Genomic DNA, 245,260 nt, shown 5'->3' with positions numbered 1-245,260 from the left:
AAATTACTGGCTGAGCTTCCTATGGTTCTCAGAGTGCTTTTGTTTTGCTTAAATTCTTTCTTTTTTAAAAAGATTTTATTTATTTATTCATGAGAGACACCGGCAGAGGGAGAAGCAGGTTCCATGCAGGCAGCCTGATGTGAGACTTGATCTGGGGACCCTGGTATCACACCCTGAGCTGAAGGCAGACACTCGACCGCTGAGCCACCCAGGCGCCCCTTTTTTTTTCACCTTCATTGCCCTATCTTACTTATCTACTCAGTCTTCAAGATAGATGAGCAACTCCTCATCTATCTTGACATGTGTCTTTCATTTATCTTGACATACTTTTCATGACACACTTGTCCCCCTTGACAGAAATGATCCTCCATCCGTACACAGTATACATATCTTATCATGTTTATTATCTTCTATAATTAGCTGTGTGTCTGTTTTACTCAGTTCAATGTTAATAACTTGAGGTACTTACATTACTTCTTGGATATCAAGCATGCTTCATGGTCCCTCATAGGCACTTAAAAATTTTTGTTAAATGAGTAAATGAATGAACATACATGATGACTTCTGTGCCAGAAAAATGTGAATAAAAGGCATTCAGGTAAATGGCAGTTGTTGAAACCTGAGCCAAGGTATCTGTTAGTGAGAACTAGGCTTGGGTGAAGATGGAATGCTATAGCAAGGATGCTAAGTGATTCCTGTTTCTTTTCTTATAAAAAAAAAAAAGAAAAGAAAAGAAAAGAAAAGAAAACTTTACTTATTCGTGACAGAGGGGGGCGGGGGCGCAGAGGGAGAAGCAGGCTCTGTGCAGGGAGCCTGACGCAGGTGGGACTCGATCCTGGATTTCCAGGATCACACCCCGCCGCTGCCAGTGATTCCTGTTTCTTACAATGATGAACACATAAAAGATATAAGGGGGAAAGCACATGAGGTGACAATGTTTATAATCCCTTACCTAGTGCTTTAGAATTTGAGTTCTTTCACAGACACTAGCTCATGTCCTTACAACAAACTTATGAGGGGCTAGGACGGGTATTCATATCCCATTTTACCACAGAAGAAACTGAGAAAAAAAATTAAGTGACTTGTCCAAGGCTACACAGCTAATGCAAGACAGAAAGGATCTGAGCACATTTCCTTTATCTCCAAATCCAGAGCTATTTATATTTAATATTATATGTGAGAGTTAAACATGTATGTCACAAAAGATGAAAAGTAAAGAATAAATCAGAGCCTCAGAGCCCCCTTGCCTCTAAAAATGGATTTGGGTGAAGTTATGGGTATAATCAATGAAATTTTCTTGACTGCCTATCCTGTTTAATTCCTGGCCTAGGTGCTTGAATATAAAATGTGAGGCAGGACCCCACCCTTGAGATACTCATACTCTTTGACAGTGCAAAATACATAAGACGACAAATACACACACGCACATACACAAACCCACAAAATAATAGTTTACTACATGCAATGTAAGAATGGGGGTGATTCTGAGGGAAAGTGATCATCTAGGAAAAGATCTATCAGACAAAGTTCTTGGAGGAAGAGGAAAAGAGAGTCAACATGAAGGTTGTTAGCATGAGTGATTGCAATGTGAAACCAGACCAGCAAAAATAAAAGGTCCTTATATTTATGGGGCACCTGGGTGGCTCAGGTCATGATCACAGGGTCCTGAGATTCAAGCCCCACCTTCGGGCTCCCTCCTCAGTGAAGAGTCTATTTGTCTCCCTCTTCCTCCCCCTTCCCTCTCCTCCTCTCCCTGTGCTCTCTCCCTCTCTCTGTCTCCCTCTCTCAAATAAATAATGTTTTTTTTAAAAAAGTGTTCTTATATTTAGACCTAAGAGTGGAGAAGCGGACCAGAAGGAGGCAGCCAGTGGGAGAGCTTGATGCCTAAAGAAATGGGAGAGACATGCTACAAAAGTAAGGTATGGTATACACAAGGAATGAACATGTCCAGAGAAATGCAAGTAGACAAAGTCAATCAGGAGTAATAAAAATAAATGTGGGGTAAGAGAGAAAAGCTGCCAAAGGTCTTACATGCTGGATTAGAGATTATTTCTGGAATGTTGGGTCATTTGCATTTCCTAAACAGACACACCTGTGAGCTGGGAAGGAGCTACCTCTACCAGACTTGTTTACATTTCAAGGCGAAGTGTCTTTTTTTTTTTTTTAAGATTTTATTTATTTATTCATGAGAGGCACAGAGAGAGAGGCAGAGACACAGGCAGTGGGAGAAGCAGGCTCCTCATAGGGAGCCTGATACTTACTTGATCCCTGGACTGGAATCACATCCTGAGCCAAAGGCAGACACTCAACCGCTGAGCCACCCAGGAGTCCCTGAAGTGCCATGTTGTTGATAAGATATGGTCCTTCCCAGGCGGCCGGGGTGGCTCAGCGGTTTAGCGCTGCCTTCAACCCAGGGCGTGATCTGGGAGACCCGTGATTGGATGATTCCTTCGTCAGGCTCCCTGCATGGAGCCTGTCTCTCTCTCTCTCTCTCTCTCTCTCTCTCTCTCTCTCTCTCTCTCTCTCATAAATAAATAAATAAAATCTTAAAAAAAAAAAAGGGAGATGTGGTCCTTCCCATTCAGAAGATATCTAAAGGTAGAGCTAAACCATCATCCCTCCCTTTTCCTACCTTCTTCTTGGGGTCAAAGATATTAGGTCAAAGCAAAGCCATCATGAAATAAAGAGCATTAGCCTTAAAAGAGCCCTGAACTTAAAGATTTGAGTTCAAGTTCCTACCCACTAGCTTTTATTCAACAGTTTATTTAACCCCTCTGAGCCTCAATGTTCTTATTTAAAAAGAGAAATGATAATATCTACTTTGCAGGATTGCAAAAAGGATGAAATAAGATTGTGTGAAAGAACTTCTAAAATGTAGAAATGCTATTTAACTGTTACTTAACTGAGGAAGATCAGACCATTATTTGCAGTTTGTTGATTTAATAATATTTTTTGAGGAGCCACTTTGCACCAAGCACTATTCCAGGGGCTCATTTAATATTGACACATGAGTCAAAATGCCTGCCCCAATTAAGCGTCTAATCATGGAATCTACTTCTGCCTGCAGCCACTATAATTTCACCACCATCACTTCCCCACTGCCCTAATATCTGGTCATACCTGACTGTGTCAAAGGTGAGCACCAGACCCAAGTTGGGTCACTCATATTCTCTTCCCAAGTAACTGAAATAAGACTTCATGAAAGTGAATCAGCTGGCAAACATACAGAGGAGAAACAGGCTTTTATTACAGTTGCCTGTATTTTATGGGAAATATACTGCTTCCATACATGGAAGTATATGTATATAGTGGAGCCTAGACTGAAGATCACGACCTTCTGGCACTCAAAGCCATGGATGTGCCTGAGGCTTGCAGTTTGTGAAGCCTCATAGTTCAGCTTTTCCTTGAATCCTACAATAACCTGAAACTCAAAACAATCTTTTGACTTGAGCTGACTCAGGTCATTTAGGATTTGAATAGTGTGTCCTCTCCACAAATTTCATATCCACCCAGAACTCAGAATGTGACCTTATTTGGAATAGAGTCTTTACAAATGTAATTAGTTAATATACATGAGGACAGATCCTAAATCTAAAACTGGTGTCCTTTATTTATTTATTTATTTATTTATTATTTATTTATTTATTTATTTAAAGATTTTATTTATTTACTCATGAGAGAGAGACAGAGACACAGGCAGAGGGAGAAGCAGGCTCCATGCAGGCTCCATCTCGGGACTCCAGGATCACGCCCTGGGCCGAAGGCAGGCGCTAAACCGCTGAACAACCCAAGGATCCCCCAGACCTGTGTCCTTTAAAGAAGAAAAGAACTCGCAACCAATGTAACATCCTGTGTCAATTAAACACACGTGCACACAAATATATACATTATCATAGTACAGAGTTCACTTTTAAAATAAAAATTTTAATTTCCTAAAAAAAAAAAAAAGAGGAGAACATAGACACACAAGAAGAAGACAGTCATGTGAAGATGAAAGGAAGAAATAGGAGTTATGTCACCACAAGCCAAGGAACACCAAGGGTCACCAGAAACTGGCAAGGAATTCTTCCCCAGAACCTTCAGAAGGAGCATGGCCCTGTCAACACCTTGATTTCAGACTTCTAATCTCCAATACTGTAGAGAATAAATTTCTATTGTTTTAAGCCACCTAGTTTATAGTACTTTGCTGCAGTAGCCCTAGGAAATTAATACAGGTGTGTTTTCATTCCTTGAAACCAAATAATTATGATTAAGATGCATTTGTGACAATAGATTGATTAGATTGATTATATGTGAATAGTCTAAACCAGTGATTCTCCAAGTATGATCCATGACCCTCTGGTGGACCTCACGGATATTCCTGATGGTTCATTAAATGATACAGATCACATAAGTCGTTTCTTCAGTTCTCATGGGAAAATAACTTGCAATTTTATAGGTTTTTATTTTTACATACAACTCAGGTTTGCCTAATAAGAATCTATCAAGTAAGATATGAGGCATTACTAATGTTTTGAATTTGTAAACTAAAATTATCACATTATTTAAACTTACCAAAAATGGTGTTTCATCATTTCTATGTGCAAAATTATAAAACTCCTGCTCAGGCACACTTGAAGGTAACTGAAATACCCACTTTTGGGAGAAAAGTGTAAGTTTCTTTCCCAGGAAATTTTGGGTTTTAAGAGGTGCTTTTCCTATGTCTTAGTTATGAACTATCTTTGCTTGGCTTCATCAATATCAGTTTAGTTTGTTGTACAGTGTTGGGTTACCTCAGGTGTGTGTGTAATGTTAACTCCTTTAATACATAAATTCACACTTCTCCTATAACTTGACTTTAACATAATATACAGGTTCAGGTTCAATTTTTATCATTGGTCATTACTAAAGTCATCAATTTATAATTCCTCTGAAGTCTGCTTATTACTTTATTGAAATGTATTAGTTAAAATTTGTTCTATTTAAACAACTGATGACATATTATCAAGGCAAGTGAGAAAATTACTCCTTTTTCAAAAAATCTGTAAGGCAGTATTTTGGAAAATAAAATCATCTAAATGATATTTCTCCCTTAAAAGTAAATAAATAAGCAATTCCTGATGTTCCTCTTCAGTTCTCTGTTGTCACAGAGTTATTTTTTCACTACCCTCCAAAAAATTAATAAGTAATAAAGGAGGATTAGGGGATGGAAGGTATGTGGGACAATAGGTCTTCTGCCTCTTATGGAAGAGGTCTTTGGCCAAAAATGTGAGAGCCAATGGGCTGGATTTAATGTTCAGGATTTTCAACAATAACAAAGTTTTTAATCAGAAAACCTGTAAAAGCTATCAGAAGAAGTGACAATGACCATGTGATAAATATCCAAAGCTGCAAAAATCATAACTGAGTGTGAAATGCAGACCTTCCCAGATGCCATAGTACTTCTGTTTCTTGAAACAAGATCATTAAATTGGTGTATATTTCAAATGCTTACATAACATGTTCAATGCATATTAATGTAATGCAACATAATACCATTCACATGACAATTACAGGATTTATTAAAAATATTCAGGGATTTGAACACTTAAATAGTATAGTCCAGTAATGGGATACATGTTTAAAGTTATTTGACATTTGTCTGGCTTAGGTCATGTTCCCAGAAGTGAACCCTGGGATAAAATTTGAGTACATAGGATTTCCTAAAGAAAGGCTTCCCAGGGAAAGCTGTTAGGGAGTGAGGAACCAGGACAGGAAACGGGAAAGGCCAAGCAGGTGTGTGGTTTCAGGAGATACACTGACCAGTTGACCCCACTGGGGATCTCTGGAGTTTAAACAGGATGGGATACACTCTTGCACCAGTGATGGTGGCAGGGAAGGGGAGAAGGAAACTCACAGGCACATCTGGCTCTTGGTGACTCAAAACAACTCCCCTTACCTGAGGCTGTCCTCAGAAAAAAGAGCCACTCTGCAGGCAGTTGGGGGCAAAACACTCAGAAGCCAGCAGAGGGACATGCCTAAATGAATCAAGGGATCGGAGAGAGTCTGGGCAAAGCTGGCAATGTCTCCGTACATCTGTGTTTGCCATCCTTTGATCTTGTCAGCATTATCTCTGGAGACAACATCAAACATTACATTTGAAGCCCTTCATGAAGGTGGCTTCATGCAGCTCATTTAGATGACCCCTTCTAGTCCTAGTAGACTTAGGGGACCTAAGGTGACCAAGATGATCCTACCAGTGAAAGTGTTATCTACCTTTTACCCCCAAACATTTGTTAAATTAAACTTTGTATTTTGGTAAAAATTGTAGGTTTCCATGTAGTTAGTTGTAAGAAATAATACAGGGAGATCTCCTGTAAACTTTACCCAATTGTCACCAATAATAACATCTTTTTCAAAACTATACTACAATATCACAACTATGATATCCACATTGATAGTCATAATTCAAAACAACTGCATCACACAAGGATTCCTCATGTTGCCTTTTTAAAAAATATTTTATTTATTTATTCATGAGAGACATAGAGAAAGGTAGAGACACAGGCAGAGGGAGAAGCAGGCTCCTTGCAGGGAACCTAATGTGGGACTCGATCCCAGGACCCCAGGATCATGACCTGAGTGGAAGACAGACGCTCAACCACTGAGAGCCACCCAGGTGCCCCAACTCATGTTGACCTTTTATATCTGTACCCACTTTCCTCCCTCCTGCTGGCTCCTTCCTTAACACCTATTCTCCATTTCTGTAATTTTATCATTTCACGAATGTTAGATAATGTAGTCCTATACTAAGTAACCTCTTGGGATCAGCTTTTTGCTCTGCATAATTATCTGCAGATTCAGCCACGTTGTATGTATCAGCCTGTTATTCCTTTTTATTGCTGAGTAGTGTTCCACAGACTGTACCACAGTCTGTTTAACCATTCACCCACTGAAGGAACATCTGGGATATTGCCAGCTTTCGGTCATTACAAACAGAGCTACTATAAACATTCCTATCCGAGTGTTTGTGTAAACATAAGTTTTCATTTCTCTGTGATCCAAGCCCAATGGTGTAATTACTGGATTGAATGTTAGCTGCATGCTTAGTTTCTTAGATAAGCTATCAAACTGCTTTCTAGAATGACTGCACTATTTCACATTCTCATCAGAGTGCATGTGTGATCCACTTTCTTCTCATCAAGTCAGCATTTAATATTGTCAATATTGTTCATTTTACCCATTCAGATATGTGTGTGGTAATACCTAATTGTGATTTTAATTTGCATTTCCTAACTGGTTAGTGATTTTGGACATATTTTCACGTGCTTGTTTGACATCTATATATCTTCAGTGAATTGTCTGTTCATGTTTTTTGCCCTCTTTCTACTTTCTTTTTACTGTTGAGTTTTGAGTCTTTTATATATTCTAGATATTAGCCCTCTGTCAGATAGGTGATTTCAAATTTTTCCCCAGTCTACAGCCTGCCCTTCATCCTTTTTAGAGTCTTTCACAGAGCAAAAATTTATTATTTTGATGAAATGCAATGTATTGGGGATCCCTGGGTGGCGCAGCGGTTTGGCGCCTGCCTTTGGCCCAGGGCGCGATCCTGGAGACCCGGGATCGAGTCCCACGTCGGGCTCCCGGTGCATGGGGCCTGCTTCTCCCTCTGCCTGTGTCTCTGCCTCTCTCTCTATGTGTGTGACTATCATGAATAAATAAAAAAATTAAAAAAAAAAAAAGAAATGCAATGTATTAGTTTTTCCTTTACCAGATCATATCAAGTCTAAAATCTCTGTTTTGCCCTATATCCTAAAAGTTTTCTCCTGTGTCTTTCTTTCCTAAAAGTTTCATAGTTTTATATTTTATGTTTAAATCCATAATCCATTTGAGTTAATGTTTACATAAAGTGTGAGGTTTGTTCTCTTGCCTACAGACGTCCAGTTGCTCCAATGCCATTTGTTGAAAAGGCTGTCCTTCTTCCATTGAGTATACTATCCCTAGCCTCCTCCTTGTGGAGTCACCAGAGCTGGTAGAGTCCCTCCACTGGTGTCCACAGGTGCTAGGAGGCAGTCCTCCCACAGAGTTCGCTCCAGAATATGTTACCACGCTCTTCCCTTGTCCATTCACTGGCCCCAGGGCACTGCACGCTCCCTTGTGGTTTCCCAATGTTCTGCCCACACCTTTGTAAAAAATCCCTTTATTAAACCCTCCTCGCATTACCCAATTTAAGTGAACCATCTGTTGTCTGTCAGGACCCTGATACATCCTGCAAATGATAAAGTTTCCAAATCCTAACCATCAGACATATACTCTCAATTGTCACAAAGCAATGATCATTTATTTTTTTTGAAAAGTTGTTTACAGATATTTATAGGTAAATGGATTTCCACTTTAAAACAGATGAAGGTAAGTGTGTGTGATTAAGATAGCATGCAATAAAATATTTCTTCTGTTGTTTCATTTTGTTTGAACTGTGTCTGCGGTACTTGTAAGTGCGGTATTTGCTTATCTAACTACTATAACATTACAGTCAAATACTGATTATCCATGTACTGGTGCATCAGGTACCAGTATCCATGTTCTGCTCATATTGTTTATACTCTCTGCACCTATTTCTACCAGAAACTTCTTCCTGCAACCCAGTTAACACTCTGCTCAACCAGACTGAGATCACAACCCTACTCTGACTCTGATAGGTGACTAGATCACCTACAAATTTCTATGATCTATACTCACGCTGACCCCCTTCACGAAGACAGATCATCAAAAACCAAGATATATGTAAAAGTGATGAAACAGCCATTATTTCCTAGTTGTATAAAAGGAAACAAACCTACCTAAGCAATCAGTGCCAGTAGAGTAGAATAAAATCATAAACCCTTGCAGAAAAATATTACAGTTCAGTGTGCTTGATTTCTGATGATTTCTACCCCAAAAAAGTTTCTTGTGTTTTATTTAAAACTTAGCAAATATATCATAATTACAAAGATTAAGTTGTATCTACATAGCCAAAATGAAGTGGGGTTAAGGCAACTGTCCAGATTACTCAGGATAAAAAAGCATCCTAAAGTAATGGCCAAACTACTATATGCAAAGGCAAGTAAAAGACTGAAGCAGTTTTCTGCTACTCCAAACAACCCAATCCACTTCTACCATCACTACTGAGAGTACTCCAAAGTTTCAATGTTTTTGACAGAAAGGCTCAGGGTCTCTGCTACCTGAATGTTGATTTCAGTTGTGCCTTTTATTCTGTGAGTAGAGATACAGACTAAAGGAATAAACTCAAGTTTTCATCTTAATTATACAAACTATCAGCGCTGACCCCTAATAAATGGAAAACGTGCTTTTTATAGACTCATGTTAGGGCAGAGATACATCTCTGAATTCACCTAATCCCACTCCCTTATTTCGTAGACAAGGAAACTGGAGTCCAGTCAGGTTCAGCAGCTAGCTCAAGGTCACTTCGAGAGACCTGGCCAGCACTCTTCTCTACACAACACTTATTTACACCATCAGTTGATCAGTGTACCTACATGTGGCAGATCTCTCCAAATGTTTCAATGTGTTTTCTCCCTTCTGCATTTTGTCTGATCATATCTAGAAAAGACGCTGAGGATACATGTAGGTGAGAGACTATGATTCAGTCACAGCCAATCAGGAGGATATTTCCTGATACTTTCAAATAAATTCGTTCTTTAAATAAGAATGAAACCAATTTGGATGCTGAATATGAACACTGGTCTGCCTTCCATGTTTTCAATCTATGCACTCAGGAGCTTTCTCATGAGTGGGGGTGGGGGAGGAAAGAGGGAGAAATATGATGAACTAGAAATGACTGATAGATTTGGCCGCTCTTCAGCTTGTTCTATGCTGCATATATGCAGTATTTGAATAGCAAAGATTGAGAAATATGAGGCCAAAGAATCTAGGCTCCAACCCTTTAACTAGTGAATGGGACAGGCCAATGAAACAGACCAATGCTTTCAGTGGCTTTTGATTTGATTCTACTGGCATAGAGAGAATCCAAATTCAACGTCAGATTTATTTTAACGTTGCAGTGAAAGTGCTACTAAACAGAAAACGTAGTAAAGTCAGTAACTATCAAGCAGATTGCTTCTTATTTTTGTAACAAGGAAAAACTCTTTTTGGCAAATAGTTCTATAGTTATAGAATATGAAGACAGTTAGAACTAATCTCCCCAATATGAAAATGTCCCCAAATTATCAAGTTGAAAGGCACATACCACTGCCCCAGCAGTTCATCCAAATAGTCTCTAGCATGGGAAATTTTAATTGTGCTTTTAGCTTGCTATCAATGCAATATGGCCTTAAAAAGTGACACCCGTGCATATGTATAATTTCTTTTCAAATGGACTAATCCTCTTCCCCTTTTCTAAGTTTCACTTTCTGAAGATCGATCTTTGTTATTTCTTTGTCTGATAAAGGACATAGTCCCATGACGGTCTTGGAAAAAATGTACTTCACAGTTTGTGCTCTATTTTGTCTATTAACCAAGTTTGGATTATCTTTGTGTCCTAACACAAAATGAATTTTTTTTGAAATATTAATGTGATGGCACTTCCATACTGTCATTTGTTAGAATGCAAAAGTCCTGGATTATTATCTTTTCTCACTGGTTGTTTAAGGCTTACTTCGCTTCCAGAAGAGATGATTGGCAAACTGTTATCCATGTGGTATCTGATAAGGTGGCCGACGTTATCGAATACGTGATCCTTGGTCCTTACCTTGAAAAGGATGTACAAAGTACTTAGGTTAAATGATAATAGTTCTCTCAAAAGATGTAAAAAATCAGGAAGAAAAACAGACACATCCTCAAAGGAGATATTTGGCTGAACAACAAAAAAAAAATGAACATACTTTTCAACTCTATATCCCTTAGTAGACAATTGTCTCATTCCCCATTACCTCTTTCTAAAACAAATAAAAATATATTTTATTTATTTATAAGAGACAAAGAGAGAGAAAGAGACATGGGCAGAAGGAGAGGGAGAGGCAGGCTCCCTGTGGGGAGCCCAATGCAGGACTCGATCCCAGGACCTTGGGATCATGACCTGAGCCAAAGGCAGACGCTCAACCACTGAGCCCCTCAAGTGCTCCCCCATTATGTTTTTAAAACAATTTTCCCTCTGAGTTAGAAAAATCCAAATTTGCAACCAACCTTTTGCCATGTTACTTTTTGATATATTCATGTCACCAGTCCTATAAATATTTAACTGTACATACAAGCATGAAGTCTATAATTGGTTATAATTATAACCCAGCAAGCAGACTGTTTCAAAATATCTTGTGTCTGTAGGAAGCAGGCCCTTCTGGAGAAGTCCTGCCTCTCCTTGAAGGCTTAACACAAATCCTGTCTCCTTTGAGAAGCCTCCTCAGACCTTCCTAATAGGCATTCACGTCTTCTTCCTGAAGACTTCATGGTAGCTGATTCCTAAATATTTGTTATATGGAACTTCTTGTGCCTGCCATAGAAACTTGGTTTCCCTTCGCCTGCTTTCTCCTGAGGACTTTCCTCCCTAATGTTACTGCATCCTTACTCTGCACTGGCAGAAGAAATTACTCCCCATCATGACTCCACTGGCCATAAATATTCCTGTTGGGAGGGTGGCTGAGAATTGTCCAGGAGTGGGAAGTCACAGCCAGAGAATACCTTGCTACATGATTCTGCTACCTCTCTCTACAAGGGATTTTTTAGTTCTGTTTAGATATTGGTTTTCAGCATATTAAAAAAACACACACTTATTGGAAGTGACCTAATCTGAATACAACTATGAATTAGATCATGGTAGTGTATCAACGTATAAATTTGATTTTGATCACTGTACTATGTCTGTGTAAGAGAATACCTCTATTCTTGGGAAATACACACTCAAGGAGTAAGAGGCAAAGAGCACAATGTTTCCAACTTAGCCTCAAATGGCTCCAAGCCTTGAAAACATTTTTATCTCCTTCATTTCAACACCAACCTATGTCAGATCAGCTGATCAGTCCTGCCAGTCTGTGTTTTTAATTCCAGCTCACTCTGCCCTCCTCTCTGTATTTCTCCTGCTTCCATTCTGGTTCAGGCTTTCACTAGTTTTTACCTGGAAGCCCCTCATTATTTTCTTCTCCAAGCAATCCTACATACAGATGTCCAGTGAATCTTCCAGTGCAGGGATTATAAACTATCCACTCTGTAGCCAAACATCCCAGGGATGTTTAAGTTTGCTGGGGTGTGTTAAGTGGGAGATGCCCAATAGAGATTTTTTTAGTATTTTGAATTAAAAATGGGGAGATTTCCTACAAAAATTTAGTTTTGTGGCTTCTTTGGTAAAATCGAATCTGGCTACTCTGGGCCCTTACTCCAAGTGGCAGCAATTGACTGAAGCTGCATGTGACTGTCCCTCTGACACAGGACACGTGCTTCCCAGGTCATCATAACCTACTGCACTCCATGCTCATTCACCTTAATTCACCATTTGCCCAGCTTTACACACTGCAACCATTTGCTGCTATGGCCCCAATCACAAGGTGCCTGGGTGCACATTTGTACACATGTGTGTGAGATAACAAACCCTTATTATGAGATCTACCTCCTGAACAAGTTTTTAAGCGTACGATAGTATAGTTAACTCTAAGAACAATGCTGTACACCAGATCACTAGAACTTTTTCATCTTACATGACTGAACTATACATTATACATTAAACAACAACCCATCTCCTCCTCCTCACCGGGCCCTGGCAACTACTATTCTTTCTGTTTCCATTAGTCTGACTACTTTTGATATCTCATATCATTGGAATCATGCAGTAGTTGTCATTCTGTGACTGGCTTATTTTAATTAGCAGGAGGTTCTCCAGGTTCATTCATGTTGTAGCATGTGACAGATTCTTGACTTTGGCTGAATAGTACTCCATTGTATATGTGTGTATGTATACATACACCACATTTTCTTAATCCATTAATCCATCAAGGGACATTTAGCATGTTCCTACCACTTGGCTATTGCGAATAATCCTGCAATGAAGATGGGAGTGCAAATGTCTCTTTAAGTTCCTGATTTCAACTCATTTGGGATAAAAACCCAACCAATAAATATGGACCATATGTGGGTACTATTTTGAATTTTTTGAGGAAAATCCATACTATTTTCCCCAGCAGCTACACCATTTTACATTCTCACTAACAAGACACAAAGTTTCCAATTTCTGCACACCCTCACCAAAACGTGTTCTTTTCTGTATGTTTGTTTTTGATCATGATCATCCTAACAGGTGTGAGGTGATATATTACCGTGAATTTTGTTGCATTTCCCTGAGGATTATAGCCGTTGAGCATCTTTTTAAGTAGCTGCTGGCCATATGTATATCTTTTTTAGAGACATGACTATTCAAGTCATCTGTCCATTTTAATTTTTATTTATTTATGATAGTCACAGAGAGAGAGAGAGAGGCAGAGACATAGGCAGAGGGAGAAGCAGGCTCCATGCACCGGGAGCCTGACGTGGGATTCGATCCCGGGTCTCCAGGATCGCGCCCTGGGCCAAAGGCAGGCGCTAAACTGCTGCGCCACCCAGGGATCCCCCATCTGTCCATTTTTTAATCAGATTGTCTTTTTGCTATTGAGTTGTAGAAATTTCTTATATACTTTGAAAATCAACCCCTTATCAGACATATGGTTTGCAAATATTATCTCCCATTCCTATTGCCTTTCACTCTGTTGATTGCTTTCTTTGCTGTGTAGAAATTTTTTAGTTTTATATAGTCTCATTTGTCTGTTTTTGCATTTGTTTGTATTCTTGGTGTTACATCCAAGAAATCATTGTCAAGAGCAATATTATGAAATTTCCCGCTTATGTTTTCTCCTAGGAGTTTTACAGTGCCAGATTTTACATATAAGTCTTTAATCTATTTTGAGTTAATTTTTGTGTGTAGTGTAAGATAAGGGTCCAATTTATTCTTTTATATATGGATATCATTTTCCCAAAACCATTTGTTGATAAGAGTATTCTTTCCCCATTGTGTATTCTTGGCAACCTTTGCAAAGATCATTTGACCATTTATGCAGAGGTTTCTCTCTGGGTCTCTATTCCATTCCATTGGTCTATATGTCTGTCTTTATGCCAGTACCATACTGGTTTGATTACTCTAGCTTTGAATCAGTAAGTGTGATGTCTCCAGCTTTGTTTATCTTTCTCAAGATTGTTTTGGCTATTCAGGGTTCTCTGTAGTTCCAAATGAATACTAAGATTGTACTTCTATTTTTATAAAAAATGCTCTGAGAATTTTTATGGAGATTGCATTGAATTTGTAGATTACTTTGGGTAATATGGAGATTTTAACAATATTAAATTTTCTAATCAATGAACATGGGATGTCTTTCCATTTGTGTCTTCTTTAATTGCTCTCAGCAGTGTTTTACAGTTTTAGTGTATAAGTCTTTTGCCTTCTTGGTTACATTTATTCTTAAGTATTTTATTCTTTTTGATGGTATTGTAAATGAGATTGTTTTCCTTACTTCATTTTCAGATTGTTCATTATTATTATTATATACAAATGCAACTGATCTTTATATATTCACTTTCTGAATTGTTCATTGTCATAACAAGTTTTTTTGTGGAATCTTTAGGATTTTCTAACATATAAGATTATATCATCTGAGGACATTATTTTACTTCTTCCTTTCCAATTTGGATGCCTTTTATTGCTTTATCTTGCCTAATTTCCCTGGCTACTACTTCCAGTACTACATTGAACAAAAGTGGTGAGGGGAAAAACTTTGTTTTTCACTGTGGGTATGGTATTAGCTCTAGGTGTTATACATATGCTAAGGTAATTTCCTTCTACTCCTAGCTTGTTGATTGGGGTTTTTTTTTTATCATGAAGGTGTGTTGAGTTTTGCCAAATGCTTTTTGTTCATCTATTGAGATGACCATATGATTTTTATCAATCATTTTGTTCATGTAGCGTGCCACATAGATTGATTTTCTTTGTTGAACCTTCCTGGCAATCCAGGGATAAATTCTACTTGGTCACAGTGTATGATCCTTTAATGAACTGTTGAATGCGGTTTGCTAATTTTTTGTTAAGGATTTTTGTAATATATGTCCATCAGACATACTGCCCTCTTTTTTTTTTTTCTTATAGTGTCTTTTTCTAGTTTTGTTATATGGGTAATGCAGGCCTCATAAAGTGAGTTTGTAAGTATTTTTCCCTCTTCATTTTTTTAATAAAGATTTTATCTATTTATTTGAGAGCGAGAGAGAATGCACAAGAGCACAGGTGGGTGGAGGAGCAGAGGAAGAGGGAGAAGCAGACTCCTCTCTGAGCAAGGTACCCGACTCTGGCCACTGGATCCCAGGTCCTAGAGATCATGACCTGAGTAGAAGGCAGATGCTTAACCAACTGAGCCACTCAGCACCCCTCCTCTTCATTTTTTTTTTAATATTTAAGAAGTATTGACATTAATTCTTTAAATGTTTGAAAGAATTTACCAGTGAAACCATCTGGTCATGGACTTTTTTATTGGACAGTTTTTGATTAGTGATCCAATCTCCTTATTAGTAATTTGTTCAGATTTTCTATTTCTTCATGATTCAGTCTTGGTAGGTTGTAAATTTTTAGGAATTTATCCATTTCTTCTGGGTTATCCAACTTGTTGGCATACAATTGTTCTTAATAATCTCTGATAATCATTTAATTTAATATAATCATTTATTTGGCATCAGTTGTAATGTCTCTTATTTCCTTTTTGATTTTATTTGAGTCTTCCCTCTTGCTTTCTTAGCAAACTAGCTAAGGTTTGTCAGTTTTGTGTATCTTTTCAAAATATCAATTTGTAGTTTGTGGATTTTTCCTATAATATTTCTACTCTTTCATTTATTTCTGCTGTCATATGAAATATTTCCTTCCTTTTGCTAACTTTGGATTTAGTTTGTTCTTTTTATAGTTCCTTGAGGTGTAAAGTTAGATTGTTTATTTGAGATCTTTATTTTTTTTTTCAGAGTAGGTATTTATCACCATCAACTTCCTTCATATTGCTTCTGCTGCATCCCATAGTTTTGGTATGTTGTGTTGTTTTCATTTCCATTTTATTTCAGATTTTTTCTAATTTCCCTTTGATTTCTTCTTTGAAACTGGTTGTTCAAGAGTGTGTTGTTTTATTCCACCTATTTATGAATTTTCTTTCTGCTATTAATTTCTAGTTTCATTCCATTGTGATAAGAAAAGATATTTGGTATGATTTCACTCTTCTCAAATCTCCTAAGACTTGTTTTGTGACCTAACATGTGATCCATCCAAGTATTTGTGATCTAACATGTGAATGCTCTGAGTATGCTTGAGAGGAATGTGTATTCTGCTGCAGTTGGGTGGAATGTTCTGTATATGTTTGTTAGGTCCATTTGGTCTACACTGTTGTTCAAATCCTTCTGACTGGACATTCATTCAATCCATTATTGAAAGTGGGGCATTGAGATCTCCCACTATTATGGGGTTATTATTTCTTCCTTCAGTTCTGTCAATGTTTGTCATATATTTGGGTACTCTGATGTTGGGTGCATATACATTAATAATTATTATATCTCCCTGGTAAATTGATCCTTTTATCATTATATAATGTCCTTCTATGTCTCTTTTGACAGTTTTTGACTTGAAGTCTATTTTGTCTGATACAAGTATGGCCATCTCTGCTCTCTTTTGGTTACCATTTGAATGGAATATCTTTATCCATCCTTTTACTTTCAGCCTATATGTGTCCTTCAATCTAAAGTGAGTCTCTTCTAGACAGCATATAGTCAGATCTTGCTTTTTGTTTATTCAGTTGTTCTATATTCTTTGGCTGGGGAGCCTAATCCATTTACATTTAAACTAATTATTAATAGGGAAGAACTATTACCATTTTGTTAACTGGTTTTTGTCCAGGGTCATCTCATCTATAGGCATTTTCTGCCTAGCCATACATTTTTTTTTATTGGCTTAATACTATTCTTCTGCTCTGTCTGTCCTTGTACTTCCTTCCCTATGCTCTAAATGTACCCCTTTTAAAATGTTGCTGTCTCTCAAGGTTCATCTTACATGTCAGACCCTGCAAGAAGCCTTTAGTTTGCCTCAACCAGAGCACTCCTTTATCCTGAGAAACACCATAATACTTTGGTTGAACCATTCCCATGTCATTCTTGGATTTTTCTTAATTATTCTTAATTATTCAAGTTTCTGTTTTATGAAATTATAAGCTATAAGCACTCTGATAGCAATGAAAATGTATGTAATATTGGACAACGGTCAACTGTGAATCCTTGTACTTCCGTGTAGTAGGTATTCATTTAGTTCACTGAATTGAATTGAGAAGGGGCAGAAAGTGCTGTCCTCTACTTAATACTCCAGGGTGACTCCCTCCCAAATGCCTCCACTAGCAATTAGTGAGCACTTCTTAATCTAGGTGGAGGGTTCAAGAGAAAGGAAACCCTTAGCTTTATCGTGCTTCAATATCAGGGTTTGGACCAATCATTCAGAATAATCTTAATTAGAACATTCTTTGAAAAACATAGTAAGAGGTCATTGATACCTTCCCTTCAGGATCCACCAGAAGAAGATGCTTTGCCTGGCCTCCCTGTAGTCCACTTAGCACATACTGGCCAGGAGATGTTGCACTCTCTCGAACCAGAAAGTCCCCATCTTTCACCAAGAGGCTCTCTGCTGCCTTTCGGCTCAGCTTGCCATGGTAGCAGTCTTCACTCCGCAGCTGCTGCTTAACATGTGGCAAAGAATGTGAGCTGGCAGGCTGGGCCGTGGCACCAGGCTGAACAGTTTCTGGTGCTTCTAGAATCCAAACATAAATAGAGACATCACCAAGTTACCTCCTCATTCATTCATTCATTCATTCATTCATTCAGCACATACAATTTGAGGCCCTACTGTGTGCCGTGCACTGTTTAAATGATGCTGCTTCTGGAACAAATGGGGTTTTTGTTTCTAGAACTTCCAACAGGCTTTAATTTTAATGGTCCAAACATTGCCTTTGGCTTCTGTTACCAGGAAAGGCTTCCCCAGGTGCAGTTTTCTTTTCAGATGAGAAATGGAACTGACCCATGAAAACTGCTTTCATAACTGCAGAAAGAAGCACTTTATGTCCTAGGGGCTGTATGTTAAAGAGAAAGAGGCTTATGCAGTACCTGGATCGCAGATAACTTCTAAAAACATTCCCAAACTCTTTGAAAAATGCCTTCAGTAACTTTACACTATGCCTGTTTTTAGTAATTAGCTTTTTTCTTTCGAACCAAATTACTAATGTGCTTCAGAGGTGCTTCTTACCAAAAACTCCAAAGCTATGCTGAACCTCACAGCATAGCTATTAAATGGCCTCCTATTTAAATGGCCAATCTGGTGTTTGTGTCATTCACCTGCATGGACAAAGCAGAGTTCATCTGGTAAAAGAAGGCAAAACATCAGGGAGGCCCTGGTCTGAGGCAGCTCCCCACAGTTCTGCAAAATAAATATCATCTAGAGTCAAGTGGGGATGAAGAGGTATATCCAGGTGGCACTTAATTATATTATTGATATTCAGAGTGATAATAATTATTCTATAGTTCCCACTTATTAAGTATGATAGGCACTGCTCAATGCTCTCTATATATTATCTTGTTTGGTTCTCAAAACAGGGCAGGCAAGGAAATGGATTTTAAAAAGACTAAATGACTTACCCAAAGTCACACTGCTAATATGTTGTAAATCTAGGATATGAAATAAGATCTATTTGACTCCAAAGCCCAAGTTCTTAATCACCATGCTCAAAGACCATTGCCTTGAATGTGAAAATCTTTCAGTTTTCAAAATTGGCCTAGCCATTCTACTTCCATAGTACCTACAACGGTCCCTACTAGAGAGCAAGGTTATCTGGATCATATACAGCAGAAGTAATAACATAAAATTCTTAGGTCTGAAGATATGTTCTTTTTTTTTAATTTATTTATGACAGTCACACACACACACAGAGAGAGAGAGAGAGAGAGGCAGAGAGAGAAGCAGGCTCCAGGCACCGGGAGCCCGACGTGGGATTCGATCCCGGGTCTCCAGGATCACGCCCTGGGCCAAAGGCAGGCGCCAAACCGCTGCGCCACCCAGGGATCCCTGAAGATATGTTCTATATGGCAAATTTACTAGGAAAATCACCACAGAAATCAGGCTTTGTCTTTTTAAATGCAAAGGATCTTTTACATAGAAACTAGCTTTCATCTTTATAAATGCAAAGGTGTGTTTCCATGTCCTTATGCAAGGGCATAAGAAATCCTCTTAACTCTAAGTTTTATGACTTATATGTGATAATCTCATGAAGTCATGTATATCATATATATTATACATAAAATAGGCAACCAGGGCATTGTAGACATAGCCCAATTCCCCTGTTAATATGTAATAGTTTTGTCTCTACTTAGGCACTTCCCTCTGCATGACACAATTATGATGCAGCACTCACAAATATATATTTTTGAAAATATCTTTAGTCTATATTTAATGGCTGAAAATATTCTCTCCACAAACAACCAGATCTATCTACTGTTGCCAGAAAAAGGCTGAAGAAACGTGTCCAGATTTGATGAATAATAAATGAAGTTGGCCTTAGTGCTGCTTGCTTGCAGGCATGAAAAAAGAACTCAGAGAAGCAGCCATGTACATGTTTGTGTAAGTAAAAGGGAAAGTGAGTGGAAGAGAGATGCATGCATGCGTGTATGCACACACATCATAATGCATGATGGCTTCCAGTTTATTCTGAGATAAGGGTGGAGAGCTTTTGGACAAGGACAAAACAAAAGAAAAACAGACATTATATCATCTTGAAAAGAGGCAACAGATCACAGGCCAGCCTGAGGTTATGGACAATATTTTCCTAACACAGTTTCCCAAATTAGCACAAGAACAATATACACTGTACTGGGACATTTTAATCATCTAAATATTTGCCGAAAATCTAATTTTCCTAAAAGCAGAATATCTGACAGATTTTTTAAAAATTTTGTTTTAATTTTTAAAGTTATGCATGCTGCTTTTTAATATCTGGGAAACACAGAAAAACAAAGAAAATGAACCACCAGTGGTCCCATCACCAAATACAACTACTCTTTAACATTGTGGTGCATTACCTATTATCGACTGCTTCCTTACATAATGTTAACTTTGAGAAAGATAATCATAATTTAAATCTAGTTATTTACATAAAATTGCCCTACAAAATTTAATAAGCTATTGATGTTATAAAATTAATAACATATTTTTTCAGAAGTAGCAAAGGTTAAGGAATCAACAAGAAAGGCCACTTTATATTTAATTGAGACTTAAAAAGAAAGTGATAGGAATCATGGAAGAAAGTAATTATGTTATCTTGGAGTTCCCGTAGCAACTGAAGACATTGCTCATGATCAGAAATTCAGGTAAGCACAATATAGATATGAATATCCACACCCAAAAACATCTGATCAAATAAAGAGGGCATATGGCTTAAGGGAGAAAAAAAATCTAACATGCAAAATTAAACAATTGTAAGTAACCCCAATGACAAAGAATGAGACACTTAAAGAAACCAATGTGAACTGGGAAGACAGCATAATAATGCATTCAATTTTTTTTAAGGATTTCATTTATTTATTTATGAGAGACACACACAGAGAGAGAGAGAGTCAGAGACATAGGCTGAGGGAGAAGCAGACTCCCTGCAGGGAGCCCGATGCAGGACTCGTTTTGGGACCCCAGGATCAGGCCCGGAGCCGAAGGCAGACACTCAACCGCTGAGCCACCCAGGCATCCCGATGCATTCGATTTTTAAAAAGCACATGCAATTGGGTATTTTGGAGTAGTAATGACTATTATATTAGCAAAGATTGAAAAAAATTAGATGTTCATCAATAAGGGAATGGATATATAAACTATGATGTACTTATACAATATAATACTATAAAACAATAGAAAATAACAAAGGTTTGTTCATCCAACATAGGAGGACCTAAATATGTAAAGCAAATATTAAGAGATTTGAAGGGAGAAACAGCAGCACAGTAGTAGTAAGGAACTTCAATATCCCATTTTCAATAGATAGATCATCCAGACAGAAAATCAGTAAGGAAACATTGGATGTAAACTATACATTAGACTAGATTGACTCAACAGACATCCACAAAACATTTTACCCAAAAGCAATAGACGCACATTCTTCTCAAGTGCACATGGGACATTTTCCAGGATAGATCATATGTTAGGCCAAAACAAGTCAATAAATTTTAAAAGAATGAAATCATATCAAGCATCTTTTCTGACAACAAGGATATGAAACTAGAAATGAATTACAAGAAGAAAACTAAGAAATTCACAAATATGTGAAAATTAAACAGCATGATACAGAACAACAAATGGGTCCAAGAATAAATCAAAAGATAAGTCAGAAAATATCTTGAACAACAAATGGGTCCAAGAATAAATCAAAAGATAAGTCAGAAAATATCTTGAATACCACAAATACTACATATCAAAACTTGTGGGATGCTATCAAAGGCAGTTCTAAGAGGGAAGCTCAAAGCAACTAACACCTATAAGAAAAAAGAGACATCTCAAATAAACAACCTAACTTTACACCTCAAGGCTACCCTGAAATAAATAAACTAAGCCCAAACATAATAGAAGAAAAAAATATCAAAGATCAGAGCAGGGATAAATGAAATAGAGAGTAAAAAGACAACACAAAATAGTCGATAAAACTAAATAAACAGAATAAGCAAACTTTTAGCTAGACTTACCAAGAAAGGAGCGACTCAAATAACATTATAAATGAAAGGGGAGACATTACAAGTGACACCGCACAAAGGATCATAAGAGACTACTCTGAACAATTACATGCCAATAAATTGGATAACCTAGAAAAATGGATAAATTCCTAAAAACATAAAAACTATCAACACTGAATAATGAAGAAATAGAAAATCTGAACAAGTGAATTAGTAGTAAGGAGACTGAATCACCAATCAAAAACCTCGCAGCAAAGAAAAGTCCAGAACCTGATGGCTTCACAGGTGAATTCTACCAAACAGTTAAAGAGAAAGTAATTCCAATCTTTCTAACAGTCTTCATAAAAAAAAAAAAAAAAAGGAGGTAACACTTCCAAACTCAATTTACAAGGCCAGCATTACCCTGATACCAACACCAGACAAGGATACCACACAAAAAAAATAATAATAAAAGAAATTTACCAGGACAATATTCCTGATGAATGTAGATGCAAAGTCCTCAACAAAATAGTGGCAAACGAAGTTCAACAATACATCAAAAGAAAAGGATCCTATACCATGATGAAGTGAGATTTATTAGGGATATAGGACAGTCCAACATCCATATGTCAATTGATGTGACACACCACATTAATGAAAGATAAAAATAGATGATCATCTCAAAAGATGCAGAAAAGCCATTTGACAAAATTCAACATCCCCTCATAATAAAAGCTCGCAACAAAGCCAGTATGTTGGAAACGTACCTTGATATAATAGAGACCATATGTAATAAGCCCACAGTTAATATCATGCTCATCAGTGAAAAGTTGAAAGCTTTTCTTCTAAGATCAGAAACAAAAGGATGCACACTCTCCCCACTTTAATTCAACATAGTGATGGAAGTCCTTGCCAAAGCAATTAGGCAAAAAAAAAAAAAAAAAAAAAAAAGAGAGAGAGAGAGAGAGAGAGTGAGAGATAGATGAAAAAGAAATAAAAGGCTTCCAAATTGGATGGGAAGAAGTAAATCTGTTTCTCTTTATAGGGAATATAATATTATATATAGAAAACCCTAAAGACTCCACCAAAAAAAACCCAAACCTGTTAGAACTAATAAATGAAAAATAAAGTTGCAGGATACAAAGTCAATCAATGAAAATTAGTTGTATTTCTATACACTAATAAACCATCAGAAAGAGAGATTAAGAAAACAATCCCAGTTATAATAGCATCAAAAAGAATAAAATACTGGGGCTGCTGGCTGACTCAGACCAAAGAGTATATGACTCTTGATCTCAAAAGTTCAAGCCTCACACTGGGTAATTTAGGTAATTTAGATTACCTAAATAAATGAAACTTTAAATAATAATAATAATAAATAAATACTTAATAAATTTAACCAAGAGAGTTAAAGATCTGAAAACTCTTAACACATTGATGAAAGAAATTGAAGACACAAATAAATGGAAAAATAGTCTGTGCTCACAATTAACATTGTTAAAATGCCCATAATACCCAAAACATGTACAAATTCAATGCAGTCCCTATCAAAAATTTCAATGGCATTTTTCACAGAACTAGAACAAACAATCCTAAAATTTGTGTGGAACCACAAAAAGCTTCAAATAATCAGAGCAATCTTGAGAAAAAAAGAACAAAGCTAGAGCTATCATGTTTCCTAATTTCAAACTATATTACAAAGTTATAGAAATCAAAACAGTGTGATACTGACATAAAAACAGACGCATAGATCAATGGACTAGAATAGAAAGCCCAAAAATGAACTCACACTTACATGGTCAATTAACTTATGACAAAGGAACCAAGAAAAATACAATGGGAAAAGGATAGCGTCTTTAATAAATAAATGGTTTTGAGAAAACTAGACAGTCAAGTGTAAATAAATGATACTGGACTCCTGTCCTACACAATACACAAAAACCATCTCAAAATGGATTAAAGACTTGAATGTAAGACCTGAACCCATATAACTTTAAAAGAAAACATAAGGGGTAAGCCCCTAGACATCAGTCTTGACAGTGTTTCTTTGGATTTGACACCAAAAGCAAAAATAAACAAGTAAGGCCACATCAAAACAAAAATCTGCATAGTGAAGGAGACCATAAACAAAACAAAAAGACAATTTTTGTAGTAGGAGATAATATCTGCAAATCATTAATCTGATAAGGGGTTAATATCCAAAGAATACATACTATTCAGTGGCAAAACAAAACAAAACAAAAAACCCCAAACCATCCAATTGAGAAATGGGCAGAGGAACTGAATAGGTATTTTTCTAAAGAAGACACACAAATGCCCAATAGGTACATTAAAAAGGTTCTCAATATCACTAATCATCAGGGAAATGCAAATCAAAATCACAATGAAATAGTACCGCACACCCGTTAGAATGGCTATCATGGAAAAAATGAAACATAAATGTTGGCAAGGATGTGGAGAAAAAAAAAACCCTTACACACTGTTGGTGGGAATGTAAATTGCTGCAGCCACTCTGGAAAAAAAATTAAGGGTAGAACTACTGTACTATATGATCCAGAAATCCCACTTCTGGGATTTACACACTGTTGGTGGGAATGTAAATTGCTGCAGCCACTCTGGAAAAAAAATTAAGGGTAGAACTACTGTACTATATGATCCAGAAATCCCACTTCTGGGTATATATCCAAAGGAAAAAAATCACTATCTCAAAGAGATACCTGCACCCCCACATTCATGGCAGCATAATTTATAAGACATGGCAACAACCTAAGTATCCATGATGGATGAATGCATAAAGTAAATGTGATTGGTTGATTACACACACAAACACACAGGAATATTATTCAGCCATAAAAAGGTAGGAAATCTTGCCATTTGTAACATGGATGGACCTTGAAGGCATAATGCTAAGTCAAATAGGTCAGCTAGAGAAAGACAAATACTGCATGATCTCACTTATATGTGAAATTAAAACACAACTCACAGAAACAGAAAACTGATGATTGCCAAAGGCAGGGAGTGAGGGGTGGGAGACATGGTGAAAGTGGTAAAAAGTTACAATCTTTCAGTTATAAGATAAACAGGTCCTAGGGATGTAATGTATAGCCAGGCAACTATAGTTTTTTTGTTTGTTTGTTTTTAATTCTCTTTAGAATTTCTTTTTTTTAAATTTGTATTTATTTATGATAGCCACAGAGAGAGAGAGAGAGAGAGAGAGAGAGAGAGAGAGAGACAGAGACACAGGCAGAGGGAGAAGCAGGCTCCATGCAGGGAGCCCGACATGGGATTCGATCCTGGGTCTCCAGGATCGTGCCCTGGGTCAAAGGCAGGCGCCAAACCGCTGCGCCACCCAGGGATCCTGCAACTATAGTTAACAATAGTGTGTTGCATATTTAAAAGTTCCTAAGAGATTAAATCTTAAAAGTTCTCAACACAAGAAATTTTGTAATAACTATGTGAGGTGATGGATGGATACCACGCTAAAGTTAGTGTGTTAATCATTTTGCAATATATACATATATCAAATCACTAGTACAATGTTATATGTCAATTATATTTCAATAAAACTGGAAAAAAGAAAATAACAAAGGATATTACATGCTAATTTGTAAATCTCTAAAATGGAAGAGTGAAATAAGCAAGTATAGAAGGAGGTTATCATAACTTCTAAGGGGGTATAACTTTTACTTCTTTTTAAAGGAGATAGATAGGGGCACCTGGGTGGTTCAGTGGTTGAGCATCTGCCTTTAGTTCAGGGCATGATCCTAGAGTCCTGAGATAGAGTCCCACATGGGGCTCCCTGCATGGAGCCTGCTTCTCCCTCTGCCTATGTCTCTGCCTCTGTGTGTGTGCGTGTCTCTCTCGTGAATAAATAAAATCTTTAAAAAAAAAATAAAGGAGATAGATGATAGGTTGATAGGTAGGTAGATAGATGGGTGGATGGATATGCATAAGTATGTAGATAGATACTTAACTATTCATTAACACTCTGGTAGTAATCAGAAGAAACTGCTAATATGTAGGGAGTTGAATACAGTATTAAAGCTTGAGAAGGGACATTTTATTTTATTTTTAAATACCATATTTATTATTTGGATTTTTTTCCATGAGTACTTGTGTTACTTTTGAATTAGAAAAAAAAACCCTGTTTATAGAATAAAAAACGTATACAAATATCAGGATAGCCACATAACTAAAGACAAAATCGGAAGGGGGATTAAATTTGTGAGAAAAGTGTTGGGGCTGGCGGGCAACTCTCAGTTTTCTGTTGTGGGAAGAAAACGCTTTTTTTCCCCCACGACATGTTAAAACGACTCTATTTCTGATTTGAAAGGACTGAAAGTAGTCAGTTCTCTTCATTGACAGTTTTATTTTATAAAGTTGCTATGAATGCTGATTTAGTGAAAACTGAAACACCATCCACAGGAGAAATGCAGGGTTAGTTTCCTCTGAGCCTCAGGACACAGCATGTTCATCAGTCGATCAATATATAACCTTGTTTTATGTGTATTTCTATTTAAAGTTACCTTATTTCATATACATTGTTGATTCAAGAACACTGAACTTAAAAGCCAACACATGCCTGAATGAAGCTTATCTAATATGTGGATGTGGATTTTCTCTGTAAGGTACATTACAATCTTCTGCACTTATGAGCGATATATGGCACTTCAGCACAACACTTGGAGATGATATTAATGAGCAAAATCAGCAGCAAATAGCACAAAAACTCAAAGTACCTGGCAATAAATGGACTGCAGAAGGTACTTGTTTATAACAGAAGAGACGGAACAAGAAGGCAGAGCATGACCCTACTTTCACCTTAGCTGGAAATGGGTGCATTGGCAACTCGAATTTTTTGTTGCTCTGTGCACATCTACGTATGACCACAGAAGTTCCACATGAGTGTTTTGGTGTTACAAACTAATATTAGCCAGTAAACAAATTCTCAAATATGGAATCCATGAAGTATGAGAACTGACTACATACTGTTTATCAATATGGAATCTTGGGCATGTAAAAATTATAGAACAGGAATTTATTTGCATTATTGAGGGGAAAAACACATTCACCTCTGTAGAGTGTCTAAAACGTTGTTAGAAAAAGATATTAACAAAAAAAATGTCAATAATAGGGCAGCCTGGGTGTCTCAGTGGTTTAGTGCCGCCTTCAGTCCAGGGTGTGATCCTGGAGACCCTGGGATTGAGTCCCACATTGGGATCCCTACAAGGAGCCTGCTTCTGCCTCTGCCTCTGCCTATGTCTCTGCCTCTCTCTCTCTCTCCCATGAATAAATAAAATAAAATCTTTTTTAAAATGTCAATAATAAGTGAAAGTTCGAGATAGTACCCAGAGAAAAATTATTTGTAATATAAAGGAAGAATTATATGCCTATTAAGATATATTATAAAGCCATACTAGTTAATATACTGGTAATAGAACAGGGAAGTAGGGCAATAGAAAAAGTATAATAAAGGCCTAGAAACAGATTCACATACAAAGAAAGAATCTAGTCTAGTGGAGAGTGATATTAGAGAAAGAGGAGATTATTTAGTCAATGGTGTTTGCAAAACTGGATCACTTACATAGGCAAAATTAAGTTAGACCCTCTACTTCATAGAAAATATAAAGTTCATGAGAAATAAATATGTAACTGTGGAAATAAAACTACAAAGACAGTGGAAGAAAATAAGTACAAGCTAGATAAAGAAGAGAAAATTTAATCGATAGTGGAAGGAAAGCACAGAAAAGGTAAAAATGGAAATCAATGAAACAGAAAATAGAAAATAACAGACAAAATGAAACCAAAACCTGGGTCCTTTAGAAAGATCAATTAAATTAATAAATCTCAAAGAACACAGATCAATAAGAGAGAACACAGAAATTATATCAATAACAGGAAAGAAAGAAGGCATCCTTCGGGCGATGAGGATAATAAAAGAACACTGTGGGGAATTTCATGAGGAATTGACTCTAAGCAAATAAAGGAGAATCCTACTAAGTTTTTAAGGAAATTACATTGCCAATGAATCATAATTCCTCCTTGTCTATGGCTTTTGGGCTTCCAAAGCAACTCCAATTTATCAAGTCCCCACCCACAGAAAATAGGCTATAAATGTGGTGAAGCCCCTAAAAAAGGCACTTTCTCCAACATTAACTTTGGATGCGTACACAAAGGATAATGGCAGGAACAACCCAGAGGACAGTCGAGGCCCACAGATAACAATGGACAAAGAGATTCCTCTCATAAAGCTGGACCAGAGTCCAAGCAAATCATTTTCTCCACTTCCAGCTCAAGGAGTCTTCACAACTACCGCACTACGGGATTTGGTAATTGCTATGTACCAGTGACCCCTGTGTGTCTTGCATGCTTCTCTTTTGTGAACATAGGCTTTTTATTATGGTAATCTTATCCCTCTTTTCATTACTAAATTTGGTTGTGGAAGGCGACAGACAACTTAGCAAATAATAAAAAAACAATAAGAATAATAAGAATAATAAGAATTCCCATCCAATCCTGACTGAAAGGACTTTACATTATCCAGATGTCATGAACTTTAAGCTACATGCCCTAGCCATTTTTTTAATTTAATTTATTTTTAAATGTAAATTTAATTAACATATAATGTATTACTGGTTCAGAGGTAGAGGTCAGTGATTCATCATCAGTCTTATATAATGCCCAGTGCTCATTACATCACATGTCTTCCTTAATGCCCATCACCCAGTTACTCCTTCCCTCACCCCCTCCCCTCCATCAACCCTCCTCAGTTTCCCATGATTAAGAATCTCTTACAGTTTGTCTCCCTCTCTGATTTCATCCTGTTTTATATTTTCCTCTCTTCCTCTATAGATCATCTGTTTTGTTTCTTAAATTCCACATATGAGTGAGGTCATAGGATAATTGTCTTTCTCTGATTCACTTATTTCATTTAGCATAATATCTTCTAGTTCATCCACATCATTTCAAATGTCAAGATTTCACTTTTTTTGATGGCTGATCCCTTCCTGATAGGGATCCCAATAAAGACCCTGCACGCCAAAGCCCCATCTCAGTGTTTGCTTCCAGAGAATCCAATCAGGTTGTTTGGGTGCCAAGGCTGATTTTGGAAAGCTTGCAAGACAATGGCTCACTTGTCCCATGGCTGGCAACGAGGACCTTTGTTTCTCAGTTTAGGAGTTAAGGTGGTCTGGTGAAGCCCAGGCTCACCAAAATCTGCTAAATTTCATCTTGTCATTGCTCATACTAACTGGAAAGTTGCCCTTGGCAGTCTGGAGAGGCATTCTCATCTAGTAAAAGGACTTTCTGAATGATTGGATCTTCATCTTTGGAGTGAACCAGGTTTGGCTCACCCAAATTTGAACCCAATACACTTTAATATTTTATAAAAAGCATTTTTGGGTTTACTTGTTTTTTAATTGGCTGTAGGCTTTTGATTTGCTTTGATTTTACTTATTTATGTTCCTGTTTATGCATTTACCTCTGGAAGCAATTTAGTAGGAAAATGATGTTTGTCTTACTGTATTTTACTCACAGTATACATGGCTAAAGAAAGGAGCCACTTTATTTTAGTACCGTATAGATGACTTACCAAGGAATTTTGAAATGAATAAAATTAAAACCATCACTAAACAGAGCCAAATAATGGTCATTGTTCCTCATGCAAACCAACAAATTCAAAATTATCTCCTGGTTTAGATAGTCCTTCCTTCAGCAAAAGCACACAGCAGAAACTAAAAGTTGGGAGCCAATTTAAAGTGTCTGAAAAGATTATTCAAAATCAAAGTCCCAAAACCTCGAAATTCATAACACTTCACAATTAACTGTGGTATAATATTGAGGTAAGAAACAATCCTTTTCATTCCCTAAAAATGAGGCCAGTGAAACAGCCTTCCTGAAACTGAAAGACAGTATAGTGAGTTGAACAGTAGCACCCAAAAGGATATGTTCAAGTCCCGATCCATAGTCCCCATGAATGTGTCTTCATTTGGTAAAAGGGCTTTTGCAGGTATAATTAAGTTAAGGATCTCGAGATGAGATCTTCCTGGATTTAGGGCCCACCTAGAAGAGAAAGGTATTGTCCTAGAAAAAGGAGGGAGAAGTTTGGAGACATGGAGGTGAAGGCCATGTGAAGACTGAGGCAGAGATTGATATGTTGACAAGCCAAAGAACACCAAGAATCGCTAATAGTGATCAGAAGCTGGGAAAGAGGCACGGAACAGATCCTCCTCCAGAGTCTCTAGAGGGAACCACTCCAGAACTGTGAGAGAATAAATTTCTGTTGCTTGAAGACACTCAGTTTGTGGTAACTTGTTACAGTAGCCACAGGAAATTCATACAGATAGTGAGCAGTGACTTACTTTCACGGTGCCATGGGCTCCCCAACACGTGAGCTGAGCTTTGATTTGGGGCAGAGCCAAGTGTACTTTGAAAAGCCTGTGTGTTTATGTAGCAGGGATCATTGAAGAAATCCACTCGACATGTGTGCTTCATTAATGAGGCATCTCGATGGGACTGCACTCCTCTCTCCTGTGCATTACCTGTAATGATTAATGATCAACATATGTCTTACTTTGTAAACAATAAGTAAAATCATGTTGAGTCTAGAACTGATAGGAAAGGAAGAGCCACTCCCCTCCTATACATATTTGAGTACTGACTTCTAGACCTGTAAAAACAAGATACACACCAGGCTTTCAGGGAAAGCACCCTCTCCTTGGCCTCCCAGACCCTCCCCGCCCATCCCTCAGCTGACCTACTGCTTCAACACCAGGTAGGAAACAAACTAGGAAGACCCAAGAGAGGAGCAGCCAGAGAAAAAAAGATAGCCGACTGTCCAGCAAACATCACAAACCCACACATAACACTGCTCAGAGCTGTGGTCCAGGAATCAAGAAAACACATATGTCATACAGAACATGAATATCTATTATTTAAACTGCTTTTTTTTAAAAAAAAAAAAAAAAAGATTTTGTTTGAGAGAGAGATGCAAACAGTGGGGAGGAACAGAGAGGGAGACACACAGCCCAACTTGGGGCTCAATCCTTGACCTGAGTTGAAACCAAGAGTTCAATGCTTAACCCACTGAGCCACTCAGGCACCCTACCTTTTTTTAGCGAGAGCATGTGCATATGGGGCATGAGTGGGCAGGGGAGGTGCAGAGGAAGAGGGAGAGAGAACATCTTAAACAGGCTCCACATCCAGCCCAATGTGGGGCTCAATCTCACCACCCTGAGATTATGACCTGAGCCAAAATCAAGAGTTGGATGCTGAACCAGCTGAGACACTCAGGTGTCCCTAAACTGTTTTTCAAAACCTTATTACTTAAATTATTAAGAATGGAGAGTCTGTCTTCTCTCTATGCCCAAAGTTTTGTTTTGCCAAGCTCAGCCTCTAACCAACTGTTGATGTTTATTCTGGAATTTAATGGAAAGACCTCACCCCTTAGGTTATCACCTTTTTCCCTCTTACCCTGTTCCCTCCTCTTCCATTCTGTTCTATACACTGTGGCCAAAATGATCTTTTTTTTGAAAACCTAGTCATATTTTTCGGCGGCTTAAAAAACTCTTTACTGCCTCCCATTCCTCTTTGGATAAAGCTCAAACTTTTTTTTGTCTTTTTTTAAAGATGTTATTTATTTATTCATGAGAGACACAGAAAGAGAGGCAGAGACATAGGCAGAAGGAGAAGCAGGCTCCCCGTGGGAAGCCCAATGTGGAACTCGATCCCAGGACCTCGGGATCACGCCCTGAGCCAAAGGCTGATGCTCAACCACTAGGCCACACAGGAGGTGTCCCAAAGCTCAAACTTTTCAACAAGCCCCAAGTTCTGGTCCCATCTACCCAGCTTCCCTCGCACCTCCATGTTCCTCAGTCACTTTGCCCTTCTGGAAGAATAATCTCCACTGTAAAGCCATTTTCTCTGATTGCCTACCTCTTCCCACACTCTTCAGGTGTCAGTATAAGCATCTCTTTTCTCAGTAGAGCCTTCTCTGACCTTCTTAGACTACACTAAGTCTCTCTGCTTTGCTAGAAGTTTCTTCTTCGCCTTTGAAGTCCATATCACAAGAAAAATTAATTCTATTATGTCATTTTGTTTTAATGCCATCTAGACTGCATGTTCCATGAATGTAGAGATCTTTTCTCCTAGGACATGCCTGGCACATACTTATGACAACAAAGGGTTACTGAATGGATGGGTAATAGCACCATATTTCAGTACCTGATGTCAGGAAATATTTTGTACCATCCAGATGGTTCTGCCTCAGAATGTCAGGATAGATGGAACATTTATATTTTTGGCTATATGTGCTATCATGAAGCTGCCCTGAAGTAATGACATTCACATTCCATTGTCTTATCATAAAGCATCAGTCAACATCAGTCCTTTTATTGTTTCAGTCATTAAACCCCTTTAATGTGGTCCAAAAAGAACCAACTTTATATCAGATTTCACATCATGATGAATAGTGCTATAATTCTTATAAAATATGGAGACCCAAGGGTACATCAAATAGAAGAAGCCCAGTCAGAAGACTACAGCCTTACTACCTACTCCTTTTCTCTTGGTCTGTCAGCTGTTACACATCACCTGGTCCTCCCTCGTACTCTATATGTGGAATACCCTGAGGGAGGAGTGAGATTTCTAAAGAAGGAGGGGTGGGTCAGGGCATTTCGTTTCTTTGTTGCATTTTACAATATATGACAGTCTCCATTTGTTTGGTTACATGGATCTATGAATATTATCTAGTTTAAACTAAACTTACTTTCATAATGGCTAAGTGGTTAAAGATCACTACAAATAAATCAAAGATTGAAGATCACTTTTTTTGTTACAAAATCTTCCTCAGCTGCATTATGAGCTTATAAACAAGAATGACCTAATTAAATCAGAACATTGGCCTCCCAAAAGTTAAAATGATCAAGATTTGAAATGTGGATTTATGTCTATTTTCTTTATCAAATGCTCTATTGTATTTTGGGATATACATTTAGATATTATCTTGAGATACTGAAACATTATCTAATGATAGTACTCACAGCCACTATAATTAGCAGGACTCCTAACTCTGGGGAACAACAAAGGGTTGCAGAAGGGGAAGTGGGTAGGTGGGTAGGTGACAGGCTTTAAGGAGGGCACATGATGCAATGAGCAATGGGTGTTATACTATATGTTGGCAAATTGCATTTAAATAAAAAAATATGGTTGTGAGGATTAAATGAAAGAATGTGGATGAGACACTAACAGAATAGTGCCTGCTTAATAAATAATTAATATCTGCTCAGTTACCTATTTATTCATTGATGCTGGTGCTCTGCAAATGGTTCTTATCTCCTGCTATCCCTTTCTGTCTGTACCTAACTCCTATTTGTCCTTTAAGATTCTGTTCTGAATCCACCTCCTTCAAGAAGCTTCCCCCTTAGTGCTTCCCTCCCCAAGGCTGGGTCAGGCGCCACTCCATAACATAATATAGGTATGTGTTTACTTGTTCGTCTGTCTTCCCCTTGAGACTGCAAATTCCTCGAGTCCTTAAGAAGAGATTAGAACCCATTTATCTGCATATCTTCTTCATCTTCAATGCCTAGTATGAAGCAGGTGCTCAAAAGAAAAATGTTTGTCAGCTGAATGAACAGATGCTGAATCTGCCTCAGTCTTCCTTTCTCAGCATATTTGACCCTGGTATGTTCGGAGTCAAACTTTAGCACAGGGCACTGACTCATTTGCCCCTTACAGAGAATGGCATGAGGTGACAACATCAGGTTTACCATCCCATAGAATTACACAAAAGCATTAATGCCTGTATCCAGTCTCTCTTGAAAATGACCATTTCTTTTTTCCAAATGCACTATTATATTTAACTCAGTAATGTTGCCTTAAATATGTATTTCGCTCTATACCCAAATTTAAAATCTTTTTTGGGTAAAGTTTGTGGCTGATGAGAGTTTAACCACATATGCCAGCCATTGTGCATTCCAAAATTTATTTTTGCCAAGTATTACTCCGAGAACCGATCCAACCTGTTGAAGAGAGGATTGGTGGCAAAAAACAAATACATAGTGTACATACTGTATATACTGTAAGAACCAAAGTTTTTAAGTGCAAGCCCTTAGGGCTTGTGAGAATTTAATGTCTTTTTGATTAAAAATATCTTATTTCCATTTAACTTGAGGTCAGGAAAACATTATTCTATTTTGCTAATTAATTTTTTCCATAAATGAATTTAAAAGTAGGGATAGAGGGACACTGGGGTGGCTCAGTGGTTGAGCGTCTGCCTTCAGCTCAGGGCATGATGGGATCAAGTCCCACATCGGGCTTCCTACATGGAGCCTGCTTCTCCCTCTGCCTATGTCTCTGTCTCTTTCTCTCTGTGTCTCATGAGTAAATAAAATCTTTAAAAAAAAGAAAGCTTTAAAAAAAAAAGTAGGGATAGGTATCTTTTATACGTCTGGTGATAAATACAATTAACTTCTCCAAAAACCAGAAGACTATTGCAGTATTTATAATATACTGGAATTCAAGTTGTAAGTCAGTATTTGAATAAATAAATGTCTTGGGAGGAAAAAGCCATATCTTATTGAAAATATTTGTATAGGTGTCTCTCAAATGCTCATGTATAAATCTCAAGGAAAAGTCATAAAAATTATGTATTTGCTATTCTGGCAACTGCTATTAATTTGCTCACTGGTCAAGAATTTCAGATCAGTTTTTAAACATATGCCCTAGTAGTCACAGGCAGGCCCCAAGATAGGAATACTTGATTTCTGGGTGTCTGTGAATGAATGGACACCATAGTAGTAAAGTCCTCCCTACAACAATAGGAGTGGCCTTAATTGTTGTTGCTCCTGGAGCAGGGGTTGAGTTCTTCTAACTTATGGTCTTAGTGGCTGAGGTCTAGGGAGATGGCTTCCTAGCATTCTGGATCCTCACTGGAACTTAGAACTGCTTTTCTAAGGAAACAATGTTGTAGCTCTGATTTTCAAGGGAAGAAAGTATCCAGCTGAAGGACTTTTTCCAAACTGCGAATACCATCTCTCACCTCACCAAGATTCTGAAAAGTTCCCAGTTATGAACTGTTACCTTAAGGCCACCACAAGGAAGGTAGCTCTGTACTGGTTTCCAACCCTCTCAAAGTTGGGAGTGCAACTGAAGAACAGGCACTTGCAATAGAAACTTCTATTGTATTTGTCATTCCAAAATATGTATTTAAGCTCTAGTACAGGCAAACCAGAATAGTAGAACATGGTGGACTTGTCTAGGAGATACTCATCATGGCTAAAATTAATTCTGGAATGAACTAAATCTGGAAATATATTCCAGGCTCTCAGTAAAGTCTGTTCATAAGTTTGGATCTGCTTATATTGGCTTAGGACATATATAAACCACAAAAGAATAAAGGGTTACATTGTTTGTTGGATTTGAAGGAGAAATAAAACCAAGATAAACAGAAACAATAAGTTGGATTCTATGACAAGATTACATTTACAAAAAGAAATATCTTGAATAAGACTGAGACAATACCTCTATAACCTCTAGAACCATTAGTTCCTTCACAAATGTATGTTTTGGGGGCTCTTGACAAAAAACTAGGAGACCATGCCCCTTTTCTTCAATGGTAGTGTTGTGATTTAGCATATGGTACATCATTCTAGTAATGTTGATTTTCCTTCAGTGAGTTCCCCTCAGAAGCCATGTGACTGTGCCACATGTCACATGGCTGCCACACAGGCTGTGCCATCAAGACTGTTTAACGGAGGAGGAAGATGAGCTGGGAAGGGAGGTATTTGTTAGGACCAAAAATTCGGGAGTTCTTTGTCTAGGTCCAAGACTCTCTCTGCTGTCCTCTCTATGTGCAGTGATCTAGGATGTGGTCCTGGCACACCAGGAATTCTAGTTTCCATTTATACTTTTCTTCTAGGAGCCTTTGCACTTACCTTTAATTTAATTTGTTTTGGTCATATTACTTAAAGTTAGGTTAAAATTATAAATAACTTTAAATAATGGCATGGAATTTTAATAGCTACCAAAAAGAACCATATTTTTAAAGAATTAACAATACCGTCTGAACCCACTACTTCTGTTATTTTTACATGGTGGAGGAAGGTAGGAATCATAGCTGTACCTAAAATGATAAATTTTTATGTATCTCCCACATATAAGAAATAATAAAATTTGAGGCACCTGGGTGGCTCAGTCAGTTAAGTGTCTGACTCTTGATTTTAGCTCAGGTCATAATATCAGAGTTGTGAGATCGAGTCTTATGTCAAGCTCCATGCTGGGTGGAGCCTGCTTGGGATTCTCTCTCACCCTCTGCCTCTGCCCCCTACCCCCTGCGTGCTCTCTTTCTCTCTTTCTCTGTCTCTCTGTCTCAAAAGAAGTAAATTAAATTAATAGGTTACAATGGCATAATTCCATAAGAAGAATGAAAATATTCTAGGGGTGCCAGAGTGGTTCAGTCAGTTAAGCATCTTCCTTTAGTCCCAGGATCAAATCGTACATCGGGCCTCCTGCTCAGCAGGGAGTCTGCTTCTCCCTCTGCCCCTCGCCCTGCTTGTGCTCTCTCTCATGTTCTTGGGCATGCTCTCTCTCTCTCAGATGGATAGATAAAATCTCTTAATAAATAAATAAGTAAAATATATATATACCCTTAGAAGTGACTTCCTTCTAGGTGCCAAATTCCTGCTAATTTAATTTGAGTCCCTAAGCATGGCTATCCAACTCTATTTCTCCACCATCTTATCAATACCATCCAATTATCTCCCTCTCTAATGCTATAAAACTTTGCTTCCCAAAGAAACATGTACCTTCAACAATTTTAAAAAAATCAAATTACTAACTAGGGCATAACTTTATGACAACGTATGTCCAACCTGGATGGTTGATATTCTACATTTGTGTTGTGGAAAAGTTGTGCCCAACATAAATATCACATGCAGTAATAAGACATTTAATGCCCTAGGAAGTAGGGTAAGTGGAGTAGATGGGCCCCCCTAATTGAGTCTCTTGCATTTCAGATTTCTTTTTGTTTTCTGCTTAAAGATTTTACCTTAATTCTAATGGATCTGACAAGCATTGATTTTCACATTAGCTTAATGTCTGATCTTCTTTGAAGTGGAACTCCCTTGAGTTTTAAGCAGAGAAGCATCTTTCCAGGAAGACCTCTCATGATGTTACAGCAGTGAAAGACCTCATAAGGTAGAATGATAGTGTGGTAGAGCCCACAAGAGTGAGTCAAAGTCATGAGCCTGTCAAGTGACACATGTGTGGCATTCTGGGACTCTCAGAGTGTGGAAAGCCGGCCGCTGAAGCATTATATGTTTGGTTATATAAACCTGACTTCCCCAGGAAGTCTTTAAGAGCCAGGGCCACACACAACCACATGACCTACAAGGAAAAAGGAGAGCGGCAGATGGCGGAGGACAATTGTACCTACCTATTGCCCTGCTTTGTTCTAAACAGTTCTCATACACACTGCTGCACTTGGAGTTTCCAGGCTGCACAAACAACAAATTGTGAAACATTTACAAACATAGTATATATTCATACTTTCAAAAAACAACATTACTGATGCTCCCAGCAGAATACAGCTGACAAATTCACTTTCTGACAGGAACTGAGATTCTGGGTGGGGAGCATAGACTCCTATGGGAGTGCATTATTTGGGGGCTGCAAAGATGGGTCTGGAGCGGGGAGTCATAAAGGCTGCCAACATAAGGCCTATATCCTGAGGGTTGCTGCCTGTGCTTGGGAGGTTCCCCGCCAGGACTCAATCCAAGTCTCAGGCCAGAAAGTGTGATTTCCAGGACACTTTGTATAAATAGTATTTAGCAAACCTCTGTCTAATAGTGACAGATTGGAGCCCTATTCTACTGAGGTTTATGCCAGGCTCATTTTTCAACCTTGACAATCTCATCCATCAGGGGTTGCACTGATACCCTATGGATCTAGATCTAGATCTAGATTGTCTTCAACAGTGGGATGATATCACTGATGCCTTCGAGAAGGGCAATATCTATCCTTCAGAAAGACTGATCTGGAAGTACCATGCAGAATGGTTTGGGGGAATGAAACTGGAGACAAGGAAGGAGTTTTCAGAATCATCTGGGCAAGTAAAGACCAGAGCTCAGAAAGGTGCAACAGGAATATGAGAGGTGGGATAGATTCAAAGGATTTCATGGCAGAATTCTAGGTCTTGAAGACTGAGTTGATGTGGAGCCCAAAGTGAGAAAAGCAAAAGACTGCAGATTAATGAAAGAAGAGCAGTACTATTAATGAACATGAGTAAATCTGTAGAGGAATCTGATTTGGAATCAAGGAGAAAATGCTGATTTTAATCTTAACATAAGCAATGTAATGTCTATCGCATTATAGCTGGAGAGATAGGTAGTAATTGAAAACAAAGAAGCTGGAACAATGTGTATACAGGTGGCATGCCAGAGGAGAAACCAAGGTCGAGGCCAAACACAGAGAAAGGGTGGTAAGGGCAAGGGCTTGGATTTGTAGGTGAGTGGAAGAAAATAAGGTCTAACAAGAAAAGATGTGATAGTATTATCAACAATAGCCAAGCTATGGAGAAAACCCAAAAGTCCATTGACTGATGAACGGATAAAGAAGATATGGTATGTGTGTATACACACACACACACACACACACACACACACACACACATACACAATGGAATATTACTCAGCCATCGAAAAGAAATCTTGCCATTTGCAATAATGTGGACAGAGCTAAAGTGTATTATGTCAAGTGAAATAAGTCAGTGAGAGAAAGACAAATACCATATGATCTCACATGTGGAATTTGAGAAAGAAATCAGATGAATATATGGGGGGGGGAAAGAGGGAAATAAGCAATAAGCCATAAGTGACTCTTAATGACAGAGAACACACTGAAGGTGGATGGAGGGGAGTGGGTGGGGGATGGGCTAGACAGATGATGGGTATTAAGGAAGGCACTTGTTGTGAGGAGCACTGGGTGTTGTTGTACGTAAGTGCTGGATCACTGAATTCTAGTCCAGAAACCAATTTTACACTCTATGTTAACTAACAAAATTTAAATTAAAAAAAGATGTAACTTACTTTGAAACATACCAAAATTAAGACGTGCTGATGGATGATAGCTATATAGGATGACAGGGCAAACCTGGTGAAATGTTAAATGTAGTTAATCGTAGACTCTAGGCAGTGAGTGTATGAGTGTTCAATGTATAACTCTTACATAACTTTTCTGCATGTTTGAAAAAATTGATAATAAAATGTTGGACAAAGGTTTCAAAAGCTGCAAAAGAGATGGGGGATAAGAATGACACAGTAGAAGTGCTTTAGAAGATAATAGAAGAGGTCTACAAAAAGGAAGGGGCAGCCTACAGGTATCAAATTCTATAGACAGATTCAGAATATTGATGAAGAAAATTGATTTAAACCATCAGTGACCAAAAAAACCATTGGTGACCACTGTAAAAGTGATTCCCATCAAGTTGTCAAGCAGAATTCAGATCTTCGAAATATAGTGCTGATGTGAAACCTGGGATAGAGACAATGTTTTCTAGTTTATGGGTAAAAAAGGAAGATGAGAAGGAGACAAGACATTATGAGCTGGTTGGAGGAATCCAAATTTATTAGCAGATGGAAGAGAGATAACCAGTAGACAAAGAGAAAATAAAGACTGAGACAGGGGTTGATGCAACAGAACAAAGGCAGAGGGTTGAAAGGAGGAGAGGGTATCAGGAGGTCAGGGGAAGGATCAGCTGTGGAGGCCGTAGCTAAGGATGAGCAGCAAGGAGAACATAGGAAGACTGGAGATGGAGAAGGGTGATGTTAAAAATAACATGCTGGACTTCCTAGTGAAGGGAGATGTGAAGTCATCCACATCGGCCAAAGTTGGGGGATTCAGAGCAAAAATGATCTAGTGCAGGCTCCAACAATGATTCATTCTCTGGCTCTGTATTGAGGAAGATGATACTTTCTCTAAACTAGTGCTTGAAAACTCTCAAATTAAACTCTCTAGTGACAAGGACAGAATCACATTGCTAAGTTCCGGTAACAATAAAACATGACTTACCAAATAGCACAACTTTTCACACCGTATGGGGCAGTAAGCCATTTGTTCTGTGGCTTGGACTTTGATCCGCACATCTGAAACACCACCTGCAGGTGGCTGCTTCCCTGGGATTTCATTGTAATACTCATGATCTTCTCGCTCCTCAGCATGATCATCAATAGGCACCCCCTCACTGTAAGGGAAAAAAGAATCCCCAAGAGGCTGGGCGGGAATTCAAATGCTGTAGGGGAGGCAGAGGGATCAGAACCATGCAAATCATCTGAAAAACTTTGCATTCATGTTTTAAGTTTATAGCTGTTCTTAAGTGATGTCAAACATCTGGATGGAAGCAACCAGATGGTTGAGTTGTTTAGCTTTCCATAGACAATTAAAGTAGGGTAAGCCAACAAAAAGTGCCAAGGGTGATGCTTTTGTGTCTCCTCCCAGTGATTAAGAAACACACATACACACACAAACACACATATGAACTCTGAATGTAAGTCATTTTTGCCAGTGGAGCATAAAAATAAAGTTTTCCTGAGTATCTTCAGCACACTTTGTACCATTTTGGAAATATTCTCCTAAAAAAAATTCTAGATATTGGGCAGAGGGCCTAGTCCAGTTTATTAAACCAAGATGAGAAAAATAAGAGAGCTATGGCCAGTTATCTTGTCTGCACAAATCTGGAGGAGTATATGGGATTCATAAAGAAATATTAGAACCATATGTGGCAATTGGGTAGATTTATGTAAACATGCATTGTTTTAAAAATTGAAACAGGACAAAAAAAAAAACAAACAACTTTTCTTCCAAATTGGAATTAGTAAAAGTTTCTTATGAAAAAAAAAAAAATCAAGTCCTTTTGGACTGAACTGATTCCACTAACAACCCACACAGTCTTGTTGGGTTCATTACATGTCAACAAAATGACAGCACTAAGATATTGAGTGTTACCCTGGGAAAAATTCAACATCAAGGCCTCCTAAGAACCCCCTCCTTTGTTACCCCAGACCACCTTATAAAGGGTGTTGGCTGATACACAACATAACTAATTGGGGGAGGAGTATATTTAAAATTAAACAAGATTGAGTTTTGTCCCTTGGGTGTGAGAGACCTCACTGCACTCCACACATGCTGAAGTCTGTCAGGCCTAAAGGGCTTGGCTTTCCTTGCAGAGTTTCTGTGCCTCAGATAGAACAACCAGATCCTTGGGTCACATCACCTTTCAACCCTCCCACCGTTTAGCTGGAGCTCATCTATTTACACTGCAAACCAGCAAACTAATGGTGATTCTTGTTACAGACATTTGATTCTTACTATTTTGTTCTTCATTCTTGATTTTTTCTTTTCTTTTTTTAGTTGCAAGAGATCTGGGATTGGAATGATTCTGAGAAATGTATTGATGTCTGTTATTTTATGATAATAGTTCATTAAGTCGTAGCTCTCTATATCAGAGAAACAGGGCATATTCCTGTTTCTCTGATACAAAGCAAGAGGAAATATCTGGATAAATATAAATGGAAGAAGAATAGAAAATGACATTATTAGTTTGTACTGAAACTGCCTATTTGTAAGAAAAAAATATTAATTTCATTAGTTTGAAAATTCACTTTAAAATAAAACAAAACAAATATAGTAAGTCAAATAATTATAGAACTCTTGGCTGACCTTTCACAAGAAGTATTCAAAGAAGGATTTTTCAAATACTGTTTAAACCGGAGTTCAAAAGCCTGCCCTATGGTGCTTATGACATCTTGGGCCATTCCACTGCGGCACTCCAATATATGGCAGGCTGCAAGAGAACATACCAAAACAAAAACAAAAACAACAAAACACCTGTAATAAGTTGTCAACAAGGAAAGGTTTTATATAAAGTCAAAATCATTCCACAACACAAACTTTTAATTGAGTGAATCGGAGCAGGTTTACAAGTTCTTTTCAGTTCTGAAGTAGTGGAAAAGAATACCTCATTTTTCATATGGATCAAAGAGAAGAAACAGTCATATTTTACATTTAAATATCGCAAAAAAATTGACAAATTCTGGTCTCCAGACAGGTATTTTTGGGCCTCCATTTTTTATAAAACTAGAGTGATCTTAATCATGTGACTTGTATTCAATGTTAGCTCTAGAATTCGGTATAAAAGATGCTTAGGGCAGCAATCTGACAGGAAGATAAGGGCCATGCTGTCGTCTTTGCATGGTATTTTGTCTTTGCAAAAATATAACTTTCCAAATCTCCCCCATACCCTGCTCCCCTCAAAGTGAGGGATGAGCTGCTGGTGAAGATAGGAGCTTATAATACCCCTTTGCCCTGTCATTGCCACTAGAAAGTAGTGATGGTGTGGTAATCCCTGTCTTCAAAATTCTACTAAAGTACTATCTCCATCAAGCATCAAAAACAAGATTTAAAAAAACAACAACAACAAGATTTTGTGACGATGACATGACCAGAAGATATTAAAATTTTTATTAGATAATTTCTCTGAGAAGCAGCTACTGAGAAGGGGGGAGTGTGCACATGTAATTTAAATAAATAAATTATGAAGGGTGCAGCTGATGGAATACCACAAATGAGCAAATCTGCTGCTGCTGCATAAAAACAGGAGCTTCTGTTCAGGGACTATAAATTCACCTCCCACCAGATGGAATACCATTCTTGCTTTGGTGGGATATGGGGTCTTGCTTAGAGCCTTGCAACATGGCAATTTATTTAAATGGAAGTTTCATAAGGATGGCTTAGAAAGAGCCCTGAGCATAATTTTTATTTGGAGGCAATAAGTCCCATGAGAAATAACATTTTTCAAAAATATATTGGTTTGTGTAGCCTGAAGAATGGAGGGATGAGAAAAAGCTGATAACAGTTAAATATATGCAATAATGTTGCAAAAATTGTTAGCTATTCTCTAAGAACAGAAAGGCTTAAGCAAGTGCATGAGGAATTAGAGTAGATGCCGAGAATGCTTCATGTATCTTGGGAACTGTGTGCGAAACCAACAGAAGGACACATTACTAAAAGGGACACCTAAAGAGAGAAGAGCTGTCTTTATAGCATGATTCAACTGTGCTGACTTGGAAGCATGATTTCACACTTGCATTCTCTTGGAAAGGATTCTATATCTATTTAAAGCAGAAGGCAATTCGTTTACATCTGATAGAATTTGCAAAGCCTATACCAGTACATAATAGTAGAACCTACAAGTGTTTCTTCTCTTAGCCTTCTATTAATAATTATCTCTAGGAATCTCAGACAATTCTTATTCCAGAACTAACTTGACTTTCATTTAAAGGATTTAGATGAAGGAGCACCTTGGTGGTGCAGTACGTCAGGTCGTGATCTTGGGGTCATGAGATCAAGCCCCGTGTCAAGCCCCCAGGTCGGTCTCCAAGGTGAGCTCAAGTCTGCTTGGGATTCTCTCTCCCTCTCCCCTTTCTACTTGTGCTCCCTCTCTAAAATAAATAAATAAATCTGTAAAAAAAATAAAATAAAATAAAAGATTTAAATTAAATTTTTAGAAGGCATGTGTTTATATGTGCCTGTGTGTGGGGGAGGAATTATTAAATCAAACAATGCCAAGGTGTCAAACCTCTAGAATTATCATTACCATCTCTTATAAGATTGTCCCTTTAAAGAAGTGACTTGGATCCTAATATAGACTTAGGAGCTAATTCTAGCTTCAAAACTTAATTAAGAATGCCTATAAATATATATCCTTTCTACCAAAGAAAAATGATCGATCTATCTTTAGGCTGTCATTTTAAATTGCTCTTTCTTTTTCTCTGCAGTAGCTTCGCACATGACCAACACATAGAAGGTGTTTTAAAAATTGTGTTGAATAAATCCATATTGATTTTCCTGAATTGCATCAATAATTCTAGTGTGAGAAGTTGTCTTCAATCGCATTGAAATGGCACCTGCAGTGGACCCCTAGTGAGGCAGGTTCTTCCAGCCATTGAGTGGTACGAATCACTGCTTGGTTTGCTCTTGGAGATATCCTTAAACCTACAAAGTGCCCTTGGAAAGTGCCCTCCAGTTGAGCCAAGAGAAGTCGTATTACCTTATGATAAGAAAAGGCAATTCACTTGAATTCTTTTGTTTTTCATCTCATAAATTTCTGGGTCAATTAAAAATAAAGTCAAGATCAGAAATCATAAAAGGATACAGGAAATTATTTTTTAAATTTAAATTTTTCTTACGTTCAAGAAGAGGTCTAGAGCTAAAGATAGGGAAGATAATGAGAGAGGCAGGAAATTCAAATATTTGCACATACATATACACACCCGAAGGAAAATGAAAATGTATCTCCCTTTGAAGGGATGAGAAAACAAGAACACTTAAAAGAACTCCATGGAAAGATCCAGATTCAAGTTCAAATTCCAATTATGCCACAATCTGCATGATCCCAAACAAATCACTTTTCAGAAATACCCTCATCTGCCAAGACAGAGCACAGGTGATGTTTGAAGTCCCTTATTGCTTTATAGAAATCCTGACCTCCCTCTTTCACAGCAGCTTACACCTTCTGAGGAACAGTCATGTGGGCTCTTGTGGCATGTGGGTACTCAGGAAGGAAAGGAAACACCAAATCCACCAAACATCCTCTACCACTTCTCACATACTTTTAAAATGGTTTTACTTGTCTCAATTCTTCTGATTCTGATACTTTGAGGATTTGGTCCTGTTCTTGGGCTGATGCCACCAACATGTTCTGCTTTGCTTTGGATAACCTCATCAATGCCATATTACTTTTTTGAGAAGATTAATAGAAAACAAACAGTGGTGCCATCACCATGAAAGGATGACACTGGACGAAATGGTTGACCCTGTGCAATATTCTGCGCAGCCTCACTACTTTCAGCGAACACACATAGTGCTGTTGTTGCTACTCATAGTATGCTACTCTGTAAAAAACTGTCTTTTTGAGGTTGGTCATGGGCCAGACGGGCTCTGAATCACATACAAATGTGCCCACTTCCCAGTATTAGGCTCATCTCCAAAGGTCTGGATAAGCAGCTAGGTTGGCCAAGAACTGATCAATCTTTAGCTAACAGGAAGAATGAAAGACAAGTATATGGAAAGTCCCAATTGCCAAAAAATAATGTAACTTTCCAATGATATGATAACTTGGCATGGAGGCCTGAGATGGAATCAGATGCAAAACAGGTTCTTTTCATTTCACCTGTAGCCAGATAGACCCACAACTCTACCTTTGGGTATCAAGTATCATATTAAGGAGGATTTTTTAAAGTCTTAGATTCATATTCTTCAGCCTTTTTCATTTGGTTTCCTAATTGGATATTCATGAACAAATGGCTGAGAACTATTCTTAGAGGATAATGGGCCCTTCCCTACTAGTTTTATATTTATTTTTAATAGACCAGGGGTATTTTTTAGATCAGGTTTGGTTTTTGGTTTTTTTAATAAACTAGAAATTCAAAAGTGCAGCTTCTCAGGTCAACCACCAGATGGTGATGGGGTACTGAGCAAGGAGTCCTCCATGCCCAGGAAGAAACCAGACCAAAGAAGCAAGCTTCCAGTCAGACCAGAGTTAACCCAGGGCAATCGTGCATATAGTTTATAACCATAACCATAAATACAACTAAATAGGTTAATTGACATTGTTTTTACAGTCTTTAAAAAAATTTTTTTTTAGCTTTCTTCAGAGACTGAGAACCATGGCCATCCTCTACCCAGGTAAACTGGGGCCTTCTTTCACGAAATCTTAGACTCAGAGAAAATCTGTAAACCTTCCTGGATGATGACATATTTGGAATAAGAGGTGAAGAGAATATGGATTTCCTATTTACAGCAATTACAGGGGCAAGCCGTATTAGTCACTAAGTAAACTGAAAATGTTCTTAGAGAAACTTAGTTTTTCTACAGAAAAGGCCTTTTATAAAATGAGGAGTTCACTCAAGGGTCCTAGCCAAGATGGGAAAAAGTGACAACTGCCCTGCCTTGAATAGACTAATGCTGGAAAAAAAAAAAAAAGTGAATCATGCAAATGGGAGACAGTGGGAACATTCAGGATTCTCAGCATGGAGCCCGGGTTTCCTCAGTCAGCTAGGCTCTTCCTCATCCCTGAGGTCTGACTCTGTTAACTGCCCACTCAAAGGCTTTTTCCACCTTCACTCCCCCTAACTCCTTTTCAATGTGTGACATTCTGTGCTGTCTTATTCTGGGATGACTTCTCTCCCCTAGAAGTTTGCTCTTCCTCCTTCTTAGATGATACTCATCTCCTGGTTTTCTCTCCTCCTCGTTCCCACTCATCTGGCTCTTTGCTGTCCCCTCTGACTTCTTCTACTCCCTGAGGCCCTCAGCCCTCTTCTTTGCAAGCTCCTCCTTGGGTGATCTTGCTTACTCTTAGGGTTATGAAGTTGCAGTTTTTCCAAACCTGCACCTGAAGGCCTGGTCCCTGTTTCTTTGTCTGTCTCTCCCACCCCCACACTCCCATCCCCCATAACAGTAACACCCTCCCTATATCCTCCTGCCTGCTAAACATTTTCCCCAGATGAACAAAACTCACTAGGTAATTCTGTAACATCTTTCTGGTTTCACTATTTTCTTTACTTATTCAAGGATTTAGAACATATTTTCTTTTTACAAACATAACAAATATTCACTACAGGAGTTTTAGAAAACTAAAAAGGCACCAAAAAAATTATGCAAGTCTCCCTACCTAAAGATAACTGCTATTAATATTTTTGGCATCTTTTTCTTTCCAATATTTTTTTTATACCTCCAAAAAATTACCTGGGGTCATATTATACACATTGTTTCACAATCTACTTTTTTGCACTTCATAACATTGTCAACATTTCCCCCATGTCATTATTTATTCTTCTATAGCACTAGCTTTATTTTTTTAAAGATTTTATTTATTTATTCATGAGAGACACACAGAGAGAGAGGCAGAGGGAAAAGCAGAGGGAGAAGCAGGCTCTCCATGCAGGGAGCCGAACATGGGGACTCGATTCCGGGACTCCAGGATCACACCCTGGGCCGAAGGCAGCGCTAAACCGCTGAGCCACTTGGGCTGCCCTCTAACACTAGCTTTATATCAAAGCATAGTAGTACATTCTATAGATTCATTTACACAATTTGCTATTCATGAATATTGAATCAATTGTATTTTTTCTATTATATAAATATTATATGACAATGATCTTTATTGCTTAATCTTTGTGCATGTCCTAATTATTTCATTAGAAGTTAAACTGCTGGTTCAATTTACCTTTTTAAGGCTTTGGCTGCAAATTGTCAATTTGCTTTCCAAAACATTTGGATCCACACTCCTACCAACATCGTTAAGAATAAACTACTTTAAACCCCATTTTACCTGTCTTCAATATTTGGAATTTGAAGATGAAATGTGCTACCTATTTATAATTTAATTGCTAACAAGGTAGCTAGTAAACTCGCAAAATTTTTAAATGTTTCTTCATGCCTTGTGATGTTCTTTTGTAAAGGTATGCTGAGGACCTGGGGGCTGATTCACTTGTTTATTAGCTGGCTGAGCTTAGGAAAACAATCTCACTTTTTTCAATGCCAGTGTTTGCTTTTATAATAAAAGAATAAATTAATACCAACCTCAGTTGCTGTAAGGATGAAATGACAAAATGCCTGCCATATGGTGAGCACGCAATAAATGGTAGATTCCCCCTTTCCCCTGTTTCTCTAGTGGATTGTCTTTTTCCAATGTATAATAATCCCTGTTTCTTTAATTGCAATACTATTCCAAATCACACAGGGTACTAATAATGATAATAACAATAATAAGCTTTCATTTATTATATACTTACTATGAGACACATATTGAGATATTTGCATCGTATATAATTTCACATTAAGTCCTCAGGAACATCTGGTTTCTATTTCTTCAACAACCTTCATATCTAAATTGTTGCCAAGTTCCATTAGTTCACAGATTTGTCCAAACTTTTCCTTCCTCCCCACAATATAATCTAAACCGTACCACTCCTGCCTAGGACTAATGAGATGTCCTCCAAATTGGACTCTACAATTCCAGACTATTTTCTGTGCTCCAGTATCACTTTCACAGATACAAATCCCAGAAAAATAATCATTCTGCAATTTCAGTAAAATGGCAGAAGTCAGAATAGTTGTTATAAAGCTCAAAATCTTCCATGGCTCCCAATGACCTTTTGGTCACCATTCAAAGCCCTCTACAATTTGTTTCTAGCTGATCTTTTTTGCTATGGCTCCCCTACTTCTATTCCTTCTGTTCTCTGGCAACCCCACCCTCACACACACTCACACACCTCCCAAACATATGACCCTAAGCTCTCATCACAGGGTTCTTTCCCCTGGGCCTGTGTTCAATTCTCCCATAGATCCTGATGGAGCACCTGCGATGTCCCACATGCTGCTGTTCAAACACCCTTTTCCATGACATCCTACATGCTGTGTGTTTCTCTCTCCCACTAAATGAGGAGTCCAGATTGGCCAGGAATTATTTTGCTTCCACAATAATTAGCTCAGCCCCTTCTGTATTAGTATGGAATTAATAATTATTTGCAGGCTCAAAAGCTGTATCAGCACCTCTGTGTACAAACCAAAGTCCAGGGGCTCAGGCGAGGAGAAAGGATTTGACACTAGATGGTTGTGCAAGCCAGGGCTATGATGACAATAAAATGGCTTCTCACAGAAGTTTCTATAACCAAGTAAATAAGAAAGGGGAGGAGAGGGACGCCTGGGTGGCTTAGTGGTTGAGCACCTGCCTTTGGCCCAGGGCATGATCCTGGAGTACTGGGATCAAGTCCCACATTGGGCTCCCAGCATGGAGCCTGCTTCTCTCTCTGCCTATGTCTCTGCCTCTCTCTGTGTGTGTCTCTCATGAATAAATAAATAAACTCTTTTGAAAAAAGAAAGGGAAGGAAGAGGGGCGCCTGGGTGGTGACTCAGTGGTTGAGCATCTGCCTTTGGCTCAGGTTGTGATCCTGGGGTTCTGGGATTGAGTCCTGCATCGGTCTCCTCACAGGGAGCCTGCTTCTCCCTCTGCCTATGTCTCTGCCTCTCTCTGTGTGTCTCTCATGAATAAATAAAATCTTTTTTAAAAAAAGAAGAAGAAAGGGAAAGAGGAAACTGGAAACGGAGCAATAAGGATGAGGAGATGCTAACTTTTTAATCCAAAAAATTACCCTATTTTTTAAAGATTTATTTATTTATTCTAGAAAGAGTGCACAGGGGGAGGAGCAGAGAGAGAGAGAGAGAGAGAGAAACCTCTAGCAGACTCCCTGCCGAGCATGCCCCGCCCCCCAGGTAGAGCTTGATCTCAAGACCCTGAGATCATGACCCTTAGATCATGTCCTGGGCTAAAATCAAGAGTCAGATGCTTTAACAGACTGAGCCACCCAGATGCCAGCAAAGTTACCTTATGTTTCTAAGTCATCTATTTTTGAGGCAGACCCATTATCCCAGAGAAGCAAGCAAGCAATGGACATCAATCTTTGAACTCCTCACCACTGTGTTGACTGAAGAGCAATGACCTGCCTGAGCTATTCAGTGACTGATGACAAAGTTACCAAACATCTAGACTTCCCGATCTATTTGTACTTCCTTTCACCTTTTCCTTTCAGGTTAAAAGGCTTTGTTGTTCAGAGGCCTTACCCAAAATAGCATGCAGTTATTCTTTCAGGAAACACAGGCTTAATTAAAAGAGGTTGTTCTTTTCTAGTATCTTTTCTTGTCTTCCATTCCTAAACCCTTATTCCCCTTCACTAGTTCCTGTCTCTCCTACTCATCTTTGATGGTTATCCATTCTTCATTATACAGTTTACAGTGAGTCCCTTTCAATGGAGTATTACTTAGTTCTTGTCACCTGTTTCTTCTTTTCCATCTCACAGAACCATGTTCTTTTGGCATTCGCTGAACATCTACTACATCCCAAGTCCTTTGTTAGCAGCTGGTCCTCATCATTTCCTTTTTGACCATCATAATGGCTTTCAAACAGATCTCTCTGCCTTAAGGTTCTCTCTGAATCCATCCTATTCCTAAATCAATCTTCCTGAAGCTCTGCTTTGTAAACAGCATTCTCCATCCATTTGCTCAAAGATTAAGTCCTTATTTATCAGTTCTATCCTATCTGTCCTCTGCATGTCTTTATAGCTCTTTGAATTTCCAAATTCTACTTCACATGTACCTAATAAATGTGTTGGGGCAAACTCTATCCCTGGGGTGGAGAAGATGTTGCCCTAATAAGTTTCTAGTTAAGGAGAAGAAGCAACCTGAGACTCATCCCTAAGAGGAGTCTAAATGTCCCAGAATCAGGGATGAGAAGCAACACAAACCATGTCTGTCTAAGGAGGTCCAATGACCTAAGAAACTTCAGGCCTTTATCCCAAAGTTTCACTGGGAGATGAGTTTACTTAGGCAACCTTGCTAAATCTTGAGATAGGAAATCCAACCAACTGACCCTTCCATTTATTGAGACACTCAACAAAAATACTTATTTTTGTTGCAACACCTATGTGCCTGGCTTTTTGATGGGTGTTTTGGAAACAACAGTGAATAAGGTAAACAGGTTCCTGCCCTCAGGGAGCTTTCAATAGGAAGGACAGACATTAAACATATCAACAAATGAGAGAATAAAATAATAAAAATGTGGGCTAAGTGCTAATAAGAAGAGATATAAAGTATGATGCAGCAGGTTGGGATATGCTCCTGGAGATAGGAGGTGGTATCATTCAAAGAAGTCTCTCTGAAGAAGTGACATTTAAACTAAGATCCAAAAATGAGAAGAAGACAAACACTCAAAGTAACATGCCAGACTCTTTGAACAACCGCACAGGTTCAACACACAAATGTGTTGAACACAAACACACACATACACACCAAGGCTGAGACCAATGCAGGCCAATAATCTCACTGGCTTGGGTCTTCTGTGTAATTCAATCATCCACTGGAGATGAGGCAGCCAGCTGCAGTATAACCAAAACAACTTCTCTTTTTATTATACAAATAGATAATAAGCTTTTCGTATAAGGATCCCTCAAATGACTGGGATTTAAATCCCAACTGTATATTTATTTCTACTTCATTCTGCTAGCAGGGCTATTTATTTCCAACTCAAATTCACATAATATTTCTAGAACCCAGTATAGCACTCTAGTGATCCTCATCACTCTGTATATTGAAAAGAACTATTTGTTACTTTTTAAAGGTGGTATAAATCAGCTCTTAAGAAAATCTAGAAGTTGCTTTCCATACCTCGTTGATTAACTGGATCTTTAGCTACGTAGGCAACATAGTCTGTAGTATCCTACAAAAGAGGGAAAATGATTGCATTTAAAATGAATGGATTGTACTGTTGAAAGATAAGAGTACATTTAGGACATGTAATGAGATGAGGACTTAAATACAAATGTTTCTGCCTAAAGAGAATAGAAAAGCATGCTAGGAGAGAACATAAATACACACTGCATAGCTTGGCCAATACGGAGTCCACATCCTCTGCCCCTTGGAGAGAGAAGTTGAAAATTTAAAATTTAGAGGCAGATTTAGTGATACTTATTCACTAAGAATAAAAAAGAATCCAGATAGGGAATATGTTAAGATATACGTTCTTTTTTTAAAATTTTACTTAACTCTAATTAATTAACATATAATGTAATTGTTTCAGAGGCAGATGTCAGTGACTCATCAGTTTTATATAACACCCAGTGCTCATTACATCACGTGCCCTCCTTAATGTCCATCACCCATATACATATCCAGCTGTACAGTGGAAAGGAAACAAACAAATAGTAGAGACAAATATATATAATATAATTCCTTGGCTTTATGAATGGAATGGTAAAGTTGAGTTAGCAGCAGGGCCAGATTCATGGGCATGTGACCTGTGTAGTCACACAGGGTCCTGTACTTAGAAAGACCCATGCTTGGTTTAATACTATGCTATTACTGTCTTTTAAAAAAAATTTATTTAAATCCAATTAATTAACATATAATGTATTATTGGTTTCAGAGGTAGAGAGGTCAGTGATTCATCAGTCTTATAACACCCAGTGCTCATTACATCACCTGCCCTCCTTAATGTCAATCATCCAGTTAACCCATCCCCCCACTCCCCACCCCTCCAGCAACCCTCAGTTTGTTTCCTATGATTGAGTCTCTTATGGTTTGTCTCCCTCTCTGATTTCATCCTGTTTTATATTTTCCTCTATGATCCTCTGTTTTTTCCCTTAAATTCCACATATAATTTGAGGTCATAGGATAATTGTCTTTCTCTGATTGACTTATTTCACTTAGCATAATATCCTCTAGTTCTATCCATGTCATTGCAAATGACAATATTTCATTTTTTTGTGGCTGAGTAATATTCCAGTGTGTGTGGGTGTGGGTGTGTGTGTATGTGTATGTCTGTGTGTGTGTATATATATATATATATAACATCTTCTTTATCTATTCATCTGTTGATAGACATCTGGGTTCTTCCCATAGTTTGGCTATTGTGGACATTGCTGCTATGAACATTGGGATGCAGTTGCCCCTTCGGATCACTACATGTATATCTTTAGTGTAAATATCCAGTAGTGCAATTTCTGAGTTGTAGGACATACATTCTTAAAAAATGGTTAGGGAGCATGACTGTCTCCCGTGTTGAAAGGTGAAATACCAGAGGTTATGCCATTATAAAAAAAGGCATAAACTAGGAGGGGTGCCATGATTTCCCAGTTGTCCAAAGAGACACCATGTATGTCAGAAAATAAGTCAATTACACAGACATATTGGGTTCTGTGGTTGTTAGTTTGCTTTTGTGTAGTGCGAGTTAACTTAAATAACAAAGCAAAAATATAAAACATTTATATGATCAATATCTAGAGAGGAAAAATCATTTTTGAAAAAGAGAGCCCACAAAAAATCTAAGGAGTTCAAAAAGATGTGTTGCAGACTTTGTAAAAACAAACAGAAAGCTACTTGGTAATTCTGACTCTTACTGAAAACAGTAAACTGATGAGTGATAAGATTTTAATAATTAAAGATGCTTTTTGTTATCTCAGTTCTCAGGGAAAAAAAAAATACACACAATGCCATTTGCAGATTAGAAGTACGACTCTCCAGAGGGAAGATGCAATCAACTGGCAGGAAATAAAAGCCTGCGTGTAATACCCTCAAGGACAATCACTTAATAACCCACAGTGAAACACGCAGGAAGCAGATCTCAGGGTCAGCATAACTTGTCTTCAGTTATTTTAAAAAATAACAAACACCTAAACAAATTTATCTTATGATAAAAGATAAAAGGGTTGAAACATCTTGTAAATAAATAAGGTCATATCTATGAGCTTTGTTTTATATGAATGTAGAAGTAAAGCCACAAGTGCTGGGGGCGTGGCTGCTATTTATAAAGTTGAAGAGATGGTAGGATGCCAGCAACACTCTCGGATGCATTAGATGATGGGAAAGAGGTTGTGGGACCTCATCCTCAAAACATTATCTAACAGTCTTATAGTTATAAAATTCTATTAACTGTAAATATCTAGAAGAATCTAAAGAATGTTAAATGGCACAAATAGTGGAAAAAATACAAGAAAATATATTTGTGACATACTTCTAGGGCACTTTTAAAAAGGAGAAAGTATATATAGATACAGAAGCATTACCAAGAACTATCTTCAGGGCTGACTGGAGGAAGACAAGTAAATTATCTTTGACAAAAGAGTAAAGGTAAGAATGAGCAAAGATCAAGAGGTAAGGAAGAGTAGCCAGTATTTCTTAAACTTGGGGGAGAAATCCAGTTGAAAGAAAGGTATTACTTTGGGCCATGGAGACTTTTAGCATCTTGCAGCCAGTTAGTTGTGAAGTTGTAAATTATCTCAGTGAGTATCCTAAAAAAAAAAAAAAAAAAAGCTATGTGCTAGCAATAATGCGATAGCTATCTCCCATCACACTGCTAGGCATGGTGCTAGCAGGTTAGGTGCATCAATTCACATAATTCTCACAATGCTTTAAGGCAAGGATGATCATAGATGAGGACCCTAAAGCCGGGAGAGGTTAAATAAGTCAAGTCTCCCTGACTCCAAAGCCTGGCACTTCACTTGGGGGACCCTGAATGCCAAACCTTGTGGTCACTCCAGTTTTCTGTTTTAAATTTGAAGAGCGGACTTTTGCCCCAGCTACAGATAACACAGGGGTCCCACTCAAATCTATGTACAAACTTCCCCACAGCATTACAAATTCTTTACCATTTGTTTTTGGTAAAGGCAGTTCTTTGGTGGGTTGAAAGTACTAAAGAACTAAAGGTATGTCATGATGATCTAAAAAGAATTAGGATTCTGGAGAACTATGATAGACATCATGTAGGGCTTGCCTAGGGTAAACGATGATTTGCGTATCAATGCTGAAATGACAGCAACCCTTGAAACCTGAAGCAGAAATTTAGGGCAAACATCTATAATTATTTTTAACACTTCGCTTAGAGAACTCATTACTTTAAATAGCTTAAGGAAAGTATTTGAGTTCCTTTAGTGGATGACTGAGCTATAATGGGTTAGGAAGAGAAGAGACAATGCTGGCCTTTTCAGGCTGGATTCAGCAAACCCTCTTTGCTACCAAACATATCCCTTTTTGTCATTGTCAAGGCCAGATTTCAAGGCTGGATGGATGGGAGTTCAGGTTCAGTACTGGACCCCCATTGCCACTGCTACTTGCTAGGCACCTTGCATGTCCCCTATTTGTACTGAATCCACAATTAGGCATCTGTGGAATCTCTTGAGGAAGAAGTAGAGCTCTTAAAATTTGGTTTACATGTTAATTAAATGGTACCACCATGGAACTAATATATTCATTTGAAAATAATTATGCCCCAGATTGAAATATAAGGAAATAGAGAAGCCCAAAGGGAAAATTAAGTATCCACTAATAAAAAAAAACAAACAATGATTTGAAGTCCTATAAATACTGCTTTTCTTCCATATGCTTCAAATAAGTTCTAAAGACAGGGTGTTTAGGTTTGACATGCTTGAATATTTTGAGTCACTGGTAGCCAATGTGAAGACAAGTTATTATCCAAATGTTTTAAAGAATAGGGTAATTAAATGGTATTTAAGTATATATTTCAGACATAAAAAAGTTACATCAACAATCAAGTGAAGAAAGTTGCTCACTTTAGATGCCAGTAAGGCAAGCAATGATTATAGCAGAGTAACTTCAGAACATTATTTCCTTTTAGGATAGACAATAATTTTTCCTTTTAAATATTTAGCATAGATGTCAAAACTTTGCAGGCACATCAGCCACCAGATTTAGTTTTTACTACCGTTCCATACTTCTCTCTTAGGTTTCTGAGTTATATGTCCTATCACTTATGACCCTCCATTTTATTCCTGAGTTGGAAGTGAGAAACTAAAGGTAGTGGATAGGGAAGAAAAAAAAAACTGTTATAGTGGATTTTATTGCCTCGTTTCTGAAGGATACAGTCTTGAATAATAATTGCTCAGCAGAAAAGAAGATAATACATTGTCGATTATAATAAGGCCTACATTTGCTCCCCCTCCCCCCATATGTTTTCTTGACTTTACTGATGTTCAACCCTTATGAAAATCAAAGTCGGTCCTCTTTTAGCCTCTATATGTTTGCAGGGAGAAGAAAAACATCCCAATGTCATGCAGCAGCAAATTCCTCCTTCTACTCCCTCAGTTCAAACAGATCTGTTTCTTGGTCAGTCACAGGCTTCCTAAGCCTTCACTGCATCTCTCCTTTCAATCTGGTTCAGAAGTGATAGAGTAGGGAGTCAGGAAATGACCCTCCACTCTGTAAAGTAGGCTGGGAGAGTGAGCACTTGCTCAGTCTCCCACAGTTCATGGGAAATGAGCATCCCGTGGCCTCTATGCAGGAAGGAACTGAAATTCTCTCCTGCCAGCTAAGTGTTCCTTCCATGAGCCTCTGCAAACCTGGATGCCCATTTTAGATTAGACTTAATTGCCTTGGTTGACAGCCAGAATGGCAACCAGGCTTCCCCTCACATGACAAATCCAATTGCTTAATAGGATCTACCTGGAACTCTGTGTTAAGAAAAATGCTGAGAGGGGACTGGCAACACATGTATGACATATTTGTTTTTCATGACTTAGATGTTATCTACAAGAAGAGTCTCAGATGAGAACTCCATGACTCACAACACGATGGAATACTGATAGCTCATCTATGAATCCAAATATTTTAAAAATCAGTAACAGAAAATATTTTATCAAGACCAAATTTTGTATTGTACATGGCTATTCACAAATAATAATAAAACATTGGAAAAGATACATCATGGCTAACATGCTTTACATGGAAGCTCTTTTAACTATTATAAAAAGAACTTTTATGAATCCATACTTACAGGATCTCCTCCAGAGGCAAAAGAAATAGATTGCATATGATGATTTGCAATAATCTGTAAAATACAAACAAACATGTATGATGCTGCAGATTAATTATGCCTAGTTACATACAATCTAATAGTAATGGACATACATTTGCATGTTTTGTTTTTGCCTGCTCAGCATCCCTTTGGAAACTACTGTATCCATAATCTGTAAGAATCTCTTGAGGCTCAAGTAGGTTTGACATGCCCATCTCACTGACACTCTCCTTATGGCTGGACATGTGATCCAGGCTTCACCCATCAGAAAATACCATCCCCTCTGGATACAGCAAAGCCAATCAGTATCACGGGGAGGAACTGAAATGGGCAACAGGAAGGACTGCACTTCTCTCTGCCATTAGGGCCTTAGTTTAAGTCCAAATCTTCTGGGAGCCATCTTTTGCTGCCATGTGGGAAAAGCCTAATGGAAAAATAAAGCTTTCCCTCTGGGGAATATCAGGGTCGAGAGTTAAAAATATTTAAAAATCTGATGGTAACATCTGTTCCATCACTTCAACTAACCATCCCTCTTTCTTTATCTTTTTATGCATTTTTATATTTACTTATTTTTATATAAGTTAGCCTTAATTGGATTTCAGTCATTCACCACCAAACACAAACTAAGGCACTAACATTAAGATCTTCAATATGAAGTTATCCACGTGAACTGCATTAATGTCAGAAGACCATCTCCTTCATTTGAGATTTTAGACTTGCTTATTTGGAAACCACAGCATAATGACATATTTATTTATTTGTTCATTTATTTATTTAGATTTTATTTATTTATTCATGAGAGACACAGAGAGAGAGAGAGAGAGAGGCAGAGACACAGGCAGAGGGAGAAGCAGGCTCCATGCAGGGAGCCCGACACAGGAGTCAATCCTGGGTCTCCAGGATCACACCCTGGGCGGAAGGCGGCGCTAAACTGCTGGGCCACCGGGGCTGCCCTACGACCAACTTATAGAGACATATCTGTCATGCTGTTTTGAAGGTTCACTGAAAATATCAACTGCATCAGTTGGCTAATCTCATGTTCAGAATTGTTTAACCTAATCTACATAGGATTCTGCTTATTGATTTCATAAGATGGACAATTTTATTCTTAGATGCATTCTAATGGAATTGTATAAATACGTGCATCAAAGAACTTCTCAAGAAAGATAATTTTTTCTTTCTTTGTAATATCCCCAAAGTGGAAACAATCCCAATGATGAGTACTGTGATATTCAAAAATGGACTGCTATGTAGCGAAAAAACATATTTATTGGGCAAAAGAAGCTAGACACAAAAAATACACACTGCATGGTTTAATTCATATAAAGTTCAAAACCAGGCAAAAATGTTTATTCTGTTTGAAATGAGGATGGTGGTAATAATGGGGCAAAAAAAAAAAAAAAAAAGAGAGAGAGAGAGCAAATGGTTTTCTGGGATTCTGCAAATGGTATTTCTCGATCTGGGTAGTGGTTACAAAAATATGTCCGTTTTGTGATAACCAAGGTGCACATTTACAACTTGCGTACTTTCCTATGTTTATATTTCAGTTATGAGTGATTACTAAAAATAAATCAATATACAAAGATCAATGTCATTCCAACACAGCAGCACTAACCAATTATACACTGTATTGGGTAAGGGGTACATTTTACAAGAGTACCACTATAAAACTAGTACAAATCATGTAAGGCTTTTTAGAAAATTTCATTGGAGGATATAAATAAGACACAAACAAGCAGTAAAATACACATCACTTCTATGGATGAGAAGACAATATTGTAAAGATGTCAATTCTCCCCCAAATTAATCTGCAAATTCCATGCAACTCCAATGAAACTTCCAACTGTCATTTCAAGCTACTTCTAAAATTCACATGGAAGAACAAATGTGCAAAATGAGCTAAGATAATTTTTTAAAGAACAAAGAGAGGAGACTTTCCTTATCAGCAAGACACATTGTAAAATTGTAGAAATTTATTTAAATACAAAGTCTAAAAACAAACGCACACATTCATTTTCTTTTAGTCTATGATAAACGTGACACCAAACAGCCAACAAAAGGACAGTGATTAAATTAGTCGAGTTGAATGAATTAGCTGTATATATGTAAAAAACTAAATAAATCCTGTCCTCGTAGTATTTATATAAGTGAATGTTTTATCCATAAAAGATCTATTCAAACATTAGAAGACAAATACAAGATTACGCTGTGATCTGTGAGGTAGGAAAACCCATCTTGATAGAAAGGAAAAGACATACAGAAGAAATTAAAAACCTTCTATTTGATTACAGGAAAACTCATTTTAAAACTTTTGTCACCAGAAAAGACCCCTGAAACAGGACAAATAACAGGCAGGGAGAATATATCTGCAACATGTAAAACAAAGTATTCATTTAGTTGTAAGAAATTCCTACAAGTCAATAAGAAAAAGAAATAAACCAAAAATAAGAGCAGTTAATTTTCATAAGTAACACAAATGTTCAATAAGCACACTGAAAAATACCCAATTTCCAAGAAATCAAGGCTATGGGAAATAAAACAAGATATCATTAAATTGATAAAATCGCTCAACAAAACTATGTGCGGCAAGGATACAGATATTCTCAAACACTGCCGAGGACGGGTTACATTTGTACAGCAATCTTGGGAAGCAGTTTGACAGCATGAATTAAAAACTAAAGTATGCATACCCTACAATTATGCCTTCCCACTTCTAGGTTATTTATTCTAGAGAAACACTGGCGTATATGGATGTCATTTACCCATAGTTTATAATATTGAAAAATCGGAAATTTTGCGTGCAGTTAGGTCAACAACAGTATAGAAATGCTATAAACACACACACACCACCACCACCACCACCACCACCACCACCACCACCACCACCACCAGCACCACCACTCATCTGTGTACACCAACAAAGCTAAACCTTCAAGACATTGCAGAGGGGCTTTTTGTTTTGTAATCTGAAGACAGTTACGTAAGACCTGCAAAAACAAAAAACCCACACACAGAACAAGATTTTTGCACGAGGTTGTAAAGGAAAAGGACAAATGCAAAGGAAAAGGATTCAAAGAATACACACTGAAACTGACAACAGTCAACCTCCTGTGGAAATAGAGTCAAGTACTTCTTCAGCATGTAGCTAAGATAGATAATATGTTTGTGAATTTAAATTTTTTTTTTTTAATGGGGGAAACAGAAGTAGAGCTGAATGGATCAGTTCATAGTATGTTGTTCTGTGGTTGAGAACACTGTGATTTGGCGGTGTGGATGCGGGAGCCCTGCGCGTAGACGACAGGTGCTGAGACAGGTGCTGATGCGAGGGTCTAGGGGAGGGAAGGGGAAGAGGGACGGGGAGGAGGGAGGAGGGATGGGGAGAGGGAGAGGGAAGGAGAGAGGGAGAGGGGGACGGAGCGAGAGGGAGGGAGGGGGCAAGGGGAAGGGAAAGGGGGAAGGAGGGAGGGAGGAGGAGAGAGTGGGAGAGGGAAGGGGAGAGGGGGAGGGAGAGGGAGCGAGGGGGAGAGGGAAGGAGGGAGGGAGAGAGGGAGGGGGAGCAGGGGGAGGGGGAGAGAGGGGGGAGGGAGCAGGGGGGAGGCTGAAACGTCGTAACAGAGGCCACGTAAAGTATCTCCAAGTTTACAGCACCGTAAGGAGCGGGACGGTTAAGCAAAGCGGAGATAAGGCGACTCTCTTAAACGCAGGGCCTAGCCAAGCAGGAGGAACGGACGGCGAACGGGAGCCCCTCCCGCCGCAGGAGTCAGCACCCCCCCGCCCGACGGGCCCCCGGGAGGCGGCGTCTGGGGGTCGCGCAGACGCACGGGGTCACGCAGGCGCGCGGCGTTGGCGCACGCGCAGGACCGCCCGGCCGCGTAGCTCCGTCTGCAGGGACGCCTGGCTGGAGGTTGCGCCGCGAGTACGATGTCGGAGATGAACGAGCTGTCCGAGCTGTATGAAGAGAGCAATGACCTGCAGATGGATGTGATGCCCGGCGAGGGTGACCTTCCGCAGATGGAGGTAGGCGGCGGGAGCCGGGAGCCCTCCCCGAACCCCTCCCGCCACGGGGCCCAGCCGCAGCTGGAGGAGGAAGGCCCAATGGAGGAGGAGGCGGCCCAGCCAATGGCGGAGCCGCAGGGGGAACGAGGCCTTGCTCCCCGGCCCAGCCCGGGGGAGCAGCCGGGCCAGCTCGCCGGCCCTGACTTCGAGAGCGAGGACGAGGGTGAGGAGTTTGATGACTGGGAGGACGACTACGATTATCCGGAAGAGGAGCAACTGAGCGGTGCCGGCTACAGAGTATCCGCGGCCCTGGAGGAAGCCAACAAGATGTTTCTGAGAACGTCCAGAGCCAGAGAAGCAGCCCTGGATGGCGGGTTTCAAATGCATTACGAGAAGACCCCGTTTGATCAGTTGGCGTTTATCGAAGAGCTTTTTTCACTTATGGTTGTCAATCGCCTGACCGAAGAACTCGGCTGTGATGAGATTATTGACAGAGAGTGATTACATGCTGTTAAAAGAGGAGGAAGCTACTTGAGGAGAGACCCGACATTCCACGGTCTTTTGGGCTCATTCCAGATAGATAGTAACGGTGCCAAGGAAAAAAGTCGATCTTCAAAGAAAATTTTTGTTGTTGTTGTTGTGCAGAGTAGAATAGGGGCAGTGACTGCGCTCTTATGAAAGCATTGTTGGAGAAGAAGAAGAAACATATCAGGACTGTGGAAATCTGTTTTCAAGAATGTTCCTGAAACACCTGCCGCTTAGACTTTGTTACTGATCCCGATTATTTTCCTTGCATTGGGGAAAATGCCTTTCATATTTCACTATAAGGAATGGTTTTGCAAGAATAAGTTATGACCAAGACAAACTGCCAGTACAAGACCCCCACTGATACCAATTACGTGAGAAAAAGTAGTAACATCCAATTTAGGACACAAGATGTCTGAATCGTTTGGACTGAAAGCCCACTGAGGGAACTCTGGAGGTTCCACTTTGTGGTCTGTCCAAGCCAGTGTTCAAAGGCTAAATTTTTAGTGTAAAAAAAAAAAATTGGGTATTCTTCACTATCCCAAAAAGATAAACCCAAGAAGAAATATGTGTCATGTGTGATCTATCTCAAAATGTGTTTTCAAGAGCATCTGAAATTTTGTTTGTACATGTATCTTGATCATTTATAAAGCTACTATGATCTATAATTCAAGAAAATTTGTCTTGCCATTTTTAAAACTCAAAAATTAAGACGTCCATAATTTCAAAGTTAGACATTAAAATGTATGTGAAAGAACAGACTATTTCTGATACTCTTACATACTAGAGAAGTTGTTTTACTTGCTCTCTGTTTTTCATTTAACTTACAGGTGAAGGACTTTGGTTGAACTTCATAATATAAGAACTGTTAAAGTGAAAATGTCAAGTAAAAGGAAAGCCCTACATCCAAAAAGAAAGACTGAACAATTATGCCCTCAACCCTTAAAGGTTTTAAAACCTGCCCAGAAATCCACCTCAGTATCTGAAGTTTCCCTCTGTCTCCTCCTCTAATTACGCTTGTCATTGGTTATGCACCAGCATTCGAGATAATAAAACTTCTTGTTCTGTGTATTTTGTTTGTTTGGCCAAGAATATTGTTCACATACTTTATCTAAACACTATATTTTATTGTATTGTGCTATTTTATCTTATCATTGAAACCACTTTATGATTCAAATTTAACCACTATATGGGAAAGTGCTCCAGCTTCAAATAACTGATTTATAAATTAACTTGTGGATATTAAACTTGGCAAATTCCTATGAAAGAATTTGCCAGCCTGAGAAAACCTGTCCTATTTGAGCATGTTGCTGTGGTTATTAAGGTTCTGAAGTTGTATAAGAATAGTAGTAATTCTGTCAGAAAGCTGTGCCCAGTAAAACAGTATATTAGTAGGTCTGATGATCAATAAAAAGGTACTGGATGTTCCTGCTCCTTATGGCACTAAAGGACACATCCAGTACAATACCACAGCTCAGCCTCAGTTACAGTCATCTTGCCTCTTATGGGGGCGGGGGTCCTTTTCCATAAAGTAAAGGACTGGCGAGGGTGACCATAGTTACTGAAACACTAGCTTGGTGAGGAGGAGGATAGATAGATGGGACAATAATAAGCGAGATGTTAGCACTTACCATCCTAATCCTGCCTCTCCAATGCCTTACTTTCACTGCATTTTCAAACAGCTTGTAGCTGCAGCTAGAGGAATCTGATTATTGCTTGTATGATGTGAATTAACTGAATTTGGGAGTGGGGCAAAGGATGCCAACACACACGTAACTAACCAGTAGCGTGTACTTCCAGATAGAGGTGTCAGGAAAAAAACTGGATCTTCCAACCAGGAATTGTGATTATGTTCGTCTTTGGGACTGAGTAGGGAGCAAGAGGAGAGGAAAAGAAAACTCCCTGTTGGGTTTGAAGGCTCATTTTGAGAAGGACCTAGACTCCACAGTGGACCCCTCTGATGGTAGGTCTTAGAAAAATAGGCAGTGATCTGAGAGACCACTGAAATTAATACTTGTTTGTATTTACTAAAGATAGAAAGTAATAACATTTTAACACCCCTTTTAGAAGCATAAAATTGCTTGTATTTCTTTTAAAGTTTAAAGCTAACACTGGAATGAGGTGACCTAGTTCAAATCTGGGTTAATGGGAACTAAAGAACAGAGTTCTAGAGAGATTCTGGTCCTTACTTTGTGAACAGGGGAAAGAAAACCTTAAAAAGCTTATGAGTATGTGGGGTGATGGGGCATAGTTTTCTGGATCTTTTCATATACATTTTTATTAGATCAGACTGACCTCACTGGCTGCCCTAAAGACACATCTATTTTGTTTGACTCATGCTTAAAATTTTCATTTTTAATTAAAGAGCAACATCTCATAATCCAGAGACAGCAGCAAAACTCCCAGATTAACATCTTTTTCTTCCCCCAAAAGTTGAAGATCTGGCAGCCCTTGACCTATAGTTATGTGGGAAAAAGCATCCAATTCCTCTTCATATAGAGAAGGTATTGTACTGCCATGTTTCCCAGTGTTGTCTCCCCAACGTGGAAGCCAAGTGGCACTCACCGTATATCATTATGCTTGCACCATTGTTTTTCTTGCACCTGGACAGTTAGCATTACCTGTCTGGCCTCTATATGTTTGAAGTTGCCTCTCTTCATAGAGACTAAAAAATGTCTCCATTTGCTGCCTATTTTACTTTCTTTATCTCTTTATTACCCTTCTCAGTAAAATTTTACCAGCTGTTAGACTTGGTAGTAGGATTGTAGATATGAGTAAAGAATAGTGGGAGGAGGAGCTACTGAGACTGACATTATTGCTTAAGTCCCTAACATATTAAAGTATATCAAGGAAGTCTGCTTGGATTTTTAAAATGAGTATACAAAAATCCTTAAAACTTGCTTTTCCAAAATGTATCTTCCATCCCAAAATATGGTAAATTTTAAAAATTGCAATCATTATGTGTTTAATATAATTTAATTCTCTGCCTCTGAAGTTCTTTTGAAAGGACATTTTCTGGGAATGATCTGAAAGACCATTTCTGTGAATGGTTATATTCTTGAAGTTGTTCTCAGTGGCTGAAGATGAATGCGAACTGACCCATAAATACTCTGTCATCTATGAATGTATCTATTAACTTGAAACTGTTTATGTTTTCAGTCCAAAGTATATCTTAGAAGCATGAGGGGAGGCATTAGTATTTCTTGGTATTTATCTTAGAACTTCAAAGGGTAGCTGTCTTTAAGGAGAATTTAATTACTAGATCATTTTCTCATGTACATCTATCTATACGGTTGATTCTCTGCTGCCTTCATACCTTGAACATGTTACTTGCCCTTTTGATGGGATTTATAAAGCTTCTTGAGTTGAAGCATCCACAGTGACACATCTTTTTTTATACCCCACAATCACCAAGCCATTCCTACTAGGCCTGCAGAATGATTCAAAATTATTCTTAAAAATCAACACCTGGGTCTGAGATCAATGAGTTCCTAACTTCAGTCTTCACTCCAGCAGTGGGCTGAACATAACCCCATTCCACGCCACCAATACAGAAAAGATGTCTCACTTCCAGAGGCATTCACTGCTACAACTACTGGTAGTGGAAGCCACTCATGCCCACTGTCCCTACTTCTATTCTGCCAAAACGATGATGGGCATGTCACAATACCCCCCTCTAATAGCAGTAGCCTGGAAAAATTGTAGAAGGAGAGAAACAAATGAGAATAAACTAAGCCCCCTACCCTTACACACCACAACCCTATTCTTCCTAAATTCCACATTTCTTCAGTCACTCCATAGAAAGGACCATTTTTTAAAGTGCTTGTTATATTCTGCACATAAGGCTGTCACCATGATGGCTGTAGATTTGCCTACTTTTCCTCTCCTTCAAAATTATGAGATAATTCAAGTGCTTCTATACTCAATGAATCTCACTCATACTAAGGCAATAAGCACTCCTGGTACCATGCACGTGGATGAAAACTAAAAATAAATTTTCCATTTGCAAATGTCTTAAGAGCAAAGCATCTGAAAGACTGAATGATTGTTTCACCTTCCACCTAGACTTGCATCTTCAAAGCACAGCCTCAAATGTTCTGCTGTCATTATACCAATGGTACCACCTCTCTTCTATAACCAATCAGGGCCCAACTAGACACGAATTTGTTTTGAACTATTTCAGATTAACCGTTTTCCTCTATGGTGTTTTATACTACTGTGTAAGCAATATATTTCATTCTGCTTTTTTTTTTTTAAAGATTTCATTTACTTATTCATGACAGAGAGAGAGAGAGAGAGAGAGAGACAGGCAGAGAGACACAGGCAGAGGGAGAAGCAGGCTCCATGCAGGGAGCCTGACGTGGGACTCGATCCCGGTCTCTAGGATCAGGCCCTGGGCTGAAGGTGGCGCTAAACCACTGAGCCACGTGGGCTGCCCCTTATTCTGCTTTTGAACTTAGAAAATAAAGCAGCCCTCAGAACTGCAAGTGATTTTTTTTGGCAAAAAATATCAGAGTCAAAATGTATATAGCTGTACTTATATGTTACTGAAAATTTCATAATTTTATGTTTTAAAATATGCTTTCCCTGTTAAAGACTAGTTTATGAAAATGTCTCAAGGAAATAGGAAAAATGGTTGAGTAAATAACAGTTGGTACTGGGAGACTGGCACTGTGCTAAGTGATTTACATTGATGATCTTACTGAATCCCCTAAATAACCCAATGAGACATATACTACCGGTAAATCCACTCTCTCAAAAAAATGAGTGGGAAATATCAGAAAGGGAGACAGAACATGAGAGACTCCTAACTCTGGGAAACGAACTAGGGGTCGTGGAAGGGGAGGAGGGCGGGGAGTGGGGGTGACTGGGTGACAGGCACTGAGGGGGGCACTTGATGGGATGACCACTGGGTGTTGTTCTATATGTTGGCAAATTGAACACCAATAAAAAATAAATTTATAAAAAATACATAAATAAAAATTAAAGAAAAAAACAAAATAGGAATAATAATTTAAAAAATCCACTCTCTCAGAAACTCTGTGAATAGGTAGTATTATCTCATTTCACTGACAAGGAAAATTGAGTGGTAGAGTAAATTGCTGGTTAGTGGCAGAGCCAGGATTCCAACCTATGCTGTGACCTCAAAGCCCCATAGTGGTTTTGTTTGTTTGTATTCATGAGAGACACAGAGAGAGAGGCAGAGACATAGGCTGAGGGAGAAGCAGGCTCCCCGTGGAGAGCCTGATGTGGGACTTGATCGAAGGACCCTGGGATCACGACCTAAGCTGAAGGCAGACGCCCAACCACTGAGCCACCCAGGCAGCCCCCATAGTGTTTTATCTCAGCCAGCTACACGTTAAATCTTCCAGGTGTCCTTGATCAACAACAATCCATAGAGGAAAACCTTAAATATTAAGAACCTTGAATCACAACATATTAGATCAAGAAAAAAAATAGACTCTAACACACATAAATAACCTGATACAGGGAATTTAGCTTAAAACATAAAAAGCAAGTCAAACAGTGCCCTAGTTTATAACGTACACATTTAGTCCAGGGCCTGTATATCTTTTATATTTGCTTCCACCATGCTGTTCTTTGAGAAATAAGGTTCACAACGAGAACTCAGGCATATATACCATGGTATCATAAATCATCAAAGAAACTGTGTTTATGTTATAACATTTTACAAAGCATTTCAACCTTAAGAGTTGGAAGAAAATCTTTTATGCTTAAATTTCAATTAGCTAGAATATTAACCCTAATATTCACCCTGCCCCTCTGTCCTTCATTTACACCGTCATCCAACACAGTATGTTAGTTCTGAAAATGGAATTGCTTTCCCTTTGGGGAGCACTGATGGACAGTAATAAACAACTTGCCAAATGGTATTTACAATGTTATTTGCACCTTAGTTCCTATTACAAAGCCAATTAGGTAGAGGCAAGTATGCAAGCAGTTAAATGCCATGACGGGTTAATAATACTATCGTTCTAATTACTGTCATGGATAAATCCTTGGCAGATTTTTTTCCCCTTGTGCCTTATTAAATTTTAGGCACACTCTGTCTGAAATTTTATTTTCTTTATTATGCCCAGACTCTTCTAGAAAAAAACATATGTTAAACTATAAATGACATTTGTGATCTTACCTGTTGGTTGTCAATATTCATCAATGTGAGGCTGCATGTTGAGATGGTCAGTTTAATATTCATTCCCGAAAACTGAAGATTACTTTTGCCAAGAACTGTTGATAGGAACTTAACTGGAGGCTTTAAAAATAGCAAAACAACACTCTAAGTTAAGGGTTTTGTTACAAAATAATATGAATGTTTTTATGTGTTAAAAATGGGTCAAAACACATGCTCTTCCTCTCTATTTTACTTTACTTTAAACAAATCAAATGAGACGGAATGCTTTTTTTTTTTAATGAACAGTTTTTAAAAACGGAATGAAGCAAATTCTTTAATAAGTAGTGAAATCTGAGCCCTCGAACCCTTCTCATACATCCCAAGTGTTGGGAGAAGGGATCTGCTTTATATAAAAGGAATTCCGGTGAGAGTTTGGGCTAGCTGAACTTTCCGGTCCCTTTGAACACCAGAAGTCAAAAAAAAAAAAAAAAAAAGAGTTGGTGTAGGTTTTTTTGTGATCATTAAAAAGAAGTACTATGAGACATACCAAATGTATGGGACACAGGGAAGGTGGTGCTAAGGAGAAAATTTATAATTATAAACACTAACATTAAAAAGGAAGAAAACTCTCAATTCAAGAACCTAACTTTACAACTTAAGGAATTAAAAAAAAAAAAAACTAAACCCAAAGCTAGTAGAAGCAAGGAAGATTAGAGCAGAGATCAATGACTAGAGAGACTAGAAAAACAATAGAGAAAATCAATGAAACCAAAAGTTAGTTCTTTAAAAGATCAACAAAATTGACCAATCTTTAGCCAAATGGACTAAGAAAGAAAGAAAGAAGACTCAAATCACTAAAATCAGGAACAAAAGTAAGATGGAGATCAACAGAAACAAAAAGGATTATAAAAGAGTGCTATGAACAATTGCATATCAACAAACTGAATTACCTAGATGAAACAGACAAACCCTAGAAACATTAAACCTACCAAGACTTAATGATGAAGAAATAGATAGATAACCAAAACTAATAGAAAACAAAAGCAGAAATAACAATAGAAAATAACAAATGTTGGAAAGGATGTGGAGAAATAGAAATCCTGTGCACTAATGGCAGGAGCATACCATAGTACAACTGCTATGGAAAACAGTATGGCAGTTCCCAGTTCCTCAAAAAATTAAAAGTAGTATTACCAAATAATCCAGCAATCCTCCGACTTGTTATATACTCAAAAGAACTGAAAGCAGGGACTTGAATAGGTAGTTATATATCCATGTTCCTAGAAGCATTATTCACAACAGCTAAAACATGGAAACAATCCAAGTGTCCATCAACAGAAGAATGGATAAGCAAAGCATGGTACATACATACCATGGAATATTATTCCCTTAAAAAGGGAGGAAATTCCTTTTTTTTCTTTAAATTCAATTTAATTAACATATACTGTATTATTAGTTTCAGAGGTAGAATTAAGTGACTCATCAGTTGTGTACAACACCCAGTACTCATTACTTCAAGTTCCCTCTTTAATGCCCACCACCCAGTTATGAAAATATGGAATGTTTCATGAATTTGCAAGTCATCTTTGTGCAGGGGCCATGCTAATCTTCTCCGTATCATTCCAATTTTAGTACATGTGCTGCCAAAACGAACATGGGAGGAAATTCTAACACATGCTACAGCATGGATGAATCTTGAGGACGTTAATGTGCAGTGGAATAACCCAGTCACAAAAAAAAATACTATGATTCCACTTACGTGAGGCACTTAGAGTAGTCAAAATCATAGAGACAGCAAGTAGAAAGGTGGCTGTCAGGGCTGGAGAAATCAGGGAGTGCAGTCATTGTTTAGTGTGTATAGAGTTTCAGTTTTACAAAATGAAAAGAGTTATGGAGACGGGTAGCGGCGATGGTTGCACAATAATGTGAATGTATATAATATCACTGAGCTGTACACTTAAAAATGGTTTAAATGGTAAGTTTTATGTTATGCATATTTTACCATAATTTTTTAAATTGGAAGGGAAAAGAGCATAAAAATATACAGCGCATAGAAGAGTTCCTGGAATGTATTAAGTATGCAATAAATGTTAGCTATCAAAGGAAATTAACTGAATTTTTTTTCCTTCCATGTGTACTTTTTTGGAAAGATGATAACCTGCTTTGTTTTGTTTTATTATGTTTTGGGGTATGAGCTCCCCATTTTTGAAATGAGAAAGTCTTAAATGAGTGAGCCTGTTTGTTGGGATCATCCAGTAAAAGCATCCTATTTGCAGACATTACAGAGGCAGGAGGAGGCCAGAGGCTACTTTGGGGCCATAGGTTTCATCAAAGAAACTAGTAAATAGGGAGCTCTAATAGAATTCAAAGGCTACTTATCAGTGGTTTTCTATGCCTTGTGGCTCATCTGAGTCACTCTGGGTGACACTGGATTAGCCCTATGCAAAATAATGAAGAATAATAAAGAATGAGGCAGGGTGGTATGAAAATAAAGCGCTAAGCTGGAAATCTGAATACCTGGCTTCTATAGCTGGCTGTTACCATCATCATCCAAGTTACTCAAGACAGATCTCCTATGAGCCAGTCTAGTAGCTGGCAAAATAAGAGGGCTAGACTGGAAGATCTCTAAAAATTCTTTCTCTCTTAAACAACCTATAATTCCATGATATCCATAGTCATCTTAAGGCCCTTTGCACCTCCCCTTTGGACATTCCAAAGCAATAAATGTTCTAGGGTTAAATCCAAGTCTATGCAACACCAAATCTTATGTTTTCTTTCAAGCATGAGAAGTGCCTTCCACTCATGGGTTATTATCGCACCTCTACCAGCACCCACAGTTCCATTTGAAAATAGGCCAAGGAGTCTAAAAATTCTAAAATGTTAAAATGCAGAATAGATACATTATAAAATAATGAAATTGGAAGGAACCACACCGGTCATCTGGTTCAACTTAACTTTACAGGAACAAGGATGGGGTCTCAAAGAGAGATGAGATACTTCAAAGGTAAGTAAACACCCAGGACTGGAACCCAGACTTTTTGACTTGAAACCCAGGCGCTTTCTTCATTCTGTGGCTCAAGGCATCACCATTTCAGACAGTGTCAGGCAAGTCAGAAACAATTGAGAGACAAGAACAACTTTCAGTGCATTTCTGGTGTCATGCCAACTGATAAAGGCCATTCTGGACTTCAGCTCATTGGGTAAAATGAACTAACAACTATTTTGATATCCTCTTTTATGTTTAGAAAAACATAAAACAAGAAAACCACACCAATATTTACCTTTCTCTTTTTAATGGCTCCATTTGCCCCAGAGACGGCTTCACACAGGCGACTTATTGCTTCCCTACAGAACAGAAACCATAGAAAGACTTAGCATACTAACATGCAGTGAATGGTCAATAAATGCTAGCAAGTGTTACAGATAAAATGTGCACACATATAATGGCGAGTCTGACATAAATGATCTTCCCCTATTCCCACAGGATAAAGCATTGTACCTTGTCCCTCTGCCGTAAACTCCCAGAAACCCAGCAACAAAAAAATAAGCAAAGGAGAGCAACAAAGCCACTTTACAATAAGGAGTCCTACTATTCACCTTCTTGATCTCTTTTTCCCTTGATTTTCAGGTTTGATTTTGAGCCAAAAAAGAGGGGTAGAACTTTGTTGTCTGAGGATAATTCAGTTTTACTTTCAGCAAAATCCTCCCTGTGGTGTTATGAATAAAAAGCTTCCTAGTTTCTCAGCACCAAAGACAATGAAATACAAAATAATCTGACAGTAGGGGAAGTTTAAAAGGATGGGGAGAGAATTGAACTTCAAGGTGGTCTCAAATGGAGCTTTATTGACTGAGATACTGCGACAAGTCATTGAGCTTTCACGTAATTCCGCAGAAGAACTGAAAATCAATAACAAATTTCCTCCTTTGCTTATTTTTTTTGCCCTTACTCTGCACTGTACTTCCTGAGAGAAAGGCACCACGAATATATGAAGTTGGTCCTTAATGGAAGTGGTGAATGAACTGGCGCCCTCCACTCCAGAAATGCAGTTATAACTAAGAGCTTTTGTCTCTGGAACTCAGCATTCACAACGGCCGGAGCTTTCACTCAGTGTAATCTGAACCATAACCTTGTGGCTTTCAACACATATATTAAACTTTTCACAAAGCACATCTCTAAGCTCTTTCCTGGATTCACTGGAGATCATTGCTTAAATTAGTAAACTGAATTAGTACACACACATATGCGCACGTGCAATTTTTATACATATTTCATGAAAAATATTTTCTTTGAGATATTTTTGATTACTAAAGGAAGGAAGGAACATTCAGAGGAATGCAGACCCACTAAAGAAATCTCTCCATCTATATATAGTACAGATACAGCTATATAGATAAAGATGCATTACCGCAGATTTAATTCTCAGTGTTCTTCTAGAAGACAGTTTGGAAAGATAAGTAGAATTCCCAAAAATTCTGGGCATAGTTTTAGATTTATAGTGTGTGTTTTAGTTTTAGTTCAGAGTCCTTTTTTTTCTCTCCCCCCCTTCCCCCCCCCCCGGTATATGAAACTCTTCTCCAAGGTATTCTATTGCCTGATTTTTGCATAATTACCTGTAACCAAAACACAGAATGGCTTTTTGGTTTGGCATATTTTCTCAGGATTTTATATTTATAGTTTCTGTTGGATTCCAACCTTTGTTCTCTGGATGAAACAGGACTGCTCAGAGAATTAGGCTATTTGGTTGGTTGATTAATGTTTGAGTCATCTTAATGATTATTCAAGAATTGATGAGACACATAATAATAAATCTGAATTAGCCTCTGGTGTTGCCAAAATAGCTAGTTCAAGCACCTATGTTGTTGATATCTAATAAAGAGGGATTATATAAAAGGTATTATCAGATCCTTTACTCCATGAGAGCAAACTGGGGTGCTTTCGTCTAAAAAAGCCCCTTGTAAATGGTTTGAAATAAAAGTAGAAACAAAGGTGGGCATTGATGCTGCCAAGTATAACAACAGTTATTATTAGTTGTTACTTTTTTATAGCACCTTGTAGTTTTACAAAGTGCTTTCCCAGGCATTGTTTTTTTTTTTTTTTGATTCTCATACAGGCAATATCGTCCAGCAAAAAGTAAAGTTGTAAATGGGAATTAAAGGGAGTGCTTTATAGCATGAGTACCTCTCGAGGACGGTTTGGAAGGATGAAGCTTCCTGGCAGAGTGGAGTTTGGAAATTCCAGACAGAAGGAGGAGCATGTATAAAGACAGGAAAATATAAATTATCATGATCTGAGGGGAACTACAAGTACTTTGATATTGCTGGAGAATAAAGTGTGGAAGAACAAGAGTGGATAAAAGCTCAGAGATAGGATTAGACTGAAAACTTTTTCTGTAAAGGGCGATAAATATTTTAGACTTTCCTCTGTTACAACTACTCAACTCTGCCATTATAACTCAAAAGCAGCATTAGACAATATGCAAACAAATGAGCATGGCTATGTTCCAATAAAACTCTATTTCCAAAAGCAGGCAGCTGGCTATATTTAGCTGAAGGACCATAGTTTGCCAACCCCCGGATTAGATAATTCGTACAAAAGAGATAGAAATAGTTCAGTTTTTAAAAACAGGAAAATGTTCACATTCATTATAATTTTAAAATTGAAAATTAAAACAACTATGAGACACTCACTTTACTCACATTAAGTTAGCAAAAAAGAAGATTACAAAGGCACTGTTGGGGAAGATGGGAAAGAGTCCACTTCAGACGTACTTATCCATTCCTGGGGGCCTGATTAGCATTAATACGGTTTTCCTAGAGAGTGATTTGGTGAAAGATGATAAATCTCTTCACCTTTATCAGGGCTTTTGACAAAATGAGGAGAATTTGTATTGAAATAGCATTGAGTATGTAGAGGAATAAACATTTTAGAGTAAAAAAACCAACTCCATAGCTTGTGATATAGGCATAAAATGTATCATATAAGTATTTCCACTTGGAATGTTAAGTATGAAGACTATAGAAATAAGGGTCTATATAAATGAGTAGGTGGAAAAGTAGAACTTGGAATGGTATACACACCTTGGTAGCAGCTACATAAAATTGTCAATAAATAATGATATACAAAGAGCTTATAAACAATGACTTGGTTTGTGTGTTTTTTGTGTGTGGTTTGTTCTCTATTTTTATTCTATCAATATTTAGCTCTAAATAATGTTTTCCCTTCACTGTGCAGTTGACTGAATAAGAAATCTTTTAAAATATTAAAAGAATGCAAAGTAAGTTCTTCAGCAAGAGTTTTGCTCATCTGCTATGAAAATGTGAGGGCATGTCAAAGATGTCCCAGTGAGGGAGGGATACAGCTTTCTCTCTTTTGTCAACACCCACAGAGAGATGTGGCAATGTTCATGTTGCAGATAATAAATGATTTTCTTTATTTGTATCTTTTTCTCACCTCACCTTAGCCTTTAACTCTTCCCATCTTTACGGCTGCTAAATCCAGATTTATTTTTTCAGTTCATTTGGTAGACTTGCTTATTTTATTTCCCCAAAGTTTCATAAAGAAGAAAAATCTTTATCAATTTAGCAACACTTTCAAAATAAGAATCCTTACCTTTAGAATAATACACAATGCCACTGCAGGGAGCCTGGATTTGTTTTTGTTGTTGTTTTAATTTAAATTCAATTTGCCGACATACACTGTAACATCCAGTGCTCATTTCATCATGTTCCCTCCTTAAGGGAGCCTGGGTTTTAAAAGGAATGGCTCCTATTTAGATGGCCAGGCCCAGTACTAAGTACCTTATGTACATCATCTCATTTATTCTTAACAATGTCATTTAAGGGACACCTAGGTGGCTTAGCGGGTGAGCCTCTGACTTTGGCTGAGGGGGTGATCTCTGAGTCCCGGAATCGAGTCCCACGTCGGGCTCCTTGCATGGAGCCTGCTTCTCCCTCTGCATATGTCACTGTCTCCCTGTCTCTGTATCTCTCTCTGTGTCTCTCATGAATAAATAAAATCTTTAAAAAAAATAATGTCATTTAAATCTTCAGTTCTTTATGATTCCACTCAACAAAAGAGCTGCAGAAGTGGATTATTTGGGTATTTGGAGAGGATACATTTGGTGGTTTTGGAGAAAACTTTTTCACTCCATACTCAAATGTGCTTTATTGTCAAGTGCATATTTAGACTTGGTTCTTGAATTATAATGGTGATCTGATGCTTTTTCTTTTAATAAAATTTGGCTGACAATGTTTGATATTTTTTAAATGTGTAATCAAAGAAGTACAGCTACTATTCCATATTAGTCCTGCATTTCTCCCCTAAGTTCCATTTAGGTTAAATCAGTTTTCTTTTTCTCTGAGTTTTAATTCCACAAAATAACTTCAGAATAGATTAGAAGTTGAGTATAACAATTAGTGTTTTAATTTCATAGAAATCTCATTGTGACATTTTTCCTGATACGTAAAACAGTCCATTGGCAAAAGTGTATTTTCCTGCTTATTTGTAAGATTATATTTAGTGACATTCTTTTCTTTGATTATCAAAGATTCTCACTACAGGCAGGGCTATTTCTTGTGCCTAAGAATGTTTCTCAAAGCTTCATCACTAATGTCCTTGCTGAGTTGAGTGTAGAGAAAGTTTCTCATCTCCTATTCAAGTTAATATCAAGCACATGTGGATGCTTTAGGGTGAGACTGTAGTACAGAATGCATAAATTTTGTCCCCAGGAAATTTGCAGTGAAGCAGTGCTGGATAGGGTTTTTCCCCCTACTCCATGAGCTCTGTTAACTCTGTCTTCAGTAGGTGTGATGTTTAAATAAACCAGATGTCTAATAAATTAAAAAAAATAAACAATATCATTTCAAGATAGCTATTTTATACCCACTTTACAAATGTGGAAACTAAAGTTCAAAGAATTTAAATAACTGCTTCCAAATAATGCAGATGGTGGGAGGAGCAAAATACAAATCCAGGTCTGAATTCAAAACCTACACTCATTCTGTGACCATACTGCTAGGTGCATGGAAAGGAAGGCATCTCACACTCTCAGGACCAGGAAAAGAATATCAGACCTTCCCTTGTCCACTCCCCCCAACAAATGAGGGGTTCCTTTTTGCCTAATCCTTACTCTAATGTGTCTGGAGTAAACTAGCAAGAGAATAAGGCAGAGTGGCAGGGATCAATTCCAAAAAAATCTCAAATGGATGACCCTTCCCCTTTCCCAGACACTATTACATTCTCTACACTGGCTGTTCTCTCCTCATGGAAAAAAACAGCATCCAGAGCCCAGCTGTATGCCCATGTGGGCAAACATTCTCATGTATGCATGGGTATACTCACTCTAAATTTTAAAGTCTGGGACACCACAAAAAAGGAAAATCAGAGGCCAGTATCCTTGATGAACATCGATGCAAAAATCCTTGTGAAAAAAACATTAGCAAGCCCATTCAACAATACATTTAAAGGATCATATATCATGATCAAGTGAGATCTACTCCAGGATGTAAAGATGGTTCAACATCTGCAATCAACATGACACTCCACATTAACAAAATGAAGGATAGAAACCATATTATCTCAATAGATGCAAAAAAAAGTATTTCACAAAATTTAAGGCCCATTTATGATTTTAAAAACTGTCAACAAATTGGGTATAGAGAGAATATACCTTAACATAATGAAGGCCATATATGACAAACCCACAGCTAATATCATCCTCAGTGGTGAAAATATGAAAACTTTTGCTCTAAGATCAGGAACAAGACAAGGATGCCCTCTCTCCCCACTTTTATTCAAGATAGTACTGGAAGTCCCAGACAGAGCAATTAGGCAAAAAGATAATAATAAAAAAAGAAATAAAAGGCATCTAAACTGGAAAGGAAGAAGTAAAACTATCACTATTTACAGATGACATGATACTACATAGAAAACCCTAAAGACTTCACCAAGAAAATGTTAGGATTAATAAATTAATTCAGTAAAGTTGTAGGATACAAAATTAATATATAGAAATCTGTTGCATTTCTATGTACTAATAATGAACTATCAAAAAAGAGAAATTGGAAAACAAACCCCTAAAATCAACAACACAAGAAACAACAGGTGTTGATGAGGCTGTTGAGAAAAAGGAACCCTTGTGCACTGTTGATGGGAATGCAAACTGAACCGGTGTAGCCATTGTGGAAAACAGTATAGAGGCTCCTCCAAAAGTTAAAAATAGAACTACCTTATGATCCAGCAATTGCACTAGGAGGTATTTACCCAAAGGATAGAAAAATACTAATTCAAAGGATACATGTACCCCTATGTTTACTGTGGCATTATTTAAAATAGCCAAAATATGGAAGCAGCCCAAGTGTCCATTGCCTGATGAATAGATAAAGAAGATGTGGAAGATACATATATAATGAAATATTCAGCCACAAAAAGAATGAGATCTTGACACTCGCAATGACATGGATGGAGCTAGAGATTATGCTAAGTGAAATAAGTCAGTCAGAGAAAGACAAATACTATATGATTTCAGTCATATGTGGAATTTAAGAAACAAAATAAGCAAAGGGAAAAAAAGAGACAAACCAAGAAACAGATTCTCAACTATACAGAACAAACTGATGGTTACCAGAGGGAAGGTGAGTGGGGGGGATGAATGAAATAGGTGATGGGAATGAAGGAGTGCACTTGCTGTGATGAGCAGTGGGTGTTGTATGGAAGTGTTGAATCACTATGTTGTACATCTGAAACTAATATAACATTGTATGTTAATTTACTGGAATTAAAATAAAAACATAAAAAGAAAAGAAAACAATCCCATTTGCAATCATACCAAAAAGAATATCTAGGAATAAATTTAACCAAGAAGGTGAAAGACCTGTACACTAAAAAGTGTAATACTTTGATGAAAGAAACAGAAGAAAACACACATAAATGGAAAGATATTCAATGCTCATGTACTGGAAAAATTAATGTTGTTAAAATGTCCATAGTACCCAAAGCAATCTACACATTCAATGCAATCCCTATCAAAATACCAGTGGCATTTTCCACAAAACTAGAGCAAATAATTCTTTTTTAGATTGATTGATTGATTGATTGATTGATTTTGGAAAGAGAGAGAGAACACACACATACACACACATGTACAAGTTGGAGAAGGGGCAGAAGGAAAGGCAGAGAATCTCAAACAGACAGAATGCAGAGCCCAGTGCAGGCTCCATCTCTTGACCCATGAGATCACGACCTGAGCTGAAACCAAGAGTCTAGTGCTTAACAACTGAGCTACCCAGGTGCCCCTAGAACAAATAATTCTTAAAGTTTATAGAGTACCACAAAGACCCTGAATTGCCATGCAATCTTGAGAAAGAAAAACAAAGCTGGAGATATCATGCTTCCTGATTTCAAACTATACTACAAAGCTATAGTAATCACAACAGTGAGGTACTGGCATAAGAAACATACATATAGATCAATGAAACAGAATAGAGAGCTGGAAATAAACATATGAATATATGATCAATTAATTTATGACAAAGGGGGAAGAATATATAATGGAGAAAGGATAGTCTTTTCAATAAATGGTGCTGGGGAAACTGGACAGTGTCATGTGAAGGAATGAAACCAGACCACTATCTTAGAGCATAAGCAAAAATTAATTCAAAATGGATTAAAAGTTTGAATGTAAGGCCTGAAACTATAAAATTCTTATAAGAAAATATAAGCTCCTTGACATCAATCTTAACACCCTCTTTTTAGATCTGACACCAAAGGCAAGGGAAACAAAAGTAAAAACAAACAAATGGGACTACATAAAATTAAAAGCTTCCACACAGTGAAAAACCATCAACAAAATGAAAAAACAACCTTCTAAACGGGACAAGGTATTTACAAATCATATACTAATAATAGGTTAATATCCAAAATATATAAAGAACTCAGATGACGCATAACAAAAAATAATCTAATTTAAAAATGGGCGGGGCAGCCCCGGTGGCGCAGTGGTTTAGCGCCGCCTGCAGCCTAGGGTGTGGTCCTGGAGACCCCAGATCGAGTCCCGTGTTGGGCTCCCTGCATGGAGCCTGCTTCTCCCTCTGCGTGTGTCTCTGCCTCTGTGTGTGTGTGTGTGTCTCTATGAATAAGTAAATAATTTTTAAAAAATGGGCAAAGGATCTGGATAAACAATTTTCAAAGAAGACATACAGAAGGCCAACAGACACATGAATAGATGCTCAACATCACTCACCATCAAGGAAATGCAAATCAAAACCATAATGAGATATCACCTCACATCCTTTAGAATGGCTACTTTCAAAAAGACAAGAAATAAGAATTACTGGCAAGGATACGGAGAGAAGGGAATCCTTGTACACTGTTGTTGGGAATGTAAATTGATGCAGCCACTATGGAAAACAGTATAGAGTTTCTAAAAAAATTTAAAATAGAAATACCATGTGACCCAGCAAATCCACTACTGGGTTTCCATCAGAAGAAAACAAAAACACTGACTTAAAAAGATATATATGCACCCTAGGTTCATTGCAGCACTATTTACAATAATCAAGATATGGAAACAACCTAAGTATCCATCAATGGACAAATGGATAAAGAAGATGTGTGTGTGTGCATGTGTGTAAACTATGAAATAATACTCAGCCATAAAAATAATGAAATCTTGCCATTTGTGACAACATGGACAGAGCTTGAGGGTATAATGCTAAGTGAAACAAGTTTAGAGAGTAAAGGCAAATACTGCATGATTTCACTTATATAGGGAATCTAAAAAACAAAAGAAACCCAGACTCATAGATACAGAGCACAGACTGGTGTATACGTGTGTAAAATCTGTATGTCCTGAAACCATTGACTGATTGCCAGAGGAGAAGGCATTGGGACAGGGGCAAAATGAGTGAAGGGGATCAAGATACACAAATCTCAATTATAAAATAGTCATGAGATGCAATGCAGAGCATGGGCAGCATACGCTCTATAGTCAATAATACTGTATTAACTTTGTATAGTGGCAGGTGGTAGCTAGACTTATTGTGGTTATCATTTCACAATGAACACAAATGTCAAATCACTATGCTGTACACCTGGAATTAATATAATATTGTATGTCATTTATATCTTAATTTTTAAAAAGGAATATTACAGTCAGTCAAGGCTTAGCAGCATTACAGATTCTGAAAATCTTTTAATATATAATTCTGCTCAAAAGAAAAAAAAGAGGAACTTGGGCTTATGAACTTGCTTTTAAAAAGTGATGATATTATACATCTCTGTTCATAGCAGCATTATTCACAATAGCTGAAACAAGGAAGCAACCCAAATGTTGGATGCAAGCAAACCAATGGATGATTGGATAAGCAAAATGTGGTATATACAGGCAATGGAATATTGGTTAACCTTGAAAAGTAAGGAAATCCTGAAATATGCTATAACATATGTTAAATGAAATATACCAGTCACAAACATCTAACTACTACACATTTCTATTTACCTGAGGTATTTACAGTAGTCAAATTCATAAAGATGGAAAGTAGAATGGTGGTAGCCAGGGCTTGGGGTTAAGAGGGACTAGGGTGTTATTGTTTAATGGGTATAGAGTTACAGTTTTGCAAGATGAAAAGAATTATGGGGTTGGCTGGTGGTGATGGCTGCATGACAAAATGAATGTATTTAATAGCACTGAACTGTACACTTAAAAATGGTTAAGATGGCACATTTAACGTTATGTTTATTTTACCACAATAAACAAAGAAAAGAATACAAAGAAAGTGGTTATTAATTTTTTTTTCAGAGATTTGAGACTCCAGAAAGTCCCAGGATCTCTCTTCAATGAAAGGTCTGTTTGTACAAACTTTTCTGTTCAGTTTTAGAGGATACCCCACCCCACCCCACCCCCACCACGGCCAGAAAACCATCTGTGGGGGCTCTTGGGAATCCGGAGATCCCAGGCTAAGAACCGCTGCTTTAAAATAACCTCTCAGACTCTGCTTTCTCTGCTGATATCAGAGTTAACAAATCTGCAACCGCAGCCAGGGAAGAGAGAGATGCTTGCATTTTGTTGCCTTTCTTCACAAAGATCTTTTCTTTCCCTCAGACTAGGACCCAGAGATTAACTGTAATGTTTTCAAGAACAAATAGTACTTTCAATGCTTTTCTGGAGTTTCAGTCACACCCTCAGACATTTTACAAATGCAGGAGAAAAAGAAAACAGAGAACCCAGAAGCAGGAATTTCTCACAGGACTTGGGGGTGTCCTCACCAACCCAGCTGCCTCTGCAGCCTGCATTTCGGCATCGCCCTTTTAAAACTGACTCATCATGAGATGTTCTCCAGCTAGCAAACATTCAGCAAATGTCCTCTCGCAAAGAAGCAGAATTTCCAGAGTTTAAATGGCTAAAGCTTTCCATTCTTGAGCCTGCACTAGAAAGAAAGAGGGAGAAAGGCCCCACAGCACCAACAGTGGCCACTTTGTTTATTGTTTTGCCACATGAGAGGGAAGGGGAGAAGTGGGCTGATGTAAGAGAATGAGAATGCAAGTGGAAGATTGCTTTTAAGCATATAAAACCCTGCCTACGCCATAAGACCAAAAAAAGATATTTTGTCTGTCTTAACAGAGTCCAAACGAACCATCCAAACAAAGCCACCTTTCTTCATTGACCCTTGGCCACTACAGTGCTTAAGTTATAATTTTTCTGTGTCTTTAACCCTTAAACAGTGAAGCTCTTCTGGAAGCAAAGTTGCCTAGCCCCACCCCTGTTTTAGGTTTGGAAGGCAATATCACAATCCAAGACAAAGCAGAGTGTTTAATCGAGGGAGGGCTGTCGGACAGATTGTTTGGAGTGAATGTCAAAATGCAGCTCTTCAGTAAATAGGAAAGTCAGAAAATGTGGAACATGAAACCAGGCAACAGGCCCAGGGGAATGGTTCAAGGCAACTCTTCCCACCTCCTCGCGCGCGCGCACACACACACACACACACACACAGTGAAGGAGTGGTTTCAATTTTGTCCAGGCATGTAGAAATGATAATAATTTTTAAGCACAGCAAAAACCTCTCCCAAATAAAACTCAAAAATAATCCGGCAAAACAAAATCACCTGTGTCTCCCAAAGGACTTTACCTTCCTTTTCATCTCCAACCTGAATCCTTAAAGAAATCAGTTCACCATGTCAAAGGGACAAGTTGTCAACTTCTCAGAGTTCCTTCGAACTGATGAATGAAGGGACTTGTGAGTACGTCAAGTCCCACGTCAGGGTGGTATTACATCTTAAGGTTGTTTTAGGAAAACTAGTACCTTCTTTGAAATCTTGGCCCGCAGAAGATCAAGGCCCCGCGATCTATGTGTTCAGTTTTGTTCAGCTTGGTGAAATTAAAGACATTTAAAATTTTGTGTCGGCCCTCAGACAAGACACTTTAGAACATGAGCCTGCCTCCATGGCGATAAGCGCACAATGAATGCACTCAGTGCCCACAGATGGGTAGAAAATGGAAAGCTTCAAACTCCCTTTATCAAGGGGCATCATCCCTGCACCCTAGGAGAGTAGACAAAGCCCATAAAGTATATCCTTTCATTTAGAAATAGACACTTCAGGTCCCAAGACGGTCAAATAAAACCTTTCAGTACTGCCCACGGCTCCTACTCTCACGCTGACTTATTGCACCTCTCTGTTCAACCTGAATTATATTTAAAATCTGATTCTAAAGCACGCTTGCAATTCTACCCAGCTCAGCAACCACAGAGCACAGTTGTTCTGTCTGCTTCATGATGCTGCCTTTTGGCTGTGATGTAAATGTTGCCCCATCAGGTGCACTTTCATGAAGTGAAGGGCCCCAGCAGCACGCCTCCCCTACAAGTCTACCCTGGTGAACAGAAGTGAAGCGCCGATTTTCTCCTCTCCCCACAATGATTTCTTGTAATGGAATCACATATTTCAAAATGCAAATACCTACACCCAAAAACAAGTGTTTTTTCTAAGTGTTTAAGCCTTATGAAAATGACAAGAGGGATATGGGGTTGATTTCATACAAAACACCCTGAAATTTGTAAATCCAAAAATCTGTTTTCCATTACTTTGGGACAAACTAGGCTATTCTAAAACTACTCCTGTTTTAGACAAAATATTCAAAATATTATGATGGCATGTCTTTGGAAGTGAAAGAGTGAACAGTATGGTCACTTCCATGTCAAAGCTCGTCTTTTCAAAAGCTAAAACAGATCCAACTTATCCACCCTATTTCACTCCAAAGGATGTTTATCTACTTCCAAAAAAGTAGACCTATCTTCAAAGAAAGAAGATTGGCACTATTTCAGATATTTCAAATAGTTTGCTATAGAGGTATCTACACTACTGAGCAAGACAGTAATTGGTAGAATGAGTATATGACTTTCACACTGCTTTTTAAAAAAATAACTCTGATTATTGAAAGGCCATTTGGCATATATATTATAGATTTTACCTGGTAAGTCCCCCCCCCTTTTTTTTTAAATGTGTGCACACACTTCAGAGCAATCAATAACTGGCCTTGCCAGTTGAGTCCACTGTGGCAAAAAATGGTAGGACAGCGACTTGCCTGCATTTCTGCTAAAAATTCAACAGCATAACCATTTAAGTAGGTAGGTAGGTTGATTTAAGAATCAACTAGGATGCTAGTTAAAATGTAGATTCTGGGACTATTCCTGGAGATTTTAATTCTATAGGTCTGGTGTATGCCTAAGAGCCTCCAGTTGATTCTTTTTTTTTTTTAAGATTTTATTTTTATTTATTTATTCATGAGAGACACACTGAGAGAGAGAGAGGCAGAGGGAGAAGCAGGCTCCATGCAGAGAGCCTGACATGGGACTCAATCCCAGGTCTCCAGGATCACACCCTGGGCTGAAGGGGGCGCTAAACCACTGAGCAACCTGGGCTGCCCCCTCTAGGTGATTCTGAAGCAGATCACTTCAGGCACCACACAGTTGATTAAAACTTCTATTGGACCCACTGCACAAGATACCTGGTTCTGTGTTCCACAGTTTCAACCAGATGGTTGAAACTAGTAGATGCTAAGGAATTAGGTCACCTATTCTGAGCAGCTAGGGTAAGGATGGCCACACTGCCCATACACTTGATGATGTTCCATTTAGGGGAAAAATTGTCTTCAACTCAGTCATTCAATATGCTGGGATAGATATTTGATCTAGTCCCCCTCTATTCCCCCATCCCCTTCATCTCTGCCAGCCTCCTTGTAGGAAGGGCTTTCTCCCAGAGGGCATCTGGAGGTCCTGAACATCTTTGCTTATATTGCCCCCAGAACAAACAGGTGATGAGCAGTGACCTGCATTCTCTCTCCCATCTGGCAGCCTGGATGCCAACAGGCCTCATCCACCTGTCCTTCAAAATGCATTCATGCTCTAGGCAGTGGTTCTCAAGCTTGGCCACACACTGGGGAACACAAGGGAACTTTAACAAATCCGGAAGACAGGGTCTCATCTCCAGACTGATTTAATTGGTGCAGAGTGGGGCTTGGAGACTGGGAGTTTTAAAAGCTCCCTCAAGTGTTTCTAACAGAGATGAAGTTGAGAGTCCCTTAACAGCAGCAGTTGGCATGCCTTTCCTGTAAAGGGCCGGTTAGTAAAAACACGAGGCTTTGCTGGCCATCCGATCTCTGTCACAACGACTCAATTCTGCAGCCACAGTAGGCCAGTAGCCACAGACAATACACAGATAAATGGGCATGAACGTATGACGGTAACACTCATGGACACTGAAATTTGAATTCCATATAATTTTCATGTGAAATGAAACATTCTTTCAGAAATATTCTTCTTTTGATTTTTTTTCCTGAACCCTTTAAAAAGGTCAAAGCTATTCTCGGGTCACAAGGTGGCAAAATCAAAATCAGGTGGTAGGCTGAATTAGGTCCTAAGGCTGTGGTTTGCTGAGCCTTGTCTGGAGCAAACCAAAAATGAATGTTAGACCCTTTGAGATCATGATCGTCTCTAATGGAAAACCATTAGAGCACCTTTAATCTTTACAAAGATTATTTATATAGATTTTGGACTTGGTCTTGTTCAGTTTCCTGGTACAGGAAGCGGGGTTTTATGAGATGGGACTTCTGTGTAAATACGAGAATTCTGGAACTCCTTTTACAAACTGTGAATTATCATCTCCCATTCTTTATCTCTTCCATTGGAGCTCAGTGGAGAAAGAGGGGAACTGAAATCCTTTTTTGTTTGTTTGTTTTAATATCAACTAACCTTCATAAAGTGATGCCATGTGCATTACATCCTGTGCAAAGTACATGAAAGAATACAGAAGTGAAAGTGCAAAATTATAGTAAATGTTAAAAGGAAAAAAAATGAAGGGCTTTAACTGATCTATAATTCTTCTTCCACATGATAACAGAACCTGGGGAATGGCTGGTCAAGTGGGCTCTGCAAGGAGACAGCCAAAGTTCAAAAAGTAGCGCTCTTACAAGTTCTGTGACCCCGAGCGAGTAATTGCTTTATCCTAATATATCTGTCTGCTTTAAGAAATGGGTCTAACCTGCTTTTTACAATGCCTAGTGCCCAGAAGAGTACTCTCTGTGTTATAACTGGCGTGTTATAGATATATTGTGGAAGAGATCCAATTACGTCTGTTATACTAATGGACAGTACAAGTTTCTACAAGGGCAGAATGTGTAAATGTTTAGGCATCTCCATGGCATTGAAACACAGACTGATCCCCTCTTCCCGGCTTCCCCATTGGCACAGAGGTACTCACTGCCCCTATTGTTGGAGTGTTCACTGCTAATGGCTCACAGCTAAGTTCCTTCCCCTAGAAACTCTCTTCTCCTTAAGGCAGTTGCCTTGCCCACAGTTATGTCCCCTCTCCAGAGACAGCAGGCATCCAATGACAAGTCAATATGAAGCTCGAAGGCCTGGTCTGTTTGCCCATGAGACCTGTTCAGGCCTTTGTTGAGAGGACATTGCTGGTCAGCCTCTCCGTGGCCGGTCCTGCATCCTTCACTCCCTCATGTGTTGATCCTGAGAGCCCACACAGTAAGCCTCTGCATTTAGCTGTCCACCTCAAAGTCTGTTTCTACACCCAGCCTAAGCCCTGCTAATGAGCTGCTGCTAGAATTATGCCACCTTACATTGGCATAGCCATTTAACCAGAAGATATCTTTTTAAAAAAAAAATCTGTGTTGTCACAGGTGACAGTGGAAAAAACTTATTTTCAGAGAAATTCTCATTAGTGGCTCAGATAATCTGAATCAAAAATATAACACCCTCATATTGTTCAGACATACATGAAAACACCCATTTTCATAGAGTAGGTGCAGCTCTCACAAGCTATGATTCATGTTTAATTAAAGGGGTCAGAGCTGCACACTTATTCTGTTAGGCAATTCTCAGTTTTCCTAAGGAGAATACCAATAGGAAATGGAACAAATCTGCCTGGCAGGTGGAGAGATGCACCAACTGTCCTGCATTTCCTTTGGCCACAAAGCTCTCTTTTTATCAAAGAAAGGACTCTTTCATGCTGAGATTAGTTTTTAATGAATTCTGAGTGCCTTCCATCTGGCTCACTCTTCCCAAAAGGAACTGCATCATTGATTTTTCTGGCTATATATACACATACATATAGCAAAATTAGAACACGCTGCTCTGGCATTCCCCAGGCTTTGCCCTTTTCTTTAAAACAAAAACAGAACAACAGGAGAAAAAAAAAAAACCCTTCAGATGCTTTTGGGGATTTTCTGAAGAATCGCGTTTTCAAAATGAAGGGAATTCCCTGAATTCCCTATGATCCATGGCCTAACTGTAAAGCTCACTTTGAAACCACAGGATATACTTCCCTTATACCTGTGGTTCTCAAAGTGTGGTTCCCGGACCAGCAGCATCAGTTATACCTGGGAACCTAGAAGGCATGCAAATTCTTGAATCTTAAACTCTGGAAGTGGGGTGCAACATTCTGTGTTTCCACAAGTCCCCCCAGTGACTGATTCCATTGCAGGCTAAAGTTTGAGAACCACTATCTGACACAATCTTTATTTTTTCCTTAGTAGAGATCAGAAAACATCACTAGAAGTATCCTCACCTACAGATTTATGAGTTTCTCTATGAAGGCTCTTCCAGAAAGAACTCACAAATAAGGAATCTGGCATGTTGAACCCGTGCCAAATTCCAAGCTGAGGACGGAACATTTCCTTATTCTGCCACTTTTGGCTTTCAGCATTTATTTTCCTGAGCTTTGTTCCTTAAAGTTCTCTCATTTTGATGAAGCCAAGTACACAAGAGTCAGGCTGATCTGGTTTCTGGTTCCACCACTTGTTAACTTGCTAGGTGACCTTGGTGAGTTCCGTAATTTCCCTAAGTCTCAGTATCCTCATGGGCAAAATGAGATTAATAGTGATATCTATTCTACAAATGTTAACTTTTGTGATGATGACAATGCTGATGATAGCAACTGTTACTTAGTCATAAACTACTCTGTAGACTGCTTGCTAATAGTTGAAACTAGAAAGAGGTTAAGGCCAGGTCCATGGGGATTGAGAAAACTTTTTCTTCATTTGAGTCAGCTCCTTGAGCCCCAAGGGTCTTTGAACCAAACTGAGCATCTTCAGTGAATTTATTTTTATTCCTTTGTTTAACACTATGTATGAATGGTACCATGTGCCAAGCACTCTGCCTTGGAGCTAGGGGCCAGATCCAATTGTCTAAGAGCTCCTCACTCTGGAATTTGACCTCATTCCGCCAGATTCCATGTTCGTAGATTCTCTAGGTCTTTTCTTTTCTCTGACTACCAGCAGTGACCATGGAGCCTTCAAGACCTCCAGAGTCACCTCAAGATCTGTGATCAAAGCCTGAGAAGACCTGAAACCTCTCTCTTAATCAAAAAATATTTATTGATCCAAATATATCTAGGGCACTGTTGCTTGGAAACCTGCCAGGGCTATGGACCAGGCTTCCACAAGAACTTTCAAACCCAAAGATGATGGATGGTGGAGCTCTTATGATTAGTCCATTGAGGTAGAACTATAGGGGGCCCAACCCCTTCTGGGCCAGACACAGTCCGGGATGCACTCTGGGCTTTTTCAGGAGGCTTCTGCAGTTATAGTCTTGGTGTTTCTAGGAACAGAGGTTCAAAAACCCTATTCTACTTGCACTGTTAAATGATTCAGACCAGTGTGTCTGTCAAAATCAAAATCAGAAATCTATTCTCTTGCTCCTGAAGAACATTTGCACTGAGTATAATTCAGAATGTTTGGTGTGCTACAAAAATTCAGTTCTGACTTCTACAGGAAACCAAAAAGGGCTACAAAAGGGAGATACTAAACTGCCTTCTCGTCTGGCTCTGCAAATAAAGAAGGCCTGGGAGGAAAAAAATCACTGGAGAAAGCTATTTCACTAAGCAATCAGAGCTAAACACACTGAGGTCTCCCCAAAATGCATAGGCTTTAACATTCATGCATTTTAAGCTCTGAATTAACTTGTTCCTCCTCAAATACTTGAGGCCATCCTCTACCATCCACACTTAGACATGGACAGCTAACCATCCACTTAGCTCAGTAAATGTGTATACAGGACCTTTTTGAGTGTGTGTGCTTGTGTATGTCTGATAATATCCACATACCTGTAAGTTTCTGTACACTCGTATGGATAAATTAGCAGGCCCTGATTTTAGCTGCAACATATTTTTAGAAACCACTTCATAAAATGGATCACATTTTCCATGGAAAAAAAATTTCCATGCTATAATTGGGAGTTTCATTCCTGACCAAAGCCTCCTCCACAAATAAAATGTAGATACTGTAAACAACTTGTCATAGGACAAAAATAATGACCATTTTACAAATCTTTATAAATAGCTAAAGCATTAAAACACTGCCCTAAGTCCTGTAAAAGGGAAATAAACATATACAATATCTATACATGTAGTCTCAAAGTGTCTGTCACCCCACAAAAATACAGCTCAATTGAATTATGCTCTAAAATTAATGTGCTAGCTATCATAACATGAAACATTGGATTAACAATTTAGCAAACCTTGGATTTCAGTGGAGCATTTTGGAGATGATTTAAATAGTCTCAGTCTTTTTCTTCTTTCTTTTCTTCTTCTTCTTCTTCTTCTTCTTCTTCTTCTTCTTCTTCTTCTCCTTCTCCTTCTCCTTCTCCTTCTCCTTCTCCTTCTCCTTCTCCTTAGATCTCCAAGGAAATTGACCTAATGTCTTTTTTCCCCTATGAGGTCAAAACCTATGTTTTACTGCATCTGCTACCTCCATTTTATAAGCTTCTTTCTCCTCTTGCTTTTACTGTTCTTCCTCCTCTTCAGCCATTCCACTTCCCAATACTGGATTATTATGGAAGTACTATATTTTCACAGTGCAACTCTGTCCTGGCCAAAGATGATTAGGGCAGGATTAGATCCCAATCACTGTCTCCCCTGGGAATTTGATATTTGGAACTGAGAAAACCAGAGATGGGTAATCTCTGTACTGCTCCTGCTGAGGCCTTGGGACCCCAGACTCCTGTCCTTCTACTGGTTTGCACACTGCTTTTCTGGTTCTATGAGCTGCTCTCTTTTGGCTTAAGCAAGGGAAGGTCGTTCTCTATTATTCAAAGTAAAAAACTCAATAAATATACCTATAACAGGTAGATGCGCTTAAAATTATTTCTTCCACCTGAAAGCTCAGGTCAAAGCAAGTACTACTCATTCTTTTTTTTTTTTTTTTATAAATTAATTTTTATTGGTGTTCAATTTACCAACATACAGAATAACACCCAGTGCTCATCCCGTCAAGTGTACCCCTCAGTGCCCGTCACCCATTCACCCCCACCCCCCACCCTCCTCCCCCTCCACCACCCCTAGTTCATTTCCCAGAGTTAGAAGTCTTTATGTTCTGTCTCCCTTTCTGATATTTCTCACACATTTCTTCTCCCTTCCCTTATATTCCCTTTCGCTATTATTCATATTCCCCAAATGAATGAGAACATACACTGTTTGTCCTTCTCCGGTTACTGTGGCCAAGTTCAAAAAGGGTGTTGCCTGAGTTCTTCTCTGGGATTTTGATGGAATCTTGTCTCACATTTAGATCTTTCATCTATTTTGAGTTTATCTTTGTGTATGGTGCAAGAGAGTGGTCCAGTTTCATTCTTCTGCTTGTGGATGTCCAATTTTCCCAGCACCATTTATTGAAGAGACTGTCTTTCTTCCAGTGGATCGTCTTTCCTCCTTTATCGAATATTAGTTGACCATAAAGTTCAGGGTCCACTTCTGGGTTCTCTATTCTGTTCCATTGATCTATATGTCTGTTTTTGTGCCAGTACCACACTGTCTTGATGAACACAGCTTTGTAGTACAACCTGAAATCTGGCATTGTGATGCCCCCAGATATGGTTTTCTTTTTTTAAAATTCCCCTGGCTGTTTGGGGTCTTTTCTGATTCCACACAAATCTTAAAATAATTTGTTCTAAGTCTCTGAAGAAAGTCCATGGTATTTTGATAGGGATTGCATTATACGTGTAAATTGCCCTGGGTAACATTGACATTTTCACAATATTAATTCTGCCAATCCATGAGCATGGAATATTTTTCCATCTCTTTGTGTCTTCCTCAATTTCTTTCAGAAGTGTTCTGTAGTTTTTAGGGTATATTTTGAGAACCATTTGAATGGTAAATGGTTCTCCAACCTTTTATTTTCAGGTTGTAGGTGTCCTTCTGTCTAAAATGAGTCTCTTGTAGACAGCAAATAGATGGGTCCTGTTTTTTTATCCAGTCTGAAACTCTGCGCCTTTTGATGGGGTCATTAAGCCCATTCACGTTCAGAGTTACTTGAACTTCTTCTTAAAGGGGAGTTTTAAGAGTCCCCCTTAAAATTTCTTGCAGAGCTGGTTTGGAGGTCACATATTCTTTCAGTTCCTGCCTGTCTTGGAAGCTCTTTATCTCTCCTTCCATTTTGAATGAGAGCCTTGCTGGATAAAGTATTCTTGGTTGCATGTTCTTCTCATTTAGGACCCTGAATATATCCTGCCAGCCCTTTCTGGCCTGCCAGGTCTCTGTGGAGAGGTCTGCTGTTACCCTAATATTCCTCCCCATGAAAGTCAGGGACTTCTTGTCTCTTGCTGCTTTAAGGATCTTCTCTTTATCTTTGGAATTTGCAAGCTTCACTATTAGATGTCGAGGTGTTGAACGGTTTTTATTGATTTTAGGGGGGGATCTCTCTATTTCCTGGATCTGAATGCCTGTTTCCCTTCCCAGATTGGGAAAGTTTTCAGCTAGGATTTGTTCAAATACATATTCTGGCCCTCTGTCCCTTTCGGCGCCCTCGGGAACCCCAATTAAACGTAGGTTTTTCTTCCTTAGAGTGTCATTTATTTGCCTTAATCTGTCTTCATGGTTCTTTAATTGTTTATCTCTTTTTTCCTCAGTTTCCCTCTTTGCCATTAACTTGTCTTCTATGTCACTCACTCGTTCTTCCACCTCGTTAACCCTCGTCGTTAGGACTTCTAGTTTGGATTGCATCTCATTCAATTGATTTTTAATTTCTGCCTGATTGGATCTAAATTCTGCAGTCATGAAGTCTCGTGAGTCCTTAATGCTTTTTTCTAGAGCCACCAGTAGCTGTAGAATAGTGCTTCTGAATTGGCTTTCTGACATTGAAGTGTAATCCAGATTTTGTAACTCTGTGGGAGAGAGGGCTGTTTCTGATTCTTTCTTTTGAGGTGAGGTTTTCCTTCTAGTCATTTTGCTCAGTGCAGAGTGGCCAAAAACAAGTTGTTTTGGAACACGGGGGAGTATCACTGGTCCGTCTAGCTGGTCTTCTGGGGGAGGGGCCTGTTGCGCTGATTTTCAGGTGTTAGCACTTGGGGGAGCTGCTCTGCCCCTGCCTGCTGCAGGGCTCAGCGCGGGTTGTTTACCCCGTGGGGCCCCAGGAGGAACAGCCGCAGTTGCTATGGCAACTCTGGAAGCCTGGATTCAGCCTCCGCAGGAACTACGGGGCTCGGGCTCGGGCTCTCGGCTCTCCGTCCGCAGGGCCTGGAGGCTCCGGGGCGGGGCCGCTGATCTGCTCAGCTCGGGGCAGGAGCGTCCTCGCTGTCCTGGGCCCTCCCGGCCTCTGCCTGTCCCGGGTGAGGCCGGATCCTGGGCTGTGTCCCGGCGCCCTGTGCTCCGGGGCCTGCGCTGTGGGATTCGCGCTCCCGCCCCGCAGCCCCCTCCGCGGAGCCGCCGCCCGAGCCCCTCCGAGCTGCTCCGGTCGGTCCCGCCGTGCGCGCTGCAGCCCTTAGGGAGCTCGGCGCACTCTCCCGGGGCGCAGGTGTCTGTTAGTGTCCCCGGGAGCCCGAGGGCATCCCCGCCCTCCTGGGTCCTGCTCCAACTCCCTGCGAGCCCCTTTCCGCCCGCCCGGGAAGGTTGGTGCAGCTCCTGCTCCTCCGGGACGGGGCTCTCCTGTCCTGGGGACACTCGCCCCGGCCTCAGCCCGGCTCCTCGCGGGGCCCCTCCCCCTCGGAGGCCTTTTGTTCCTTTATTTCTTTTTCCCCGTCTTCCTACCTTGATAGAAGCGCGGACTCTTCTCACTGTAGCATTCCAGCTGGTCTCTCTTTACATCTCAGGCCGAATTCGTAGATTTTCAGGATGGTTTGAAGGTTATCTAGGTAATTTGGTGGGGACAGGTGATTTGGGGACCCTGCTCTTCCGCCATCTTGCCCCTCCCCCCAGTACTACTCATTCTTAACAACCTAGAAAATGTGCACAGCCAATGACAAAAACACATAACAAATCAATAAGCGCTATGTATTTTCAGTTTCAGTATTAAACAGATGATAGGAAAACCCTTATACCAAACTGTTACTCTTGGTTATCTCCAGTGATTTGTCTGTTTTTTTTTTTTCTTTTATTTCACCTTACTTTCCAGTTCCCACAATAAGACAAATTTACTTTTTGTAATCAGGGGGAGAAAACACAGTGAAACAATATTAAGAATGAGATGTCCCACAGAGGATTGACATTGGTGATGATGAGCACAGCCATGCTGTTGTTCTCCCACTTAAAAGTGAATTTTAAGGATGACTCAGGCCTGCTGTAATTCCCTCAATTGTTCCCCACCATCTTAATCTGGCTAAGAGAGCAGTTTCTTCGCTTCAAAGCAATGTCACTAGGAAACATTAAGTAGTGCAGGGATAGGGTATGGAATGAGAGTACTTGGGTTTGAGCCCTGGCAAAAGAGCTATGTGGTCATGGGATGGTCATTACCTTCTCCAAGCCTCAGCTTCCCTTGCTTTAACACAGGGAATTATAGTGCCCTCCTCTCAGGGTGTCTGTGCAGGTCATAAGAGACCATGAATGCAAAAGCTCTGTGCAGTGGGAGACAAACATTAGCTATTGGTACCTAGTCTCTTCTCCTGTCCTATGCGCCATCCTCTCACCAATGTGGTCCTATGGGCCATCCTCTCACCAGTGTCACATCTCTTTGTTAAGAAATTCAGAAGAAGCCATTCTGCCCTCCTTACCAAATTATCTTGGCTGATAAACTCAGGCCCTGAAGCTTTAAAAGGATAACTTTCTCCTACTGGCTTTCAACAAAATAAGTTCACTTATACAATACTGAACACTCCCAAAATAGAACTTATCTAGTAACTAGACTTCAAAAAAATATAGTGAAATACACATATCATAAAATTTACCATTGTGACTGTTTTAAGTGTCCAGTTCAGTGGCATTAATTTGTCCACATTGTCATGCAATGATCACCATCATCCATCTCCAGAACTCTTCAACTTCCCAAACTGAAACTCAGTCCCCCATGAAGCACTCCCTCCCTCCCAAGCATCCCAGCCCCTGGCAACCACTATTCTACTTTCTGTCTCTGGATCTGACAACTCTAGTTACTTTATATAAGTGAAATCACAAAATATCTGTCCTTTTGTGACTGGCTTATTTCACTTTGTGTAATATCTTGAAGATTTGCTAGGATCTGAATGTTTGTGTTTCCCCAAAATTTGTATGATGCAATCCTAACCCCCAAAGGTGATGGTAGTAGTAGGTGGGGTCTTTGGGAGGTAATTATGTCATAAGGATGGAGCCCTCATGAATGATATTAATACTCTTACAAAAGAGATATCACAGAGCTCCCCAGCCCCTTTAGCAATACAGTTAAGTCTGTGATTCCGAAAAGGGCTCTCACCCAACCATGCTGTCACCTTGATCTCAGACATCCAGACTCTAGAACCGTGAAAAATAAATATCTGTTGTTTATAAACTACCCAGTCTGTGGCATCTTGTTACAGCAGCCCAAACAGATTAAGACAAGGCTCATCCATGTGGTAGTGTGTACCAATTTCCTTACTTTTTTTCTCGACTTTATTGAGGTATCATTGACAAATAAAATTGTAATATTTTTAAAGTGTGCAATGTGATCATTTGATATACATATCCATTGTGGAAGGACTCTCACAATCAAGTGAATTAACACATCCATCACCTCCCGTATTTAACTTTTGTGTGTGTCTCTGTGTGAAAATATTTAAGATCTAATTCAGCAAATTTCAATTATACAATGCAGCATTATCAGTTATAGTCACCATGCTCTGCATTAGATCCTCAGACCTTGATTACCTTAAAACTAAAAGTTGGTACCCTTTTACCAACATCTCCACATTTCCCCCAACCTGCAACTCCTGGCAACTACCAGCACCATTCTACCCTGCTTCTAAAGTTGGACTCTTTGTTGTTGTTCCACTTTTTTTTTTTTTTAAGATTCCATATATAAGTGATACAATGCAGTATTTGTCTTCTCTGGCTTATTTCACTTAGCATAATGCCTTCCAGGTTCATGGATGTTGTCACAATTGGCAGGACTTTCTTCTTCTTCTTCTTTTTTTTTTTTAAAGATTTTATTTATTTACTCGTGAGAGACAGAGAGAGAGAGGCAGAGACACAGGCAGAGGGAGAAGCAGGCTCCATGCAGAGAGCCTGATGTGGGACTCGATCCAGGGTCTCCAGGATCACGCCCTGGGCTGCAGGCGGCACTAAACCACTGGGCCACCAGGGCTGCCCACTTTCTTCTTTTTTTAAGCTAATATTCCTGTGTGTGTGTATCTCACATTTATTTATTTGTCCATCAGTGGATACTTAGGTTGCTTCCACCTTTGGCATATTGTGAATAATACTGCTCTGAACATGGATGTACAAATATGTTTGAACTGTCATTTTCAATTCATTTAGAACTATACCCAGGAATGGAATTGCTGGATCATACAGTAATTCTATTTTTAATTTTTTGAGAAACACCTATACTGTTTTCCATAGTGGCTGCACCATTTTACATTGCTGCCAAGAATGCATAAGCATTCCTAATTTCTCCATGCCCTGCTAACATTCATTATTTTCTGTTTTTTGAATTTGTGTATGGGTGTTTTAAATAATGGTCGTTCTAAGGAGTGTGAAGTGCAATCTCATTGTGGTTTTGATTTGCATTCCCCCAATGATTAGTGACATTGAGCATCTTTTCATGTATTTATTGTTTATTGCCCAGTTAAATGTTTTCTTTCGAGAAATGTCTATATAAGTCCTTTGCCCAGTTTTTTATAGAGCTGTTTGTTTTTGTTGTTGTTGTTGTTGTTGTTGTTGAGTTGTATAAGGTCTTTATATGTACTGGATATTAATCCTTTACCAAATATACGATTTGAAAATATTTTTCTTATTCTGTGGGTTGCCTTACACCTGTTCCTTCAAATAGTAACTGTGTACCTCTATGTGAAAGACATTGTATTAATGACTGAACCAAACTACCATTGACGGTCTACACTCTCTCCCTTCATTTGACTCTGTCATGCTATCAGAACCCTTCCCAATGCATTTTTTTAATTACTAGATCTTTGGAGTCTTCTAAAAGGAATTTAATTGACTATTTCATCTCAGATATCTGAGAAATGAGATCTCAGTCCTAAATAGGCTGTATGGAACTGGGGAGCCATGAAACTTGAAACCAGAAGAGACAGTCATTGTACACACACATACACACACACACACACACACACACACACGCGCGCGCGCGCGCACAAGGCCCAAAACCTCCAGCAAGAGCTTCCTGACATTTACACCTTTACACTTCCACTTAAATCAGTGCTTGCCTAAGAATATTTGACAGTGGGACCCCTGGGTGGCTCAGCGGTTGAGCGTCTGCCTTCAGCCCAGGTCATGATCCCGGAGTCCCAGGATCAAGTCCTGTATCAGGCTCCCTGCATGGAGCCTGCTTCTCCCTCTGCCTATGTCTCTGCCTCTCTCTCTCTCTCTCTCTCTCTCTCTCTGTGTGTGTGTGTGTGTGTCTCTCATGAAAAAATAAATAAAATCTTAAAAAAATAATATTTAACTGTTCGCTTTATTGTAACTGTTCTCACCAGCTGATAAAGGCTATAAACCTTGACCCTGGGACACTGGACGCTTACTGGAGTCTTAACATTCTTTACTGACCCTTGAACAATGGCACTTGTTTTATCTAACCATATATATTCCATCTCAGCCAGAGTGCTTGTTTTCAATCCTTAGCATGACCACCATAAACTAGAACTTAAAAACTTTCAATTTTTTCTCCTTATCACTCTCCTCAGTAAATTTCTTCAATGAGGAGCATTCCCTTGCATGACAAGTTAATAGGCTCAGTCTTGTATACCCACATCGGGCAGTCTTTATTTTGCATGCCATGTGGGCTACAATCCTATTAACTCCAATGGTCTCCTCAAAAGTCAACAAAGAACCCACACACTAGATTCAGTATAGTTACTCAGGGTTTTTTTTAAAGATGTATTCATTTGTTTTGAGAGAGAAAGAGAGAGACAGTTGGGGATGGGGGGCAGAGGGAGAAAGAGAGAAAAACTTTAGCAGACCCCTCACTGAGTGCAGAGCCCGAGTTGGGCCTCAATCCCACAACCCTGAGATCAGGACCTGAGCAGGAACCAAGACACAGACACTTAACCAACTGTGCCACCCACGTGCCCCAGTGACTCTATGCCCCAGTTCTATGCAGAGGTACGCACGTTTATCCATGGATAGCTGCAATCAATTCCCTTCCTATAATCCTCAGGACATTTAGATAAATGCCTGCCTATTTTCAAACAAATCTCTTCATTTAGCCACCAAACATACAGATATTTGACCTCTACAGAATACTTTCCCTCCTCATATTCACATGCCTTAGAAACCACAAACACAGGCCTTTATGTAAATGTTCAGCTGCATCGTGGATCTGCTTTGCATCAAATGGTTGTTAACACACATGAACACACACACAGTATGCATTTGTCTCCAAAGAACTGCCTTTAACGTCCTGCTGAAGCCAAAGAATCAAAATTTCAAGATAGTGAATTAAATTTGCAGAATCACTGTTCATTAGCAGTAACGTTTCAAACAGGAAATTAGTCCAATTACAATATCCTCTGAGTTATGATCTCTGCTTCCTCATTGCTTTACCTAGTACCAAATCACACAAATAGCCTGCTTAGTGTTGATAGCAGCAGTTCAAAAACAACAGTACTCAAGGTTTTTCTTCCCCATGGAATAGAGTGGAATGGGATAGATAAATTAATCCATCATGTGCAGCCCCTTACAATCAGCTAGAGGAAATTAATCTTAAACCAGGACCCTAAAAAGGGAGCATTTACCACCCATTGTCTAATGGCTCCCCATGTTTCCTTCATAGACCTCCAGAGATGGCAATCACAAGAATGAAGCAAACCCATTGCCAGCTGCTGCTTCCCAGCTGTCCTGGAGCCTGGTGTGGGCAGATCCTGTGCTGGGTGTCTGGTGCTTAGCCTGGCTGATTTTATTACCAAAGATGAGTTACAAACATAAGACAATAAATACAGGAAGAGGACAGAGTAGCAGGAAAATGATCTTGAGGTCTCTCCACCAGCACTGTGCCCTGCCCCTTGAAGTAAATGATGCCTTGTGATAAATGTGATGAACTAAATATCCCCTCGAGAATTTCCCATGAAGTTCTGTTCTTTAGGGTTGAAAGTCAAGCCCTGTCCCACCAGCTCCACTTATTAGGTTCATCCTGAAATGTTGTCTATCTTTCCTTCGGTATCTGAGGCAGGTTCCTACCTAGAAGCAAAGAAGGAAGGCCTCTTTAGGGGCAGAAGGAATGTTTTTTCTTCTTTGCATGATGTCCACATCATACTTACTCAAAGGAGGGAAAACAGGTTTAAGGCTTCAATGACCTGACTTATTTTGTGTGAGTGTATATGTGTGCGCGCCCTGAATTAGATCAAATGAGTGTTTTGTTTTCTTTAGCTTTGTTTTAAAAACCAGGATAGAAACTCTTTTTAGAAGAGAACAAATGGGGATGCCTGGGTAGCTCAGTGGTTGAGCATCTGCCTTCGGCTCAGGCTGTGATCCAGGGATCGAGTCCTGTATCAGGTTCCCCTATGGCCTCCCCATAGGGAGCCTGCTTCTCCCTCTGCCTATGTCTCTGCCTCTCCTTCTGTGTCTTTCATGAATAAATAAAGAAAATCTTTAAAAAAGAGAGAAAGCACAAATGACTATATCATTCTTAACATGATTTTCGCTTCCCCTTTCTCTTATTTCCTCTTGATACTGTTTTCTAGACATTTTGATGTCTGCTATAGCTGTGAGCCTTTGTTGTCGTAATGATCCTGTTTCTCTTTTCTATCAGGAAAACTTCCTCCTTCGCCCTTTTGCATGAATACCTGGTTACTCAAAACTGAGATCTGGTCCTAAATCAGTCAAGAGGATAAATGTCTGGGTGAGAATTATTGAGGAACAACAATAGAAGCCACCCACAGGGCTCCTTTGGGGACTAAATCTGGAGTCAAGGTGAAGGGATGTGATTGAAGCTTTGAAAGGGGTATGATCCAGGGAACTGCTGAGAAAGTGAATGGCCTCTTGTCCTTTTCTTTTTTTCTCTGCTCTATTTGAGTACTCTCTGTGTTCTAGAAGTCCTGTGGATTCAGTCCTCAAACAATTGGCAGAAAAGTCTGTCATGAAGACAAGAATTCTACTCTACCTTTCTTCTCTGTTTCAAATGCTGACCCACCTGCTATATCTTAATCATGGCTCCTCCTCGAACATCAGGAATTCCCTGTTGCTGTCTCCTGGTTGTCTAAAATAATGTATTAACTAATTTAGAGATGGTAAGGCCACTTACCATGGGTGGGATATCAGCCTGAAATATCATCGTTTGTATCTATAGTGGCAATTAGATACACTAGCTTATCAACATTCACACCTGATGATTGTAAATCAACATTTACATTTAACGATAAACGTGGGGAGATAGCTGAGGTTGCACAAAATAAAGTTCTTTCGTTTGGAATTCTAACTGGTCCAATGAAATCTTTCTTCTTGGATTAAGTAGGATTATGAGTTAAATGAAACTTTGTGAGTATGTGGACTTTAAATTTAAAATAACTTGAAAATTGATTAAACCTAGTTTTTTAAAAAGATTTTTATTTATTTTTTTGAGAAAGAGAGCATGAGCTGAGGGAGAGGCAGAGAGAGAAGGAGAAGCAGGCTCTCTGTGGGATGCCCTATGCAGGACTCAATCCCAGGACTCAGGGATCATGACCCGAGCCAAAAGCAGACGCTCAACCATCTGAGCCACCCAGGCACCCCTAACGTTTTAATGATAACATCCATCCAAGACTATTGGTAACAAAGCAACTTGAAAAGTGGCCAAATGTCAAAATACATATAAGCGGAGAGAAGAGGGGTGGGTGACTCAGTTAGTTAAGTATCTGCCTTTCACTTGGGTCATGATCCCAAGATGCTGGGATTAAGCCCCATGTCAAGCTCCCTGCTCAGTGGGGAGCCTGCTTCTCCTTCCCCTTCTCCATCTCCTTCTACCTGACGCTCTCCTTGCTTGTGCTTTCTCTCTGTCAAATGAATAAATAAAATCTTTTTTTTTAAGTTGAGAGAAGAAAAGAAAATGAAATAAAGAGGACAAAGAAAAGTAAGTATTTGGGAAGTAGGGTAGGAATTAAAGGTTTTAGAGAAAGTGAACCACTCTTGAGCTTCACAAATCTGCCCAGAGCACAATGTGCCATGCCTGAATCACACATGCACACATCTATGAGGAATAACATCTAGATACTATGCCAGGCACCTTCCCTTGGGTGTGAACATTAGTTACAGACTGAATCTTCATGGCATAAAAAAATAATCTTTTACCATTTACTAAACAATACGAAAATACAGCCTCACAAGTTCACAAAGATTTAAATAATCGATACTAAAAATAGATACTACATGGTTGAGAGGCAAGAATATCAAATAGTCAGTTCTGCGGAACAATTTAGCAATACACACCAAATGCTTTCAAAAGTTATATTGTGTGCCTTGAAGACATTGCGTGAAATGAAATAAATCAGTCACAAAGGGACAAATACTGTATAATTCTACTTACATAAGGTACTCAGGCTAGTCAAATTTATAGCCACAGAAAATAGAATGGTGGTTGCCATGGGCTAGGGGAGGAGGGAATGAGGAGTTATGATTTGATGAGTACAGAGTTTCAATCTGGAAAGGTGAAAAAGTTCGGAGATGGATGGTAGAATAGTTGCACAATAACACGAATGTACTTAATGCTACTGAACAGTACACTTAAAAATGGTTAAGATGGGGTGCTCAGTCGATGGCTCAGTCGATTAAGCATCTGCCTTTGCAAAGCTCAGGCTGTGATTCCAGGACCCTGGGATCCCACATGGGGGTCCCTGCTTTGCGGGGAGCCTGCTTCTCCCTCTGTCTCTCGTAAATAAATTAAAGATTTTAAAAAATGGTTAAGATGGTAAGTTTTATGTTATGCATACTTTATTATAATAAATAATAGTTGTGAATATTTAGCAACAGGGAAATGCTCAGGATGGTAGAAATAATATCAACTATTTCCCAGATTTTTTATAAAAATCATTTAAATCTCATATATGGAAAAAGGACTGGAAAGGTATTCCAAAATACAAAATGTTAGTAGACATAACCTTAAGTGAGATTATGAATGATTTTCTTTTTTCATACTTTTCTGTATTTTCCAAATGTTCTAAGTAACCACACAGTATTTTTATAGCTAGAAAATAAAATTTAAAAGCCCAGCCCCTAGACAGATGGTAGCTACACTTGTGGTGAGTACAGCATAAAGTACTGTTGAATCTCTATGAAACTAACGTTTAACACTGTGTGTCAACTATACAAAAATATATTTAAAATTAAAAAATAAAAGCCCCCCATCTCTACTCTCTTACCCTGCTTTATTATTACAGTAATGGCACTTATTACTACATGAACCTATATTGTATATTTATTTGTTTCCTTGCTATATAGTCTTGTTTCTCCAGCTAGAACATAAACTCCATGAGGTCACAGAAACTTCTGCATCGTTAATTCTAGTACAGTTTCAGACACTTAATCGGCACTCCATAAATATTTAAATGAAAGAAAATGAAGAGATGAATGAAAAAAAAATCAGTCATCCTCTGGTAAGGAAAATGGGCATTTCTTTGCCCTGTGCCTCTATTCCAGGTACCCGGGGTAGCTACTTTCTTTTTTTCATCTGCAATCTGTTCAGGATTGGGAGAAAGGTTTTTCTCCAGGTTAAGGATCATTAGGATGAAAATAAAGCCTGGACATATCCAAAGTAGGACTACTAGCAGAGGAAGTCATCTAAACACCAGGTCACTTGCAGAATAGTTGAAGGATCTGAGAATGAGAAAGAGAAAACTCAGAGGAGAAGAAATGCAGCTATCTCCAAATCCTGAGAGGTAGCCAGATGGAACCATATTTTTATTCCATAAATCTCCATTGAGCCTCTCCATGTGCCAGGAACTGAGGTGGCCACCAAAAGTACAAGAGTAGAATTAAATTTCATCTATGTGGCACCATAGGGAATACTGAGGGTCAGTGAGAAATTTGGGAAGACAGATTAAAATGCATCATAGTGAGTCCAAAATAGCACGTCCTAAAGTGCATTTCATGGAGCCCTAGGGATATGTGAGATGTTCATTTACGTTACATGAAAAAAGGACTCTGGAGCCAAATAAGTTAGACAATCTTGAGATAGAATTCTTTAAACTCCTGCACAGCACTTCTCAGGGTTTTTAATATTATCTTGTATACTACACTCTCTTAAAGAGCAATATTATTCCTTTTCCCAAAACTTTGAACCACATGACACTTTTCCTACACCTATAATTTCATGGGATGAGCATTAAGAAGTGTTTTCCTGTCTTCATAATGAGAACATTCACCTTTAGAAAGGGTAGCGTGCAACCACATATGCAGATGGGCATGGTGGCTTGTCCCTGAGACACACAGTGGCACCATGTAGAACAGATGCCTGAGGCTTCATCCTGAATCACTCACATCAACCCAGTCCTCTCACCTTATCCCCTCACTTCACAATTCTCCCAGGTACCAGTCTCGGCACTTCTTTGTTCCTCTTTCCATTCTTGCCTTGAACTTGACCTTCAGACCCCATGCCTTATACATCTGCTTCTGACTTATGCTCTGTGTACAGTAGTACATGGTTCTTCCCCTATGCAGGGTAAGGCTCCCCTGGTTCAACTCTTCCATATAGCTCTCTGTACATAAAGGAGGAAGACTCAGGTTCTCATGTCTTGTAAATGGGGAGGACGTAATACAGAAAGCTCTTCCCTGCTCTTCTTTTCAGCTACTTAGTTCAAAAGGTCTGAGATTCTCTAATGTTCAATGGCCAGGAATACACTTAAATACTTTCAGTACCCAGAAAATCAGCTATTTCTATGACTACATCATCTTATCAGTTTTTATATGGAATACAGATGCTCCACCACACATTGGGGAATCTTTCACATGATGAGCCACTCATCCTAGGTCACTGAGCTATGTCCTACCTTCCAGCCATAAATAAAAGCCCATGGTGACTTTGAAGGCTTGCAAGAAATTCCCACAGGGAGAAACTATTCTGACTGTAAACCGTGGTCCTCAAAGCCACTCACATTTTTTGTTCTCTTACCTTGTAACTTGGGTTCTCATTCCAAAATCCAGTGACCTCATTGATTGCAGTACTTCAATACAGCCCATGTACTGGAATAAGGAAAAAAAAAAGAATAATTAGGAAGAAAATAGCACAATGATGTTTCTCATCTTTAGAGTGATTTCCTGGGAAACACCTTAAGGCAGCTTCTGATATCAATTTACACTGGCATGCTCAGCCTACCATTGATATTTCTAACCATTAATGGACATGTGGCTTCAGCCTCAGCTCTTTATAAAACACCAACTAAATCCAAACTATGATACAGGAATGCAGGTAACAGAGATGAGGTAAGTTCGTTGGTTAAGAGCCTGGGCTCTGGTGCTGGACTGTGTGAATGTGAATCCTGGCTCTGCCACTTATTAGTTATGGAACTTCAGCAAATTCCTCAACTTCTCTGCACTTCAGTTTTGTCCCTGGTAACATGGGGGATACAATTAGAATTGTTTTGAGAGTTAAATATTTTCACTTGGGTGAAGCTCTTAGAACAGCGCCAGGTACATGCATGTACTCAATTGTTATGTGAGGCAAATAATACAGGAACCGTGAAGCCTCTAAAGAGATAAAACAAGCATACAACTGCATAAATGCAGAATTCAGCAATATAAGACATTACTTTTTCACAAGATCATTTCCTAAGAGTGTTCAAAAGAAAGGAGGAAAGAGTCATGTCTTACAGCAGGAATTAGTAAATTTACCTTAAACACAGAGTATTTGAAAAGGAATTGTGCCTTATAAGCTAAAAGACAGTTTATATTTAAGGCAACAGCAGTGAGAACCACGGGGACAAGAGCAATGTGGTCAGTCTGTGCGTGAGAAGCACATATGGAAGGAGGTTGTTAGTGAGGGGGAAGGTGAGGAGTCCCTGTGGAGGGAGAAGTAACGAGAGCCACCAAGGAGAGATGGTGGCAATAGGAAGGAGGGGACAAATTCAAGTGACATCACGGAAACAGATACTACATGATTCGGCAGTTGATTTGATCTAGAGAATCGGAGACAAGGATGAGTCAAGGATGACTCAGATGTTTCCAGCCAGGGTAGCAGAGGGAACAGTGATTCCATTAACAGAAACAGGAAAACCAGGAGAGGGAAAGATGATGGGTTGGTTTGGGACCCATTGACTGAAAGACATTGGTGGGGTATCCAGGAAATGATAAGCCTGCAGTTGAAAATTGGATTCTGGAATGGTGGAGAAGAATTAAGCCTAGGGATGCAGACTTAGTAGTCTTCTGTGTAGCTTTGCCAAGTGAGGCCGTGGGAGTAAATCCTCTTAGCAGAGCCTTAGCTGACAAGGGAGAGTGTTTCTCCGAGAATGAGCTCGGAAATGTTATGAGAGCCAAGCAGACTGATTGAAAGTGATCTGTCAGTTCCTTGGAAATTATATGCCTTCCTGTGTAGCTTTCCTTGGAAGTCTTCCAGCCTCCCTCTGCTTGGAAATGGCAAAAGCTCCGTGGAAAGATGGCAGGATCCAGGGGATGCCTCCTCAGATATTTCTTATAGTATTTCTGAGCAAATTCTGTAGATTTAGCATCCTATCAGCAAGTCAGCCTACCAAATGTTGCCTAGAGCCTAGTGGGAGGGCACACTGGCCAGGACACTCACCTGGCGATTCTCAGCCAGATGCCTTTGTCAACTCCTCTTGGGTCTCTAGTACTGACACACAAAAAACTTTTTGAACATTTTATACCATCCCAATCACACTTAACTCCCCAAAGCTTGAACACTGGGAAAGTGGGTGATGTCTAGAGAGTTCTAGACTTACTAGGAATCGAAGTCTGGATTTGGGGGATATGGTGGAAACTATCAGAACTCTCAGAAACTATCAGAACTATCAGGACAGGAGGTCCCAAGGGGCCAAGCTCCATGTTGAGGTATGTTAAAAAGATTGTTTTCATACCCTCACTGGCTGCTCCAGCTCCTCCTGCCTTTCAGTATCTTCTCCCATTTCAGAATGTGGCTCCTGCTCCCCTGTTTCCTGCACCCCTCACCCTGGAAAGAATGAACTCCCCACACAGTTGGGATACAGGTCGTGGCTACATGTTCAATTCCCACAGGAGGTTTGGTCAGTACAGAGATGGGTGTCATCTTTCCCTTCAACTATAAATCATCAAGTTAAGATGAGGTTTTAGTAACCAGCCCATCAAGACGTATTTTTTGAAAATATAAACAAACACCTACATTTTTCCACCTACACTTTCCACCAGAGTGATTTTTCAAAAATACACATCAGATCATGTCCCCCCATTGCTTAAAACCCCCGGCATTTATTATCAAGACAGATGTGTTACTATAAGCCCCCAGACCCTGTTTCCTGGCCTCTGCTTCCCCCCACAATTTCATCTGTGTCATTCTCCCCCATACACGTCACTGCCGCATTGGCCTTCTTTCTGTTCCTCAAATATATTCAACTCTTTCCAAACACAGGGCCTTTGCACTTGCTGTTTTCCCTTTCTCCTTCTCCCCTGCTCTTCCCTCATCTCTTTCCAGGACTGACTCCTTCTCATCCTTTAGGTTTTAATTTAAATATCACTGCTCCAGAAGCCCTTTTCTGTCACCCTTCATCACAGGCCTCACTGTCACCTTCATGCCACTGATTATCGGGTTTGGTTGTTAGCTTGCTTGTTTACTCTTGTCTTTATTCCCTTGACTATAAACACTTATCAGCACTGTATTCCCAGCACCTGGGACAGTGCCTAGGACATATTGATACTCAATAAATACTAGTTGGAAGAATGAAAAAAGCTTCTATTGTTCAACTCCAGCAGTGTCTTTAAAATGAGCAGAGGGAGAGAAGAGATGGAGGGATGTGAAGGTTTGACTGGTCTCTCATCCTGGGGGATAAATGAGGCATACAGGAGAAAAGAGGACTCAGAAGGAGACTCAGGAACTATAAACTAGGCTGATACCTTTGGGAGACTTCTGGATTTCTCTGCCATTTCCTCTGATTTTCGTTTGTCCCCATCTTAGAGATTGGCAACAAATGACCTACATGGAAGAGGTTTTGTAGTTAAGTGGGAGGCGGGGGAGAGTGTGCCCTCCTCCTCGGGCGGTCCAGCGGCAGTGGGTGGAGGAGAGCCCAGGATGATAAAGGAGAGCCCAGGATGATAAAGTTGATGGTGGGGAATTTAACAGGAAGGGAGAGCAGGCTGTGTATCTGATAGGAATGGGAAAGAAGGCAAACAGAGTCAGTTGGATAGAGACGCTCCAAGGCCAATGAGGCTCAACATCCATGTGAGGGAGAGTGTCACAGTGAGGGTGATTCTCAGTCCAGTGACATGAATCACCAATGGTGGGATGTGGCTTATTAGCGAGGAAAGGGGTTTTTAGTGGGGAGACAGGGAACAGGGAGAGAGAGACTCTCCCAAGACTTTGTTCTTAATCACACTTCATGGCAAAAACCACCTCCTCTGTTTCCTTCTAAGACAGATCCAGGCATTGCTTCCAATCCCCTTTCCTTCACTGAAACCTCTGCTTTGCTCCATATACTTGACTGTCGGCAATGACACAAGGTGACACCTTCTGTCAGCCTCACTGTGATAAACTGAAGTTTCTGAAGAAATGTGAGTCATGCCTGAGGTGATATGATAATGAGTACATTTCCCCTTCCACAGCGGGCCTGTGTTGAGAAAGCCACTCTGGGAAAAATGATAGGAGGGAATCAGTGCCTGATATTTCACAAGTATCCTAAAGCCCAGAATGGACTTGGTCTTCCCATTAACTCACATAGTCCATTTCACTCAGAAACCATTGCTATGAGGAAGCAGGAAGAGGGCAGTGCATAAAAACAATCTGTCCACTTGTTTGTTTAGGTAACTGATGACAACATAAGCAGATAGTGGTTGAATGTCAGGTCCTGAGAAAGGAGACATTTGGTTTATTGATTTAGGTACAAACTGGGAATGATAATACCTCCCACACATTTATTAATTGTGTATCTGAATAAAATATGGTCTCTGTTCTTAAGAAACCCAGCCTCAGGGACACCTGGGTGGCTTAGTCATTAAGCATCTAACCCTTGATCTCAGCTCAGGTCTCTATCTCCCGGTCATGAGTTCAAGCCCCATTTTGGGATCCACACTGGGCATGGAGCCTACATTTAAAAAAAAAAAAGAAGAAGAAAAAAGAAAGGAAAGGAAAGGAAAGAAAAGGAAAGGAAAGGAAAGGAAAGGAAAGGAAAGGAAAGGAAAGGAAAGGAAAGGAAAGGAAAGGAAAGGAAAGGAAAGGAAAGAAACCCAGCCTCATAAGGATAAGAGAATCATGAAAGAGATTATTTATCTTTTCTTTCTATGAGTTTAGTCATTATTGTTAATTCCATTTAGTAGGTGGAAGCATTAAGGTCTATTAAAGGGAAACGCCTGGCTCAGTTTCATTTATTCAGTGAGACTGAATCAGGGTTTATACCAGAGCCTGTAGCCCATTTCTGGGACTCTCTGTGGAAGCCTTGTATAACAGGAAAAGAAAAAACAGAAAGGGTCACTGAACTGGATCCCACTGACCCTTCCTTTGGTCTACTGAAGTGGGTAGCAGCGAAATGAGCCCAGGGGCCACAGTTGTGAGAGCAGAATGAATCAAGTTTCTTCTGAGAACTACAGGGGGTGGCACATGAAACAGAAGACACTCCCTAATTCCTGACCCTGAGAGGACACGGAAGACCTTTATTAGAGGCATACAAGGGTGGTGAGAAAGTAGTGGAGCTTAGCAGTGCTCAGACAAACTTCCTATTCAGCACCTGACAGACAGCTTACCTAACTCCTAGCTCAAGCTCTCTCTTCACGCCCCAAGGCAGCAATAATATTTTTGTACTGTCTGAGCTTCAACCACTTGCTCCCAGGGAGAGGTGAACAGCCTATTCATAGCTGTGTGTGTCTTGGGCTTTGAAGAAATTACTAGGGTTTTCAGAGAGGAGGAATGATAGCCAGTTTATCAGAATTGCTCATTCGGACTCTTTTATAGAATGATGACTTTGACCATATTACCTAAGGAAAAGGATATATATTCTTATATCCTCAGAAAGAATGTCTGAAGGACACATAAGAAACTGGTAAAAGGGACACTTGGGTGTCTCAGTGGTTGAGCGTCTTCCTTTGGCTCAGGTCGTGATCCCAGGGTCCTGGGATTGAGTCCCATATCAGGCTTCCCTTAGGGAGCTGGATTCTCCCTCTGCCTCTCCCTGTGTGTCTCTCATGAATAAATAAATAAAATATTTTTAAAAATAAAGAAATTGATACCAAAGGTAACACTGGTTACTACTGGGAATGGGAGAGAGGCAGGTTTTACTTTTTACTTTATACTTTTATACTGTTTATTTTTTCTTAATAAATAGGTAGTATTGTTATAGAGTTTAAAAATTAAATAAAGCCTACCTTAACCTCTAGGAAGCACAGTTCATTCATTATTAAGCAGGATTAAATCTCTTTTTTTTCTGTGGCATACAGTATTTCTTTCTTAGACTGTCCCTGCCCCTGTGCTAGGAGTATAGGAGACTATCATTCATAAGAAGGCTTCAGGCATAGGCCCTGCATGTGATAAGACAGGGAAGAATGACACTTTGAAACTATCAGAACACTGAGGAACAGTGTATGATTAAGTGTGATATGACAAGGGTCTGACCCTCATGCAATAAATGTTTGACAATAGTAGAGGCCATCAATGTGGCCCAAAGACACCGCAGGATTTTTCTGCTCCCTTTAGATAACTTCTAGTCTTTCTCACTAAGAAAGGGGAGTTGGAGGGAGGACATTCTCTTCATAATCTTGAGGCATTGTCTCCACTTTCCTTCCTTTCTTTCATGCTTCAGCTCACTGTAGTAGTTCTAGCCTCAAAACTCTCCTGAAACTGCCTGAGCAAACCAGTTACCTTGTCTTCTCTAGTGAACTGTTTCTGTTTTTCCAGTTCACCTGCCTAGAACATTACCCTTGCTAACCTCTACTCACCTCATTCTCTTTCCTCTGACCCTCTCTCCCTGCTTGGCTCTCATGAGAGCATTTTCTCTGATTCCTCATCATCATCCTCTGACTGTTCCTTCTTAGTCTACCTTGCTAGTTCCTTGTTTTTACCTGTCTTTTCTTTAAACAATGGTCCCTTCTCTCATACTATACCATTGGTTCTCAACTCCAACTGCATCTTAGAATCACCAGGGAAGCTTAGAAAATTCTGATGTCCAAGTTCTACCTCAGTCCCATAATCAATCTCTACCACGCATGCCTTCAGTTATTACCTGGGTTCTGGTGGCACAGAGATTTTCAACCCAAGTTCTTTCACATGATACAGACCAGTATAATCACATGAATATTCATTCCAATTGCATCTCAAATTCAGTAAACCCAAACTATTCCTCTACTTGCATTTCTGATCTCAAGCTACATGATCACCATCCACCTAGTTACATGAGCCAGAAAACTCAGTTCTTTCCCTTCTTTCAAATCCCTCATCCAATCAGGGGCCAAGCCCTGCCAATTCAAGCTCCATCTCAATTCTTGGATCTGCTCTGTCTTCTTTCCTCAACTCCACACCCTGCCCCAATTTTTACAATCCTCATTTGGGCACTCTGCCTCTCAACTGCATTGTGTGCATGTTCAATGCACCTAAAATGAACCATATTAATTTGGCTGGTATTAAGCAAGAAATCAATCTTTTTGTTCAGCCCTGTAGCCCCAAACCCTACTCCCCAAACTAGATCTTGATCTCAACAGCCCCAGGGAAAGGGGACCTTCGTATAAATACTGACAAAAATGTAAGACAGGGATTTTGACCTTTGACAGTCCAGGTACACAGATGTAGGAGATTTTAGGGATCACCCAGTGTATTCTTTTCTCTACCTCAATTTCACCTTAGTGGCTGACTTTTGAATATAACCCCCACTACAACAGAATCTCTGGTGTCTCACCCTCTGAATCTGCCTTTCCCAATGCAGCTAACGATTAGTGAAACTCAGGTCTGGCATGATATCACTCCATCCTATCCTACTCCATTCACACTTAATCTTTACAGGGCCCCCATCCTCAGATTAGCTTCTCAAATGTATAGAACTTCAAAGTCACCCGAGAAACTTAAAGAGCAGATTTTAAAAAGCAAATTCCTGGGCTTTGAGAGATTCTGCTTCAGTAGGTCTGAGTAACTGCATTTTAATAAGCATTCAAGTGATTTTGCTACAAGTGGTCCGAGAACCACACATTAGAGAAAACACCAGTCCTAGGAAAAGCTCCAAATTTCTTAACTAAGTGGACAAATTCCCAACTATCTCCTGCAAAGGTCACTTCTCTCATGAATCCTCTCCTCTTCTCCCCCTTTCTTATCCACAGTCTTGACCACACTCCCTTTCCTAAGCCTTCCTCTGCACACTCTGTGGACTACTAGCAGACCTTTTATAAAACTCTAGTTTCCTATATAGCACTTTTTATCAATGTGTATATCTCTCTTTTAAGCAAAAATTGTGTCTATTTCTTCTTTGTATCCTCAGTGTAGAGTGTAGCTCACCAATGTTCCTGAAATGAATAAGATGTGACTTGAATACCTTTTGAGAAAGGATGTGTATACAAAAATAATCACATTAAATATTTAGATAATATTAATCCCTTATCCAAACTAAATCTCATCTAACTTAGATCTCCCAAAAGCACAATCATAAAGGTCAAAAATTCAGTGCTTAATAATTATGATATTAATGACTGAATTAATTCAGATATAAGAAAGTAGCCAGATGATGAAGACACACTCAGAACAAAGTGGCCCAAAAGAAGAAGAGAACCGAAACTACTCACTCAACTACTTTGTTGCTATTTGGGAAACCAGATCTGATTTTTCAAGAGAAGCCAGAAATCAGACTTTATCTGTAAGTTTTCCTAATTTCAAAAGCCTATAGGTCACAATGAACAATCAAAAAGTGAAATTAAGAAAACAATTCCATTGTAACAAAATCAAAAAGAAGATATTTATTTAAAAAATAAATAAATGCAAAGTTTATACTTTTAAAACTATAAAATATTGTTGAAAGAAATTCAAGAAGATCATAATAAATGGAAAGACATCCACCTTCAAACATTAAATGATTTTATGTTGTCAAAATTAATCTACAGAATCAATTAGATTCCTGTCAAAATCCCAGATGGCTTCTTTTGCAGAAATTGATAAACTGATCCTACAACTCATACGGAAATTCAAGAAGCCCAGAGTTGCCAACACAATCTTGAAAAAGAACAAATTTAGAAGACTCACATGTCCCAATTGCAAAACGTACTACCCTGAAACACAATCAAAACAGGTGTGGTTTGCATAAAGATAGACACATATATCAAAGGAATGGAATTAGAATCCAGAAATAAGTTCTCATGTTTACTGTCAACTGATTTTTGACAAGGATGCCAAAATAATTCAAAGGGGAAAGGACAGTCTTTTAACAAATGGTGCTAGAGCAACTGAATATCTACATTAAAAAAGAATGAAACTGGACCCCATATCTTACACTATAATGCAGAAATAAACTGGATGGATCCAAAATGGATCCAAGACCTATGTATGAGAGTTAAAATGATAAAAGAAAACATGCAAAAATCAGGACCTTGGATATAACAGCAAAATCACAAGCAAATAAAAAATAGATAAATTGGATTTCATAGAAATTAAATATTTTTGTGCTTCAAGGGACAGTACCAAGAAAATGAAAAGACCACCCACAAAATGGGAGAAAATATTTGCAAAGGATATATCTAATAATGGACTTGGATCCAGAATACATTAAAAAAAAAACCTCTTATAACTCCATAATAAAAAGACAAATAACCTACTTTTTAAAAAAGATTTTACTTATTTATTCATGAGAGACACACAGAGAGAGAGAGCGAGACAGAGACACAGAGGGAGAAGCAGGCACCATGCAGGGAGCCCGATGTGGGACTCGATCCCGGGTCTCCAGGATCACGCCTGGGCTGAAGGCAGCGCTAAACCGCTGAGCGACCCGGCTGCCCAAATAACCTACTTTTAAAGTGGGCAAATGATCTAAATAAATATTTATCCAAAGAAAATATTTAAACGGCCACTAAGCACACAAAAGGATGCTCAATACCATTACTCATCAGGGAAATGCAGAACAAAATGACAATGAGAAACCACTTCATGCCTTCTGAGATGGCCTTCATTTAACAGACAAATGGACCAAAAATAGCAAGTGTTGGCAGAGATGTGGAGAAACTGGAACTCTCATACAGTGTGGGGATGTAAAATGGTGCAGTCACTAGGAAAAACAGCTTGGCAATTCCCCCAAAAAGTTAAACTTAGAATTACCATATGACCTACAAGTCCACCCCTAGATAAATACCCATGAAAATGGAAAACATGTGTCCACACCAAATCTTGCACCCAAATGTACATAGCAGTATTATTCATAATGGCAAAAAAAAAGTAGAAACCACCAAGCACAAGCATCCATCAGCTGATAAATAGATCAATAAAAAGGACACGACGCATTGGAAAACCTTTCAGCAATAAAAACGAATGAAGTACTGATACACACTACAACATAAAGGAATCTTGAAAACGTTATTCTAAGTGAGAGAAGGCAATCACAAAAGACCACATGTTGCAGGATTTCATGTATATGAAATGTGCAGAGTAGTCAAACTGATAGAGGTAGAAAGGAAGGCTGGAAAGTTTGGAGGAATGGGATGTGACTGCTAACAGGTCCAGGGTTTCCTTTGGGATTGATAAAGATGTTCTAAAATTGGAGGCATTTGCACAACCATGTGAATATACTAAGAACCATTGAATTGCACACGTGAAACAGGTGAATTGTACGGCATGCAGATTACATCTCAATAAAGCTGTTACCAAGCAACAATAACAGGCCAAACAAACATTATCTGCAAGGCATCGTGTGACCCTGATCTAAACTATGCAGGAAATATGGTCGAATGGATGGATAATGAATAAATAAATGAGGCATCAGAAATCATTAAAGTTGTTTGACATCCTCTTCAGCACTCTTGAGGCAGAGTTCATTGCTCTCCCCTCGGGCTCCCAAAGCATGTTGGTCATACCCCAAGGTTGCACTCACCCAGTGGTGCTGCAATTTATCTTCTTAAATGTCTATGCCTGCAGCTGGACCGTGGGCTTCTCAAGGGCAGGGAGTGAGTCTTAGTCATCATTATCGCCAGCACCTCTTACAGTGCAATAAATGATTTATTTGAATGAAGTAGCCAAGAAATGATATTCAGGAAGTCTCAAAATAACCTGCCTCCTAACTGGACCATCTGTAATGTGTTCTTTCTTAAAGGGATATGTTGCTGGTTAAAATAATCCTGAAGTGAAGCCGGTCAAAGCCCTCCTTGCACCAGAGTTGAGTCTGTATGTGTGTCATATGAGAAGGGAATGGAAGGTTCTTCCCTGTTTAGTACAGCAACGATCTAATGAAAACCGGAGCAGGTACATGATGGGGCTGCAGGGCCCCTCCCCTGGAACAAGGAACAACATTGGGGAGCAGATTTCGGGGGAGTTCAGTGAGACAAGAAGACAGGCCTCAGTGGAAGAGGCACAAGTGGTCTTGGCAAAGACTGACTTTTCCTAGAGTGATCCTGCAGGACTTTTGAAACTTGCATCCAAGAACACAGAGCAGCTGACACCTTCCCTTTGTCTACCATTCTCTGTTCTCTTATACTTATTTTTCTCCAGAGCACTTATTGCTGACAGTATTGTGTATTTGTTTGCTTGTTGCTTGTCTCCCCCGCCGACTAGAACGTAGCAGCAAAGAGTGGAGACCACTCCGTCTTCAACACCTAGAATACCACCTGACATGCAGTAGCCCTCAAAATAACACACTTTGATTGATTATACTTCAAATACATACACACACACACACACACATTTTGGCTGACTGAATTGAATATATTTTGAAAAATCCAAATATCTACCCTACTGAAAGCTCCTTCTCCTGCTCCAGGTTCAAAAACCTGAATATCTGGAATCGTTCATTCATTCACACTCAGGGTCTTGGCAACCAAGATACTTCAACCCCGAGTCCTCAATGTTTACAAAGATGAAATCTTCTAAAAGTAAGTTGTGTGTTCCGCTACTTCTTCCAAAAGCACGAGCTGCCTCGGCAGGGTTCCTGCCCAAGCCAAGCAGGGCTGTGAAGGGGGCAAAGCTCAGCAACCCTTGGCCACCCTCATCTCCTATGCTCTTTCCCAACTAAGTACACTCCTTTGCCCACAGCAGATGGAGGAAGCATCTGTTGTTTTAAAGTCCCTCTAAGGCAAGCAGAGCTGATAACGTCTTAAATGTAATCTCCTGGGGAATTTTAGAATTAAATAAGGGGAGTTTTAAATTGATTCAGAAGAAAAGTTTCTTTTTGACAGCAGTGGGCAATCCAGTATCCTGCAAATAGAATGTCCTGAGTGCCAGAAACCCAGATAAACAATAAAGATCTTGATCTGGTTGGCACTCTGATGACACTCTAATAGACTTGGGTATGAGCTATCTACAATTGGCCAAATAAATTTTCTAATTTGTCTAAAGAAAAAAAAGTACTGGCCATCTGTGGGCAAGGAAAGCATGACAACCATCTGTATCACATGAGGCAGCTATGCCATGTCACATACCAACAATCCTACTCCCATTGAGAACCCCTTACACACAGGAATTTTTTTGAACTGAGAGAGGTTTCATCTCTGCCTACAGACCTGAGCACAGACACAGTCACTCAGTTGGAGGTCATCCCTGTGGCAAAAAGCACAGTGAGAACTTTTGCAGGGCTATGACCTCTCCCAGGAATAACCAGACACCCACGCGTGGGGAGACTTGTGCAGCTCTTTCTGCAGCTGGGCATGGCCAGAAGAGCCATCCTATGCGACCACGTGCTTGGACACAGAGATTTACACTGTCTATTTTCATAAGTGTTATCTCATTTGATCCTTGCGATACCCCTGGGTATGAGTCTGACACTACTTTTATAGGTAGGAAAACTGATTCTCTCTGCTCAAGGGCCACAGAGCTGGTTAATGGAGAAGAACCCACGTCTCTTTATGCTTCAAGCTGTGATATTTAATGTTATCTCCCTGGCCTGGAGAAGTTTACCATCTAGGAAAGACTCCAAGCCCAGCATCTTTCAAAAGTACCAGATACTACATAGTGACATTGGACACTGACTTACCAGATCAGTACCTCCTATGGATGAGGCATCTGCTGACAGCAATTCCCCCATGGTACCTGGGTCAGGTAGGAGTTTTACCCATGATGCTTACCCTCCTGAAGTGCCCCATGCTCCATGATGGCTATAGTCTGGGGCAATATTTAAAATGAAAATGAACTCAGGGAACTGAAAACTTCTGGCCTGAAGATACTACACTGCATCTCTCCTCCACCCATCCACCCAAACCCTCATTATAAGTAGCAAAGAGCTGATACTGCTCTATCCTCAATACCTAGAATACTGCCTGGCAGACAGGAGCCCTCAAAATATACTTTGGTTGATTGAATTGAATATATATATATTTTTTATTTTGTGATTCTATTTATGTGAAGCATCTTTTTAAAATTTTTATTTTTATTTTATTTTTTAAGATTTTATTTATTTACTCATGAGACACACACACACACACACACACACAGAGAGAGAGAGAGAGAGAGAGAGAGAGGCAGAGACACAGGCAGGGGGAGAAGCAGGCTCCATGCAGGGAGCCTGACGTGGGACTTGATCCCAGGTCTCCGGGATCACGCCCTGGACCGAAGGCGGCGCTAAACCGCTGAGCCACCGGGGCTGCCAACATCTTTTTTTTTTTTAATTCAATTTGCCATCATATAATATAACACCCAGTGATTGAATTTAATATATTTTAAAAATCCAAACATCGACCCTGCTGAAAGCTCCTTCTGCTCTAGGTTCAAAAGCCTGAAATTTAGATTTATTCATTCAATATTTTTGGGGGGGGGGCATCAAGAGAAAGAAGAGTGGTAAGGCCAGCCATCTCTGTAGGTGGCAGGTGTTTATATCATCTATAATCTCACAGTGGCTTGAAGCATGATTGCTGCATCTACCGCCTCAGACAGTAAGTATTGTGCTTCATTCGACCCCATGTCAATCACCCTCTGTGTTCTTGAAAAACAGGAATTGCATTATACAAAGGTGGATTTTCCTTGGCCAAAATATTCTCCAAGTGCTCTTTGCAGAAACTCCTTAACGGCCCTGTATCTAATATTCCATTTTAATGTTTATTGAGATTCAAAAACTGCACCCGATAGCTCCAAGCCAAGTCCCTTGTGGGGCCGAGAAAATGTTAGCACTGTGTCCCAGTCTCCTGAGAAACTTTTAAGAGATTTTTTTTTTTTATCACCGTGTAGGCCTAATCCTAGGAGACTGGGAATCCTGTTTTCTATTGTTCTTGGAGAAAGTCTCTAAAGTGGCGGGACTAGTTCCTCATAATGAAAATGAGAACTGGAATACCGGCCCTACTCAGATTAGCTGCTTTTGTAATACTAATTGAGTATGCTCTCCTGATGGACTCAGCGAAATCCCAGGTTGTGTCAAAGCATTAATACATTCAGAAAAGAAGTCTTAACAGTACTGCTTACAGGAAGAACAATTGAATAATTGATCCCAACAGCCATTTAACTAGAGACCTACGGTTTAAAAAGCAAGCTTTCCCTTAATCCCTGGAAGACTTTCACTCCTCTGGACACTTTATCCTTCCCCTTTGTCTTCATTTATCTACTTCCCCCACTCCTTTCTTTGTATATGTGGGAGTCATTGGGGCTGTTCCATAATTATTTCCAATTTTTTGCCTTCCCAGCACATAGTAGGATTACACTTCTTCTGCCCCTTTGAAGCTGGGTACAGCTCCTGATTTGACCAATAATATTCAAGGGGGCTATCACTGAGAGTGTTTTTTCACATATCCCTTCTCTTGCAATTGGAGACCTCAGGCCAGGTCCCTGAGGGAGAATAACAAAGAGTAGAGTTCCCCAGCCAATTTGCTGTGGACACACGGTATAAACAAGAAATAAACTTTTTTTTTTCGTCTAAGCTGCTGGAAAGCTGGGATTGCTTGTTAACAGAATGACCTAGTACATTGTGGCTGATACAGTAATCACTGTATAGGGAGAAGGAATATGCCAGAGTCTGGGAGCATAGGATTTGAGAGTCAGGCAGGTCTGCATTTGAATCTCAGCTTTGCGCGTACTAGTTGTGAAACCTGAGGCAAATAACTTTACATATCATCTCATCTTTATCTATAAAATAGAGACAATAACTTATCTGTTTCATAGGGTTATTACCAGGTTCTAATATGGTAATGCATGTGTAGTGCTGAGCATGGTGACTGGCACATGGAAAGGGTTCAGCGAATGACAGTGATTGTCCTGGAATGACAGTGTTGTTCTTCTCCAACCTCTTCAGTTCCACCTGCCTCCTACTTTGGGGAGTGATGAATAAGTCTCAATTATCACGAAGGGACCTCAATCAAGACTACTGTTCATAGGATTGTGATAAACACTGGGGTGCAAGGTACTATGGGACTGTGTAAGAGGGGGCTCCCAATCAGCCTTGGGACTGTGTAAGAGGGGGCTCCCAATCAGCCTCACGGAAGATTTTTCAGAAGGGATGCTGGTGTGAGTCATGAAGGGAAACTAAGGAGAGGTTGGAGGAGAGATTTCCAGGCAATGAACATAGCATGCACAACAGGGAAGGGCAAGAATAAGGGGTGGTGCCACTAGGTATTTATCCAAAGGACACAAACAGTGATCTGAAGGGGCACCCGCACCCCAATGTTTATAGCAGCAATGTCCACAATAGTCGAGCCATGGAAAGAGCCCAGATGTCCATTGATAAATGAATGGATAAAGAAGATATGTGTACACACACACACACACACACACGCACACACACAATGGAATACTCAGCCATCAAAAAAGTGAAATCTTATCATTTGCAATGACATGGATGGAACTAGAGGGTATTAAGCTAAGTGAAATAAGTTAATCTGAGAAAGACCATTATCACATGATTTCACTCATATGTGAAATTTAAGAAACAAAACAAAGGATCATAGGGCAAAGGAGGGAAAAATAAAGTAAGATGAAATCAGAGAAATAGACAAACCATAAAAGACTCTTCTCTCTAGGAAACAAACTGAGGGTTGCTGGAGGGGAGGTGGTGGGGAAGTAAGGTAACTGGGTGATGGGCATTAAGGGGGGCACGTGATGTAATGAGCACTGAGTGTTATAGGCAACTGATGAATCACTGAATTCTACCTCTGAAACTAATAATACACCATATGTTAATTAATTGACTTTAAATAAAAGAAGGGGTACTGCAAAAACACCCAAGACTTTGATATGACTAAAATCTGGAGACACAGCTGGGAGTATAGGCAGGGGTTACAGTATATCTGTTATCAAGCTAGTCGTCTGCCCTCACAATTCAGTAGGATCTCGGTGGGCAGAAGCTGGGTCTCCTTTACTTGCATTTTTAGAGCCTGGCGCAGTCCATGGCACATAGCAGGATCTCAATAAAAGTTTACAGAATGTATGATGATCATCAACAAATTCCAGGCTACTCAAGCTTAAGTGTGATGCCAATTTCTCCTCATTCTTCCATAAGTTTCCAAACAACACTTCCACCCAGCCCACTTCTCAGACCCAAATAAATACAAGCTAAAAATATAGCCCAGGTCATGAATCATAAATGAGATGGAAAAGCAGTGACTCACAGAAGTTAATCTGCTTCCCAGGAGAGTGTTGCTGGATGTCCTTTGCTGTGAAAGGTGAGGCAAAATGCCAGCACCAACACTTCATAGATAAGGCTAATGTACTTCCCAGGCTTGCCACGGGGTACCCATCCAATATTCTAAGGCTCCCATTCAGAGTTGCCAAGGGGCAGCGGCCCCGTGCATCCCATACGAGACAGCAGAGGGACAGGCCCAGCAGAGGCTGACAAAGCTCCTCTGGGTGTGTGCTCAAGAAAATGGTATGGGGCCCCATCTCCTATTTCAGTGGTCCAACATGTGCGCCATCTTGTTGGCTATGGCCTTAATTTGCTTACAGTTGTAGCCAAGGCAACACCTTTGCAGAATGACTTAGCTGATGACCAAGCAGTTATGTTTTGTATCTTTGTTTCATTAAGTTGTGAACTTTAATCTAATGGTGACAGTGTGTTTATGATCTCTTCTTCCAAGCCATAATCACTTAATATGCTGCATCTTTGGGGATTTAAGGCCTCATTTGTCAGTTTTGACCTGCTCAGAAATATTCAATAAATTATGCCCTATATTCTCATATCACACAAATCTGACTCAGCTTTCAGTATTCAGGACCTAGAGTTTTTTTATTGAATCAAACATTACTGGAGAAATACTACACATTCACAAATGAAAGCATCTGCAAGTTCCACCACAAGGGAAACAAACTTAACGGCTCCATCATATGCTCTCTTCTATCCCCCTTCTCCCACCCAGCAGTGTCTGCACTCATCCACCCACCCCCCTTTAGAGATTCAAACACCCTTAAACTTTTGCTCCTGCCTATCAAATTAAATCTCACTCTCAAAAAATAATCTGAAATCTTAGCTAGCAGTATATTTAACTAAATTACTATTAAACACTACAGGTACCATTTAATTAAGTGCTACTGGAAAAGGCCAACATTTTTTATCATCAGTTGTCATACTTAGTCAAACATGATGTCCCCAGTAGGAGCATTTATATTGGTGGTTTTAATCTTTCCAGCTCTCTAGGACTGTAACCATGCCGGGTGTGTGGTCATGTCTAGAGGCCATGGTGGCCAAAGAGCCTCATTCATACCATCCTCCCTCCAAGTCACAGCACTTAAGTCCTCCATGAATGGTTGGTTGTTCTGTTCTGCTGAAACCACAATTCCCATTAGTCAGTCTCCCACATGATGATAAACTGCTGAATGATGTCGTACTAGTTTTCAGCTTTTATGATTTCTCTGAAAAGGAAGCAGCCACCAACAACATGCCTTTGGAGAACTGCAGTCCAAATGTTAATCATCTCTCATTACACTTCTTTTTACTTGAAACACAAGAGTTTTCTGCAGCTCAAGCCAGTGAATCCTGACTCCTGATAATACGACTAAAAGAATATTAGAGTTTGAGGGAATTTAAAGATTATCCATTCAAACCCCTCTTACTTTTCATGGATAAAAAATTAAGTCGCTTCTATGATGCCACTTGGCATTTAAAAGGCAAGCAAAGTAGACCTTGGGCTTAAGTGACACGGAAGATAGCAAGGAATAGTTTAGGAAACAGAATAGGAGAACCTGGAAACGGTGGAGAAGGTGGCAGGTGGACATACGGAGATAGGGGTATTGTACGGAGGTGTATAGGAGGAGATTGGAAGACTGTGGTATGAATCGGTTATTTCAGGGGCAATGGAGAGGGTGACAATTGAGGCTAAATGGCCGGGAAGAAATGAACGTATTGTGTGGAAGACTTTTGGCTTTTCAATGTATGGTTGCGTTTCCGTGTTGATGTTTTGGGAAGGTAGGATTAAGGGTATGTGGAAGATATGGGTGTGTGGTTGGAGTAGGATGTAGATAGTGAGAGAGGTAGTATGGGTGGTGAAAATGGTTTGGATCAGATAGGGGGTGTGGCGGCATCCATTTGGGGAAAAGCGTCGTGTGGGGCGGTTTGAGAAGTGGATTTGTGAAGTGAAATTTGAGGTGAAAAGTGAAAATGGATATGGAAGGAGTCTCGATATTAGATACGATAGAGTGCATCGTAGATAGAGATAATAGAGAGCGGTAGTATAATGTTGTGTATTGTGGTTTTTTATTTTTTTTTTTTGGGGGGGTTTTTTTGTGTTGTTTGGTTTAATTTTTAGTGAGAGGGGGTGGGGGGAGGGATAGTGAAGGATTATATTTTTTTTTTTTTATTTGTTTTTATTTTGGTGTGATTTGTAATTAGGGATAAATTGAGGATGAGTGTTTTTGTATTGTGTTATTTTTGTTTGATAAGAAATGTTTTTGTGAAAGAGTTTTGGGTTTTATGGATTGTTTATATTTATGATGTGGTCAATTTTAATGTTTATAACTAGTAAATAGTAAGAATAATTGACCTTTTTCATATGCCTGGATACTATTTGGGGATTCTTAAATATTCTTATAAACTATCAGGACCCAGCCGAAGTTTGAGTAAGTGGAAATGCTGTTAGGATGGACAGCAGCATAAGCCTATGACTTCAGCAATTGTACACTTGCTTCAGAAGTCTCAGGGGCACTGTGATAAGAGCTAGAAAGGGATGACTTGCTATGTCAATATTTTTACAAAAACAAAACCCTAGACTCACAAAACCTTTGCACTAAAAAGAAAATTTGCCTCAGTCCTCAAATTTGCAAAGTATAAAAGACTTGAATAAGGTCATGCAACATCACAAAACTCTAAACAAGTATAGACATTTGCAAATTTGTTCACTCTATCACAGACGTCAAGTTCCCCAAAATTTTTTTATTTTATTTTATTTATTTATTCATGAGAGACACAGAGAGAGAGGCAGAGACACAGGCAGAGGGAGAAGGAGGCGCCATGCAGGAGCCGGATGTGGGGCTCGATCCCAGACCCCGGATCACGCCCTGAGTCAAAGGCAGATGCTCAACCGCTGAGCCCACCCAGGTGTCTCCCCAGAAATTCTAACATAGATTTTTGAATCAAACTCACTTTCAGAAAGCAATTCAAGTATAATTTCAGATTCAATTTGCTGATTTTATAGCTCGTAATCATTTTAAAAAAACTCAGTATTTTTAGCTGAAGAGAAAGAAAAGGGTGCAAGGAAGATCTCTACTTTCCTTTAAAGTCCATTAAAGTCTCTACTTTTCTTTAAGTCCATGTGGTGGATCACTAGTACTGTTGTAATTATATTAAATAATGATTTGCTACAGAGTGTGTAGCTGGTTCAGTCGGTAGAGCATGTGACTCAATCTCAGGGCTGCGAGTCTGAGCTCCACGTTGTGTATGGAGATTATTTAAAAATAAAGTCTTAAGAAAAAAGTAATGACTTTCTAGGCTATATTGTTCAGTTTAATAATCAAAAGGATAGGACAGTGAAGTAAAAATTCTAGGGGCAGGAAGTAGCAAATGGTTATAGCTAATAATGAGGAATTTAGTTCAGGGTTGAGACTTTCATGGAAATCAAGAAGTTTCTTTCCTTCCCTAGCCACTGACTACATTTCAGACTTACAACTATTGCCTTAAATACGCCTGACCAATGGCATTTATGCATACACATATGGGAACCAAGAAGAATAGGTGACATCACACAGATGGGTCTCGGCCTGCCATTCCCATGGTACCTGAGGAGGGTCTCTTTTGATAGCATTTTGAACATTCTGAAATCCCATATCCTCCAGGAAGTCTACTGATGATTCCAGTGAAGAGCTGAGATGGACAATTCAACCATTACCGACAGTCCTCCTTTTCAACAGCCTGAGCCTACAAACTTTGAGGTGGTCCAGGGATGGGCTTCTGTAAAGCTCTGCACAGCTCTATGTGTAACACTGTGTGGTGATCTGTCTCTGTCCCACTCACCTTAAAACATGAGCTCCTAGGAGGCCAGGGTGGAGATTCTGGGTTGCCTACCTATATCCTTCCCTCCTTTTTCCCTTCCTACTTTCTTCCTTGCCAACATGGGCTTCTGTAAAGCTCTGCACAGCTCTATGTGTAACACTGTGTGGTGATCTGTCTCTGTCCCACTCACCTTAAAACATGAGCTCCTAGGAGGCCAGGGTGGAGATTCTGGGTTGCCTACCTATATCCTTCCCTCCTTTTTCCCTTCCTACTTTCTTCCTTGCCAACAGAATCTCCAATGTGCCCACAGCTTCAAAACCACCACTTTCTGAGCTTTCCTTGAAGCCAGGAGACCAAGGAGATATGAGAGGATGTCATCAGGTAGGACTTCAAAGAAGGCTCCTTTAAAAGGGGCTAACTCAGCTAAGAGGTACCCCATTTTTGTCTTTGCCCTTCCTTCTTCCTGCTGCTTGGAAAATGCACATAATGGGGAGGGTGCTCCCATGGTCGTGTCACAATCTTGAGTGAGCCTGAGAATGGAAGCTATGTGTTAAGGATGGCCAAACAGAAAGATGGAAGGAGCCTGGGTTATTGATGACCCAATATGACCACTATGTGGCCCTGGCCTACCTACCTATGGACTTTTATACATGAGTGAAAAAGAAAATCTCTGTCTTGTTTAAGCTCTCCTTATTTGAGTCTTTGTGACAACCTATTCCTAAAAAAGATACAGAGGCCTTTTAACCTGTGCTGTGCAGTTGGCATTTGAGGAGTCAGGGTTCCTGTGTGACTCCCTTTCTACCAAGCAAGAGCTCTCTGAATAGGTTCTAGACTAGAATCATTTCAGTAGCTCATGAGCAGATTTTGCTATGTACCAGAAAAAGCAACATTATAATCCCTATTATCTGAACATAGTGTTATAGACTAATACCTTAAATGGAAATGTCCTACTTGACAACTTCAAGTGTCCTAAACATGGCTGAGAATACAGAAGCAACTGACCAAAGAGACTTTTTTTTTAAAGAGAGAGAGAGCAAGCAGGGGTGGGAGGAGGGGCAGAGGGACAGGGAGAGAGAGAATCTTGAGCAGGCTCTATGCCCAGCAAGGAACCCAACATGGGGCTCAATCTCACAACTCTGAGATCATGACCTGAGTCAAAATTAAGAGTCAGCCATTTAAGCAACTGAGCCCCAGCTAAAGAGGTTTTTTAAATGAAATCAAACCCTAAAGCTTCTGCCTGTGTTTTTCTTTTAGGAAGGTATCTCAGTTCGTCATTCAGAGGCCATTTACTCTTGATTTAGATACAGTGTTAACACATTGTCCTCTTAGGAAGGCCAGAACCTCAAACTGAAATATTGGATTCTTCCAAAGACAGGCTCACTACCAAGAGCAAACAGTGACAGCTCACTGAACACAAGGAATCTGAAAACTTGTAAAAATATAGACATATAAATTCAAAAAACTCAGCCGTTTGGGGGACTCAGAGTGCAGGGGCAACTAGCCCATCTCAGTTATTGGCTCCTGTCGATCTATCCTGGATCCCAGAACAGCACCATAACTGTGACACTTGATCTTAGCCAAAAGGCCAAGAAGTGATAGCACCATGACTGTTAAAATGAAGATTCCATTTCCACCAGAAGAAAAAGAAGGTTACATTCTAATCTGCATGCACTCACAGGATAGACCCAAGAAAGTTGAAAACACATGTCCACACAACAACTTATGCATGAATGCTCATAAGAGCATTATTCATAATAACCAAAAAATGGAAACAACCCAAAATGTCTATCAACTGATGAATGGATCAACAAAATGTGGTATATTCACAGAATGGAATATTATTCAGCCATAAAAAGGAATGCAGTACAGATACATGCTGCAACATGGATGAATTTTGAAAATACTTTGCTAAATGAAAGAAGTCAGACACAAAAGGCCACCTATTGTATGATTCCATTTAAATGAAATACCCAAAATAGACAAATCTATAGAAACAGAAAGTAGATTCATGGCCGCCAGGGGCTGGGGGACAGAGGCAGAGCTTAAGGGTACCCGGCTTCTTTTTGGTGTGATATATTACAAAACCTGGCAGTAGAGGGGACACCCGGGTAGCTCAGTTGGTCAAGTGGCTGACTCTTAGTTTCAGCTCAGGTCATGATCTCAGGGCCGTGAGATGGAGCCCCATGTTGGATTCCTTGCTAGGCGTGGAGCTTGCTTGAGATTCTCTCTCTGCCTCTGCCCCTCCCCCCAGCACACACACACATACACTCTCTCTCTAAAAAAAAAAAAAAAAAAACAAGTAATATAACAAAACCTGATAGTGGTTATGGTTACACAATTCTGTGAATATATTAACCTCTTCCAAAAAAAAAAAAAAACCAATTGCACACTTAAAGTGTAAATTTTATGGTATACAACTTGAATCTCAATAAAACCATTATAAAAAATAAACCATAGATCTGGAGAAAATACCTGGCATTTCCCTCTCAAAAAAATTTTTTTTCATTCAGTTATCAACCATCTCTGAAGAGAAAGGAGCATATAATTTTCATGATGCAGAGGCTCCCATGTAAAGTATTTTAAGTTTTAGAAGATTGGCTTTGAAAGGGAAGAGCTTCAGTTATCTGAAAAATTCAGTGATTTCCTGGCGATGTCAACTAAGTGAGTTGACTGTATCAGGATTCCTACCGGTGGGTGTTGACAGTGTCTGTGGGCACCTCATTTAGAAGAAACATCCCCCCTCTTAACTCACTTGAACAGTTGGGCGATGACTCACAGACTTTCTGTCCTTTCACTCCCGCAGAGCTGCTCAGTGTGTGTAGGAAGCATTAACTCGCTAGCAGGTGAGCCACCTCAAAACCTTTCTGGAAGTCAGCAAGGTAAATCCTAATAAAAAAATATGTCCCATAGGTATGCACATGCTTCCTGGAGGCATCTGGGATCAATACTCGCACCCTACCAGGACCCAAGGGCCCCCCAGAACCATGCAGAAATCCTCTGTCATCCTTCTCCTTCCTTCTTTCTCCATTCCCTTCCCTCCTCCACCCGCTTTCCTCCTTCTTTTCATAGGTAATAGCCTCCTTAGGAAACTGGATTCTTAGATTTTACAAAGGGAGATTTAGAAGTGTGCAATACATCCCAGGACGGAATCCCTTTCGTTTGGTCCCTGTTGGGTTTTGCTGCATGGCTCTGTCCTCCCTCCCTGGTCATCTGTCTTGCTCTCCACATACATTCCGCACACTCCCTCCACAAAACATTCCTACCACTGGACTAGGCACAAGGATGTGGTACTTGCAGTCTCAGCCTTTATCTCGGCAGAATTTTGCAACTTGTCATAAAAGATAAAGAATGTAAGACCTGGTGTTGAATAAAAGTTTCTTTGTTTTTGAGCGAACAGCTTATAGCTACTCCAGATGGGTTAACATATTTTTTTTTATTTTTTTAAAACTCGTCTCTGTATTTAAAGGGATTAAGAAGAGATACTCGAAATAACTTAGACGGGTCCTGAGCGTCCAGCATTATGTAGACAGCCATGTGTTGGCTCCCATTGGCTGTCTATCCACAATGTAAATGTTGGGGAGTTGGGGGTAGGGGGGTGAAATTAGAGGTAGTCTTTAAAGTTTCAGACATTTATTTCAAACTTTCAGGACTTCTGAGATATTTTCTTTCCAAATCAAAAACTCTTTCCAAGTATGTCTTCATATAGCCAGAATAAGTATCTTTAACATCATTTCAGAAACCAAAAGAAAACCAGCACAAAAGTAGATGAGCCTCTGGTCAGGGTTCTCCTTCATTCCTGGCAGGCTCCATTCCTGGCTGAAGTACCAGGCCTCACGCTCTCCGGCAAAGCCACTCGGGTCTGTGGGCAGAAGAGAGCAGACTCTGTCTGCCAGGGAATATTCCTCCACACCTGGCACCTCCTCTCATCTGTTCAAGGGACATCACATACAACTAGATCGACCTATAGGAGCTGAGTCGAAGTCAAATGGTGAACAAGACGTCAAGATCCTAAAAGGATACCACCCTTTCTGGCCCTAAATAAGCTAGTCTATATACTAGAATGCCAATAAAAGAATGGATTTAATTCCAGGATTATCCTCACAGAGAAATACATTAGACAAAACTATAAGCTGTGCTTTCTAAAACAACATGCACGTGCCTGGGTGGCTCAGTGGGTTAAGCATCTGTGGGTTAAGTTCAGGTCATGGTCTCGGGGTCCTGGGATTGAGCCCCACGTGGGGCTTCCTGCACAGTAGAAAGTCTAAAACAACCTGCACGCTTACATTTACAGATAAGCCTCCACATACAGGGGGTGAGTTGTTGTAAGGTGCCTAATCTCACTTAAGACTCTCTTACTTTGGGATGGATCCCAGCCTCTCCAGCTACACAATAAGTGGAAGAGTGTGCTCCTAGGCTGAGGACCAGGATCCCCCTCACACTAGGAGCCCCCACCTCACCCCCGGTGGGGAAAGCAGCTGAGGAACTGAAGAGAGCAAAGCTGAAACAGTGCAGAAGATGAAGGCCTCCTCCCCGCTGGGGTCAGGGGGTCAGAGAACTGTCTCTCAGTAGAGGAGTGGCCAGAAGTGTGGCCCTTTGTCTGGGACATTAAGCCGCTCCTGGGGGATCAGCACATAGTGCCATGTGAGGGTGCCTCCACCTACCAGTCAGAGAGGGAAAAGCTCGTGGTACAACAGTGTGCATGCTCTAATCTTCATCCGTGTCAGCAAGTATGTTGATGTGTTTATATAAATAGACAATGCTGGGCACCTGGGTGGCTCAGTGGTTGAGCGTCTGCCTTTGGCTCAGTCATCATCCCGGGGTCCTGAGATCGAGTTTCGCATTGGGCTGCCTGCAGGGAGCCTGCTTCTCCCTCTGCCTATGTCTCTGTCTCTGTGTGTGTGTCTCTCATGAATAAATAAATAAATCTTTCCAATAAATAAATAACTATGCATTGCTTTGGAAGAATTCTGAAAGAATACAAAACAAACTGTCATTAGTGGTGATTACCCTAGAAAAGGGACCTTTACCTTCTACCTTCTGCACTGTTTTAATTTTTACCAAAATAAGTATGTATTACCTTTGACATCTCAGAAAATACGAGGAAAAATTAGATTAGCTAAGAGCTCAGAAAAGTTAACACTCATGACTCTTCCTCCCTTATTGTAATAAATAAATAAATAAACAAATAAAATGCAAGTGAGAGAACTGTCTCATTCACCAGGATCGCATAGCCTTTTCATCCCTAGGAGTGCTGGGTAAATAGGAGTTAAGACATAGCCACTCTGGTGAGTAGAGCATCTTTTCCCTGGAGCATATTTCCAATAGCTAATGTTACTGCACTGAAGAAGATGTGTATTTTTCCCAAAGGACAAACAAAAGCTACTGAGAACAAATTACATCTACCCTTGTAACAAAGTCTATTCTCTCTGTTTCATGGTTAGAAAATGCTATGGAGATGCAGAGGGCACCTTATAAAACACAGACTGTCATGAAAAGAAACAAAAGAGGGTCTTCACTGAGTTGTAAGCTGGCAATAACGTTGACACTGGTGTGGGGAACTCAAACCTCACATGTTTTGGGTTTTCTTTAGAAAAAGAGAAAGGCTTAGGCCAAAGATGAGTTTCTAAATTTAAACCTCCATCCCCAGAGACAGCCCTCCAGTTGCTGATTCAGTTTCACCTTCTAAAAACAGGGTCTTGGATTAAGATTCTGCAGGAGCAGTCAGGATTACCTGCTGTATTCCTAGCTGTGTTTTTTTTTTTCCTAGTTTGCCTTGGGACACTCTCTATATATCATTTTCCCTGAACAGAAACTGTTTGGAGAGGAAGTATTCATTAAATGCTACCTGCTCTTCAAGGGCAAGATGTTGTTGTCAAGTTTAGTAGGAAAAGGAAATAGTGGAAGGTAAAACATGCTGTTGTGGTGACAAACTGGAAATGTATCCTGAGACAGATCAACAAACCAAGTTGCTGAGCTGTTAACACAAAATACTACAATAAAAAACTCTGCTGACTGGTTGCCATTCAACCAGCTTGCCACAGCCAGTAGAGATGGCCACACCTTCTGCTGCCACCACTCGGAGTGGAGACTTACTGAGAACCTGGGTGTGTTGGTGGCACACCTGTATGGGGCAATTGCAATTGCCGCTGGAATCACATCATTTAAGTAGACATTAACCAAACTGAAAATAGATGAGTTTAGGGGATTTTTTTTAAAAAAACATTGTTATTTCTGCGAATATTAAGTCAAAAGTTTTCGAAAGACTTTCTGAAGGCAAGTTGCTTTCAAAAAGTCAAGTGAGGGGATCCCTGGGTGGCGCAGCGGTTTGGCGCCTGCCTTTGGCCCAGGGCGCGATCCTGGAGACCCGGGATCGAATCCCACGTCAGGCTCCTGGTGCATGGAGCCTGCTTCTCCTTCTGCCTATGTCTCTGCCTCTCTCTCTCTCTCTCTCTCTGTGTGTGACTATCATAATTAAATTAAAATTTAAAAAAAAACTTAAAAAAAAAAGTCAAGTGAAAGACTACATGTACATCACACAACTCTTAAAGATTTTTAAAATGAAACGTTCTGCACTCAGCTTGCTTTGAAGATCTCACAGCTCATATCACTCTGAAGACACTTAAAGGAATGTAAGGAAGGAACTGTGGGCAGAATTTACACAAGAACAATGAGAGGGGTATTAATCATCGCATCTATAAAACTCCGAGAAAAGGCCTTGACTCTATGACACAAACGTACATTTATGGACGTTTAACCAAAACATCAAAGGTATATGTGAAGCACTTCCAGCAAAGAAGAGGCCTTCTACTATGTAATATTAAGAAACACTCCACTCTTCCCATCCTCAAAAACCACCTAAAATCTCTCTGCCTTCATGGGATGCTTGTCAGGTAAGGATGCCTAATCTCTGCCCAAGGAAACTCTACCCATCTCTCAAGACTCAACTGAGATGAGGCTTCTCATGAAACCTTCTCTAATCATCTCAAATGGAAGAAGTCCCCTGTTCTCCACGATATTCCCACGTGCTTTACTTGGATCACTTTGGTGTCATTTATTATGCATTGCCTTCTGTTACAGTAATTTGTGTGGATGTCTTTGCTCCCTTTTCATACTGCAAGAATTAAAGAACCATGTCTCATTCACCACAGTAGTGAAAAGAGCACTGACTTGGGAGTTGGGAAACTTGAATTTTAGTCCCTGCTCTTCGCTGATGAGCCTTGTGACCTTGGGTGGCTTAACTCACTCTGAAACAGAACTTTGTAGTCAATGTATCAGTCTGCATCCTGAGCCCAGAGTTAAAGGCACTATGCTGAGAGGAGAGGGGAAGGAGGGGCAGTGCCTTTCAAGGACCTGCAGTTGGCACTAAGGTAAAAAACAAATCATGTCTGAATTATATACTTCATCATTTTCTAATGAATGATTCATGTAAATTATCATCTGATGACCCTGAGGGGAAAAATCCAACTGCTGGGGCTGTCCTAGCACACCAGTCATTTTCCTCAAGTTGCTTGCATCCTGGCACTTCTTCGCCTCTAACTAAAGGAAATTTCCAGCCTCAACACAGGTTCTATTCTTAAAATCTACTGGTAAGTTACTTGCTAAAACTGTCAATGCACTTCCCTATGGAAATGAAGGCACCAGTACTGGTAGGATGCCACAGTTGGGATACCAAGTTAGCCTGTAATGCCATTTAGCCCAGAGTGCACCTGAGTCAGGATCGAATCTGCTGTGGACATACCTGACCCACAGCTGATATCCACTCCTCTCATTCCCACCCCTTGAGATCCTGATGTGGAAGCCCAGGGAGTATTGTGAGGTGGGGGTGGGGGCAGGGGTAGGTGAGGAAGTGAACTATAGTTTTGAGAGAATTTGTGGAATTAAAAGAGAAGAAAGAAGAAAACTTGAGATAATGAGAAGTAGCTTAGGTTACATTTTTCAAAAGCCGAATGACTAATCAACTGTTTATTCTCCCATTCATGATCACCTCCTAATGCACATCCCAGGGTTATGCACTTCATCCCACTGCCTCAGGTTGCTCAGCCTCAGTACCAAGGGCCAGTTGGGCCTGAGAATTCTTTTGTGGTGGGGACTACCCTGTGCCCTGAGGAGGTGTGGCTTGTCCCTGGAATCTAGTCACTAAACCCTGCAGCACCCACCTCTTCCCCAGTTACGACAATAAAAATCTCCCCGGGCATTGCCAAATGTCCATCGACTGACAAAATCAACCATTGTTGAAAACCACCACACCAAATGGACTCAGCAGAGGTTTTTGAGCTGTGTAGGCTTTAGAATCACATAGTGAGTGTATTAGAAACAAAGGTTCAGAGATTCTGATGCAGTATGTTGAGGAGGGGGCTGCGAGTTTGCTTTTTTTTTAAAGATTTTATTTATTTATTCATGAGAGACACACAGAAAGAGGCAGAGACTTAGGCAGAGGGAGAAGCAGGTACCCTGTGATGTAGCCCGATGTAGACTCCCAGGATCCTGGGACCACGCTCTGAGCTGAAGGCAGACGCTCAACCACTGAGCCACCCAGGTGCCCTGGGAGTCTGCATTTTTAACAAGCATTTTTAACTGATATCAGTGGCCCTCAGGAAGTATTTTGGAAAATACTACAATAAAGATTCAGTGAAGTAGGGGCACCTGGGTGGCTCGTCAGGTAAGCGTCAGCCTGCAGCTCAGGTCATGATCTCATGATCTCAAGGTCCTGGGATCAAGCCCCACGCTCAGCTGTGGGGCTTTCAATTGATTTTTACCCCAACGCACTTGTGGCCCTTTGAAAGTTTGCTTTCCTCCCTCCATCTGGGACCTACCATGTGGACAGGCTCTGTAACTAAGCTTTTTATATATTTTTTTCATTTGATACTCTCCTTCACCATACGAGAAAGCTTATCAACTTTTAACATTATCTCTCTGGAAAAAATTCATTGTCTCAAAGTATTGGGATACAAACTAACTTCTGACCCACAATGTCTTCACAAAATAGGGATGGCCTGTGCCAGTCCTAGAGCTCCACAATCTCTCTAAATTCTGCAACTTGGTTAGGATGGGCAAAGGCTCTCTGAGTTGGAAAGGCAACGTGTCTCTCATGGGCTCGCCCAGTCCCCAGGACCCTGTCCCATTACATAAAGAAGTCATCGTATGTGGCCCAAGGGGAAGACATTCTCAGCTTCTCTCCCAGATATTCCAAGTTAGAGAATGAAAGACACAAAACATGAGAGACACCTAACTCTGGGAAATGAACAAGGGGTAGTGGAAAGGGAGGTGGGTGGGGGGTTGGGGTGACTGGGTGAAGGGCACTGAGGGGGGGACTTGGCGGGATGAGCACTGGGTGTTAGGCTATATGTTGTTGGCAAACTGAACTCCAATAAATAAATAAATAAACAAATAAATAATAAATAATAAATAAATAATAAATAAATAAGACAAAGGGATTACCAGTGTCTTCCCATTCCGATGCCACAGGTGGGTATGCAAAGCAACCACCTTTCACCTTTGGGGGCAGAAGGTGACATAAGTGAGTGAAACTGGGTGGGATTGTAGCTCATCAGCCATCTCTAGCCATCTCCTGACATGTGGGATGTGGGATGACCAGACCATGGCTGTTGGCTCTTCTGAGAAACCAGAAATCCAGAGTTTTATACAGAATTTTTAAGCATTGGCAACTAAACCAGAAAACAAAAACAAAAACAAAACAAAACAGCAACAAAAAAAAAAACAACCTTTCCTCTAATTTGAGCAAACAAAACATGTCATTAAATTTGTTGGCTTATGACCTCTGTGTTCCAGATTCTTTTCTGGGTAGGACACTGCCTACACTATGCATTCTTTCTCCTCTCTCTTACTCTCTCCAACCCCCTTTGCCTCTCAATCCCAACCTCCCACAGACAATATAATTTCTAACTCCTCCCAAGAACCTTCGGTCTCATTTTCCATCAGAACCCTTGGCTGCCAGTGTCTGACCCTGACAAACAGGGGCAACTCTTTAAACTGCGTTCCGTCTTTGTCCAGCTTCTATGGGTGGGCTGTGCTTTCCTTTGTGGCCCTCTGCCATGCCCTTCCGCCAACAACACCCCCTTTGGTTGCTGGTTGCTTCTGGATTTCCCGTTAACTTGCTTGAACCATGTGTCCTCCCTGTCCTTCAGGGGCAGTGATGGGAAGAGGATGGGTAGTTGATACTGATGGATCTCTGAGGATTACAGAACCCCAAACTGCATTCTGGCCAAGCCCCAGGGAAGTGGCAAGTCTTACCAAGGGGAATGGCTGGAGGGTCAGCTAGGGAGGCTGGATTCTCAGCAAGGGGCTCTCAGAATAAGGAAGGATTCTAGTGTGCAAATGGAGGTCTAGACACAGGAGCACTTCCTGTCTTCAGGGCACTATCATTATCCTCTACAATGAACTGAAGGTCAGAGGCCTTTCCTCATGTAGGGGCGCAAAACAAGCCTCCTGATTCACATGTGATCGTGATTACAGGTTGGAGGATGAATAATGACCAAAATTGAAATCATTGCCAGCCATGCAAGAAAAGGCTCGGTGTCAGATTTCATGTCATTCTTAAATAAAAATTTAAATTTTTATTTAAAAAAGTGATTAATCACTTTAAAAAGTGATTTAAGTGATTTTAAAATATATTTGTAATGTTATGACATTTCTTGTACACCTAGTTTATGGTCACAAATTTATACTTACTCATCATCATTGCTATGATATCGACAAGTTTCATACGTTTTCAATCCATGATCTCAATCAAAAATCTAGTTATCCGAAGCCCCTTGACTTTTCTAAATACCTGCTTGTCAAATTCTCCTGTTTCAGATACAATCTTTTCACGTAATGGCTATGTGGGGGCAGCACCAAGTCCTACATCTTTTGGTAACCATGATCTTGATGCTTTAACACAAATCTGACCTGACCCCTCTCACCCTGCTTCTGCTGTCCCCCTCATCCCCTCACCGAGATCTGGAGCTTGTTTCTTTTAGGAGAGAGGAAGAAACCCCAGGTACCTCATATTCCTGCTGTTAAGGAGGGGTGTGGAACGGCCCTGCCTCATGAGCTGTGCACAGCATGTAAATCACTCTTCTGGTGATGAAGCTCTCATACTGGGAAACAAGATTGGTTCAAGCAATCCATGTGATAACATGGTACTAGCTTTAGAGTAATATGCAAATGGAAGTGAAGGGAGAAATCATAATAGGGAAGTGACCCCCAAAAGCTGTGGAAGATGAATTAATGGAAGCCAGTTTATGCACATCGTACAAGTCCTGGCTCAACACTGGCATGTTGCCATGCACAGGGACCTCCTTAAACAAAAAAGTGAAAAATTGATAAAGCCAAGGCATTTCGGGCTCCTTGCCACTCTGCCTCACTTTTTCCTTATCGTTGCTTTTGAAATACAATTTTTCTATTAGAAAAACAAGTTTTCATTCTGGTCTTCTTAAAAAAAAAAAAGCGCACACACAGCATTTTAATCAATAGAGAAGTGGCATAACGTGTTTAGTCCAGGGAATGAGGACAGTTGAGGCAAGACTCAGGTAAAAAAGAGAGGAGTGCTGTTCACAGAACTGGGAGTTCTTGTCTGGGCTCCACCACTAGAAGCTGTGTGGTGTGAGGTAAATTACTTCCTATCTCTGAGCCTCTGTTTCCTCAAATGCAAAATGAAGGTTTTGAACTTGGGGATCTCTAAGACTCTCACTTCCAGTTAGTGCTCCAGTGGTCAGGGGTGGGCAAGGATTGGAAAGATCAGAGGACATGTGAAAGTTTAAAGGAAATCACAGGGTGGGGGGGGGCAGGGGCACCTGGGTGGCTCAGTCAGTTAAAGTCAGCTCTTGATTTTGGCTCAGATCATGATCTCAGGGTCGTGGGATCGAGCCCCAGGTCGGTCTCCATACTGGACATGGAGCTTGCTTGGGATTCTCTCCCTCCTTCTCCCTCTGCCCATCCCCTGCATGTGTACTTTCTCTCTCTCTCTAAAATAAATAAATAATCTTTTTTAAAAAATAAAAATTAGATTTAAAAATGTTTGAAGAAGGGAATAATAGGTCAAATCTAGCAGGATTTTTCTAAATTCTAGCAAATCTACTTTTACATTCACTCCAAAAAAGAAACAGGAAGGAAAATATAACACCCTCAATGACAAATTGTCAGTTTTAGATGGAAGTACTTCCTCCCACCCATATTTTACCTCCCTTTTTAACCACCGATAACTTACAAAAGAGGGAAACGAGCAGAGGCAGAAAGCTATCTCTGTTACCTGTGAGGGCCTGACCCACACCACCCAGGTCTGCCTTTATTTTACAGAAATCATGCGACTATCTCTTCAGGGGTTTCCCAGACTTCTAAATCTCCCTCTTTCAAGGTTAAGGATACTAGACTGTCTCTGTGTGTGGTAAGGCTTTTTTCTTTTAGCACTTTTGTCCAGAGGGAATAGAGAAGGTTTAACTCTTGCTATTCCTATAGTCCTCAGGTTAGACACCAAGCCCCAGCCCGGCCTGGCTGGCTAGACCACGTGAGCCATGACCCCGACCACCACCATCATTCACTCTGGCCTGCCCCCTGAATGGGGCTGCCCTCCACCCCTCTCTGGAATCCGACACTTGGATGCTTTTCCACGACATGACTCCTCTTACACTGACTCTCTAGAACTGAGCACCTGTGCCCGGGGCCAGTATGACACATCCCCTTCTGCTTTACTGCTGAAGCCAGCTCAGTATTAGCAAGAGGGTGTTTAGGATATTTCTTCTCCTCTCTATTAATACAAAGATGTTAAAAATGATTTCCTTTAGGAAACTGTCCTGAATCCATTTTCTAAGCAAAAGAGATCCTAATAGGCCAGTGGGAAAGGAGACCTGGAGTCTCAGGATCTTAGGCAGCATTTTGCTCAAATATCTTATTTTAAATATGAGAAAATGAGGCCCAGAGAAGTGAAATGATGCACCTAAGGTCACCCAGCTGGTTAGCATCAGAACCATTACTTTAATGCATATCTCATAACTCCTCAGCCTGCGCTGCCCTGTGTGAAATATACTTGGGGCAGATAGAACATTGTGGTACCATGGATAACATGTAGTCTACACAACAGATAATAAACAATACTAGTCTACTGGCTCCATAATAAGCCATAACATTGGATGGGGAAGGATGGATGGTAAGAGTAGGCTGTGAGGTTTACAAAGGAAGTAAATAAAATTCCTCAGCATAAATTCATATTTGCACACAAAGCTGATGAGCCCAAAACCCAAGAACGCTTATTTGGGCAAACACATAGCAGTAAGCGTTCCTGAGGACTGTTACGGTTTGAACTACAACCGTCTCAAAATGAAGTTGAAGCCTTAACTACCAGAATCTAAGAGTGAGACCTTATTTGGAAGCCGATATAATCAAGTTAAGATGAGGTCATACTGGATTAGTGTGGGCTCAAGTCCAATGACCCGTACCATTATAAGAAGAGGGAAATTTGGACATGGTCACATAGGCAAGAAGCCACTTGAAGATGGAGGCAGAGATTCGAGTGATGCTTCTCCAAGCCAAGAAATGCCAAAGATTGCTGGCATTCACCCAAAGCTGGAAGAGGCAAGGAAGGATCCTCTCCTAGAGCCTTTAAAGAGAGTACAACCCTGCCAATACCTTGGCTTCAGACCTCTAGCCTCCAGAATTGTGAGAGGATAGATTTCTGCAGTGTAAGTCACCTCGTTTGTGATTATTTGTCACAGTAGCCTCAGCAAACTAACACCAAATGGGGAAATCCCTGGGGTGGGTTGGACTGAAGGGAAGAGATTGAAATCCTGTAAACAAATGCAACTAGTCAAGGCCTGTATGTCAGTCCTGGAATAAAGCAGTCCTGCCTGGTGTGGACCTTCATCCATGACACTTCCAGGATTGCCTGTCTTGATCCGAGGTGGCGTGACAGGGTGGGAAGAAGATTAGCACTGGGGTGAGACAAATCTAGATTTGAACTCTGTCTACTACTCACTTAGGTTGGAAAGAGTAGAGAACATACTTAGGAGGGCTCAGTGTCATCATTCGGAAAATGCAGCTCCGCTGCAGAGCTGCTGTCAGAACTGCTATACTGGCCTGTGGCGACCCTGGCATAGTTGGTTTCTTTCCCTCTGCTTTATTTAGCTTTCAGCTAGATTTTAAGCAATTTGGGGGATGGGAATGGGAAAGGGAACTAAGATTTTAAACACCTCCCATATGAAGAAAAGAGCTGGAGTCACTAAATGAGGGGCTGGGGAGCACCTTCAAGGCCATACAGAATCCTCTCATTCTAGAGATGAGAGCACTGGTCACATTGTACATTTTCCACATTCACCACAGTTGGTGTTGGGCAACTGGGAGACCTCCGAGTGAATGTTCGGTGATGGATAAAGTGACTTGGGAATACCTCGTAAAGAAATGAGACTTAATCTTATGGTGAGAGCAAAAGTCACTATTTGGCACCACGTAACAGACCTCACTTACCTCACTGCTTTGCTTAGACTGGGGTCTGGTTGTCCCACTTCTGGTTTGGTATCTCTCAAAGAATGCTTGCTGGCCTACCTTCCTTGAAAGATCTTCAGAGGGTTCAAGGTCTGAGCTTAAATGAAAGTTACTCAAAAATAGGTGCTCAGAATTTATAAAACATTTTTAGCTGTATAACCAATTCTATAAGACCAAAAGAAGAGTTAATTTAAAAAAAAAAAAAGATATTTAGGGGCACCTGGGTGGCTTAGTCACTTGAGCATCTGACCCTTGGTCTCAGCTCAGGTAATGATCTCATGGGTCAGGAGATGAAGCCCTGCACTGGGTTCCACTCTCAGAAGATTCTTTCCCTCTGCCCCTCCCCCCATTCACACTCGCAAGCTTGCTCTCTTTCTCTTTCTCTCAAATAAGTAAATAAATCCTTAATTAAAAAATAATACTCAACCCAAAGTCAAATCTAACTTAGAGTAGAAGGCAAATATAGGTCCTACTGTAAAGATAAAAGATGCAAGAAAACAAAGACTAACTATAACTCTGTTATTTTCTCCCAAAAAGGAGGCAGTATCTTCCATGTCTGCCCAAGCAACTGCCTGGGGTACTTCCTCTGTTTTCTTGCTCTCCCTAGCACTCAGTACGTGTGACGTATTGTATTTACTTGTTTATTCAATCGGGGCCCATCTCTACTCACGCGAATATGAGTTCCACAGGGGCTCAGACTTGGTCTCTTTTATTCACGGATGTATCCCCAGGGCCTGGTACAGTTCCGGTCACATAATTGGTTCACAATACATATTTGTTGAATAAACGAGTGAATGAATAAACAAGTTTGGGCAGGGAGAGGAGCAGTCACATGGTGTGGATAAGGAAGTACGATACGTGGCTACCTTATGCCTACAAAAGTTGCCTCTAGGGGCATCTGGGTGGCTCAGTGGTTGATCGTCTGCCTTTGGCTCAGGTCGTGATCCCGGAGTCCTGGGATGGAGCCCCACATCAGGCTCCCTGCAGGAAGCCTGCTTCTCCCTCTGCCTATGTCTCTCCCTCTGTCTCTCTGTGTCTCTCATGAACAAATAAAATCTTTTTTTAAAAAAAAAAAGTCGCCTCCATGTCTACTAGCCAGCGAGAATATCTCTCTTGCTGCTCTGATTTCATCATCACTAAGTAACTTTTATTTTTTTAATTTTTTTAAAGATTTTATTTGTTGATTTATTTATTTGAGAGGGAGTGAGCAGGGGGAGGGGCAGAGGGAGAGGAAGGGAATCTCAAGCTGACACCGCACTGAGCCCTGAGCCAGACTGGGGGCTTGATTCCATGACCCTGAGATCATGACCTGAGGCCAAACCAAGAATCAGATGCTCAACTGACTGAGCCCCACAGGCACCCCTAAGCAACTTTTTTTTTAAAAAAGATTTTATTTATTTATTTGAGAGAGAGTGAGAAAGAATGAGCAGTGGGGGAGGAGCAGAGGGAAAAGCAAGCTCTTTGCTGAACAGGTTGCTCAATGTGGGGCTCAATCCCAGGAGCCTGGGATGGTGACCTGAGCAAAAGGCAGACAGTAGATGCCTAACTGACTGAGCCCCCCCCCCCCGGGCCCCTAAGCAACCTTTGATTTAAATCTTCCTATATGCACCTTCCTACAGATGGGGATACAAGGATCACAACTGGGGTGCACTTGGTAGGATCATTTTTAACTGTAAATTAATAGGTTGGCATTTCATATTTTCAAATTGGTTTCTATTTAAAACAATTTCGAGGAACAGACTCTCAACCAGGCTGGAAAGCTGTGGTGAAAGGAGCCAGGAGTAGCACACAGGGGAACTTGAGTTCTAACTCTCCTTTTGCCTCACCTGTGTGGCCTTAACAAATCACTTTTTTAAAGTGATTTTAAAAAGTGATTTACTGGGCTTTACTTTGCCCACAGAGGCACTGAACTTGATAATCGCTGAGTCCCTTCCATTTTCCAAGTTGGCCTTCTATAAAAATTAATAAAGTAGGCTCTTCCATATATTTTGACTTCCTCTGAGAGGCATTAACAGGTGTCTCATGTCATCGTCTATTGGCGGTATAGTGTGGCTCACCTGGCTCGTGGGGGTCAGCGCCTTCCCTGAGGTCAGTTATCATCCCCATGAAAAGACAATGTCCTCATTAAAAATCTAAACTGGGAAACACCCTAGGGGAAGTGGAGGGCACACAGCAACTCTTTTCACATTCCAAATTGTACAAGTGCGTGGGTGTGGGGAGGTGGAAGGAGATGCAGAACGGGAGGAAAGACAAGGCAGAGAGTAGAGGATGTCTAGGTGATGGAAAGGCAGGTGCAGAGAACATGGGTTTGGAGTCGCTCGGTTTTCCACTACAGCCTGGTAGACACTTGGGTTGACGAATGAGAACGTGCCCATTTCAGCAGATACGTGAAGCTATTTCCATTATGAGCCATGTCACCATGGGGGAGGGCAAGAACGGAGTGTCCCATAAATTTATCTTCCTTAGAGGTCTGACTTACTCATTTGCCAAAGCTGTCCCACGCCTGCTCTCCCTGTAACTTTCTCAGCATTCATTATCTGGCTGTCCTTGAGATCTTAATTGTCCATTTGTGATAGTTGGTTATCTCTCAGATTTACACCTTCATGTCAGACTTCTCACCTGAGTTCTGGTCTTACATGACTGCTTACCTACAAATCAATACCATGTAGATATAATTACTTTAAACATAATGTGACAAAAGCAAACTTAGCACGACCCCCCTTCCCAGCTCACTCTGCTTCTATCAATGACATCACTAATCCCATCCTGAGGCTTAGATTTGAAGTGATTTCTCACCCTCAGAACCTTTTATCAATAATCACCCACAACCTCCATAAACAACAATAACAAAGTTGTCAGGCTGCTCACTGTTCAATAAATGTTCACTGTCCTGCTATTTGTATCATGAGCTGAAATGGTCTGGTCGACCACCCGAGACTGCTGAGGTGTCTCACAGAGGCTCTTGTCTTCACCTCCTTTCTCACACTTCCACCTTAACCCACCATCCATTCGTGCCTAAACTCTTGAAGTAGCTTTCTGACTGGCCTCCCAATCTCTAATTTTTCCCTGCTTCCATCCATCTCAAATAAATTCAGGTGGATCCTTTTTGAAATCACTTTCAGCAAGTCACAGTTTGTCTACAAACCGAGCGAGGGCTCCTGTTTACCGATCACAGGTGTTTACTAACTCCTTTGACATTTAAGAGCTTCAGTCAACGGCTCCTCTTCCCCAAGCCACACATGATCTCTATTTGTCTCTATTCAACTCACATTTGTTTGAGCATCAAGTGTGTGCTAGTCATTCTATCACCGACTACCCCCCAGCATCCCCTTCCTCAGTTAAGCTCAGCTTATAAGATCCTCACCTGCAGCCACCACAGTGATACCTGCCTTTCAGACTGCTCATACTCTTGTCCTGCCAGGAATCTCCTCCTTTCTGCCAATCCAGATCTGATACCTCTTCCAAGACACACCTTCTCCCAAAGGTTCCCCATGTGAATGAATCCCAGACCACACCAATCTTCCTTTCTCTGAATTCCTTTGGCATTCTCACACCAGATTTCTATTGCTAAGTATTGTTCTCTTATTATTTCACATGCATTTGTTGCTTTCCTCGACTGAAATGTGAGCTCCAGAAGAGCAGGAGCTAAATCTTTTTCTCTTCTCTTACCCAGATCTGGAACGAGCAAGGGCCGACGTGAGGCCAGGAAGGGCCCTGATTTTGCACATAGCTCACAGACAAGGCCCATTTGCCGCAGTGTAGGCAATAAAGGTAAGGGCACCAAAGACCTAAGACTAGCTCTCAGCACAAGCACGGAGACTGGGCCACGTTCTGAGACATACTTGTTACATGCTGAATTACATTTTTAAATATAATTCAAGTCCCTTACACATCAGGCATTCCTCTAGTGAAAAAAAATCTCTACCGAAATACAATGGCTGATAGAGCCTAGCAGGTCTCAATCACTAAACAGATTTTGAAATTCTTCACTCTTCTTGGCCAGAATGCCAGGTCCAGGGGGGACAAGACGGCACCTTCTCTCGCTGACTCTATCAGAAGTTGTCCCTACCCCTGGAAGCTACCTACAAGTTAGCACCAGTCCATGTCCTTGAATCAAAAGTTGTCTGACTTCAGTACAAGCCAGATATTCCCAGGGAAACCTGTAAGCCCGGCTCCCCTCCTCTCAGTCCAGTTACACAACGTCTTGTCCAAACCTAGAACCCAGCCAGGTGGTTGGTGTGCAGCCAGCCCCTTGCAGAAGGCCCGGAAAACGCCCCCTTCCCCAGGAGTTCTTAGAAGGGGTACGGAGAGGGAGGCAGACTTACCCTCACATAGTAGTTCATGCCCATCCCCAACAGGTGCTGCAGAAAATGCCTGTCCTGCCTGCTCCCTGGGGTTGGCTGCCCAGGGCCAGGAAGGGGACAGGCCTCGGGAGTTAGGACAGGTGCCCTGTGCCCCACCGGGCCTGGCTGCGGCAGAGGTGCGGACCCAGCGCTAGTGAGGCCGGCTTCGGGGCAGGCCGGGCTGCTGGGAGCCGGGTCCTGGCTTTCCTGGAGCTTCAGCCGGGGCACCTCTTTGGTACCCAAGCAAAAGTTTTTCAGACTCAGCAAGGTGGCCGGGTTGGCCAGCTTCACCCTGGCCATGCGAGGGATCAAGGTGCACAGTGGGGTGGGGCTCTCCTGGGCCGCCAAGGTGGCCTCTTCAGGCGGCAGGTGAGGTGCCAGGGTGGGGTAGGGAGGCTGAGGCGAGCCCTTGCTCCCCCCCGCGCCTCCTCCGGGGCCGCTTTCGTCCAGGGACGTGATGGACTCGTTGCGAAAGCGGCTGTACTTGGCCCTGTGCAGCATCCCGGGGTGCCCGACGAGTCCTACATACAGCACAAGTCCTGCCAGGCGGTCCTGACCGCGTCTTCGCATAGCCTTGGCAGTGCTGAGACAGGAGACCGTTGCATAAATCGCCGGGTCGTCTGCGGGATCGGCGGGTCGGAAGGCAAACTCGCGGCCGCCGCGGCTCCCAACTCTGCGCGCTCCCCCGCCCGCCTCGGCGACAGCCCGGGGGAGGGGGCTCCGGGGGGGGGGCTCCCCGCCGACTGCTGTCCTCCCCGGCCCCGCGGCAGCACGCGGTGTTCTCGCCTTGGGTTCCTCGCCGGGAAAGCCCGGAGCCAGGCAGGCGGCGGCCGGAACGCTCAGGGCCCGTGTGCGGCTCGAACCCCGCCGCCCGCCGCCGGCCCAGCCCGGCCCGCCGCAGCGCAGAGGTGTTTGGCGCCCCCCACCCCCAGCCTTCCCTTCTGCACAAGGAACTTTCAAACCTGCTCCCTCCGGCTCCCACAGGGCGGGGCAAGGACTGGCCTATTAACCCTTTATTTGTTCCAGTGATTGTTCATTTAAAAAAGGAAGGAAAAAAAATGTATATATGAGCCAAAGGCCTTTCGGCCGGAGCTCGTTGGCCCCGATGGCTGCCCTCTCTTGGAAGGTCTCGTCTTGCATCCCGTCCGGGCCACACGCCAGAAGGACTAGTGACGGGCGCGCTCCGCAGTATCTCAGGGACTTGCAGCCCTCCGAGCGCCTCAGATCCCCTCCCAGCCGGCCCACCCCAGCCCAGAGCTCCCCTCCCGCCTGGGCTCGTCTCAGAGCTTCCTTCAGGAGCCCGTCGGCAGCAGAAGGCTGAGATGTGCAGGATGATGCAGAGTGCTGAAATTTTTATGAATGAACTTTGCTGAATGAATTTCTCCCTCTGTGTGTGCAAGCTAATAAATCTGTGAATGAAGCTGAGAATAGCTGTAATTGACTGATGGTCTCAGGGGTGCTGGGTTTTTATCCAATCAGGCGGCAGCTTGATGACTCATGCAACCATAAATATACTAAACTAGTAGCCAGAAGAAATAAAGCTGGAAGGAGAGATTTTATTTTGTGATATCTGATGAAAGGGTTAAAAGGGAAGGCAGTCTTCACTCGGAATGGTCAGGAAGCTGGGTAGCAGCAGGTTAAAAGGTCTCCTTTCTTTTCTTTTCTTTCTTTTTTCTTTTTTTTTTTTTGTTTAGATGGCCAGGACAGCCAAGCAGAAGAGCTAAAATTTAGATCCATTGTTCCACGGATATTAGGACATATGGTACACAACTCCGGTGGGAAGCCGTGATGCATTTTTCTTAGAAACATAGTTCTTTTTTTATTGATTGCTGGTTCCATCTCCCGTCTGGTGCAACTTCCTGTACCTATCAAATGCCTTCTGAAGACATGATGACAACTGCAAAGGCTTAGCACACAGGAAGCCAGGAAGGGAGTCAGGAAAGGGAAATGCAGGTTCTTTTAGGAGCAGAGAAGAGGAAACTGCTGAAACCCAGGGAAGATGTAGACATCGCATATCAGAAGAGATAAGAAAATCTCTGCTGAAGGTTACATTTCTCCGTAGGCCAAAGCTCTGACATCTGAAATTGTTCATTAATTTACAAATTAAAACAATGTGGCCACCGACTGCGGGAATCCGAGATGTCACCTTCATTGTCTTATTGTCCATGAGGCTGCATTGGGCTCATGTGTATTCATGACTTTGGTGGCTTGGGCTCCCTTGGGATCTAAACACAGGGTCGGAATTAAACGGTTGCTTACGACCAACCAAAAGGCATCCTGGCTGCTTCCTGCTCCCCCCAGAGCAAAACAGCACCTTTTCACGTCCTGTCTGCCAAAACCGTTGGGATGTGTTTTTCTGTGGAAAGGCCTTTTTGCATCTTCATAAACCTTCCCTTCAATCCTGGCTGATCTCTTCTCTCCACCTCTATACCTTCTTCTGGCAAAACTGAGAGAGTGGCTAAGGCAGTTGGACCCCCCATCCCCATCCTGGAGGGCAAGGTGTGAAGTAGCCTTCCTCTTTTTCTTTCATCCCCTGGCCTCTTCTCCCCTCCCAGGGCTCCTTGCTGTCACAGACGCCCATGCTATGCGGCCTCGCGTCTAACAGACACGTTTTGAGGGTCCAGGGGATAATACTAGTCCCTGTAAAGCACTTGGCACCACATGCCATACAGTGCCTGCCTCACTAAGCACGTGCCATTCAGTGTAAAGAAAGGCTGCTTTGAACCAGGGCTGCTTGACTCTGAAGCTGGCAGGTACTCCTATCCCCTGTAATACAGAGTCTACACCACGGCCCGCAATTGAAAACTGAGCACAGAGTAGGAAAAGCTGAGAAAGCCAGCACCATTCAAAGAAACAATTTCTTAACAATTGTGTGGGTCTGGGGAAAGAAGGAGCAACAGGAGCCCACCTGGTTAATGGGAGTCCTTGCTGAGGTCTCCTTGACTGGCGGAGGGGGTGCCCGGGGCAACCGGCTCACGGGGGTAGGCACTGTGCTGGCCAGACTCCAGGGGCTCAGGCTGTCCACATTCCTCAGGAGGACTGAGTCCTCGGAGGGCCGACAGGCAGGGTGGATCAGGCGAGACTAGGTAAGGTATGAAGGCAGCCATGGCCACCGTGGGCTGCTTCTCTGTCCCTGGGAGCCCTGGAGACCTTGGCTGTCCTGGGCAGCTCTGCCAGGGCCTATCAGGAAGGTGAAAGGAACCAGATCTGCGTCTTGGGAGTGAGGAACAGCCTGAGAGGCTAATACAGCCAGACAGCTCTCAGCCCAAAGGTGGTGGCTGAAAAGCTGTCCCAACAGCCCAAGAGAAGCTCATTAATTGAGTGCATCTCCAATCTACGTATGTGGGCGGGCTAGGTGGATGGTCTCCTTCTTTCCAGAACATTAGAATATCCTCTTCAATCAGTAATGCTAAAAATAATTAAAGTAAGAACTTCTATTTGTGGAACAAAAGACAGTCTACCTGCTTCTTCGTTCCATCATTATAACAACTCCTGGAGGCTAGGAGGTGTTTTCATCACCACCTTACAGATGTGGAAATGAGGATCAGATTAAGTTTGATGACTTGGCCCAGGTTGCCTGGCTATTGAACAATGATGCCAGGATTGTTCCAGCAGCTCTGGAAAGCCTGTACTGATAGCCACTATACTGTACTGCCTCCCAGGGCACCAGAGAGCTCACATCTAGATCCCAGGCCCATCATCTCCATGTTGCAGAAGAGGCAGTCAAGGCTCTGAGTTTATACTCAGCCACTCTGGTTTATTTACTGGCTTGTCTAAGCCTCACAGCCAGTGAGTCTACACAGCAGGTCTAGTGTAGAACCAAGTGCTGACTCACTTCAATCACATGCCCTTACCTGCTGTGATACCAGCCAGTGTGTACAAAAAACTAACTCACACTTGGCTTTCATTAAATGTTTAGTTTTTGTTCCCTTCTCCTCCTTGGAGATCATATCTATAAAATTCACCCTAAATACCTCACAGGATTGCTAGGAGTAAAAATATGAATAATAGATAAGAAAAGCCATTACTGTCATTAAATCATCAGAGTACCATTAACCCCTCTCATCACTGCCCTTGGAAAACAGGGCTCTGCTTGGACCACTACATTTGCATCCTTTGTTCAGAGATATCCCACCCGCCCCCTCCAAGGATGCCTGCTGTGAATCCACATGCCAGCTTCTTAAGGGACAGCCTGCCCTGGCTGGGCTTCTAGGATGGAACAGGCAGGTTCAAGGAAGAGCTGAGTCAGGCTGGGCTATGATGGGATCAGCCAGGTCCTGCTAGGATTTCTTAGAGGACTGGGAAAGAAGGACACCTGAGAAAAATGCCTGGCCAGCTTTGGAAGATAGCCCCATGTGAGATTTGGGACAGAGGGAGGGTGTGCCAGAGATAGGGCAGGAAGGCAGAGACAGAACAAGACAGAAACAGCTCTGGTGGACTACAGGCCAATTGCTACTTTGGAACGAAGTAGAGCAGGTCACCAGGTACTTTATACCACAAGGACTCTTACTCCAGCCACCAATACCATTTCTATCACAAAGACCTGCTCCTGAAGAGCTTGTACCGAGAATGAGTTGAACAGCTCATCAGTGAGTCATGAAAACATTGGTTAATTTCTATTTCAGGGGGATAAAAGTCCACAAGACAATATTGATATAAAGTTCTTGCAAGGACCAAAATGCCGCTTGAAAAATGGGGAAGTGAAATGGGGCTGGGTCTCAGAGAGTTAGGGCCCAGCTGCACAAAAATAAAGGTAGGTCCATTCCTCCTAGAGTGGCTATTAACTCCAAAAGTAACATCTTCCTTTCACTCCCTCAACCAAATGCTTTCAGTTTTCCTACAGTCTTCAGTCTTGACAGGTAAACAGCTCTCTGATGGTTGCTACTGGCCCTTACTGGCTCTCTTTGACCCCAGGATCTGCTAGAAATAACACAGAAAAATGAGTATTTTCTATCTGTTAAAAATGAGATAACATACCTGGAAGGACTATCCACATCTGCACGGATGTAACTTTTGTTACAAGTGTGTGTGTGTAACTTTTGACTCCCCCAAACCTAACTACTAGTAGCCCACCGTTGCCTGGAAACCTTACAATAACATAAAGTCAATCAATATATATTTTGTATGTTATATGTATTATATACTGTATTTTTACAATAAAATAAGCTAGAGAACTAGAAAATGTTATTAAGAAAATCATAAGGAAGAGAAAGTAGATTTATAGTAATGTACTATATTTATTGAAAAAATCTGTGTATTATAAATGGACCCATGCAACTCAAACCCATGTTGTTCTAAGGTCAACTAACTGTATCTCTCCTCCTCCTAGTCCAGAATGGCTGACAGTGCTCTAGCCATTTCATCTGCACTCCGGATAGCCAAATGGGTGAGAAGACATAGAAGGACATGCTCACTCGCTTTAAAGAAATGTCCTGAAAGCCCAATACAATGTTTCCACTTATATCCCATTAGCCAGAACTTAGTCACATGGTTGCTCCTAGCTATAAGAGACACTAAAATCTTCATATGAGAATGAAGAACTCTTTTGCCTGGTACATGTCTGCTACACATAAAATCATAGTCTGTTACTGAAGGAGAGACTGGAGACAACGGTATTTCCACCAGAGTTATATTCTCAAAAGACTCTCTACCTTGATAGAATTTAGAGCTAGCATAGGATAAAAATGTCCTTGGTCAATGTGGCCTGTTCTCTCCTTTTTTTTCTGCACCTGTACATGCAGGCACACATGTGTACACACACGCACGCACACACACAAACCACATAGGAATGACCCATAAAAAAATAGGTGCTGTCAGAATGGAAGCTTTCCTCTGCATAGCCAGCGGGAGAACTGGAGTCTTTAGGCCTATGAAAAGTAGTCAGGTGCTTCTAGAGCCAGCAGTGGGCAATGACAAGCTGTGGATCCAGGCCACTGCACATGGCAGTCTAAGTGGTTCACTAGGGTCAGGGATATCTTACAAGAAGGAGTGAGTGGGTTGTCGGACAGGTGGTCATAGCAGCCATCAGGAGGTGTCTGACTCAGGAACATGATTCTAACTCTAATTGTGGACTGGCAAGAGAAAAAAGCAAAGACAGGGTCCTGGACAGATGAAAATTCTGGCACTATGAGCTAGCTAATCCAAACTTCATTTCTAATCCTTTTCATTTGCCAGCCTCTACCAGCTAAAAAAAAAAAAAAAAAAAAAAGCTAAATACTCACTTTCTCAGGCTTCCTTGCACCTGCAGGAGGTGGGGGCATATGACACAGCGCTGGTCTATGGGATACAACTGGAGTCTCATGGGTCTCCTGGGAAAACATCTGCCTTCCTCATAAAAGGAGCGGACAACAACAGCAACCAAACAAACAAAAAGGGGCAGACAAAACTGGAGCCTACTCTTCCTTTTCCCATGTCTTCTTGTCTTTTGTTTTATTTTGTTTTGTTTTATTTGAGAGAGAGAGCATAAACTGAGGGAGAGGGACAGAGGGAGAGGATCTTAAGCAGACTCTGTGCTGAGCAGAGAGTTTGATGTGGGGCTTGATCCCAGGACCCTCAAATCATGCCCTCAGCTGAAATCAAGAGGTGGACACTCAACTGACTGAGCCACTCAGGCGCCCCACCATGTCTTCCTGTCTTGAATGTGGATGTGATAGCTGAAGCTGTGGCAGCCATATTGCAACTATAAGGGAAAGGCCAAAATTGGGCCAATGGCCTTGACATCATTGAATCACTGAAACAAGACCAATGACCATCTCCAGATATGTTGTTATGTGAGAAAAATAAACATTTACTGGTTTATTTTTTTAAGATTTTATTTATTCATGATAGACCGAGAGAGAGAGAGAGAGGCAGAGACACAGGCAGAGGGAGAAGCAGGCTCCATGCAGGGAGCCTGATGCGGCACTCGATCTCGGGACTCCAGGACCGCGCCCTGGGCCAAAGGCAAGCGCTAAACTGCTGAGCCACCCAGGGATCCCCCATTTACTGGTTTAAACAGCTCAAGCAGCTCTTAGTTAAATGTTACCTATTACTTGCAACCCAAAGAATTACCATCTGCTACAACAAAAGTGGCAAATACAGAGGTACAAGATGAGCAGGGCTTCTGGGCAGTTATGAGAGGATACCATGGAGTCTAGTAGAAAAAGTCCAAGTGTAATAAGACCAACTTGGGTTCAAATCTGCTTGCTAACATGATGGCAGGCAGACTAAAGGCTCTCAAAGATATCCATGACCTAATACTAGGGACATGGCAAAAGAAACTCTGCAAACATAAAAGGTAGTTCTGATCATCAAATTCCAGTGTTTGTATACAGAGTGGGGAGTTTCCCCACACCACCAAGCAATTCTCGGTGACACCAGCTGGGTGTCTTACAGTTCAACTCAATTCTGGCACTATCCGGAGATAGTGTTAGATCCCACAGGTTAAGATTGCCCACCACTCCAGATGCCAATAACAAGCCCAGGTTGTTATCTATGCCTCTGACAACAGATTGAAGGTTCCAATGACTTCTTCCATGGATTATAGGTTAAGAGCTCAGGGAGGAAGGAAAGAAGAAATGGAGGGAGGCAGGAAGGGAAAGGAAGAGATAGAGAGAGAGAGAGAGAGATGCTTCCCTGAAGCCTCCAGAGAAGAATGCAGTCCTGCCAACACTTTTATTTTAGCCTGGTGAGACCCATGTGAGACTTCTCTAACATACAGAGCAATTGGATAAATTTCTATTGTCTATCATATAAGCTAAGTTGGCAGTAATTTGTTATGGCTGCAATAAAAAAAAACTAATATGGATTTTGACACCAGGGGTAGGGTGCTACTAGAACAGAATGGGCAACAAGGAGTGGCTGGAGGAATTTTGAGAGGCATGATCAAAAAAGCCTAAATTTCTCTGAATGCACTCTTAGTAGAAGTATCAGACATGAAAGGTCCTGCAAAAAAGGTCACAGAATAAACTGAAAAGCATGTTCTTGGAAACTGGAAACTAGAGGAAAGAGAATCCCTCTTAAACAGTGGCAGGAAACTTAGTGGAATTATGTCCTGAAGTCATGTGAAAAGCAGGATTTGTAAAAAAAAAAAAGATATATATATATATATATATATATATATATATATATACACACACACACACAAATAAAATTGAACACTTAGCAGAGATTTCCAAGCCCAGTGTTAAAAGTTGAGGTCTAGTTTCTTCTTGCTGCTTTTAGTAAAATGAGAAAAGAAAATAACAAATTGAAGTAAGAAATGTTCAACAAAACCACCAGGATTTGTTAGTTTTAAAAATCCTCAGACTATCTGGATGGCAAAAGAGGCTAAAATTAACAAAACTCACTGTCAGAAATGTGCATTCTACAGCAAAAGCAAAAGGTATGACGCCTCCGAAGATGCTGGTCAGAGTATAAAGTCACACAAAAGGCTCTTAGATTAAGAGTGTGCCTCATAAATATCCCCAATCAAACTAGAGAGCTTAAGGTGTGTTCTCTGAGCCAGAACAACAACAGCCAAAAATAGAGATGAGATTATCTCGGAAAGGTCTATGAATAAGCCCCTTGTCTAATGGAGTAAATCCTCATGACACACATGGGAGACCCATAGATTTCTTGAGAATGTCACACCAGCAGAAACACTGCCGGCTTGAGCTGAAATAGACAAAATCCAAAATGAAAGAAGGCTGTCAAACCATCAAAATTCTATACACAAGAAACGGGCTGATAAAACTGCTCAGCCACAAATACATGCTACCCCCCACGAAAAGGAAGGATGATTCAGAAGACAGCCAGGAACCCAGGGGACAGAGCCACAGCCACAAAGGATTATTCCCACATCTTGACACCTAAAGGAATTTTCTCAGCTGGATTTAGAAATGACTTAAGACCAGTAACTCTTATTTGCTTTCAGGTTTCTCCCTTTTTGAACTGGAACACCTACAGCTGTTAAACTAAGTCTGTCCTATCATTATATTTTGAGAACAGATCATTTGTTTCTGAGTGTCACAGGCCCACAAAGGCAAAGAATGGATTATTCCCAGAGCTTTGCCAATACGTGATTTAGACGATTTAGAGGGTAAAACTTGGAACTTGTGAGCTGATGAGATTTTGGACTTTAAGGTGATGATATACTAGGCTAAGACTTTGGGGAATCTGGATGGAGGTCAATGTATTTTGCATGTGGGGCAGATATAAGCTTCGGTGGCCAGAGGATGGAAATACCTTTGGAAGGTTAGAATAACAAATTTGTGTTCAAGCAGCTAAGTTTGAGGTAAATTTTTTTTACAGCAGCAGTACAACCAATAGTACTAATACACACACCTTGTATGATGAGTTGGGGGAAAGATGCATTTTGCCCCGTGGGATTAAAAAAAAGCAACCACCCATTTAATAAATGAGTAAAGAAATGAGAAAAAAAGTTTTGCCCCATCGAATTCTAGTTCCCCAGATAAATGATATCTTCATTTATGCTTGTCAGAACTGCAGGATTAACTCTAGGAGGTGTTGCCAGTCTAATCTTCCATTCCTGAAACATACACTTAAGAAATCTGTTTTGTTGTTCTGAGCCTTCGTTTCTACAAAGTAAAATGGGAATGGGGCGTCCATATTCTGTGCCCGGATATCGAGCCGTGGACTGATCATGGCTCTGTTCCCAGCAGTAACATGCTGCAATTGAAGAGGATGCCTTCCAGTGAACCATACCATTCCCTAGCCAGTGAAGTACTAGAGGTTCTCCAATGATAAGTTTTTCTTCAATAATCACACATATGTCCATTACTTCTATTCAGAGCCAATACTAAAACTCTAATTTTCTCTCTGGTTCAAGCTCATTAAGTTCCAGATTCAAATTTCAGATGACTTTCAAATTCAACAGGTCAAAAAATAATGGGATCCACCTTGATCTCCATCACCATCCTTCCATCCTCAGACTCTTCCCTCTCTTCACACCCCATATCTGATCACTCATCAAATCTGTCCATCCTACCTTTGAATCGCCTTTTGACTTTATACTCAAGTTTCCACTCACATATGTTCACAAAGATGTCAAACCTTGGTCTCCTCTCACTAAGCCTCTCCCTTCACACACTCTATACACTCTTGTTAGAATTATCTTTCTTTCTGATTCAAAAAATATGATCGTACCCGTTCCTGAATTAAAATCTTTAATGATCCCATGATTTACAGAATGAAATTCTAATCCTTCCCCCTGGCTAGCCCCATCTAGCTTTTTAATCTCTTCCCCAGTCACTATTCCTCGAAAATCCTACTTCTATCAAGCCATGCCCCTGGCCACTGCTCAAAGACAAGGGAACTATGTGAAAAAATGTAAGTATTCTTATATAAGTGTCCTGAGAAGCTTGGCTAATTTCACCTCCCCCAATGCACCCTCTCCCTCTTCTTCCTCAGATCCGAAGTCCTGCATCTTTCAACTTCTCCAAATCTGTTCTCAGATTCTTCATTCACACGGAGGCAAATGATTGATACCATTTTAAAGTGGTGTTGGTAGTGACCTGCCTTTCAGTAGATTTTATTCAGCTCATGAAAGAGGGACCAAACCAGCAGTGAGGTAAGTTTGGTTTCAAATGTGGATTAGATGAGCACAAGTTTGTATAGTCCACCAGGAAAGGTGTTATGATGTAAGTTTGCCAAGTAAGAAACAAAACTGGTTAATGTACTACAGGGCAACAGAACCATAACCTTTTGGTTATCTTTTCTACTGGACAAAAATTATTTGCCTCTATTCTAGGCAAGGTCTACAAGCTAACATGTCATTTCAGAGTCTGAACCCTTAATTAATAGTAAAAAGCAAAGTCATACACAGCTACATTCCTCCAGATAATAAAATAGTTCCCCGTTGAGCCTGTTAAAGATTGCTTCGGTGTAACACTGAAAGGATAAACTGTCCACCTTCTTACCTTATTCCCAAGTGTTTAATGATTTTTTTTCAAACACATCAATGGAGGCAATCAAACTAGAGGAATTTCTGGCATCGATCAGTAGAGGTAGATGGGTAGATTAGAATTCTAATGTGTGCTCCTCTGCTTGATATCAACTGTGAATATAAATTTGCTGGTAAAGCAAATAATGAAAATAGGGTGGTACTGCTCTGAATGGCTAATACCATCTGATGAGCTCAGTGATTTTTGGATCAAAGATAAAATTTTATCTATTGGGGTTTATTCTGGTGACCCAAGTCTAGCCAAGGCTTTGAAAAGCAAATCGGGTCTATTTCTGTCTACCGTTTCCTGGAAAACCCACAGGGCAACCTGGTTATGCAGATGCAACCTGAAAAGACTGCTGGTTCTGGAACAGACAGACTCAAATTTGAATCCTAATTCCACCACTTAGCTGATGTTCTCTGAAGCTTACTTTCCTCACTTGCAAGATTGTAAGTATCAAAACCGATGAAGAAGTGGTTCCCACTAGGACTTGTCTGTGAAACAGCATTTTCCAGGTTATATACAAAAAGTAATGATTTTATAAGTATGTAGTGGGAGAAGTGAACCATAACAGTACGATTTGAGAGTTAAATGTAAATATTGTTGTTTTTTAAATTTTGAGATTGTCCTTATTTTGTGTGTGTGGTAAAACATCTTTTTTTAGTTTGTAAGTGGTTTTACATGGCAAAATAAAAGTTGACCACCCCATGGCCATCTCCAAATGATTTTTTTGATACTGCTCTGGGAACCACTGTGAGAGAGTGTGGATTTACTTTGGAAATTAAAAATATGTGTCCAGCGAGCTCTTATCACTGTAGTATACAGTGCCACTGTTTGTATGGTGATGAAAGTATATTACCCAGCTGGTCCTAGGGGTTCTTGAAGAACCACACTGACACAGTGTCTCCCATGGGAGTCTACTGGGGCCAGGCACCTCATAGAGAAAGAACTTGGGGCCCATGGGCAGCATGGAGCCTCTGGGGTAAGCCCTGGCCTTCTATTTAAGAAGAGGAATTTCATCGCACAGACTTTTACTTCTGGGGGGGCGGGGCAGAGAGAGTGGATAGCAATGAGAGGACCCTAACTCGTTAGTGGCTAGGGAACCTCCCTGACCTAAAAGTCAGTGATGAGAGAGAAGAATCCACTTTGCTGCAGGAGAGCAGGGACAGAGAAGGAAAGGAGGGTGTGGTGCTCATACTTAGGAAACTGGGGCGGGGGCGCTGGTGGAGCTCTCACTGGCCAGGATGGGCTATGCAGCAATATTTGCACAGGAGCTAGGACAGCCCCAGAACTTTTGCCAGGATCAAGGGTACTGGAATAATCTCGAAGTCCTACTGGCCTCTCTGAGCTGACCATGCATGTTCTAAATTCCTTTTTTCACTTGACAGAGATCTTCATTGAAAGAAATAAAAATAAGCCAGGGATGAAAATCAAATTCACTCATATCTGAATTTCGACACAATCCTGTTACCATGTTAATATATAACCTCAGTGTCTTTTTTTTCCCTACACTGACTCTTTTCCTAACAAAAAATAACATGATATTGTGCAGTTTTCTACATTAAACAACAAAAAAATCCCAACATTTTTCCATGCCACTAGATGTGCCATGTTATTTTAATCGCTACGTAGTACCATTGTGCAAATGTGCCATAATTTTTTTCTTTTTTTTATTTATTTATTTATGAGAGAGAGAGAGAGAGAGAGAGAGAGAGAGAGAGAGAGAGAGGCAGAGACACAGGCAGAGGGAGAAGCAGGCTCCATACACCGGGAGCCCGACGTGGGATTCGATCCCGGGCCTCCAGGATCGCGCCCTGGGCCAAAGGCAGGCGCCAAACCGCTGCGCCACCCAGGGATCCCAAATGTGCCATAATTTAACACACAGTGGGTGGGGGCATTTAGGTTTCTACAGACACACACTATGCTTGGGGGGGGGGGCAATGATCGTTCTCGTAGCTAAATCCTTCCATGCAAAATGCTAATCAGACTCCAGATAACGGGCGTACGAGCATCCACTGTACCATTCCTTCAACTTTTCTGCAAGCCTGAAAATTTTTATAAGAAGATTAGAATGAACACTTTTTAGGGTCCCAGGATACATCATGAGCTCCTGTAAGTAGCAGCGCTGGGTCGCAGAGGATGCCAGTTTTCGAGGCCCGACATGAGAGCTGGAGGGTCGGTGCACGGACGGGCTCCCCCGCGGCGGCCCGCGCCCCCTCTGCGGCCCGGGGTGCCCGCCAGGCCCGGGAGCCGCCCGCGCCCCGCCCGCCCCGCCCGCCCCGCCCGCCCCGCCAGCCCCGCGCGGGCCAGTCTGCCAGGGCGCAGCATCAAAGCTGCAGGCGCGGGGAGAAGAAAAGGGCCTGTGTGCGGCGCCCGGACTCCGAAGCCCCCCTCCGGGCGCTGCGAGCCCCGGGGGAGGGGCAGAGCGAGCTGAAACGCGCCTCAACAGAGTGGGCAGTCAGGCTGTGGGCGCCCCCCGGGACAAAAGGGCCTCAGTGCGCGGAGGAGGCAGCCCCAGGGCTCGGTGGCCGCATAAAGGGAAGCTGTGTCCCCGCAGCACTCAAGTTCACCTTTGTCTTCTGGGTCCAAGTCAAAGGAAGGTTACAGAAGGAGCCTGCAGGCTCTCCTCCTTCCTCGGGGGTCTGGTCGATAGGAATGGCCAAGTTCATTCCCCAAGATGCTGGGAATTCAGATGAAAATAGAAACGTGCTTGCCTCCTAGCTGGGACAGCGGTCAGCGTTTATGTCAATAGCTGTGTCCTCTGGCTGGGGCCAACAGGATAGGGAGAGTGGGAGGAAAGCCAGTACCGATTACTGGAACTGGTGGCCCTGAAGGGGACCCAGGCAGACACGTCACATGCAGTATGAATTTGTCTTTGGGAGCTGGGGAGAGAAGGGACAGAGATTGGAGGTGAGCAGATTTCCCTCCACCAGACCCTAACCAGCAACCATCGGTACAGCTGCTGCTGCTGCTGCCTCCGGGCCTCTGGGTGGCTCTGTCAGTTGGGTGTCTGCCTTCAGCTCCAGTCATGGTCCTGGGGTCCTGGGATGGAGCCCCACATCCAGCTCCCTGCTGGGAGGGGAGCCTGCTTCTCCCTCTCCCTCTGCCCCTCCCCCTGCTCTCTCTCTGTCAAATGAATAAATAAAACCATAAAAAAATTAATAATAATAGGTGCTGCTGCTGCTGCTGCTGCTGCTGCTGCGTCTCTCAAAAGAGAAAGGCCACGTTGCATCCTGGCCTGAGAGCTGCAGCCCATTGATCACCAGGGAAGGTCAGTGACCGAAGGGTAAAGGCTACCTTTCTTGGAGCTTTGCTGAGTCTTCTCCCAGAGTTGGCACAAAATCAGCCGAGTTGGGCCAGGTCTCTGTTAGCACTTAGGTAGAAAAAACTGCTCTTGGCTGAATTACCTGAATAATTACACTGGCCTGAAGCAGAGTGAAGAGTAGCTGTAACGACCAGCAATTCACAGCGCGGCTCTCCCTCCACCTCCACACTCCAGTTGTACATAAATTTCGTAATCCTACTTTTTGCTATAGAGGGGTGAGATGGTTAAAAAAGACAAATGAAGGAGTCAACACCCAAACTTTGAATCTCAGACCCTAGTTTCATTTCCAACTTTGTCACTACTATCTAAGACTTTGGACGATTAACCCTATTCAATTGCCTTATCTGTAAAATGAGTGTATGATAATCTGCTTTATATTGTTGCTGTTAAGAATGAAAGGAGAAAGCATATGTGAATGCATGTAGCATGGTGGTAAGATTTCAAATGAAATCTTTTTATTCATTTGTTTTTTAAAACTTGATTCTTCCTAATATCGTTTTAAATGGATTTGAGGCTACTTGCACAAATAAAGAGTACTACACCGTAAATAATAAATGAATACTTTCAAATTTTGCCCTGTATAATTCTGATTTCTTTCATCTTTACAACAAGAATGTATTCATCCATTGATTTATGAAATAAATACACTGAAGAACCAAGTGAAAATAATAAGGAAATTAAGGTGACAGCAGTGGTGATAGTATACAAAGGATTTGATAGAAGAGCAAGTGAACTTGCTAGAAGTAGAAGGTCAGTTTAATTCTGAGCTCCTGAGCAACCAAGACAAAAAGGAAAACGATCATTTTCATAATTCATGGTGTCCACTGATGAGAACAAACCTGTTTCTTAGTATCACAAGCTATTTCTTTAGAAATTTCTTTTGAAAGTTTGCAAGAATAGCCCCTTAGTGCTGAGAGTGTGGAATGTGTGCTCTGGGCTTGGAACACACATTTATAATTTTAAAAATCCATATCAAGGAGCCCCTGGGTGGCTCAAAGTATCTGACTCTTTTTTTTTTATGATAGTCACACACACACAGAGAGAGAGAGAGAGAGAGAGGCAGAGGGAGAAGCAGGCTCCATACAGGGAGCCCGGTGTGGGATTCGATCCCGGGTCTCCAGGATCGCACCCTGGGCCAAAGGCAGGCACTAAGCCGCTGCGCCACCCAGGGATCCCAGTAGCTGACTCTTGATTTCAGTTCAGGTCATGATCTTAGAGTTCTGGGATGGAGCCCCATATCAGGTTCCATGCTAACTGTGGAGGCTGCTTGGGATTCTCTCTCCCTCTCACTCTGCCTCTCTTCTTTACCCAGGGTGCACACAGTCTCTCTCACTCTCTCTCAAAAAAAAAAAAAAATACATAAAATAAAATAAAATCCTAAAAAAATCTTTGAACGTTTGCAAAACTAAACACCATACTTTTGTGAGCACCAAAATGTTCTTTAAGAGTAGAGGGAGTTTGATGGTAGGGTTGCTTTTCATAATGCTCTTCAATGATAGCCTGATGTCAACGCCCAACTCAGCGAGGGCACTCCTCCAAGCAGCTTGCTTAAACAACACCTTTGCCACCACCACCACCCACCACAGCATTGCTCATTTACTCTCCAACAATCCTGTGGCTTGATCTAGGCCCATGCTAGAAGATGACAGAGCCAAGAGTCCAAACCAGGTTTCCACACCAGTATACTTGGCTCCACCAACATTGACTAACTCATGGGCAACTGTAAGAGAATCAGAGAAATAAAGAGACCTCTTCTTTTATTATGACAGTTATCTCACGGGCCAGAGAAAGGCAATGAGAAACAGAATAATGGAGGGTAGCTAAGTTAGTCAAGCTAACATGAACATGAAGAATTCAAACTGAGAAGCTGAGAAAGGAGAGAGAGAGAGTTTACACAGCAATGGGGAGAATGCTGGAGAGAACTGCTTGGGTAAATGCCCAGACTTGAAGCCTGAAGGTGGAGGTGGAGGGTGGAGGTGGAGGTCATGAGAGCTGTTGCCCTCTACTCGGGCGGCCATAACAAAATACCACAGACTGGGTGGCCTGAGCAACAGACTTTTATTGTCTCACAGGTGTGGAGGCTAGAAGTTCATGATCAAGGTGCTGGTAGTGTTGGTTTCTGGGGAGACCTATCCTCCTGGCCTACAGATGGCTGCCTTCTCAGCTGTCCTCACACAGTCTTTTGTGCAAGTGTGGAAAAGGAAAATGTGCCTGTGTCTCCTCCTCTTCCTAAAAAGATGCCAATCCTATTAGAATCAGGCCCCACTCTTACCTCTTCATTAAAGCTTTACTACCTCCTAGGCCCCCATACAGTCACATTGGGGGCGAGGGCTTCAACATATGAATTTAAGGGGGAACACAATTCAGTTCATATCAGGAGTCAAAGGTGGGGTCGGCAGGGTGTCCCTAGAACATAGTTAAGGAGAAAATCTAGATTTGCCAATGAGAACGACCCCCTCAGGCCTAGTAGGCTCCAGGACAGAGGCTAGTTCTACCTGGTAAAAAATACAGAGCTAATACCACCTCCACCCTCCACCTCCACCTTCAGGCTTCAAGTCTGGGCATTTACCCAAGCAGTTCTCTCCAGCATTCTCCCCATTGCTGCGTAAACTCTCTCTCTCTCCTTTCTCAGCTTCTCAGCTTGAATTCTTCATGTTCATGTTAGCTTGACTAACTTAGCTACCCTCCATTATTCTGTTTCTCATTGCTTTTCTCTGGCCCGTGAGATAACTGTCATAATAAAAGAAGAGCTTAACCTCCGCTAAGGTTCTGACAAGGGATGTCTGAAGGTTCTGACAAGGGATGAACATGCAGCATCACAGCCACGGTAGTTGGTTTGAGAACCTTACAAACCCAACGCCTGGCTCGGCCACATAATGAGCTCCAGGACCTTAGGCAAGTTACTCAGATGCTCACAGCCTCAGTCTCCTTATCTGAAAAACAAAGCTAATAATGGGCACCTGGGTGGCTCAGTGGTTAAGCATCTGCCTTCGGCTCAGGTCATGATCCTGGGGTCCTGGGATCGAGTCCCGCTTCGGGCTCCCTGCATGGAGCCTGCTTCTCCCTCCGCCTGGTGTCTCTGTCTCTCATGAATGAATAAATAAATAAATAAATAAATAAATAAATAAATAAATAAACAATTTTTTTTTTTACCAAAAAACAAAAACAAGGCTAATAATAACTACCCAGTTCACTGCAAAAGGCAGAAAATTGAGGTCGAGTGAGGAGTTGCAGTAGGGAAGAACAATTCTCAACCTCCCTACACCCACATGCTCCCAATTGCACATAATCTACTATAAAGTAAAATGAAATGGTAGATGTAAAAGTGCTGGGTAAGCTAGAAGGCGCCACATGAACGACAGGAAGGATAATATCAATGACAGCGATGGTGACAGCGGCAGAAGCTGCACTTGGGCATTTTGTCAATTCGACTCGGCTGCCTGGGGGTAACAGGTACCGCGGCCAGAGCGCTGCTGCAGTGGCAGCGCTGAGGGGCCCCAAGAGGGGACCGCCCTGTGACTGCCAGGCTGGAAAGTAACTGTCCTCCCCTGCCTGCAACAACGTGCCCAGTTACTTCCTCCTCTGCTCCTGGTCCCTCCCTTCCCTCTAACTCCCAACCCCTCCCCCAAAAACCTTAGATATTGAGGAGGCAAGAGCAGGCCAAGATGAAGCCCCAAATCCTTCCAACCAAGTTTGGCCCCAGGTGGGCATGCCCCCTTCTTTCCACTATCATGACTGTGAGTGAATCCGGGGTACACACTAGGCTTGGTGGTCTGTCTCCCCTCGGTAATGGGTGCTCTGGGGATGAGGTGGGGGTGCTGGGGCTGCCATCTTGCTGCTCTTGCCCAGGTCTACCCCAGTGGCTCGGGCACAGCAGGGAGCCAGATGGTAAGAGAAGAATGAGCAGGAAGTTGCCATTCCTGCCTCTGCCTTGGGAGAAGTCCTTTAAGGCTTGGTTTCTCTCTGGGAAAAGGGAGTGAAAGCATCCTCCCAGGGAGGGGGTGAGCACTACGTGACAGGACGCGGGTGAGATGCCAACGACTGGGCTGGGCACGCGGTATCCCTAAGGGGAGCAGTCGTGGTTCTCATGTCATTGGAATGCTCACCCTTCCCCGGGCTGCTTTGGTGCGTGCCCCATATTCCTGCTGTGGCATTTGTTCATATGCAGAATTCAATGTTATAATCATCAAAATCACTCTTCACTGAATGTCCATCATGTGCCAGGCAGTTTTAAGTACTGCACATTATTTCACTCAACCCTCACAACTCTTCATTATTATTCCTGTTTTATACATGAGGAAGCTCAGGGAAAGTTAAGTAACTCCTTCAAGGTGGGATGTGAAGCCCGGAAAGTCTGAATCCAGAGTCCATGCTCTTAGCCTCCATATAAATTGCTTCCTACCCATTCCAAAGTATTGCCATTTATTTGCTTAGGACTCTTTCTCCTGGTTTAAATCATAAGCCTTTAAGGGCCAACATCTTGTTTTACTCCCCTGCTTCCTCTGTTACCTAGCACAGCATCTGGCACATAGTAGGTGCATGGGAAACAGCCACCATTTATGGAACATGTGTATTATGCACTAAATGTACCAAACATGGTACAGACACTACCTCACTTATGTGTTAGGAGCGATCATGTTCATTCATCAGATGACAAAACTGGAGCATGACACATATGTGATCAGGGCCTTATATCTGCCTGACTTGGGGGAGCCTGTGCTTACTTGCAAGATATATTGCCGTCCTCCTAACCACAAGCATGGCATTATTGGGTCCTTGGAACACAACTCCACATGCAGATGTGGAAAATATATATACTTAAGTAAATAAAAGCTATCTCTCATTTATTTTACACACATACATACATACAACACATATATATTATTTACATACGTAATAAAGGGCCAGTATGAGCATAGATTAGCTTTAAAAGGCTGCGTACATCTCCAGAAAGTTGCTTTGAGACGCGGGGGAGCTGATAAGCAGGGAGGAGACTTAGGTTTCACTGTGTGCCTTTTTGTATCTTTTGAATTTTGAACAATGTGTAGGTATTGTCTATTTAAAAACAATCAGACTTTTTTTTTTAAAAAAAGACTGCTATATTTTTGGTGGAAAAGATACTGGATCCAGGATAATCTCATCTTTGCCACTAGATAAAATCTGACAATAATCAAATTTATTTTCAGTTTCTTCATCCGTAAAATGGGTATAGGGATAGCTGCCCCATCTCCTCTAGAGGGTTAAATGAGATCATCAACACAAAAGCATTTCACAAGGTGTGTACAACCCGGCACATGCAACACGTCAGTATATCATAGTTGTATATCCAGAGCACATCCAGCCACTCTGGAAGCCGGAGGACCTTGTAAAATGCAGCATGGCCTGGTCAGAGGTAATTGGCATTTCCAGGTTAGGAAGGAGGTTGAAATGTGTAGCAGACATCTGTGGCCAGAGCAGCATGAAGAACTGGACTGAAATCTTTAAGCAAAGCATTTGTATTTCCTCTTCCATCACCATAACACACCCGCAGGGAGTGGTCTCATGGCTCTTGGGCCTTAAGAACATTTACAGAGATGAGAAGATGGCCAGGAACAAGGCAGCCCTTCTCCGACTGGTGGAGAGAAATATGGTGATGATGGTAGAAGATGGCGGTGGTCAGTGGTGCCACCCTGTTGTTTTCTGCTTGGTTAGAGGAAGATTCCAGGTGCAGGGAAGCTGCAGTGTCTGTGGTGTCAGGGGGTAGCAGAGTTTGGCAATCTCGGCCTCGGGAGTTCCATGACCCCAATTCAGCAAGTCCATTTTTTTTCGCTCCAGATAGCAAAGCTTTCCTTACAGAATCTTCTTTTCAAAAGTAAAATTGGGGCTGGGGAGAACTAGAACTCCAGGAGATTTTCCTAGGTTCTGAGGCACAGGACGGAGGAGAACCAGAGCCTGGGAATTGGAGTATTTCCAATCCAAAAGTTTAAGTGACCTTTGGGCACGTCTCTTCACTTCCCTGGCTCTGTTTCCTCATCTGTAAAAGAGGGGATGGAACCAAATCATCTCTTTGATTCTCTCCATATCAAAGATCACATGTCCTAGAAACTCTGCCCTGGGTTCAGCTCACGTTGTCCTGACCCACATGCGCCCAGCCCTACATCTCTGACAGACTGAGGAATCCGCTGTGTTTCCTCATCCCTGTCATCAGCACTTCGTGGTCTCAGATAGGAAGGGGGTCTATCTATCCTGAGATATGAGCACCCCAATAGGGGAAAGGGCCACTTGAATGACATCAAGGAAACCTTGAATCTCACACGTCCCCCCTGGAGTAGGAACATGGGTGAGAAACAGACCGTGCACATGCGTGTGTGTATGTGTGATCTCATGCAAGTGCTATATATGTTCATTTGCATGTGTTAGGAGGAGGATGAGCCAGTATATTGTGACTGTGTAGCTATCATGCTGAGTTGTATGTACTTTCTCCTAGAAACAAGGGGGAGATCACACAGCAGCATCCAACCCATGTAGCTGAAATACTACATTTGCCACAACATGGTTTCCTATAGTTGTGGGGAAGTTTCTATCACTTCAGCTCCCATATGGGTTATCTTTAAGGGCTTCTGGGGTTTAATTTGGAAGTATTATCAGCACTTAACACGGTTGCTTTAGGAAAATGTTCTGAGTCCCAAGCAAACAGTTTATACATTCTCAGCACACAGCATGTGTGAGGTGGACTTGCATGTATTTCTCTCCACTCCACCGTGGTACCCAACACAATCATGGGCACATAATCAGCAGTGATCAATTAATTCAGTTAAAATATAACAAGAGTTCTCATTTCATTACTTAATAAGTCTCCCTGTGTGTTTGAACAGTGGGGTGACCAACTCTTCCCAGATAACCTGGGTCTGTCTTGGTTTTTAAAATTAAGTCCCACATCTGGGGAACCCCTCACTCCTCGGGCAAACCAGGAAGTGATGAGGTCTTTAAGAAGAGAGTGAATCCTTTGTAGGTATGGACTCTGTGCTCCATTCTCCTTCCCAGGAACACGGAGGCTACTCAGGCATTTCTAAGCCCCGTCCAGTGATGCTCCTAAGGACCACGGTTCTAGGCAGCTGTTCCCCAAGAGGTGGCTGGAGGAACATACAGAGGCTTCAGTGGGTCAGCCTCAGGGGTATTGCTCACTGAGGAAGGCAGCTGGAGGCCACTTTGCAGTGTCATAAAAGCCATCTTGCTTGAGTCAACTGTGTGGTCAGGGCCAGACCTGCTCATGCTTCAGGCCTTCTGCTAGCACTTGACTCATGCTTTTCTTGGAGCATTTGCTCAGCAGCCCTTGCAGAGGTGTCTCCCTGCCCTTTTGCTCCTCACATGCCTCCTCATGTGATGGGAGAAAGTAAATGGGATTCGTGGGAGGAAGCACTGGCATGTGATCAGAAGCCGTGGGTGAATTCTGCTTATCCTCTTCCCCAGGAAGTGAGGGGGTTGGGAAAGGCCTGTTTTATCCAGAAGATCTGGATGAGTCTGGCTAAGTCTACTAAGGAACATTAGAGAATATCAAATAGGTGCCAGAAACAGAGGTCAAGAGCGTTTGAATGCGCTGTGTGAGTACATGCCCACTGACTTGGAGCCTTGAACCCATACGGCGGGACTAATCCAGCATCCTGACATCAGGTTAGGGCAGTTTCTCAACCTCTGCATTATAGACATTTTTGGCCAGATAATTATTTGCTGTGGGGTGGGAGGGGGTGCTGTCCTGTGCATTGTAAGGTGCTTAGCAGCATCTCTGGTCTTGACCTACTAGATGCCAGGAACACTCTCTCCCATCATGATAAACATGTTTCCAGGGATTGCCAAATGTCCCCCGGGGGAGAAAATCACCCCTGATCGAAAACCTCTAAATTAGAGCAGTCCAGACATCCCTTGTGTGTCCCAACCTCATGGAAACTTCACAGTGTAAGCAACAGATTTTAATGCATGTTACACGAAGAACTAGTTCCCCAGGATGTTCATAGTTTTTGCACAGAGAAGGTACATTTGGGCCAAGTAAATTTGGAGAATTCTATGTTCCATGGTACAAAATATTGGGCAAATGCTGCCTGAAATAGAATAAATCTTTCCCCTTTTGGAGAGTCAAAATGCATTAGGATTATTAGAGGTTCTAAAACATCTGACAGCAAAGAACCTGTTCAACACTGCTTTTTCATGGCCACCAATGGCGTTGGAGAATCCAATCTTAACATCCAAGCACACAAACCACTGAGCCACATTCTCAGTCCCAAATCCAAAAATCCCAAGGAAGAGACCCACTGGCCTAGCATAGATTAACGGGTCAAGATTCCCAGACCAGTCAATGGTCTCAGGATCAGTTAACTTCCTGCTTCTGTTGCAATTAGAGATTATATTCCTGGTGAGGGTGGAATGGGGTGGCTGTGGGGCCATTCCCTAAAGAAGGGACATACTAAACAGACAAGACAATAGATGCCTAGCATAGTTCCTTAAAAGTGATTTCCTTTAAATTTTTTTTTCCTTTGTGCTTTTCCTTAATGCCAAGCAACGTCTTGATTCCTGCTCAGATTTCATGAAAATTAGTGGTAGGATATCTAAATTGCTGCAAAAGTTGCAGGGACATGAAAACTTTTTCTTAAATTCTTGAATTAAAAGGGACAGGTTGCTCAATATTTCCAGGGATTGGAGATAAGGGTCACTGTAACTGGCAAGGGTGAAGTCAGCTATGTATACAGATCCAGAGCTTTTACTGGTTGTATTCTAGGTAGTTATCCTTTTAAAGTTTGGCTACCATGAATAGCCAGGAGAAAAAGAGCCTTTGAGGAGGTAAAGCAGCCCTGTGCAGACCAGGGCATCATGATCAGGCTTACTCAATTTCTATTCTGAGCAAGGGATGCTGTCACTTTAAACACTGTGCTCTGGTTGCTAAGGAACCAGATAAGTGGGTTGCCAACACAATCTTGAATCTTCCTATGAAGATTAAAGCACCTTGCTCCAACTAGAGCAGATGGGAGAGGCACAGGTGTGAGACATATTTCTTATTACTGGGGGGAGGGTTAGGCCAGGTGAAGGATGGAGATAGTTTCTAGTTCATGGGAAGATGATAAAATTTGTAGCTACTGGCTATTTAATAAACCTTAACTCTTTGCTACATCAGTCAGGATAGGGGTTTAAGCCTGACTTCTAGTTCCATTTGTACCACTAATTTTCTTTGTCAAGATATTGAAGTGAGATTTGGTGCCAAATTTGGAAGTCAGTTATAGAACAGAGAATGGTTGTTTTAGTTGACCTGTTCCTTTTGGTTATTTTTTATTTTTATTTTTTTACTTATTTATTTCTTTGAAAGAGAGAGACAGAGAGACAAAGAGGTGGGGAGGAGCAGAGGGAGAAGCAGACCATCTTAAGCAGGCTCCATAGCCAGTGCAGAGCTTGACATGGGGCTCAGTCTCAGGACGACCCTGATATCATGATTTGAGCTGAAATCAAGAGTTGGACACTCAACCAACTGAACCACCCAAGCACCCCCCTTTTGGTTATATCTCAAGTATATGAGTATAAAGAATAATATGTCACGCTCTCATGTACTGATCACACAGCTTAAGAATAAAACATGATAGATACACTGAAAGTTGCTAGTGTATTCTTGCCCCCTTCCTGGTTAATCTCATAGAAATGTCTCATATACGTGTCATCTCCCTCTTTATGGAAATTGTAGTTACTAAACTTACCATGTTTTCAGCTATAAGCAATTTCGGAACATTAAATACAGAGTAATTTGAGGAGTCCCCTAGTCTGGGGTGAGAATTTTCTATTTAGGATTCAGGTTAGTTTGTCCTCCAATCCAACTCTGAACAAATGTGAAAAAAAAAACAAAACCCAGGTGTAGTCAGGAGTCTGAATGTATGAGTGTAAATGCTGCAGAGCATGACTGCATTACCAATGCTGATTTCCTTACTTCAGCATTCATTCACTTATTTAACAATGATTTATTGAGTGCCTATTTTGTGCCAGCCACTCACTAGGCCCTGAAGATAAAGCAGGAAAATCATCCAAAGACCCTGCCCACATAGTTTAGCAGGGGAGAGAGACAAGATGAATAAAATCTACAGGAAGTTAAAATGTAGTAAATGTAAATGGGAAAAAAAAGAGCAGGTTTGAGAAGAAAGTAACCAAGAGGTTATAATTTCAGACAGGATAGTCCCTGATTCCCCCGAGGCTTTGCTATGAAGGTACATTTGTCAGAAACTCACCATAGGCCTTACACACTGGTTTTAGGAAGGAGAAAGCATGGATGAACAATGACAGGGATGATGACCTCTAACATTTCTCCTATAGTTGAGAAAACAATCATTTTCAAACTTTTCTCTCATCTTTAACCAGAGGTAGCAAAATAAACTGCTTAAATATCAATATATTATCAATATATCTCAAGCTGAGGGTTTGTTAAGCAATGCAAGTGCTCCAACTCAGGTAAACAGAGAAGACTGAGAAGCAAAGAAAACCTAGGGAATCTGTGCATGCCTAAGTAGGTACCACTTTTACTCAAAGCTCCGTTAGCCAATTAAATAAGAGTGCAACCAACCCTGATTGCTTTAAATCAGTCCCACCATAGGAAGGCCGTGGTTATTAACCTGTTCCCTCTGGGTAATTCAAGGCCAATGACCAAGCCTTGACACCTCCAAAGAGACAAAACACTCGTTCCTCAAACCTATGCCACTGTAGGCTCCCACTCACAGTTCACCAACTCACAATTCCAACTCACAATTCCATCCTGTCTTTGGTCCCTCAGTAACTGGACAAAGAACATGATGCTCAGGTAGGAGCTCCAAATTTCATGCAACTCAGTATCTTACTTGCTCCAACCCTGCTTCTGGACTTGAAACCTTGAATGCAAGTAGTTGAGTTGTAGCCAGTTATTCAACCCATTTCTTTCTTTCTTTTTTTTTTTTTTAAGTTTTCTGTTTTCTTTTTAAGATTTTTTTTTAATTTTTTTTAATTTTTATTTATTTATGATAGTCACACAGAATGAGAGAGAGAGGCAGAGACATAGGCAGAGGGAGAAGCAGGCTCCATGCACCGGGAGCCCGACATGGGATTCGATCCCTGGTCTCCAGGATCGCGCCCTGGGCCAAAGACAGGCGCTAAACCGCTGCACCATCCAGGGATCCCTCTTTTTAAGATTTTATTTATTTATGAGAGACACACAGAGAGGCAGAGACACAGGCAGAGGGAGAAGAAGGCTCCCTGCGGGGAGCCCGATGCGGGACTCGATCCCAGGACTCTGGGATCACAACCTGAGCCAAAGGCAGACCCTCAACTACTGAGCCACCCAAGTGCCCTATCCAATCCATTTCTGCAAGAGTGAATGTCTCTTTATTTGCCATAGGGTTGCCAACTAGTTACTCAGTGTAAGGGGAGGAGTGGGAGGAGAAATACAGGGATCAGGCCTGGGTCCAGATGAAAACATTTCTGATTTTTCCAAACCTTGCACTGGGGAAGCTCTAGCAGAGTATGCCATGGCCCCACAATCCACAAAGCTGCTATTGATACCTATTCTGCAATTAGCCACCTGCCTTAATTCACACATGTAACATCAGAAGAACTTAAGGCAAGCTAAAATATTAAATTGCCAAGATAATTTAGAAATGTCAAAAGACCTAACAACTTAACACATGAGCTTAATGTCTTGACTGTGTCCTCTTCTTTTTCTAAAATGAAATGCAAGGAGTTCTCTGGAGTTCTGAGCTTAGCTTTAGAGCTAAGGCCCACTGTTTAGGATACTTCCCCCCTCTCCCCATTTTAAACAATTATTAATTTGTTTTATGGCAAGGCCCACTTTTATGGCAAGGCCCACTGTTTAGGATACTTCCCCTCTCTCCCCATTTTAAACAATTATTAATTTCACTGGGTAGCCTTTGACTTTCCAGGTGCCATGCACACCCTCTTCTGGTCAGTTAAAGAAAAACTGAACATAGAAAAAAAACTACAAGTAATGATAGAAATTGTGGTCCAAAAAAGGGAATATTCTGATACAACTAATGAGGCTTTCCTCCTTTCTGTGATCAGCAAAAATCCATTTCATAATTAGAATTAGTGATCCTATTTTCTAACAGATGAGTCTACTCTTCAGACTCCCTACATTGCATCATGACATAGTGACAAGGGACCATTCTAGGTGAGACTCAATAAAATCCAGTCCCTGAGAAAATCAGTTCAGTCCTGGCACACTTCACATTCCAGAAGATACTGAAGAGGGTGAGGGAAAGACTGTTTGGTTTGCAACTCTGAGCATTTTGTACTAAGACACAACAAAGCATAGTGAGTAAAAGCATACTCATAGCTTTGATATAGGACTAAGTCTGAATCCCAATTCTGCCATTTACCAGCTGTGGGGTCCCGGGCAAGTTACTGAACATTTCTATGACCGTTTCATCACTTAAAAAGTGAAAAATAGCATTTCCTCATAGAGCTATAGTGATGATTAAATGAGTTAATATGGGGAAATGGCTTAGAATAGTGCCTAGCACAGAGTAACTAGCATATAAAAGAGAAAAAATCTGTAGGGGCTTTCTCCTAATGCTAGGATGGTCTCTGTAGATGTCTTGGCCTGTGCCACAGATTACACCAACCCTCCCAAATGGAAATTTTCACTAGTTAACCTCCTCCTGCAGATTTTACAACCTCCTCTGTCAAAACCATCAGGGCACTAAGCAATGCGATGAGCTAGATTTGTCTTTTTCCCCACTATCTCAGACACTGGGCAAGTCACAAATCCCTTAAGTACCTATTCTGAAATGATAGACTATATTTCAATAACCATTTTATTCGTTACAGAAGGATCTCCACTAGTATTTACATAGTGCAAAAAAGCTGTTATTATCCCTAAAATGTGAAAACAATTATCCTTCATAAAACAAAAGAACAAGATGAAAATCTTTTCATGTTATAATTCACTAATTTTGCTAGTTTTTTTATTAGAGCATTACAATTAAGACATTAAATTATAAATTCATGTGGTATATTTAGAAATTAAATTACAAAATAACACAAATACTTTAAAGGTGTGCTGTGCCAACAAAGTTTAAATTTTTATAATTAATTAGGATTCAGATTTCAGATTAGGTAAACAGTTTGGCTTACTCTGTGATGTGTATAAATCCTGGAAGGGGCAAGGGAGGAGGAAGATGTCTTTAAATAAATTATGTCACAGAAAAATTTTCAAAGCAAAAACTGATTACATTTTTAAGTGGAATAAGTTACTGTTGTAATCTGTTGGCACAACGTACAGAAAATACTTAAATGACAGTTTTTTTTTTAAAGCAAACAGCAGCTTTACAAACAGTAATACTTCTTTATACATATATTAAAGTAACAATGTGTTAAGGTTTAAGAGTTTTATGTTAAAGAGTTGAAAAATGAATGTAGAGTTCACTACTCATTTGCACATTACAATCCCCACCCCGCCCACCTCCCCCAGCTTATTAAGAAATCAGACAAGTACATTATTTGGATATTAATTTTTCAATATTTAAACTATGTGAATTCCTTTTGACTAATTCTTTTCCAAATACTGGAAGCATATAAAATACCCTCTCTGCAAAAATGACCTCCAATCAAAGCCTTTAAAAACTTTTCAATGTATAACACACATTATTTTTCCCATGTTTAGTCAAAAGAAATATATTACATCATTTACAAACATATTTAAACCAAAAATTAAGCTAGTATGAACATTTGTCTTTTGAGAAGTAATCTTCACAGCAAACAAACCTACTGAAGCAGATATCTAGTTCTGGGAGTGCAATTCATATTATAATTCTTTATACTTATGTACTGAAATAGAAATCTAATATTAATTATTGCCATAAAACAACCTCTACACACTAAGAAAAAAATGACTATGGTTATTTCTTGTGATAACGAACTTTTACTCTTACCATTAGATCTCCGAAGAGCCACCCACTCCCAGTTCCAAACAAAAACCAAACAACGAGAAACCACTTCCCAATTTTTACACTTCCTGCTGTATAGAATATACAAATTCCAGAATTTATCTAAAGGAAACAAATTATAAAGACATTATTAATACTTACTTAAGATACTTTTCGACACAGTAGCATTTCCTTTGATAAATTCTGGACAGTCCTCTAGAGTGACCTGTCTCATATAAAAAAGGCTGTGGTCCCTTGGGTTTGCTGGCAGAAGAGTCTGCACATGCAAGAGCATTTATCTAACACATAATCAAACACTTCTGAAGTCTATAGTGAATTTAAAAGTTACTGGTGTTCTGAAGATTTCCTCAACTCCTCTTTTGATACAAATGTCAAAAATGTAAAATGACACTTCTCACTCAGAAGAGATATAAAATATAAGAAACCTTTGAAAAGCCTATACCTCAAGATCAAGAGTTATCTGAATCACTGACACCAAGCAAAGGAAATTTACACCATAAAAAGTATGAAAAGTTTTTAAGTTCATTTTTAAGATTGTCAGTAGTTCAAAATCTCTATCATTTCCTTAAACCGACTAACACTCCCGAATGTGTAGACACAGTAAGGTCTGCCACATATACATCCATGATTACTATTTCAGAGGCTTCATTCCTTTAAGTACTACACCAAACACTTTGTGCCTAAGAAGTCTGTACTGGAGAACAGTTTCAACAGGACAATACTGTCCCCTTTTAGCACGCTAAGAGTTGACAGACTGAGATTTTCTATACGGCAATGCTCCTAAACTTTCACAACGCACAAATAGGTAAATCATCATCCAAAAATCACCTCTCCAGTATTAAAAGCCAGCATTATAAAACATCAAAACTAGCACAGTAGTCCCAATGAGTTCAGTACAAAACCTGCCCAATTCTTCTCTCCTGCCTCTGAGGCAGAGCCCTCCCTCATGAAACCAGAGCGGGGGAAGTAGCCCTCCCCCTCCTCAGTTCTGTGCCTGCTTGTGGGAGCCTGTGAGTGTAAAGTTGGCGCGCCTGTGTGGGAAACTGCAGGCTCTGGGTAGGGGAAGAAGTTGGAGGGATGAGAGAAAAAGTGGTAAACTGTAATTCTCCCAACATGACATAAACTTGTAGAGGTTACTACCAGGTGATTGACCAGCAAAGAAAACTTTTAGCTCAGTAAGTTCGAATTCTCCCAAGCAGGTATACACATTGCTAGAGAAGGGCAGAGATAAGTGATAGTGATCAAGAGGTAATACCTGCCTAGATCTGTGTACTCTAAATCATCTAATAATTTCAGCACAATTTGAACAACTTTCTCTCTTCTTCAAAACTTCCTTTTCCAGCCTTCTATCAGGATACACATTATAAGTTGTGTAAAAGTTCCTCTCCCTGACCTCCTATCAGTAACTGTGGTTGGTGTTACATGGCAGGTGCTCAAGGCTAGGGACAAAATATGTATTATTTTTAAGAAGGTGAAATGGTTTTTCACTCAGGACAAGTTTGGATACCTAATCAAATCCAGAGGATCCCAAATCAGAAGCATGCAAAAGAACACACTAGGATAAGACTTTGTTTCTGAAGAGTTTACACATTAAGTGTAAGTGCTACAGTTATGTAACTGGTTACAGTTATTCACCTGCCACAATCTGCCTAACTTTATGCAGATACGAATATGTACAAGAGCATTCCTGAGGTAAGTAAGAAGTAAGTATGAGACAGAACCTGTCGGGTCCTATCATGGGTGACTTTTCACTATTAAAGACAACATCTATCATGTCCCACAAGTAAGGCCAGCTCTAATGTATCATGGTGGCTTCTTTGCTAGCCTAAGATTTGGAGGCTCTGTTTTAGCTCATCCCAATTTTAATTGATTACAATGATCAATGGCTTCTGAAATAAGCATCTGTGGACCAAAGAAAAGTCACATCAATTTTAACACAAAACAATTGTGGACTTAGCTACCCTCAGCCTTTTGTTCTTTTGTTCTTTTTTTTCAGTTCTCCAAATCTACCTCCAGTTCTTTTTTTAAAGAAACCCAAACAGCTTTTGATTAAAGGAGGCTTAGTCTTGAAGCAAACATTGGTAACTGCTCCTATCCTTAGAGTCTTGATCTTTAACTTTCAAAACGACTCTCAACAGGCATTTTAAATTTCTTTTAAAAAACCTAGTCTTCTTCTATTTTTTAATCATTATTTTCCATGACAAAATAAGCTTGAATATTTCTGAATTTCTACACAGCTCTTAGAAAGATACTTAGATGCTAATTAAAAGCTAAGCTACAGATTATAGTAAAACAAGTAAAAGCTACAAAAATATTTGTCAGAAATTAAATACATATATTAAATACTGGACAGTGCAAAATGTTGAGATGAAGCATAACAGATAACGGCTGCAATCCTTACACAGTTGGAAACAGACAGTTGACATTTCCTGAGTTATAGACCTAGGGGCGTATAATTAAGATCAGAGGGCTCATTGTTTACTGAGCTGCAACTGCTAGGCTTCTGCTGCTCCTGACTTGCTTGGTGGTCAGTAGTCCAGGCCTCACCGTCTATCCCTTGTTCTAGCACTTCAGGTGCCTCTGCCTCCTCTTCTCCACTTTGCTCTGCATGGTCTTCCTCAGAACCATTAAGGGTTTTTCCAAGCTGAAGAGTCTCCATTGTTCTCTGGGTCTCAGAGACCCAAGACTCAATTCTACTATTGAGCTGTACTTCTACAGATATGGGTTCATGAGTATAATCTTCCTCCTCTTCCTCATCTTCATCATCTTCTTCTTCAAGCATGCCAGGTACAAGAGTGCTGGTGGTGCTGGTGATGGAGGAATTCAGAAGATCTCGGCAACTGCCATCCAAAGAACCAGTCTCTGTACTCTGCTGGGAGGCCCACTCCAGGTCATCTGGCTTCACCTCCTCTTTATCGCTCACTGTTGATTTCCCAGGGTTTGTAGCTGAGGTAGTACTGCCTGTAGCCAGTAATGATGGCTGCTTACCAACAGGGGCTGCATCAAATGGAAGTTTACTGGGCTTTTCAGAAGTGCTATGCTTACAGGAAACCTCTCTCTCGTTTTCTGATGTTTCCAGCCCATCTGAGGTTTCCACCATGTTTCTCCAATTTGTTTCTGCAAATATCAAACAGATTAAAAAAAAAAAAACAGTTTCAGAATCATACAACTCATAAAAGGAGGAAGAACAAACTACAGAAATTTGTTGGCTCACCAACTGGTTGGAAAAACTAAAATCTTAGTTTATTCTAGTACTGGTTTAAATGTTACAAAAGGAAAACAATTTCCAAAAATGTGCATTTAAGAAACAAGGAGGCAAAAATAAGTATATTAACACCTCAGAATGCACAAGATCTTATAACAACAGGAGCTCATTAATGCTTATACATAAACTCCATATATTCATGAAAATCAATGAACTGCCTTTTTTTTTTTTTTGGCTTAGAGGTGTACTGAACAAGGATCCAGAGTCACAGATAGCAGAGCCAAGATGTCCAGCAGAAATAGTTCTATTTTTTTTAAGATTTATTTATTTATTTATTTATTTATTTATTTATTTATTTATTTATTTATTTATTTATTTATTTATTTATGAGAGACACAGAGAGAGAGAAGGGCAGAGACATAGGCAGAGGGAGAAGCAGGCTCCTCGCAGGGAGCCCGATGTGGGACTCAATCCGGGATCCCGGGATCATGCCCTGAGCCGAAGACAGACACTCAACTGCTGAGCCACCCAGGTGTCCCCAGCAAAAATAGTTCTAATTTGACATGTTTGTGTCATGCTTCCACAGCAAGTTATCTGAGAACTGTCTTAGCCTATAATGGGACTTCTTTTCACTTACAAGAAAAGAAGCTATCCATGCATTTCTAACATTTGTGAAAATCTGTTTTATAATATATGTAGCTAGGCTCACCAACTGAATTTGGTAGCCAAAAAAGGAGGGTTATTATATAATACAGTGCTGATAATCTAAATCCTTTTTAATTTAGATTAAATTAAGGAAGTCAGTTTAAAACAAACAAAAAAACATAGTAAGAATGAGGAGATGAAGGACTGCTCTCCCCTCCTCCCTTTTTTTCCTGTTTTTCTTTCTTTCTTTTTTTTTTTTTATTATGGAGGTTTAGTTTCAGGAGTACAACATAATGATTTGTATTTGTATATATTGCAAAATGACTGCCTTGATAAATCAAGTTAACATCTGTTAGCATACAGTTAACCAAAAAGTTTTTTTCTTCTGATGAGGATTTTAAGATCTACTCCATAGTAATTTTCAAATATGCAATATAGTATTATTAATTATAGTTGTCACGACTTACTCATTTTATAACAGGAAGTCTCTACCTTTTAACATCCTTTACCTATTTCACCCACTCCCCAAGACTCTGGCAACACACACACACACACACACACACTGGCTTCTTTATCCATTCATCTATTGGACACTTGGTTTGTTTCCATATCTTGGCTACTGTGAATGAACGATGATGAAATGAACGTGGGAGTATAGATACCTCTTTGGGCATACACTCAGAAGATAGATTGCTGGATTGTATGGTATTTCTATTTTTAATTTTTTGAGGACCCTCCATACTGTTTTCAGTAGTGACTGCGCAAATTTACATTCCCACAGTGTACAAGGATTTCATTTTCTCTACATCTTTGCTAACATGTTATTTTTTGTCGTTTTGCTAATAGCCATTTTAACAGGTGTCAGATGGTGTATATCTTATTTCAATTTGCATTTCCCTGATGATTAATGATGTTGAACATCTTTTTACATTAGCCATCTATGTGTCTTCTTTGGAAAAATGTCTATTGAGATCCTCTGCTCACTTTTTAATTGGACTGCTGGGTTTTTTGCTATTCAGCTGTATGAGTTCTTTATCTATTCTGGGTATTAACCCCTTATCAGATAGATGATTCGCAAGTATTTTCTCCCATTCAGTAGGTTGCCTGTCATTTTGTTGATTCTCTCTGCTGTGCAGAAGATTTCTGGTTTGATGTAATCCCATTCATTTATATTTGCCTTTAAAAAAAAAACGAACACCCCTCCCCCATCTCTTTGCATTATAGCTGCTATTGGAAGTTTTTAAGCTGTAGTGATTAAGCTGTAGTGATAAAACAAGTCTACTCAAATTAATATAATCAACTTGAATGTGACCTATCAACTATACACTGATAAAAATCATATTCTGGGCACTTGAAGTCAGGGCACATGGTTTGGAAAAAACCTTTCTATTCTACAGTTACTTCAAGTTTGAAATAAGTCCCTTCCAGTCTCCTATCTCATGAAAAAAAAAATCTATTCCTCTTCCTATATTCTCATTCTTAGTTAATAACACCATCATCTTTGTAGTCTCAAAGCAGAAGAAAACTTATAGTAATCCTTGACACTATCTTTCTCCCTTTCTTTACTGCACTGAAATTGTAATTATACCATGCCACTTCTAGCTCAAAAATATCTGAGGACAAGATCCAAACACCTTAGCTTCGCATAGCCAAAGCCCTCCATGACCTGATGTTCTCCTATCTTTCCCAACTCATTCATTACAACCCCTGGCCATGCATTCTATGCTTGGGGTCACTCAGCATTCTTCTCAGGCTCCCAGAAATCATAACTTTTCTATTTATAATTCCTTGCTTTGCATACGCTGTTCTTTCCATATAAGATGTTTTGCTCCTTTAACCTCAGACTCCCATTCATTCTTGAAAATCATCCTTAAATGTTAATTCCTTTCTGAAGTCTTTCCTGACTTTCCACTAACCTGAATTCCCACAGCACTTTTTGCACATAAAGTTCAAAAGCATTTGTTTTGCTATGCTGCCGCTTCCACCCTCCTTATCCTCACGGCTTGCTGATCTATGTCCCTATGGTTGGCCTATATTAAGTGCTGAAGGCAGAAAAGCCTATTAAATGAAAAATGCCACATAACATTTAATTATGCCCTTACCAAAACTTTAAAAGGGCATATTTTTTTTTATTCTAGATGTACATTTATATTTCCTTCCAATAGCTTTTTTCCTTCTTTCAAAATTCACTTGGGGTCTTAGAAAAAGTTCCACCTCTCCCTTGTCAATGAGTCAAAGAACAGGAAAAAGGAAGGTCAGGATACTAGGCCAGGCTGATCTCTCCGGAATCAACCCCAGGCCTTCACCTACATGGGTCCTTGGGGAAGGAAAGGGAGATATGATTTTAAAGGCAGAGGCAAAGGACTCTGCTATTAGCCATCAAGAGACTTGTCACGATAATCAAAAAGCCTCCCAAGTCACATATCCACTGGGGAGGGAGGGTCTAGGCTCCCACCTTAAAGTAAAAGATGAAGCTTGATCAACAGGTGATGAGCACACAAACACATGCATAAAACATGGAGAAACAGAAGAGTATGAAAGTGCCATCTTTTTCTAGGGGACAGGAGAAATCTGATTGGGAGGGGGATGAGGACAGTCTAAATCCAGAACAGAATCTCTAGAAATCCACTTTTGATGAAAGGGACCAGAAAGCAAGTTAAAGGCAGAACCAAAGATCTCAACAAATCTAGAAATGATACTGATCCAAAACTACCCTGCTTCTGAATTGTTAATTATTTAATAGAACTTTTCTTCACTTATTAATCCTTCCTATGCTTTCCTGTTTTGTTTACTGGGTCTTTGAGAAATTGTCTTTTAAACTTCAAATCACTAGAAGATTTGTCAGAGGATGTGATGTATGAGTTTCTCCTTTTAGTCCGTACACACAGGGAAGCTGTCCATCTTTAGTTATAGACAGAAGAAGCTAATGAGTTCAAGAAACTACAAATCTATTATAGATAGAACAAGCACATGAGTTCAAGAAACTACAGAAGAAACTAGTGGCAGGAAATTTAGGATGGATGGCCTACACAGTGAGGTTGTCTTCCCCTCATAAGTGATTACTGAAAGCCTACTACATTGTCCTATTAAGAACTTATTCAACAGAGAGAGAATACAATCACACTGGCTAAGAATGAAGATTCTAGTGTCAGACTTAGCAGCTGTGTGGTACTGACAAGTTATTTACCTCTCTTCATCTTAGCCTCCTCATCTATAAACTGCAGTACAGCATTTCTATTAAAAAAAATTTTTTTTAAGATTTATTTTAGAGTAGAGAGAGAGAAATAGAAAGTAGGGGTGGAAAGGGCAAGAGGGAGAGGGAGAGACAGAATCTCAAGTCTGAGCACCCGTGGCTTGATCTAAGGACCCTAAGATCATGACCTGAGCCGAAATCAAGAGTCGGACACTTCATCAACTGAGCCACCCAGGTGCCCCTGCAGTACAGTACTTCTTATCTCATTGTGTTGCTCAACAATTGAATGTATTAATAAACATGAAATGCCTAGAAAAGTGCCTCGCACAAAAAATTCAGTGAGATATTATTATACATAAAGTGCCCACTGTGTACTAAGTTCCTATCTCAAAGAACTTAGAACCTAGTTGTTGGGGCCAGGCGGGAAGGGAAACTCCTCAAGATGGCGGATACCCCAAAATGGCTGAAGTTCCTGTCACTACCTCCACTTGGGACACCAATGGACCAATGACCTGCTGACAGGTTGACGCAGACCCTTAGACCTCTCCTTTGGACTTCCCCAACCGGACCCAATGCCCTTCAAACCCCAGAGGAGGAAGTCACCTTTGACTGACCGAATTGCAATCCTTCCTTTGCATAGTGAGGGTCACTCTGACTGGTTGGATTGCAATCCTTCCTTTGCATATGAGCCAACCAATAGGAAACCGTTCTGCCTTACAACGTTATGTAAACCCCCTGCCACCTTGTCTTGGCGCGACTTCCCCGACTCACTCTTTCCCTCCGTGAGTCGTGGAACCTCGCCTGAGGGTGCCTGCAATAAAATCTGTTCTTGGACCCTCGCTTGCCTTGGCGGTCTCATTTCCATTTAGTTACTAAAAAATCTAACACTAGTTGGGATTTAAGGTCAAAACAATCAGTATGATAGAACTGAGACTCAGCATAGGTGGAAGGAAAACATACGCAAAGAAAAGAAGGGATATACAAAAGACAGTAAGACTGGACTATCATAGGAGGTTTTCTATCCGCCAATGATTAGCATTTTTTCCCAGCTTTTTCTTTAAGCTATGGGAAAAAAAGCATTTTAGAAATCCTGCATCAGGATGACATGGAAGATGCTGCTTGTTGTCTACCCAACAGTCAGTTCCCATTTTCTTCCTGGATAACAGAACCTCCAAACTTGGAATGATCTTCAGCCCAGTCCTGGAGGAGGAATTAAAATGTTCTTAAGACTACCATGGTTATCCCTCCTTTGCCAAATATTCCCTAGCCCATCTCCCTTGCAGCTAAAAGTAGTCACAAGATCACTTCTGGCCAAATCAAACAAAAGGAGAAGTCTTCTGAAAATTGTCTCCTGTGGTGATAAAAGGAACTCACCATCTGAACCTCCTACTTTCGACTACTAATGCCCAGAACCACAGCAGCAGCAACTTATGCACATGAGATGATAAGCACAAGAATAAAAAGCCACAGACTGCAAATGGAAGAACAGAAAGAAAGAGCTACGGACTTTGAGGATATCATAAAATAATTAAATATCCTGATTTCTTAGGCCACAATAGTGGTTTTATTTTTGTTGCTGAATGGTTCCAATACAGACAGAGTAACTTCATGCTTTCTTCTCAATGTTATTTGTGATTCCTTCCACTCAGTTTGTTGGTGTCCTCATAAATCAGTTCATCAGGTTCAGAATCTTTAAGATTCTAAAATCTAAATCCCTCCTTAGGATTTAACCATTAGCTATGCCAGATTTAAAAACAAAACAACCATAGGCCTAGGCCCAAAATGGTGTTACTCAGACTGAGTTCCCAAACTGGAGCTTAATAATTCCCAATCCAATTGCAGTTTCAACCTCCCCTAGAAATGTGGCCTTAACTAGTCATTGAGGAAATGTTTCTTTTCATCAGCACCAATGAGTCTGTCACCTGGGTCCTTTCCATTCTCCAAAGAAAGATGAGGTAATCTGCATAAGACCCCTTGCTTCTTCCCCTAGCAAAACAGTCTCCTCTGAAACAATCTTTTTCTTTTCCTAATCACTTTCTTCCCCTGCCACCCCTATAAAAACCTTCTGCAATTCTTTACAGTGCCTCTCTACTTCCTAGACAGTGGCTGCCCAATTCATGAATCCTTTAATAAAACTAACTAGATCTTCAAATACACTTGGTTGAATTTTGTTTAACAGCTCATAGAATTTTAGCTTTGAGTGGAACCTTATAGATGACCTAAATGAACCTCTCCTCATTTCACTAAAGAGAAGTCTGAGGCCTAAAAATTAATCAACTATTTCTCAGTCCCCCACGCAGAGTGTGAACAAGCCAAGGCTTCAATCTTTGAACACTTGGAACACTTTAAATTTGGTGCTTTTTGAAAACATCTCCTAAGTCTTTGAAAGGTTCTTTTCATAACTTTTCTTTTCATGTTCCCAAATGAAGATCATGGGCATTTGCTCAAACCCAAGCTTTATGAATTACCTTGAAGTTTGCTTTTGAGATCTGCATATCAATATATAGAGAGAACTGATCTCATTTACAAAGTTGGCACTTTATCTTATTTTCAACTAGTGCCACTGCAGCCAAAAAAACATGTCTGCCTCTAAGCCAGTAACAGTTATCCCTGATCTGCAGTTTCCTAAAGTCCCATAATAACTTGTTCATTGTCTCTGACCTAGAGCTTTGTCAGAAGCATTCCAAAGGTTAACTACAACCAGACAGGGAGACCAGGAAAGGAAGTGGGAGAAAAAAAGGAAAAACATGATGACTCATTTTTTTTTACATGTAAATTTTAGGTGGCAACACTATTTGATAAACTCCCAGATAGATTTTAAAAAGAAAAAAAAAGAAAGAAGAACCTGGAGCCAAGTTGAAGGAGGTAGCTATCCTATTTTTAAAAAGAAAAAACGGGGAAATGAACCAGAAATTAGATCATGAAAAGTGGAGAACTTAAGGAGTTCAAAGTGTTGTAGAAACAAGGCAAGATGTCTCTGCCTCTCTCTCTCTATGTCTATCATAAATAAATGAGTAAATCTTTAAAAAAAGGGGGGGGGGCGTGGATCCCTGGGTGGCTCAGCGGTTTAGTGCCTGCCTTTGGCCCAGGGCGTGATCCTGGAGTCCCGGGATCGAGTCCCGCATCGGGCTCCAAGCATGGAGCCTGCTTCTCCCTCCTCCTGTGTCTCTGCCTCTCTCTCTATGTCTATCATAAATAAATGAGTAAATCTTTAAAAAAAAAAAAAAAAAAGAAAGAAACAGGCAAGGAAACTCCTAAGATGTGGAGTGCAGTAAGTAATGTTATTTTAAACATTACACATGTTAAAAAGAAAACCACAGACACAGAAAGGCATTACTGAGGCCAACTCACGTTCAAACCAGAGCTTAGGATCTGATCTGCAGTTTCAATCTCCCACAGATATATAAATCTGAAGAGTTTTCTGGTCAGCACCAATGAGGTAACCTGTTACAAGGGTCCTTTCTACCCCCAACAGGAGGATAAGACAATCCACTAATAAGACCCCGTTAATCTGTCTCCCTAAAGGAAGGTGACCTGGCCAGGAACAGTCCTTTCTTTTCTTTTGCTAATAATTTCCTTACCATACCCTCTTCTCAATACAAACCTTCCATTTTGTGCAATTCTTCAGAGCTCTCCCCTACTTGGTAGATGGGATGCTGCCCAAAGCATAAATCATCTAAGAAACCCAATTAGATCTACAAATTTACTCAGGTGAATTTTTGTTCCTTAACACATACAGATTCTGGGTTTTTAGTCTGTTTCTTCTTGATTACCATCAAATTTAACTTAAAGGTCATATGCCTAGATTTTATAAGCTTACATTCAATAATTTTCAGGTCTTTTGTTTACTCAGTAAATTAAAACTTCAACAATTCAGTATAAAGTATTAAAATGAAACTTATTAGAATTTACTTAGTTATAGGTCACATGGTACATCTTGCTTTTTAAATTCCGTTGGGGACTTTGGAAATGTGACTAAATTACACAGAGTCTCATAGCAAGTCTCAGCCCCAAATAGTCTCCTAATTTTTCAAGAACATGTTCTTTTTTCTTTCTTTTTTTTTTTTAAGATTTTATTTATTTATGATAGATACAGAGAGAAAGAGAGGCAGAGACACAGGGAGAGGGAGAGGCAGCCTCCATGCCAGGAGCCTGACACGGGACTCGATCCCGGGGCTCCAGGATCATGCCCTGGGCCAAAGGCAGGAGCTAAACCACTAAGCCATGCAGGGATCCCCTCAAGAACATGTTTAATGCAATTTTTCAAACCAAAACTCCAACCAAAATGTGAATCAATGAGATAAAAGCAAAAAGTGGCATGAAAAATCATTTTCAAAATTATTTTAATCACTTAAATGATTTCAACATTTAAATCATATGAAATGATATATAACAACTTACCATATTCCTTTTCATTTACTTCAGAGATGGGTTCAGAAATGACACTGCAGAAAGAAATGGCACTTGCCGCAGAGGGGTTCCGAGAATGTCCCATGTGGTGTGGCACCTTTTTCACGTTCTTCAAGGCTTCCTCAGCCTGCTCTTGCTCCATTGCTGCAACCATATCCTTATATGCTTTTCTGGCTTCCTCAGTGAGCTCCACTAACTTATTAAACAGGCTCTAAAAAGAGATTTTGATTAGTTCATTATTTTGTTATACTTTTTATTCCTATAATTAATAATAAATCTCTTCTACTGTTTGAGGATCACACACACTTTCTTTTTTTTTTAAATTTTTTTTTTAATTTATTTATGATAGTCACAGAGAGAGAGAGAGAAAGGCAGAGACACAGGCAGAGGGAGAAGCAGGCTCCACGCACCGGGAGCCCGACGTGGGACTCGATCCCGGGTCTCCAGGATCGCTCCCTGGGCCAAAGGCAGGCGCCAAACCGCTGCACCACCCAGGGATCCCTCACACACACTTTCAATCAGCAGAATATCCAAATGGTATGCACACTGCAGAACTTTATAACATATTCTGCAACTTACAGATATTGTTTACGTAATTCTCACAAGTCTGAGGAAATTTCTTGATTCAATACTAGTCACTAACTGTGATATACTAAAAGTTCTTGCAAAGCTTATCAATTTAACAACTGCACCCTTTAGTATCTGGCACTACAGCGAGTACAAAGACCACTGGAATACCATTCTGCTCTTAAGAGAACTTCCATGTGGCTGAAAGATAGGAGACACCAATGATTCAAGGTACCTTATCTTAAATACCTTGAGATGTATAAAACGTTTTGGCTTTTGGAAGAAACCTCAAATCTAACTGCTGAGCATCACTGAAGAATTTCCAAAGTAGTTATCACCTCTGATAATAGGCCTTGAAAAATAGGCCTATACAATTTTGAGGGGTGGAGATATTGCATTCTTAGCCAAGCATGCAAAACAATAAATATAGGTACAGACTTAAGGAAGTACAAGGCTTGTCTGGGGAGCAGTGAACAATCTTATATGGATTAGAATATAAGGGAATGAATGTATGCAATGTGATGTCAAAGGATCTAGAAGAAGATGGCAGGCCCCACAAGAATTAAAAGTTCCCTGTTGTAAAAAAAAAAGTTCCCTGAATGTGTGCTTATTGGAAGAGCTTGAAGAAGATCAAAAGAAGTCAGTGATGGTGTGGCTAGCTGAGACCTTGATGATGGAAAATATGACACTTACAAGAAAAACAAGACAAAGATATTTGGACAAATGCAAATTATAAAAATATAATAAAGAGCCTAAAGTAGAATGTGGAGCTAAATAATCAGAAGTTCCTCCATCAGTGAAACAAGAATGAACATGAATGGAATTAATAATTCTAGCAAAATTGTGGATGATGGACCATATACATATTAATAAAATGGCAAAATTCATATAGCACTGAAGTTGAACTTCAACAATTCTGACATCTAAAAAACTCCAAAGAAAACTGAAGTTTCCACAACCACTAGAAAATCCAACTGAATAACTTTTTTGTAATTTTTACATCATAATTAAATAACCTTCTACTCCTGTTCAATGTCTTATCAGATGGTAAACATGACCTGAACATTTCTAAGAAAATGTTAATATTATATATTAAATTATGCTTTCAGACAATGGGAGGAAAAGTATAGTACAATTTTCCTCCTCCTACCAAGTCACTGTCATTTAAGTATAAACTGTAACTGGATGAAGGAATGGCAAAAAACATCATTTTTTGCTATGGAATTTTATGTCTCTGAAAATTAAACTTAAAAAGGAAAAATGTAAGTAGCATGCCTTACCCAGCTTCAGTTTAAATTGTTTCAAGTAGTAGGTACAATGAATGTTGTTGCCAACTGCATGGTCATATCAAATCATATCAAAATATACTCAGGATTTACTTATTTTTAAAAAGAAGAAAATAACAGATTCTGGTAAAAACAGTTTATGTGTTACATGTAACAGACTTCCTAAATATTTGTTTGCAATGTTTAACAATCTATGCATTTAACTGAAGCCAACAACAACAAAAAAAAAATAGGCATATGGATGTGTGATACTAACATTCATTTTAGAATATAAATAAAACAGAAATAATTGGGAATAAAATAAGAAAGAAGAGAGAAAAAGAAAATTTAAGAGAAAAGCTATCAGGGAATATAAACCTTGAATGTCAGGGTAAGGGAAGTTTAGTTTAATTCAAAGGTTAGTTTTAGCAGATGGTAAAAATAACTTAGGTGTACTACCACATTATTGCAAATGGGTACACTTGATAATATACCACTAATTCCTTTACCCCCATTTTAAGAGTATATTTTGGTTTAAAAAATAACTTACCTATCTCAAAATAGTAGAAGAATAGGAAAACAACGTACAAACAAAACTGGCAAGCATTTTTAAAAAAACATACAAATACCCTAGTATATAAAATCCAGTGAGAGGTCAATACAATTAAAAACAAACATGTCCACTTTTCCTGACCTCAATCTCATCCTATTCCATAAATAGTGAACAAAAAAAGAGTACATTTTTATTAGGTGTCTTTATATATGACCCTTTTTTCCCACAGAGGTACTTATCACCCAAATTCTCACATGCAGTTTAACATAGCAAGCAAGTATACATATACCACAAATTTTATTAAACATTTATTACCTGCTGAGAGTCAATTAATGTGAAAGGTGTCAGGGTCACAAAGACAAGAGCCCTGCCCTTAAGGAATTCATAGTTAAAGGAAAAGAAACACACAAACTACAGCAAGGCAGTATGACACCTATAACCGAGAAAAGCATAGGCTATCGTGGGAGCAGAAATACTGAGTACATACTCGTAGAGTAGGTGGGTAGATAATTTCATGGGTAGTGGGAGAGAAACTGAATGGACAGGGAAATGGTGGTATGTAAACATGGTGACTAGATATGAAAGGACACACACTTAAATATATAAGAACAGTATGGCTGGGAAGAGGGAAAATGGTCCATGAATGGTGTTATAAAATACTTCAGAATCAACTTCATAAGTCTTAAGATGTTATCAGTTAATAAGCATTACTGGAGATAAATAACTTATTCTAATTATTAATTACCAGCCTATTATTATTATTATTATTATTATTACTTATTATCAGCTCCTATGAGCAACGCTTTGTATTAGCAGACTAGAAGAGGAAGATAAAGGTATCATGAGTGCAGAAGTATTCTGACAATTGGTTAGGAATTTCACTTTCATAAAAAATCCTCTCTAAATAAAGCATCCTCTTCTCTCTTGACTCCAAGTAGCACAAAATACAGCTAATATATACATTGAAGAAAATTATTTTAGATCATATGATATCGAATATCTTTACCCAGCAGTTAAATACATTATCATATATTACAAAACTGAACCCAGAAGAAAAAAAGCGCTATGGGAAAAACAGGAGCTAAAATCTTTACAGCCAAAATGCTGTAGGATTAACTTGTGTAAATGCTTTTAACAATAAAAAAAAGGGGGATCCCTGGGTGGCGCAGCGGTTTAGCGCCTGCCTTTGGCCCGGGGCGCGATCCTGGAGACCCGGGATCGAATCCCACATCGGGCTCCCAGTGCATGGAGCCTGCTTCTCCATCTGCCTATGTCTCTGCCTCTCTCTCTCTCTCTGTGTGTGTGTGACTATCATAAATAAATAAAAATTAAAAAAAAAAAAAACAATAAAAAAAAGGAAATGTAATACTCAAGAATTTTCCACTCATTCTTGGGAGAGTCCTCTCACTTCTTTAAATGCTTAAACATAATGCTGGCATGTGTCAATAGAAAATGTATGGGGGGGGGGCGGGGAAAAGAGAGAATGAGGGAGTGTATCCTCTTAAGTCTTACCTCAGCACCAAAGTAGTTGAAGATTCCCACTACGCTAACAGGAACCAGCTTGTTCACACAGCGTCCTAGAGCTTTTCTTCCAAGGGCAAACACAAAAGGAATTTCTTGTTCCCGTGCCATGGCTATAACATTATAAAGAGCCTCATCCAGGCCACCTGAGAAAGTCAACACATGCTGAGGTCTTAATTTACTTATTTCCTAAATGGAGGTATTTTAGCACCCAACAGCTAAAGCATAAATCACAGCAGCAAAGGATTCTATGAATGCTTGTGATACTTCCGCTATTGTATCTATTTTCCTATTGGAATTTAATGACATATAGATGTATGCAGGTATTTCCTTTCTTCCCAATAAATTTTAAAATTCTCCAATGCCAGGGGCACCTGAGTTGCTCAGTGGTTGAGCATCTGCCTTTGGCTCAGGTTGTGATCCAGAGTCCTAGGACTGAGTCTCACAGCGGGCTCCCTGCAGGGAGCCTGCTTCTCCCTCTCTCTGCCTATGTCTCTGCTTCTGTGTCTCTCATGAATAAATAAATAAATAAATCTTTAAAAAAATTCTTCAATGCCAATTTTTGTCTCTTCACAGGGAACAGTGGGAACCAAATTTCAATACATTTATTCAAAAAGAAATTAAAATTTTTAATAGTGGTGGTCTTTATCTACTCTCAGCTCAAGTGGCAATAAGACAGATATATATTACTCTTTTTATTGGTATTTCTCCCCTATGGGGAATATGCCTACTACTGCTACCTCTCCATCTGTCTACTCCATTTACTCAGTGTAGCTCATAAAAAGAGACAAATCAGGGTGCATGACACAGTAAAAAATACTGTGTGCAGGTTTACACAAGAGCCTCTGCATGTAACTGCTCATTTCTGAAACAAATCACCATAAGGAGGAGCAGAGAACTTTTCTCTAATTCTATTTAAGAGAAAAGGGCCATCAAAGGAAGGTAATATAAAAATTTTTTAAGGAGAAATATATTTGCAGAAATAAAGGAATGTACTCTCACAAGTCCTCACTCTGATTACAACAGAGAGGACACTTGGTTGGCCCAATTTAAATCCTTCACTAGTGTTCATAGATTAGGATTTCTTTATAGGCCAGTCTCAATTTTATTACTTAACTTAGGGTAATGAAAAGATTTCACTTTCTTCATGTTCAATGACATTATGCTTTATACCTAAACTCTGCAAAGACAGACATATGGCCTTCACTTTAAAATTCATCATATATCCTATAATTATACTAAATAAATATTAAAACACTTCAGAAGTAAAATGTGCATACCTTTCGACTGGATTTTTTCACAGTTTGGAGAAATTATAACACACTTGATTTTATTTAACTTCATATGTTTAGTAACCTCCCTTAGGCCCATAACCAGACGTCTCCTTGCTTTTGCTCTTACAGGATCTTTTTGGTAGATGCGTTCCTGAAAACTGACAAGCTCTTGAAGAAGAAGAGTCACACATTCATCAATCTCCTTACAAAGAACCTGATTACAATACCTGTACAGGAAACCAAAGACAGGTAAGTTCATCCTAATTTACATTTCTGTAATTATAAAGTTATGTTAGGGAAAAAAATATCTAATATAAGAGTTTTCACTGAAAAATCAACTCTTTAAAATCTCTTATATCCTTCAGCAAATTAGAAAAAGAGAAGAGGGGACGCCTGGGTGGCTCAGTGTCTGAGCGTCTGTCTGGCCCAGGGCGTGATCCTGGAGTCCCGGGATGGAGTCCTACATCAGGCTCCCTGCATGAAGCCTGCTTCTCCGAGAACTCTGCCAGTGTCTCTGCCTCTCTCTCTCTCTCTCTCTCTGTTATCTCTCATGAATAAATAAATAAAATCTTAAAAAAAAAAAAAAAGAAAAAGAGAAGAGTTTTTCTGAATTATGACAGATTGGCTTTTATGGGAAGGTTGGATTACCCTCAGATAAGTACTATCCAAACTTCCAATTATTAAATTATTAAGGATATAAATCAGATGTTAGCCTGTTATTTGATAAAAAGAGATGACATAATGTTTCCGGTAAGAAGATATAAAGTTATTTCACTCCAGTAAATATCAATGAAGCTTCTACTCAGAAAGAAATTTAATTTCCTAGAAGCTAACTGAATGCCCTCAATATCAACCAAGTCATCCTCCACACTCACAATCTCTGGGAATTGGCTTCCTTGACCATAAAAATAAGGAGTTAGGTAAGATGGCCTCAATGGCTCCTCTAACTGAAAGTCTATGGCTTTGGAGGATGAACTCAGTAATTAAATTGATGCCAAAATCAAAGAAGCTTTGAGGTAAAAGTCACATGCCCTTATAACAAACAAAGGAACTGAATGAGCCTCTTTATGAGATCATGTATGGTTATAATGCGAGAAACAGAGAGGCAGTGAATGAGGCCACTATAGCACTTAATTTCAGGGATAAGGAAGTCATCCAAGTTTATTTACTCCCTATTTATTTTATTTTTCAAGTTCTCATCCTTAACCTCTATTATAAGCAGGTACTTAATAGGGAGAATTGGTGTAATTTCTAATCTAAGACTAATCAGGCAAGTAAATTTCCATTTCTGAATTATGTAATAGAAAAATCTAGGCCGACCCTCTTTTAGTAGGAAAAAAAATGTTTTGGAAATTTTTTTCTTTATGTGAAAGATAAGTAGTGTTTAATGAGATGCCTCGGTGGCTCAGTGGTTGAGTGTCTGCCTCTGGCTCAGGTTGTGATCCTGGGGTCCTGGGATCCAGTCCTGCATCAGGGTCCCCACAGAGAGCCTGCTTCTCCCTCTGCCTATGTCTCTGTGTTTCTCATGAATTAAAAACAAAACTAAAAATAAAAAGATAAGTAGTGTTTAAATAATAAGTATAACACTACTTGAGAAGAGAAGATTCAGACTGAGGAAAAATTAACTATCAAAGGTGCAAAATTAAAGAATGCACTTAAAAAATAGAACATCAAAAATGCAGTTTTCTTTATTCTTTCTTCCAAATTACTTCATACACATGTAACATTTTACTCCCCAAGTGTTTCCTTTGTTCCACATCTGTTATTTGACATTTAATTAACTTCCCAAATCCAGACAAAAAGTATTGGCTCAAAAACAATAGTACAAAGAAGAGGAACAGGATAGAAGGATCAAGATGGCAGAAGAGGAAGATCCCAAGCTCATCTCATCCCACAGACACACCAAAATTACATCATACAGAACAACTCACTGAGAATGACCTGACAAATAGCAAAAACATCTCTTCTACAACTCAAGATAGAAAAAGCCACACCAGACAAGTAGGAGAGGCAGAAAAGGGGTCCAGACAGAACCCACATCCCCTGCTCAAGTGACTCCCAAACAGGAGGGATATCACAAATGCAGAGGCCATTCTTCCTAAGGAGCAAAGATTCAAGCCCTATATCAAGCATGCACACCCTGGGGACCTGCATCAGGAAGATGAGGCCTCATAATCTCTGGTTTTGTAAATCAATGGGGCTTGACTCTAGGAGACCTAGAGGTCTAAAGGAAATGGAGAACAGTAGAGTCTTAGAAGGCACAGGCACAAACTCACTGGCTGTGAGACCTAGCAGAGGGGCAGCATTTAGAAAAGCACCTGGGTCACATATGAAGATTTGCTAATTTTAGGGCATGTGCAGGAGGGGCAAGGATCTATGGGAACTTTTTCCTGGAATAGAAGCATTGGTGGGAGTCATTTCTGACACTCTTCTTCTACCTTGCTGACACCGCTTGCTCTCCCTCAGCATTACCCCACAGACCCATCCTACCTAAGAATTCTGGCCCCAGTAGGCACCCCTCTCAAAGTGGCTCCCACACCACTGCACCTGGCAGGTAGCCTCAGCCAGATCCCATGCCTCCTACCCTCCAATACAGCTCCCAGTCCGCCAGAGTTGGTGGGCAGCCCAGGCAGGTTCAAGACCCCCCTCTAAAACGACTCCCATGCCACCACACTCAACAAGTGACCTTGCCTGGGAATGGCATCTCTGCAAAGAAGCTACTGCCCTGCTGTGCAGTAGGCAGCCTCAAACTTGCACCTCCCAAAGCAGTTATACCCTCAACCACCAAAACATCCTCAACCATTACAGCAGGGCCTTTCAGCCAGCTGCAACTGAGGCCATACCCACCTACCACTGTGAACCCAGCAGTCACAGCCCAGCCATAACAGAAAGACACATGCAGTCCACATAGGGGGATACTCCTGAAGTGCCTGGTTCTGGGAACCAGGGGACACTGTGCTTCAAAGCCCCACAGGATACCTTCTATATTATATTAGGTCACTCCATCAAGACTCTGACACATAGCTAATCTACCTAATACATAAAAACAGAGTCAGGTAAAATGAGAAGATAGAGAAATATGTTTCAAACAAAGAACAAGACAAAACCTTAGAAAAGAACGAAATGGGATCCCTGGGTGGCGCAGCGGTTTGGCGCCTGCCTTTGGCCCAGGGCGCGATCCTGGGGACCCAGGATCGAATCCCATGTCGGGCTCCCAGTGCATGGAGCCTGCTTCTCCCTCTGCCTATGTCTCTGCCTCTCTCTCTCTCTCACTGTGTGCCTATCATAAATAAAAAAATAAAAAAAAAAGAACGAAATGAACTAGAGATAAGTAAACTACCTAATAGAGTTCAAAATAACGGTCATCAAGATGTTCACTAAACTCATGCAGAGTGGATGAACACAGTGAGAACTTCAACAAACAGATACAAAATATCTAAAAAGAACTTATCAGAGTAGAAGATAAAATACACTAGAGGAATCAAAAGTCCATTAGATGATGCAGAAGAATGATCAGTGATCTGAAAGACAGGGTATTGACAATCACCCAAGTTGAACAGCAAGAAGACAAAACAATTTTAAAAAAATGAGGATAGTTTTAGACATCTCTGAGATAACATTAAGTAAACTAACATTTATATTATAGGAATCCTTTAAGGTGAAAGAGAGAGAAAGGAATAGAAAGCTTATTTGAGGAAATCATAGAAAACTTCCCTAACCTAGGAAAGAAAACAGATATCCAAATCCAGGAAGCACAGAGAGCCAAAAATGAGACTAACCCAAAGAGATCTACACTAAGACATGTAATAACTAAGATGTCAAAAATTAAAGGAGATAAGTTTAGAAGCAGCAAGAGAAAAGCAACGAATTATGTACAAGAAAACATACATAAAATCATCAGCTGATTTTTCAATAGAAACTGCAAGCAGAACAAAATGGCACCATATACCCAAAGTGCTGAAAGGAAAAAACCTACAACCAAGAAATTTACTTGGCAAGATCATTACTCAGAATTGAAGAAGAGAAGAAGAGCTTAAAAACAAATGTTAAAAGAGGTAATCAACTCTACACTGGCCTTGTAAGAAATGTTAAAGGGACTTCTTTCTTTCTTTATTTTTTAATAAATTAATTTTTATTGGTGTTCAGTTTACCAACATACAGAATAACACCCAGTGCTCATCCCATCAAGTAAAGGGACTTCTTTAAATGAAAGAGAAAAAGCCATAACCAGAAGAAAATTGTAAAAGAAAAAAAAAATCTCACTGGTAAAAACAAACATATTGCAAAGGTAGTAGATCAATCACTTATAAAGTCAGTATGAAGGTTAAAAACAAAAATTGTAAAATCAATGATATCTACAATATTTTGTTAAAGTATACAAAGATAAAGATGTAAAGTATGATGTCAAAACATAAAACTGCAGAATGGCGAAAAATGTAATGCTTTTAGAATGTGTTTGAACTTAAGAAATCATCAACTTAAATAAATTTACATACACAGGATATTATATTTGAACTTCATGACAAACAAAACAAAAACCTGTAATACACAGGAAATAAAAAAGAATCCAAACATAACACTAAAGAAAGTCATCAAATCACAAGGGAAAATATCAAGAAAAAAAAGAGAGGGAGAACTTACCAAAACAAAAAACAAAAAATGGCAGTAAGTACATACCTACCAATAATTACTTTAAATGTAAATGAAAAAACTACTACAATCAAAGACACAGGGTAGTTGAATGGATAAAAAAGCAAGGCCCATTTATATGATTGCTTATAAAAGACTTAATTCAGGAGCACCTGAGTGGTTCAGTTAGTTAAGCATCTGACTCTTGATTTTGGCTCAGGTCATGATCTCAGAATTGTGAGACTGAGAACCTGTGTCAGGCTCTGTTAGGCATGGATCTAGCCTCTCCCTCTCCCTCAGCTTCTCCCAACCACACCCCCGCTGCTCATGCTCACGCTCTCACTCTCTTTCAAAAAGAAAAAGACTCAATTCAGATCTAACACACATACAGACTAGAAGTGAAGAAATGGAAAATGATAGCATGCACACAGAAATGAAAAGAAAGCTAGGATAGCAATATTACATTAGACAAAATGGACTTTAAAACAAAGACTATACAAGAGACAAAGAAGGACATTAAATAATGATAAAGGGATCAATCTAATAAGAGGGTATAACAATTGTAAATATCTATGTACCAACATAGGAGCACCTAAATATATAAAGCAAATATTTATAGACATAAAGGCAGAAATAGTAACACAATAATAGAGAACTTTAACATCTCATCTATATCAATAGATCATTTAGAGAAAATCATCAGTAAGGAAGCAGTGGCCTTAAACTAGACCAGATAGACATAATACATATATAAAGAACACTCCATCCAAAACAGCAGAAAACACATTCTTTTCAAGTGCACATGGAACCTTCTCCAGGGTGAATCATATGTTAGGCCACAAAACAAGTCTCAATACTTTAAGGAGACTGAAATCATATCAAGCATCTTTTCAACTATAATGGGATGAAACTAGAAATCAAGTAGAAGAGGGGAAAAAGCTGGAAAAAAACCACAAACACGAGAAGGCCAAATGACATGCAAATAACCAATGGATCAAAGAAATCAAAGAGGAAATTAAAAAATATCTTGAGACAAATGAAAATGGAAACACAACTCCCAAAATCTGTGGGACAGAACAAAAACAGCTCTAAGAAGGAAGTTTATAGTGATACAGACCTACTCTAATAAACCAGAAAAATCTCCAAAAAACAATTCTAATCTTACACATAAAAGAACTAAAAAAGAACAAACAAGGCCCAAAGTGAGCAGAAGGAAGTAAATAATAAAGATCAGAGAGGAACTAAATAAAATAGAGACTGAAAAGGAAATAATAGAAAAGACCAATGAAATCAAGAACCAGTACTCTGAAAAAATGAGTAATATTTGTATGGACCTAGACTGTATTATGCTAAGTGAAGTAGGTCAGAGAAAAACTACCATATAATTTCACTTATATGTGAAATCTAAAAAACAAAACAAGTGAACAATTAAAAAAACAAAGGAAGAGAACCATAAATACTGAGAAGGGTGGGAAGAAAGGCACAATGGGTGAAGAAGAAGGGAGATATCTGCTTTCAGTAATGGAATAAGTCATGGGGATAAAAGGTACAACATAGGAAATATAGTCAATGGTACTGTAATAGCATTGTATAATGACAGATGGTAGGTACACTTATGGTGAGCATAACATACAGACTTGTCAAATCATTATGTTATACACCTGAAACTAATGTAATATTGTATGTCAACTATATTCAATTTAAAAAAAAAAAAGGACAATAATGATAAACTTTTAGCCAGACTCATCAAGAAAAGAAAGGGGGGCCCAAATAAACAAACCCAGAAATAGATGTTGTTACAACTGACAACAGAGATATAAAGAACCAAAAAAGACTACTATGAAAAATTATACATCAATAAATTGGGCAACTGAGAAGAAATGGTTAAATTCTAGAAGTACACAATCTTCCCAAACTAATCATTAAGAAATAGAAAATCTGAACACTATTTATTAGTAATGAAATAGAATTAAAAAAAATTTTAAAAAAATCAGAACAAAAGTCCAGGACCAGACAGCTTCACAGATGAATCCATCAAACATTTAATACCTATTCTTTTCAAACTATTCCAAAAAATAAAAAAAAAAAGAGCAAGGAACACTTCCAAATTCATTCTATGAGACTCTGATACTAAAACTAGACAAAAACATCACAAAAAAAAAGAAAGTTACAGGCCAATATTCCTCATGAACATAGATGCAAAAATCTTCAACAAAATATTAGCAAATCAAATTCAATAATACATTAAAAGAATCACAGGGGCACCTGGGTAGCTCAGTGGTTGAGCATCTGCCTCTGGCTCAGATCGTCATCCCAGGATCCTGGGATCGAGTCCCACATGTTTCTCCCTCTGCCTATGTCTCTGCCTCTTTCTCTGTCTCTCTCATGAATAAATAAATAAAATATTTTAAAAAAATAAAAGAATCACAGCATGATCAAATGGCATTTATTCTTATTCCAGGGATGCAGAGATAATTCAACATCTACAAATCAATCATCATACAACATTAACAAAATGAAGGATAAAAATCATATGACCTTTTCAACAGATGCAGAAAAACATTTAACAAAATTCAACATCCATTTATAAAACTTCTCAACAGTGAATACACAGGGAACATACTTCAGCATAATAAAGGCCATATACAACAAACTCACAGTTATACCATACTCAACAGTGAAAAGCTGAAAGCTTTTCCTCTAAGATGAGGAATAAGACAAAGATGCTCTGTCTTGCCAGTTTTATTCAACATGGTACTAGAAGTCTTAGCCACAGCAATCAGAGAAGAAAAAGAAATAAAAGGCATCCAAGTTGGTAAAGAAGTGATATTATCACTATTTGCAGATGAAATGATACTGTCCATAGAAAACACTAAAGACCACACCAGAAAACAACTAGAACTAATAAATAAATTCAGTAAAGCTACAGGATACAAAAGTAATATACAAAAATCTCTTGCACCTCTATACCATAATTACAAACTAGCAGAAAGAGAAATTATGAAAACAATCCCATTTACAACTGCATCAAAAAGAATAAAATACCTAGGAATAAATTTAACCATGGAGGTATAAAAACTGTACACTGAAAACTATTAAGACACTGATGAAAGAAACTAAAGATAACATAAATTGAAAGATATAGTGTGCTCATGGAAGAATTAATATTGTTCAATGTCCACACTATGCAAAGCAATTTACAGATTTAAAGCAATCCCTATCAAAATAGCATTTTTCTCAAAACTAGAACAAGGAATCCTAAAAATTGTAGGGAATCACAAAAGACCAAATAGCCAAAGCAATCTTGAGAGAGAACAAACCTGGAGGTACCAGATTTAAAACTATACTGCAAAGCTATAGTAATAAAAAAAGGGTGCTACCAGCACAGAAACAGAAAGATTAATAGAACAGACTAAAAAGCTCAGAAATAAATCCACACTTACACGGTCAATCTATGACAAAAAAATACAAGGATATAAAATAGGGAAAAGACCATCTCTTCAATAAACAGTGCTGTGAAAATTGGACAGCTATTTACAAAAGAGTAAAACTGGAACCGCTTTCTTATACCATATACAAAAATAATCTCAAAATGGATTAAAGACCAGGACGCCTGGGTGGCTCAGCGGTTGGGCACCTGCCTTTGGCTCAGGTCGTGATCCCGGAATCCGGGATCAAGTCCCATATGGGGCTCCTGTGAGGATCCTGCTTCTCCCTCTGCCTATGTTTCTGCCTCCCTCCCTCTCTATGTCTCTCATGAATAAATAAATAAATCTTTTTAAAAAATGGATTAAAGACCTAAATATAAGACCTGAAACCAGGAAACTCCTACAGGAAAACTTCATCAGTAAATTCTTGGACATTAGTCTTAGCAATATATATATATTTTGGATCTGTATCCTCAGGCAAGGGCAACAAAAGTAAAAATAAAAAAAATTTTTTTGATGAAACTTCATCAAACTAAAAAGCTTTTACACAACAAAGGAAACCATCAATAAATGAAAAAGACAACCTACTGAGTGGGAGAAGATACCTGCAGATGATATGTTAGCTAAGAGGTTAATATCCAAAAAGAGATTAATACCCAGAGTACATATAAGGACTCCTATAACTCAACACCAAAAGAGCCCCAAATAATCTGATTAGAAAATGGGCAGAGGACCTGAACAGACATTCCAAAGACGACCTACAGATGGCCAACAGACACATGAAAAGATGTTCAATATCACTTATCTTCAGGGAAATATAAACCAAAACCACTATCAAAGATATCACCTCACACCTGTCAGGATTGCTAGAATCAAGATGACAGAAAGCAAGTACTGGCGAGGACATGGAGAAAAGGGAACCTTCATGTACTACTGGCAGGAATGTAAACTGGTGTAGCCACTACAAAAAACAGTACGTAGGTACCTCAAAAAATTGAAAACAGAACTACCATATAATCTAGCAACTCCATTTCCTGGTATTCATCTAAAGAAAACAAAAACATAGATCCAAAAAGATACAGGCCCACTATGTTCACTGCATCATTTTTTATAATAAACCAAGATAGGGAAGCAACCTAAATGTCCATAAATAAATGAATGAAGAAAGAAGATGGGGGTATGGCTTTGTATGGAATATTATATACTATGTCTGCATATTACTCAGCTATAAAAAAAGAATCAAATCTTGTCAAATGCAACAACATGGATGGACCCAGAGGGTGTTATGCTAAGTGAAATAAATCAGAGAAAAATAAATATCCTATGATATTGTGGAATCTAAAAAACAAAACAAATGCGCAAAACAGAAACAGACTCATAAACACAGAAAACAAAATGGTGGTTGCCAGATGGGAAGGGAGTAGAGATAATAGGCAAAACAGGTGAAGGGCATTAAGAAGTACAAATTTCCAGTTATAAAATAAGTCAAAAATATTATAATAACTGTATGGTGACATATAGTAACTAAAACTTATTGTGGTAATCATTTCATAATGTGTATGAATGTCAAATCACTATATAGTACCCCTAAAACTAATATAATAATGTGTACCACTACACTTCAATTAAAAAAAAAGGAACAAAAAAAAAAAAAAAAGGAACAGAACAAACCAATATGGTTTGGATTCATACCGATTTTACTTTCACCCTGGGATTCTTTCGTATGTCATTTTTAAATGTTTAAATCTGCACAAACGTTAAAAATCCTAAAATCCTTCATAGCATTAACTGTTAGAGTACAAAACTATTCACTGATAAGCATTTTTATTTATTTATTTATTTTTTGATAAGCATTTTAAAACTTAGAAATATCTGCTTAAAAACAGTTTTTATATAGTGGGTTTACTTCATGTAACAGAGTCTTAGAAACTTGTTTTTAATAATAGCATTTTTTTCCTGAAAGGCCAATAATATAAGCAAAAGAGCAAAAGCATTTGAGGAGGAAAAACCTCGAATTAAGGCACTGAGTATGTAAGATGTAAGAGGCCAAATTTCTAGGTTTAGTTATAAACACTATCTGATATAAAAAGAATATATTTACTGTCAAATCATTTTCACATGAACACTGATAACTGACATAAGTCAAATGCTTTAAGTAAAATAAAACCAACTATTAAAAAATTTGAAAGAACTTAAATATCTTTGAAGTTTTGTATGCTCAACCAAGTAACAATAATACTGTATTCAGAGCTACAATCAAGGTAATTAAATTATTCAATCTCAATAATGAGACTAAAACTTACTCTCTAAATCTTTTGCTGTGGATTTTGGTTATTGTCGAAGACGCCATTGGACTGCCTATCCCAGAACTAGCCGGAGAGCCTTGTGACACAGGTGTCATACAGTATGGAGAGTTCTGACTTGCTGGAGAAAGCGAAGTATCACTGGGCATGCTCAGTCCAGTATCTGTGGAGATGTGGGGTGAGGGGAAAAAATTTAGAAACTTCAAATGCTGAAAAGCTATATATTGATCAATACTCCTTAGAATGACAGCTGTCTTGTATAACTTCCAAATTCTCCAGAAGCTAACAAGTTGGGCATTGTTTATAACACAAACACTTCTTATATACTACAAAAATGAAGTCTTCCTATTATCTCTTAAAACATAAAAATCAAGCACAGCCTATAAGTCTCTACACAAGAGATGAGAGAAAGCCAAATGACCTAAGATATGTATTCTTAGAGGATTTAAATTGAAGAACAAAAGTAATAACTTCTGAACCTCTTTCCAGATCATATTACCCATCTCCTTCGTCTCTATTTTTTCACTTATTTCTTAACTGTCTAAAAATTCCCATTCTTGCTGGTAATGATGAGTTCTACTTCACTCATTCTCTCCACACCACTCCAATTTCTTCAGACACCATCTCAGTTTCTCTCTCATTTGATCTTTGCTTCTGTGCTCAGGCAGCTTCATTATTTAGGTACCATCTCTTGAACTGACTGCTTCCTTCATTTGCTGCTTCTTTACTAAATAGCTAAATTCAGGAAACAAGCTCTTATTTGTATTCCAGTCCACTAATTAGCAAAGTTACATGTATCTTATCTCCTTACCAAAGCTTTTTGCAGCAGGACCAATCCACTATTTATCTTTATTACATTTCCTGACCTTCCTAGCCCAAAGCCAGTTACTAAAGTACACATGAGAGGTGTCTAATAAACACCTGAATGAATGCTGAATTCATCCATTTTTGAATGGATAAACCTAAATACAAACAAAAGGATATTTAATAGACAGTAAAAGGGAATCATAACCAATATGTCCTAGCTGAACAATCTTCAGAAGCAAACTCTTTTCTAAGCACAATGGAACACTGCCAGCCACTTAATATGTATAAATCAGAATTAATTATGTTGCAGAAAGAATACATATGTACTAGTAGGAAAAGGGATCTAGTCTGGTATCTCTTAAAATCTCTCTTCCACAATAGTAAAAAATATCAGAAGCAATGTGCAGTTTTGCTTTTCTCACCTACAATCATGTGTGCTGGCTACCATATGGGACTAAAGCTTACTGACCAGCTGAGTTCAGCACAACAAGAGGCTTTGTAATTCTCTACTCACTGTGGTATATGTATTCATGAAAGCAAGAAAGGAAATCAACAAAAACTATCCAATAAAAACATTGTTACGAAGAAAAAAGCCAACAGTGTCCAAAATACAAAAGAAGACAAAATTAAAAGAACAGGGGACACAGTGGTGAGACCATAATTATTAGTATTTGCACAAATCCAGGACTTAAAAGCCTCAAAGATGCCACAGACCTATTATGTTACAACTCCCCTCCCCTCTTTTAAATGTCTCCCTACAGAAGCATCTTCAAAAGAAACCACTCTCAAAAATAAAGGAAGTTAGACAAAATGTGGAATCTATCCTGCAATTAGGATAACTAGTGATGGCTTAGCAATTAAAACACCCTAGACCATTCCATGATAAGGGAGAAAGGGGTGATCTTACCTTCCTGGGAAACAGTCTCCTGTGGCAAATCATCAATAAAATCTAAGTGCATTTCTATTGGTTCCTCAGATCCCAAAAGGTTGTGGTCCACAGTTAAACGGCCCTTCTTTTCCTCTCTTTCTTTCAAAATAACCTAAAAGTCATTACCGGTCTTTAATTACTGATCACTCTTTAAGTACGTATTGAATGATGAAAATGTTTGCTATTACACAGATATAGTTCACTTACAAATGGCCATGAGGAGATTGGTTGGCTACACGTTTAGTTGGCTACAAAGAAACTTACTGGCAAAAGGTAAATGTGATTTTAGACACTGTAGTTGAAAGAAGTACTCTATCCAAAATAAGGAAGGGCAGTTATGCTATATAATGCTACAGCTATCAAACTACACCTGCTTCCCTCTTTAAATCCTGACTGACAATGGGACACCTGGGTGGGTCAGTAGTTGAGCATCTGCCTTCCGCTCAGAGTGTGATCCCGCAGTCCGGGATGGAGTCCCACATTGGGCTCCCTGCATGGGGCCTGCCTCTCTCTCTGCCTGTGTCTCTGCCCCCCCCCCCTCTCTCTCTCATAAATAAATAAAATCTTTGAAAGAAAAAATCCTTTAAAAAAAAAAAAAAAGAAAGAAAAAATCCTAACTGACAAACTAGAGTTTCCACAAAAATGGGTAAAAAAAAAATGTGGAAGCCAGGTCATACAGTTAAAATAGATTTACATTTTGTAGTTTTCAATTATTTGGACATGGATTATCTTATCCTACTCCTACCAACACTGAGTTAAATACAGCAGATATTATCTAGACTTACAGAAAAAGAAGGTAAGGGTAAGAAAGGTTCACCTGTAACTATATAATTTAGCAGAATCCAGGCTTCTGATTCCTACAGGCCAATGTTTTAGATGCCAAATGTTTAACTTTTTTTTAAACTTACAGAGAGAATTCATCCTCCAGGGTCTTGTTCAACACAGAGAGATAACTGTGATGCTGATGATATCCCCAACCTCCAATTACCTAGTCACTGTAAGGATGTACACCCATGACTATCTCACAACAATCTATTGGGTAAAACACCACAACTACTTTTGCAAAACAGATTTAAGTCCTTATTTACCTTATAAAATAAACATCCCCAGATTTTGGTTTACCTTTTTAAGTGCTGTGGGCCGTTTTAGTTTTGCAATTTCCTTCTCTTTTCCTTTCTTTGCTTTAGAGGAAGTAATGTCCAATGAATTAAAGGATGCCAAACAGGGCTGACTTTTGGTTAAAGGTTTTCTGTTAGTAGAGTCTTTAGTGTGAAAAGAAGCTGCAGTAACCACTAAAAACAAACAAGAACATTAGTTTTACTATTATGGCCAACACCACATACTATGAAAATTTCTAATGATAAATCTACAAGAACATCCTCTTCTTCTGGGAAAAACAAACATCGTTAACAGTAGACGTGGTACAGGGCCATGCAGTCTCTCTCAGGTACAGCTTTTATGCATCCATTTAGCCTCCGTAAGATAAAGACGACAAAGAATGCGATTAACTAATTTAGCAATCCAAAGCAGGAACAAATAGATTATTAGTTCCACTCCACCCCAGCAACCCTCAAGCATGTAATTAATTCCCTGCAACTAGTTTCCAAGCAGAACCACTCTACCTCTGAAATTTCAAAACTTTGTACTTCTCCTTATTCCTACTAAATCCTACATAAGAATCACCCTTATATAAAACACATAGTCACTCCTCTCCTCATTTCAGCCTGCCAGTGAAGAATGATTTTCCCCTTTGGTTGCACTCTTCTATACCTCAGTAGTTCTTTTATACCTGATTGATACCCTCACCCTCTAGTGGCTACCCCAATCCTTTAACGAGTCCAAAGACTCAAATCTCAATCCTCTCACTCTGGAGCAAAAAACCTCTCCTGCTACTTCCCTGAGAAGCTGCTATCCAATATAAATGTATAAGCCACCTGAGAGGAGCCAGTAGGCATCTTAATTCCTGTTCAAGACTTATCACCACTCTCTACTCCTAATCCCATCTCAAGATTAATTCCTCAAGGATCTTGCTCTGTTCCTTTCCCCTTGCATCTGTCAAGGTCTTCCCAACTCCCAAAAAGAAGCTAAAATCTCCTGTATATAGAAGGGGGGAAAAAAAGACAAACCAACAAAAACTTTCCCTTGACTGGCTTCCCCTCAAGTTAAGGTACTATCACTCGCCTTTCCTTCCTTATTAAACTTCTCAATACTCTGCTTTATCAGTTATTTATACTGATATGGATGCTATCTAGTTGTATCCAAGCAATGAGGTAAGCATAGGATCCTCCTACCACACCATCTTCCCGAGAGGTCCTGAAATAGTCTTCTTTCTCAACATCACTTCCCAAATCATTACAATCTGACCTCTGCCCTACCCACACCCTCACAACGATTGTCAAGATCACATACAAGCTTGTAATTGCTAAATCTATTCTCTATTCTGTATTTTCAGCATTTGATAACAAAGACCACATCCCCTTCCTCAAAATTCTGTCCTGGCCTTGCATGACGTTATACTTGTCTATTTTCCTTACTCTTTTTCAAACCTATTTTTTTGGTTCTTGCTGTTCTTTAAATCTGAGCATTCCACAACACTTGATTCCCGAATATACTTTTCCTAACTTTTTTTCCCTTGACAATCTATGTATTTCCACAACTACACATCCATCTCTATTTGAAACTCACTAACTTCTAACCTAAATTGCACATACATAACTACGTGTTAAGTATAAACCACCAGGATCTCCCTAACTAGCATTTCAAATACAACAGGGCTGGAGTCTGTTCTTCCAAATTAAATTCTTCTTCCATACTTGTTTGATATCATCATAATCACCACAATCCTAACTAGGAGAGTTTGGAGTCACGGAACCAATCTTTGACCTGTTTCTATGTTCCATCAGTTAAAAACAAAAACACCCTATCAATTAATTCCTCACAATCCTTTTACAGCTTAACAATAACCCACAGCCCGCGGACCAACTCTCACAATCCTTTTACATATCTACTACAGTCTCATCTTTTCTTGGACTTCCCAAGAAAGTCAATTTCTTTGTAATCAATGCTTTCCAATGTAATAAACACTGGTGACAGGTTAGAGTTTAATCTCATTTCCATCTGATAATAACCCTACTCTCCCTTCAAAGCCCATTCCAAATGGTTTCATGTATGAAACCATTTGTAATGTCTTCTTCACATCTCCCTGTTGACATAAATCACTCTTCTCTTCGCAAGTTCATAAAACTTTGGTATCTTTCCTTAGGCACTGCTCTTTGTTATTTATTTGTGTATTTTTTTTCAACTACTTTATAAATCTTTTGAACACAGGTATATTTCAATCTATAATTCCACAATCCCTGACACCATGATTTCCATGTAGATATCTATAATTGTATATATTAACATTTACTAAATGAACCAAAGTTATAACAATGAAGCCATGTGAAGAGGTTAATAAGCAATTCTCCATAGTAACTAGTTAACATTTATTGAGTGACTATAACCCAGATGCTCTTCTGACTACTTTACATGCATCATCTCATTTACTCTTCAAAACAACCCTGTAGCAGGTATCATTACCTCCATCTTAATGTCAGGAAATTGAGGCACAGCAAAGTTAAATAATTTGCCAAGGAAATACACAGAAGCACAGGATTCAAACCCAGGCAGTCAAACTCCAAAGCCCCTGGCCATACTGCCTCCAGAACACCGCTCTCAGTTCTACTGCTATAGTCCTTTACTCTTTAGTGAGATATAACTGTCCCACTCCCCAACTCAACAACATTTAACTCAAAAGCTTACTATCAATATTATTTTTACTAAGTTACTCAAAGCTAAGGTGTACACTGGACTAGAAACTCGCTATAGGTTTAAACATTTTGCAGAGAGAATGAAAGCTATACACTGTTAATTATCTTTCTGTCTAAAAACAATAGACCCTTTACACAGAAACAGAAGAAATATAAAAATATTGAATTCTGCCTCTTAACATCAGGCTTTTTGTTGGTGCCTTTCCTTTTTCTTTATCTTATTCCTCTCCTCTACAACAAAGGCTATGAAAAGAAATGAGGGAGCATGCAAGAGCTGAACTCTAAATATGACAAGGTTTGCTAAAATATACATTACCATTTCAGTAGAAAGCCAAATCATTTATCCTCTCTCTCTCTCTCTCTCTCCCCCTCCTTGATCAAAACTCCTATGTTTCCTCTTATCCAATTTAAAAGTTATAAAGCCAAATTAGTTGTGATTCCTATTTCAATCTTTAAAGAAGAAAAATATTAGCTGGTTCACAATGTACACCAAATGACATTTGAACAGAGAACTGAAGAATGTGAACGAACAAACCACACCAGTATATGAGGAAAGAGAGTTCAAGGGAAAAGAAATAGCAAGCACAAAGATACTAAGCTAGGGACATGGTGGGTGTGTCTGTGGAACAGTGACAGGGCTGACTGGCTAGAGTAGCTATGTGAGTCAGACAGAATGATAATGAGGGCAAAAAGGTCATAGGATCAGCTAAGACATGGCCTTAGGACTCTGGCTTTACTCCAAGTGAGATCAAGAGCTACTGCAGGGTTCTGAGCAGCAGAGTGATATAATCTTGTCTATATTTTTAAAAGATCACTCCAAGACAGACTGCCAATAGGTAGTAAATAGTAGGCAACCACAGTGTAGTACAATGATGTGGGCTACAAGGGGAACAAGAGAGGAACTGATGAGTAGACTCTGGGTCTTTTAGATATATACAATTAAGATTAACAATATTCAAAACCTATTACCAAAATCAAACAGTGAATTGCTCAGATAGTGAGATCACCTGTATATGCCAGAGGTCTGGTATTAGTAATCTGCCGTGCCTTCATTGCTTGTTGCTGCTTTTCCAGAGCTGCTAACATGTCCCCCAAATCTAGCTGCACAGGGGTTTTATTCTTTTTTCCAGCTGCCTTTGATAAAGCTTCCTGAAAGATAAATGAAACATTTACTTTTTGTGATGGTATTAAAGTGTGGCAATTTATGATGGTTCTATCTGTTGCTCCTTCTGTCCATCCCCCCAAATCTACCAATTACATTTGTTCATAAGAATGAATAAATACCTGTAGTTTTTTTTGCTCCATACTTATTTCTGAATATTCTTGAGCTGTGGCAAGGGCAGCTGCTAATGCTTTCTTCTTCTGACTTTTTGCACGTTTAGGAACCGAGGTTGTAATGGGAATTGGAGTCTGAACTATATTGATTGGTGAGTTTTCAGGTAAATCATCCAACTAGGATAATCAGACAAAAACATTTGTTAGTGATTCCACAAAAGTCTGACCATAAGGAAAGGCAATCCATAATGTGGGATGTTCTACAGTATATCTGGACTGGAATCTTTGAGGATTCAATGTCATAAAGAACAGAGTGAGAGGGTGGGATCCTTCCAGACTGGGAAATAATAAAGAGACAAACAGCTTAATGTAATTAGTGACACTTGTCTGGATCCTGGCCTGTAAACAAAATAACTCCCAAGTTTTGTAACAAAAGGGAAAATAGACCATATGCTTTATGATTTCATTTAATTAATGGTGTTTTCTTGTCTCTAATAGAACTATGGATTTTATAGGAAAGTGTCTTTGTTCTGGCTATGTTGAAAATAAATATTAAGTACCAAATTGTTTCTTCTCTATAATGCTGCCCCACATCTTTATACTAACACTTCAACACAGCCACAGTTCAAAAGATATTCAAATATTTCATCTTTTCAAAAGAGTCACTTACTACTTTTGAAGAAAGTTTCTGTTGGATAGTCTCATCTTTAGTATTTCCATTCTCATTTAGTTCTTGAAATCCATCTTCATCCTGAAATAGTATGACATTTTAAGTAAGAACAGTTCAAAGCAAGAAATCCTAAGAAAAACATTTTACAATGAAAAATGGGGAAGTAATTTTTGAAATTCTAATATTAAACTATTCAAAGTCAGTCTGAAAAAGGAAATTTCATTTCTCACATGCTACAACATAGTTAAAATTCATTATTCAACAATGAGGGCATATCTGAACATGTCCATTCTTTGGTTTTCTGTATCTATTTCATTTTTATTAATTAGTTCTACTTTTAAAATGGGTAGGTAGTTAAAAAGGAATACAAAAGGGTTTTTACCATGTTTCAGATAATTTGGAAAATATTTTCAACAGATGGCTTAATATGAATTTCATAAATATACTTCCTGTCCTGCAATACTATACATATCTGTCAATAAGGTTAAAAGTTAAAAAAAAATTTTTTTTAAATCCTATCCAAAGTAATATCTTAACCAATATCCTCCTTTACAGTGAAGATTCTATCTAATATCTTTAAGTATAAGGATGGAACTAATTATAGGTTAAGTACAAAAGACAAATCTCCCACATATATTATTATACAATAATTGAATAGAAATGTCCTTAAGGTCACTTACTAAGCTTATCTAACATATTATTCATTTCTAGTCTCTGGCCTCAAGCACATTTTCCAGTTTAATTTCCATCTATTGGCCCATTTTATAGAAACTATTATCCAACAAAAATGTGTTCCCTGGCATGAAGTTCACTATCTAGACACAACCAAATTCTACTCATTCTTTAAAATCTATTCCAAAGATTATCTCTACCCTACCCCAAACCCAAAGGGACTTTCAACTCCAACCACACCCAAGCAAGTATTAGGTGTGCATGCATCTACATTTCTCTACTATACCGCAATCTCCCTAAGGCTACTGTGTTTACTCAATGTATCAAAGCATCTTATTTACACATATAACAGGCCTCCAATAACAGCCAGTTAGATAAGTAAACAATAAAAATATTGCAATCAGAATACAAACTTTCTCCCTATTAGAGAAACTAAAATAGTTTTTTTTCTTCTCCAAGATTCTCCTGGATAGCAGCACCAATTAACTAAACTGAACCATTCAAATCTAAGAAACTGGACAGAGAGACTAAACAGTAATAATGAAAATTAGGGATAAAGTTTCATACTAAGAGAAACCCACATAAGATCAAGTTCTACCTCGACATGTTACCTCAAAATGAATACTCATGACAGAAGTTCTAAAAATAAACCTTAATAAAGTTAATGTTTGACTAAGTATACATATCCAGGACAAAAATGAATCAATACTTCTAAGTAATTTATAATCTAATAGAATCACAAGTTAAGACATAAAAAGCACTTATCAGAATGCAAGATTATTTTTTTAAAGATTTATTTATTTATCCATGAGAGATGGAGAGAGAGAGAGAGAGAGAGAGAGAGAGAGAGAGGCAGAGACATAGGCAGAGGGAGAAGCAGGCTCCATGCAGGAACCTGATGTGGGACTCAATCCAGGATCCCAGGATCACGCCTTGAGCCGAAGGCAGACGCTCAACCACTGAGCCACCCAGGGGTCCCAAGATAATTAATTTCTTAATGGGAAAATCTGCTATAGCGGTTTACAAATAGAGCCTAAAAAAGAAATACCTCAAAATATAAAGACTCAGAATTTGAGTCGCCTCTATGAGACTGACTGGAGTTTAACTGCTTATTATTATCTTGTCTCTTCGGCAAATTCTGTCTTCTTTCTGAGGAAGTACTATGTCCTCGGCATCTGAGTCCAACCTAAGTAAGCCCCAAAAGAAAAAAATATGTAAGTGAAAATTTTACTGAAGTACAACATACTTACAGAAGAGTACACAAAAGTATACAACTCAATGGATTTTCATAAGTGCATAATTTATTATAAAAGGTTAAAGAGCTTTTGACAAATAAGGTCATTTTAAGGAAAATATAAAAATGTGAAAAATGCAAGGTCCCTCCCCACCAAATAAGTGAACATTTAATCAGCTTTACTTGTAATAGCCAAAAACTGGAAACAATCCAGACGTCCCTGACTGGAAGGGACTTCCAGTTCCAATAAACTTACTGTGTTTAAGTTCCAATAAACTTACTGTGGTACCTCCCTACAACAGAATAATAGCCACCCAATGGAACAAACTATTGATATATTCAACAATCTGCTAAATCTCCAGAGAGCCATGCAAATTAAAAAGTCAATCTTAAAAGGACTCTATGAGTTCATTTATAAAACATTCCTGAAATGACAAACTACAGAAAGGGGAGAACAGATCAGAAGATTCTAGGAGTTAACAAGAGGCTGGCAGGGAAAGGAAAGGAGAGTGACTATAAAAGGGAAATATGGATCCTTGCAGTGACGGATCTGTTCTTATCTTGACTGCATCAATGTCAATATACAGGTTGTGACACTGGACTGCAGTATTGCAAGATGTTATCATTGGGAGAAACTGCACACTACCTTTTTATCAAACTATTATAAAGTCTTCTAACATCTGTGGTTTTATTTAAAAAAAAAACAATTCCTAGGAAAGGTTAAAAATTAAAACTCTTATTTCCAAGAGAATAGATTTAGGAGAATATAATTTTCATTCAATCCATAAATTATTAACCCATTAACAAATCTGTGAAATGTTCAATTGTCATAAGGCCAAGATTCTTACAAATCTTAAGACATTTCAAGATCCTCCTAAGTACCCAATGCAGCTAACATGAAATGCCTCTCTTAACCAGGACCCCTAAAAGATGAGAAAAGTATGATCCTAATTACTAGTTACACCCAAATTCTTTTTTTTTTAAGATTTTATTTATTTATTCATGAGAGACAGAGAGAGGCAGGGACGTGGGCAGAGGGAGAAGTAGGCTCCCTGCAGGGAGCCCAATGCAGAACTCGATCCCAGGACCCGGGGATCATGACTTGAGCTGAAGACAGATGCTCAACCACTGAGCCACCAAAGCATCCCCCTAAATTCTAACAATAAACAGAACGTGAAGCAGATCTAGTACAGAAAGTGCTAATATATAGGCTTTGGCTGCTGAAATCAAAATTATGCACACAAAGTCTTGCTGATAATAGAATTTTTTTTTAAGAAACAGAATTTTTATACTCTTTTGGGAGGTAGGCTGTATAGCAGAACAAGCCAGAACATGGTCATACACCAAATTTAATTCTTCCTCAGAATATGCAACATGACAACTGGGCTACTTCTTGAAACTAACAAACGTGTAAGAAACTAGATAATTTTCCAAATACCCAACAGTTTCTTAATTTTAAATATTTACTTCATTTTAAAATAGGCTCATAAACATGGATAGAGATATGGACAGAGGAATACACAACGAAACACATCTCAATAAAATGTTAGCTAGCATCTAATGGTAGCTATATGAATGTTCTCTACAAAATGACTTCAACTTTACTATTAAGCAATTTTCAAAACTGGCTCATGAAAAGAAACTCATACAAGACTGGTAAATGCAATTTATAATGCCTAGGTAATAAAGAAACAACTTAATTCACATAAATTATTAACACTGAAGTGAGTACTAATACTCAAGCCAAAGACAGAGATGACTAAAAAGAGAATAATCCCTAAGCACGATTCTTCATGTCTTTGGACACTATGACAAAAAAGTAAATGCAAAGTGCTCTCCAAAGGCATTAAAATTATATTTAAAAATAAACCCTAGGGATCCCTGGGTGGTGCATCGGTTTGGCGCCTGCCTTTGGCCCAGGGTGAGATCCTGGAGACCCGGATCAAATCCCACGTCAGGCTCCCGGTGCATGGAGCCTGCTTCTCCCTCTGCCTGTGTCTCTGCCTCTCTCTCTCTCTGTGTGTGTGTGACTATCATAAATAAAAAATAAAAAAATAAAAAAAATTAAAAAATAAAAATAAACCCTATTGTAAACCATTTAGTATATATGCATTAATGTTGCTACAAACACTAAAGCAATTTTTTTAAAAATAGAACTTGATTTCCATACTTGGAGACATAAAGCTCCAGGATTAAATTAAAACCTGAAACTAATGGCCCCGACAAAGTTCATGAGGATCAAAATGGAATGTATTTCAATTACCTCCTAAAAAAGATGACTCAAAAATAGGAAGACACTGTTTTTTGCTTGTTTTGTGGCATCTTTATAGGAAGATACCACATCACAAAGGTAATACATCCTCCCTAAATTGATATTAATGACTAATATAGAAAACAGAAATTTCAGAAATAAAAATCAATATACCTAGGAATGTAACAGATGATAAAAGTGGTTAATATCAAAATCAGTGAAGAGAAGGACTTTTCAATAAATGGTGCTGGAGATTTGGGTAGCCACTTGGAAAATACGAAGTGGGACCCATTATCTCACACCATGCTCAAGACAAACCTTCAATGGAATAGAGATCAAATGTAAAAAAACAAGAACATGAACACAGTAGTGGAAAACAGGCAAATTCCTTTATAACACTAGAGTAAGGACAGAGCTTTCCTATGACTTAAAACCCAGAAGCCATTAAAAAAAAAAAAAAAGAAACCAATACTCAACTTATAAAAATAAACTTTTTTTAAAGATTTTATTTATTTATTCATGAGAGACACACAGAGAGAGAGGCAGAAGCACAGGCAGAGGGAGAAGCAGGCTCCATGCAGGGAGCCCGACGTGGGACTCCCAGGTCTCCAGAATCACGCCCTGGGCTGAAGGCGGCACTAAACCACTGAGCCACCGGGGCTGCCCTAAAAATAAACTTCTTAATGCTATTTAAACATAAACTTGTGTATGGCAATAATAATGAGCAAAGTCAAAAAAATGAAAGGCAACCAAAATATCTGTAACTTGTATTACGAACTAAAGGCTCTTAAAATTTTTTTTAAATCTGATAAGACCTTGATCAAACTTTTAAAATATACCAAAAAAAAAGAAAAAAAAGAAAAAGAAAAAATAGATCAGATACAAAAGATATGGCCAGACAAGTTAACAAAAAAATATACAAAGCTCATAAACAGCTCAACAATATTAATACACCATTTTCACCTAGTTGGCAGAAATCTGAAATCATGAAGATACATGATCTCTGAAGCTATACTGAAAAAAAGGCACTTTATGTTATTGTTGAGACTTTAGTGGGACAGTTTTTGCTGATGTATCAAATAAAAGAAGTGACTTCACCTTTTCACTCAGCAGTCCCTCATTTAGGAATTTAGTTTATTGGTATACACATGTATTTCTAAACAATACTGCAGCATGTCTTTTAACAGCAACTACTTACAAACAGCTCAAGTGTCCATTAAGAGGACAGCTATAGAAATCAATAAGTATATCTATACTCCAAACATTAGGAGATATTTTTAAAAAGTGTGGAAGCCCTCCATGTAATACTATGGAAATGTTTCCTAGAAATCAATAAGTATATCTATACTCCAAACATTAGGAGATATTTTTAAAAAGTGTGGAAGCCCTCCATGTAATACTATGGAAATGTTTCCAAGATACATTGCTAAGTGATGAAAGCAGAACACAGAAGGAATGGATAAAACATAAGATAGATAATTGTATTTACTTAGAATGACATAAAGAAACTCTAGGAAAATACACAAGAAACTAATAAAAGTGGGACAGATATAGGGAAGACAAAGGGAGACAGGGTGAAAATGAGATTTTTTTTCACTGTATCATCTTTTTCATCTCTTCTATTTTTCAACCAATTCACAAAGTAAAACCATTTTTTAAAATGCAAATTTTTAGGTTCTCTCCATTGTTTAAAATTAAGATTATGACAAAGTATAGAAATAAACTGCCTGTTTAAATGTAAAAACACCAGTAAAAATAAAGATCATAGTTAAAACAGCATGGTACAGGTATCCAATTCTGATAAATGGAACAAAACAGCACAGCTACAGCACCTAAGATGTAAGAAATTAGCAAATGAGAGAAAAGAATGGATTACAATTTTAGGCCAACTAGTTAACTATTCTGAAAACCTACATCATTATCATACCATGCATCAAAATCTCATATAAAAAGCTCTTGCAACATTATGCTATAAAAAGGTAGCTGAAAATACAAGTGAATATTTATTTCATTTCTAAAATATTTTTTAATTCCTAAAAACAATCAGAAATTGCCAAAGGGGAAAGTATTTTGACTTAACAGAAAAAAAAAAAAGATTCTGCACATCACAAATCAAACAAATACATACTTAAGAGTAAGTATAACAACACATCAGAAGTAGAAAACACATTGTTCAACATCTGTCTCCAGTTCTTTTGGAATGAAGAGAGAAACAAACAAGACCTAATATACTACATATATTTACACAATTTTTTGTTGTTCTTTTACTATTTCTCACCAGTTGCAAGGCTCCATATCCATATTACTTCCTCTCCAGTGGGTTATAGACACCAAAAGTAACAGTCTAACAAGTTATGATTCCAACATAAAATTTCAGCAGTTAATTAAACATTCTGTAGATTTTGTTTACCTCATCTATATAAACAATTCTTGTTTTAGCTTTTTTGTTTCTAATCAAATTAAAGCTAGACTGTCTCACATGCCTGTCACAAACAATGACTCATTTTTGCAGTAACCATAGGGAAAAGGGCATTATTTTGCTTGTTTTCCTGGCAGTTTAATTAACGTTAGGGTGCACCTGAAGTACTTCATTTCAGGGAAGCAAATGAGCAAATACTTGTATTTGGTCTATTTAATGCACTAGTAACTGACTCTTATTTCAGTTCATCCACGGATCTATTCATGTAATACCTTTAATGCCTTAAACAGACTTAAGGAACCCAAGAAATCCACCCAAACACTGAAAAGGAAAAATGCTGACCAACAAATAACTCCCTGATTTCACAGATGACCAAAACAGGAAGACAAGTTACTGGAAATCTGTGGCAGTATATAACTTGCTCCACTGTAATGCAGCTAGATTTTGTTCCCCAACACCAGGAAGCTGCCCGGTCTGGCTATATTACAGCATGAGGCAGCAATTGCTATGGCCCTGTAACAAGCACAGAGTGTGTAGCTTGTAGAATTTATGGTCAAGTAAAGACACATGAACTAGGCCACAGTCCTAAAGTTCAGGGAATCAATATTTATGACATTAAAATGCCTTTAAATTTCTTATGTGGATGAGAAAAAGTTATGGCAGATAAAGCAGGATTGGAGAATATTCTTTTTTAAAAGTATAAAATATCCAAGTATATTTTTTAAATACAATAAAGTAGAAAATGGCACAATACACACCTATACACACATCACTTACAGTCAACATTTGCCATTTTGTTTCATTATTTAAATAATAATTTTATTGGCTAAGCCATTTTATAGATACAGATATCATATTTTATGATTATATAATTTGATGTGCCATCTCCAAAAATTAAGGACACTGCCCTTCAAGACCACTATACCATTTATAATAATTCAAGTTTCTCCAACTTAATTCAAATTACCTGTGAATTATTTCTTTGTTCAGTCTGCCTTCCACCTCTAGAAAATGTTTGATTTTTTTCCATCCAAGGTTTTTTCTGAGTTGCCTGGCAGGTTACATTGGACCAATTTACACTACCTGTAACCAATGAGATTTAAAAATATGATTTATTTATGAAAGATGTCAAAACCTAAATTATGCCTTAGTTTTGTGTATTGAAAATCAGCCACTATGTATGTAATACTGGAAATTTCTCTACAAACTTTAAGTAGTATTTCAGTTCTTAGTAATATAAGTGCCATCTTGCAGAATACTTCAATTTTTCAACTGAGAAATTTTCTCAAGTTTTATCAACTCAACTATACTTCCAAAGTAATGTGAATCTCTTCAAAAGATTTCTAATTTATTTTGTAGCGTCAGCAAGCTTCATGCTTAAAAACAAACTCTGACATGGACAAAGAAGAAAGTATAGCAAAAACACTATGCAGAAAATAAGTACCTGTACATATAGATGATTCCACATGCTAAAAATAAAAACAAAAAAGACAATTATTTTCCGCTTAAGAGTCAACACCATATGCCTTGCAAAATGTTTCATAACTTAGTCTAGTGTGAAGCATGCTTATTACAATCTTAGTAAAAATATTTCTCCATATATATTTTTCATATTAATATACAAAATACATTTTGACCCATTCTGTTACTACAGGAATTATTAATGAAAATATACTTAAGCTTTTAGAGAAGATACAAAGATAATACTGACATAGATGACTGATAAAGAAATCAAAGCAGCATTACATACATTCATGGTGCTAGAATCGGGATTTCTCAAAGCCCCTGCTGCAGGCTGGTTGTTGCTGTGTTTGGGACTGCAGTAGCCACTATCACTGTCAATGTCGGCTTCACTAGCGCCCTGCTCACTAGAGGATTCAGCAGTAGGGTGGGAGGCTCTTCTTCTCCTGCCCTTGGACTTCCAGAGCATTGTAGCAGAGCTCTCCGAGAGAGATTTGTTAGCAATATCTGATGGGAAATCTATAAAGCAAGGAAAGTATGACATCTCTTTGTGAGGACCAAACTAATAAATTCTTATTAAATTATCATTAAGGTCATAAGAAAATGCAGATATTTACCTTTGTAAGTGGAGAAAACAAGTAAAAAAAAAATTTTTAAAAGACCATCGAAAGATAAGATACTCCTGACAAGTTGGTTTATGACATGCATTTACTATGATAAGAAAATAAAATATTTGTATAAATATTAAAACCACCATTAAAATGACCTATTTTAAGAAAAATAACATCACCAATCCTTTCGAAGTCTACTGCATGCCCCCTCTACCAATGCATCCTCTTCCTCCCCCAAGTTACCTCTATATAGAATTCTGTGTTTATCATTTCCTCACTTTGTAAAATAGGTTTTCATGGATTTTTGTATTCCTAAAATACAAATCATGTAATTTAGCAGTTTTTGCTTTATAAAAATGAAATTATACTGTCCATTTTCTTTTGTGACTTGCTTCCCAGTCTGCCCCATCTCCTCAACATTAGTTTTGAGATTCTGGAGCATGTGGCTATAATTCATTAACATCACTGGAATCTAGAATGCCTGTGTATGATGAACATACCACACAATATTATTTATCCTTTATACCACTGATGGAACACTTGGACTGGTTTGGGGTTTTGCATTATTAAATAATACTGCTGTAACCACTCATATACAGATATTTGAATGTGTATATGTGCATGTGGAAGATGCTTTAAGGTAAATACTGCTGGGACCTATAGAGTACAAATATTCAACTTTACTTGGTAATGCCAAATCAATTTCAGTCAGACTGTTTAAAAACAGTTTACAACCCAACAGCAAGATATAAATATCCACAGTGATCCACATATTCACCAAATACTTGACAGTAGGCTATAATTTTTGCCAACTGTTAGATATAAAAAATGGCTCATTGTGGGCTTTAATTTGGCGCATTAAATAATGAAGTTTGGCATTTTTTTGTTTGTTTGTTTGTTTTGGTTTGGCATCTTTCCTGATGCTTTTAGCCACTAGCGTCTTCCCTTCTGTGAATTAATTTTATTTTTGGATTATTTGACTTCTGCCCATTTTTCTATTGAGCTGTCTTATTTTTGTATTTCACAAATTATAATCAAAAGACATTAAGAAAAACACTTGCAATCTCCTCCTACTCTAACAAATAACAATTTTCTTTTTTCTATATTTTCATGCATAATTTTTACACAGCGTCAATACAATTTTGAGTTGGGCTATTTAATATTATGTATATGTTCTTCATAATCATAATGTAAGAAGGCTCCATATTATTCCACTGAGTGGATATTCTACACTTCTCTTGACTTGTCACCTGTTACTAAACATTGGGAAGCTTTCAGTGTGCTAGTGCAATTTGGATCTTTCATCCACAGTCTTTTCTTTCTAGGGAAATATATCCATTTTGGATACATTCACAGGAGGACAACTGGGTCAAAGGAAAGATTCCTATAGGAATCTTGAGTCCTGCCAAATTGTTTCAGCCCTCTGGGACGGTGTCCCAGGGCCCCAAGAACAAGGTGGGATCATTTTCTTATTCATTTATATGAATTTTTTAATACCTCATACTAATACTCCTCAGAATTTGAAACAACTAAAAAGTTGTAGGCATGGTAAAAATCTTTTCCAAGTTTGTGGCTTATTCTTTCACTCACTTTTGATAGAATTTACTTCAGAAATACTTCACTCCCTGATGTCATAAACATACCTGCCTATATTTTCTTCTACTGTGGTTTTCCTGTTTGTCCCTAATCCACCTAAAAAAGATTTGCATGGGGTGTAAATTAGGTATCTGTAATGCTATCTCTGTTACTTTCCACATAAGTGTTTCCACATACACGTGAGTCTGTTTCTGGATACCCTGTTCTTTTTGTAGACTGCATTTTTTGTATAAGGGTATAGGAAGTAAGCTAGTTTAATAGGTCTTGATATTTAGAAGAAAAGTCCTTTTCTTCTCAAATGATCCTATTATAACTAGTTTGTCAAGTTCCCCAAAAATTCCTATTGGAATTTTTATTAGAACTGCACTGAACCTACAATCGGACTTAGGGGAAAATGACATTTGTAGTATCAAATCATCCTATTTAGGTTTTTTTTTTTTTAATGTCCTACCATAAAGTTAAGCTTTTCTGCATAAATGTCTTGTACATCTTTTATAAAGTTTATTCTCAAAAACTTTATTATATTTTTGTTGCTATTATAAGTGGCATCTCTTCTCAAATCCTGTTTGTTAGTAACACACTGAAATGTACTTAACTTTTGTATAATATCCTGTATCTAGTCATCTTATTAAACTCATTAAATACAAGCTTGTGCTCAAGAATAAAAATTTGTTACAAATTCCTTTAAGTTCTAATAGTTCATCCTACCTGTGACTAATACGAATTAATCCTCAGAAATTAAAAACAAGTTAAAAATACTGATAGAATACACAATCCACAGAACTTGAAAACAAATTAAAGGTTAAGAATACTGATAAAAAGGGGATGACTGGGTGGATCAGTGGTTAAGCGTCTGCCTTTGACTCAGGCCCTGTTCCCGAGGTCTTGGGATCAGGTCCCACATTGGGCTCCCCACAGGAAGCCTGCTTCTCCCTCTGCCTATGTGTCTGTCTCTCTCTGTGTGTCTCCCATGAATAAATAAATATTTTTAAAAAAGAACACTGATAAAAGGTATTATCTTCTAATCAAATTTTACCTTCATTTTTCATTTTTTTTACTTCTTTTAAGCACAGTTAATACACAATGTTACATTAGTTTCAAGTGTACCACACAGAGATGCTACAAGAGTCTATATACATTATGCTTTGCTCATTATAAGCGTAGTTACCATCAGCTAACCCCAACCCTCTCGCAACCATAAGTTTTTGTTCTTTGTGTTTATGGCTTTATTTCCACAGGGTTTTTTTTTTCTTTTTAGATTCCACATATATGTGAAACCATACAGTATTTGTCTTTCTCCATCTGACTTATTTCATTTAGCATTATACCCTCTGAGTCTATCCATGTTGTCACAAATGGCAAGATTTCATTCATCCTTTTTTATGGCTGAGTAATATTTTATTATATATACACATCACATCTTCTTTATCCATTCTCCATTTATTTACCTAAAGACACTTAGATTGCTTCCTTATCTGAGCTATTGTAAATAATGCTACAGTAAACATAGGAGTGAATATATTTTTTTGAATTGATGTTTTCATTTTCTTTGGGTAAAATACCCAACTCAGGCCAATTAAGTCTGCCCACAAAGAAAAAACGATTGCCTTATTTCTCCGGGATCTCCATGAGAAAACATTGTTCGTTGGCTCCAACAAAGTCTGATTGTAAAAGAGCTCAGCTGTCCAAAAAAAAAAAAAAAATTCCGGTAGTGGAATTAACTGGATCATCTGGTATTTCTATTTTTTTAGGGAATGTCCATACTGTTTTCCATAGTAGCAGCACCAATTTACATTCCCACTGCATTTTTTTTCTCCACATCATCTCCAACACTTACTATTTCTTTTCGATTCTAGCCACTTTAACAGGTATAACGTGATATCTTATTGTGGTTTTGATCTGCATTTCCATGATAATTTGTGATGTTGAGCATCATTTCATGTGTTTGCTGGCCATTTGTAGGTCTTCTTTGGAAAAATGTCTATTCAGGTCCTCTGGCCAATTTAAATTGGATTATCTGTTTTCTTTGGTATTGTGTAAATATTTTGGATATTAACCTCCACTGGATATATCATTTGCGAATATCTTATCCCATTTACTAGGCTGTTCTTTTGTTTTGCTAATATTCATCTATTCATTGCCTAATTCTTATCAGAAGATTGTCTTTGTAGTCACTTAATGAGCAAACTAAAGAAGTAAAGATTTTTAAAAGCAGTCCCAGGGTTTAGAGCACATAGAAGTCCGTCACTATGACCAGCAACAATCAAAAAAACCTAGAAAACTTTGTAAATATATTATATTGTTACTCTTTTCTATATCATCTCAAGCATTTGCTAGTCCACTGATCACACTGCTTTATGGATACAAATTATAGAAAGATTGTTTTTTAACTGATTCCCAGATCCTTCCTTACTCCTAATGGATCTAAGCAATTGTAAAAAAATAACTGAGCTGATGTCACAAAAGAAAAGGTACAGCTCAAATGAAAGAAAGTATGCATCATCAAATTTATTTTAAGCCCGAGTGGAGACTATAGGGATAAAAAGTAAATGTGTCTTTGAACAGATCTAATTCTTGGCCTTGATCATTAACAAAATTTTTTTACTAATGTCAATGAGAATGGGTAAGGAGATATCTACTCGATACTGGGATTTAATGATATAAACTGGAAAATACTAATTTTTATCTATTATCATGATAAAGCTTCCTTAAAGTTTATACAGTCCTCTAAAAAACTCTGGACAAAATGATATACAACTAGTCCAAAATTTTTACTTGTTTGAGAGGATATAAGTGCCGCTCATAAGTATGGTTCCAATCTATGATGTGGCACAGAAAACTTGCCAAGTTCTTTCTATAAAGATACTATATTAGAGTATTTTATAAAGGTGTGTGTTTTTTTTTTAAGATTTTATTTATTTATTCATGGGAGACACAGAGAAGCAGAGACCCAGGCAGAGGGAGAAGGCGGCTCCTCACAGAGAACCCGACACAGGACCCAAATCCAGGACTCTAGGATCATGCCCTGAGCTGAAGGCAGACGCTCAACCACTGAGCCACCCAGACGTCCCTATAAAGGGTTTTAAAGTAGTTATAAAAGCATACAATTTTGGGGATCCCTGGGTGGCACAGTGGTTTAGCATCTGCCTTTGATACAGGGTGTGATCCTGGAGTCCCAGGATCGAGTTCCACATCAGGCTCCCTGCATGGAGCCTGCTTCTCCTTCCTGTGTCTCTGCCTCTATCTCTGTGTGTCTCTCATGAATAAATAAATAAATAAAATCTTTAAAAAAAAATACAATTTTGATATTTGCAAAAATGGGTACTCAAATTCCTACAATGCCTGCAAAATTCCAACTCTGATTTCTGAACTGCTCCACTACTATATGGGGATAAGGACACCTCAAATCCTCCTCAAAACTGCACATTAGCCAGCAAACTAGTTGAAAGAACACTGTATGTTCATGGACTGCTTTTATCTTCCTAGAGAGTTTCACAAAGTGGCAAGATAAATGGAAGGATGAAAAGTCTAGAATCCTGAAAAGTGGTACAGTCCACAATTATAAAGTCAATACATGACAACAGATAAAAATCAGTGATGTATATATAAGGACCCCTGCTTACCAGTTTGCTGTGAAGCATCTACCAGAAGCACAATTTTTGATCGATTATCAGGACCTGCTGCATTTGTCTCTTTCTGAGTAGCTACATTTTTCACCAGTGGCCTTTTGCTTTTTATGTGCTGTTGTAAAAGCTGTTGCTGATTTAAGCACACACAAAAAATAATTTAAAAACCTACTCAATGTATTAAACATTTAATATATATATATATATCCACTATAAAACACATCTAAATGTATGCTCTAAATTAGTGGCTCCCAATCCATGGGGAGAGAGGGTTACTGTGTTAGCAATTCATGAAATTATCTGCAGTTAATCGTAGGACATGAAATTATTATACACACATTTTAATACAATTTTTCAAATAACTATTAATGCTACTATGATTAATAAAATATTAATTCATTGTAATTACTTCTACTTCATATATTCTCAATCAATAATTAGTAAATGATAGAAGCATAATAATATTATATAAGAAATTATAAATATTTATTTAGAAAAGGGTGAAAGCTTATCCAAGGGATAAGTTTTACTTTCATGATGGCAAAAGTACAAAAAAAATTCTGCTTTAGAGCTTGAAAAGAAAATATAAGAAAGCTGATCCTTTCCTTAATTTTTTAAAACACCAGTATTCATCACTTAAAAACAACAATTTATACAATGGAACTTTGAATTTAACTGCCTACACTGAAGTGCTGGAAATGCACTCTGAGAAGTCATGTTTCTTCAACATCTGAAAGTTATATACTACTACCTAATTACCAATACTTATTCTTTACATTCTCCAGAGATCCCAAAACAATTTCCCCTGACCCAATGTCTTCATGAACAAAGACTATAAAAGCCTTTTAAAGCAACCTCTGCTGCATGTTTGTATTTTAATATGTGAAAAGTATGCCAGAAGACAGCAAAGACTTTTCACTGAAGAAGCTGGACTAAAGAAATCTAGAAAGGCATCAACTCCTTGATGACAGAGCTATAAAATGCATTTAAGAAATCACTCTATGGGGCAACCCCTGTGGCTTAGCGCTTCAGCACCGCCTTTAGCCCAGGGCGTGATTCTAGAGACCCCGGATCGAGTCCCACGTGTCCCATGTCAGGCTCCCTGCATGGAGCCTGCTTCTCCCTCTGCCTGTGTCTCCGCCTCTCTCTCTCTCATGAATAAATAAAATCTGAAAGAAAGAAAGAAAGAAAGAAAGAAAGAAAGAAAGAAAGAAAGAAAGAAAGAAAGAAAGAAAGAAAGAAAGAAATCACTCTACCATCTATTAGCTCAAAAGTGCTGAGAAGAAACATGGTTTGTCTTCTCTTCTTTTTTTTCTTTTTTTTTTTTTGATGTCTTCTCTTCTTTATACACCTTGCTATTAAGGCCTCAATATAAAAGTATCCTTTTAGTTAAGAAACAGTTATATAGAATAAATCTTAAATCTTTGTTTTCAAGCCCTTCCTGTCTCCCTCTGTTTTACATAGTCAAAAGACTAATCTTAAGAGTGGTTTCACACACTTATCTTTCATTTTCTTCAGCCTGAGGAGACCCTGTGTTCAGATAACATAGTAAAGCAACACTTGACTAACAAAGTGCTATTGCTACTAAAAATTCACAGAATAGCAACAATGAAGTTGAAGGGATTTAATGAATCACAAACGTTCTCCATAGTATCTCCTACTGGTTTCTGAAGACTGAAATATAATGAAGTGCATTAGTCATTCCACACCACTAGCATAGAATCCAAACTACCACTTATAAACACTATGCAATTCTTATCACTAAATTAAAATAATTTGGAAATATTTACACATTATGATGACATAAAACTCTCTGAAGGAATCTGAAGGTGACTGAAAATCATATTGTCAATTAAGAATAAGGCAAAATAGGGCAGCCCGGGCAGCTCAACGGTTTAGCACCACCTTCAGCCCAGGGCATGATCCTGGAGACCTGGGATCGAGTCCCACGTCAGGCTCCCTGCATGGAGTCTGCTTCTCCCTCTGCCGTGTCTCTGCCCTCTCTCTCTCTCTCTCTCTCTCTCTCTCTCTCCCCTGTGTATTCTCATGAATAAATAAAATCTTTAAAAAAAATAATAAGGCATAATAAAAAACAGGGAAAACTATTTTATAAATGTTCTACCCTTGATTATAATAGTGAATGAAATGTTTTATAGTAAATTCAGCATCAAAAGCTAATCAATACAAATAGTGAATTACCTACACTATTATTAACAATAGAAATATCAAAGTCACTTACTTTTGGTACAACTGGTCCTCTGTTACTGTTTCTGCTTCGATGACTGGACAATGGGAAGACCTGTCCAAGCTGATTTGGACGCTCAGTGCATTCTGTGGTTATAGTATTTACAGTATTTGCAGCCTGAAAGGTGTTGGAGTAAGGTGTAGGAAAAGGATGATAGAATCCCATAACTTGGGCACATGGTGCTGGCATCAGCTGATAATATGTATACTCTGTAGAAACAGGTGGCTGAGCAGATATAATGGGGTAGGCGAGGTATGGCCCAGCAGGGTTTGGACTTGGCTGTTGCCATCGTATATCATTGTTATACAACGGAAACTGTCTGTTAAAATCAAATAAAAAAAGAACAATCTAGTGACGAGTCTAAAGGTAATGCTGAAGCAAAAGCTCTTACTTCATTTTAACTTAAAAAAGGAGATAAAATTATCACCTTATAAAGTTCTTTGCTGTAATTAGAGATTATTAGATACATGTAATAACAACTTAAATGACAGTATAAAAAAATTTAACCTAATAGTTTTACTGCATTCCAAGATTTTAAAAGTACATACCATTCTTATTTGTAACTCTCTCTTCAACCTCCTCAAGGTATTTCTGCCTAGAAGTTAAATACCTAGCTGCTGGATCTGTAAACAAAGGTAGTCCAAAGTTCCCATCCAATGCTAACAACTGTGACAGCCTTCTGCAAAAAGCAGGGTAAGGTGATCACTGCGTAAGGTGATCATTAAATGGGTGATTTGATTCCTCCACCTCTCATTCTTCAGCTCTGTCGCATGGCTTCCTACTTCTCTCTCATACTCCTCGAACCATTTGGCCAAGTCAAGCTCTTCCTGGCTCCCCTCCTTGGCAGTGGAAACAGATTCCAGGTCCAAGGGAAAGAAGAAGAGAGGCAAGCCGGTCCACTGCCATCCTATCCCTAGCATTAGAACCTTTTCTAGTGCAATTCCTATAAAGCATCAGCAAGGTTCTTCCTATCTCAGTAGTCCTTACGAAAGTTGCTGCTGAAGAATGAGGGGTCATGGGGAGCGGAGCATTGAGCTTTTCCTCACTACCCCACAACAAAGCACAATGGAAAAATGTTCATTGCCATAATTTAAGAAATATATCTAATCTGCTGGCTGGTTTACTCACGAATTCTCAAAGATTATTTAGTACAGTAAGAAAAATTAATTGTACTTTACGTTTGGCTATTTTGTCAAATCCAAAAAATAGTATTATTAAATTTGGTTTATAAGTCACTTCAAACATAGGTCAAAATTTTTTCATATAACATTAACTGCAATTGAGAAGGATCCCTTACTCTTTGTCCAATCCCCAAAACTAGAGTTTTAGAGATTATTAACTTGAATACTTAATATTTCATACAGCAGCTTAGTGGCCTCATATCTCTTATATCAAGACTATATCTGAAAGAATAAGCCTTGGCACACTAGTGTGCTACGTGATGGCTTATAGGTGTGTAGAAATACTGATTGTCTTTGCCTTCAGGGCAGTTGGGCCTCATCCATTTATCCCAGAGTGCTAGAGAAATAGAATTTTTATGTGTGATATTAATTGAAAGAGGCTGAAAATACTTTTTATACAGCAATAAAATGAACTACATCAACAAAGTACTAATCACTCAGTCTAAGCAGGGTTAAAAAGGCTATCATGACTATCACAAGTAACACCCTAACCACTAGGTCACACATTATCTGAATTGCTAACATTTGGCTAAATCACCCTGTGACTATAGCACAGAAGCTAAATTTAAACTAGAATCAGAATCTAGAAATATATGTTAACCATAAAAGCCTCAATGTTAAGGACTATCTCTTGGTATTTTCTTATGCCAGACTGCTCTGAAAATTGATTAGATACCTAATCTTAAAAAAGGGTTTCTGTTCACCACTTTCTGAATATTCATTCCTCCCCTTGTATCAACTTATTTCAAAGTAATTTTAATGACTTATTATAGGAGATACATCCAAAAAACTCTATTTCCTCTTAGAAAGAATGAGAAAATAACAATTTTCAAATTTCTCCTTCATTTGGGTTTATTTACTTTTCTTAAAAAAGAGAAATGGTTAATGTTTAAAAGTTACAAATGGAGGGGCACCTGGCTGGTTCGGTCAGTGGAGCACGGAACTCTTGATCTCAAACTTACAAGTTGAAGCCCCAGGCTGACTATAGAGATTACTAAAATAATAAACTTAAAAAAAGAAAAAGTTACAAAAGGAAAAAATGAAGAAGTATGCCATGCCAATTTCTGTATTTCCCTACCCAACCCCCCCCACACACAAAAAAAGATAATAAACAGATTACCTATTGGACTGGTTTTCCTGCACAAATGGGTAACAAGTAATCAGGTAGCTGGGGATTGGAGTTGGTTCTACACCAGAAACATTTCCATTATCATTTGGGAGTGCCATCGGGATCATAAATGTATCAGGATTCTTCTTCTGTGGAATAAATGGTTCTACCTCAGCTGATAGCTTGACATTCTTCAAAGAGAAAGTAAAACACACTATTAATAAATGAGCAAAAAAAAAAAAAAAAGCAAAAAACTTAATACAAATTCACAATCTAACAATGGAAGAGTCAGTGTTTACAAATAGTAATTAGATCTCAGTATTTACAAAACATCCAAAGGGAACAGCAATGTCATATTAAAATAACTAAATATAATTATTTAGGCAAAGCCATCAAATAAAACAGGGAATAGCATATCAAGTAATTGCATTTTAATGAAGTCATTTCTTATGTAACCAAAGCTGTTAAAACAATCAAGAGTACAAGGAAGTTAGACTTGAATCCAAAAATAAAGCTGGTAGTAAAGAAATCTAGCTCTTCAGACAAAACAATGTGCTTTTAACTAATTCTGTTAGGAGGGAAAAATCATTAGAATTCTGAAGGATAATCACTTTATATTTTTTTGACTAGACTGAAAAATATTTTTGTCCATTTCAGGAAATTAGATTAGTATGGTTTAAATAAAAGAAAGGAAAATGTCTAAGATTAAAAAAAGAAAGAAAGAAAACTTAACATAAGGGCAAAAAACTTTTGGTTCACAGTTAAAGTAGGAGAAAAAAAATGAGTACTTTATTTCCCAGTAGACAACTTGAGTAAACTAACGTAATCCAGAATAGGCACTCCCATTTTAGTTTATTTTGTATATATTTCTGTAGATTAAAAAATCTACAGAAGGGCAGTCTGGGTGGCTCCACGGGTTTCATCCCAAGGCGGGACCCTGGAGACCCAGAATCCAGTCCCACGTCGGGCTCCCTGCATGGAGCCTGCTTCTCCCTCGGCCTGTGCCTCTGCCAATCTCTCTCTGTCTCCTCTCTGTGTATTCGCATGAATAAATAATAAAATCTTTAAAAAAAATAATAAAAAATAAAAAATCTACAGAAATTTAAAATATTTATTTTAAAAACTAAAGTATTTTAGGATGCACAGGTGGGTGACAGAACTATAAAGAAAAGCAAGTAAGATCCAGGATGAAAGTCAGGATAGGAATTACTCATATGAAATTACTGATGTGAAAAGGAGTTGAGATCATGAGGAGGTACCTGGGAAGCTTCTGAATGCCTAGCAAAGTTCTATATATAACTTGGGTGACAAGCACAAGGTATTCATCTTATAATTCATTTATCTATACGCTGTTTTTATGGAGTTTTCCTTCTGTATTTAACAACAAATATTTACAATTTAATTACAAAAAAGAAAAAAACCTATAGGCACATTCTGCAAAGGTAGAATGTTAAAAGCCACATAAATATCACAATCTAAAAAGATATTAAACACTTCTTTAAGAAACCAATAAGTGAAATGCAATCCAGTGTTTCAACTGCTCAAATCAAAGCAACAGTCCTAACTAGAACTTTTCTCTCCAGTAGGATGGCATTTATTGGAAGCTCTGAGCAAGGCAGAGTTCCCAGAATAAATTTCAGGCATGCTTCTCACAAAAGTAATCAGTAACAAATGCAAGAAAATCTGAAGACAAAATCTAAGGACATATAGTCAACAGAGAGTCTTTATTCAGATAAACTATTCTCTAAAAAGAGTCCACTGGAAATATTCAGAATGCTTGTAAAAAGGTGAGGCAGAAGAAGAAATCTGAACTATTTATAGCAATATTAATTCACTATCCTTTGAAATTAAACTGATTAAACTTTGAAATCTATTTTTACACTATTAACCAAATCTGAATTAAAGAGAGTACTTGCCTTATGAATACTGTATCTATGAGCTGAAGCTGGTTTCTTGAATTTCCTGAAAGCAAAAACTCCTTCAAATGCTTATAGTCTAAGTCAGTAATTTTCACTCAAAACTGACAAAACTGACATCAGAACTCAAAAATTACTTGTGTAAAATATAAAATATCAATCTAATAAACGTTCTGCCAGGAGGAAATTGGTGGGGGGAAAGCTGATTTTCAACAAGAATGCACAGATAGTGGAAACTTGCCTTATATAGTTCATGCATAGGCATAAAAAGAGGGAAAATTTAAATCACATTTTAACTACACTAAAAATGTAATTTTTAGGATTTCTTTGAAAAACCTGAAAAGTCCTTTTAAACATATGAGAACTCTCTGAGAAGTTTTATAGATCTGTATTAGAAGGTATTAGGACATTTTTAAAGCACGGAGTATGGTTATATCAAATTTCCATATGAAAAAGAAATTATACTAATTTTAAGAAATAAGATAATTTAAAGATAATAAGTTTCCTGACACCTTTCTCCAAATAATACCAACCCATAAATTACTTTAGTAACAACAAATTCAAATTCTTGTTCAGGTCAAAAGTTGCAACAAGTTTTTATACTTAGTTTCATTTTACTTTGTAAGTTTCATGAACTTAGGTAACCTACTATCAAAAAAAGTGTCACCCATAACTTATAACTGATATCTGTACATATACACAGTATATGCTCTTAAATATTAAAGTTTATAAGATTTCTATTCTAAGTGCAATTCTAGATATCAGAGGTCAACAATAAAACTCACAAACACTGAAATGATCCTTTGTTTTTAGCAAAAAAGAGAAGCTGCTGTAGTGAACAGCTGCAAAAACAGAAGATGTCACTAGTAGGAACAGGCTGGCAAACTTTCTCTTACAGTTACAACTCTCTATGGTCTTAAAAGTTGTTTGTTGTGACTTTAGGGCTTTCAGTATCACACATTAAAATGAAGCATCTGCTCTTCTCAGGCCTAAAAAGTAAAGATCTCAAACTATTCTTAAAATTCCACATAATAAAGCCCATGTAGACAATATGTTAAGTAACAAATTCCAGCAATATTTCAATTGTATTAGTATAGAAATCAAAGAAAAATGTCCTATACAGTGGACAACAAAACATTATGAAAAAATTAGACTAGTTACTTCATACAATGATATTCCTCAGCTTGAATTTTTTAGTCTACTTTTGACAAGATCCATTTTTCAGAAATCAGAAATTTGATAGCAGAGAGTTATCTCCTTAAAGTAAATATAAAATAAGTCTAAACTACACAAAGTCTAACTCTCCCTGTACTATTTGCTTAAAAAACTATCTACTTAGTAAAGTATCTCTATCTTTCAGAAATTATTTCAGAATTTTCCAAATTAATGAAAAATCCTAATAATCCCAGAAGCCTATGCTAGGGAAAAAAAACAAAAAACAAAATAAAAACATAAAGCAGTTTTACATTCCTTTTAAATTTAGCATATACTAAAACAAACGTCAATAATAAAACTTCTTTGATGTGAATGACCTAGAAAACCCAAGAATTTATCAGAACATGAAGGTATAAAAACCTCCTTTAACAGAGTGTATTAAACAAATGCACTCAGATCAATGAGAGCCTATAAAAATTCAACATATATACATTGAGTACATGTTCTGGAACGAGTGCTGTACTAGACTGGTTTAGGGAAAATGAGCAAGCATTACTATGAAGCATCCAACAGCAGGAAATGCACACTAAACTCTTCTGGAATAGAACCTCCAGAAGAGCACAAATAATTTTCCCAGATTAAGCAACAGAAGAAAACACCCACTTAAAATCAAAACTGAAGAAGAACATAATAAGGCAGTCTCCCACAATAAAATTTCGTTATGTACCTACCACACACCTACAGAAAAAAATATGACCATAGAAACCCTGTACATTCTTTCTATGCTAAGGTAAAATTACAATATATCAAACATTAAGATATTTTACATCTCATGGTCAAAGAAAAATAAATTTCTTCCAAAGGAAGAAATAGCTAGAGATACGTGCTGGCTGTATTGTTTCTGATTGCAATGGCTTACACTGAAAGGAAACATTTGTGCCAAATCGATTGCAGTAGTTATAATTTTTTTTTTTTTTTTATGATAGTCACAGAGAGAGAGAGAGGCAGAGACACAGGCAGAGGGAGAAGCAGGCTCCATGCACCGGGAGCCCTACGTGGGATCGGATCCCGGGGTCTCCAGGATCGCGCCCTGGGCCAAAGGCAGGCGCCAAACCGCTGCGCCACCCAGGGATCCCGATTGCAGTAGTTATATACCTAAGTTTTGCAAAACTTCAGAAAACATTGAGAAAAAAATCAAAATACTTAACTGAGACTGCCAACTTGATTTACTATTCAAATCTTTTCCTCTTTTGTTAAAACAGACCACACCTAATCCTGATGGTACTTTTCTACAAATCAGCTTTCTAAATTTATTTTTTTAATTTATTCATGATAGACAGAGAGAGAGAGAGAGAGAGAGAGAGAGAGAGAGAGAATGGGAGGCAGAGACACAGGCTAGGGAGAAGCAGGCTCCATGCCAGGAGCTGACACGGGACTCGATCCCAAGACTCCAGGATCACGCTCTGGGCCAAAGCCAGGCACTGAACCTCTGAGCCACCCATGGATCCCCCAGCTTTCTAAATTTAATACTGGCTTTTGGATTATCAAATTCATTAATTTCCGGGTTTATATTTATTTTCCTCTCTTGCTTTTCAGTAGGGTTTTCCTGCTAACTTCTAGCCCTGGACACTTAATTTTTACTTACCCTTAAAATGTTTAATAATGAAAGTATTTATGACTATGCATTTGCCTCAGAGTATAGCTTCAGCCACATCCTGTAGGCTTTCATATGCATTACTTTTTCAATAACTCATAATTCTACCTTTTTATTTCCTCCTGATTAAGGGCTTAGGGAAAAATGTCTTTTTAAATTTCCAAAGGTTGGCAAGGTGCCTGGATGGCTGTCAGCTGAACATCCTGGTGTTAGCTCAGGTTATCATCTTGGGGTCCTGGGATCCAGCCCCACACTGGGCTCCCCACTCAGCAGGGAGTCTGGTTCCCTCTCTCTCCCTCTGCCCCCTTCCCCCCTGCCCCGTAGTACTCTCTCAAATAAATAAATCTGGAAAAAAAAAAAAAGTTAAATTTCCCGAAGTTATTTTACTTTCGATTACAAAAGTACTATTTTTAAAATCTGTTAAGATAAATCATTTACTTAGTCAAAAAAAAATTATAAGCCAGATGATTTGTATCTTTATTAGTAAACAGCACTTTGCATGAAGTCATACGTATTTGTTACGTGTTTGCTTTTCTAAGACTTAAAGACATTGGTGACCAATAGTCTTGTAAATGCTTTTAAAAGAGCCTATCTAATGTTAACTTACTAAAAATTAAGCCAATGTTTGAATCATTTGATAATACAAAACATATTGTGAACTTCAAGTATTCTGCCATTTTTAAAGCCATTGTTTATTTTTTAAAAAATCTCAAAACACTGTCTTAAATTTCCTTAAATAGAAACATTAAGCCTTAATGAACAAATAAACTCCATGATTTATTCTTCATGTCCCTTTACAACTCCCCCCCCTTAAGAGCAAAAACAAAACAAAACAAAACAAAACAAAACAAAAAAAGCATTACACCAAGTAATAACTGTTCTTAGAACATCTAACCCCGGCAATTAAAATTAAATTACTTGTTTTGATTTAATACAGTCTTGCTTGCTTGCTATAAGAGAATAATACTCTTGAGATCCTCTTTTGGTTATAACATTCTTTAAAACAGTCGTTATTGCAATTAAGACTATTATCTAGCATGTATTCCCAGTAACTTACTTTTTATAATTTTGATCAACATACATACAATTTACCCTTTTATACAAAGTTTTTTTTTTTTAAAGAGCAATTTGAATGTCTTCATGCAAAACATGCTTAGATTTTTTTTTTAAGTTACACTTGTGCAATACTCCAAGGATTTCAATTAGGTTACCATGAAATGCAGTTTGTATTAAGTACTATTTTTTAAAAATCAGATTTCTATAAATTGCTAACCACTACAATATTATGAGTATGTTATAATGCTGCAGGCCTTCCCAAAAATTCTGAATATAAACCAGTACTGGTTTAAAATGAAAACACAAACATTTTGTGAGAGAAAATGAAAATTCACGTATCACATATATTTTTAGTGACTTCTGCCTACCTAAATTCACTTCATTACTAAAAACATAAAAGTAAAAAGAAATAAAAATTAAAATATATATATATAAGTATATTACTCTATGGTATAGTGGAAACAATCAAGAACTCAAAGGGGAAAAAGCTCAGTTCTAGCCCCTAATCTACCACTAGATTAATGGTTCTTAGCCTCTTTTCAGTGACAGATTCCCTTGAGAATATGATGAAAATAATGGAGTCTTGCCCCAGAAAAATGCTAATATAAAATGAAGCACACTCCTTCCAGGTCATCCGTGGACCCCTGAATTAACTGCCTCCAGCCTGAACAAGGCAAAGTAGCATCACTTTTCTGTATCTTGGTGTCCTGTAAGTATGTGGCGGGTGGGAAGAGAGGGTGGTTAGAATTACTCTCTTACTTAAGATTAGGCTGGGGAAGAGGCAGGAGATACTAGAGTTAAAAAAAAAAAAAAAAAAAAAGGAAGAAATTCTTCAATGGAAAATCTACATTCATGATTTCTTTCTAATACTTAAATTTCTACAACATTTTAATAGGTTGTGGACTTTGGAAAGATGTAAGATGAAAGAGGAATAGGTTCTCTGGTTTAAATAATTTGCTCATAGCACTTGCTGTTAAGATAACCACACACAAACAGCTATGCTAAATAGTTAATTATATTTCCTCTAAGATGAAAGGAACCATAAGTATACATATGGTAGCATTACTGGTTACAGCTCTGGCATCATGATGAAGGACCAAAGACTTTAACCTTTTCATTAGTGACGTACATACGAGAAAACTGTTCAAGAAAATTTTCTATTCAATCGTCAGGCTTAGAAATTAAACGCATTTCTGATAGATGCCTTAAAATTGTTTTTTCACTGAATATATATATATAGAGAGAGAATACTCTGGGTCACTGGACAGCCAAGAGGCTCTGATCAATTTTGCTTTGGAAATCTATGTATTATCTTATAAAACTCACTGTTTTCAAAGCCATATTCTCATATTTTTTTTAAATTAAAGCTTTTGTAAAAACAAATATACGCAACTAGGAATCTGCCTGCTACAAGAGCCAGATTTCAAAATCAAAACCGCTTCTGACCAGCTCTATGTACACACATATGCAGGAATTTGGAAATCTTGTCTCATTTATTCCGATACTAATTACCTATTTGTAAAATAACTAGGCAAATCACTAGTCTCTTTTTCCATCTCTTTGCCTAGCTCTACACTGGGTTCCACTGAAGAGAACGCACAGTGAATAAACTTCGATTTCATCAAATTTTAAGTCGTTTCATAAAGGTCTCAAGGAAGGAAAATACTAACACTTGGGGGGAGGAGACTATTATTTTGGATTATCATTTACATTTTCATCACCCCTGCCTCCCAGCGACTACCCGCATGGATAATCAAGAATTTAATGCAATTAAAAACAAAATAGGTTACTAATGGAACTACTCTAGGAATATGAAAACGGCCTCAGAAATGAATTCATACTTCGGATCCAACACTCTTAAAATAGAAGCCCCATTTTTCAAAGACATTATTTGCAAAGTGACTGGTCAGAGAGGCAGGGGAAAACCATAGTATCTTCTGTCTTCAAACACTTCCCTAAAACCACCGCAAAAAAAGAAACAAAACAAAAAACAAAACAACAAAAAAAAAAAACCACCAGTTTTTTTTTGTTGTTGTTGTTTTGTTTTGTTTTGCTCAATGGAACGTTGTGAAAAGCCCACGACCCTGGGCATCTGCATCTGTAGTTCTCACACATTCTCTGACAGTCTTTCTGGGTGAGAAGCCTTCGAAAGCCTGGCCACCTCCAAAACACATTCCAGAACTAAAGGGGGAGGGGGTGTCGCCAGCTCCAAGTTACAAACCCGCCCCCCCCCTCGGGGGAGCACTGACAGCTCGGGGGTCCTCTGGCCCCTTCCACCAAGCCGCGGAGCAAGGGCAGAAACGAGCCCCCAGCCCGGGGGAGGGGGAGCACCGCGGCTGCAGGAGCCCCCGGTCCCCGGAGCGGCCTCGGGAACAATGCGGGAGCGGGGCGCACCGGGCTCTCGAGCGGGGGCAGTCCGCTCCCGCAGGAAGCCGCGGGCTCCGGCGGTCCAGGCCCCGCTCCGAGCCCACGGCCCCCCCCGGACCGAGCGGCGACCCTCAGCGCCCGGCGCGGCCGGCCCAGCCCGAGCCCGCGTACCTGCTCGGCGGGGGCTCGGTCCATGGCGCCTGCAGCCGCAACGGGCCCGCGTTAGTCGCTGCGGAAAACGCCCCGGGCCGCTTTCTCCATGGCCCCCCGCTCCAGTCGAGCCCGGGCTCAGGACCTCCGCCCCTATCTGGCTGGCCCCGACTCGGAGTCCGGCTACGCCACTGGCCGAGGGGGTGGCTCCAGCTCCGGGGGAAGGAGGAGGCGGCGGCAGCCTCGGGGAGGGATCATCTGGGACGGAAGCCGAGGAGGGCCCAAAGACGCCGCAGCGGTAGTTGAAAATGGCGGCTCGCGGAAGGGCGGGGAGGGGGAGGGGCCGAGACGTGACGTAGGCGGGGTGACGCCAGAAGCCCTGCGCGGCCGGGAGCCGGAGCCTGGGCCGGCTGGCCTGCAGGCCGAGGCCGCGGCGGGGTCCCCGCAAGCGCGTGCTTTGAGCCGGACTTGACTGCCCCCCCCCCCGGACTGTGCACGGGGAGGCAGGAGTGTCGAGCCGCTTGGGACCCAGAGCACCCGGGTTCCGGTCTTCAGGGACCTCAGGGACTGCTTGGGTATCGCAGACCACTCTGAGGACTGCCGGAGGAGCTTTTAGCCGCGCACTGTACCCAGATGGCTACCCTTCCTTCTGTTATCCAGCTAAAGGAAGTCATGAGTGTAAAGGGAAGCACCCCCGAAGGGCCACTAGAGAGAAACTGAGTCAGGAGGCCCCACAGGCCCGGGCTCACCTCCACCGTCGCCTCCGGGCGGGTCTCGCTACCTGAGCATCCCTCACTTTGCTCGGCCTGTGGCCTGTATCTCACCGACCAAGACCAACGCTGCTTTCCTCCCCCTGTTAATTGCTTGTTCCTTTCATCTCCAGTTCATTAGCTACTTGCGGAGAGAAACTGGGCTGATTCCCTCTGGGCATCTCCTTAGTCGTACCCTCCAGGCGCACCACTTCCGGAAGAGTTCTTGCTCAGCTCCAGGATGAGGAGGGAAAATAAAAAGCGGCATAAGCTAAGTCATGTTCGCGCAAGAGAGTGGAGGTGGCTCCTGTTTGAGGGACTGGAATGGAGATTTACAGCTGGGAAAGAGAATTTTAAGAAGTTTGCTTTGTCATGCTTCAGAAGACCTCACTAAAGATCTGAGTTGCCTTTTCAGTTAGTCTAGGCTGTTTTTCTGGTTTTGTTTGAATAGGATTCCAAAAGGCCGGTCTGTGAAGCCTCTAGCTGTAGGTACACTGATAAACTGTATTTTGACCTGGTGAAAGGAGCTATACTGGGTCAACAACACTTGCATCAGGGCTGGCAGTAGAAACTGCTTATAAGGAGAAATATTGATATCTGTGCACACATCTTTCATGTATTGAGTTTTAACTAAATGAAGTATTTTTACTCTCAGATTTTATGTTTGTGTGCATACGTGTGTGCATGGATATGTGTTTAAATTGTACATGTATGTCTGAATGTTACATACATGAAGAAGTCATGTAATGTATGCCCTAGTGTCTATCAATGAATGCAGAGTAAATTTAGTTTTGCACAGTAAAGCTGAGCTATTTATATGAAGTAGTTATGTAAACTAACAGATGATCACCCTCCTTCACAACTGAAAGATTAAAAAGAATTCTGAATTTTCAGAATGTTTCCCCACCGGTGATCTCTAGCCATAAGACACCCGGATCTGCGTAAAAAGATAGCAATAACGCAGTACTAATGTAGTCATAAAAATACCACAGTACTTGGTTTCCTTCCTGCTTCTAAGGAGTAATCTGAGAAAATTCAAATAGAGGCTCTCTAAGGATCTTTCCATATTATAGGATTTTTATGACTATGAAATCAGTCTCGTTGAGAGTCTTCTTTGTAGAAGATGGTTATTTAAATTTTAAGAACAGAAATATAAGAAATTAATGAACAAAAATGTCACAATGCCATTCTTATTTAACCACAATCCCAGAAAAGATCGCAAAGCAATTAAAATACAGAATTAAAATATATGAAGAATAAAAAGACATTTAAAAATACTACTTTGGGGGAACCCCGGGTGGCTTAGCGGTTTAGCGCCACCTTCAGGCAGGGCGTGATCCTGGAGTCCCAGGATGGAGTCCCACGTCTGGCTCCCTGCATGGAGCCTGCTTCTCCCTCTGCCTGTGTGTGTCTCTGCCTCTCTCTCTCTCTCTAATAAATAAATTTTAAAAATAAAAAAATAAAAAATACTACTTTGTATGGATGACATGATTGAATTTCAATTATTTCATTAAGCAGCAAATATTTAATGTGCCAAATGGCTATGCTAAGTACTGGAGGTACAGCAGTTAACAAGATACTGTGAGAGCAGATCCTGTGTTTGTCTTATGAGCACAATATACATAGAACAAGTAATTACAGGTGAGCTGAGTATCATGAAAAAGGAAGTTCAATAGGGTCTATCAAACTGTGGGATGGAGGGTCAGGGAAGTCTTATGTAAAATGGCATCTAAGCAAAGACTTGAAGGGTGAGTAGGAGTCATGATAAATGAAGGAGAAGAGTTAAGAAAGTTGTCCCAAGAAAAGGAAATGGCTAATGTGAGCATCCAGGGTAAAAGAATGGAGCATTAGTACTTAAGCTAATTCCTTGAAATGAGAGTTGAGGATGAGAGAGATAATCCAATAGAGCAAGGCCTCTGAGAAAGTAAAACCAGGAGAAGAAATCTGGCCTTAGATAAAGGAGTAGGTAGGTACATGTTTGTCCATGAAAGGAAAGGAAAGGAATAAAGAAGGAAGGAAAGGAATAAAGAGTAGATGTGACTACAGATACAATTATAAGTTGAAGGAATTCTGTCTACAGCTTCTGTCTTCGCAGGAAAGTAGGGGGCAAGATTATCTGCTGACCATCGAGGTAGACAGAGTTGATGGTCATGCACTTGTCAAAACTCAGCAAACATGTATTTGAGATTTGCACATGTCATATTGCACATACAAATATAAATTTTACATCAAAAGAAAAAAACTATAAATATTGAACTCTACTTTTAAGAAATTCATGTTCCTACATAACCCAAATCTCTATCAAGTTACTATGAACCCCAGTGGCTTTTAAAGCATCTCTATTTATATCAGATGTTTGTTTTATTCAACGCTGCATCCTTGCTACCTGTATGAATGCCTGCCAAAGAGCAGGTGCTCAATAGATGCTTGTTGAATAAATGTGCTATGCTATTAAATCAGGATTTTTTCATTCACGGTTGGGTTTTGTTAGGCATGTGCATTTTATTGAATAAGCAGGATTCGGTAGAGTACGAGCACAGAATTCTTTTATTTTTGTTCCAGTGTCTTCAAATTCTCTGAGGGCTGATCTTCATTCTGCCCTGGATGGTATCTCATGAAGGTCATACAAACTTCATTCCAAATTAAAGCTTTGCCTTTTCCTAAGCCCAGTCCTGCTTCAGGACTGCAGTAGGTTATGTGGCATGGGCCACTTTTATTTTGTTTTCTGCCTTTTGCATCACTTCCTCCACCTTAACTACTTGCCGATCAAGCCTTCCAATTCCTCCAGGTTTGTATTGTGCCAAGCACAAAGTCACTTCCAGGTAACCACTTATAACCCTAGCCTTAGCTCTTGGGACTTTTTGGGGTTCAGCTTTCTGCTTGATCCCTTGGGTGCTCAGCAAAGCAGCCTTCTTAGCCCTTTTAAACTGGCTTCGAGTGTAATTCTCTCCCTCCATCCCTGGGAACATTTTTGCTAAACTCTTTTATCACTTATCCCTTTACCTATCCATCCCTCCATAAGCCCATTAATTCATCTTATTTTTGGTGTGCAACAAAGTAAATTGCTTACATCAGTATACTTTCCCCTGGGAAAACTCATGTTTCCACAATTGGTGAAAATGTGGCTTATTTCGAGCATTTTCTCTCTGTTTCTCTCAAGTCTGCCTCTGGTTTTCTTAGGAAAGTATCAGATCCTAGGTCCCCATATTTCCCCCAAACCCCAAGCAAAATGTATCAAGTTCTCTGAGTGTCTCCCTAAAAGCTTCTCACATGTAGCTTGAGGTTAAAGGAAACATCTCTTTTTCCCCTGTGGGCAGAGTGGGTAAGTATCAAGTGTCTCCAAAGCAACACTCTTCCTGAGTCATCCATCCTCCACCCCCACCCTCATGCTCTCTAAGCTGGGCATGAGTGACAAATAATGCTGAGCCACAATTTCTTAGCATATTTTGCATGGTAGACTAACACCTGGCTTTAGGATGTAGGGATAGTTAGCACCTAACCCATTGCCCTTTGGACACCCATCAAAACAGACAGCATCCTTATTGAATGTCATGTTACAAGTTCATCTATTTAATAAATTTTGGGGGGTGCCTATCCTATGCAAGGCACTGGTCTAGGAAGGGAGAATACAGCAATGAACAAAGTCACTCTTTTGGTGGTATTTACAGTTTACCTTGGGTGATAGACAATAAGCATATAAAAAAAGATAATTTCATGTAGAGATGAATGCTGTGAAGCAAATAAAACATGCCAATGTGACCAACGCAGACCAATTTTCATAGGTTGACCTCTGAGATGGAGATATCCAACCTGAGATTTGAAGAATATGTAAAGAAAAGGAAGGGCCTTGGACGGGAAAATCTTGTGATCAGAGTAGCAGGATGGAGGAGACAAGTGTGAGTAGTGAATGGTGGGAGGGGAAGAGTGGTATAAACAATGGGCTGAACAGGAGACTAGAGCCAAGCCAGATCATGCAGGAACTTATAGGCTAAGGTGATTTTTCAAAAACAGTTTGGAAGATTTTGAAGAAGTACATCCAATTCATATTTTGGCTAAATGCTAAAAAATGTCAAATGTTAAAATTAATTCTTTCTGGAATATAAAGACAAATTTGAATGTTTATTTAAGAAATGGATTATTACGGGGGTGCCTGGGTGGCTCAGTCAGTTGAGCATCTGTCTTTGGCTTAGGTCATGATCCCGGGGTTCTGGGATCCAGCCTGCCTCAGGCTCCCAGCTCAGTGGGGAGCTTGCTTCTCCCTTTCCTTCTGCCCCTCCCCCTACTCATTCTCTCTCCCATGTACTCACGCTCTCTCTCTCAAAAAAATAAATAAAATATTTTTTAAAAAAGAATTGAATTATTAAAATTTAATCATTAAAAATGTTAGAGTCAAACTTTAGAAGTTTGAACTCATACAACCATGACTTTTCAGCATTATGGCCCCTATGAGTTCCTGCAGTCACAATATTGCACACTGCGATTTTAAATAAAAAAATTCAGATGAGGAGCAAGGTATTTTTTGGGTAGCTCTGCTGATATAGGTACTTCCTACAGTGATGTTGCCACCCGTTAATAAGCCTTTCTTCCTTTCTAATAAGAACTACCTAAGGTAAAGTTTTATCTGCTTTAACTCCTGGACTAGAGTTGGCCAATGAAGATTATTCAATTTCATGGAAGTCCTCTAGAAACTGAAGTTTGTGCTCCGATTGAAGAAAATGCCTTGTGAACATTTTCAGATGTAGAACTAAGATGATTACTCTCATTTACAGTTTTAACTTCTCATATGTTTATTTCTGCATGCCTTTCATTATTAAGCTGTATGTAGAGCCTTTCATTATTAAGTTGTATGTATATTTTTGGCTCAGAAGGACAATTTTCTTCCTAAACTTATCTAGCCAACATTTCTAAATACTATATTAACTTTCAATTATCTCCCTATTTATTTAACTGCTTGAAAATTCTCAATAATCATTTCAAATAAAATTAACTTTCACAACCACCATTATTATACTGCAATTTAAACTCTGTATTTAAACTATTAATAGAATTTCAACATAAGGATTGCATCCAAAATGCTTACTTGTATCTGAAAGTTCATGTTCATATAATTAACAATAACTCTGACTGGCCTTGTTCTTATAACTTACATATTATGCTGATTAGATGTGATACTTACCCTTCACGGGTGGCTATATCGACTTTAGGGTTGCCAGAAAGTAAAATAGGAATTTGACAAGTATTTTTTAAATTGAGATATAATTGACATATAACATGGTAATAGTTTAAGTTGTACAATATAATGATTTGATACATTGTATATATTGTTATATATGTATAATATTTTGTGAAATGATTACCACAATAAGTTAAGATTTATCACCACAGTTACAAACTTTTTCTTGTGATGAGCACTTTTAAGATCTAGTCTCAGCAATTTTCAAATATACAGCATAGTATTATTAACTATAGTCACCATCCTCTACCTGACATTTCCCAGGACCTATTTATCGTATAACTGGAAGTTTGTAACTTTTGCTCCCTTTACCCATTTCTCCCTCTCTCCTCCCTCTACTTCTGGTGACCACCAATCTGTTCTCTGTATCTAGGAGTTTGAATTTGTATTAGATTCCACATGTAATTGAAGTCACATGGTATTTGTCTTTCTCTGACTTATTTCATTTGGCATAATGCCTTAACAGTCTATCAATGTTACAGCAAATACCAGAAGTTCCTTTTTTTAAATGACTGAATAATATTGCACTATGTATCTAGATCTAGATATCTCACATACTTTGAATCCATTCATCTGTCAATGGACACTTAGGTTGTTTCCATGTCTTTGCTATTGTAAATAATGCTGCAATGAACATGGAGTTGTAGCTACTTTTTCAAGATAATATCATTTCTTTTGGATAAATATCCAGAAGTGGGGCTGCTGGATCATATGGTAGTTCTATTTTTAATTTTTTGAAAAACCTCCATACCGTGTTTCATAGTGGCTACAGCAATGGCGATTTTACAATTTGGCCTTACAAAGGCCAAGGATCACAGTGAAGCTGAAAAGCAGATTTTGGCCAAATAGTAAGATCCATACACAGCTGAAGTTGACTATACATCTCACTTTTTTGCAGGAGAGTAACATGCTCAAACGGCAAAGAAGTGGTTAAGGTAACAGACCATAGGATTAAAGCTGCATCAAGATAGTATTAAGCAAAAATTGCTACAGGTAGTATCTGCATGTTTTTGGGATGCCTGGATGGCTCAGCAGTTGAGCATCTGCCTTTGCCCCAGGGCATGATCCTGGGGTCCCGGGATGGAGTCCCACATCAACTTCCTGAGTAGAGCCTGCTTCTCCCTCTGCCTATGTCTCTGCCTCTCTCTCTCTGTGTCTCTCATAAATAAATAAATAAATAAATAAATAAATAAATAAATAAATAAATAAAATCTTTTAAAAAATATCTGCATGTTTTTAGCATAGAAGATAAACCCACTCGAATTCTTATATATTAGTGACCAACTGACAGGAAAAAAGGTCCTGTTGATAATATCAGTCATGTGACAGAAAGATGACTACTAGACTAAGAATCAACCACTTGGGTTTAAATCTTAACTCTACATCTGAGAAACTATGTATCCTTGAAAGTCGCTTAAGCCTCTCTGAGCCTCAGTTTCCTCATCTACACATTGGATAGTACTGTTGAGAGATTCAAGTTAAGGTAGTACATGTGGGGCACCTCGGTGGCTTAGTCAGTTAAACATCTGCCTTCAGCTTGGCTCATGATCCCAGGGTCCTGGGATCAAGCCCCACGCCCTATGTCAGACTCCTTGCTTGTGCTTGCTTTCTTTCTCTGTCAAATAAATAAGTGTTAAAAAAAAAAAAAAGGTAACAATGTATGAACACATCACAGGCTCTAAAGGGGTGGTTCTCATTCTAGGGTACCTGTACTGTGGTGTAGTTTAGTTTAGTTTATTTAAATATACTCCATGCCCAACACAGGGCTTGAACTCAAAACCCTGATATCAAGAGTCAGAAGCACCACTGACTGAGCCACCCAGATACCCCTCTAAGATACCTTTAAAACTAAAATGCTCAGGCCTCTCTTTAGACTGATTAAGTCAGAGTTTCTGGAGCAAATAATCCCAGCCAGAGTAGCCATAAAGATTTAAATCAGATTGTACCCCTTCTCTCTTCAAACTCTCCAGTGGAGCTTCCCATCTCGGTGTAAAAGCCAAAATCCTTAGTGTAGCAAATGAGGCCTCATGATCAGGCCCCCACCTGTGGCCTCATTTCCTACTCTTCACCCTTACTCATTAGGCTCTAGCAACATTGGCCTCCTTTCTGTTCCCCTAATATTACAAACACACTCCCATCTGGGAGCCTTTGCCCTTGCTGCTGCCACTGCCTAGAGCTCTTCTCCTAGTTATCCCGTACTGCTCACGCCCGCTCTTCAGGCTTTCGCTGGAATGTGAGCTTTGAATGAAGCCTTCCCTGACCACCCACTTTAACACATCATGCATGCACACAATCCTTTCCCCTTTCTACCTTTCTCTCCATGGTATTTATCACCATCTGAAACACTATGTATTTTGTTTTATTGGTTTATTGACTACCGTTTGCCAGTAGAAGGTAAACTCCATGAGGGCAGAGATTTTATTTGATTGTTTTCTCCACCGCTGGGTAGTGCCAGTGTTTAGGACACTGCCTAGCGGGATCCCTGGGTGGCGCAGCGGTTTGGCGCCTGCCTTTGGCCCAGGGCGCGATCCTGGAGACCCGGGATCAAATCCCACGTCGGGCTCCTGGTGCATGGAGCCTGCTTCTCCCTCTGCCTGTGTCTCTGCCTCTCTCTCTCTCTCTCTCTCTCTCTCTCTCTCTCTCTGTGTGTGTGTGACTATCATAAATAAATAAAAATTAAAAAAAAAAGGACACTGCCTAGCACATAGCAAACCCACAATAAATAATTATTGTCACTATCCCAAAGGACGCTCTGAGCATGTGCCTTACTCAGCCTGAAAACTTCCATGATAGCTCACTGCCTACTCCAAATATATTCTGTGCTTTCCCTGCCTCTCTGACTTTGCTCACGTGGTTCTTCCTATTTAGCATGCCCTTCTCATCTTGAAACTCATTTCCTCCATTTCCTGGATGAAAAAGATCCTCCTCCAAATTCCTTCAGCTTATTGTGCCACATCCTGCCTTAAATTATTTGTGTACTGTGTATAATTATTTATATAATTATTTCTTTTCTCGGAGTGTACATTCCTTGAGGACAGTGTTATTCAGCCGTGTTTGTTGAATGAACGAATGAGCTTGCCTTTGTAGCTGACTCAGACATTTATTAGAAGAAGAGAGGTAATTAAATGGTGCATTTAAATAGCTCCCCTAGTTCCAACAAGAATACAGGTTGCATGTGAGTAAAATAAAAACAAATGATAACATCCAAAATCCAAAATTAATTGGCAAATGAGGAGACAATCACACCAAAGATCAACACCTATGAACTGCCTTGTGAATAATCTAGTTTCAGTAAGACTGTCTTAAAGAGGAATTATTTTACTGCATAAATGGACTCTGAGATCCAGATAAAAAGTTAGATAGGACATTCATTGTTATGGCGGTCAGATCTTCAACCTCAGCCAGCTAAAAACAGGAAATAACTTCCCAGATTTATTATGATGTCCTTCAGATTATTTTCATGAACTAATCCAAATCTCAATCTTTATTGGAGGATACTATTTTATAATGGTGAAAACAATATCTGATACTTCCCCTTCATTTGGACATGCTATATAATCTGAAATTGAAACATCTCTTTCAACTCAATGGGGTTTTTTGCCCTGCCGTTAAAACTTTTGTTAACAAATTATCTAGATTTTTCAGGTCAGTGACTCATATCCTCAGCTCCCCAAACCTAGGAGGTTCTTTCTGGAATGTCCTTTCTGAACCAGCAGAAGCTTACTTCATCAGCAGGGCCTGATTTTTTGAAGCCAGGAATTTATGAAGCTCAACCTGTGAATGTCTAACTCTTCCTTACCTTGGATATGTTACCAATTCTCCTTAAGGCTTCCAACCAGCATGACTGAACAAGACATGTCTCATGAGTCTCAGAAGGGAAAATAAGAAGCAGAAGTTAAATAACTAAAGCTGGCAGAGATAAAGCTTCTGAAAAAAATTCCTGCACCAAAAAATACCGTCAAAAAAAGCATACGTTGTAGATGAAAGGATTTGATTTTTTTCTTTTTCTTGACTTTTAAATATTTTTACATAAATTACATCATAGCAATAAGAGCAGAATAGGAAAGAAAGAAAATCACCCACCAACTCATCTTTCTAACAAATGAAGGATTTTTTTTTCTAGTTGCTGCTTATCTATATGCAAAAACATCTACATGAGAGATTTTATTTATGTAACCTACAGACTCTCAGGCCTATTGCGTATTCAAGTGTCAGCCTACTCTGTAGAAATGAGGTAGGAAGATATCACTGCCACCTCCCAACCCCCCCCCCCCACACACACACACACTGGGGCCTGTATAAATAAGATGTTGGAGCTTGGGAGATATATGAAGCAGCAGACTAGGGGAATCTGAGAGATGAGGCCTATGACTGATCCCCAGTGATGCCTCACTCAGCCTAATGCATGACCCAGGAGGTCCACAGACCCATCACTGGCTCTAGAACACACAGGGTTTCTCCATAAGACCTCAAATATCATTTCCATCCCTTTAAACAACAGCTGGAATCTTCATCGTGGCAATTATATCAAATCCATGCTCCCCTGCCAAACTATACAGGTCCTGCATTATCTCAACCTGTAGATAGAAGGTGGTATTAGGTAAATATTGTTATATAAAAAGGTAATAATAATTTTTTAAAAAGTATAAAAATCCTAAAATTGTATTGGAGATACAGAGAAGGCATCAATACATGCCTGTCATGATTTCATCCCTAGACCCATTAATACCAAAGTCAACAAGAAACTACACAGACAAAATGTTTTTATTGCCTTACTTGCTTATAAAATCCTAGCCTCTTCCCTAATCCTTCCACAGCTGAAGCTTGCAGAACTCTTAAGGAAGAAAACTGTAGCAATCCTCAGCTTATTGCTTCTGGCTGACCCACTCTGTTTCTTCACATGGACTTGTAACAGGCCAGACATTCACCTGCCAGCAGACCTTGGAGTCTTTGGATTCCCAGCTGTGCTGAGCCCTAACGGGTTACATTTCACAGGCTTTGAACTGGTCAAGGTCTCTGAAGGAGAAATAATAGGAACTATAGCCCCTGGCAGTCAAAAATAACCATCTGTTCAGGCGGTCCACAATGACCCCTTATGGAGTAGTAATAGTAACAACATGCCTATATTGATCATGCCAGAGACAATGCTGAGTCCTTTCCAGAAAGTATCTCATTTAATCTTCACAACAGGGGCACCTGGGTGGCTCAGTGGTCAAGCGTCTGCCTTTGGCTCAGCTCGTGATCCTGGGGTCCTGGGATCGAGTCCCGCATCAGACTCCCTGCCGGAAGCCTGCTTCTCCCTCTGCCTATGTCTCTGCCTCTCATGAATAAATAAATTAAAAAAAAAAAACCCTTTGCAACAGTACACGAGATAAGAATTATTGCCTTTTTTTTCCCCTGGAAGGGGAAACTGACATTAATATATCTTAGTTAGCTTACATAAGATCCAGTTAGAATGTGGCAGAACTGGAATTTGAACACAATAAGCAAAGGAGCTTATACATAAGGAGACTACCCTTTCCTGCTGATGAGATGCAGGGGACACTTAACAGCTTGCCTTAGAACTCAGGCCTGTTAGGTGCTGAGCTGGGCAAGGCCTCCCAACTGCTGCATTTCATCACGTTTGCCTGGCCCTTGACCATGACTGGAGTCACACTGTTTAGTCATCATTCCAGCCTGAAAATGCCCTGGAGTAGAAAGTAACCTTAAACCTAGTGAGCAATCAGACTGGAACAGAAAGAAGAACTAAGGCTTCAGGGGAAAGGTCCTTCGGGCAGGTTCACGCATCAAGCATAAGGAAGTGGTTTGGGATGACCCAATCAGCTGGCATCAAAGAAGAGCTGCAGCTGCTCCAGAGATTCAGATGTACATATGTCTGTTAATACATCTTCCCAAGGGCCACAAGAAAATGCATTGTTTCCTTCTCAGGCAGTAAATGTACCCATTCCAAAAAGATGGGAAACCAGTGTGTTAATGAAGAGGAGAGGAGGGCGACAGGAGAAGTGCAGTGAGGCAAAGAGGAAGGAGGAGAAATCAGAGCAATAACTAAAGCAGGGACAGAAAGAGGCCTCAGGATGCATGGTGGGCATGGTATGAAGTCTCCCTGTGTCTCAGCACGTCCATCACCAAAGCCTGAGTGCAGGACCGGAGGCAGGTGGGGGCATCCCCCACACACCTGCCCTGCCCCCATCTCCACCCCACCTCATCAAATCTCCCTGGCTTTCTCTCCTGCTCTTCTTCCCCTGTTTACCATCCCTTCCCCTACTCCATCTCTCCATGCTTTACTTTCTTTCTCTCTGCCCATGTTCTCATTCTGTAAATGCTCCGCTTGGTAGCATGCGGTGCTAAAAGAGCTGCTAGCCCTGGCTCTGGAGCATGACTCATTACTGTGTTGTTATACTGGGAAATGAGGTGAGTGGGACATTTAAGTCCAAAGCATTCAGTGTTCCTGTGCTCACTGAGGTCAGGTCCGGAGGTTTAGCAGTTGATAGCATCTAGCACTTTCAAAGGTGTAACTCAGTTCTGAGTCCGCCTCCTCCACCCAGGACCCTATGGCATCTTTGAAGTGTGTATTGTGTAACATCTTGCAATTCCACTGCTGCAGGGGAAGGATGTTTGCTTGCTTTGGGAATCTGTGACTCAGTGCTATTAAGTCTTACTCCTTCCGAGATCTAGTTTGGTGTTTTTTGTACCTTTGTGCTCTTTGAAATCATATGTTAGTGTGATTAAGTTTGGGCTTAGTATCAAAGCATTAAAATATTTGTTTTACCGCCAGAGGAAAGTATGTTCTGAGGGGAAATATACTATATTCAGAACGAAATGATGCAACACTACTATTATATAGAAAGTTAGATATTAAAAAAAAAAGAAAGTTAGATATTAGATGGTAAAATTCCCTCTCTACCGCCATTAGTGAGAGTGCTAGACCATTCCTTCATTCAACACATATTTAAATATGTCAGCAGCGATGCCTGCTCTAAATAAAATTAAAGTTTGGTAAAAGGATAATATATGCAGGATGGCTATGTTGGAAAGGTTGATAAAAAAAAAAAAAAAAGAAAAGAAAGGTTGATCAGGGAACACTTCACTGAAAAAGTGGCCTTGAAGCAGAGCACTGAAAGGAGGGGAGTGAACCATGCAGACATTGGGGCAAGAACATTTTTTTTTATAAAGTTTTATTTATTTATGATAGTCACACACAGAGAGAGAGAGAGAGGCAGAGACACAGGCAGAGGGAGAAGCAGGCTCCATGCACCGGGAGCCCGACGTGGGATTTGACCCCGGGTCTCCAGGATCGCGCCCTGGGTCAAAGGCAGGCGCCAAACCGCTGAGCCACCCAGGGATCTCAAGAACATTTTAGATAGAAAGGACAGCAAGTGCAAGGGGCCTGAGATAGAAATGAGCTCGATGAGCTTAAAGAACAACTAGAAGGCCAGTCAAATTAGAATAGACTCAGGAGGAAAACAGCATAGTCACAGAGGTACACAGAGCCTGCAAGGCTGCAATAAATAATTTTTATTGGATTATATATGTGATGAGGGATCACTGGAAAGATTTGTTTTAGAAAGATCACTCTGGACTCTGGTTGAATAGTAGAGGATAACACAGGTATAAGCAGTAAAGCAAGTCAGAAGGCTATTAGGGTAGCCAAGGTAAGAGAGGTTGGGGGCTCTCAGGTTTGGGATATACTTTGAAGAGAGAAGAGGACTTGATGATGGATTCAGAAGTGAGTTTTGAGGGAAAGAGAAGACTCAAGATCACCTCTAGGTTTTTAGCCTGAGCAATGGGTGAATGATAGAGCCATTTACTGAGATGGGAAAAGTTGGGGGAAACGGTATTAAATCCAGTGTTCCGTTTTATTAAGTTTAAGTTTGAGATTGCCTTAGACACCCAAGTAAAGATGCCAAACAGGCAGTTGTAAAGCAAATCTGTAGTAAATTGAGAGGTGACATTTGGCTGTGATGTTGACTAAGACATACTTCTTATTAGTCAATAGTTGGATATTTGAATTTCAAAAAAGCAATTCACCTCCTACCCAGGTCACTGCAGTCCACCTTGCAGAGCCTTGTTCTCTGTTTCAATGCTGCTTGTGGAGGAGTACCAAATGAGATATTAAGGAATCACCTAGCTTATGTAGTTCATAATCAGATCCTCCAAGAGTGTCTCTTGAACAACGAATATTTGACATTTCAAAAGGGCCCCAAGTAGAGAGATTGTGTGCTGCTTTAAATATCGTCCATAACCCTGGCAGAAACTCTGGCCAACAGAAGCAGCTGAGAATAAGGAATGCACGTTCCATAACATCTGCAGATCATTTTCAGGCACAGTAACCACTTTGGAGGATGTGGTGAGTAACAGATTTAAAGGTGTGAAGCACGGATTCTGGATGAGGAAAGGGCACTTTGAAAGAGCATACTATTCAAACGATGCTGGATGGAAGCCAAAAACAATGCAATAGGGTCACATTACCCGACATTAGATGATCTGAATTATTCACAGAACACTAAAGTCCAAAGATTGAATCGTATTGAGAAGGTTGATGATACATGCTTCAGGATACTTCAGAATATTTAACAGGATTAGTAAATAGCCATGCACACAAAAATGGAAGATTTTTCTCAGCCACGGCATTTCAAGAATCAATGAACACTTTTCCCACAATATTTTCTCGTGGGGTGTCTTGCCAGAATTACCAAATAAGCCTGGACTACCTTAACGTTGCAATGTTCACACAGCTGATCTTGCCAAGGACTTCTTCGTGTAGAAACTATCACTCATCCTTTCTAGAGATAAAGGCTTTTGGGAAGGAACACAGAGACCTGGGTGCTGAGCATCTGTGCCATTACAAAGTCTGATTTTAAAAGGTGTCAGCAGAATTCTCAAAGTATTTCCCAAGAGACTGGGAGCTTATAAAGTTCATTGTGGCTTTGTCCCCTTTAATTGGGTCAAGTCTGTTTGGCATCTCCTCCTTCAAGGAAGTTGCTTACCAGCTAGACCCTGTTATTGTACTCATTCGCTTGAAAGCTAGGCAGGTATATTTTTGCTATTAGAAAAACATATAAAGAGCTTGGTTATCTGAAGGTCTCTTCAAGTCGGTTGCATGTACCACCATGGTATATATTTATCAGTTGTATACTAGAGTCATTAACCGGGCCTATGCCTTGAATAGGCAAGGTCAAGAGTTTTGAGTGAGGATTTGCCACTTACTGCTTAGGTGGGCAAACTTGCACAAGTGTCAGATTAAGATAATGCCAGTATTCACTTTATAGTGTTACTGTGCATATTAGATGAGTTAAAGCCCCCCCCTTTTTTTTAGTTAAAGCCCTTAAAGAGATTAAAAGTGTGCCTAGAACATAGCAAGCACACAACATATGTTAGCTATTATTACTATTAGCCTGAATATCTTCGAAGTCTGTTGGCAAAGAGATTTTCTTGTAAATATAGATCCAATACAAATAAAACATTTAAGTAGACTTTCATTAGGTTTCTGCAGTTGGTAAATACCATGTTGTTTGCAAATTCAGAGAATGAAGTTTGATATTTTTGATCAGCTCAAGGCTCCTGATGACTTTTATTTTTTAGATTGAGGTAGAATTAACAGAGCATAAAGTTAACCATATTAAAGTGTACAGTTCAGTGGACTTTATATATTCACAATGTAGTGCCACAATTACCCCTACCTAGTTCCAACTATTCTGGATAGTTCATACAAATGTGATCATATAATAGATGACCTTTTGAGTCTACCTTCTTTTACTTCAAATGACTTATTATTGAAGATGAAATGGCAGATCCCTGAGGAATCACCATCCAGTCATCCCATCATC

General features: G+C 39.6%; 3 protein-coding genes and 1 non-coding gene across 4 annotated transcripts; 1 reads left to right on the top strand and 3 right to left on the bottom strand.

Annotated features, from left to right (window-relative positions):
* Nucleotides 1-9,983: 9,983 nt before the first annotated feature.
* Nucleotides 9,984-141,274, bottom strand: SHC4 (SHC adaptor protein 4). Its single transcript, XM_055320065.1, has 12 exons — nt 140,066-141,274; nt 101,744-101,814; nt 70,058-70,121; nt 66,798-66,917; nt 56,102-56,155; nt 50,983-51,034; nt 41,422-41,545; nt 39,775-39,946; nt 37,142-37,202; nt 30,072-30,251; nt 17,529-17,782; nt 9,984-10,705 (listed from the first exon to the last, which is right to left on the bottom strand). The coding sequence occupies exons 1-12, from the start codon at nt 140,651-140,653 to the stop codon at nt 10,550-10,552; spliced, it is 1,896 nt and encodes a 631-aa protein (XP_055176040.1). The 5' UTR covers nt 140,654-141,274; the 3' UTR covers nt 9,984-10,549.
* EID1 (EP300 interacting inhibitor of differentiation 1) lies at nt 59,961-61,714 on the top strand. Its single transcript, XM_055320066.1, has one exon. It carries the CDS (start codon nt 60,044-60,046, stop codon nt 60,617-60,619), a length of 576 nt encoding a protein of 191 aa, XP_055176041.1. The 5' UTR covers nt 59,961-60,043; the 3' UTR covers nt 60,620-61,714.
* LOC129506496 (U6 spliceosomal RNA) lies at nt 68,326-68,430 on the bottom strand. The gene has a single exon (XR_008663821.1). It is a non-coding gene; the product is annotated as a U6 spliceosomal RNA (small nuclear RNA).
* A 25,995-nt stretch (nt 141,275-167,269) lies between the features above and the next one.
* SECISBP2L (SECIS binding protein 2 like) lies at nt 167,270-229,709 on the bottom strand. Its single transcript, XM_055319949.1, has 18 exons — nt 229,473-229,709; nt 221,166-221,344; nt 218,859-219,183; nt 216,617-216,752; nt 211,076-211,305; nt 210,770-210,794; nt 210,293-210,408; nt 204,470-204,607; nt 202,750-202,830; nt 202,089-202,256; nt 201,812-201,953; nt 198,118-198,287; nt 196,975-197,107; nt 195,261-195,423; nt 184,907-185,127; nt 183,618-183,772; nt 179,712-179,931; nt 167,270-171,384 (listed from the first exon to the last, which is right to left on the bottom strand). Exons 1-18 carry the CDS (start codon nt 229,494-229,496, stop codon nt 170,702-170,704), a joined length of 3,309 nt encoding a protein of 1,102 aa, XP_055175924.1. The 5' UTR covers nt 229,497-229,709; the 3' UTR covers nt 167,270-170,701.
* Nucleotides 229,710-245,260: the final 15,551 nt, after the last annotated feature.

The sequence above is a fragment of the Nyctereutes procyonoides genome, unplaced genomic scaffold (assembly GCF_905146905.1).
Source record: "Nyctereutes procyonoides isolate TBG_1078 unplaced genomic scaffold, NYPRO_anot_genome, whole genome shotgun sequence".
Lineage (NCBI taxonomy): Eukaryota > Metazoa > Chordata > Mammalia > Carnivora > Canidae > Nyctereutes > Nyctereutes procyonoides.
Note: the sequence above shows the minus strand (reverse complement) of the source record. Positions and strands in the feature narration are given on the sequence as shown.

Coding starts and splice junctions, on each gene's coding strand:
- SHC4 (XM_055320065.1), bottom strand. CDS start 140,653: ATGCGAAGACGCGGTCAGGACCGCCTGGCAGGACTTGTGCTGTATGTA. Junction 37,203..39,774: donor GTGAAAAGTTGTGCTATTTG/GTAAGTCATGTT, acceptor TTGTTTGTGCAG/CCTGGAAACTCCAAGTGCAG. Junction 10,706..17,528: donor TGGTGGATCCTGAAGGGAAG/GTATCAATGACC, acceptor ATCCTTTTCAAG/GTAAGGACCAAGGATCACGT.
- SECISBP2L (XM_055319949.1), bottom strand. CDS start 229,496: ATGGACCGAGCCCCCGCCGAGCAG. Junction 221,345..229,472: donor ACCGAGCCCCCGCCGAGCAG/GTACGCGGGCTC, acceptor TTCTCTTTGAAG/AATGTCAAGCTATCAGCTGA. Junction 197,108..198,117: donor GGCCCACAGCACTTAAAAAG/GTAAACCAAAAT, acceptor AATGACTTTTAG/GTTATTTTGAAAGAAAGAGA.
- EID1 (XM_055320066.1), top strand. CDS start 60,044: ATGTCGGAGATGAACGAGCTGTCCGAGCTGTATGAAGAGAGCAATGAC.